General features: G+C 36.2%; 30 protein-coding genes and 1 non-coding gene across 44 annotated transcripts; 20 read left to right on the forward strand and 11 right to left on the reverse strand.

Moving 5' to 3' along the window:
- Window positions 1–3551: 3551 nt before the first annotated feature.
- LOC139991764 (odorant receptor Or1-like) lies at window positions 3552–6147 on the reverse strand. Its single transcript, XM_072012131.1, has 5 exons — window positions 5649–6147; window positions 4713–5048; window positions 4415–4616; window positions 3837–3992; window positions 3552–3765 (listed from the first exon to the last, which is right to left on the reverse strand). Exons 1-5 carry the CDS (start codon window positions 6008–6010, stop codon window positions 3709–3711), a joined length of 1113 nt encoding a protein of 370 aa, XP_071868232.1. The 5' UTR covers window positions 6011–6147; the 3' UTR covers window positions 3552–3708.
- Window positions 6148–7003: 856 nt separating this feature from the next.
- Window positions 7004–16769, reverse strand: LOC139991617 (uncharacterized). Its single transcript, XM_072011867.1, has 13 exons — window positions 16357–16769; window positions 15935–16276; window positions 15375–15576; window positions 15038–15304; window positions 11686–12065; window positions 11054–11392; window positions 10756–10957; window positions 10178–10333; window positions 10060–10106; window positions 8180–9013; window positions 7893–8097; window positions 7238–7393; window positions 7004–7144 (listed from the first exon to the last, which is right to left on the reverse strand). The coding sequence occupies exons 1-13, from the start codon at window positions 16716–16718 to the stop codon at window positions 7088–7090; spliced, it is 3549 nt and encodes a 1182-aa protein (XP_071867968.1). The 5' UTR covers window positions 16719–16769; the 3' UTR covers window positions 7004–7087.
- A 1759-nt stretch (window positions 16770–18528) lies between these two features.
- Window positions 18529–20888, reverse strand: LOC139991753 (odorant receptor 2a-like). Its single transcript, XM_072012111.1, has 5 exons — window positions 20527–20888; window positions 20099–20434; window positions 19459–19660; window positions 19222–19377; window positions 18529–18660 (listed from the first exon to the last, which is right to left on the reverse strand). Exons 1-5 carry the CDS (start codon window positions 20886–20888, stop codon window positions 18601–18603), a joined length of 1116 nt encoding a protein of 371 aa, XP_071868212.1. The 3' UTR covers window positions 18529–18600.
- A 3279-nt stretch (window positions 20889–24167) lies between these two features.
- LOC139991618 (uncharacterized) lies at window positions 24168–33102 on the reverse strand. The gene is made up of 14 exons (XM_072011868.1): window positions 32741–33102; window positions 32018–32356; window positions 31576–31777; window positions 31320–31494; window positions 31192–31230; window positions 28787–29000; window positions 28148–28349; window positions 27911–28066; window positions 27293–27348; window positions 25821–26177; window positions 25171–25509; window positions 24816–25017; window positions 24571–24726; window positions 24168–24301 (listed from the first exon to the last, which is right to left on the reverse strand). The coding sequence occupies exons 1-14, from the start codon at window positions 33100–33102 to the stop codon at window positions 24251–24253; spliced, it is 2850 nt and encodes a 949-aa protein (XP_071867969.1). The 3' UTR covers window positions 24168–24250.
- Window positions 33103–33774: 672 nt separating this feature from the next.
- LOC139991619 (odorant receptor 46a-like) lies at window positions 33775–41608 on the reverse strand. Its single transcript, XM_072011869.1, has 9 exons — window positions 41231–41608; window positions 40272–40347; window positions 39855–40204; window positions 39161–39362; window positions 38922–39077; window positions 35916–36040; window positions 34690–34894; window positions 34446–34601; window positions 33775–34007 (listed from the first exon to the last, which is right to left on the reverse strand). The coding sequence occupies exons 1-9, from the start codon at window positions 41590–41592 to the stop codon at window positions 33960–33962; spliced, it is 1680 nt and encodes a 559-aa protein (XP_071867970.1). The 5' UTR covers window positions 41593–41608; the 3' UTR covers window positions 33775–33959.
- A 2470-nt stretch (window positions 41609–44078) lies between these two features.
- On the reverse strand, window positions 44079–49392 carry L(2)37cb (DEAH-box helicase 16 lethal (2) 37Cb). The gene is made up of 11 exons (XM_072012074.1): window positions 48794–49392; window positions 48349–48517; window positions 48020–48261; window positions 47747–47946; window positions 47369–47664; window positions 46796–47100; window positions 46261–46418; window positions 45898–46171; window positions 45079–45620; window positions 44544–44720; window positions 44079–44425 (listed from the first exon to the last, which is right to left on the reverse strand). Exons 1-11 carry the CDS (start codon window positions 48954–48956, stop codon window positions 44294–44296), a joined length of 2658 nt encoding a protein of 885 aa, XP_071868175.1. The 5' UTR covers window positions 48957–49392; the 3' UTR covers window positions 44079–44293.
- Window positions 49393–49912: 520 nt separating this feature from the next.
- Window positions 49913–65156, reverse strand: LOC139991744 (uncharacterized). Of its 3 annotated transcripts, none has more exons than XM_072012089.1 (9): window positions 65018–65126; window positions 59295–59528; window positions 59018–59085; window positions 58587–58716; window positions 57822–58283; window positions 56947–57138; window positions 56761–56862; window positions 56166–56381; window positions 49913–55589 (listed from the first exon to the last, which is right to left on the reverse strand). In XM_072012089.1, exons 1-9 carry the CDS (start codon window positions 65045–65047, stop codon window positions 55482–55484), a joined length of 1542 nt encoding a protein of 513 aa, XP_071868190.1. In that variant the 5' UTR covers window positions 65048–65126; the 3' UTR covers window positions 49913–55481. The 3 variants fall into 3 exon arrangements, with proteins under 3 accessions (XP_071868190.1, XP_071868191.1, XP_071868192.1); XM_072012090.1 differs by lacking the exon at window positions 65018–65126 and adding an exon at window positions 60495–60539; XM_072012091.1 differs by lacking the exon at window positions 59295–59528 and having other exon boundaries at window positions 65018–65156.
- A 1971-nt stretch (window positions 65157–67127) lies between these two features.
- Window positions 67128–71389, forward strand: LOC139991741 (uncharacterized). Its single transcript, XM_072012080.1, has one exon. The coding sequence runs from the start codon at window positions 67532–67534 to the stop codon at window positions 69641–69643; it is 2112 nt and encodes a 703-aa protein (XP_071868181.1). The 5' UTR covers window positions 67128–67531; the 3' UTR covers window positions 69644–71389.
- Window positions 71390–74409: 3020 nt separating this feature from the next.
- On the forward strand, window positions 74410–84260 carry LOC139991664 (uncharacterized). Its single transcript, XM_072011925.1, has 5 exons — window positions 74410–74534; window positions 75802–77619; window positions 81622–81625; window positions 81687–81775; window positions 82423–84260. The coding sequence occupies exons 1-5, from the start codon at window positions 74522–74524 to the stop codon at window positions 84258–84260; spliced, it is 3762 nt and encodes a 1253-aa protein (XP_071868026.1). The 5' UTR covers window positions 74410–74521.
- A 5246-nt stretch (window positions 84261–89506) lies between these two features.
- Window positions 89507–96739, forward strand: LOC139991665 (uncharacterized). The gene is made up of 5 exons (XM_072011926.1): window positions 89507–89677; window positions 90337–92637; window positions 93905–93960; window positions 95181–95220; window positions 95479–96739. The coding sequence occupies exons 1-5, from the start codon at window positions 89671–89673 to the stop codon at window positions 96501–96503; spliced, it is 3429 nt and encodes a 1142-aa protein (XP_071868027.1). The 5' UTR covers window positions 89507–89670; the 3' UTR covers window positions 96504–96739.
- On the reverse strand, window positions 96738–119618 carry Npf (neuropeptide F). 3 transcript variants are annotated; one of them, XM_074111940.1, is made up of 3 exons: window positions 119496–119618; window positions 98049–98258; window positions 96738–97262 (listed from the first exon to the last, which is right to left on the reverse strand). In XM_074111940.1, the coding sequence occupies exons 2-3, from the start codon at window positions 98231–98233 to the stop codon at window positions 97004–97006; spliced, it is 444 nt and encodes a 147-aa protein (XP_073968041.1). In that variant the 5' UTR covers window positions 98234–98258; window positions 119496–119618; the 3' UTR covers window positions 96738–97003. The 3 variants fall into 3 exon arrangements, with proteins under 3 accessions (XP_073968041.1, XP_073968040.1, XP_073968039.1); XM_074111939.1 differs by lacking the exon at window positions 119496–119618 and adding an exon at window positions 106303–106458; XM_074111938.1 differs by lacking the exon at window positions 119496–119618 and adding an exon at window positions 100213–100348.
- Window positions 103375–119458, forward strand: Np (serine protease notopleural). 3 transcript variants are annotated; one of them, XM_072012073.1, is made up of 12 exons: window positions 103375–103716; window positions 106456–106561; window positions 110374–110693; window positions 110880–111692; window positions 111753–112299; window positions 114295–114438; window positions 115047–115193; window positions 115763–115839; window positions 116089–116189; window positions 116375–116646; window positions 116726–116880; window positions 117448–119458. In XM_072012073.1, exons 2-12 carry the CDS (start codon window positions 106456–106458, stop codon window positions 117610–117612), a joined length of 2847 nt encoding a protein of 948 aa, XP_071868174.1. In that variant the 5' UTR covers window positions 103375–103716; the 3' UTR covers window positions 117613–119458. The 3 variants fall into 3 exon arrangements, with proteins under 3 accessions (XP_071868174.1, XP_071868171.1, XP_071868172.1); XM_072012071.1 differs by having other exon boundaries at window positions 103377–103716; window positions 111732–112299; XM_072012070.1 differs by having other exon boundaries at window positions 103376–103716; window positions 110880–112299.
- Window positions 119619–127775: 8157 nt separating the features above from the next.
- Flz (transmembrane serine protease filzig) lies at window positions 127776–143816 on the forward strand. 2 transcript variants are annotated; one of them, XM_072011794.1, is made up of 8 exons: window positions 127776–128402; window positions 135031–135118; window positions 138099–140611; window positions 141052–141505; window positions 141597–141783; window positions 142143–142408; window positions 142489–142643; window positions 143158–143816. In XM_072011794.1, the coding sequence occupies exons 1-8, from the start codon at window positions 128400–128402 to the stop codon at window positions 143317–143319; spliced, it is 3828 nt and encodes a 1275-aa protein (XP_071867895.1). In that variant the 5' UTR covers window positions 127776–128399; the 3' UTR covers window positions 143320–143816. The 2 variants fall into 2 exon arrangements, with proteins under 2 accessions (XP_071867895.1, XP_071867897.1); XM_072011796.1 differs by lacking the exon at window positions 127776–128402 and adding an exon at window positions 134342–134494.
- A 1551-nt stretch (window positions 143817–145367) lies between these two features.
- Window positions 145368–149902, forward strand: Spab (space blanket). The gene is made up of 6 exons (XM_072011798.1): window positions 145368–145529; window positions 146028–146225; window positions 146712–146838; window positions 146917–147066; window positions 147253–147341; window positions 147428–149902. Exons 2-6 carry the CDS (start codon window positions 146064–146066, stop codon window positions 147569–147571), a joined length of 672 nt encoding a protein of 223 aa, XP_071867899.1. The 5' UTR covers window positions 145368–145529; window positions 146028–146063; the 3' UTR covers window positions 147572–149902.
- A 450-nt stretch (window positions 149903–150352) lies between these two features.
- On the forward strand, window positions 150353–153835 carry Cct5 (chaperonin containing TCP1 subunit 5). The gene is made up of 7 exons (XM_072011797.1): window positions 150353–150591; window positions 151069–151493; window positions 151566–151758; window positions 152079–152348; window positions 152667–152852; window positions 153101–153419; window positions 153494–153835. Exons 1-7 carry the CDS (start codon window positions 150484–150486, stop codon window positions 153625–153627), a joined length of 1635 nt encoding a protein of 544 aa, XP_071867898.1. The 5' UTR covers window positions 150353–150483; the 3' UTR covers window positions 153628–153835.
- A 67-nt stretch (window positions 153836–153902) lies between these two features.
- On the reverse strand, window positions 153903–172288 carry Didum (dilute class unconventional myosin). 5 transcript variants are annotated; one of them, XM_072011789.1, is made up of 23 exons: window positions 171900–172288; window positions 171671–171813; window positions 163703–164127; window positions 162924–163224; window positions 162531–162848; window positions 161707–162195; window positions 161424–161630; window positions 161121–161243; window positions 160729–161027; window positions 159673–160291; window positions 159385–159576; window positions 158956–159318; window positions 158567–158866; window positions 158364–158469; window positions 157706–157892; window positions 157566–157598; window positions 157182–157380; window positions 157013–157106; window positions 156828–156884; window positions 156279–156449; window positions 155521–156196; window positions 155173–155455; window positions 153903–155083 (listed from the first exon to the last, which is right to left on the reverse strand). In XM_072011789.1, the coding sequence occupies exons 2-23, from the start codon at window positions 171695–171697 to the stop codon at window positions 154964–154966; spliced, it is 5589 nt and encodes a 1862-aa protein (XP_071867890.1). In that variant the 5' UTR covers window positions 171698–171813; window positions 171900–172288; the 3' UTR covers window positions 153903–154963. The 5 variants fall into 5 exon arrangements, with proteins under 5 accessions (XP_071867890.1, XP_071867891.1, XP_071867892.1 ...); XM_072011790.1 differs by having other exon boundaries at window positions 153903–154630; window positions 154916–155083; window positions 171671–172288; XM_072011791.1 differs by lacking the exon at window positions 157566–157598 and having other exon boundaries at window positions 171671–172287.
- An 878-nt stretch (window positions 172289–173166) lies between these two features.
- Window positions 173167–177475, forward strand: LOC139991667 (DC-STAMP domain-containing protein 2-like). The gene is made up of 12 exons (XM_072011929.1): window positions 173167–173323; window positions 173400–173675; window positions 173764–173914; window positions 174014–174173; window positions 174245–174508; window positions 174585–174798; window positions 174951–175266; window positions 175345–175652; window positions 175774–176097; window positions 176166–176562; window positions 176879–177034; window positions 177134–177475. Exons 1-12 carry the CDS (start codon window positions 173172–173174, stop codon window positions 177464–177466), a joined length of 3051 nt encoding a protein of 1016 aa, XP_071868030.1. The 5' UTR covers window positions 173167–173171; the 3' UTR covers window positions 177467–177475.
- On the forward strand, window positions 177475–181051 carry LOC139991355 (uncharacterized). Of its 2 annotated transcripts, XM_072011339.1 has the most exons (5): window positions 177475–178113; window positions 178668–179386; window positions 179813–180257; window positions 180501–180758; window positions 180824–181051. In XM_072011339.1, the coding sequence occupies exons 2-5, from the start codon at window positions 178737–178739 to the stop codon at window positions 181025–181027; spliced, it is 1557 nt and encodes a 518-aa protein (XP_071867440.1). In that variant the 5' UTR covers window positions 177475–178113; window positions 178668–178736; the 3' UTR covers window positions 181028–181051. The 2 variants fall into 2 exon arrangements, with proteins under 2 accessions (XP_071867440.1, XP_071867441.1); XM_072011340.1 differs by lacking the exon at window positions 177475–178113 and having other exon boundaries at window positions 178578–179386.
- Window positions 181052–181195: 144 nt separating this feature from the next.
- On the forward strand, window positions 181196–184343 carry LOC139991668 (uncharacterized). Its single transcript, XM_072011930.1, has 3 exons — window positions 181196–183061; window positions 183139–184263; window positions 184335–184343. The coding sequence occupies exons 1-3, from the start codon at window positions 182753–182755 to the stop codon at window positions 184341–184343; spliced, it is 1443 nt and encodes a 480-aa protein (XP_071868031.1). The 5' UTR covers window positions 181196–182752.
- LOC139991354 (uncharacterized) lies at window positions 184034–188700 on the forward strand. Its single transcript, XM_072011338.1, has 4 exons — window positions 184034–186413; window positions 186518–187087; window positions 187421–187648; window positions 187795–188700. The coding sequence occupies exons 1-4, from the start codon at window positions 184462–184464 to the stop codon at window positions 187940–187942; spliced, it is 2898 nt and encodes a 965-aa protein (XP_071867439.1). The 5' UTR covers window positions 184034–184461; the 3' UTR covers window positions 187943–188700.
- A 345-nt stretch (window positions 188701–189045) lies between these two features.
- On the forward strand, window positions 189046–192253 carry LOC139991336 (cysteine dioxygenase type 1). The gene is made up of 5 exons (XM_072011309.1): window positions 189046–189485; window positions 191293–191434; window positions 191522–191618; window positions 191702–191871; window positions 192029–192253. Exons 1-5 carry the CDS (start codon window positions 189271–189273, stop codon window positions 192062–192064), a joined length of 660 nt encoding a protein of 219 aa, XP_071867410.1. The 5' UTR covers window positions 189046–189270; the 3' UTR covers window positions 192065–192253.
- Window positions 192254–199938: 7685 nt separating this feature from the next.
- Sdhaf3 (Succinate dehydrogenase assembly factor 3) lies at window positions 199939–200879 on the forward strand. The gene is made up of 2 exons (XM_072012028.1): window positions 199939–200273; window positions 200460–200879. Exons 1-2 carry the CDS (start codon window positions 200097–200099, stop codon window positions 200637–200639), a joined length of 357 nt encoding a protein of 118 aa, XP_071868129.1. The 5' UTR covers window positions 199939–200096; the 3' UTR covers window positions 200640–200879.
- A 180-nt stretch (window positions 200880–201059) lies between these two features.
- On the forward strand, window positions 201060–202944 carry LOC139991721 (acyl-coenzyme A diphosphatase NUDT19). 2 transcript variants are annotated; one of them, XM_072012024.1, is made up of 5 exons: window positions 201060–201296; window positions 201524–201860; window positions 201968–202203; window positions 202284–202442; window positions 202521–202944. In XM_072012024.1, exons 1-5 carry the CDS (start codon window positions 201216–201218, stop codon window positions 202797–202799), a joined length of 1092 nt encoding a protein of 363 aa, XP_071868125.1. In that variant the 5' UTR covers window positions 201060–201215; the 3' UTR covers window positions 202800–202944. The 2 variants fall into 2 exon arrangements, with proteins under 2 accessions (XP_071868125.1, XP_071868124.1); XM_072012023.1 differs by having other exon boundaries at window positions 201063–201296; window positions 201518–201860.
- Window positions 202945–203025: 81 nt separating this feature from the next.
- On the forward strand, window positions 203026–205513 carry LOC139991718 (DNA primase large subunit). Its single transcript, XM_072012021.1, has 8 exons — window positions 203026–203140; window positions 203261–203442; window positions 203569–203906; window positions 203990–204217; window positions 204294–204428; window positions 204484–204862; window positions 204928–205089; window positions 205166–205513. Exons 2-8 carry the CDS (start codon window positions 203289–203291, stop codon window positions 205435–205437), a joined length of 1668 nt encoding a protein of 555 aa, XP_071868122.1. The 5' UTR covers window positions 203026–203140; window positions 203261–203288; the 3' UTR covers window positions 205438–205513.
- Tdh (L-threonine dehydrogenase) lies at window positions 204416–208061 on the reverse strand. The gene is made up of 5 exons (XM_072012022.1): window positions 207579–208061; window positions 206983–207246; window positions 206428–206688; window positions 205778–206044; window positions 204416–205706 (listed from the first exon to the last, which is right to left on the reverse strand). Exons 1-5 carry the CDS (start codon window positions 207733–207735, stop codon window positions 205546–205548), a joined length of 1110 nt encoding a protein of 369 aa, XP_071868123.1. The 5' UTR covers window positions 207736–208061; the 3' UTR covers window positions 204416–205545.
- Window positions 208062–210609: 2548 nt separating this feature from the next.
- On the forward strand, window positions 210610–216510 carry Atk (artichoke). The gene is made up of 9 exons (XM_072012020.1): window positions 210610–211920; window positions 211987–212693; window positions 213235–213559; window positions 213653–213919; window positions 214315–214468; window positions 214548–214760; window positions 214826–215552; window positions 215614–215939; window positions 216014–216510. The coding sequence occupies exons 1-9, from the start codon at window positions 210901–210903 to the stop codon at window positions 216508–216510; spliced, it is 4236 nt and encodes a 1411-aa protein (XP_071868121.1). The 5' UTR covers window positions 210610–210900.
- Window positions 216511–217316: 806 nt separating this feature from the next.
- On the reverse strand, window positions 217317–218910 carry Rpn8 (regulatory particle non-ATPase 8). Its single transcript, XM_072012026.1, has 4 exons — window positions 218647–218910; window positions 218322–218414; window positions 218070–218248; window positions 217317–217995 (listed from the first exon to the last, which is right to left on the reverse strand). The coding sequence occupies exons 1-4, from the start codon at window positions 218819–218821 to the stop codon at window positions 217480–217482; spliced, it is 963 nt and encodes a 320-aa protein (XP_071868127.1). The 5' UTR covers window positions 218822–218910; the 3' UTR covers window positions 217317–217479.
- Window positions 218911–219259: 349 nt separating this feature from the next.
- On the forward strand, window positions 219260–220170 carry LOC139991723 (inosine triphosphate pyrophosphatase). The gene is made up of 2 exons (XM_072012027.1): window positions 219260–219339; window positions 219564–220170. The coding sequence occupies exon 2, from the start codon at window positions 219565–219567 to the stop codon at window positions 220135–220137; it is 573 nt and encodes a 190-aa protein (XP_071868128.1). The 5' UTR covers window positions 219260–219339; window position 219564; the 3' UTR covers window positions 220138–220170.
- A 1687-nt stretch (window positions 220171–221857) lies between these two features.
- On the forward strand, window positions 221858–227963 carry Vhdl (larval-specific very high density lipoprotein). Its single transcript, XM_072011269.1, has 16 exons — window positions 221858–221975; window positions 222081–222119; window positions 222254–222549; window positions 222633–222773; window positions 222840–223016; window positions 223102–223244; window positions 223337–223714; window positions 223795–224123; window positions 224222–224847; window positions 224933–225825; window positions 225898–226027; window positions 226107–226343; window positions 226413–226766; window positions 226835–227117; window positions 227190–227487; window positions 227614–227963. Exons 1-16 carry the CDS (start codon window positions 221918–221920, stop codon window positions 227801–227803), a joined length of 4572 nt encoding a protein of 1523 aa, XP_071867370.1. The 5' UTR covers window positions 221858–221917; the 3' UTR covers window positions 227804–227963.
- Window positions 227964–228250: 287 nt separating this feature from the next.
- Trnan-guu (transfer RNA asparagine (anticodon GUU)) lies at window positions 228251–228324 on the forward strand. Its single transcript has one exon. It is a non-coding gene; the product is annotated as a tRNA-Asn (tRNA).
- Window positions 228325–228971: 647 nt separating this feature from the next.
- On the forward strand, window positions 228972–231214 carry Phb1 (prohibitin 1). The gene is made up of 4 exons (XM_072011267.1): window positions 228972–229097; window positions 229503–229601; window positions 229725–230146; window positions 230222–231214. The coding sequence occupies exons 2-4, from the start codon at window positions 229505–229507 to the stop codon at window positions 230528–230530; spliced, it is 828 nt and encodes a 275-aa protein (XP_071867368.1). The 5' UTR covers window positions 228972–229097; window positions 229503–229504; the 3' UTR covers window positions 230531–231214.
- The last annotated feature ends 12230 nt before the right edge of the window (window positions 231215–243444 follow it).

Here is a 243444-nt window from a genome sequence, read left to right on the forward strand (position 1 = left end):
ATGATATTAGTAGTATTTTTATTATACAACGTTATAGGTCAGAACATTAGAGAATTGAAACAAAAGAACACGATAACGATTTTAACGATTCGACCATGGCCTGTTTCGTTGTTCGTTACTATTTTCGAGTGTTTTGCAGTGTGTTATACATTATACACCGAATAGGAGCTTTTAACTAGCTACAATCAGACGGTCAGAAATAATAAACGTCTAGCTTGGTAGCTCGAGTAACAAGCCTTGAAAAAAGGCGTAAATATGCGTAAGATTACTAATACGTAGATGTTCATCGCGATGGTGTTTGTGTCGTCCAGATGTATGGACCATAGGGCCACATTTATTACGATTAAAAATATTTTTCGGTTGCACTTATGCAACCTTGTCTAGTCGACATGAAAGATCACGTCTGCTATATATGTAGGTCAATATATTAAATCGTTCTTCCAAGTTCGAAGAACGATTCTTTGCCTTCACTTTTTTCCATACCAACAATAAATAAAATTTTGTAACATCGTTCTGCTTTGTTAGAAATGTCGCTATGAATTCGCTTAAATGCTTAAAATATCTACCTCTATTCCGGCACAGAATCAAAAAGCTTTCAAAAGTTTGCAACAGGATTGTCAAGTGTACAGGCTCGTTTAACATTCTGATTGATCTAAATAAATCTCTCATAGTAAATGTCATTTTTGTGGTCTATAATACAATACAAAATTGTTAGAATATTGCAAATATATTAGAAAATCGCAATAATATTTTATAATTTAATAGTCGAAAGTATTGAAGTTTCACTATCTGCCGTAAATATTATAAAGATATAGAGATCAGAATTATAGTGATTTTTATTTATTATATAGATTTATTTATTGTGATTGAAACAAAAAATTATAACTATTTAATGTGAACTTAATGCAGCAATGCGATACAACTAAAGACAACAAAATTTAACTACTCAACTTACAACCTACAACTAACAACTCACAACAACTTATGAGTAACGATCTAACCCGCAACTACTCGCAACTGCAACTAGTCGCAATTCAGTCGGAACTCCAACTACAAAACTATAAATTATTTTTTTTTTTTTTTTTTTACGTGGAGGAACTTTCACATGCACCCGCGCTTTCTGGGGAGAGGGCGCGGAGTAGTACCGAAAAAAAAAAAATTTTTTTTTTTTTTTTGACGTGGAGGAAATCTTCATAGACACCTTTCCATCACCCAGAGTATAGACTAGACGGAGATTATATAATGGGTGGTACACTAGGTGTGCCGGATTCCTACCGGCTAAAACCTCCACGGGCGGGAAATGGTAGATTAGTACAAGTCGACCTCAGATCCTGGGCAGTACTCACCAATCACTCGTAGAAAGTAACACAAACAATATGGCAAGGGATCCACTTGCCGTTGTAATTACTTTAAGAGATATATTTTGGTTTTCCATCCATTGCGCAAATATTTTATTATATATACATCCAGGCGAGAATCGAACTCGTATGAGTCCTTTCTACCGGTTACGTTCTTAACGAGCGTAGCTGTTTAACCCGCCGATTATTTACTATTCGTTCACTCATCACCTTCTACATCAACATGTCCTCTATACCAGAGTTTTCAGTATTACTACATCAGACACGTGTTTTACAGGTGTTGACTCAACATGATCACGTAAACCTTTTCTAATTATCCAATGTCCTAAAAGGGCATATTGTCCATCGGATTTTCCCATTTTTCTCGGCCCGTCAGCACTTTTATTGTTTTCCATCTGTAGTTCATTGGAATTTCTCCAAGAGTTTTCCCACGATACTACAACGTGATCGCTTGTTATTTTAACAGATCTATCAGTTCTTACTATGATAATAAATTCTTCATTACGTCAGCAGGTGATATGGTACAGCCTATTTAAAAAATAGTATCACGGATTTTTTTGCTCTAAAAACGTTAGTTTGCAACGTCAATAGCATGTAAATAAAAACATGTATCATAATTTGAGATCAAATCCATTTTGCGTAATGATATATTGGTTATTAATATTAATAAGTTAGTAAATGACAAGTTACAGGTCACAAAATACTTCTTTATAATTTTACAATCGTATACCACATAGAATAATCAGTTGACTTTTAATTCGTAAAATTTACATATAAAACATTATTTGTTTTACTACCAATCTTGCTTAGTTTTTTATTATAATACCGATAACTTGTTAGATGAAAAATTTTATTCGTAACATTAAATTCATTCTGCACGAGGGCGCAAGAAACGAGGAAAAATCACCCTGTTCTTGTCCATCTTGCGACATTAATTAATCACCGTATAATAATCATTATCATTAGACAGTGAGTAAAAATTTCAAAGAAAACCGTCGTTCCTACTATTCCGTGCTATTGCGCTCGAAAATACATGTAGCGATCTAATAGAAACGAAAAGCAGTGGCAACCTTCAACGTCATCTCTTTCCCAAACCAACAGTATAAATACACCTGCATAAGCATACAGCACAAATAGAAACCTTTCCAGACGGAGTTCATAGTGAATGGATCTATCGTGGAAAGCTTGTAGATACTCAAACATAGTGATATCGAACTTATTCAGAATTATAAGAAAATCATGTACTGGAACAGTCGGTTCACTGTTTCGGCAAATCTGTAATCAAATAATAAATTAGAAAATTCGATACTAAGAATTTCAAAATTTATGACCACGAAAAATGCATGTCTATTTGTACTCGTAAATTTCGTGGTGATGTCTAATTAAATTTCCAATAATTTTATTGCATCTTATCTTGAATTCTTCGTTAAACATGGTGTTCCTTTTCGCTGCCGTCAATGAGAATGATAGATTTTTAGTTCGATGATAAAGTATCTCAAATTGCATGAACCAGCTGTTTGATACACTAGGGATATGGTGTACAATTTTTGGGAGGATAAGCCGTACGACATCTAGTCGTGATTCCATTTTCCTATCTTTTTGCCTTGAAGAGTGTAATATACGAAACGTAAAACATCTAATTAGTTTTTCTTCTCATCGATCTTTTTCTGCCTTTCGATACATTCTTATTATTATTACATTTCACACATCCCCTATAGTTGTTCGAATATAGAAAACATAATTATTTCACAATTGAAGCTTTCACCTGGAATCGCGATCAAGAGCAAAATTTCTCTAAAGTTTCATAGCTGACCGTAGACGATATGATTGGTTAAAAAATAGTTATGTACTATAGGTATCTTTTTCCACTTTCCCGAAATCACAGAGTTTTATTTAATCGATTGAAGGCAAAATACGGCGTCGATAAACAAAGAAATACTCGAATTTGTCATAGAAATGGATAATGATTCATCGGCTATTATCTGTCTCCCCTCCACGAAAATTAATAAGAAGTAAACTGTAGAACACGTAGCACCATCAGTCTGCTGTCGTCGGTCGCAAGAGGCAGGAGGTCGCGGTTTACCGATAGACTTTATTTTGAATAGTTTCATTGACGGAAAAACAAAAACACAAGTAAAAAGAGTCGCGAAGGGCAGTGATTTAAGCATGTACACGTGTGTTATTCATGTTTCATATAATATATTGGAATACACTTCGGATACTCTAGTGCACGTTCCCAATGTTTTGAAAGATTTGATTTTTTCTTTTCCTTTTTCTAAGTGAACAGTTATTACTCTATTCGGAAGAATCGAAGAAAGACGGTTCTGTGTTAAGAAATTAGCCTTTGTTTTCATGATTCCCGGCTCTGTTGGAACACACTGAACACGGAGTAAGAAGTCTTCAGTAGCTACAACATAAATGTTTTCCATAATTTTCTACCTAAAAATATAAAGGAAGAAAGGTTTGGACGATACTGACTGTCATGAAGGACTCAAGATTGACGGAGATGACGTAAATACTGGTAAATTCGATCGGTCTCATAGCACGCCTCATTAACATCAAAAAAGCTCTCTTAACGTTGTTATTTAACGATGTCCAGTCGCTTCTGAATATCACATCAGAAAGTTCCAAACTCTGCACAGAAAATTATATCATTTTACTCAATTAATTGTAAAATTTCCAAAAGGTGGGATTTCCTGCCAATGGACTGCGGATATTTATGTAAATTCATATTTTTGTGCATACAATTGCAGAAGTACAGCTTCAACACACTTGTTTCATCTACGAAAAATTGTAATATCACAATATTTTTATATTTTGCCTATTTCTTTTCACGTTAAGCGCTTTCTATGCATTGATGGACCTTTAAATTTCCCATAATTACATAAATATCCGTAGTCTAATTATAATACGAGCATTTTAGACTGACAGGAAATGTGAAGTCTTCGTGTGAACGTTATTCATTTAAAAGAAAACCATATCCAAACGTATACATCTGATGCGTACAGGAAATCCAACCTTAAGGTTTTATTACATTGTTCGTCGTAATGTTGAACCTTAAGCTTGACTTCATTGCCAAACCAACAGTAGTAAAATATCTGCATCAACGAGAAGTTCATAAAGAGGATCTTTCCTATGATGTTCGAGTCCATTTCGATTTGTGTTATTTGATAAAGGTTGAAACAGATCATACACAGACTTGTATAGAATTGGAAAAACATGATCGTTCTAAATTCCTCGTTCACCATTTCGCCAAATCTGTAAGCTCGTACATAAGAAAATGTTACAATGTAAAAGTTATATATTTTATTTCTCTGTGAAGTTATCAAAAGAGAAATAAATCGGCAAACTGACTTGTATATATGATCGTGATGACGAACACACAGCTTCACTGAATAATTCTGGTTCGATTCGATGTTCTTCAGACGATGCTCTAGTATTTCGAATTGGCAGCTAATATGAATTAGTAGGCCACTGTACAGAGAATCAGTAGCGACGCATCCAAAGGAGCATATCGCCGTGAATAACGACTGATAAAGCAAAGTAAGCAGAAATGCAGATGCAGACGAATAGTCGTATGGTACCCATGTTCGATACGTTAGTTGTCTTTTCTTATACGTCAGAAGCGATTCCATAAATAGATAAAAATTACTAGTCATGAGTATCATCATATAACCAAGCGTGTTCCAGCTAGAAGAGAAAAAGAAAATAGAAAAATGCTTTCAGTCGAAGAAACATTGTCGATCAATTTAGAGTAAGTTCCTGTTTAATGTAACTCTCTATATTTTTGTAGATAGGTGTATAGTTATTATACTACTAATGCAATTTAACCTTAACATCGAAAATTATTTATTTTATTAGGCAATATTATTAGGCGACTTATTGCATATGCATTTGTGTATTCGTTTAGGTTGTAGAAGATTGTAAATGATGGTTGTTGGAATAACGAAGTAATTCGTTGTTTAAACCGTCAAGTGTATTTAAAATACTTTAAAATACTACTCGATAGATACTCATAGATACTCGTAAATACTACAATCCTTACGGACGGGGGAGAGTCGGAAAATTCAAACTCGTTTTTGTTCGACGGCTGCACGTAGCGGCGACATTGTTTTACTCGGAGTTTATTTATTATTACATTGTATGTATCCTAACGATATTGATACTCCGAGGCAAAACAACAACATGATTTGACCCTCTAGCTCATGTGCTGCTACAAGGTTATCCGATCATATATGTATACACGATAGGAAGTTTTCATTTCATCAAAGGAGCGAAAAACAAACTTACTCGGTAATTTTGTCGAATCTTAATAAAATTTCGAATTCTTGTTGGTTCATTGGTAAGAGTGGCTCTTTCTGTAGAGTGTCGCGCAAACGTACGAAGCTTTCACGATATATCAGCATAACGGAGACCTTGATGGTTGTGAGGAACGATCCCACCGTCACGTGAAAATTGTCACTGAAGTCGTCTATGTTTTCTACATTGTATATCATATCCATTATTAAACAAAGAAAGAAAGTATTCAAGACCAAGAGCGAGAATACCGTATAAATCTTGTACAAAAATTTTTTGCGGGGTGTTTTCCACGAAGGTGGTGGAAAACAGCCGCACAATGTGAACAACAAGAACGTCCATCGTAGTATATGCATGCTTGATGTGAAAATTTTTTATTATCACGCACTTCCTTTGTTTAACCGATCCTTATTTCGCTATAGCAACAGTGATAGTAAGTATGCGGAGAAATTATCGAAAATGTAGAAAGAAATGGATTATACGCCACTCTCGAGCAGCTCTTGTCCGAAGTTAGAAATGTAACTGACGATTGTAAAATCAATTCCCTCTTACTTCCTTCAATAGACTTATCTTCTACTGCAATTACCCTTCGCTGATACGTATCATTACTATAATAGTAGTGTATGACACGATGACATTGGATGCGTATCTACCGTTTAAAGAATAATGAATCAACCCTTCGTACTCTTACATATTTTTTTCATACCCCTCTTCATATTATCCTTTCTTGCGAGCTAATATAGCGTAAATATTTACCTTTGATAATGTTTCGTAAAATAGAACGAGCGAAGAATATTATTTATAAATTGGACGGAAGAATTTTTAGTTGAGAATGAAATATCGTCCATGTGTGCTTCTTCGACGTATCACAAAGGATAAACGTCCAACGTATTTCCTTCTACGATCAGGCAAGTATTTATGAGTTGGCATTTCATGGTGCAAAGTTTATTGTTACGTTCTCTACATACATCGGTACATTTGCAGAACGTTGTCCACCGGAAGCATCGAAAGAAATAATCTCAAGATCCACTGCGCTTCTATTTCATGCCATCATTTAGTTTGTTGCAACATGAATTCGGTATTTATAATGTCTACCACGAATAAGGGAATCAAGCATCACTAAAGTAGCAAAAAGCTTTGAAAAAATTGCAATAGGACCGTCAGGTGTACAGATACGTTTTTAAATCCTGCGATCTACAAAGCTTTGAAATTTTATTTTTATATTGCACAATTTGCAAGATAGAAGGTACGTTAATTTGTTAATTAAATTCTGCATTTTTATTTCTCAGTCATGATCGTCATGAGTACATTAGTGAGAGTGTTGTATGACCATGTACAACGGTAAAAAGGACACACACTTTTACAATAATTGTAGATAATTTACTATAATTAAACAGTCAGTAAAAATTGAATCACAGCAACAACGAAAATTCTTATTTGCTCGTAGAATTTGACAGAAGATTGTACGAAGAGTAAGTCATCTTCATGATCTATAATAAAGTACAAAATTGTTAGAATCGTAATAATGTTTTATAATTTAAAAGCTAATAATAATAGGCTAAAAGCATTGAAATTCTACTAACTGACACGAAAGATTGCGAAGATAAAACAACAACGTGACCACTTGTCATTTTAACAGGTCTATCAGTTCTAATTATGATCAGCAATAAATTCTTCATTACGTCAGTAGGTAGTATGGTCCAGTCCATATCATAAATAGCATCGCGAACTTTGTTGCTCTAAAAATTACGTCAATTGTACGTAAATGAAAACATGTATCATAATTTGAGATCAAATCCATTTTGCGTAATGATATATTGGTTATTAATATTAATAAGTTAGTAAGTGACAAGTTACAGGTCACAAAATACTTTTTTATAATTTTACAATCGTATACCACATAGAAGAATCGGTTGACTTTTAATTCGTAAAATTTACATATAAAACATTATTTGTTTTACTACCAATCTTGCTTAGTTTTTTTATTATAATACCGATAACTTGTTAGATGAAAAATTTTATTCGTAACATTAAATTCATTCTGCACGAGGGCGCAAGAAACGAGGAAAAATCACCCTGTTCTTGTCCATCTTGCGACATTAATTAATCACCGTATAATAATCATTATCATTAGACAGTGAGTAAAAATTTCAAATAAAACCGTCGTTCCTACTATTCCGTGCTATTGCGCTCGAAAATACATGTAGCGATCTAATAGAAACGAAAAGCTGTGCCAACCTTCAACGTCACCTCGTTCCCAAACCAACAGTATAAATACACCTGCATAAGCATACAGCACAAATAGAAGCCGCTCCAGACGAAGTTCATACTGAACGGATCTACCGTGGAAAACTGATAGACACTGAGACATAGTACTATCGAACTTATGCAAAATTGTAAGAAAATCATGTACTGAAACACACTGTTCACTGTTTTGGCAAATCTGCAATCAAATAATAAATTAGAAAATTCGATACTAAGAATTTCAAAATTTATGATCGCGAAAAATGCACGTCTATTTGTACTCGTAAATTTCGTGGTGATGTCTAATTAAGTTCCCAATAATTTTATTGCATCTTATCCTGAATTCTTCGTTAGACATGGTGTTCCTTCTCGCTGCCGTCAATGAGAATGATAGATTTCTAGCTCGATGACAAAATATCTCAAATTGCGTGCCGACTTGTATCATCAATCCTGCGATCAGTGTTTCGTTGGCCACGCTGGTATTTGCACAGATCAACAAGCCAACTGTTTGATACACTAGAGATATCATGTACAGTTTTTGCGAGGATAAATCGTACGGCATCCAATCGGACACTGGTAACTCTCTCGTATTTATGAGTTTTTTATATTGGCCCACGGTCGCAAAGAACACCGCCGATTCGTTCAGGATCTCGCAGTATATCGTCAGTTTTCTGTAACAAACTTGTAAGCAGTAATTCATGGCAAAATAATTGTGAGCCGCGTAATTGTAGTCCACGAAGGAATATTGTAAAATAGAAAACCTGGCATAATCATCGTTCTTCCGTTGGATGCGCTCTTCCTGATCGTCTCTCGCAATACAATTCTCGTTCAACATCATATTCATCACATTTATAATTTTTCCTCGCCGGACAAAGAGATTGGCTACTTTGAGGCAGACTCCTACCACAGAGACGCAGAGAGAAAATTTGTCGGTCATAGTCTTCAGGTTTTTGCTAGTAAACGAATCCACGCAAGAGCAGAACGTGAAGAAGTATAGTAGCAAAATCATGAACACCGAGTAAACGTTGTACAGATGATACTTGAGCGAGGTGTGTAGCCATTTAGTCGGTCTCCAGTAGCCGCAGTAAGTGAGCAAAGCAAAAGACAGAGGAAGTCTGTGCATCTTTTTGTTTCTTAGTTATCTCTGCCTATATTTTCTTAGAAAATCATTGACTAAAAATTAGTCAATGATAGATACAAAAAAACCTTGTTTAAAAATTTCTTTTCAAAAGATGAATATTTTGTCAAAAAAGGAAAAGAATATCGTTATGATTTTATTTTCCTATATTTTTGCCTGGAAGAATTTGATCGAAACGTACAAAAATCTAATTGTGCGAATATTCTACGTTTAATTATACTTAAGAAACTTGATTATGTTAGTTACAAATTTTTTGTCAAAGCTGCTTGACTGTTACAGAATGAAAGAGCTTTCATCAAATGCGCGACTCTATTACCTTTCTTCTTTTTCACCGATCTTTTTTTTGTCGACCGAGACATCTTTATTATTATTACATTACATATATCCCCTATAGTTATGCGATTACAGAAAAATCAATGAAATATTTCCCAGTTGGGGCTTTCACTTAGATAGAATTGCGATTAAGAGTAAAGTTTCTCTATAGTTCCATAACTGATGACAGTCTATATGATTAGCTAAAAAGTATTTATTTATTATAGGCATCTCCTGCCGCTTCTAGGAAGCCACAATGTTCCAACTAGTCGATCGAGGGCAAAGTACGGAGTCGAGAAACGAGGAAAGGGTCGAAATTGTCCTGGAAATAGATAATGATTCATCGGCTATTATCTGTCTCCCCTCAACGAAAATTAATAAAAAATAAACTTTAGAACACGAAGCACCATCAGTCTGCTTTCATCGGTCGCAAGGGACAGAAGGTTGCGGTTTACTCATTGTGAATAGTTTCATTGACGAAAAAAGAGAGTCAAAAGAGAAAGTAACACAGGCACGTTAATCAAACGCATGGTATTCATGTTTCAAATAATTTATTGGAATGCGCTATAGATACTTTGCTGCACGTTTCGCGTGTTGTGTTCGATTTGCTTTTTTCTCTTCCTTTTTCTAAGTGGACAATTATTATTCTATTCGGAAGTATCGAAGGCAGACAGTTCTAAATTAAGAGATTTCCCGCATTTTCATGATTCCCGGCTCTGTTGGAAAACATTGAACGCGGAGTAAGAAGTCTTCAGTAGCTACAACATAGATGTTTCGCATAATTTTTTACCTAAAAATATAAAGGAAGAAAGGTTTGGATGATACTGACTGTCATGAAGGACTCAAGATTGACGGAGATGACGTAAATGCTGGTAAATTCGATCGGTCTCATAGCGCGCTTCATTAACATCAAAAAAGCTCTCTTAACGTTGTTATTTAACGATGTCCAGTCGCTTCTGAAGATCATATCAGAAAGTTCCAAACTCTACACAGAAAATTATATCATTTTACTCAATTAGTTGTAAAATTTCCAAAAGGTGGGATTTCCTGCCAATGGACTGCGGATATTTATGTAAATTCATATTTTTGTGCATACAATTGCAGAAGTAGAGCTTCAACACACTTGTTTCACCTACGAAAAATTGTAATATCACAATATTTTTATATTTTGCCTATTTCTTTTCACGTTAAGCGCTTTCTATGCATTGATGGACCTTTAAATTTCCCATAATTGCATAAATATCCGTAGTCTTATTATAATACGAGCATTTTAGACTGACAGGAAATGTGAAGTCTCTATGTGAACGTTATTCACTTAAAAGAAAACCATATCCAAAAGTATACGTCTAATGCGCATAGGAAATTCGACCTTAAGGTTTTATTATGTTTTTCGTCGTAATAGCGAACCTTGAGTTTGACTTCATTGCTGAACCAGCAATAATAAAATATCTGCATCAACGAGCAGGCCATGTAGAGAAGCGTTCCTACGAATCTCGAATCCATTTCGATTTGTGTTATTCGATAGAAATTGAAACAGATCGTAGACAGGCTTGTACAGAATTGAAAAAGCATGATCATTTTAAATTCCTCGTTCATCATTTCGCCAAATCTGTAAGCTCATAAATAAGAAAATGTTACAGCGAAGAAGTTACATATATTACTCCTCTGTGAAGTTATCAAAAGAGAAATAAATCGGCAAACTGACTTGTATATATGATCGTGATGACGAACACACAGCCTCACTGAATAATTCTGGTTCGATTCGATGTTCTTCAGACGATGCTCTAGTATTTCGAATTGACAGTTAATATGTATCAACAGGCCACTGTATAGAGAGTCGCTAGCGACGCATCCAAAAGTGCATATCGCCGTGAATAACGACTGATAAAGGAAAGTAAGCAGGTATGTAGATAACGACGAGTAATCGTATGGTATCCATGTTCGAAACGCTAGTTTTCTGTTCTTGAAATTTGCAAGAAGCGACACTACGAGTATAAAGAAATCAGAAATCACGAGCAGGATCATGTAACCAAGTGTGTTCCAACTGGAAGAGAAATATAAAAGAGAATAATACTTTTCGCCGATGAGAACTTGTCAATTAATTTAGACTACGATCTTGCTTAACGTAGGCACTTTATATTTTACTTCTCTTCTATTACTTTATTACACGTCATCGCAAAATGTATGTTCCACATTTGTAGTTAAGTATATAATTATTATATTACTAAAACAATTTACCGTTAATACGAAAAATTTATTATATAAATATATACATGTATGTAGACATATATCATAGAAACGTTCTTATTTCACTGAAACAGCGAAGGATATACTTACTCGGTAATTTTCTCGAATCTCAACAGAATTTCGAACTCCTCTTCGTTCATTGGTAAAAATGGCTCCTTTTGCAGCGTATTGCACAAAAGTAGGAAGTTTGCTCGATATATCAGTATAGTGAAAAGCTTGAGGCACGTGACAAACACCACCACTGTCACGGAGAAATTATCGCTGAAATCATCTGTGTTTTCTACGTTGCATATCATATCCAATATTTGAAAAAGCAAGAAACTATTGAGAATCAAGAATGAGAATATTGTATAAATTTCATACAGAAATTTTTGCACAGGTCTCTTCCACGAAAGAGGCGGGTAACAGCCGCACAACGTGAACAACAAGAATGTCCACCGCAGTATATGCATCTTCCAATTGAAAATTTTCTATTATCATGCACTTTTTCTATTTAATTGATTCCTTACTTTACTAAAGTGACGCCAATAGCGAGCATAAAACAAAATTATCGAAAATGTAGAAAGAGAAATACTTGTACAACACCCTCGAGCAACTTTCGTTCGAAGTTGAAGAGTCACTGATGATAGTAAAATATCAATATCGCTCTTACTTTCTTGGTATGACTTATTTTTTAACTGTAACTTACCCTTCGTTCATACGTATCATTATTGTAATAATATGTTTGATCGATAAAAAAATAATGAGTCAACCCTTCATATCCGTACATACTTTTTTATGCACCCCTTCATATTGTCTTCCATTAGAAGCTGCAATAGTGCAAATATCCATCTTCGATAGAGTTTTCTAATACGGAAGGAACAAAGAATATTATCCATAAATTGATTGAAAGCATTTTTAGTGAAAAGTGGGACATCGTACACGTGTGCTTTTTCAACAGATGAGAAAGGAGAAACGTCTAACATATTTACCTTTATGATCAGGCAAGTATTTCTGCGTATCTTTAGCAGTGTGTAATGTTTATTGCCACTGTTGTATAGTATAGTATATGTTTATATAGTCCACTTGCATCGGTACATTTGCAGAACGTAGTCCTTTGGAAGAATCGAAAGAAATAATAGGATTCACATCCTATTAGGATGTCCTAATAGGATAGGATCCACAGCTATTCCACTTTGTGTCATCATTCAGTTTCTTGCAACATATTAAACAATGAGTATGAAGTTTTCGTTAACTGTAATAAGAAAGCATGCACTTTTGCATTTATTTTAGAATATTTCACCGTAAATTCGGATGTCTTTTGTAGAATTTATAAATTATATCATTTTAATTTGCATATGCAATTACCTTACGTACTATTTTCTATCTTTCTTGTTTTATAAATCTAATACCAACCGTCAGGAAAAAGCCAGGATTCGATGTTACCAGGTAGCCAGTGGTAAATTCGATAGAATGCGTTGTTCGTGTCATGATCACTAAGAGAATCTTCTTTTTTTTCGTATGCCACGATATCCAATTACTTTCGAATATCATGGCAGGCATGTCAAGGCTCTGCAATGAAAAGATATTACGCGAAATGTTTTATCAAAAATTTCTATACTTATCTGTGTCTCGTTTTATTTCGATAATGAAACTCCAAATTTTACTTTGTCATTGAGTTGGTCCTGATTTTCCATGTTTATAATTATATCTAAAATCTGAGTGCACACGGGAGACAATATTTTATATTAATATTAAAATACCAATATTAAAAGCCATACGAACAACGCGTGCAAATTGTACAAAGATTTTGTGATCGATGATGTTCACGATTTTGATGGTAAGCAACCGGCGATTGAGAGAAGAATACGTGACCATCATAGCATCATTTTCATGGGAATTCATCGGCTAAAAGTGACGTAAAATTTGTTGCGTGTCCAGTTTGACTTTACGTCATCTCGAATTTATTTATTTTAAACGGGAATTTATATAAAACGTAGAGATCGTACGTGCCAATTATTTCGTCGGAATAGAAAAAATAAGCTACTTAGATTATTGAACTAAAATAAAATACTTCTTGTTAATATGTAAAAACTCAAATTATATAAATAACGAAGGAACGGACTATGCGGTAAAATTCTAAGCGTTTCCAATATCATTGACTATCCCAGAATATTGACAAGTTTCTGTATCCCGTTGATAGAACCTGTTATCGTTGATTGTAAATATATTCTGTGGTTTCTGGAGAATAATATGTCTTATATCAGATTTGTTAATAATACAACGATGCTACAAAATATGCTACAGTACCTCTGAAAATTTAGATTTATAAATTTACCAGTTTTCTTCATACCGTCGACGGTCAGTCGTTCCAAGCGTAGCTTTATTTTTATTTTTATTGCGAACAGGAGGACAAGGAAAAAATGCATATAGTTTTAATAACGTCATGCTTCGGTTATTTCCATCTAACAATAAGCTTTATTAATGTGTGTGATAAAAGAAAGCATTTGTAATAGATCGCATGCGAGTGTTCGACATTTCGTATTATTCTCGGTTTAGACGAAGATGATTCTTATTTTTCTGCGTTGCTTTGTTGACTCAAATCATACGCCCAGCAGAAGTCTTCGATATCGGAATAGCTCAATCGAGAAATTCAAATACAGAGCGTGTAATTTTTCCAGTTCTTGGTCGTCGAGTCGAATCTACTTCGAAATCGTTGAAAAGTCTTAGTAAAATAGTGCGGAAGTTCGCGAAGATTCACTGTCGAAACCTGGTTCTCACTGAAGTGTTAGAAATGTATTATTCTTGCATACTATGTAATTTATTTAGTTGTTTCAATAATTCGTTTTCATTTTCCTCTATTGTAATTCTTCCATTAGGTGGCGAAGGAACTAAGACAACTTATTCTCCGCATGTGTTCTACTGCGATGACTTACTCTGTAGCAGCATGTTATACGTCGAGTAAGTGGTTTTTATCAACTGCGACAAACGGAGCATTTGATAAAACATAATTTTAATAAGTGTCGAGATAAGTTTGTTTTTGAAAAAAGTACGTAACATTCGTTGCAGTTTATATTATCTTGCATTCGGCATTTAACATAAGATTATTTTGACGAATCGTTGCAGTACTTCTCCCTACGTATCTACTATTTCAAGAATAAAAATTGGAAAATATGAAACGTGGCAAGCAACAGTTGTCTGAACTATATTTTTTTAAGAACGTCAGTTTATATGATTAATTTATTTCAACGAGCCGTATTAATCTAAACACATCAGAATCCTTTGTAATATTTTTCAAGTTTGTACCATTTTCCATTTATTTGAGGTATAAATTCAACACGTATAAATTCAATAAAATTTCTATTGCTGTTAACTAATTTCCAAGCAATGACCATCTATTTCAAAAGGTAGGATTATTTGGATCCAACGAAAACGATATAAATAAATACAATAGCTACGCCTAGTATTTTAGGCTCAGATCTGTTTCACACCGCGAATTATTCAGTTTATTGAGTATTCGCATTAATCTACTTTTCCACTCACTGCTATAATGTATTTCTACATAGATACTGACACCTTTGAAAGATTCCAAGTTCATTGGTAAAATATAGGCGCTTGTAATCTCGACAGGCGTCAATGAACGTGCCATGATTATCAGAAGCATCTTCTTAGCGTCGTTGCTCAAATTTGTCCAATCGCTATGATATATCATATTAGGAATATCGAGGCTCTGCAGAGATAAAAAGTCGGCAGGTTTCTGGTTTACGAGAAACTCATATTACAGCTGCATATGTACCTACCTTTAATTTCGCTACATCTCCGAACCAACAAAAGTAAAACGTTTGAAGTAAGGCGGAAAAAATGAACAGTACCGAGCCTATTAATTGCGAACCTGCGTTTGATTCTGTTACTCGATAAACGTTGAAGCATATGGCGGCTGCGCTTACCATAAATTGCACGCACATCATTTTGCTAAACAAATTATTTACCATTTCGGCGAATCTGCAATTATTGAAACAAATGTTATTTAACTATTTTTTTTTTTTTTTTAAATCGGAAATCACAAAGAAAGAAAGTGAGAAATCACATTCTCCGCTTCTTGAAGGAAGAGCACTGTCAACATTCAGCGTTGTCAAATAATCCTGTATTAGCAAAAGTGTCGTTTTATGAGATTTTCATGCTAACTAGAAATTTTTCAATTCTCTTCATAATTTCGAAAATATTGCTCCTTTTAGCATGAAAATTTTAGTCGTAAAATAAGAAATCAATAAAAATACAATTTATTTTCGTTTTCCTGTGATCTTCGATTATCTTCGCTAGTTAGTTACCTTGTTTGGATAAAAGCACAAAGGAAACAAACCTGAATATTGCATTATGGTGCCGAACGCAGTTTTTTAACGATTGAATTTCATTTCCTTCGATATTGTGCAGGCGATTCACCAGTATCTCCAATTGACAACAGATTTGAAGCAACAGGCCGGCGAACAACGTGTCGAAAATACTGATACCGGCGGAAATGACCATCGAACCGACGAACTGGTAAATGAACGTCATAGAAAACGCAAACCATGAGGAAGTGAAGTCGAAAGGTAACCAGGCGCGAAACGCTAATTTTTTAAATTTGAAATCAGTCATCAATGTCGCTACTATTAAAGAAAGCACGCAGAATGCGTTTTGAATCGTATAAAACATTGCTATTCTTCTAAAAAAAAAAAGGGAAAAATAATATTTTAAATAATTTTCTTACAACTGTACATATTATAGCGAACAGAACGAACTTACTCGATTAGATTGTCGTATTTCGCGTAAATTTCTACCTCCTCATTGTTCTCCGGCACAAAGGGCTTTTTCTTCAGTAGACCCAATATATCTATGATAGTTTTCCGCCCTAAGACTAAGCTGATAAATTTGCAACTCGTGATAAGTACCGTGACAGTTACGCTAAAATTCTCACTCAAATCGTCCTGCGTTTCCACGTTGTAGAAAATGTCCATGATCAGCGTGAGAGAGTAGCTCCACAAGTACATTGTCACGAAAACCGTATATAAATTATAGAGAAAGCGTTTCATCGGAGACTTCAACGTGGGCGGTAGAAAATATCCGCTGGCGATGAAAAGTTTGAATGTCCATCGTAGTACGTGCATTTTCAATATTTGCGGTGTAATTTGTCTTACTTAACACTTCGTGTTAGGAAATATCGATGTGATAGGAAAGGTCTTGTACTATCAGCCTTCGCAATGTCACTAGCAGGATTTCTTTACGGTATATTTTAATTGATCAAAAGAAAAAGTTATTTCCAATGAAACGTAGCATTGAAGATAAGAATATGAAAATAAAGATTATCTTTGAAGTAAGTGTATCGTTCGAAGCATTAGATGCTACTAATAACCGTAAGGAAATGAAATGTTTCGCTGCCTTAAATGAGATAGTTCCCTCTTGGAATTCACCCCCGTGTAATTATCGTCATTATCGACGTTACCGCGCTGCGACGATGCAAGAAGTTACATTTTTAAAAACCGCTATTATAGCTTTCGTTTACTTCATTTCCAACTTCCGTTTACTTCATTGGATTGAAATATAGATGCTGTGATGGCACTAAACGACATAGCGTGTGTCGTTTAACCGACGAGTTACATTCTAATTGATTGATTACCTTGAACTCGGCATCGTCGCGAGTAGTGTAGATACATCCTTACGTAATTACATTTTTAATGACGACGTTTCCACTGTTTCTAACGTGCAATTATATTACTGCCCGCTTGTGTACTTGTTATACGCGTTCAGTTACGTTTCAGGAGCCAAACAAGGAAGACAACTTTTAATTATAGTTGCTTGCGGGATAGGAAACCGGCAGTTTCAGTGCACGAAAGGGAGAATAGACTGAGGTAGGGTTATTTGTTTTAAGCTGTCCAATTTACCTTGCAATTCGGTTATGAACAATTTTTGAGCGATTGATAATTGAAAATTTAATTCATTATTACATGTTTGATAAGTAGTGAAATATGTGCATTAGTGTTATATACATAGTAACACTTTTGCTCATTAAAAAAATTAAAAAGTAAGAAGATTGTAGAACTAATGTTAATATTCAGTTTTATGAAAGAGTCAATTGCCCAAAGAATGGCTTCATTTTTATGGCGATCAGAAAAGATAGAAGAACGAAAAATGATTTATTGATGCAATGATGTGTGTGTCGTAAAAGTAGAACATGTTTAGTAAATTTCATATGTGTTTAGAGAAAGATGATTCTTTGTTTTGTTGAAGCAAAGCATACGCAGAACAGCGAGGCTTTAGCGGAACATTCGATAGAGAGACGATTACAAAGGTAATTGCGAAACTATTTCTATGAAATATTTCTTTTTAATGGAAATAGAGTCGCGTTTACCCTCTGACAATATAGTCCAAGAGATATTCAGGTACGTCAAATATAGTATTCAAATATAGTGCATTTTTTTTTTATTATATTTTTTCAGTAGCATCATTTTCTATTTCTTTAAGATCTAAAAATAACCATCGATTTCAAATATTATTGGATAGTGTCGCAAGAATCGCAAAATATAATAAGATCATTTCCTAATCATTTGTTTGAACATATCAACATACCGACTGTTCGATACACCAGAGAATCGTGTACAGATTGTGGGAGAATAAATCGCGTGGTATCCAGTCGAATATTGGTAATTCCTTCATGTCAGATTATTATGTAGTCCTACGATCGCAAGAACGCTGCCGATTCGTTCAAGATTTCGCAGTAAATCGCCAGGTTTCTGTAACAAACTGATAAGCAGCAACTCATGGCGAAAATAAACGTGTGCCGTGAAAATATAGTAAATATATATACCTTGCATAATCATCGTCCTTCCGTTGGAAGCACTATCTGGACCTCGCTGCAGTGTTTGAAATTTATTGTGTTTGCATGGTACATAATTTACTGCGCTGTTTCAATAATTCGTTTTCTATTGTCTCTATCCTAATACTTCCATTGTGTGACGAAGGAACTAATACAACTTATTCTCCGCATGTGTTCTACTCCGATGACTTACTCTGTAGCAGCATGTTATACGCCGAGTAAGCAACTTTCATCAACTACGACAAACGGGGCACTTTATAAAACACAACTTTAGTAAACCGCGAAATAAGTATGTTTTTGGAAAAAGAATGTAACATTTGTCGTTAACGTCAGTGAATGTTATCTCACATTCGGCAATCAACGTAAGATTATTTTGTAGAATATTTACAGTATCATTCCGTGTATCTATTATTTCGAGAACAAAAATTGGAAGATATGAGAAGTCTAATCGCGTGACTTTACATTATTAGCTTATTGCAATAAGCTATATTAATCCAAGTGTAACAGAATTTTTTGTAATATTTTTCGAATTAGTATCGTTTCTCATTATTTGAGGTCTAAATTCAATACGTGCACTGAATTTTCATTGTTAATTGATAATTTTCAAACAATGACCACCTATTACAAAGGATAGAATAGTTTGGAAGATTGACAGTCATATTTGAGTCAATTATACAAAAATTGGACAAAATTGGGGGAACTGTTTTTTCCTAAATCAACGGCGAACTACTCAGTTTACCGAGTATTGTTTTTAGTCTACGTTTGTACAAATAATGTATTTCTATATAGATACTGACACCTTTGAAAGATTCCAAGTTCATTGGTAAAATATAGGCGCTTGTAATCTCAACAGGCGTCAATGAACGTGCCATGATTACCACAAGCATCTTTCTGGCTTCGTTGCTCAAATTTGGCCAATCGCTATGATATACCATATCAGAAATATCGAGGCTCTGCAGAGATAAAAAGTCCACCAATTATTGATTTACAAAGAAACGACAACTCGTATTATATCTACGTGTGTATCTATCTACCTTTACTTTCGCTACATCTCCGAACCAACAAAAATAAAAAGTTTGAAATATGGCGGCAAACATGAACGAAGACCATCCTATTAATTGCGCAGTGTCGTCTATGTCTGTTAGTAGATAAAGGGTAAAGCATATCGAGATTGCGCTTTCCACAAATTGCACGAACATTAATTTGTTAAAAAAATTGTTTACTATATCGGCGAACCTGAAATAATTGAGATAAGTGTTATTTTACTGTTTTCTTTAATTGAAGATTTTAGGCAAGAAAAGTAACAAATCACGTTCCCCACGTTGTGACAGCTAAACAGTGTTAAAATCCAGTGTTGTTGTCGATTAATTCCGCGGTATTAAAATTTCTTTTTATTGGTTTTTGAGACACGATATATTTATATTTTTCAACCCCCTTCTTCATTTCTAAAATTTTGTTATAGTATCAAAATATTGTTAACACCTTTGGTTTCCTTGGAACATAGCCAATTATGTCTTTGGACCTAACAAGCACTTCTGTTTAACTATTCTAAGTTAAAATATTTCTTTTTAGTTGTAAAATAAGAAATCAATAAAAATACAACTTCTCCCGTAACCTTCAATTAGCTTGGTCAGTTGGTTAATTTGTTTAAATAGAAGCACACAGGAAACAAACCTGAATATTTTATTATGGTGCCAAACGCAGTGTTTTAACGATTGAATTTCATTTCCTTCGATATTGTGCAAACGATAAACCAGCATCTCGAGTTGACAACAGATGTGAAGCAATAAGCCGGCGAATAACGTGTCAAAAATACAGACACCATTGGATACGATCACTAAACCCACTAACTGATAGATGAACGTCATAGAAAACGCAAGCCACGAGGAGGTGATGTCGAAAGGAAACCAAGCGCGGAACATTAATTTTTTCGAATCACCCATCAATGTCGTTCCTAATAAAGAAAACACACAAAATGTGACTTGGATCGTATAACCCACCGCGACTTTTCTAAAAAAGAAAAAAGGAAAAATGATATTTTAAATAATTATACAATTACAATTATACAATTATATATATTATAACGAACAGAAAGAACTTACTCGATTAGATTGTCGTATCTCGCGTGAATTTCTACTTCCCCATTGTTCTCTGGCACAAAGGGCTTCTTCTTCAGTAGATCCAACATATTTATGATAGTTTTTCGCCCTAAGACTAAGCTGACAAATTTGCAACCCGTGATAAGTATCGTGACAGATATGCTAAAATTGTCACGCAAGTCGTCCCGCGTTCTCGCGTTCAGGCAAATGTCCATGATTAGCGTGAGACAGTAACTCCACAAGTACAACGTCACGAAGACCGTATATAAATTATAGAGAAAGCGTTTCATCGGGGACTTCAACGTGGGCGGTAGAAAATATCCGCTGGCGATGAAAAGTTTCAATGTCCATCGTAGTACGTGCATTTTCAATATTTGCGGTATGATTTGTCCTATTTAACACTTCGTGTTAGGAAAGATCGATGTGATAGAAAAGGTCTTGTACTATCAGTTTTCGCAATATCACTAGTAGGATTTTTTTAACGGTATATTTTAATTCATCGAAAGAAGAAGCTATTTTCAATCAAATGTTGCATTGAAGATGAGAATATGAAAATAAAGATTATGTTCGAAGTAAGTGTATCGTTCGAAGCATTACATGCTACTAATAACCGTAAAGAAATGAAATGTTTCGCTGCCTTAAATGAGATAGTTCCCTCTTGGAATTCACCCCCGTGTAATTATCGTCATTATCGACGTTACCGCGCTGCGACGATGCAAGAAATTACATTTTTAAAGACCACTATTATAGAGTGGATGTTTGTTTCTTTCTATTCTGCATTTCTAGCTTCCGTTTACTTCATTGGATTGAAATATAGATGCTGTGATGGCACTAAACGACATAGCGTGTGTCGTTTAACCGACGAGTTACATTCTAATTGATTGATTACCTTGAACTCGGCATCGTCGCGAGTAGTGTAGATACATCCTTACGTAATTACATTTTTAATGACGACGTTTCCACTGTTTCTAACGTGCAATTATATTACTGCCCGCTTGTGTACTTGTTATACGCGTTCAGTTACGTTTCAGGAGCCAAACAAGGAAGACAACTTTCAATTATGGTTGCTTACGGGATAGGAAACCGGCAGTTTCAGTGCACGAAAGGGAGAATAGACTGAGGTAGGGTTATTTGTTTTAAGCTGTCCAATTTACCTTGCAATTCGGTTATGTACAATTTTTGAGCGATTGATGATTGAAAATTTAATTCATTATTACATGTTTGATAAGTAGTGAAATATGTGCATTGTGTTATATACATAGTAACTCTTTTGCTCATTAAAAAGGTTAAGAAGTAAGAAGATTGTAGAATTAATGTTAATATTCAATTTCATGAAAGAGTCAATTGCCCAAAGAATGGCTTCATTTTTATGGCGAACACATTACAAAAATAGAAAAATGGCTGCAAAACAAACAAATAAAAGCGAACAGCAACAAGTGCAACCACATAACATTTACACTTAGAAAAGGAAAAACACCAGATATCCAACTGAACGGCGTCCACATAGCACAAACAAAGCAAGTCAAATATCTAGAAATACATTTAGACACACACCTTACATGGAAGCACCATATAAAATCAATAATAAACAGAATAAGTGCAAAAAGGAAGCAGATGTACTGGTTAATCAATAGAAAATCTAAATTAAGCATAATGAATAAACTAAATATATACAAAACAATAATCAAACCAATCTGGACATACGGAGTCCCACTATGGGGGACGGCAGTAATGAGTCACATAAGCAAAATAGAAATAGAGCAAGCACAAATTTTAAGAACAATAGTTAACGCTCCATGGTACGTCAGAAATGAAGACCTACGAAAAGATTTAAAAATTCCAACAGTCAAAGAGGAAATCGCTAGATACGCAAAAAAGTACAAAGAAAGACTTGCAGCACACCCAAACCAGCTGGTTGCTGAAACAAATAAAACCAAAATAGAAAGAAGACTGAAGAGGAAGCATCCCGCAGACCTCGCAATAGAGATGCAATAGGCAACCTAGAAGATGGAACCCCGCTGGGGGTAACCATCCACATGCTATATTTTTATTCTTTAAGCTATAATATTTTACCAAATGTCCTTCTGGACAAATTGTAAAATTTAAACAAATTGTAAAATTTAAACAAATAATCAATAAAAAAAAAAAATAAATTTTTATGGCGATCAGGAAAGATAGAAGAACGAAAAATGATTTATTGATGCAATGATGTGTGTGTCGTAAAAGTAGAACATGTTTAGTAAATTTCATATGTGTTTAGAGAAAGATGATTCTTTGTTTTGTTGAAGCAAATCATACGCAGAACAGCGAGGCTTTAGCAATCGAATAAGCGGAACATTCGATAGAGAGACGATTACAACGGTAATTACGAAACTATTTCTATGAAAATATTTTTTTTTTAATGGAAATAGAACCGCTTTTACTTTCTGAAAATATACTTCAAGAGATATTCAGGTACGTCAAATATAGTATTTATAGTGCATTTTTTTTATTATGTCTTCTCCTTAGTATCATTTTCTATTTATTTGAGATCTAAAATTGGCCATTCATTTCAAATATTATTGAATAATATCACAAGAATTGCAAAATATAATAAAATCACTTCCCAATCATTCTTTTTGAAAATATAAACATATACCAGGAATATCATGTAGAGATTGTGGAAGAATAAATCGCAAATCATCTGGTTGAACACTGGTAATTCCTTCATAGTTAACAGGTTATTATATAGGCCCATGATCGCAAAAACGCTGCCGATTCGTTCAGGTTTATTAAAAAAAAAAAAAAAAAGATAGGCAGTTCTCACGATATATCAGTAAAATGAAAATGAAAACTTTGGGGGATGTGGAGACACAGTATTACCGTCACTGGAATATTATCGCTGAAATCTTCCATGTTTTTCTACATTTTATATTAGATCTAATATTTGAATAAATTATTCAACAGGAATAAACTATTCAGGAACAGGAATGGAAATACTGTGTAAATCTTGTACAAAAATTTGTTGAGGGGTGTTTTTCACGAAGGGGGTGGAAAGCAGCCACATAACGAGAGCAACCAAAATGTCCACCGCATTATGTGTATCGTTGAAGTGACAATTTTTTATTATCACGTATTTTGTTTATTTAAGTGACTCTTACTTCACTATACTAATAGGCATAGTAATTATATAAAGAAATGATCGAAAATGTAGAAAGAACAGGCCTGTACACCATTTTTGAGCAACTCCTGTTCGAAGTTTGAAACGTGACTGATGATCGTAAAGTATCGATTCCCTCTTACTTCCTTTAATAGACTTATTTTCTACTGCAACTTACCCTTCGCTGATACTTATTGTTATTGTAAAATTATCGTGTTACACGATGACATTGTATGTATAGCTACCGTTGAAATAATAATGGATCATCTGCGTACATGTTTTTTCCATGCGTCCCATCAAATTATCCTCTGTTGCGAGCTGACGCGATGTAAATATTTACCTCCGATAGTGTTTCATAAAACGGAACGACCGGCAGGTAGTTTCCATAAACTGGTTGAGAGAATTTTTACTGAAAAGTGGAGCATCGTATGCGTATGCTTTTCCAGGCAAGTATTTATGGATTAGCATTTCACGATATAAAGTTTATTGCTATGTACTCTACATGCCTCGGTACATTTGCAGAACGTACTCATCCGGAAAAATCCAAAGACATAATGTCAAGATCCGCTGCTCTTTCACTTCGTATCGTCATTTAGTTTGTTGCAACAAGTTAAAAACTGAGTATGAGGCTTTCATCAGCTGTAATAAAGAAGCAACGATTTTTGGATTGATTTTAAAATGTCGCATTATAAAGTCAGACGTAATACGTAGGCTTTTATCACGGTGTATCATTTCAATTTCTCTTTGATTACTTCGCTCTCGAGCTATGCGTTATTCGAAGAGAACGTGTGGCGAAAAATGTGCAAGGAAGAAAGTTCAGTTTGAAACGTGCTTTTTTAAGAGAAATAATTCGACAGATAATTATGCACGCTGATGAAAATGGAATATTAATATATTTAAATACTAACCGCTACGAAAGAATCGATATTCAATGTCACCAGGTAGCCGCTCTTAAATTCTATAGGATTTGTCGCTCGTGTCATGATCACTAAGAGAATCTTCTTTGTTTTCGTATCCCACGATGTCCAATTACTCTTAAATATCATGGCAGGCACCTGAAGGCTCTGCAGTGAAAAGATATTGCACGAAACATTTAAAATACCAAAAATTGGTATATTTATGCCTGTCTTGTTCTTCTACTTCGATAACGAACCTTCAATTTCACTTCGTTACTGAACCAACAATAATACAGTATCTGCGCTATAATGCGAATTAGGAAAAGCGACGCCTCCAGAAATTTAGAAAGCATCGTTATGTTGGTCATTCGGTAGAGATTAAAGCATAGCGTAAATGCGATCGTACAAAATTGCAAGAAAAGTATTATTTTGAATTTCTCGTTCACCGTTTTAGAGAATCTGTAGCAATTCAGCATATGCTTTGTTAATAAGTTTTATTAAACCTGTTTGTTGTCCTTTTAAGCTGGTAAAATGTTCGATGTGAAATAAATTCGCACGTAAAGGCAAACGAACTTATTGCACAACATAATAGATGATAAATTCGACACGAACTTGTAAATTTGTTGATAATGTTTGACGCACTGCTTCGCCGAATAATTCGAGTCCTCCTCGATGTTTCTCAGACGTTCCTCGAGTATTTCGAACTGGCCGTTAATTTGAATCAGCAAGCCAGCGAATAGCGTGTCACTAGCAACGTTTTGACAAGAGCACAGCAACGAAGTGGCAACTTCGTAAGTGTAACTGAACGTGTATGGCAACAGATCCGAGTAATCGTACGGTAACCAAGCTCGAAAGACTAGTTTTCTCTTCTTGAAGTCGGTGAGGAACGCTCTTACGAATATCCATATCGCAGCCACCTCCACCAGAATCGTGTAACAAATTGCAATTCGTCTGTAAGAATGTTAATTTCAATTGTCTAACGTTTTCATCCTTTGGAAAATTTGACTCACTGGCATACTGTTTCTTTCACATCAAACCCTTCCTGTCTATGTTAATTTTTTCTTAACCAAAATTACCACATTTTTCAACAGCATTTCTCTTAACTGACGACAAGCAGCGACAAAAAGAAATTAAACAGATATTTTTATTCAAATCTCTGCTTTTCGTGCATTCAAAAATTAATTTTGTCCCTGCCTGGGAAAATTTGAAAAATGTTCATTGTTTCTGACCCATTCTGAAAAGTAGTACGTATAGGTACTTACTCGTTTGTTTTGTTAAATTTCATTTGAATTTTCTCTTCTTCGTCGTTCATCGGCGAGAAAGGTTCGCGTTCGAGGCTCTCGATCAAAGATAAGATACTTTCACGATGCTTTAACATAATACTCAATTTGCAGCCGCTGACGAATACCACGAGAGTGATGTAAAAATTATCACTGAATTGGTCTTGATTTTCCACATTTATAATTATATCTAAAATCTGAGCGGACACGAGAGATAATATTAGAAGCCACACGAACAACGTGTAAAATTTGTACAAAGATTTTGTGAACGGTGATGTCCACGAACTTGGTGGCAGACAACCGGCGATCGAAAGTAGAACACGTGAAAATTGTAGCGTGCGCACAGTCATTTTTATTGGAATTCATCGGCTAAAGCTGACGTAAAATACTTCTTTGCGTGTCTACTTGGCTTTTACATCGTTTCTAATTTGTTTATTGAAAAAGAAAATTTAGATAAAACGTAGCGATCGTTCACACCAATTATTTCGTCACAATAGAAAAATAAATCATTTACTTTATTAAAGTAAAATAAATAACTTCTTGTTGATATAGTGAAACACAAATTGCACAAATACGAATGAAAGGAGTGTCGTGTGAAATATAATTCTAAACGTCTTCGATATCACTGGCTATCTTCGAATATCCACGAGTTCATATATCGTATTAATAGAACCCATATTCTTGCGGAACATTTACCCCATTGCAAATCGTTCCATGTCATTATGTTTGTTAATGATGCAACGACACGACATACGGTATAATACCTCTGAAAACATTGCAATAGCTTCGTCCCCTACTTCCGGCTTTCACATTTCTTATTAAAATTAGGTTTAACTACCTTGAAATTGTCATTTTACAGACCGTTGCGTCGTGCAGAGTCAGTCGTTTCAAGAACGATTATTTTTATTTCGAGAAGAAAAAAATGAACGAGGAAAGAAATGCAAATAGCTTCAACAACGACGTACTTCTATTACTTCTGTGCTACTGTTTCTAAGCTTTATTGACGTGTATAATATAAAAACGCATTTAAACTAGATCGCATGCTAGTGTTTCCTAGTGTTAAATACTCTCGATTTAGAAGATGCTTCTTATTGTCCTGTATCGTTTTGTCGAAGCAAATTACACAACAAATGGAAAATCCTTCGGCATCTGATCGTAACTCGATAGAAAAATCCCGGTATAAAGTCTTTGGTCTTTTCAATTGATAGTCATCGAATCGGATTTACTCTGAAATTATTAAACATTCTTAGTAAAATAAGGTGGAAAATTATTCGCGAAAATCCCGCTGTTATAATCTCACTTGAGTGTTTGAAATTTATTGTGCTTGCATGGTACATAATTTACTGCGCTGTTTCAATAATTCATTTTTTGTTTCCTCTATCATAATTCTCCCATTGTGTAACGAAGGAACGAAAGGATATGCTAAGGCCACTAATTCTCCGCACACGGTCTACCGCGACGACTTATTCTGTACCAGCATGTTATACGCCGAGTAAGTAGCTTTCATCAACTACGACAAACGGGGCACTTTATAAAACACAATTTTAGTAAACCACGAAATAAGTATGTTTTTGGAAAAAGAATGTAACATTTGTCGTTAACGTCAGTGAATGTTATCTTACATTCGGCAATCAACGTAAGATTATTTTGTAGAATATTTACAGTATCATTTCGTGTATCTATTATTTCGAGAACAAAAATTGGAAGATATGAGAAGTCTAATCGCGTGACTTTACATTATTAGCTTATTGCAATAAGCTATATTAATCCAAGTGTACCAGAATTTTTTGTAATATTTTTCGAATTAGTATCGTTTGTCATTATTTGAGGTCTAAATTCAATACGTGCACTGAATTTTCATTGTTAATTGATAATTTTCAAACAATGACCACCTATTACAAAGGATAGAATAGTTTGGAAGATTGACAGTCATATTTGAGTCAATTATACAAAAATTGGACAAAATTGGGGGAACTGTTCTTTCCCAAATCAACGGCGAATTACTCAGTTTACCGAGTATTGTTTTTAGTCTTTAGTTTGTACAAATAATGTATTTCTATATAGATACTGACACCTTTGAAAGATTCCAAGTTCATTGGTAAAATATAGGCGCTTGTAATCTCAACAGGCGTCAATGAACGTGCCATGATTACCACAAGCATCTTTCTGGCTTCGTTGCTGAAATTTGGCCAATCGCTATGATATATCATATTAGAAATATCGAGGCTCTACAGAGATAAAAGGTTCACAAATTATGGATTTAAGAAGAAACGACAACTCGTATTATATCTACGTGTGTATCTATCTACCTTTACTTTCGCTGCATCTCCGAACCAACAAAAGTAAAAAGTTTGAATTAAGGCGGAAAACATGAACGCTGTCCATCCTATTAATTGCAAACTGTCGTTTGCTCCTGTTAGTTGATAAAGGGTAAAGCATATCGCGACTGCGCTTACTATAAATTGCACGAACATCATTTTGTTAAAAAAATTATTTACTGTTTCGGCGAACCTGAAATAATTGAGATAAGTGTTATTTCACTGTTTTCATTAATTGAAGATTGCCGGTAAGAAAAGTGACAAATCACATTTCCCACTTTCTGACAACTGAGCATCGTTAAAATCCAATGTTGTCGATTAATCCCGCGGCATTAAAATTTCTTTTTATTGATTTTTGAGACACGATATATGTATATTTTTCAACCCTCTTTCTTCATTTCTAAAATTTTGTTGTAGCTGTCAAAATATTGTTAATACCTTTGGTTTCCTCGGAACATAGCCAATCATGTCTTTCGACCTGACAGGCTCTTCTGTTTAACTATTCTAAGTTAAAATATTTCTTTTTAGTTGTAAAATAAGAAATCAATAAAAATACAACTTCTCCCGTAACCTTCAATTAGCTTCGTTAGTTCGTTACTTTCATTAAATAAAAGCACACAGGTAACAAACCTGAATATTGTATTATGGTGCCGAACGCAGTTTTTTAACGATTGAATTGCATTTCCTTCGATATTGTGCAGGCGATAAACGAGCATCTCGAATTGACAACAGATGTGAAGCAACAGGCCAGCGAATAACGTGTCAAACATACTGACACCAGTGGCTATGATAATTAAACCCACTAACTGATAAATGAACGTCATGGAAAACGCAAACCACGAGGAGGTAAAGTCGAAAGGAATCCAAGCGCGGAACATCAATTTTTTCGATTTAAAATCACTCATCAATGTCGTTCCTATGAGAGCAAGCACACAAAATGTGACTTGGATCGTATAAAACATCGCGACTTTTCTAAAAAAAAAAAAAGGGAAAAAATGATATTTTAAATAATTTCCTTACAACTATACATATTATAGCGAACAGAAAGAACTTACTCGATTAGATTGTCGTATTTCGCGTGAATTTCTACTTCCCCATTGTTCTCTGGCACAAAGGGCTTCTTCTTCAGTAGATCCAACATATTTATGATAGTTTTTCGCCCTATGATTAAGCTCATAAGTTTGCAACTCGTGAGAAATGCCGTGACAGTTATGCCAAAATTCTCACTCAAATCGTCCTGCGTCTCCACGTTGAAGCAAATTTCCATGATTAGCGTGAGACAGTAGCTCCACATGTACAACGTCACGAAGACCGTATATAAATTATAGAGAAAGCGTTTCATCGGGGACTTCAACGTAGGCGGTAGAAAATATCCGCTGGCGATGAAAAGTTTCAATGTCCATCGTAGTACGTGCATTTTCAATATTTGCGGTGTAATTTGTCTTACTTAACACTTCGTGTTAGGAAATATCGATGTGATAGGAAAGGTCTTGTACTATCAGTCTTTGCAATAATCACTAGCTGGAATTTTTTACGGTATATTTTAATTGATCAAAAGAAAAAGTTATTTCCAACCAAATGTAGCATTGAAGATGAGAATATGAAAGTAAAGACTATCTTTGAAGCAACTGTATCGTTCGAAGCATTAGATGCTACTAACAACCCTAAGGGAACGAAATGTTTATGTTGCCTTAAATGGAATAGTTCCTTCTTGGAATTTACTCCCATGTAATTATCATCATTATCGATGTTACCGCGCTGCGACGATGCAAGAAATTACATTTTTAAAAACCACTATTATAGAGTGGTCGTTTCTCTTTATTTTTTATTTCCAGCTTCCGTTCACTTCATTGGATTGAAATATAAATGTTGTGTGGTGGCATTAAACGTAATAGCGTGTGTCGTTTAACCGACGAGTTACATTCTAATTGATTGATTACCTTGAACCCGGTATCGTCCCGAGCAGTGTAGGTATATTCTTATGTAATTACATTTTTAATGACGACGTTTCCACTGTTTCTAACGTGCATTTATATTACCGCCCGCTTTTTACTTTTATATATTTACTTTTATACCGCGTGTACTTTTTATCGCCAGCTTATGCGCGTTTAGTTACGTTTCAAGAATCGAACAGGGAAGACGACTTTTAATTATGGTTGCTTATAGGATAGAATACCGGAAGATTCAGTGAATAGAAGGGAAGATAAATTGAGGTAGGATTATTTGTGTCAGTGGCATATTAATGTCAAGCTAAGCTATTTTCTTTCTCACTTATTTATGACAAATTTTCGCGCTAACTGCAGTTAGAAATAACTAATTGAACTCATTGTCAGACGTTTGATAGGCTGTGAAATATGCCATATATTGTATATCTATTATGTATATACTATTTTTGTATCTACCTTTACTGATTAGAAAGCACGACGCTTGTTCAACTAATGTTGACATTTCTAATTTTATCAGAGCGCTAATTAGGCAAAAAATGGTTTTGATTTTTATTGCAAGCAAAAGAAAAAGCAGGACGGGAAATGACATATTGATTTATTGATGTGTGTCATAAAAGAAAGAATATTTGTATTAGTTTGCATGTGAGTAGTCCATGTTTCGTATTACACTCGGATTAAAATACGATGGTTCTTAGTCGTTTTTTAGTTTACTTTGTTGAAGCAAATTGTACGCTGAGTAGGAAGTCTTCAGCAGCTGTCACAAACAAAACATTCGATAGAGAGACGATTATTAAGGTAATAACGAAACTATTTCTGTGAAGATATTTCTTTCTAATGGTAACAGAATCCCCTTGACAGTATAGTCCAAAAAAGATCCAAGCAAGTCAAATATAATACTAGAATTCTTTATCTTTGCTTGTCTTGCGAATTTCACTTCCATTTACGTTACGAGATAGTACAATAACTTTACAACTTACACGTAAACAGGAACACATACGCGCTAAAGCGGAACAATAGACGTAAAAATGTCCATTTGTTTCAAAGATTATTGAACAGTGTGGCAAGAATTGGAAAATATAATAAAATCACCTTCCAATCGTTTCTTTTGATTGATATCATCCTTATATTCTAATATGTTAATTAATCATTAATTAAAAATTAATCATTTTCTGAGTTCTTCGTCGTTTTGTTACACTGTCAAAGGGTTAAAGCGTTACTTGTTTCTTTGATACTGACTATAGCGAAAGATTCGAGGTTCATGGAGATGACATGGCAACTAGTGAATTCGATAGGTTCTAACGCGCGTCTCATCATCAGTAAAAGAATCTTCTTCGAGCTGTCGTTTAAAAATGGTAGATTACTTTCCAGCACCGTGTTAGTAATTTCCAGACTCTATAGAACGGAAATATTTGAAATTAGAATATCTCGCAATTTGGCCCCTAGCAAGACCATTAGATCACAAGTAAAACGTACCTTCAGTTTGACTTCGTTGCCATACCAGCAGTAGTAGAACACCTGCATGAGCAGGCACAACGTGTAGGTCGCTGTTTCCATAAATTTTGGGCCAAATTCCATCACCGACAATCGATAGAGATTGAAACACACGGCTCCGGTGCTTATCAAAAATTGCATCGACATGATCATTTTGAAGTTATCGTTCACCATCGATGCGAATCTGTAATTTGTTTCCCCAGATGCGTAATCATGTATTTTTAAAGTCTGCTCATTTATAAAAAAAATACAGAAATAATTTTCATTCGAAGGAATCTATTTAAAGATTTTGCTTTCCAGGGGATTCTGAAAATTAATTGCTTAATATCTAGGTAACTTTGCGAAGGAGAAGAAGGTTCTAATGTACGAAGACTGAGAAATTTGCTTATATTTACTTATGTAGTAACATAATATTAAAACAAACTTGTATATGCGGTGATGATGATGCGCACAGAATTTCGCCGAGTAATTTTTGTCCGTCGTAATGTTTTTCATACGGTGTTCAAGGATCTCGAATTGGCAATAAATGTGAATCAGTATACCGCTGAACAAACAATCGCAAACGATGTTCAAATTCGTGCTGAACATCGTGGCCAGGATTTGATGAATAAAGCTAAGAAGAAAGAGAAGCGGTGAATCGTAGTCATAAGGTATCCAGGCTCGAAATTTCAGTCTTCCACGTCTGAAGTCTGTAAGAAATGCGCCTATCCATAGCCAGGCCACGAAGAAGTGAAGTACAAACGAGTAAGCTTTCGAGTTCCATCTATAAATGTAATACAATTAATTCTACCATTGACGTTTTACAAATACAGCGAAACCTCGATTATCTGCATTTTAATCATGGCACGCTATTCGAATAATTGAATTTTCTGGACAATCGAATAAATTTGTTTTCGCTTGAATAAAAGAACATTTACCTTTGAGCTGCTTTACAAATATTAAATAGAAGCAAACGCTTTTAAATTGTTTCATAAATATCGACGTTAAACGAAAAGAAAAATTTTTAAATAAAAATGTAATAATTTCTCTCAATTTCTACTCTCGTTTCTCGATTTTTCCGACAAGGGATCATTCTCAAATCTTTCATTAATCGAGGCTCGACTGCTATTTTAATCTTTATCGTACTATAACTACAGTAACAACTTACTCGATTCGTTCCTCGAATTTCGTTCGAATTTCAATCTCTTCGTCGTTCACAGGTGCGAAAGGTTCCTCTAACAAAACGCCCATTAAGATTTCAATATTTCCTCGATAAATTAGTAGCACGAGAGCCTTGCAACAGCTGGAGAACAGAACCAGCGTTACGTACAAATTTTCACTAAAATCATCTTGATTATCCACGTTGATGACAAGATCCAGAATCAGGGAAGTTTCGAAACTGAAGAGCAACAGCAACACGACGGTCGTGTAAGCATTGTACAAAACTCTTTTCCATAAATATTTCCACGTGGACGGTCGTGTAAGACCGGTCAGAGTAAAAAGCGCGAATGTCCAACGTAAAGTGTGCATTTCGAATTTTTCTAAACTTTGTTTCTTATAATCCTCGATGTGCTTACAAACGTAAAATAATTCTAATAATAAAAAATAATAATCGAAAGCAATATTGTACGCGTTCGTAGAAGCGAGTTAATAATTAATACATTACAAGTTTTTACACATTTCTGGGAAATTTAAACACGAAAAAATGCACGCAATACACATAGTATGCAGAAATATGCGAAACAAATCTCTATAGGTCTCATTCCTTCGGTTGTTTTCATAACAATATGAATTTAAATGAATATCCACAAAGTATATTCCGATTCTTTGCCGAAAGATATTACCAATAACGCAGTACCTAAATACTAGATCGAGTTCGCTCAAATGAACCAGTTAATCTGTGTACCTTTAGAAACCAAAAACTGTACCTTTAGATTTTACCTTGGAAACCACTATCTTCCGTTACAAAGTACGCAGTCGCGCAATTACTTTTGCAACAGTTACAAAACAAGATACCGATAATTCTATGTCTTGCTGTTTCCCCTTTCTTTTTTTAAACGTGAATTCACGATACACGTCGTTAATATCGATGGCGATATTGACGGCGGTTTGCTTGAAATATAAATGATCAGCGTGTAGAATGGAACGCGATGGTCGTTATCCGTAGATAAATATTTAAAAGGTGTTCAGGCTTCTTCGAGAGAAGAGAAGAGAAATTAATGGTAAAAGAGGAAAGAGTTCCGTTATAAACGTAACGCTCCTGTATATTATTTATTGTTTCGTTTATTCCTCTCACATACTCTACATTCCTCCATTGCGTGTGTCGATGAAAGGGTCGTGCCTCTATTCGTCTCGCGAGAAGCTGCTGCTTGGCTCGCTAGCCTCTGCTACATACCTTGCAGCAGATTGTACGCCGAATAAGAAGTTTTCAACAACTGCGACAAAGAGAATTTCGTATGATGGTATGAAACACAGATTATACGTTGATGATAAAACTATCAAACCAGTCGGAACGTCTGGTATCGAATTTCTCATTTTTGCAATTACTGGAAATGTGAGGTATATTATTGGTAATATCAATGTCTACTTTTATTGGAAAAGGAACATGTTACGTATATTGGTTCTTGGTATATTGGTTTTTTATTTTACAGGGAGAATTGAAATTTTCGTGTTTAATTCATTTTTACTTCTTTATGAGACTTCATCTGGAAAAAATATCCAATAAGATGAAAAAGTTTTTAGTTTCGCAATTCGTATGGTGCAGAGGGTAGAAAACTGTGCGATAGACTTATCTGATTTTTTTAGCGATTATTAGACAATAAGGAAGCGTCAGTCACTCAAAAAAAAAAAAAGTCGATTCTTTCCATACTAACGATCACGAACGACTTGAGATTCATCGTCACCACGTGAACACTAGTCATTTGTATGGGAGATCTCGCGCGCATCATGATCATTAACAAGTCCCGTTTAGTGGTTTCCTTGAGCGTTAGCCAGTCGATTTCGAAAATCATATTGGAAATTTCGAGGCTCTAAATGAAGAAAAGACAACGTTACTAGAAAGATTTAACCAAAGAAGATTCAACCAAACGATAGTTGTGTTATCGTTAAGGGAAATACCTTCAGCTCAACTTCATTGCCGTACCAACATAAAATGTATATCTGTGTTAACATACAGCTGCTGAACATAATTATTTTCACAATCATCTCGAGCGAGACATTCGTTCCCGTTAAGATGTAAAGATTCATGCATATCGTCAGCGTGCTCACTGCGAACTGAACGAAAATCATCAGTTTAAACTCTTCGTTTATCATGGTGGCGAATCTGCAATTGTTTCGTCGACGAACGAATTACGAAATATATGATATTATTTGATATATTATCGAATATGAATATTGTTCCTCGATATCGGTAATCCCTTAACTGTGCAACGAGCTTCTAGCTTACTCGCTAAATTTTTTGAATGCAAAAGTTGCAATGATTATACGTAGAATGATAATAATTGTATCGCGAAACTCAAAGAAATCGTCTTATATGAATTGTACGGTTGTAAATTGCGATATTCTATTCAGTTAAGGGAGTAGAAGAAAATGAAACGCTCAAATACAGGGTATACAGTACCGATAGATTCGATTATGATAACGAATGCACAGTTCGCAATCATTCGTGCCTTGTTCGATCTTCTTCAAGCGATATCCAAAGATTTCGATCTGACTGCAGACGAACATCAACAACGTCCATATGAGGCTATCGCAGGCAACGTGCAGCAGACCATTGTAGGCGTGAATTAAAATTTGTTGACTGTAGATGAAGCTATAGGTGGCTGTCGAAGTATCGTTCCAAGGTAACCACATTCGAAACGCTAGCTTGTGACTTTCGCCTTTGTACAATGCACCGAGCAATGTTAACACCGACATTATCACCACTGACGATTCAACTAGAAGTGCGTAATAAAACGCGTTCGATCTGTGGCGATTCGTAAGGTGATAGGTAATGACATGTGGAATATATCTATCTTTATTGATAATTATATATACGAGAATGATATAGAAAATTATAGGAACTAAGAGCAAATTTATTGAAAATAATTGCGGCGTCGAGAGCAAAGCGGATTAAGTTCGGCACGCAACAAAATCGATAATTCTCTGTCTAAAATACACGTATTTGTATTCATTACAATGTAACGTATTCTTTGATTTGAAAAAATTAATTCTTTCTCGTTTGTATGATTTAATAACGTTCATTGGAATCTATGAAAACTGTAAAGTTACGTTCACAAAAAAGAAAGAAATGTTTGGTACACTTTTGCTCTCAATACCAAGATTATATTATGTAAAATATTTACCTGGATTGTCTTTCACACTTTTCTCGAATCTCGATCTCTTCCTTCGTCTCTGGCTGAAAAGGTGTGTTCTCTAGCATATCCGTTATGACGATGATATTCTTACGATTGGACAATATACTGTACATCTTGAGACACGAAATGAAAAACGTCAGAGTTAGGTAAATATTGTCGCAGAACTCATCTAAGGTCTCCACGATGAATATTAGATCGATGAATTGACAAATTGAGCCGCCATACACCAACAGTATCACGTAATAACGGTAGACGGTGTACGCAACATTTTTTAATGGCGATAGCAACGGCGGTCGCCAACAGGCGCATATTGTCAAAAAACGATATGTCAATCGTAACAGATGCATCGCTCAGTTTTTAAAATTTCTACGCCGATTGCTCGTTCCTATAGATATTTTTGTATCTTTAAATTTCTGCACTAATATAGTTCTCTTCCTCGCCTCTGACGTTTCTAATCATCGTCCGATGATTTCTTGAAAAGCAAAGTTTCCTGTGAAAATAACGATTATTTGGAAATAATAGTAAATTTTAATAGATATAGAGATTAGCTTCTGAAAATAATAACAAAGTATCCGATCGACACGAGCGTTTCTTTTTAACACTTGCTTGAAAGAACTTTTCCTTACAATAGCCGAAGACCGTTGATATTATTTGGTACGGTATACTGACAAACTGGAAATGTAACAGAAGAAAGAGACGAATGTCAACGAAATGCGTTGTCGTATAATATATTTAATAGCGTGCGACAATGTATAGACACGGAATATCGATACGTATCGCACGAAGATTATCGTTTATAAAACTTTCCCCTTTCTGTTGCATGGACTATATTATTATTGTACTTCCAGGCAGATGCATGGAAAACGTGCAGAAGGAATTTAAAATTCCTCGCAACTATTTATTTTCGAGTCTTTTGAATTTATATCATCTTATGCATAAAGCAACAAGTTTAAATATTTAACGACTGGCAAGCAGAGAAATTGAACAGATGCCATAGACATAGAATGGAACAGAACATAGACATTTCTTTTATTTCGACAAAAAAACGTTCACGAGTATCGATAGGAATTTCATTTTGGAAGGAAAAGAGGACGAGAGAATATGAAGCAGGCTTCGTATAAAGGTAAGTTGAATTTTAGTATCTTTAGCGTGGCAATTACATGATTTACATATCGTTGGACAGATTTCATTGTATTAGCGTTTCTTGAAGGTAACACGTAAAAATTAGCATCGATCGTCCCCTGCGGAAAGGTGTGGAATATTGTTCGAATTCCAAATTTTTAATTTCGACATTCAAAAAACTTCGAATTCCAACAATTCAACGCGTCTGTTTGCCTGTGACGATCAGTTTTAATTTTTACGGAAATCTTCGTATTTTAAGATTCTTTCGTCCTTTGGAGCAAATTGTACGTCGAGTACGACATTTTCAGTATCTGTAAGAAACGTAAACGTATTAATAAATCAGTGGAATCCTTGCTTTGTGAGGCACATGTCTATACCGATTCACAAAAGTATTTGGATATTTACAATTAGTATAGAAATTTGATAAACATATTATATGTGTTATGTACATATTTATACATATATATATATGTCGGGTTATCGTTAAGACTTGGGTTAGGGGCGTGTAATGAATCCTCACTGGAGTTATTCATCGTTGTCACACATCGAGGTAGCGTTTATTAACCCAAGTATGGGTGTTACAAGATTGGCAAGTGGCCGCGGTAATTAGACACTAACCACAATGACTTTAGGTTCAATAACGAATCCGCGGTCAACGGGATAACAGATGTACTTTGTTCCAAAGTCTAAGTCGGACTCGACTTACTTCTCGCGATACAAGGATTACTTGACTAACTCTTTATTGAAACGTGGATTATTCACCGATCGTACAGACACTAAATAACTGACTGATGAGACTGCAAGAAAAGGAATCACTTTCCGTCACGATGACGCTGCAGAGGAAAACTATGATGGGGTGTGCCTAAGGGCACGAGATCATCGGATTCGTCAAGGAAAGCCTCCGCTCGGAAGGTAAGGGAAATGGACGTTGCTGTTAATTGGTTAATTTCTATGTTGATGGTTAGAAAAGAATGCTAGCCGCCCTCGAGAGAGTATTCCTAGAGCGAAGCGTCGTACGTGAGGAAAGCAAATCTCCCGTATCTTCCCGCAATAGGTGACAGATTTACTGGTTGATAGAATAAAGGCTGTTTGTCAATTTGAAGGACCTTAGTTAATTAAATCCTAAGATTTATAGCGGGTCCTCAGGCTAGCTGAACATATACTGTGAATGATGCATCGACATCTAGCGATCATCTTGCCCGAAGAATAGGGTCTGTGTGTGGCGAGCCCACACACGCGAGGCCGTTGCAATGTTTACTGTTAAGTGTCGGTAGGGCTAATTTTTTAAAGGAAAGCTATGCAATTCTATAGCTCTGTTAGGTGAAACGTTCATCTCCTGACCGCGGCTACGTTAGGCGACTAGTTGTCGTCTCGAGCTTAAGCTCATTATCTCAAGTCTCGAATAATTGTGTTTGGGTTATTTTGTAAAGGCTACAATATTATGGGTTCTCCAAGGAATTCCAACGGGGAGGGGGGGATGTCCTTTCATCTCCGACATATATATACATATAGAAAACTTTATGGAATTTTTGTTTGAAACTTTGTGAACATTTATGTAAATTCATATTTTTAGAAACATTGTTAAATAAATGGAACATAGATAGAACACTGTTTTACTTGCCAGATGTACATTACATGTAAAGAGTATTATACTTTGAACATTTTGCATACTTTCACAAATTATGTGCATTCTGTGCACTTATACGCATAAATGTATAAAAACCGGCAATTTAATGATCACGACTAGTCACAACTCATCTCTTCAATTTCAAAATGTTTTTTGTAACATACGTAATATGCTCATAACAGGTTCCTATAGTATATATATCCAAATACTTTCATGACTATATATATTTAATTCTATGTACTAACGTCCACGAAAGTTTTCAAGTCCATCGTAAATATGTAGGCACAGGTCAATTCGATCGGTTTCGTGGCTCTTCTCATTACGTTTATCAAACTCTTCTTGCTGCTATTATCAAACGATATCCAATCCACCTCAAAGATTGCATTCACAACCTCGACACTCTATTGTTTCGCATATCGTCGAATTATAATCCATAGTCGAGCACCTTCAATTTTATCAGATGACTCGGTTCAATGAAATTTACCTTTAATTTGAGCTGATTTCCATACCAGCAGTAGAAGAAGACCTGTGTCATCATGCAGGTCAGGTACAGGACGAATTGCAAATATTTGGAGTTCACTGGCGCGTTTGACAATTCGTACAGGATAAAACAAACCACGAAGGTGCTCGATAGAAGTTGAACACCTATTATTTCTTGAAACTTCTGCTGTATCATCGAAACGTATCTGCGTTTAAACATAACGCGAATATAAGATTTGTTTGAAGAAGATTTTATGAAGAAATAAAAATACACTTGTACGATGTTGGTTAAATACGAGAAAAATGTCTTATGATTTACAAAATTTTAATATATACCGCGCATAAATTTTATAATAAGATTTTTTCGATAGTAGATGCATAAATATATACTTAACTAAATATCGTATGTTTACACGTCTAATGTAGGGGGGTAGAACAATTAATACTCTTTGTTACGATTTTCATTAAAATTAAATTACAATTTTAATGCTCGATATGAAAGTATATCTTTTTTTAATTTTTTCTCCATAAAAAGCTAAAGTCAGCTTGTATGTATTAAATGGCAATGTATATTTTTCTTTATATGTATATTCACAAGTTACACGAAGAAAGCAATTATAATATTTTATGTTATTATGTATTATGTTAATTATTGGAAAAAAAAGTTCTATTTATTTATTCGAATGGATAACACTGACCCGTATAAATAATTGTGAAAACGCACGATTTTTCCAATGTCAGGTCTCGATTTGTTCTTCAGTTCCTTTACTCTATGCTTCAGGATTTCCTGCTGGCCGCAGACGTGAACGAGTAACCCGCAAACCAGCATATCACAGGCCACGTTTAGAAGCGCCGTGCCAATCAGTGCGATGATCTGATGAGCGTACGCGATGTAATAGCAATTGGACACAGAATAGTTGAAAGGCAGCCAGGCTTTGTACGCGAGCTTCCGGTCGCCGAAGTCAGTGAGGAACGAAAATAATATCATACAGGCAACCGTAAGCATCACCATAATCGTGTAGTAGATCGTGATCGACCTGTAAAACGCCTATAAAGTTTTGTCAATCGATTTACCTAAGCTGACACCTGATTGAAAATCCAGAGCGATTGTGCACTTGTTCTAATAAAGAAGAAATAATAAAAAATAAAGAACGATTTCTGCTGAAGGGTTTTGTAGTTCTCTTTAAGAAGCTATATTTAGTCAAATTCAGTTATCTTCGATTTCTATAATTGAAAAATCCAAATGGTAGAAGATACACCTATCACGTGATTAAATGAAAAGCAATGAAATATGATTTTCTTTTTTTTTTTTTTTTTTAGCGAGAAAGAATGTACATACACCATTTCCACGAAATATGGCGGAGGAAATTAACAATGTTAGAACAATTTATTTTAACTTTTAACAATCCACATTATCTCCAAATAGCCTGTTAATGAGATTCCTGGTTCTTTTTAAGGTATTTGCAGTGTACATCGACTTTCTTGCGATTTCTTCGAAATTTTCACGATGCGTAATTTGTAATATATTGTTTATACGTGTTTCAGTTTTTGGAAATGGAAATATTCATCTTCAAAGATCTTGAAAGTTCTAACGCGTAATCCTTATAGCAAATCACGGCGAAAATAATTTTTTGGTTCTCACGAAGTTGTTAAAGAACTAATATGCCGCGCACAATGGCTAGAAGAATCTCTTCTTTCTTTTTAAATTAGCCATCTCTTCGCTGTTTTCGAATAAAAGTAATGCGAATTACATAATAGCGATAATTTCGGCATCCGAAAAATACCGCGCATACAATATTCGTATTAGAAAATATCATAAAATACGAAGTTTGCCGCTAAGTCCATTTCTGAATTGTTTGTTAGCGAGCAAGCGTGGATTGTACGAACAGCCAAGAAATTTCTTCTTCGAGGTAGAATCTCCTCGAGAAAAGATAAGAAACGCTGAGATAAATTCTTATATTAACAAGCATTGATTTTTAAATGAAATTTTGAGACCGTTCATTTGAGTTAAATAATAAGATTAGTGTTAAATAATAATTGAAGAAACTATATAATAATGAAAATAATCATATACCCGATGCTTTTGTCGAATCTTCTTTGGATCGTAATCTCCTGCTCGTCTACTGGTTTACAAGGCTCCTCGTCGAGCTTCCTGCTGAGGATTCTAATCGCTTTATGGTTCACCAGAAGCGTAAAGATCTTGCAACAGGAAAGAATGGACGCGATGAACATGTAGAAGCTGTCGCTTAACTCGTTCGCCGTTCTTACGTTCAGTATCACGTTCAGAAATTGCGAGATGCAGAAACTGCACAATAGAAAAATCACGAACGCCGTGTATGCGGCGTACAACAACTTTCCGTAGAATGTTCGACAAGACGGTGGTATCCAGCATCCACAGACGATTAATATATTAAAAGCTGGCTGCAGAATACTCATTTTTCACCCGGAAGGAATTTCTACAGGAGTTTGAAGAAGAAAGATAAGTCGATTATTATTATATAATAATCTTCGTCGATTATGTCATTAGTACAGTAGGCCCTTGAACAACACGGACATTGGAAACATTGACTAATTGTGTAATTAATATTTATGCAAATTCATATTTTCACGAGTGTGTATTAAATAAATGGAAAACGATAAACCAGGTAAATGATTGTTTTATTTACTAGATATCATAATGGGTAATATATTTTGAATACTGTGAGTATTTTTGCAAAGTGTATTCCAATGTGTACGTTTAATAATATCCTAGTGTTAACCGTAAGTCTTATTTTATATGCTACACTATGTGTTAGAGAAAAGAAAATCGTATTAAGAAAGTTACAAGAAACAATTGCGAATCCTTTGATGATGTACACGAGTGTGTGATGAAGAATCAACGGCAAACTACACGTCTTTTATGATTTTCTAATAGCAGAGGATACATTAAAATAATGGCACCAGCGAGGAAGAAAGTTTCGAAATGAGTGTTCGAAAATTAAAAAAAAAAAAAAAGATCTGCGTATAACTGCAGTTGCGTTATTTGAACCCGCGGTGTTCATGGGTCACCTAAATTTGTAGAAACATTGTTTTTCTAAACGGAAATTATATTTGTTGGTTACTATTTCGTCGTTTAACAAAAAAAATTCCAACCAAAACACAATTGGCTATTTATTTACTCTTCGACTTTTAAATGAAAAAAATACTGTATAATCGTGTAGATAGAGATCTCAGAGAAATTTCATAAAACACTGGCCACTATAGGATTAGTTATATCTTTACAGAATGGTATCTATAGAAAGCTTTCTTTTCACAAGAAAGATATTGTCCACATTCGCCTACCTTGATATGCACGCACCGTATCATTATCGTAATGTCTATCGTGTGTTACAGTGCCATTTGCGAAGTTACATTTTTATGAATTTCTTCGGATAACCGTTTATCTTAGAACTCGAGTCTTTTATCATTTATTGTACACAAGCACAACATCGTTTGTACGGAATCGATTCGTTTATTTTGAGGAAGCTCTAACTTACGACAAATGAATAATAAAAATGATACCAAATGAAGAAAGCTGGGGACACTTTGAGAAAACTTATTTCAGAAAATTCTTATTTTACACCTTTTTTCATTTCTTACACCTGTAGCCGAACACCCTGTGTTACGTCGCGTGAGTCGGTACCTGCGACGTCCCTCATGGTCAGGCCGCCGAGGCCTGCACATCGTCACACTGACCCGCAATAAACCCAAGGAATCACCATAGCCCACATCTGTTAACAATAAAGTTATATTCTTTGCATACATTCGGTCTATGAGTGGTCCCTTAAATGGGTCCTTAGGTTTATTGCACGCTCGTACTCATTACGGAGAAAGCGAAGGTTTGCCCAGCGAGGTAATGGGTTTTTCCCAAGGACAGAAACAAACGTGATTCATATTTGCCGAGGACTGTCCCCTCGTATTTAATACATTAACATTGGGAATACCCAATGGGCATCGCGGATCGTTACCCTCACTTTTCTACCGAAAAGTGTGAACTACGAATCCGCGTTCTTAGTTCATCAAGGATACACCCACGACGAGCTTTCTTCCTAAATAGTACGAGACGGGTCAATCACTGTTCTACTAACCCTCAGACAGTCAAGCACTGCTCTAAGATCCAGTGGACAGTCAAGTCCACCGTTCTACTAGTCCTCGGACAGTCAACTTCAAGTTCTAACATGTCAGTCAAGTTCTCGCCTCTATAACTACCACGTCTAGCAACCTTCGGGTTCATCCACGCTTTCCAATCACGGTCTGTTCACATCAAGTAGTGTAATCCAGTATAAATAAATATATATATAATATAACTGTGAAGTCCAGTTATATTCCAACCCAATCACCCCTTATTCTCCCACAAGAAATAAGGGGATCGTCTAATTCGTGGTGTCGATTCGTGCAATCGTAGCGGGAATTTACGACTCCCGTTGACGCGCTCCTACGCGACCGTCTCCCCGCGACTGGACGAAAAAACACCCTGCACACGAAGAATGATTCATACTCCATGAAAATAGGAATGCAGAGGTATTCCTGTTACAAAAATAGTATTTGTTCTGTGCTTTGTAATATAAATGAATTTATAAATAAATTTAAATAAACTGTAAAACATAATAATTTTGTGCCATTATTTCACATCTTATCTTTTAAGATAAGTATGTAGTGAATAAGTGAAAAGTTTAAAAACATAAGCACAAAATTTCTGCAATTCTAGGAATGGGGATGTGTATCAGGAGGATATGATGTGTAAGGAAATGGCTAAATTCGCTTACCTTCCCTTCTGCATTCTTGCTATTTTCTTTAATTACCTTTATAAATGATTCTCGAATTGCAATTTGTATGTTATAATATTGTCCACTAATTTCTACTTACTTACCTTGGAGCGTGGAGTATTGAAATGAAAGAGACGGTTTATATTTTGTGTAAATTTTTATTAAAATAAAATGCATTTACAATAGAGTAACATAAATAGTACAATTTATTAGTTACAAACTCTGGTATAGTACATTGTGGCTAGGCTTGTTACTTTCTATATTATAAAAAATTGCATTCAAAAGTCGGAGCTGTTTGTACAGTTTCATTTATACAAATGAAAAGATTCATGGTTATTTAATTATTAGGACCATTAGTAGGTTCCGTCTGGGTGCGATCGTCCCGCAACTTTCGGCATTTTTTTATTCGTAGAATCTTCCAGTTCTTTTGGTTTGTAATAATGAGGTGCTACCTCCAAAAGCCACTTGCTCTCGATCTCTGTCACCTGTATAATTACATAGAATTATATCCCTCTTTTTCAACTGCTCCAAACAATATTCATTTCACAAAGACCATAGACATAGCAATTTTTAAGTTTCCGTATTTAAGTTTTAATGACTCACTTGTCTCATAAATTCCTTTGTAGTGAAAACCAACTCATGATAAAGTAACCAACGCGGCAGCTCTTGAAACAACGAGCTATTAGGGTGAATGGAAACCGTCTGATTATGTTTTGCAGTTTTATAGTGACCCCCTTTTGACAATCTTGCCACGTGATAGAAATATCCTGCTGTGATAGCCTGAAATGACAATAGTATTAACAAAAATACTTTGTATTTAATATTACTACTTAATAATTGTAAAAACAAAAGATCTCATACCAATCACTCTGATTGGTTTGGTAGATCTATTATTAGTCAGGCAATATTTAACACTTTTTTCAGCTACATAAAGAATTCTAACACAGTTTTCTAACTCAGTGTTACTAAATTGATACTATAATGCGAAATGCCTGATAGATCAAAATACAAATAGATTATTTAATCGAGTCCTAACTAAGATTTTGTTTCAATAAATGGAGTTCAAGCAAATGGAGTTCTCTACTGTACAACAAAAAGAAAAACGACTAGCAAAGTACGTTAATCTGAACCCACTCACTTTCCTGATATTCAGCGTTTCCGTGATACCCGACACAAGTTCCATCTCGACTCGCTGCATCAATCCGACTAATTGCTCCCTAACATCTCTAGCCCTTTTCATTGATCGATGTTGAATGAAATTCTCGTAACACCAATGAGTACTAAAATCACTTTGCTGCCACTGATTGTACACGTTCAATAAAGTCAAATGATCGCCACCAGGCACATGGAAATTCTTTCGAGCTGTGTCTGCGTGAATGATCTTGTCCTTAGGCCTGTAGAATATGGCCCCGTTCACAGATAACATGGCAGCTATCGTGGCTGCTTCCTCCGAGCAGCGATATTGTTCGCTAGCCAGCAACATCTTCGCCATCATAGGATCTAGCGGAAATTCAGCCATTCTTCGACCCAGTTTCGTTAATTCTCCACGATGATTCAAAGCTCCCAACGCGTATAGCTGTTCTAAAGCTAAGACCAAAGTTTCATGCGGCGGAGGATCCAGGAAGTCGAAATGGACTAAATCGTTTATTCCCAGAGCTTTCAGGGTTAGCACGGCATTTCCTGTCGGTTGATAATTTAATTAAACATAGAGAATTCACGGGACAAGCAGGCAAAACGATATTTTGTGATAACTAGACTGTGAATTTTTATGGAAATTTATATTTTTATGGATATAACTAAAGAAGTGGAATTTAAACAGAAATTCCTTTCATCTATTAAGAATTTAAAAAAGTACAGTATTTTCTATATTATATGCATTCTACGCATTTTTACATATTTAAATTTTACATGAATGAAAATGCAAAAATTTTTAGTTTAGTGACAAAGTTATTCATACCTAGATTGATCCTCTGAATTTCAGGCACGGTATTATCTTCGAGTTCGTGTTGGTAAGCCCAAGCTGTATACAGTCGAAAACACTTTCCTGGAGCTACTCTTCCAGCTCTGCCTGCTCTCTGATTCGCAGAAGCTTTGCTAATTGGCACGACCATTAAACTTTCCATGCCTGTTCGGGAATTAAAATTGTTCTGTTTCGCGAATCCAGGGTCTATCACGTACACTATGTTGTCTATCGTTAATGATGTTTCTGCTATGTTCGTAGCAAGAACTACCTGTACAATCAACAATTGGAAACGTTAAAAGATAAATAGCAAAAATGATACGTTTAACGAGGGAGAAATATACAATTTATTTTTCATACTTTTCTCGCTCCAAGCGGAGTGGGTTGAAATATTTTTGCTTGCATATCGCTTGGAAGATTAGCATATACGGGTAGAATTAACAGTTCTCCTAATTTCGAACCTAGTCGCCTTACTCTTTCTTGCAACATTTCCTGACATGTTTCTATCTCGTCTTGACCTAGTAAAAATTTATTAAAAAGTGATAACAAATGACCAAACCAAAAAATATAGTAGTACTCAGATTTTTTAAGTATTTGAAATTTCAATAAGTCGGAGGTCTAGTTCGTCATTTTCGTGAAACAGGTAGCGATTTTATTCTAGGAATACTCTCGAACCTTTTCACAAGGAGAAGAAATAGATCCAACGAGCATAAAGAAAAGACACAATATTTCTTGCTAAATCTAGTTATTGTTCATGTCATTAGGAGTGAGATTAAAGTAATATACTAATACTAATAGTAATAGGATTGAGTCAATTAAATTTAGGCCAAACGATTCTTTTGAAATTTCAGCAAAAGTTATTGTACTTGCTTGTAGAAGTATCTGATTAAAAAACCTGTTAGAAACACCAGTACATCGCCAGGTGGCTGAGTGGCGTGTATTTGAAGAATGGAGACTACGCAGGCGTCGATGTAATCCGCTTCTGGTGCTTTGGTATAATAAATATCAACGGGAAACCGGCGACCAGGTATCCGAAATATCGGTGCATCGTCGAAGAATTCACTAAATTTCGTAGCGTCCAACGTAGCGGACGAAATTAGGAGTTTTAGATCTGTTCGAAACCTTGTTATATCCTTTACTAAACCAAACAAGATATCCGTGTGCAAGGTACGCTCGTGTGCTTCGTCAATGATCATAACACTGAAAATAACGTTGTTTCGCTAAAGCAAGTACGAAGACGTTTGTTAGTAACTAAAAATCAATTTGAACAGTGTTGGCAAATCTAAATTTAATAAATTCACCATGGAGCTGATTTCCATTAAGTTCCTATTCATACGAATTATATTATTTTCGATTATGGGGAACAATGAAATATATAAATATAATTAACTATTACATTCCATAAAATATGATATGTATTGTATATCGTATATATTTATACATTTTCATTTTATGATGCCATTTATACCTGTAAGAAGCTAAATCTGGTTCGCTGAGAAATTCACGGTGCAGGGTACCATCGGTCATGTATTTGATACGAGTACGATGAGAGGTGCAATCCTCGAAACGAATCGCGTAACCCACTTCATTTCCCAATTTAACAGCCATTTCGTGAGCAACTCTCGCAGCAACGGACATGGCAGCTACCCTTCTTGGCTGCGTACAGCCGATAATTTTATTATTCTCTGCGAATCCAGCTTCGTATAGGTATTGAGGAATTTGCGTAGTTTTCCCTGAACCCGTTTCTCCTTCGATTATTAGCACCTAAATCGAATTAAATCGCATGATAGCAATCAATGCTTATCTTATATAATTTAAGTTTGGTTTAACGAATTCTATAAAGTACCTGATGGTCTTTGATTGCCTGAATGAGATCATTTCTAAAGGGATAGATCGGTAAACTCCTTTTTATCTCCTGTATAGTCTGTAACGCCTTTACTTGCGGAGGAGGACTATCCTCGCGTTGCCTGTTCTCACTGCCAGGCATACGTAACGCTTGAACGAACTCCACTTCATCTTCCAGCAGAAGATCGTAGTCCTGTTGTGCTGAAATTAATAGAAATTAGTAGAAAATAAGATACGAACATTTTAACACATATCGACATTGAATACCGTGTACCTTTTCTGTCTTTTGCGCCAAATCGGAAAACAGCAGAAGACATCTGATCAGATTCCCATTTACTTTGCTCGGATTGTGGCGGTTCGTTATCGGGAACTTCTAATTCTGGTGCCACCTTTCCCTTTTCCAAAGGCATATAGTAACGTTGCAACCTTTCAAGTTCTCTGGCTTTCTCATGTTCTTTGGCTAACTGAAGCAACTGCTTTTTATGCTCCCGCTCTTTCCTTTCTCTTTCTGTTAATCTGATATTAAAAAAAACAAATGTTAATAGAGTATGTAATTGTGCAATTGCTTTGTGTAATTATTGTGTTGTATTAATAAGAAATTACATTTCCTCCTCGAACAGATATTCATCGTCGATTATATCAGCTTCCAATTCAGCCACCTTATCCTCTTTGCGTTTCTCCAAGTATTTCCTGCGAGACTCAACACGCAGTTTAGGTACCAGTTTCTCTCGCATATCTGTTTCCATAATTTTGAGTCTCTTGGCAGCCTCGGCTGTTTTTACAAAAAAGTATTATTCATTATTAACACTTAATAGTGTCATTAATAATAATACTAATACACATTGATATTTAAATGTAACTAACTACAAGATGTTACTGAATTATGGCACAATATGGACAGATTAAGTATAATAACGATAATAAATTGTTTATAAGTCTTGTCAAATGTATTTATTGTACCAAATATTTTTATTTTTATTTAATATTTTTATAAAGGTTTCTTCTAAATTGTTTCTAAAGCATAAAGTTATAAAAGATCATGGTCTACCTGCTCCTGAACCGGCTGGCATAGCCACCTTTCGTATTTTACTTTCATCCTTTGCTTTCAGTCGATTAGCAAACTCATCTCTTTCTTTAATATCTTTCTTACGTCTTTCCTCCTCACTATCACTGTCCTCACTCGAGGATTCCTTTTTTCTGTATTTACTCATTGTGTATTTGGTAACACCAGCAGGTTATATTTACTTTTTATCAATCAACACGATACACGACCGTGTCAAACAATGACAAGAAAGCTGTATAAACCACCGTAATATTATTTTCTTTTCCTTACTTCGATATCACTGATTTTTCCTAACATGAGAAACATACAATATCTGTCATTTTATTGGAATAATAAATATTAAAATACAAATATAGAAAGCAAAACAAAATGTTTCAGGTTAGGTTTCCTTAACCTCTTCGATTTCTACGTGAAAAGGACTCTATGCCTTGTAATATTTATTCAATTCAATTGCACATGTTTTTGAGCTACGAAAGAATAACATAATTTGTACGATTGTCACAGAGAAGAACGATAACAACTTATCAATCGCAACTTAAGCGACCAATTATCTCTTGTGATTCAAATATCTGACGAACTGACTGGCGGCCATGCGACTGTACGCATCGTACAAATGGATTGCGTTGCTAAGCAACGCGTGCGGAGTCACGTGACACACAGCATGTGTTCATTCAATAAAAAAGTACGCGCGCTATTTCATTCATCGTTCTTTTGATTCTCCTACTTATGCTTTTCTCCAATTTTTTTTCTTTTTTCTTTATAATCACACGCATTTATCTAATATATTTATTTATGAACGTCGTATAATATATAGTGATATATAAAATATTGAGAATGCATTGAAAATTTATTAAAAAAGATGAACGTAAACAGGTAACGTTTTACATAACATAAACAAAGCCGACGAAGTTTGTTCATTTAAAATTTATTTCTAGAAGAAATACGTCATTGCGGTAATATATATGTTATATGTTATTCAGAAGCCAAAAATATTCTCCGTAACGGGAACAGTTTCGATCGATTCCAAATGTGTATCGATTCTCCGACCATAATATAGCCCACGTGAAGAATGACAAGACAGCGCACACTAAACAGAGCCGATCGTTGTCTCGAATATACTTTTTATTATACATACATTAATGAAAATATATACATGGTAGACTGTAGCTTGTCGAAGCAGCGAAATGTCAATGTATAATCAGCTACAGTATTCGCACACGAATTTCCGTGTAACAATTACTGTTCTTTTTTTTCTTTTTCGATACGCTATCGCGACGTTCCCTTAATTTTCTCCTTGATAAGAAGCAGAGATCGTCGTGACTTTAGGAGGCACGTATAGGCCGACACGTGTAGACCATTAAATACGTTACGCTCTTACCTTTAAGAATTTGTTTTTTCAACCGTGAACCGAATGGATCTCGATCGTGATCGAGTTTCTTTTTTGTTTTATATATAGTACTATACTACTACATATATATATATACATATATGTATGTACATATACACAGTACTATAGTACTATAGTATTTGATACTTTCGCTGACTTCGATTAACATCTGAATTCTTTATCTCTCTCGTTCACACCCTCTCTTTCTCTCATTCTTTCTCTCGAATCTCACGTTTCTTTCCTATTCTACAGCACAGCCAAACACTTGCTCGATCACTCGGCTTGAAAAGCTTCGTTTTATCTCCTTTTCACCCTTCCTCTTCCCTCTTCCTGTTCGTTTATCTCTTTCGCATCACTCTTTTCAACCGTCGTTACAACACGATCTCTTTCTTACGGCGACATATTGTGTGTTATTATACCAATAGACTACAACACTGCCATCGGTGAACAATTCTTTTTCCCTTCCTCTTCTTCTTCATGTTCCCTTTTGTTTCTTCTTTTCAATGTTTCGTTCGTTTATTACGATAATCTTCGATTTCAAACGCGAATGAACACCAACGTACATCGCTTTCGAAAATCGACCGCGATTTCCTAATGCACGACCAACAGGATTCCCGACAGGCTCTTACGTCTCGTAATGTTTCCACGTAACGGGACTCGATTCTATTATATTCGACATGCAATTTGTTGTACTAACGATTCGTTCATTTCATAGAGTGGCGAATCGTTCGTAATCGATCATTAAGTCACCGAGTCTTGATCATCGATTACCAACCCATCGTTTACTAAAAATAACGTTTCCGCGAGCGTTTACAATGACTAAGAAACTATACATTTTCCTCTCGATAGTTTTATCCGTTTGACTTTCTCTTTTTCCTTTGCCACGGACGATTTTGAACTGGTTTTCAATACGTTGAAGGAATATATTTAAAAAATCGTGCAACAGCGATGGACATTCAAATGTTTTTTCCCGTTTCCTACGCCGAATCGAACCAGCCATACGTATAATTTTGCAATCTTATTAAATGCCGTGTAACGGGTTAACCGATGCGAATAATTTAGTAGCCTTATCGTATCGAGACTAGGTTTTCTATCTGTAACATCGTAAAAATGCATAGACGTTCGCGTATATAATGTATAATATCGTATAACACAGAGAAAGAAGGTTGAAACGTATTCCACGTTCTTGAGATCTGACGATTCTTTTCGATTCTAAGTTTCGAAAATTGTAGCACGGATTGTTTCACGGAAAACGTTGAAAAATATTTGACGCTTCGAATGGTATTCAAAATATACAAGTTCCCGGCTAACTTTCGCTATTTACACGGTGCACGATATCGTTATACCAAGAATTTTATAAAAGAAAATATTTCGATCTTTCTTCGAGTCTACTTCAAGTATTTAATTTTTCGATATTAAAAGAGATTTCAGGTGTATCATAATCGTTGATACACCGAATGTCCATCGTTAAATAATTGCGCGTGGGTGCACGGCTGTCGGGCGCTCGACGAGTTTCGTTTCAGCCAAAGAGAGAGAGAGAGAAAGAGAGAGACCCTCGAAAATTCTTAGCGGCTGGCACATATGAGAGTCTTTTGTTTCGTTTCATTATTATTAGTTTTTAAATCTTGTACATCCCCCGCCACACAGTAATTATTCGTGGAATTTCGACTACGTGATTATATAATTTACAAGTTTTGCGGCGGTTCAGGCACTGCGATTGACTTCATATTTTGAGCCGAACTCGATCGAACGAGGCGCCTGGCGACAGTCGTGCGTACGTTCGCGTGTTATTTTTTCACGATTAATCGAATATGCGGAAAATTTCAAGTAAGTTCGTGGACGAAAGAACGCAACAGATTCCTTCAACGAGACCCGCGAGTGATAGAGTGGTGTTATTGTTCGTTTGTCGTTTCGCGTTGAAGCCTATCCTGCTGATCCCCCTTCGTGCATCGTTCAATCGCTAAAATTAAAAAAAGAAAAAAAAAAGAAGAAAAAAATTAATAATTCGATTCCGAACGACACATTACGATGATCACGTTATTTCTCACTAAGGATGACATGCAGCGTATAAAACATATCATATCTATATATTTATTTTTTGCTGGATTTTTTCCCTTTTTTGTTAATATATATACCTCTTGTATATTTGCATTTATATATATATATATATATATATAGTTCCTTTATCCGGTATTCTGTTTACACGCTATATATTAAATATATATGCGGTGTACGTTCTTACGCGCTAACAAGGATTAACAATCATCTATACGATTCTTTTATTCGACGCAACGACACGCGATTCACGTACATGGCTGGCTCCTCGAAATTTGTCGAAACAACGGGAAGAAGAAAAATAGAGTGCGTCACGTGGCGATTCTATTGCATATTTTGGGATGGACCGTCGTACTTGTTCCTTTTCATATAAGTTCGTTTTGTCTCAACGATCGAACATTCCGCCAATTCAGGCAACGCGAAAACCTTCATCGTAATAGCAATCAGACATGCTGCCTACTAATGCGAGAAAAATACGAACGTTTGACTGTCGTTTTCGCGTTGCTTCTAGCTGTTGGAATTAAAAGTTGAATGTTCTGTCATGAGAACTTTCTCATAATCGAAAAAAGTTCCTTTCCTCTTCTTCGTTCTATTACTCACGCGACACGAAGACGTGATCAAAATTTTCTTCGCCAGTTGATTGTTATTATATGTATACGCTTTGCCATCCTGAAACCCATACTTCTAAACGACAAATATCCTACCAAATGTTAATCTCGATCTTTCTTCCTCTTCTTTTTTCCTTTTCCAACGAACGGGAACAAATGCATCTTTGCTTCGTGTACCGTTCTATTCTGTCCTCTTTTTTTACATTTACATTTTTGTTTTATTCCGAATTAGTCCGACTCTTTCTCGTTCTTTCTTCATATGTTATATAGCTATATGTACTCACGATTCGAAGATCGCGAAGCAAACGAATTTCGTAGTACTGGCACGTCCACGACGTATAGTCACGGGCACGTGCGTAATACGTCCACGGTACTCGTACTGCCACCATATACCGTAAAACTAAGCTTAAAAAGTAAGAATCCGCCAGCGAGTCGATCGCTGGGCCCAAGTGAATCGGGTTATTCAACGTATCAACGTTTTGATTCGTTTTCTCAGTCTGTGCTCTCCTAGTCCATGACGAATTAAAATACGAACAAAATAATAATAAAACGAAAGGAGATGAAAAAAAAGAAAATAAAAAGCTGTATATATGAATGTTTGGGTCGTTAGGAGGTGGAACATAGTACATTAGAGACTCAATAAGCGCGACTCGCGAACAGAACCAGTTGTCCGTGTATTCAGCCGTTCGTCTGCGAGTTCTTGTAAAATGTATCATAAACGTACTACCAACGGACGCCAACAGTAATTAGATGGGAGCTTCGAACACGACAGATCATCGCATCTTTGTCTTTCTTTCCCTCCTGTCTTCTTCTTCTTCCTTTTCTTTCTCGTCGTTTTCTCTTCGGTTCTTTCCTAGGAAGAAGCAAAGTCAACAACCGTGCCGGATTCATCAAAACGATTTCACGTTTCCGTTCTCGTTAGATGCGTTAAATGTCGCGATGTGCACGCCGGTCTCATTAAAAGGAAAAGAAAGAAATTCGTAGGTGTCGCAGTTACCAGTCGCGTGTGCGAGATCGAGAATTTCGGTTTTGGTAGACAGAAACACGTATCGTCCGTTTTCACGAACAATGTCTATGTATTTTAGTTTAAAACGAACGACGGTACACGGGTCGATCTATGGTTTCGCGGTGAGATTCAAACAACCTGCGATCATCTCTACGATTCTCGCGTGTCTTCTTCTCTTTTCTCTCTGTCTCTCTCTGTTTTTTGGTAGTTTCGTGTCTTTTCTATTTTTTTTCTCATTTTTAAACCATTTTTTTTCTTCGTCGAGTTTTCTTTGTGTTCTTTTCTTTTTTTCTTTTTCTTCTTTTTCTTTATCAATAACTTTATAATAGGCAGTGTTCGTTTGAGAAACTGCTACAGCAACACGCACACACGCATACATATGCACGTACGAAAGCGTGCGCTCACATACACACGCGCACGCACCACGCACACATACACACACACACACACACATAAAGATACGAATCTTCCATAGAAATTGAATGTCTAGAATAATAGCACGGCTTTTATACGCAGCTTGAAACACGTTTTAACGCGACGTCGTTTTCCATTCCCTCCTTCGTATCATTCCTTGTTCTTTTCGTTCCCTTTTTCGAGTTTGAGAAAAGATCACTGGACGCATGCTGTATGCCGTTACCACCCGGAACGGATTGCGCGTACATTTTTCTTTGACGATTAACGTTTAGCAGAAGAGAGAATGCGTCGTACTAAAAAAATATATGTATATATATGTATATATGTATGTATATAATACATATACGTATGTATATATGCTTATCGTTTTGTTTCACGTGGAACATCCGACCGCGAAAATTTCAGGCTCTCGATCGATACGTACGATCGCGTTTGCCCGTATAGGAGCGGACTGTGTCGCTTGGATAAAAAAATTGCCCGCTCTATCGCGCGCGTCGTCATCGTCCTCTTCGTCGTACGCAATGTTATTAGCGTCTTTGTCCTTTGTTGTCCCGTTTCCTTTTTTTTGTCTTTTTCGTTTCGTTCGTTTCTTACCTTCTCGAAAAATCGATGCTCTACAAGCGTGAAATCCGGGAACGAAACGACCGCCAACAAAATCCAAGAATATCTTTTCCTCTCCTTCGCTGAATGATCTTACTTACGCACATGATGAAACGACGGCGATTATTAGCAAAGCACGTACTATCGAAACTCAATAGAGTTCCAGTAGAAACGATATCATTGTACACCGTTGTACAGTGTCGAACAGCGGTGATAGAAACAGTTTTATAGTGAGCGGTAGTAGCAGCGACACATTAGTAACAATTGCAGCAGCAGCTGGTGGTTTTGTGTGTGTGTGTGTGTGTGTATGTGTCTGTAAGAGAGAGAGTATGTGTGTGTATTAGTTAGATGACGGTGACGTACTGTCCTTTTGTACTTGTTGCGTGTGTTGCGAGTCGAATTGGTATATCTGTCGAAGGAATCGCGATTTCATTCCCGACGAGGCTTGTTCTCACTGTTGACGAATGGCAACCAGAGTCTCGGTCTGGCAACCGGAAGAGAGAAGGTCCCACGATCGCCGTGTATCGGCGATCATCGAAATTACAAGTCCACCGGTAGCGTGGTACATCGGACGATTTGCATCAGAGTCATTTTTATGCGAAATCACAGAATGACGCAGCATCGGCAGTATCGCTGCCGTGATGCTCCTGCGCTCGGCGGCGGTGTCACTGGCGCGAAGTACGCGTGAACTTTAATGTTCGGCAAATGTGCCTGAAACAGAACGAACCAAATGGTTTTTTAATTTAAGACAAAAAACAATGGAGAAAGAAGCGAACAGGATCGTTCCGGGATTTCGGGAAAAATTGTTTGTTTGCTTTGTTAGTATTCACAGTTAGGCTGTCCTAATTAAAATGCCCCACGTAGAATCTTTTCATTTTTATGGTATCATATTTGGAGACAAATTTTTAGAGTCAAACGAAAGTTCAGTTGAACGATACGAAATTCAACACGCTTGGACCTAATTAATCAATATGTAAGTACCGTAATAAATATAATAATATAACGATACTTTTAGTAGATACTACATATACTTGAAACTCTCTGTGTTTTTTATCTTTTAAGTAAAATTCGATTGCACGAAGAGCAACAAAGACGAAACGAAAATACTTTCTATGTTTCAAATAATAGATAGGGCATTTCAACCAAGGAAAGAAGTAGAGATTTCACCAGTTTGAAGATAATCCTTGATAATACGACATTTTATCGATATCGAGTCGAAGGACGTTCAACACTCCATAAGCGAAATACTATTTTCGAGGATGAAATTAGGAACGTATGATACGGTACTCTGAGTCTACGTATGCCAGCTCTGGTGATCAGTTGACAGTCGTAAAGCTCGATGCGCTTGAGATTGTGGCAGGCCTGTAGAAGATGATCGAGGCTGGCATCTGTGATGAGGGGACAATTGTCCAATTCCAGCACCGCCAGATGTTCCGCTGCGCACGGCGAAATGGCCAACTGTCGGATGCCATCGTCGGTGATCAATTCACAGTGAGACAAACTCTGGGTTAAGAAAGTAACCGAGAAATTAGTCATTTGAATCCAAAACTATTCCTTTTATCAAGTTCAATCTGCGTCCTCGTTGAAGCAACAACTGGGAGCTTTTTGTTGCTTGTCGTTGCTGCATGTTGCAAACAATATTCAACAAATATCATTTTAAAGCTTTATTCATACCGAGGCAACGAACGTTTGCATTTTATTTCGGCTTCTTCTCTTTCTTTGGTCCTTACTTCACTCCGAAAGGTAATAACCAGCAGCTTTTGTTACTGACGACAAAAAGGCGAAGAAACATAGAGAAACGTTGGGTGATCTTTTCAAGAAACATAGAACATCGACGTTGCTTCGATGAGGGCACAGCTTAAGGTTGTTCAAATTCGCTTACCAGTTTCTCTAATCCAGGACAGCCCATGGCCAGGTGAACGAGGGTGATGTCTGTTATTAAAACGCACTCTTCCAGGTCCATCTTCTCTAGTAGTCTGCAATTCTGAAACAACGAAGAGAACGCGTCGTCCAGATATCATCGGCCTCTTTGGAATCACAGTGAATTCAGTCACGAGCATCAACTCACTTTGGCGAGAGCCTGAAAGCCCGTGTCGGTGAAATGAGTGCAAGCCACGCATTCGAGCACGCTAAGGAGTGGACAGTGTTCCGCCAGCGTGACCAAAGACGCGTCCGTTAGATTAGGACAATTCGACAAGCAAACATAATGTAATCGTGGACATCGTTCACTGAGTTCTCTGACTGCGTCATCCGTTATATTCTGCAACGAATCCGTTATCATGAATCACATATTAAATAGGAGATAACTTTCCAAATAGATTCAGCGTCGCAAGAAAGGAAACGTTCGACCAAATATTTCAACAAGAAACAATTTCATCGGTTCGATATTCATTACGACGCCCAATCCGTAATCTTTACACTCGTATGCTTGCCCTTGTTATTCGATCGTTACTTCTGATTATTCGGGAATTTCATAATACGCGCGATAGATGTAGACTATGGTTAGATAATGTATGTGCATTATGACGAGTTGTTGTTCTGACAAATTCGTCAGAGCAAGCAAATACATATATAGAGTAACTAGAATAAAGTATTTGCACACAGCTTTAATAGATTCTACGTTTCAACTTTCATAGTACCAAATTAGTATACATAATTATATAAAAATATTTGTAAATGGTCCGGAAAATTAATATACTTGGATCCAATTAATTAGTATGTAAATGTTATAACAAATACAATCACGTGCAAATATTTTTTTACAGTCGATGAGTGTAGACATTTCGGTCTTTGGATATCTTGTTGGTCGGAACACGCGTCGACTGTGATCATAGTCTTAGAAACGATCTAGAAAATATCCAGGTGACCGCAATATCGAGTCCCTGTTGGCAAATCATACGAGCGCTAAAACATGGAAGTCACGTTAATTGCATTTGCAAGTACCCTGCATTCGTGTAAATTGATCGCTTCCAAATTGTGGCAGTAGCGGGCGAGACATTTGACAGCCCTGTCTGTTAACTGTCGGCAGCCTTTGCATAGAAAGCTACGGAGTTCCGGACAACCTCTCGCCAACGCTTCGACTCCCTTGTCGGTAAGTAACTCACACCAAGACAGATTGATGTGAGTGAGAAGCGGACAACCATTCGAGAGATCCTTCAGGGATATGTCCGTTATCTCGGGACACGAGTCCAAGTTTAGTCGTTGAAGTTTCGAACAGTGGCTGCTTAGGGCGGCGCAGGTAGTGTCTGAGATCTTTTTACATTGGCTAAGATTCAGTTCCTCGATATTGGTACACGACTGAGCCAACGTGCGCATCGAATTGTTTCCGATGCTCTGGCATCCCCTGAGAGACAGCTGCTTTAGGAAACCTCCGCATCGTCTCGATATATTTTCTATAACTGGTCCCTGCGTTTCGAACGTTCTAGTTAGTTTTGCAACAAATGAAAGATCTTCGAGAAAGATTTTTCTCTGGGCGATCAACGCGTTGCTTACCACCTTAATGAAAAGGCTTTAAACTCGGATCTCGAAGAGATTCGGCAATACGCGCTGGATCAATCGTACTTAAAGGTTCATAATAAAATCGAGTTCCACAAGTTTACAGTTCGACGTAACATTGTTCATCTTTTTGCCATCCGTTGAAGCGAAGGCAGAGAGAAGTAGCGAAAAACTTGACCGAGTGGTAAACAACGCGTCGAAGGTTCGATTTACCTCCACGTCTCGTTGGAAATCGAAGAGATCGATTCTTTGCCAATTGGATCCGTCGAGCGCCAACACGTTCCAGGCTTTGCTTACTTGCGCGCACCGGCATAGCGATACCACGTCGAGATACGAAAGAATTCTGCCAATAGTACGTACGGTAATTATGTTACACGTTTCCCGGTCTGACTATTCTTTCGAAAAGAAACTCACGGCACCATCAAGAAGGAAATATAACAACGATAATAATAATAATAAAATAATAATAATAATAATAACAATAATAATAATAATAATAACAACAATAACAACAACAAGAGCGATGAAAATAAAAGAAAAATAAGAAAAGAGGAGAGTCGTTTAAGCAAAGTAGGTCGACGAAAAAAAAAAAAAAAAAAAAAAAGAAAGAACAACTGATACAGGTGTTATACGTGTTACGATACCTAAGCAGCAATTCTTTTGGCAGTTTCTTATTAATCTGCGCCTCGTCGTCATGAAACACCCATGTTAGCTGGAACCAAAAAAAAAAAAGAAACAGACCCGAATAAATTCACCTCGAGACAATTGTGAGATCGTTTTGTTGGGGATTTAGCGGAAGATGAGATCGAGCCCGCGGTAACGCGAACACGAGTTTCATTTTCAAAGGACACAACAGCGTTTAGCAGATGATAACGCGAAGCGAGAACAAAGTGACATGCGTGAGAGTACAAGTTGACCAACCTGCATGTAAGACTGCTTCATGGTCGTTACAGGGTTGTTGTGAGTGTGCGATTGCGACGTATAATAACCGGCCTGATGATGGTAATGGTGATGATGTTGGTGATGATGATGATGATGGTGATACGATGGATGCTGTTGCCTCCACCATTGACCGCTTGCACCGGAATCCTCAACCGCTTGTACCCCTTGCCCGACCTGGCCCCCTCCTCCCACGCCCACGCGACTTACTTTTTTCTAAAACAATGATCATCATCATCGATCATGGAAATCCTTCGCTTTTTACGTAAATCCTTATCCTACTAATATCAACCGCTATAAATTAAGCGCGTTCCCTTCTTCTTACAATCTTTCTCTCTTATAATTTTGTATGTCCGTCAAGTGTATTACATACGTTTTTCATTTACTATATCAGTGTACGAAGACGACGCGGGAACGGCTAGCGAAATGTTTCGTTGATTTCCTAATTTTTATACCAGTTCATTGCGACATAGTTGAAAAAGAGAACAACCTGTTAGACTTAAAATTATAAGCGTTTTCAAAATACGCGATAAGTCCGCAAATTATCCAATGCTATGACAATCAATATTTTTGGTATACGAGAATTTTTGTTTAAATGATATTGATCGATAATGAAATTTTCCTAAATGATAACACAAGCGATTCGTCCTATCGCTCTCCTGTTCTTTTTTCTATGTTCTTTCTACGTTCGATAATTCTTTAAAACTCGGTATTCTCGTAAATTTTCAAGATTGTACGTAACACAGAGGATTAATTCTTATTAACGTTCTCTCTCGACTAAGTTAAGTAGAAATCAGAGCGGTGCATTGAACCGTCGCGTTCATTGATTTTTGAGGTATGGCTAATAAATAGTTAATAGCACAGCGACGTGAGTTAAAAATGATACCCTTATTCCGACTTCTAAGCCAGCAATCCGAGAGAACAGAACGGTCGCGAGATCAATACGCGATCCGTTTTATCGATCCTTCTATAAATAACGTTTCGCAGTTTCGAATCTTCTAACGTGAATACAAAATAAATGCAAATCGGCTAAACAGGAATTCAATTCTAGAACGTCGCTCTTGACATGCTAACAACTTCGTTTAACGTTTCAGAAGCAACGTAGAGAGATGAAACGAAAAGGAAATCGACCTGTGGATCGAAGGCAGCGCAACAGTTTTCCGATAGGATTGCATTGATTACCTCCACTCCTCGTCGATTTGCACAAATCATCTGATAAATTAGTATGTACGCTGATCGTTGAATTTTCAATGGATTAGCGAAAACGTACTTGACGTCGACGTTCAAGAGGCCCAGTGCGCCTCGTGTTCGTCGATTGCGTCAAAGGGTATAGAAACTGGCGATGTTTCGTAAAACTATCTGAACGAGAAAGAAACGAACAATCAACCTGATTCTATGTGAGAAAATAAATCGAAAATATAGAATGACATTTTTTTAGACGAACCGAATTTGAAGATCGAAGATCACAGTCACGTCTTACTGAACGAACTGAAGTTCGCTATACTAATCGAAAAGATAAGACAAATTTCCACGACTTGAAGGAAACGTATTTTATAACAGTGCGATAATTAAACTTGAATTCAAATATCATAAAATTGTAGAATATAGGTAAGAAATTGTAATAAAAAATACTCTGAATTTCACTTCATAATTACAATGTGAAAAGATAGAATTCGATGATCTACGTTAATTGAAAAAAAAAAGTAACGTAAATGAAATGTTGCCTCGTAAATGATACATAAATTTTCTATTGTGCATGTAATGATAAAATAGAATTCTGCAGTCGGCGAAGAATGAATTATTACAACAGATTAAAAATTGAAATTTATACCTGTATTTCTTTCGTACCAGTTTATATAAATGGCATGCAACGACGAAGAATCTCTAGGGTTCGCTCACCTACCACGTCACCTGTATGTGACCTTCGATGACCTTGCGATGTAGGTCACTGAACTCGTCCTAACATCTCAGTTAGCCCTTTAGCTCGCAATGCAGCATCGAGGTATCGTGTATTTTTAACATGGATCAAATTCTGCACCCGATTAATATCTACGTACCTAATAATCATCTACTAATTACTTTTGACAAGGCTTTCTTGTTTGAGCAAGTTGCTTAGACTCGTAAAAAATTACATTTGCATTATCACACACGTACAGACGCTTCTTTTTTATGTTACCTTGTATTATTCAAATACATAAATCGTTGGAAAATAGAGAAGCACTCTTTTTCATTAAAATGTTTACTTCGATTGGAAATTGTATCAGGTGTGCAAAAGCGTCATCGAGTCGTTTTAGATTTCACGTATGAAGATAATTTATGAACGAAAGCATCTGTGGTACCAATTTTAGACGATGAAACAATCGTACATCGGTATAATACTGATACGTTTGACGTGAAAACAACAAAATATAGCATACAATGACTCGCGAAAGCGTATATTTGAATAATTATCGTGACAAACTTTTGTGCAACGAGACACGACTGGTTGTATTAGTAAAATTTGAAAGCAAGTTGGAAATGCATACAAAAGAGATAGAAACTATTTACCGCAGACATACGTACATTTAATAAGAAGTTAATACGTATCGTGTATAACAATCTTAAATATATATATATATAAACGAAGGCTTATCGATATTAAACGAATAATTAAACGCGACAATTTTGTAACTTCTGTATACATTTATAAATCTTAAATTCCTTTTAAATCTTCTTAATATCACTTTTAATATGATCGCGATAGTTGCGCCCGATTAGAATGTTTATCAAGATCTTTCGTAAGACACACGGATTATATTTACGAGAGGTTGCTAGAGCTACGTTCGGAAACTTTCGTCGGTGCATAGGTTTATCGGTTTGACTATTTTTAGAGATCGATTTAATGATTTTGGAGTTAAAGCGTTAAGTATAAGGTTTGGTACGTAAGCTCGTCTTTAACGATCGTTTTTGTATGCAATCCAAGCAACGGTTCTTTGCACGTGAGTTCGAAATTTCAAGAAGATTGTATCAATCGCCGGTGCGGTGTAGAGAAATCGATCGACCATTCGATGGACATTCCCAATGTAACGTGATTCGCGAATACATCTGTCCGACGAATCCTTCCTGCGAAATCATTTCTTCGTTAAGAAACACATTGCGTAAGCCGATACGAACATCGTATCGATTTATCGTCGTGTTTACACACGCGACCGCATTGTTTCCTTTGTTGTACGTAAACGTGATGTTTTTTAACATTCTCGCGATGTTCCTTCCTGATTCCAGGAGAAAGTGTAAATCAAAATTCGAATGGTAATTCGATCGATTTTGCAAAGATTTCTTGTGCAACGCGGAGAGATCGACGAAATTAACCTGATCGCTGCGTCGGATCGCGGCATAATAAAACGCGATTTAATGATTGCGCTTCGGCGCCGACCATGTTTATTATCTAAGAGAGAACCGCTCCATTTGGATCTAGAGGAGATACAACGGGTGACTGCTGTTTCTAACGTTCAAGACCTCCCAACACACGAGGGAAGTCCAATTCTAAATCATCGCGAGACACACGCCATACCAATTAATTACGTGTCCGTGCACGGTACTCGTGCAAGAGTATTTGAACACTCGTAGAAAACATTTATGCGATACGACGTAAAACTTTTGAAATTTCGACTGTTATGATCGTAATGTGCTGCTCTGTGGAACCAAACTGATGATGGATATGAATGTTATAAGATATGTATTTACACGTTGCAAACACACGGTTCGCAAAAATCAACATAATATTTGAACAGGTTTCCCAGGTTCTTAAATTTGATTTTCTCGAAAATATATTCGTAAATTCGTTATTCCTGGTCTTATTTTCAGCCATAGAATCTCCCTTCATTGAAGAATTATACCGCTTTTTCATTTAGGACAACGATGTATCTGTATATAGTGTGAAACATTGGTTGTCTTCTATGAAAACTAAATTTCTTGAGAACTAAAACCTAGCATCAGATTACATATGTATAGGAAAAAGTTACCTACTCAGAATCTTGACCCTGGCAAGATATTTGAAGGCCATGGAAATCGGCCAGGTGTTCAACCCTATTCCGGATAATTAAAGCGATGATACATCCGTACACGACGATTTCCTCCAATTCCAAAGTTTCGATCACGAGAAGAATATTCGGATAGAAGTGGACACAGCGGAGAAAACACGAGACACAGAACCAATGACTCGGCGGAGAAACATGGTCGAGATCACGAGGAAACGCAGGCCAACGTCGCAGATATCTCCGAATTGGAGACTCTGATCAGCAACGCGCGCCGTTTCTGTTTACACGCGAGCCACGTTAACTAGCCAGATAGACCACGGTCAGCCAGTTTCCCTCCAAATCTGCAAGGTTGCAACGTGCTTCTTGCAACAATCGAACAGTACCGCGTGGCGGACAGGCCACGTTCTTCTTCGCTACAAACGTACGGTGACAAAGGGAACGACGAAGACGACGTGGATGGATGCACGGATCCGTTCATCCACGGCACTTCGACGCGGAACAAGGATCCGTGAGCGTAAAAGGCACCCACACAAATGAGACGCTGCACAGACGGATAGGAGGGGTGGTAAGAGAGGAGAGAGGGGAGGGCAGCTGGGAAGGTGGAGTGGGGAGGTAGGTAAAGACAAAGACGCGAAGAGACAGAAAACGGATTCGAAAATAAAGAGACGATTTTTCGTGACAATTGTTCGATTGTTTATCTGGCGAGGACAACGCTCATTCATATTCTAATAGCGTGTAACGATCGTCGAATGAGTAAGAGAGCTACGATGTGAGTGAGGAAAAAAAAAAGAGGTAGCGAGGTACGAACCTCGTCGTTGACAACGACGATACTCTTCGAGTTTGCATAGGATACATCCATCGAAGATGGATCGAAGTAACCCACAACTGGCAGAACAGCACAGTTTGAGAGACTAATGTCCAGATTGCGTATTCGACAACGAAGATAACGAAGATAACGACGATGACGACGACGACGACGACGATGACGACGACGACGACGACGATGACGACGATGACGACGATGACGGCGACGACGACGACGACGACGACGACGACGATGGAACAAACGAGAAAGACAATGCGCGAAATGTGAGAACAAAACATTACACGAATGTAGATATGTACTGTTATCGTTTAGATGAGCGATTGCGATGACGACGATGACGAGGGTGACAACGGGCTCGACGAAGACGAAAACGAAGACGTAGAAATTGAAAGGGAACGAACCAAGGTACAGAAAGAAAGAAGAACAAAGGATGGAGTTGGCTGGTTGTTGGTTGGTCGATCAGAGAAATAGAGACGGTAAACGAGAAGGAGAAAAAGAGGCCGAGATAGAGACAGAGAGAGAGCAAGAGCGCGCGGTGATAGAGAGGTAAAGAGAAGGAAGGAGAGCGAGAAGGGAGATATACGCGAAATGGTAGCGATCAAAAAGTAAGAACTCCTTTAACTGTTCGTGAACGACGCATCGTCGAAATATGTTGTTCACCGTCGACTTTGATTGCTCATCGTCACGGCAAGAGGCCGAGAACCAACCGAGAAAACGTTGCCAAGCATTACGGAGGCCAGGGGAGCGGATCAGCTGTTCGCCTCGGCAATGACAACATTGGACACACGCACGACCCCCCCGTAGTAACTTTGACGCGCGTTTCATAGCCAGCCCGTTTACTGTCAGACGATGCATTGACTTACCTCGAGCCTGGTGCGCCCGGAGTGTATCATCCTTTTGCGTCGCGTTATTTTGCAAAGCTTACGGGAATACCCGCACGGTTTTACGGAAAAAATGTCGCGACCGAGCGAGTACCTACGCTTCACGATAGAAATGGCCGAGTCTACTGAATATGAGACGTGCCGCCGTCACTGGTGGGGGTAAAGGACGACCGATGCATTTTCCCTTGGATCGAGATTCGTTCTACCTGATTGGTTCCTCTGACTCGACTTGGCGACAACGCAGCCAATCCTAAGCTTTCCAACCATTGTTTACACGCTTCTCATTGGATCGTTATTTTTGAGGGAGCGCGACGAAGACGTGCATCACCGATGCAACGATGCCAGAGACGCTCGCGTTGCATTTGCGAGGCATGTATTTATTTCATGCAGCTACAAGATTATTGTTATCTTTTGAGCATCGTTGTTATCGACCATCGGTAACGTAACATCAAGATATATACATTGTCGACGTACAGAATAGACGTGAAATCATTTACTAACAAATGGATAACAAGTGAAAGTAGAAGAAATTTAGTACAAAAGAATGTATTAAATATATTTGAAAATATTGTTCATGATAATCCTTTGTCGTAACTGTAGATTAATTTCATCGTAGTCAGACATAGTCGAAAGTGGAAGGAAATGTAAAAGATTGAGATTTCCGCTTGCTATGAGTTGTATATGCTTCTATGCATTATGTTTTTTGAAAAAATCTCTGAAATTCTAATCAAATGTACATAATATATACCTGATAAAATTTCATAATTTTTTTTTATTTAAAATCGTCAATAATCACGTTGTCAATCTTCTGTTACTTTAACTTATTAATTTCGATGCTTGCTCACGTTCTTTACACAATACTCTGGGTCTTTCGGATTCACTTCTCGAGTGATCCTAGATTTAGTGATCTCGTCACCAGAATATGCAATTATGCAAATAGCAACGAGTCGATCTCTTCTCTGAATCTTACTACATACATGATTAGTTAAGATGATCAGCGTTGCAATTATTCAACTCCTAATGTGTTATAATTTAACTTCCTTCGTACGTCTTTTTTCTTATATACTTATATATGTATTTCTTTTTGTTTTCTTTATTGTATACGTGTTACACGATATCGTAACTCGTTTTCTTCCTTGTACCATAGGGCTTGTTTCCGTGATTTGCTAAATAGATAATAAATAAATAAATTCAAGATTGTATTCCTTTGGCCTGTTATCTCTCTTGAAGATAGTCATTAACATCGAAATGTAATGTAAGTATAGTTCACTTCTTTATCAACGATCATACGAAACAATTTTGACAATGGGATCTTGAAAAGGTGTACAAATAAAACGAACAAATTCGATGTTGTAAAAAGACGTCCATTACCATTATCGCGATTCACCGAAAAGATCAAACGAAACCGCTAAAATGAATAACACTTTTTCGATTTTACAATTGTATCTAAATACATTTATCGGGAAAATTATAATACAACCGAATTGTGTTAAGATTATACTTTAAGAACGCTGGTATTAAATTTTTGTCAAGGAATCTTAAGATATAATCGAATAATTCGATTCACTTACAATATAAGGGATGACTCCATTTTTATTATAATAGTATTTTAGTTATCTATTATTAGATATTTTTATCAATGATAATCTTCTAATGATAGTTTACGTATATCCCACTTTTTTTGTAATTGTTACGCAGAATCAACCGCTTCGAATTTCTTGGTATTTTGGATACGTTACTTAGAGCTTAATTTTTCGAGATGCTTATATTTCCTGTATTGTAAACAATTATTACACAATCTTGCTGTATTTACTCCATGGGTCTCCTAGATACGTAGACTTCGAAACGTTATCACTTGTAAATAACTTAACTTTCATTCTAAGAAGATAGCGTCACGTGGTCCACACAAACAAAAGAAATTGATGCAAGTTATCAGGTCGATAATTCGATAAGTTAGCTATAAAAGTCAAATACTGTATTTTAAAAATGTCAGTTCCTTTGAAAAAGTGATCATAAAAGAGTGCGTTATTTTCGCATTTAAGAGTGCGTAAAGAGTAAGAATAACATTTGTTGCGATGAAATGTAAGTAATTTGAATTTGAAAATAATTCATGATTATTTTTTAAGGTGGTAGATAAATAAGTAGAGAATTACCCGATCGCGGTACATTCTGATCAGTAGATATTCGATAAGTTAAAATCAGACGTCCTAACAGTGCTAATCAAAACATAGCGGCAAATATTATCGATAACAGACATTGTTTTTGGTCACTCATTATCGGCGACGGAATTTTTTTTCTCTTACCAATAATTATTATCTATAACGGAATCCTGTTAGTCCGTTATTAATAATAGTAACCAAAAAAAAAAAAAAAAAAAAATATTGATCATTTATAGCGAATCGAAACATTTAAAAATCAAAACCTATTAATCATTTAATTTTCCGAACAATCTATTTAACAGTATTTCCCGTTTAAACAAAAATCAGCTTTTCCCTCATGACACGCAGAATAGTATCGATATACAGAATGGTAGATTCATTATTTTCTTTTATTACAGATTTATTATTACTAGTGATTGCCGTTTTGGCAGTGACGAGGAACGCTTTTGCCGAAATACACGGAATCCTAAGAAAATGTCCAGAATCTTTGTGCAATATCGTACAGCTCGCTCACGAACACGATTGTACCAAGTTTTACGAGTGTTTCAATGGGCAGAAAGAAGTCGTGGATTGCCCAGAATTTGCCCCGAGACAAAAGCTACATTTCGACCCTGAACTTCAAAATTGTACCTTCCCATGGGAGGCAAATTGCGCGTCAAGAGCACCGGATTGTTCAAAGGAAGAATTCATACAACCTCATCCCTCCAACTGCAGATTATATTACAAATGCGAGAACGGGAAAAAAGTCTTGAAGACGTGTGACGAGGGACAGCTGTTTAATTTTGACTCTTTAGAATGCGTAGACAAAAATGCCACCAAGTGTAAAGTTTATGATTCATGTCCAACGGGTAAATTGCTGGAGACTGTACTTCTGCCACACGAATGTAATTACAAATACAAATCTCTGTATTACGAATGTGTCGATGGGCAATACGTTGAAAGACATTGCGTGTCAGGTCAAGTGTTCAATAATAGACGCAGACAATGCGTGTCTGACGTCTATTGTCCTAAAGACGGTACCAAATATATTCCTGACAAGACGGATTGCACTGTGTATTACGAATGTGTGAATGGTGTTAAAACACAGAAAACGTGCGAAGATGGATTATCTTTCAACGAAATGAAAGGTATGTGTACTTGGCCACCGAGTAGCGAATGTTCTTTGAACTTCTTCAAACAAACCGTGCTGGCTACGTCTTTTCTACCTGACGCAATCAAGAAAAATATCATGCTGAAATGTCCAGCGAATGGAAATGCGTTCGTGCCTCACGAACGCTCTTGCACCAAATATTACGCTTGCGTGAATGGGCGTCAGTTTACTGAAAATTGTCCGGACGGTATGATATACGACTATATTAGAAAAGTTTGCGATGCTCCGTATGCTGCCGTATGTAAAAATGAAATGACCCATTATGAGATTCGATTGCGAGGTATAGATTCAAATTGTCATTATTCGAATGATTGTCCAACATATGGTAGTAAACGCCTTAAACATGAAAAAGATTGCAGGTTGTATTACGATTGTATAAATGGCCACAAATGTCTTCGGTCGTGTTTCCCAGAATACGTCTTCAATCCATTGATCGAATCGTGTGATATACCAAAGAATAATCCTGGTTGCCTTACTTCAGACGGCTCTGATCCATCAGAAGACGAGTGTCATTGTGGTTGTAAGAATTGGATTCGTCGTTTCCCTAATCCCAAAAATTGTTCTCTATATTATGAGTGTGAAAATGGTAAGAAAGTGTCAAAGGAATGCGCTCCGAATCTTCAATACAATCGTGATAGTCAGAGTTGTACCTATCCAAAAGATGCAAAATGCACCGTCCCCGGTTGCGAAGAGGGAAAGTTTTATCATCATGAGTATGAATGCAATAAATATTACGTATGTCGTCACGGTCAGAAAGAACTGCAGTACTGTCCATCTGGGCAAGAATTTGATTGGATAGATTTGGAATGCAAGCCATCAGGCAGGGTTCGCTGTTATCCCAAAGGGATTGTGGATGGCTGCGAAGGCAAATGTTCGTCAACCGATACCACGTTGCCCCACGAAGATTGCCGCAAGTATTGCAAATGCGAAAATGGAAACTCCAAGATTGAAATTTGTCCTAACAAACAATTTTACGATCGGGAAACACACAAATGCGAGTGGCCAGAAAATCTGCGAAACGCGTCGTGCGAACCTTTCCCGTGCTGGCTGAATTCTACGGGAACCAATATTCCTCATAAATGTCAGTGTGACAAATACTACAGATGCAAAAACGGAATGAAATATCTTGTATTCTGCGAGGACGGAAAATACTTTGACTATGAAGAAGAAAGATGCGTTGATAGTGCAGAAGCTCATTGCTACGCGAATAGCCCATGCGATGTTGGAGAATGCGCCGAAATCTATTTGACTCACAACAATAACTTCGTTCACAAAAATTGCACAAAATACTATAGGTGAAAGGGTACGAACGTGATTCTCGGGCAAAGACCTCCCAGAGATCTGTATTACGATAAAATATTTAGAGAATGTACTTGACCAGAATATGTAAATTTACTGCCGGACTGCATATCGTTTGACTGTACCAATAATGCTGATAGTACAATGCCTCATGAATGTGAATGTACAGTTTACTATAAATGTGAAAAAGGGTCAAAATATCGTGAGATAACGCAACGACGGATTTTGCTTTGATTATATACTCGGAAAGTATGCGAATAAGGATCCTCGTTGTTATCATAAATATTCGAACACGACCTATCAACATGTAGGACATTGCCCGAAACAGGATTTTTACAATACTGCGTATTGTCTAGTGGTTCAAAACATTAATTTGATTTATATATTCGATCATTCTTATTACTATTTATCTTCTTATCATTATTGATATTATTCATTGTTATTATCACTATTTTATTTTGTAAACTGATTTCTAAAATAATCGATTTCCAAAGACATTAGCATACAACAGTTAGACAACGAACATAAACCGAAAATATCACGTGAAATATGAAAGATCTGATCGTAGAAAACAAAAGTTGTATCATATCGCATTGTATTCTGTGAATTTTACAATTTTCATAAGGACGAAACGTTTTCCAGCTGTCGATAGCTTAAAATTGAATATCGAAATCTACCTTATCGATGGAATATATTTTCTTTACTCATAAGTAAAATTTATTAACAAAAGATAATCCTTTTGTATTTCACTGACATATAAAATCGCGATATCAAATTTTTTCACGAATCGTATGTGTTACTTCACGTGAGATAGTCCTTCATTGTCCGACCGTCAAAGGCCCATGCACCGTTATACAGACCCTTGATAAACCTAAGGAACTATCATAAACAGAATCTTTTCAACGTAATCTTTATTCCTGAAAGTATTTTCGGTTTATAGCTGATCCTTAGAACAGTCCTTAGATTTATTATTCGTCCTTAAAAATCACGGAGAAAGCGGGTATTTATCTAATGGAAAAAGCGAATATTTGTCTAATGGAAAAGCAGGTTTTTTCTCACCTCATGAGCCACATTGGTAGGAGGCTTGCTCTTCCTATCTTCGTTCATTAATATAGGTCATAACCAATGGGCATCGCGGATCGTTACCCTCATTTTCCTAATGAAAAGTGTAAGCAACGAATGCGCTTTCTTCATACAACAAACACACCCACCCCGAGCTTTCCTCCGGCATAACACAAGAACGAACTTCACTTTTTCTTTAGACTGTTGTTCTGGACTTGCTCGCTGGACTTCTTCTCTGGACTTCATCTCTAGTTTCGCTCTCTAGACTTGTTTCACAGTAACATTCGAGTAACAGTCAAAACTCATCAGTTAGTTAAATGCAGTTCGAGGAACAGAAGAAGTCAGAAATCAAGTCATCAGAGTCGCCAAGTCGAAGACAGTCGATACTCCGGCACCAAGTCGACAACTGCTAAGTCATCGACAGAAGATACATCATTACAGTGGCCAACAGGAAACGAGTCTCAGGTCGTACTCATTCGTAATTTGGCATTCCACATACGCACCATTGTATCACATATTGAAGTTGTTGGATCTTTGAAAATATATATTATAGTCTGTTAATATCAGTGTTATATTCATTCAACCACCCTTATTATCTTAAACGAAATAAGGGATCGATCGATTCGTGGCGTCGATTATTCAAATCGTAACGGGAATTTACGACTGCCGTTGGCGCGCTTCTTCGAGATCAAGTCTCCCTGCGAATGGCCGAAAATTCAGTAAGTATTAAACACGATCTAATAATTTCGATTTTGTCGATATATTAACGGTGACGTAGACATTCAAATTATTTGTAAAATATTAAAACTATAGACATATTTTCGCTTCATTCCGTTAACGTAATATAGAGATTGTATTACAAATATAAACTGCTCAAGTTAGCGATATTGAAATTCATAGACACGGCTATCGGTTTGATTGAAAAAAATCAATTTAAAAATATCGATCGAAATAGAATAATTTTTATTGTAATCTTTTTGACTGATTGATCGAATCGAATTGAATTGAATTGAATTGAAGAAGCTAATTTTAAAATATCGAAGTTCCGTCGAATTTCGTTAATGGTGCCTGAAATAAGGAACAAATATTCCTAGATCTTGTGCAATAGCAGGTAGTACCTGTTTGGCTTTAAATCTCTTGTTTTTCCTCTATTCTTTAAACAATATTTTCTTCCCACGAAAGTTATGTACGTTACATTTTATCGAAACACTCGTTGGTATATAGTTTCTTAATGAAAATTAAAAATTAATTAATGTATGTCAAAGATATAAATAAGGGGTGTGGCAAGAACAACGTTTTATCGCGTCGTATGTATACTTTAGCGTAGAGAGAATTTCCACGAAAAACGACATCAAAATTATTTTGAATTCTTATCTTTACGAATAGTTTCTCGTTATCTACAGGGATTTATCATAAATCTTATCGATTGATTGAGTAAACCGGTTTCAAAACTGATTTTAAAACTATTTAACCGAAAAACTTTTTATAGTATTGTAGCTTAAAATAAACGCTCTTATTGTTCTAAAAATGTATTTCTCAACATATCCACTATATAGTTCCCCACAGAAAAAGCTATTAACATCAGAATGTGCACCCTTTGAAACCATTGAACTTCCATTGAATTCGCTACGAATAATAATAACGACAAAAATTAAGATGATAATGTCAGGTGAGACACCATATATATACAGTATCAATGCTCTCTTGCTAGTTATTTATAATATTCAAATATGTTTTCTTAACCATATAATGGGATTTTACTTAGAGATTCGTAGTCGTATATTATCAAATGACTAGATTGCTATTGCTTATGTATATATTTTGATCAAATTCACATTACAACAGTTTAACCTATGAAAACAATGGTGATATATACGATTCCACGATTGAGTGCCGTGTCGTAATCTTGTAAAGAATTTTACCGACTTCGTGCAATATTTTTTTCTATACTCTATACGAATAAATACAATGACAAAAAAAGAATAAACCCAAATGTTATTTAACTTAGTAAAATCGTGATTTGATTTGTTTATGTAATTAACATCTTCGTTATAATCAGCTACTAGCACGCTCAGACGTTATTTTATTTCATAATTATTTTCATGCCCGTGACCACTTCTGATTATTTGAAATATTATTACAGATAACAAGTTATTTTATTTTATAACTATTTGAAATAATTGTGAAATTTTTCTTTGAAATAATATCAGGTGACGCTATCATTCTATGCTCAGTTTTCATTAATGCGATCATGTCAGCAAAGCATTATCACGAAGATGTTATTATCGCTATTAAGAAATCATACGTAGATGGAAAGTTACGAGTTTGAAAGAGGCGAAGATGATACAGCTAACAATCCCACCTGTATTATACAAAGATAAGAGGAAATCACTAAACTGACAAGAAATTGACAAGATAAAAGTACCGATTTATCCACTTTAAATGATTATCCGAAAAGAGACCCTTTTCTGAAAAGTAACAAGCCTCTTTCATCTACCGCACCAGTGCAGCGGTTATATTCTCTCGCAACAATATTAGATGGGCCCACGCAAAGATCTCTCACGGATGAGCTTTCTGAAGAGAGAGCATTGCTTACAGAAAATTGGTGCAAAGAATTCTTAAGATAACATCTTTTCTTATACAGATTGGACTCTTTAACAAATTAAATTGTATTTCTTAAATGTTAGATATATAGTATATGGTGTGCTGTTAACGACTGATTTCCGCAGGTGGTACAATATGGTCGGTCTATTTTGTTGAGGATGAGTTGTTTGGAGGACGTAAGTGATTTTGGTGTGCTCGATTCTTAATAGGGTCAGTAAACACTTATCTTTTCCGTTCACCATTTTCCATTTATTTCCTAATGATAATAGTGAAAATAAAGATTCAAAATAAATTATTTCAAATGGTTGCTTCTTATCGTCATTCTAAATAAAATTTGGGCATGTCTAGGCTGGGTTTAAATTTAGCGTGCCAAAATCTATAGGAAATGATGTATAACAAGTCAAGGAAAGAATTATATTACACGTTGTAATGGAAAATAGCAATATAAATATAATATACCGAGTAATATAAAAAGCCGTCTATTGCCACTACGATAATATATGATTCACGGTATATATACGAAATTGATGCAATGACTAACATATTTCCGATTTATACTTGCAAGTATTTACGTTTTGATCAGTAAGATTATATTACAATCTAATAATGTCACGATCTTATCCGTATCATTGTGTAACAGGATAAGAATTTTCAGAACTTTCGTTCTAAATATTTGTCAGTACGTTATAAAGTCCAATCGAATAATTCGATTCTGTTATACCATGTATGTATTGTAATTGTATGTTATTAGTTACTTCTTTTTATGATACTCTTCTAAGAGTATTTTACTTCTCTCATTGAAATTGTTATACAGAATCGCTTGCTTCGAATTCCTCGACGTTCTCAAGACTTTGATCACAGTTTGCATACACAACCCTTCTAAGTATATATCTAAGTATATAACATATTTTCTGTATCGTTATTAAGTACTATTGTCCCAGCATCTAAGCCCGAAAGGATAAGCCGATTTAAACCTGAGTGATAACTCTAAAATTGCGAGTAAGATAAAAATGGAAATTATCGTTTGAAAACAATCTAAACTTCCATTGTTCAATGATTTTATCATCTGGAATAAGGCAAGGATACATATTGATATCTTGAAAGTGTGATAAGTTAGCTATAAAAGTCAAATCTTGTTGTTTGGAATTGTCAGTTCCTTATTAAAAACCAAATTTAGGAGTTTTTATTATTTTTCAATTGTACGAATTGTCTATGGGAATGAAAGGTGAGTAATTTTACAAGAGATATAGTTCGTAACCACATATGTTCTTTTTGAGACTTTATCTTATTTTAGGATATTCTTATATCGTACATATTGTATAAGGTGCTGTTAAATTACAAGTAATTTAACAGGAAATTTAAGGGGTGTTTGTTGAAGCCGAAAAAGTCAAGAATAAAAAAGTTGCGTTTTCGGCATTGTTTTTGTAGAATGTGGTGGTATACCATGCTGTGCTGGGTATAGTACTGGTACAATTTTCACCGTATTATCGTTGCGCTTTTGTGCTATTGTCGTCCCGCGTATCATACTAAAAGTCCATGTCCGAAAGTTCTTCAAATCTATACGATATTATGTAATAAATATGGCGATATAAACAATAAACGGCGTATAATATACAACACTCACTATGCGCATAACACGCGCGCTACGCGTGTATATAAAGTTAGCGTGTTACTTAGGTGTATTGTATGAAGCAAAGGATTAGAGAAAACATTAATTCTCTTTACTAGGGAACTTCATAGAGCGGTTTTTCATATGTTTTCATAAGTAAACAGGATTAATGTTCAATCTACCATTTGCTTTGCAAAATGTCGCGCAGGATCGTTTAAGTCTTTGAATACCATGGTCTTCATCTCTACGACTTGTACCAGGTAAACTGCCGCCCATGTGTCGTTCCGTTTGAGGAACACTGTGCGCCCCTCTCTAAAGGCTGACCACCTTCCGTTCTTCTAAGCAGATTTGCTCGCAAGCAGGATATTCTGGCCGAATTTCAATTGTCGATTACTAAAAAATTTCTATATCCTACATTTTTTCGGTTTCAACAAACACCCCTTAAACATTCTGTTAAATTACCTGTAGCCAAACACCCTATATTTTCTTTGGACGAATATAGAGAACGAAATACATTTCTTGGTTACTGGCGAAGGAAATTGTTATCAATTCCGAAAAATTATTCCTACATGAACATTTTTGCTTACTGGTAACCACAATCTACAACTCCTTTGATTACCAAAAATTAACATCAATGGCGGAATTCGTTTTAGTCCATCACGAATGGTGATAATCAAAACATATTAATCACTTATAACAGTCATTTCTAATCACTAACTTAAAAATTAAAATTGCCAAATTCGTCACTAAATTTTTTGACAAATTTCTTGAAGATGCAGGGATCATTAGTTTGCCATTTAAAGAAAAATTAGCCTCTTCTTCATGACACGCAGTATAGTACTGACATACAGAATAGCAGATTCGTTATTTTCTTCTATTTCAGATTTATTATTGCTCGTCAGTGCCGTTTTGGCAGTGACGGGGGACGCTTTTGCCGAAATACACGAAATTTCAACAAAATGTCCAGAATCTTCAGGCAGAACCGTGCAGCTTGCACACAAACACGATTGCACCAAGTTTTACGAGTGTTCCAATGGGCAGAAACAACTCTCGAATTGCCCAGAATTTGCCCCGGGACAGAAGCTACATTTCGACCCAGAACTTCAAAATTGTACTTTCCCATGGGAGGCAAATTGCGCGTCAAGAGCCCCGGATTGTTCAATAGACGAATTCATACAACCTCATCCCACCAACTGCAGCCTATATTACAAATGCGAGAACGGGGAAAAAGTCTTAAAAACGTGTGACGAGGAGCAGCTGTTTTGTTCTGAATCTCTAGAATGCGTACACAAGGATGCCGCCAAGTGTAAAGTTCACGATTCCTGTCCAACGGGTAAATTGTTGGAGGCTATACTTCTCCCGCATGATTGCCATTGCCATCGTCGATCGCTGTATTACGAATGTGTCGATGGACTATACGCTGTAAGGCGGTGCCCATCGGGCCATGAATTCGACAATGAACGTAGACAATGTGTGTCTAATGTCCACTGTCCTGCAACCGGTACTAAGAGAATTTCTCATGAGACGGATTGCGGTTTGTATTACGAATGCGTGGATGGCGTTAAGGTAGAGAAAGTTTGCGAAGATGGATTGTCTTTCGACGAAACTAAGGGTATATGTACTTGGCCTCCGAGACACGAGTGCTCATCGAATTTCAAACAAACCGATCTGGCTACATACTTTCTACCTTATGCAGTAGAGGAAACAAATATCGTAGATTGTCCACCAGAGGGATATACATTCATACCACATGAATGCTCTTGCACCAAGTATTATTCTTGCGAAGACGGAAATAAGTATGTGGGAAAATGTCCTCAAGGCACGATATATGATTATATTAGAGAAGTGTGTGATTTGCCGCAAGTCGCCATATGTAGGAACCAAAAGTATACTAACGACACGTATCTAACTGAAAATTGTCACTTTCCATCTGATTGTCCACCCGATGGCCATAGTCGCTATCCTCATGGAAGTGATTGTATGTTATTTTACGATTGCTTAAACGGTCGCAAATGTCGTAAGTCGTGTTCACAAGGGTACGTCTTCAATCCAATAATCAGTTCGTGCGATCTACCCAAAAACGTTCCCAACTGCCACGATTATATACCTACCACTACGACTACGACATGGCGCCCGCCTACAACTACGTCTACGACATGGAGCTCGTCCTATTGCCAGGAAGGAGAGCGAAAGCATCACGAGTGTGACTGCAATACATATTACTTATGTCGGAACGGAAGATACCAATGGATGAGATGTCCCACAGGCGAAAAGTTTGATTGGATAAAGCGGATATGTATGCCAGAAGGCAGTGCACAATGTTATACCACTGAAAGGAACGATTGTGACGGCACATGTTCGTCAGGCAATAGCCGCTTGCCCCACAAGGAGTGCAACAAGTATTGTACATGCGATCGTGGAACCACCTCAGTTCAAACCTGTGCCCGCCATACGTATTACGACCGGGACAGACAAATGTGTAACTGGCCAGAAGACATAAATAACTTGCCGTCGCAGTGTAATCCTACCGACTGTAGTTTCGGTATTAAGAATGTTCCCCACGAATGTTACTGTGAAAGATATTATAAATGCTCAGGCAATGTGAAATTCATTATGACGTGTGAAAGCGGACAGCTCTTTGACTATACACAAGAAGAATGCGTTGATAGTAAATTTGCTCACTGTTATTCAGGCACACAATGTAATGCTAGAAATTGAGAAACCTGTGGGAGCTAGTACAATACAGGCTGTTACATAAAAGATTGTTAAAAATATTGTTGACGTACTACGGTATAATATCGAGAGAATGTGCCTCAAAACGTAAATTTATCGTCGAACTGTCCGTCTCTAACTGATTGTAGCAGTAATATCGGTGTTGTACCCCATAACTGTATATATCCACTTTGCTATGAATGCGACGGAAGATTCAAATATTGCAAGGTATGCGATACTGGATTAAAGTTTCATTATGTACTCGGAAGCTGAATGAGTAAAAATGTTCATTGTTGCAACTGCAACATACTGGCAAACAAAACTATGTGGTTGTTGTAATACCTTCATCGACTATCTCTGAATTCTAGAATATCACGATGTTACAAGGTTAACACATAATGCTGCTTTTATATATCGTCTTATTTAAGTAATCTTTTATGATGGCTGCATTGAATTTGATCAGCGATCGCAAATTTCCCGTAAATAATAAAATCAGTGATAAATGACACCATTTAATTAGTATTCATTTTTATATGTATACATTGCATAAAACGATATTAATTTAATTATATTCGATTCATCGCCATGTATATTGTCACTATTCTATTCTGTACAAGTGCGACTGATTAGCCAAAACATTACCATAAATGTAGTAGTTACATACAAAGCAGATGTAAATCATAGATGCCATGTAAAATATAAAAGATCGGATTGTAAAATATTCGATGGAAATAAAAGTTGTTCGATATTGCATTGTATTCTGTATGTTAAATGATTTATCAAATTGGGCAGTACCTACGGAGTGTTTATAACAACGTTACAAAAGCATTGCAAAACGTAAAATATCTTTCCCTACTGTAATTATTTGGTCCTCGCAAAATTGGCGATATTTTTCGCTTCAGAATATACTTGAAAGGAGATCATTGGCTTTGTCATAGCATCGCCTCAAACGAACGCATTCGCTCATTTCGATCAAGTAGCTCTGAAATTGCATAACGTTCATGATTTGTATAAGTTAAGTTTTCTTAAAACTGTTGCAATAGTGATTTAGAATGGGCTGAATTTTGAATTGTCAAATCCTTTCCAAATTTGTGTGTAAAATACGAAACAGATGTGATGCATTTTGGGCAAATTATTGACTTTCATGCCAATGACAGTTTTCTTACTTCAGATCTTCCTCGTAGTGCTCATTCACATATTAATGATCGCGTCTATTTGTGTTACGTTTAAAAAATTTACACGACGGTGTATCATAAAAATGTGCTCCACTTTGGGATTTGTCGTCCCGCCCCGAGAACTGTGAGATTATTGAAGAAAAAACTGGAATTATTCATTTTCTCACATATTAGCTAATACGGAGAAGATTTTGCCTTTACATGAAACATTAGACACCTTATGTAACTTCACAAAGAGACATTTCAATTTGTCTTACTTGGATGAATTATGGATATGTCTGCGTTCTCTTGCAACTGCGATAGATAAAGTACAGGCTGAAAACAATATGTACTATGGACATCTAATCTCATGCTTCCTATATGTTCGGGAGCAAATTAATAAATCAAAAGTTCCAAGTTATCCAATTCGAGAGACTATCTTAGGAACAGTTAGGACAAGTACAAGCAAAAGATTCAAAAGGCTTGTGTCTTTGGAAACCAATACATATGATGCAATGTCATTGCTGCTTATTCACATCCTAGATTTAAAAGTCCTTTGACTATTAAAAGTGGCAAATGAAACATTGAACATTTTACGCTCAGTTTTTATTAATGAGATCATTTCGGGAAATTATTACCACGAAGATGTTATTATCGCTATTAAGAAATCATACGTAGATGGAAAGTTACGAGTTTGAAGGAGGCGAAGATGATACAGCTAACAATCCCACATGTATTATACAAAGATAAGAGGAACTCACTAAACTGACCTTTTAATTGGCAAGATAAAAGTACCGATTTATCCATTTTAAATGATTATCCGATAAGAGACCTTCTTCTGAAAAATAACAAGCCTCTTTCATCTACTGCACCAGAGGAACGATTACTTTCCCTCGCAACAGTGTTAGATGAGCCGAAGCAAAGATCTCTCACGGATGAACTTTTTGAAGAGAGAACTTTCCTTGCAGCAAATTGCAATTCATAAGGTAATATCTTTTCTGATACAGATTGGAGTCTTTAACAAATTGTATTTTGTTTGTCAGATATTAGATATATAATATGTAGTGTGTTGTTAGCGGCTGATTTCCATAGTTGGTGCAATATATTCAGTCCATCTTGTTAAGGATGAGTTGTTTCGAGGATATACGCGATTTTGGCGTGGTCGATTCTTAATCGGGACAGTAAGCAATTATCTTCTCGTTCGTGAGTTAATTTTTTTGTTGCATAGTGTTTTGAGTATTATATTCTTTGTCAAATTGAAATTAAAAGATCGCGCAACAATTCATTGTTCGAAGTTGTACTTATTTCAAATGAATCGATAATATTTTTATTTTCCAATAATAAAAGTGAAAATAAAGATCCGAAATAAATTATTTCAAATAGTTGCTTCTTATTTTTATTCCAAATAAAATTTAATCAGATCTGGGTTGCGTTTAAATCAGGCGCGCCAAAATTTGTAGGAAATGATGTGTAACAAGTTGAGGAAAAAATGACATTACACATTGAAACGAGAAAGAGCAATTTTATTTAAAAAATGTTAAATTCTGCTGCTAGCACTTCGTTTTACACAGGATTACCCATCATAGTCACCTCGTACAGTACAATATCTTAGGAAAGTATCGTTTTTGAATATCTACAGGACACATTACCTAAATGTGATATGTCGATTTTGATGAAAATTTGCAGATTCATAGGGCAGCTATTAATACTGATCACCTACTTTTTCTGTGGCAACAATCGTCTACATTTCGCGGGTGAAAACTCTCAAAATGCGGATAGACGCCCATGGATAAATTTTATATTCTCAACAACAAATATAAGCATATAAGCAGATTTTAAACAATCCATCTGTTTCAACACATCCTTGTTCATTATTTTTTGTAAATATTTGACAATTTTAACTAAAATTTGTATATGTAAACTGGATATCTAAATTCGAAATACGGATAAATCAGAATCTCTATTTTTTGTAAATTGACAAAGACAATCATTGTTTTCATTAACTCGAGCAAACTTTTGCCTGTTATAGACAATCAAAATTTTCTAGGCTAATTAGGTGCCATTCTGGTTAGGAAATACTTGATCAGCGCATCTTTGCATTTAATGTGCTAGAAGTCATCTCTGATATTATAAACATTATCGTCACAGATAAATACTAGTTCAATCCGCATCGAATATCTAAATATCTTCAACGGTGACGCCTGCTGAATCAGTAGATGAACATTATCCTAGTCAGACGTGGTCGAAAGAAGTAAAGTACGCGAATTATCCATTGAATGAAAACGCTATATAATGCATATTTCATAATATTTTAGAAATATAGACTGAATTCTTTTTTGCGCTGTAACGTCGTCTAAGATAATCATCATCGTAGGCATATATAGATAAACATAATCGCTAATAATTTTTTATTGCAATCTAATCTTGTCAGGATCTTATTTGTATCACTTTGTAACAGGAAAAGACTTTTAAGAACTTCGTTCTAAATCTTTGTCAATACGTTGTAAAGTCCGGTCAAATAACTCGATTCTGTTACATATGTAATGTGTGATCCTTTTTATACCATGTATGTATTATAGTTGTCTGGTATTATTTACTTCTTTTTTTTTTTTTTTGATACTCTTCTACGAGTAGTCTCCTTCACCCATTGAAATATATAACATATAACATATTTTCTATATCGTTATTATTGTTCCTCCATCGCACCTTTGATATGTGAATTCCGAAACGATAAGCCAATTTAAAGCAGAGTGATAAATCTAAAATAACGAGTAAAGCAATAACGGGAATTATCGTTTGAAAATAATCTAAACTGACATTGTTAAATGATTGTATAGTCAGGTAAAAAGTGGCAAGATATGCTCATAGTCTGATAAGTTAGCTATAAAAATCAAATCTTATAATTATATAATGTCAGTTTCTTCCTAAAAACCGACTACAGGAGGGTGTGTTATTTTTCAATCCTCAGAACTAAATCTGTTGGAATGAGAGGTGAGTAATTTCACTTGTGATATAGTTCGTAACCACGTATGTTACTTTTGGGACTTTATTTTAGTTTGTCATATCCTTATATCGCTTATATTATAAGAACAATATATTCTTTGGGAGAATATACAGAACGAAATAAATTTTTTCGGCTACTGATGAACATTAACGACGAAGGAAGCTATTTTCAATTACGGATAATCATCGTAAATGAACATTTTTTGCTTATTGGAAACCACTGTCGAAAATTGTTATGCTGTTAACTGTACACTTCACACCCCTATATTCAACACTGCGTCATATCTGCATTCATCAGATTGTTACATTGATGATCAATACTGTTTTTAATTACCTATAACTATTAACGATGACCAAATTCCTTTGACAAGCAATAATCATGATCAATGACGGAATTCGTTTTAGTCCATCACGGATGGTGATAATCAAAACATATTAATCACTTATAACAGTCATTTCTAATCACTAACTTAAAAATTAAAATTGCCAAATTCGTCACTAAATTTTTTGACAAATTTCTTGAAGATGCAGGGATCATTAGTTTGCCATTTAAAGAAAAATTAGCTTTTTCTTTATGACACGCACTATAGTACTGACAAACAGAATAGCAGATTCGTTATTTTCTTCTATTTCAGATTTACTATTGCTCGTCATTGCCGTTTTGGCTGCAACGGGGAACGGTTTTGCCGATATATATGAAATTTCAACAAAATGTCCAGAATCTTCAGGCAGAACCGTACAGCTTGCTCACAAACACGATTGCACCAAGTTTTACGAGTGTTCCAATGGGCAGAAACAACTCTCGAATTGCCCAGAATTTGCCCCGGGACAGAAGCTACATTTCGACCCTGAACTTCAAAATTGTACTTTCCCATGGGAGGCAAATTGCGCGTCAAGAGCCCCGGATTGTTCAATAGACGAATTCATACAACCTCATCCCACCAACTGCAGCCTATATTACAAATGCGAGAACGGGGAAAAAGTCTTAAAAACGTGTGACGAGGAGCAGCTGTTTTGTTCTGAATCTCTAGAATGCGTACACAAGGATGCCGCCAAGTGTAAAGTTCACGATTCCTGTCCAACGGGTAAATTGTTGGAGGCTATACTTCTCCCGCATGATTGCCATTGCCATCGTCGATCGCTGTATTACGAATGTGTCGATGGACTATACGATGCTAAACGGTGCCCATCGGGCCATGAATTCGACAATGAACGTAGACAATGTGTGTCTAATGTCCACTGTCCTGCAACCGGTACTAAGAGAATTTCTCATGAGACGGATTGCGGTTTGTATTACGAATGCGTGGATGGCGTTAAGGTAGAGAAAGTTTGCGAAGATGGATTGTCTTTCGACGAAACTAAGGGTATATGTACTTGGCCTCCGAGACACGAGTGTTCATCCAATTTCTTCAACCGAACCGACCTGGCCACATACTTCATATCTTATACAGTGAAGGAAAGTGATGTTCTAGATTGTCCATCAGTGGGATATACACTCGTACCACATGAATGCTCTTGCACCAGGTATTACTATTGCGAAGAAGGAAATAAGATTGTTGGCAAATGTCCTCAAGGCATGATATATGATTATATTAGAAAAGTTTGCGATTTACCGGATGCCGCCACGTGTTTCAACCAGAAGCATACTCACGACAGTTACTCATATGCAAATTGTTATGATTCACCTAACTGTCCAATCCCTGGCCATTCTCGCTATCCTAATGGTGTCTGCTCTGAGTCATATTTCGAATGCTTGAACGGTCGCAAATGTGATCTGTCGTGTGACACAGGGTTAATTTTCAATTCAGAAAAGGGCCAGTGCGATATACCGGAAAACGTTCGCGGCTGCAACGGTGATCAACCTACTACTACGACTACGACAAGTCGCCCGACTATACCTACGTCTCCGACGTGGCGCCCACCCTATTGCAGTGAAGGAAACCAACTACCTCATGAGTGTAACTGCTATGCATATTACGTATGTCGCAACGGAGAATACCAATGGATGAAATGTCCCTCAGGCGAAAAGTTTGATTGGGCGAAGAAGAAATGTATGTCAGAAGATATTGCCGAATGTCGCCCCTCTACAGGAAACGAATGCCAAGGCACCTGTTCGGAAAGCAATAGCCGCTTGCCCCACAAGGATTGCAACAAGTTTTGTACATGCGATCGTGGAACTATCTCAGTTCAAACCTGTGCCCGCCATACGTTTTACGACCGGGACAGACAAATGTGTAATTGGCCAGAAGACATAACTAACTTGCCGTCGCAGTGTGATCCTACCGACTGTAGTTTCGGTATTGAGAATGTTCCCCACGAATGTTACTGTGACAGATATTATAAATGCTCAGGCAATCAGAAATTTGTTATGCTGTGTGGAAGCGAACAATACTTTGACTATACACAAGAAGAATGCGTTGATAGTAAATATGCTCACTGTTATTCAGGCACACAACGTAATGCTAGGAATTGAGAAACATGTGGGAGCTGGTACAACACAGGCTGTTACACAGAAGATTATCAAAAATATTATAGATGTAGCGGTAGGAACGTGTATATCGAGCAATTTGCCAGCGGTCTGTACTACGATATAATATCGGGAGAATGTGCCACAAAACGTAAATTTATCGCCGAACTGTCCATCTCTCACTGATTGTAGCAGTAATATCGATGTTGTAGCTCATAATTGTACATGTCCACCTTGCTATGAATGCGACGGAAGATTCAAATATCGCAAGGTATGCGATACTGGATTAAAATTTGATTATGTACTCGGAAGCTGTATGAGTGAAAATGTTCATTGTTGCAACTGCAACATACTGGCAAACAAAACTATGTGGTTGTTGTAATACCTTCATCGACTATCTCTGAATTCCAGAATATCACGATGTTACAAGGTTAACACATAATGCTGCTTTTATATATCATCTTATTTAAGTAATCTTTTATGATGGCTGCATTGAATTTGACTATACATTGCAAGTTTGCCGTAAATAATAAAATTAGTGATAAATGACACCATTTAATTAGTATTCATTTTTATATGTATACATTGCATAAAACGATATTAATTTAATTATATTCGATTCATTGCCATGTATATTGTCACCATTCTATTTTGTAAAAGTGCGACTGATTAGCCAAAACATTACCATAAATGTAGTAGTTACATACAAAGCAGATGTAAATCACAGATGCCATGTAAAATATAAAAGATCTGAATGTAAAATATTCGATGGAAATAAAAGTTGTTCGATATTGCATTGTATTCTGTATGTTAAATGATTTATCAAATTGGGCAGTACCTACGGAGTGTTTATAACAACGTTACGTTAGATCATTGGCTTTGTCATAGCGTCGCCTCAAACGAACGCATTCGCTCATTTCGATCAAGTAGCTCTGAAATTGCATAACGTTCATGATTTGTATAAGTTAAGTTTTCTTAAAACTGTTGCAATAGTGATTTAGAATGGGCTGAATTTTGAATTGTCAAATCCTTTCCAAATTTGTGTGTAAAATACGAAACAGATGCGATGCATTTTGGGCAAATTATTGACTTTCATGCCAATGACAGTTTTCTTACTTCACATCTTCGTCGTAGTGCTCATTCACATATTAATGATCGCGTCTATTCGTGTTACGTTTAAAAAATTTACACGACGGTGTATCATAAAAATGTGCTCCACTTTGGGATTTGTCGTCCCGCCCCGAGAACTGTGAGATTATTGAAGAAAAAACTGGAATTATTCATTTTCTCAAATATTAGCTAATACGGAGAAGATTTTGTCTTTACATGAAACATTAGACACCTTATGTAACTTCACAAAGAGACATTTCAATTTGTCTTACTTGGATGAATTATAGATATGTCTGCGTTCTCTTGCAACTGCGATAGATAAAGTACAGGCTGAAAACAATATGTACTATGGACATTTAATCTCATGCTTCCTATATGTTCGGGAGCAAATTAATAAATCAAAAGTTCCAAGTTATCCAATTCGAGAGACTATCTTAGGAACAGTTAGGACAAGTTCAAGCAAAAGATTCAAAAGGCTTGTGTCTTCGGAAACCAATACCTATGATGCAATGTCATTGCTGCTTATTCACATCCTAGATTTAAAAGTCCTTTGACTATTAAAAGTGGCAAATGAAACATTGAACATTTTACGTTCAGTTTTTATTAATGAGATCATTTCGGGAAATTATTACCACGAAGATGTTATTAACGCTATTAAGAAATCATAGGTAAATGGAAAGTTACGAGTTTGAAAGAGGCAAAGATGATACAGCTAACAATCCCACATGTATTATACAAAGATAAGAGGAACTCACTAAACTGACCTTTTAATTGGCAAGATAAAAGTACCGATTTATCCATTTTAAATGATTATCCGATAAGAGACCTTCTTCTGAAAAATAACAAGCCTCTTTCATCTACTGCACCAGTGGAACGATTACTTTCCCTCGCAACAGTGTTAGATGAGCCGAAGCAAAGATCTCTCACGGATGAACTTTTTGAAGAGAGAACTTTCCTTGCAGCAAATTGCAATTCATAAGGTAATATCTTTTCTGATACAGATTGGAGTCTTTAACAAATTGAATTTTGTTTGTCAGATATTAGATATATAATATGTAGTGTGTTGTTAGCGGCTGATTTCCATAGTTGGTGCAATATATTCAGTCCATCTTGTTAAGGATGAGTTGTTTCGAGGATATACGCGATTTTGGCGTGGTCGATTCTTAATCGGGACAGTAAGCAATTATCTTCTCGTTCGTGAGTTAATTTTTTTGTTGCATAGTGTTTTGAGTATTATATTCTTTGTCAAATTGAAATAAAAAGATCGCGCAACAATTCATTGTTCAAAGTTGTACTTATTTCAAATGAATCGATAATATTTTTATTTTCCAATAATAAAAGTGAAAATAGAGATCCGAAATAAATTATTTCAAATAGTTGCTTCTTATTTTTATTCCAAATAAAATTTAATCAGGTCTGGGTTGCGTTTAAATCAGGCGCGCCAAAATTTGTAGGAAATGATGTGTAACAAGTTGAGGAAAAAATGACATCACACATTGTTAGAACCGTTCGCGGAGAGACGCGGTCGCGAGGAAAACGCGTCAGCAAGAGGCGTAAATTCTTGCTACGATTCGTATAATCGACGCCCCGAATTAGTTGTTCCCCTGGTTCGGTTAAGATAACAGAGGTAGTTCTATGAATTTAACACTGTATTCACAGGTTAATATAAACTTGTATATTCAACAATAATGAATATAATAATAAAAAACGTCACAAGTTATTTAGTGATAAATACAGTTAATGTGTTACAGAAATTCGACCCGACTTTATGATATCTCTCGATATATTCTTTAGACTAAGCGACTTTAATTTTATTCGTCAGAACCTCTCGATGCAAGTCGTTTGAATCTTCAAATGAGACTGATTGCTCTTCGATCATTTCATTGTCTTCTCGGGGAGACGACCCCCACTATGCTCGGGTCACGTCACCGTTCGCACCTATGATCACGTATGGCACCTTCTTTGTGTGGAAAAGATAACGGACAGAAATCGACGTTTCTGGAACTCGCTGCTTGGTAACAACTATGCGCTTCTAACGTCAAGCACATCAGAGACCAGGTCTCACGCCGAAAACAATATGACAACCAGATGTCTACACATCCTTGCCGCGTACTCTCAATATTCTTAAGGACCCACCATAAAACCATTTTCATAGTTAAGGTCCTTCAGGTTAAAAACAAGCGATCTGTATAGTTTTGCCTACTACGGGAAGGTACGGGAAAGTCAGTTTTTCTCACGTTCGGTATCTTCCGTTAGCAACTTTTTCTCAAGAGCGGTTAGCACCCTTCCTCACCCACCAACCTAGAAAATCAGCCAATTGACATCGAGATCTATTGCCCTCACTCTCCTAATGAAAACTTTTTTCGTGTCCTTAGGCCCACCCATCACTAGCTTTCCTCCGCCACATCGTCACTAAACTTTACTAATCCTCTAACTTTCGAACAGTCAACATCTTTTTACCGTGTTTCTTCCCGTAGTGTAATTTATACGTGCCAACTCAGTATATACTAAATTATAATTATTAAGTGCATAATAAAGTGCAATAAAAAAAAAAGTTAATAGTTGTGTTTCCGCTCAACCTTCTTATATTCTTATAATCTGAGTTGTGACTTGTGAGTTTACGTGACACGTTCGTCGCTACATTGTATAATTTCCGTCGGGCAGATAACATGATCTGTCTGCGACACTGTAATACCGCGAGTAACGGTTAGGAATACGGCCTATAGTAAGCCTCGTGGCGAAACACACATAACGGGAAAGCGCAATTTTATTAGAAAAATGTCAAATTTTGTTGCTAGTAGTTCGTTTTACACAGGATTACCCATCATAGTCACCTCGTACAGTACAATATCTTAGGAAAGTACCGTTTTTGAATATCTACAGGACACATTACCTAAATGTGATATGTCGATTTTGATGAAAATTTGCAGATTCATAGGGCAGTTATTAATACTGATCACCTACTTTTTCTGTGGCAACAATCGTCTACATTTCGCGGGTGAAAACTCTCAAAATGCGGATAGACGCCCATGGATAAATTTTATATTCTCAACAACAAATATAAGCATATAAGCAGATTTTAAACAATCCATCTGTTTCAACACATCCTTGTTCATTATTTTTTGTAAATATTTGACAATTTTAACTAAAATTTGTATATGTAAACTGGATATCTAAATTCGAAATACGGATAAATCAGAATCTCTATTTTTTGTAAATTGACAAAAACAATCATTGTTTTCATTAACTCGAGCAAACTTTTGCCTGTTATAGACAATCAAAATTTTCTAGGCTAATTTAGGTGCCATTCTGGTTAGGAAATACTTGATCAGTGCATCTTTGCATTTAATGTGCTAGAAGTCATCTCTGATATTATAAACATTATCGTCACAGGTAAATACTAGTTCAATCCGCATCGAATATCTAAATATCTTCAACAGTGACGCCTGCTGAATCAGTAGATCAACCTTATCCTAGTCAGAAATGGCCGGAAGAAGTAAAGTACGCGAATTTTCCATTGAATAAAAACCCTATATAATGCATATTTCATAATATTTTAGAAATATAGGCTGAATTTTTTTCCCGCGATAATGTTGTCTAAGATAATCTTCATCGTAGGCATATGTAGATAAACATAATCGCTAATAATTTTTTATTGCAATCTAATCTCGTAACGATCTTATTTGTATCACTTTGTAACAGGAAAAGAATTCTAAAAACTTCGTTCTAAATCTTTGTCAATACGTTGTAAAGTCCAGTCGAATAGTTCGATTCTGTTACATATGTAAAGTGTGATCCTTTTTATACCATGTATGTATTATAGTTGTCTGTTATTATTTACTTCTTTTTATGATACTCTTCTACGAGTAGTCTCCTTCTCTCATTGAAATTGTTATACAGAATCGCTTCCTTCGAATTTCTCGACATTCTCAAGACTTTGATCACAGTTTGCATTCATAGCCCTCCTAAATGTATATCTAAGTATGTAACATATTTTCTATATCGTTATTATTGTCCCTCCATCGCAACTTTGATATGTGGATTCCGAAATGATAAGCCAATTTAAAGCAGAGTGATAAATCTAAAATAACGAGTAAAGTAATAACGGGAATTATCGTTTGAAAATAATCTAAACTTACATTGTTAAATGATTGTATCGTCCGGTACAAAGTAGCAAGATATGCTGATAGTCCGATAAGTTGGCTATAAAAGTCAATTCTTATAGTTTTAAAATGTCAGTTCCTTTTTAAAAACCGACTATAGGAGGGTGTGTTATTTTTCAATCCTCAGAAGTAAATCTATTGGAATGCGAGGTGAGTAATTTCACTTGTGATATAGTTCGTAACCACGTATGTTGCTTTTGGGACTTCATTTTAGTTTGTCATATCCTTACATCGCTTATATTATAAGAACAATATATTCTTTGGGAGAATATAGAGAACGAAATAAATTTTTTCGGCTACTGATGAACATTAACGACGAAGGAAGCTATTTTCAATTACGGATAATCATCATGGATGAACATTTTTTGCTTATGGGAAACCACTATCGAAAATTGTTATGCTGTTAACTGTACACTTCACACCCCTATATTCAACACTGCGTCGTATATGCATTCATCAGGTTGCTACACTGACAATCAATACTGTTTTTAGTTACCTATAACCATTAACGATAACCAAATTCCTTTGATTAGCAATAATCATGATCAATGACGGAATTCGTTTTGAATAACGTTCTAGTCCATCACTGATGATGACAATCAAAATATATTAATCACTTATAACAGTCATTTCTAATCACTAACTTAAAAATTAAAATTGCCAAATTCGTCACTAAATTTTTTGACAAATTTTTTGAAGATGCAGGGATCATTAGTTTGCCATTTAAAGAAAAATTAGCTTTTTCTTCATGACACGCACTATAGTACTGACAAACAGAATAGCAGATTCGTTATTTTCTTCTATTTCAGATTTACTATTGCTCGTCATTGCCGTTTTGGCTGTGACGGGGAACGCTTTTGCCGATATATATGAAATTTCAACAAAATGTCCAGAATCTTCAGGCAGAACCGTGCAGCTTGCTCACAAACACGATTGCACCAAGTTTTACGAGTGTTCCAATGGGCAGAAACAACTCTCGAATTGCCCAGAATTTGCCCCGGGACAGAAGCTACATTTCGACCCTGAACTTCAAAATTGTACTTTCCCATGGGAGGCAAATTGCGCGTCAAGAGCCCCAGATTGTTCAGTAGACGAATTCATACAACCTCATCCCACCAACTGCAGCCTATATTACAAATGCGAGAACGGGGAAAAAGTCTTAAAAACGTGTGACGAGGAGCAGCTGTTTTGTTCTGAATCTCTAGAATGCGTACACAAGGATGCCGCCAAGTGTAAAGTTTACGATTCCTGTCCAACGGGTAAATTGTTGGAGGCTGTACTTCTCCCGCACCATCGCCAATCGCTGTATTACGAATGTGTCGATGGACAATATGCTGTAGGACGGTGCCCATCGGGCCATGTATTCGACAATGAAGTTAGGCTATGTGTGTCTAAAGTTCATTGCCCTGCAACCGGTATTAAGAGAATTTCTCATGAGACGGATTGTGGTTTGTATTATGAATGCGTGGATGGTGTTATGGTAGAGAAAATTTGCGAAGATGGATTGTCTTTCGACAAAACCAAGGGTATATGTACCTGGTCTGCGAGTAACGAGTGCTCATCGAACTTCACACAAACCGACCTGGCTACGTACTTTGTACCTCACGCAGCGGAAGGAAGAGATGTCGTAGATTGTCCACCAGAGGGATATACATTCATACCACACGAATGCTCATGCACCAAGTATTACTCTTGCGAAGACGGAAACAGGTTTGTAGAAAAATGTCCTGAAGGCATGATGTATGATTATATTAGAAAGGTTTGCGATTTACCGCATGCCGCCATATGTAAAAACCAAAAATATGCTGATGACATTTTCCAAGATCCAAATTGTTATAATTCAACTGACTGTCCAGTCAATAGCCATGATCGCTTCCCTCATAATCAGTGTAGGTTATATTATGAGTGCTATGAAGGTCGCAAATGTCTTCGGAGGTGTTCTGAAGGACATGTCTTCAATCCAATTTTGCATGTGTGCGATCTACCTAAGAACGTTCCCGGCTGCGGCGGAGGCAGCGGAGGCGGCGGTGACGTACCTGACGATACGACACCTAATAATACAGACTATGATTGCACTCCTTGTAATAATTGTCAGAATTGTATTGTTCGGTTCCCTTATCCAGAAAACTGTAATCTGTATTATCAATGTGTATATGGACAGAAAGTGAGAAAGCAATGTCCTCCAAATCTAGTATTCGACCCTATAAATCAGATTTGTGACTATCAGGAAAATGTACATTGTGTACCCACAACTACGACCTCGACCACGACCACGACCACGACCACGACCACGACTACGACCACGACCACGACCACGACTACGCCCCGGCCCTACTGCGTTGAAGGACGGCGAAGACATCACGAGTGTCAATGCCATGAATATTACGAATGTCGCAATGGCAGAGACCAATGGTTCCAGTGTAGCCCAGGTCTATCGTTTGATTGGATAATCTCACAATGTGTGCCAGAAGACACGGCTATCTGTTACCCTAATCAAAGGAACGATTGCGAAGGCACCTGTTCGTCAAGCAATAGCCGCTTGCCCCACAAGGAATGCGATAAGTATTGTACGTGCAATGGTGGAGCTACCAGAGTTCATAACTGTCCAAGCGGTCTGTACTACGATAGAGTATCAGAAGCATGTGCATGGCCTGAAAACGTAAATTTAACATCGCACTGCCCGCATATAACTGACTGTACCAGAACTTCCAGGGTTGTACCCCACAATTGCAATTGTGAACTTTACTATAAATGCGAAGAAGGAGTCAAATATCTCGCAGAATGCCCTGGTGAATCATTGTTTGATTACGTACTCGGATATTGTGTGAATAATGAGCCCCATTGTTATCATGAATATTCGACAAATAGAACGGCCGATTACTGTATAGGCTACTGTCCGGAGCAGACGTCTTCTAGTCCGATTACCCGTTTGGCACACAGAGATTGCAACAAATACTGCGTATGTTCAATGGGGGCTCCTTATATCGTCAACTGCCCTTCATGTAGTCGGTATGACAGTCAACGGCAGGCCTGTGTAAGTTCATATTCTTGCAACTGCAACACACGGGCAAACAAAAGTTTGTGGTCGAATATACCATTTGTAAATAATTTTCTTTAAAAGCTAAGAAATGAATCGTAGAATCAAAAAGAAACGAATTTATAGAATAATCAATAAAAATAAATGGTTTGTTGCAATACCTTCATCGACTATCTCTGAATTCCAGAATATCACGATGTAACAAGGTTAAAACGTACTGCTGCTTTTATATATTGTATAATTTATGTAATCTTTTAGGATGACTGCATTGAATTTGACTATACATTGCAAGTTTGCCGTAAATAATAAAATTAGTGATAAATGACATCATTTAATTAGCATTCGTTCTTATACGTACACATAGCATGAAATGTTAATAATTTAATTATATTCGATACATCGCCATGTATATTGTCACCATTTTATGCTGTAAAACTGCGACTGATTAGCAAAAACATTACCATAAATGTAGTAGTTACATACATAGCAAACGTAAATCAAAGATATCATGTACAATATAAAAGACCGGATTATAAAACATTCGATGGAAATAAAAGTTGTTCGATTTTGCATTGTATTCCATATGTTAAATGATTTTCGTAATGACGAAATATCCCCCCGATGTAGATATGGTAGAATTCCTATTATCCGGCATACTCGTGAAGGGAGTCGAACAATCAAATTGGGCTATATCCATGGAGTGATAAAAACGAAGAAAATAATTTGAAACCGACCACCGATAAATATGTAATGCAATTTATATGAATAAAAGTAAAATATCCAAAGAAAATATGTAGATTATACAATGTATGAAATATACGTCTATTTGACATTAATTTAATTTCCTTTGCCAATGGATACACAGTAAATAGTTTAAACTTGAATATGGAAACGTACATCGCCGACAAAATACATCCTTTATATTCATGAATTCTAATTCTTTCGTTTACTAGTTGCGCGTAATTGTATGAATGGTATCGTGATACCAAATTTGAACGCTTTTCAAGGTTCAAACGCGATCTAGCAATTTTCGTTGACATGGTCTCGGTGGCTTTACAACCCTAACACGATCATTTGTTAAATATGATATTAAAATTATAAATATATTTTCACTTAATAGATTATATTAATATTCATGACGTAGACATATCAATACTCGTGACGTAGATCGTAACACTATGATAGAATATAAATTGATAAAGGTAACGATATCGATATGTATGGATACGTTAATCGATGCGATTAAAAGGAAATAATTCAAAACTAGATTACGATAACTAGTTGAAACACGATAATTTTTATTGCAAAGTACTTTTATCTTATTTTCGAATATATTTTAGATTTCGATGAAACCTATCCTTTCATCAACACAGGTATGGGCTATGAGGATTATGAGGTAAATCATAATTGGTCTTACAGATAATTTTAAAATATTACAGTTCTATCAAATTTTGCATATATTACTGAAATAAAGAATAAATATTCTTAGGTCGTGTATATTGCGTCGTGTATCTGTTTGGCGTAAGTTACGCACATTACATTTTATGAAAATATTTACTGATATTTGTTTTTTTTTTTTATCAAAAACTGAAATTGTCAAAAGTATAAATATAAATATAAAAAATTTTCATGAAAAAGCGACTTTAGGTAATTTCATTGACGGATTTTTGCTGTCCACAACCACTTGGAGTAAATTTTATCAATTGATGTAGCTAACTCGGTTTCAAAACAATATTATAAGAAATCGACTCGAAATCGCTTTTAACGATGGAATTTGTATATTCTGTAACTTAAATCAGAACTTCCATTGTTCTATGCTTGAATGCACAATGAATGTTGAATTGTTGGATGTTTCAACATAACTTTCATATTTGCATCAATAAAAATCAATATCAATCTTCTGACCCAATACATTATTATTCACGTAACCTTCAGTCTGAAAGATTTCTAAATGTTTAGGTATAATAAATTAATGAAATACGAATAATGAAATAAAATAATTTATTTTTCTATTAGAGATATTTCATCGTTTTCTATTTTGATCTATCGTACTTAAGATTAGAAATCTTAATAGAAAGAGAGTAAAAATCATGTTATTAGTAAGTTATTTAATTGATTTCGAGTATTACGCCATAATGATGACGATATATAACCTCATTTTGAACAAGCATGGTGAATAGCAAGATGATCTTATTATTCTCGAAAAATTGAGAAAAATTATCTGTTCGTTACAATAATTTTCCCTTCCAAACAAAAAATGTTTCCTTTGGCATTTTTCCCTACTTATCAAAAATACGTGAGATATTTAAGATGATCGAATTACGTTGTTTCTCTTATACTATAAGTAAAACAGTACTTTTATTCTATGACGTAACACATTAAAGCGAAACTTTCAACTTGCTATTGTACCTATGTAATTATTGGTTTTATAGATCAAGCTCCAAATATAAAGGAAATGGTAGAATAATGATGATGAAGTAAAACTTCGGTAAACTGATCCAAAGTTAAATAAGGATGTACGTATTGGCGGAGATAAGATAAATGATATGTTAATGATAAGATTCAGTCCATTATAAAAGTCGATTCGCATAGATTATATTTGTCAGTTTTCTTTAGATAAGGAATGGTGACTTCGTTTTATTATACAGAATGAAGGGTAAGTAACTCGAATATTTTTAACAATTTCTCGTAGGAAAAAATTCATAAAAAAGATAGCAATGCCCATTAGTACAATAAGTAAGAAATAAAAAGATGTAATTTAAATAAAACGGCAGGCGCTTTATTTTAAAAACTGACGAACAAAAATGCTTGCAACCTCTCAATATGTACGATTAATAAATAATGATAGTTGAACATGTAAGTTAAAGATAAAATTTGATAAATTATAGTAATGTTTTCTTTTTATACATTTCAGTGTTATATCTGTTGTTCATTGCTGTCACTATAGCGACGGCGGACGAAAATTGTCCTGAAGTAGTATCTCATGACTGTATTCCAATGAAGGAATGCGTTGGTAAAGGAAGCAAGACGTATACGCATCATATTCCTTATCTGGATGACTGTCATAAATATTACAAATGCTTAGGAAGTCAGGCATGCCTTCTATGCTGTCCAAAATTCGGCAGTGGACAAAATCGGCTGGTCTTCAATCCAAAAGAGCAGGTCTGTGACTGGCCATTTAATATACCAGAACTAGAAGCAAAATGCTATGACATTTTCCCACCGACCACGCCGCCAACTACACCACCGCAAACGACCAACCCGCCAACTACACCACCGCAAACGACCAACCCGCCAACTACACCACCGCAAACGACCAACCCGCCAACTACACCGCCGCAAACGACCAACCCGCCAACTACACCGCCGCAAACGACCAACCCGCCAACTACACCGCCGCAAACGACCAACCCGCCAACTACACCGCCGCAAACGACCAACCCGCCAACTACACCACCGCAAACGACCAACCCGCCAACTACACCACCGCAAACGACCAACCCGCCAACTACACCACCGCAAACGACCAACCCGCCAACTACACCACCGCAAACGACCAACCCGCCAACTACACCGCCGCAAACGACCAACCCGCCAACTACACCACCGCAAACGACCAACCCGCCAACTACACCGCCGCAAACGACCAACCCGCCAACTACACCACCGCAAACGACCACGCCGTCAACTACTTCATCGAAACCGACCACGCCGTCAACTACTTCATCGAAACCGACCTCGCCGCCTGATCCAACTCATGCGCCAATAGTAAGTGAATGTCCACCAAGTGGAGATACAAAGATACAGCATGAAACTGACTGCAATAAGTATTACACATGTCGTAATGGAGTAAAATCGGTTGCAAGACGATGTCCAGAAGGTATGCTTTTCAACCCTATAATTGTTGCATGCGATCTGAGAGATCATGTTAAGTGTTAAGTGTAAGATGAATGTAAAAGAAAGATCTTTCTGTTAAGTTTGCTGCAGATTTAATTTATAAGAAAAAACACCCCGTCCCGTAAAATTGCAGGAGCATAATATAAGTGCTCTTACATTTATTAACTCTGTATATAATTTTCATAGTTAATTTTCATAATATCTATATTTTAGTGTAATGGAGAAATTGAAATATATGTATTGTGAAATTTTAATTAATAATAAAATATTCAAAAATATATCAAATAAAATGTCTTTTATTTCGTATTAATACCTCCTATTTCGCACAAATCGTAACGAGATGACTAGTTGTCATCTTTTTACCTTTTTTTAAATTCGTGGAGGCACTTTTTACCTTCAATTGAAAATTGAGGCAAACTTGTTTACAAAGAGAATTATTTTTATCATAATATTGATAAGCAATTTAAATAGAGCAACTGACAAACAATCGAATGTAACGGGATGTATATGTCGTAAACATTGTATAGGACACGCAAATTACGTTATTGCACATCGTCGTAGTATTTTTCAACCGTGTCTAATACATGACAAGGCGGAGAATCGATTCGTGAAGTGCTCTTCTTAGGGCCATACTTTTCCACCTCATCGAAGAATCCACTCTCTTCTTGCTTCCTCTTTTCGAATTGTCGGTTTGCTTTCGGTTGCTGCGATTGTTGAGAATTCTCCAGGATTGTTTTCATCGAATCCCAAACATAATTAACTTCCGGTACAGAGGAGAGAACACTTCCTCTTTTTCCATATCTATTCATGTATTAGAAGCATTATAATAATGTTATAATAACTTTACCCTATCTCCTACAAATACACACGTTTATGTTTGAACTACCAATTATCACGTCCGAAGGAAAAGTTTCAAATTCTTACAATATTCATCAAAATTCATAAATTGCTTATACGTTTGCTGTAAACGCGATACGAATTAATTGCGTCAAATAATACGTTACACAACCGAGCAAAAGGGGTGATTCCATTTGTTTCTGCTCGTCTTTTTATATCTATACAGATATGCGCAATGTTATTATTTGCTTCTTATCATTACAATCATCATACTTTCTGTCGATCTGTATTATTGGCTTTTTTATTGTATTTCGCTCAAATGATCTTGTAAATAAGAATAGGTCTATATGTATATTTTCAAAAATCAATTTTATTAATGTGAAAACTGTTGAAAATATCGACTATAATATTTCATATGCAATTATGCTCTTTGATTTAAATTATTATACAATTCTTGTAACGTATCGTGCACCCTTATCTTTTGTTTCTAAAATATACCTTTGATTTAATAAAACATCGAGAAGAACAGAAGTTTGTCAGGTCGAAACATAGAATTGATACACGCTGTATCGAGCAGATTATCAATATCTTTTCTCGGGAACGGTGTCTCATGCGGAAAAACTTTATTCCACATGTTTGACTTATTTTTTCACGAGAAATCGCCTCTTGCTCGATTATAGGTACCACCAGTCGCCGAACATTCAGTACATTTCAAAAAATATATCGGATAACGTCAAAATACATTATTACCTCGCTTTCCCGTTAAGGGAATAGAAGTCACTAACATGATCGAGGTATTTTCTTAATTCTTCCGGATTCGCAAATATTTCTGGTCGAGTTGGTCTGGCCATCGGTCCCGGTTCGCCATGAACAATCCCAGTTCCAAGAATAAAAAGAACGAGAAACAAGCAGATACTATTCGAACACGATTGCATTCTTCTCGTCAAAAGTCACCGATTACTGAAAAAAAGAAATTATTCTCGGTAGACACGACACTTTTTCTTGACATTTTATTGCATAATTAATTCCGTAATAAAACACAAGCCATACGATGTTCACGAATCAACAGAAATTTCCGTGCTGCACATTATCCACTTGTTCAAATTTTCTCGTTTCATAATATACTGAATATTTCGAACACAGCTGTTCAAATAAGCATTTCATTTTCAATTTGCCTGACATCTCACTGAATATTCCACTATCATAATTCAAATACCGTTGTATTATACAATAAAATGAACGGTTGATTTTTATAGGAATCGTACGAATCGTTTCGTTTTCCCATCGTTATTAATTCATTGATATAATATTCAGCTTGTTTCACACACGTTTCAATTCTGTTCCACAGAAAGCATATTGGTATTTAAGTGTACGTAAAAGCATAGCGCAAATTACGAAAAGTAATTTCGAACAATTCTGGATAACATGATACACGAAGTACAAATGCAAATGGAAATTGAACATGAAGTCGAGTTTAACTTCATCGATATTGAAATCTTTCCGCGGGGAGCAGTTGATGATTTAAAATTTAATATTGAAGCGCAATTTAATCGATCAATTTATTCGAGGCATCGTGTCTCGAAAGTCAAGGTCGCGGTAATTTACGGAAATTGTCAAAGTCCCGCGAAACTAGACCGTCTTGACCGACTTGACCACCGTCTCAAATCGTCTTTCGCGCATTGATTTTACGGATAATATTATTTTAAGAAAATCACAAAGAAACACTGCGACACTAATTACGTGACAATTAAGAGTCATTAAGACAATAATATGCGAGGTTTATCTATGATTTAATTTGTGCTGTGGATTGATTGCTCGCTATAAAGGTGGCGTCGAGTCGTCTATTTTCTCGTTTTATAGAGGTCTGTGGTCTAAAAGAATACACATCGTTTGGCGTAAACTAGCTACATAAAAGATACTCTCGTAAGCTTGATAATCCAGCAACAAATGTGATTGTAAAGGCGAAGGAATATTCATACAAGATTTCATACGCTGCATGTTTCATATCCCGTCTTTTTATAAATGCATTGACTTTTCATGGCGCATTAAATGTCGCGGGATTTATGAATGCGAAGAACGACTTAATTAATGGAACCTGTTAACTCGAAAGTTAAAGAGGAGAGCAACTACGCACAATAATCGAACTATAAGTTCATTTGCATCGATCTGATTGATACATACAGTTCATATTCATGAAAAGAAAAATGGCAGGAATCAACAAGGTAATTCTTATTGAATATGTAAAACTGATTACTATGTCAAATATAACGAGTTAACGTCAGAAATAACGAGTTATCGAACCTATCACGACATATTACTTTCAAACTTAGCTGATTCTAGCTATTTCAGGTACATCCTACAAGATCTCATTAATACTATCGAGTCTTAGTTATAAAACGTTTCAAGTTTTTTTTAATAACGAGGAGAATACTGAACACGATTCGTGCTGGTTGTCTGTATCTTTCTAACACGTTCCAATAGTCAATAATAAGTATGCTATTAATTATTTCTAAGAACAATGCTAATTACCAGTACAAGAATTACTTCGGATTGATGAAAAACAATGATTTTATTTTAATCCAAAGCGATAGAGCTATACTTGTAGAATTAAATCGTAACTTTTTTTACTTGTAGGGAAGGTAAATGTGTAATCACGTATAAGGTGTTATCAATGTCGAAATAGATATGGATACATTAATCACCGAATTTTGTGGAAATATCTCAAAAACTTAGATCTAACTACGCATCTAACTACGAAGATATCACTGCAGGATATATAGTTTATAGATGATCATAGTTCGATAAGAATGATTTTATTAATCAAAGTAAACTACACGAAAATAACATGAACGATAGGCTTGCGTGATCAGTACCTGGTTGTACAAGAGTTTTATCGTAAATTATTATTACTCACCGATTAGTTGAAGTATCAATCCGTTGCGACGAAAAGATTTCCTGTATCCTAATGGAATATTCAGAAGTTGAAATCGAATCGGCCGCTCGCACCGCAGGACAGGAGTATATATACCTGGGAACGCACCCTCTGTCGCACCCCCTCGGCGGCAAATCGCGTATCGCGCAGCCAATCCACGCGGTTCAACCCCACCAGTCACTTTCCCCACTATCCCTTCGTCGATCCTTTTCTTTCGATCTTTGTATAAGGATTAAGTTTAACAATTCGATTTAAAAGATCGATTTACCCCAACAAGGACGATCCCTGGCGTATCGATTATTCCTTTGTAATTTTTATCGTTCGCGGTTTAACGTCAATCGTGTAAATTACTTTCCTCTATGCTATGGAAATGTTACGGTGAAACGACATTTTCAATATATGCACTGATAAAAATGTGATGAAAAAAGAAGCGCGTTTCTAAAGGCGATGTCTACGTTCAACGTAGTATTCTACGATAAATGTCCTTTCCTAGCAGTTGCTTTCCTGCGAACAATAAAAGTGCTGTCTGTAAAAGTGTAATCAGATTGTAATGTAGTCTTGCGTGGATTTTATGAAACGTTTTCGCAACCAAGTTATCCCCGTAGGACGTAAAGACGGATATTACTTTCGTGAGTATTCTTTTGACAAAAACTGTATAACAATTTTAATAAATAGCCGCTCCTTTCTAAAGTAAAAACATTCGATTTATTCACCGTGGTTTCTTCTTCTAATCGACTCGTTAATTTTACCTTCATCAATTTACTATCACATCTGAATTATTTTTGTCCGGATTCGGCCGTTTAAGTTTTCACGAAATCACCCTCGTTTCCCCAATCTACTTTATGTTTAAAGTAAAACATGATCCGCCTAACGGTTTCCTAACTCGAACGGATATCTGCTGTTGAAACTTTAAAAACAAAATATCCGCGTGATACATTCGCCAATCTTAAGATCGTTAAACACGAGACAGGACTTTCCGGAACTTAAGAATGACGATAACGATTCGAGAGCCACACGCGCTAGAAATGATGGATGTAATATTGGCGTAATATTTCTCGTGTATACGTTGGCTTGATTGAATCGTGATGAGCATATCGATAGATGCGTTACAAGAGATTGTAGATACGTTCTCGCACAGGATCATTGTACGCGCTCCATGGGAAAAGAAACTGTATTAATAAAACGACACCCTACAGGTTTCGTAGATTCCAGGATATAAAAGTTACTCGGAAGGCTCTCGTTAACGCGTTGACTGCCGCGCGAATTTTCTATATTTTTCCATGACAATCGTAATAAATGGAAACATATACTAGATATACATAAACATGTACGTAATACACCGTAACATCCGATTGTTGCAAAATATTATGTATATTGTATTTGCGCACTTTTTTCTGACGGTGTTACCTAATTCATTCACAATGTTGAACGGTTTCTAGTCCAAAAAGTTTATCTTGCTTTAAACGTTCTAGGAGATTTAGTAAAACGTGGGCCGTTAATTGACGTTGCAGCCAACGTGTGAAATCACGGAGTCTCGCATCTTTTCTCCATATACCCGAAATCTTTCCTCAATTCGTTTTGTTCGGGATTCGATCGTTCGAATTTCAGTGTGCGGTTCACCGATCGATACAACACAAAACCTTTTATAAATAATCGTGAACGACGAGCATTAGCTCGTACAGCCAAAGATTAAATGTCATTCCGATAACTGTTCTCTCGATTCGACGAATAAGGACATATGTTCGTGTTTGTCGATCTTAACTAGATTTTACGAATCAGGGGTATAGCGTCTCTCAATAGGCTATCATACTCGTTTCAATATTTTCGACAAAATGTTTTCGTTCATAATTTCCGATAAAATCCAAGACCGACACATTCTTCGTATTTACAATCACAATCATACGAAAGTTGGCTGTAACTGTTACAAAAGGGTTCGTGTAAATTTACTTTAACCGTCTTACGTTCCTCGTGTCGTTTTCCATCGAATCGTATTTTTATACGATTAGAAAATTTCATAAACTTGACAATAATATGGAAGTATATTATGCTAAAGATTTCCTTCACGCGTTAAAAGCTCTTTTTCAGTTAAAACCAAAGGGGTCCTTATCTCTTTTAGGTGATTATATTTTACATTCGTCGGCAAGCGTTATCGTTCGATTGATTTACAATTTCTGTCCTATGTATTCTCTGCTGATTACTCGTTTTCTATACGTATATTCTATACATTCGATAAAGTAAAGGATTATAATTTATAAGAAATTGAAAGTGACAGAAATTAATTTAACAGATAAGAGATCTGCCGTGCGAAATATACTTTTGTTCGAACCTGAAACGACCGCTCGACTTATTAATCTTCATCTTAAATAGGCATGTATTAAAAATCTCGGAGGGCGCTGTGACCGCTATTGCTTGACAAGCCAGTCGATCCAACAGGTGAAAGACTTACCGTCTAGAGATAAGTCCCAAGTAAAGGTAATAAGCTTTCGCGAGGAATTGTCGTCGCGAAGGATATACAAATCCTGTAATGATAATCTAGTAATTACGAATAAGATTTAACTATTCCAATAAATTAATAGCCGACTTTTTGCTTTAATTGATCTAGGATCTGTTCGATCAATCAAGCGGCAATGTTCGTCGATTAAAGCAACTATTTAGATGTATCACTCTATCGACAATTCACGAAACCATACGCTATCATCGTTGTGCGTGAAACTATTCTATATATCTAAAAGGGGCTAATAATTTGCAAAGTTGTAGAAGTAGATCGAGGAAGAAGGAGATTTCGATGTGGAGATTAGGAAGAAGGAGCGATCGAAAAGGGGCAAGGATAACGCTTGGGAAGAGGTTACACGTCTTGGTTATACAGCGACCTGCGACGACAACCAGGTCGAAGTGGGAACGTTGAAAAGGCCAGAAGAGCATTAACCAACAGGCCCTCGAAAAGAGGAGGCACGAAGGTAGCCGTTCGTAGAGAAAGAAGGACAATCGTTCGTTTAGAAGGAGAGAAGCAACGGAGGAGAACGGTCATTGCCACCACCTCACCTCGAGCCGGTGCTAAAGTCCCAACACGAGGAATATCCTCGACCCTGGCACGGTCTACCGTGCGGAATTGTCCTGTAGTTTAGCTTGGCTTCGTTCTATCGGTCATGGTGGGGCCTTCACGGACAACGATGCGTCGCGTTGGGATTCGTGCATGCGGAGCGCACCGGAGAACACCTGGATCGATGATCCAGAAGTCGTGAACTACGCAAAGACCACCGACAAACCAGTTCGATTGGTGCTACCTGTTGTGAGCAGGTCGAAATTTTGTTACGCTTCGGCCTGGGTTCAAGGGTGAATTTTCTTCGAAGGTGTACAAAGTTCGACATAGCTACGAAAGCGTTTCGGGAGGGTGAGAATTCTAAGCTTGCTGGGGGGATGATGTCCCTCGGAATCTGACGACGAAGTAGCGTTCATCGTTGCAGTCGCTCGACGTCATTAGAAAAGGTAAGCTTATCGTTTCAACTCGAGAGAACCTCGCTTTAATGAAAAAAAAAAAAAAAAAAAACGAAAAAGAAAAGAAAGAAAACACCGTGATATATCGAAGCAATATTTACGATTGTAATGGAAAGAATACGATAATTTTATGATATAATCTGCAACCGTAGTACGTTACGTCTAAATGCAATATTTTTGACAATTTGTTTCATGATTAATTTCGAACGTTTTAATAAAACATGTTAGAGGAAAGACCGTTCATCGGATAACCGATCGAAAGAAATCGCAGAACTGCCAGAGATTTGCCAATGCGAGCCGTATGTCGTTCACGAATACCGTTCGTTTCTTTAAGCAGAATTCAAACTTTCACAAACGCCACGTTTTAGTATGAATGTCATCCTCTCGATAATATCACTTTGTTTCGTATGACATTCACGAGCAAATCAAGTGAAAAAAAATCGATAAAGGTCACGCCTAAATACTTGTTTTCCATTACAATTTCGCTTCACGATCGGAGACGGCTAACGCATAAATCACGTTATACCGCGATTAGTTATTTTCGAAGTAATCAACCCCAAACAGCTATCAGGAAAAGTATTCCGTTCGAAAATCCACATAACTGTACAAAGTTTGGAACGTATCTGTGTTAATCTTATATCCAATTAACGACGTTCTTTCGCGCTGAAATATCTTGCTGAGGATATACATAGGTATACCTGGCTTCGGATACAGGCCCATTGATCAAGCGAAAAAGTATTTACGATCGTACTTTTAACGAATTTTGGCTTAATACGGTCGTTTTTTCGCTTCCAAATGGCTGTTTTATTCCACTGAACCGTACTTCGGCGCCAACCCACATGTGCGCCTTGTATTAGATACGTGCGTACAAATGAAAGTGGCTTGTACCGTTACAACTTACGTACTAGGCTACAACAAAAGCTTTTTATATAGGGACACGGTTGCACACGCGTGTACGTTCGTCCTCGAATCTTCTAATTACGAAAATTAGATACCGATGTTTGTTTGATTCACCCTGCGATTCAACGCTGATGGATATCGTATTCGTCTTCGGGAATACGTACATATATCAAATTATTTGATTATACATGAAGAATCAAAAAAACAGCAACGTCACGGGTATCTGCTTTTAAATGATTTCGTACGGTATTACAGTATCTTATAAATGGAACGGAATAATATAAATAAATAAACAAAAATCTTCGATCACGTCGTATAACTATTAAATAGTGATCGTTAAATACTTGAAACGATAATTTCTAGTAATCAACTGGATAATCTGCTCGACGTTCGTTATTCATAGTCTTCGCAGGAAGTCATTTACTTATTTGTTTTCTCGAAGAAACGTTACGGTAACATGTACGATTTTCTACAAAAGTGCTGGCTCGTAGAAAAACGAAAAGAGAGAGGAGGAAGAAAAAAAAAGAAAAGAATATTCTGTTCCAAATCGAGACGGGGAAAATAACTGTCGCCTAACTAATCAGAAGCAGGAAAACCAGTAACCTGACCATCGACAAGCCGACACAACTCACGTAGACATTTGTTGCTTCATCCACCCGAATTCCTGCCTCTGGGTAACTGTAACGGTTTTTATCACTTCCTCAAAGAGGAGGAGCGAGTGCACACTGGATGAGATCATTGCATTTCTTCGGGCAACTCGAAGGAAAACGAGAATTACTTGAATTTTCAAGCAAAACCGAGAAATTACATCTTTATCACTTCCAACCTAACATGTTTCTTTTCCTCTTCGTTACGATTAATTTTGTCCTTTTTTTTATCTGGTGAAATAAGGGCGTAAAAATCGTGGAAGAATGGAAAAGAAGGACACGTTCTTTCAAATGGATTTAACGATATACAAGTCTAAGGCGATCCGTGATTCAACCGGACAGGATATAACGTTACAGCCGAATTCTTGCTTCTGAATAACTGTAACTTAGTTCTTGCACGATGAATATCGGGTAACCATGGCTTGATGTCGCGTCAGCCTCGTAAACGACATTAACGTCATTGGGACAGATAAAAAGGAAGAATATGTGGAAAGTACTTGAACGTCGCGGCGAAAATACAAGAATTTGTTTCTCTGTGTTATTGCTGCTTTCACGTAATATTGTACTACTGCTGAAAACGAATGTCTGTTCTCATAAGGTCGTTCACTTCGACCTTTCCATTCTTACGATGTGATTATCAGTCTAGATATTTTTCTTATGTTCCTAATATTTTTCGCAAATCCGCAATCGAACATCTTTTCTATTGATTTTTATAACAAACGACTGTTTGAGTACTTTCCTTCTACTTGAACAGTTCGATTAGCTAGAATTACTGCCAACCAACTCGTAATAATTCTGATAAAGTGTCCAACTGTATCTTATCCAAATAATTTGTGCGAGTCATACAAATCTGTCGCGTTACAACTGCGTCATATTTATTAATATCTATTTACGATTTCCACCATTTAGTACGATACTTTATCTATAACATCATACTTATCCAATTATTAAATTGAAACTGATATCAAGATCTTGAATCGTGAAATATCAAAAAACGTAGATCAGAATCAGTGGGTAAGAGGAATCTTACCTTTATTATTTCGTGAGAATTTTCTCACCAATTCTTAAAAGGAGTGACATTGTTGTGGACGTGTCAATGCGCTAACCACTTTTTACTTTTTAGATGTCACGTGTTCTTCGCACTCATCTAAAATTCATGTTCTTTTCTCTGTTCCTTTTTCAGATGTGGGATCGTGAAAGAAAAACCTGGGTCGTCGTCTTCCTAGCCAACGTGCTGTTGAATACCGTCACCGCTTCCCCGATCTATGTCCCACAATTTATTCCAGGAAGTAAGTCACTTCGAATATAGTTATTCTCAAATTGAAAATATCGCGCGCCTTTCAACCGGTATACAGGAACGAAGTGAAACTCGTGTCGAGTACTCGTTTCACTTCCAAAACTGTTCAACATATTCAAGTTCCAACACAGAAATCATCAACGTTGCAAAGATCAACGCTCTTTCATTCGCCTAAGGGTACGTTTACGTTGGAGCTGCGATAAGAGCGGCGATGAGAGCGAAGCGTAGAAATGCACGCAATTATTTTATGTATCTACACGTGTATGCATGTGTATGTAAAACAATTGCGCGTGCTTCTAGGCTTCGCTCTCATCGCCGCTCTTATCGTTTATCGCAGCTCCAACGTAAACGTACCTTAACGAACAGCTTCGATTCCAAAATTCGTATTCGCTCTCGAATCCGTCATTAGAACTATACAGTGGCTCACGAAATTCAACACTTATATTAGACAATTTTATGTATACGAGTGTATCATACGTGCTATACAACACACTTTGAAATTTCATTAGCACTGTAACGAGACACGATCGCCGTGATTTAATTGGTAAAATTTGAAACAAATCTGAGATATATATAGAATTTGAGACATTTACTAGAATTAGTTAGAAACGTAAAAATTTAATATACAGTATAGATATTTGTCTTAATAAAATCTGTTTCTCTTTAAAATTCTCTTGTGATTTCTGCAAAATACATATATACCTGCTCTGAATATCCTGCAACTTCTATGTACATCTTTAGGTTCGTTCCAAATTTTCTCAACATAATCACGATAGTCGGTACAGTGCTAACGAAATTTCAGAATGTTTCGTATAACGCATATAATATATCTATGAAGTATGTCTGCAAGTGATCGAATATTTTCATGAGTTACAGTATATGTACACAGTCACGCGGGTAGGTAGCATAATTCAACTACGAACGACGAGTACAAATTTTTCTTTTTTCGCGTGCACGTTGTTTTCTTTCCGCGATTCTTGGATTTCCTTCGAGTGTCAGCCGAATAACGGATCGGTACGCAAATACCTGGCATGGGCAGGGCTAAACCTGTATATACATATTCTTCGATGTATCCAAGCACATGTAAAGTACACGCCTGTTGTATACGCGCGGTTATTTACCTATATGAGTCGCAGGACGACATTGAACCTACCTTGGATTCGAGTTCGAATGCAACGTGGGCGAACTGGTCAGTTATCTATACAAGTAGGTCAGTCCCGGTCATCGGCGTGTACACGACTTACACTGATTTTTCCGATCTCGTCATCTTCGTTCTCATTGGTATTCCGATCGCTTCATTCAAACCATACCTCGAGGTCCTCAACGAAAAATCGGTCATCAAACTAAAGACCTTAATCGACATAATTGAACGAGAAGAATCTGCCGATTATTGATATGGCAAGTGAAATTACAGCAGCTCACAAAACTATTTAAATGCTTATTGATAGAAACTTTTTTTTAATGAAGGTATTACGTTTCATACGAGATATCTTTTCACTAGCGTTGTAACGAGATTCGATTATCATGATCATACTGACAACATTTGAAACTAATCTGAAAATAGGTAGAAGATAACATATCTCGACTGAGATTTCCAAACTATTAAGTATATTGACAGGTTACAGTATTTAATGCTCATACTAACATTTTTAATAAATATATGTTTGCCATAAATGACTTGTAACTTCTGTATATAGTTTCAGATTGGTTGTAGATTTTACCGATATAACCACGACAGCCATGTCTCGTAACAGTATTAATGAAATGTAAACAATTCAAATCCTTTCACGAGCCGCTCTATGCATTCGAGCCGTTCGAGTTTGTTGTTTTCGACCGATCTTTTACGAGATTTGACGGAATACATTATCACCATCAGTGAAATCCTTTCGATGGTACGAATTCGCGTGGGCATGTACGCGCAAGCATGTACGCTTGATATAGCCACGACTGAAATTCCAACAAGTGCGTAATGAAATCGGTAACTTTCTTTCACGACTGTGACTCAGACGACACTTCCGGTAGCATACATTTTCTACGCGGAAGGACACCAAACACGTAGAATATCATGGACAAGGGAACTGGCCGACTGACCCGAAAGTAAGGGTGCCGGGTTTGTATATAATTTTACGGTCGATTTTCACTCGCTACGGCCATCAACCTCCACTGCCAAGAAGAAAGTAAATATTCCGAGAAAAACGCGTTACTATCATCTATAACAACGTCGATCTCGTAATTTTTATAGTCTAATTTCGAACTTATTTCTTCTAGTTTCCCATGTTTCATAGATCATTCAATTTGCATCTTTATCAGAGCCTTAGAAATTCAAATGTAAAAGAAGAAGAGAAATTACGAAAGAATTTCTTTCGAAGAAACTCGATAAATTCTCCTTGTTTTTTTTTCTATTAATTAATTATTACTTCATATTGTTCTTTTCAGGTTGTAATACAAATAAAAAGTAGATATATATATTGGCCATTTCGTTCTAGTTTTTTCATAAGACGGATATATTATTAACGAGTCTGCCACAAACGTTCATCATATAGGTGTGTCTGTTCCGGCGAGATGGGTCGGGTCAGGTATGTCGATTTAATCACGTTGAGTCAAAGAACCTTGGAATGTGCGAGAGGGTTTCGTTAGGTAGCCAACACGTAATAGGACGAGAAGGAGAAGCCAAGATTGTGAGGTGTCTTGGAAGAAAACGGGCTGTTACATTAGGCTATGACTGTGACCGACTTTTGGGTCGGGCATCTAGCTCATACATCGAAACGTAACGGTACCAAGATGCTTTGCTTTGCCTGACATCAATTCGTTCTTCGATAACGCCCGCTATACTACATTACATATCGGCTACGTTCCATAAACGATTGAAAATTACTAAACAGTTGTCGGTTCGATCGATACGTATGATTTACACGTTTCAAAAATTTTGAAACTTTTAATTTAGTATATCAATTCTAATTTGAAAAAGATAAAATAATTTTATCATGATAATAAACGCATAACACCGTTTTATAAAATAAGCAACGGACCGAGTCGCGTCATTGTGATTCTCACCCATCCACATGTTCGAATTTAATGGAACTAAAACACTTTGCGATATTATAAATCATAAACTATACGCAGTTATGCATTTATCTGCGATATCTTGGAATTTTTCTGCACTGTTCACGATCTACCCTCTTAATAAGTACATATTTGGAGCCCATTAAAGCAATTACGCCCACCGTTCCGTAGTAATCGTTCTATAACGGATGCAATTAAAGACCAGGAACAGTACACCCGCTTCCGTCGAGAGATTTACAGCCTCTTTCGACGCGATTATTAATTGATTATACTACTTGTTATCGTTCATTATCTATGATAGGATTGTGGTTGCACAGTAGGACGATTAAGGGCCATTATAAACGATGACGATACCTATCTTCAAGCGTTAAACACTGAATGTAGAACGCGTACAGCGAATACACAGCTATTGGTATCGAGCAAAGGTTAACGTTCATTCGATTAGAGATCACAGAATACCGATGTTGATCTCCGTCTCCCTTTCTCTCCCTCTCTCTCTCTCTCTCTCTCTCTCTCTCTCTCTCTCTCTCTCTCTCTCTCACACACACAACTTTCAGTTCTTTTTTCCTTATAGAAGAGAGAAAGGAAAAGAAATAATCTTCTGATCTCAAAATTCAATTGCAATGTTTCATTTAAAATTGTTTAACGTACACTGCCGGTGCAGTATTTAATTTTTAAAGATGAAATTTGGCAACATCATTCTTGACTTTATTTGAAGATTTGTACTGCAAATGTCCGTAGGTACGGGAAGGAATATCAGGCACCTGCCATGTGTGTCTCGAAGAACTGGCGAAACTGGCGTTTGCATGTTCGCGTTTACCTGCGCAAAAGCGAATGGCACGCATCTTGGCACTTGCATCGACCGTTTCTATTTCGGTAGCTGTTGTAAGATAGACGAAGAACCTGACATTTTTCCCCAAGACAACAGTATCGACGATGGTTCTCCCGCAAGGCCGTTCGTTACGACTCATGGGCCAATTGAGAGCAACGATATACCTGAGTATTTCTCAAGGCCGAAGCCGATCAACGAAAAGAAACCAACTGGGACGTACTCCACCGAGGTGAGTTATGGCTTCGAACACACCTATCAAGATTTAACTTTGTTCTCACGATCGCCTCAACAACGTTGAATTCAATCATATCGAAGTTCTCAAAGAACGAATCTTTTTTCTCCATCTTTTTATATAAGATGTAGCCAATAGTCATTCGATGAAATAATCCAGTTCTTCTTCCTTACGAATACTTAGGAGACGACCAGCATGTACACTACGCAGAGTATCCGCACGCAATCAACCACCGTAAAAGAAACAACAAAAGTGGCAACTAAAAAGCCAGTGGCGACGACCACTCAAAGGCCAACGACATTAGAAATCTCGACAAGGCCGCTATCCACCGCGCAAACCTTTGCCGAAACGACTAAATTCGTTACCAAGAAGCCGATTCATTCGACCACGACGCATAAAACTACGTACTCGTCGTCGTATAAACCAACGCATTCGTCGTCGTATAAACCACCTCACTCATCGTCGTATAAACCTGCCCACTCGACTGTTCATAGGCCTACCAATGCAACCACACCCAAACCTCTTCAATCGACTGTCGATCGAACAACCGAATCAACAACGTCGAAAACTGTAATCACGACTACTCAAAGGATCACTCCAATTACGAGGTTCCCACCAAGAAACGCAACAACCGCGAGACCATTGACTCATGCTACCACCAAAAAACCTACTATCAGTACTAAAAAACCGGTAATCAGTAGCAGCACAAAGAGACCAACAGCCACCACGAAGAAACCCATTACACCCTCGAAGAGGCCTCCTCCTTCTACCACAATAAGACCACCTGTAAATACCACTTTAAGTACTTTATCGTCAACGACCACCACGAAACCTCTTTTGACATCCATCAAACGACCAACCATCGCGACGACTACCGAGAACGTTGCTTTCTCCGCGGTGACAAAACCGGTAAGCTCAACCACGGAAACCGTGATTACTCAAAAATTCACAACCATCGCCACAACGAGGCCTACCCAAAAGGTGAAACCTACGACGGTTCGAACAACGATTTCGAAGCCGTTAACTACTCCGAAGCCGTTAACGACTACTCCGAAGCCATTAACAACTACTCCAAAGCCGTTAACAAATACTCCAAAGCCGTTAACAACTGTTCCGAGGCCAAAACCAACGAAGATCAGCACGACGACTCCGAGCCTGATATCCAAGCCCGACTACGCAACGACCACCGAAAAAACGGGATCCTTGTCGTCGATCAATGTTACCACCGTTGCTATTACGAAACCTAAGCCAACGATAGAATCAACGAAGCCTACGAAACCATCGAGTAAACCTACCAGCAAACCTATCAGCAAGCCTACCGTTAAGCCTACCATTAAACCTATCAGCAAGCCTTCTTCGACGACATCCACAACCTTGCTTAGTTCCACCGTAACGAATGTCAGTTTTGCGTCGTCGTCTTCCATCGATACGACTACCACCACGCCAGCGTACGTTACTTCGACAAAGGTGTCGATTGTTAATCAAACCTTCGGAGAAACTTCTCATACAACTTATACACCTGGACTCGTTACATGGACGTCGAGTTCTGACGATACGACTACGAAGAATCCGGAGACGTTTTCGACGACAACTACGCAACTAGGTAAGTAGGAACAGTTAACCCATTGAGGGCAAAGTTTTCTATAATTTATTATCTCCCATAGTTTCTCATAATTAGATTAGGGTTATTTATGGATTTATGAGAGATATGAAAATACAGAGAATGCATATGGTATACGAAAATACGTATAAAATATTTGAAGTATAGTACACGTGTGATATTTAATAGGACAAATCTTTGCTCGGGCTCTGTTTCTTTAGTTACGTTTATAAAAGTATAAATTTGCATAAAAATCCGCAGTCTAATAAGGATGATATGCATATTTGAATTTCGTTGGAATTATACTCCTTTAAAATACGAGGCAAATCCTTGGAATACTTTTTCATAGCTACAACGTTATAAAACAGAATTTGAAACTTGGTAACTGGAATCTCAAAGTCTTCAAATCATCGTATTGTATTGTATTTTTTTGTTACATCGAGGCTTATGCTTATTACCATCTTTTTTGAATATGTGCACGTTTGATACATTTAATTTCTACCTTAATTTAGTTCTTCAAACTAAATCTTAATTTACCATTTATTTAAATATAGTTATATTTTAAAGTTTTAAAATTACAATCTTCAAGTTATTTTGTCTCATCGGTGCTTTACTAAGTTACTGCATACAGGTTTTCGAGTAGCTAAGTCACGGGGGCTTATCAAGATTTCACTGCGTAAATAAATTGAATTATTTATCGGCAACGGTACTGAGCTATGTATAATCCAATTAATAAGTTCAATTAAACAACGCGTGATCTAATTGGACGATGTAAAATTTATATAATTGGTAATTAAACGCGTATATGCGATCAGTTTGAGCGCGGCCATTTGCAGTTTCCATTCGCATGCTGAGCGAAAACAGTAATTGATGCTCGGTGAAATCGAAGAAAACGGATATCCATTGTGTAACGTGACGTTCTTGTCGTCCATAGGAAATCATCTCGGTGGCAATTCACGTCGAGCTGCACGCCTCCTGCATTAATTATGTAGCATTAAGAAAATCGTGGGAGCTTCGTGAATTTGATCGATTACTAAGGATCTTATCTACTCTCACATTCATACTCCTAATAGATTCGACGAATTCTATCAGATAATGATATTTTTTAAAGAAACTTATAGATTTCAAAATTAGTAGAACTTTTATATCATTCGTTTCTAAGTATTATATTTATATATGTATCGTATGTTTCGATAAAAAACATTCTTACGTTACCACGTAACTTACGCTATCGTCCATAGATATTTACGCAATGCAATTCGATCTAAAGGTAGATATCTTCGTTATAATTTCAACGCTATTGTCGAAGAACGTTTCTCTACTGTTAATTCTTTAATTAATTCATTAATTCCATAGTTAGGATGGAATATCCACTTTGCTTAACGCTTAAAAGCTATCATGTGAGTGAAATTTCATTCCAACGTATGTACTCATGGATAATAGCATAACTAAAAAGAGCATTCGATTGTACAATAAGTCTGTATATTACTCGTAAATAGACAATAGCGAAGATATCGATATAGTTGAAGAAATTCGCCAATACTTTGCCGTATCTATTGACCGCGATCAGTCTCACTTTGCTGTCGGTAATTGCATTCCAAACCGTACACGCAACAAAAGTGTAAAATAAAATTCCCGTATACGACGTCTTAATCGTCGTGTCTAGGAACGGGTAATTTGTTAAAGAAGAAAAGGCCGTACATATTCTCCGCGCATCGATAGAAGATGAAATTCTGTTGCGTCGGAACGTTGTAACGGTTTAAACCGTCCACCGTAATCTTTCCTCTCGAATGCCACGCGAACAGCATCCACGATCTCCCATTCCATCTCTCGCCTCTCTCTTCCGTTGTAATTTAAACGAGTCGAATTATTTTCCGATAACTGCACTCCGTTCTAGTTTTCGAGTGCTTCCAATTACTTTTATTCGTTAGACGCGCAAATAAGAAAATTCTGCGAATGTACGATATCGATCGTTAATAACCCTGAATCATCCTGTAGATCAAACCGAAAGCGAGTGGACTCCGATAACAACTCCAGATGGCTGGATTATGATTCAGTCGCCCACTACCAAAAAACCACAAACGGTAGAAGATACGACTGATAAGCTTGTTCCAGAATCTACATCGCAATTCTCGACTTCTGGTACGGAGATTAAGTAATTTGAGGGACTTGAAACAAAAACGATGCTCGTCAAATTTGTTCACTTTCTAGATAATAATCGATCTAGTTGGTAATCAGAAGCAGAACTCGTACAATATGCGATCGATGTTGCAAAAACAACTATCTACTCGGTACACAGTAATTCGAGGAAAACGTCGACCTATTCCGAAAGCTCGTAGCGAAATGTGAAATAAATTCATAGGACGTGAAATTAATATTTTATCGAATATTTTATATAGCGCCTTCTTTTAGAAATATTCTATCAATTATCGATTATTTCTTTCACCAATGAATTCTTCCGGATTTTTACTATTAAAAGGTTTTGCGAGAACTAAAAGTAATGACATTCGAATAACACGCTCGTAAAAATTACGTAACAAGGCCAATATTTTATTTAAAAGAATCGAAACGCAACGAACTGAAACTAAAGATGCTACAGTAATTTTTAACTTTTCTGAGAAGAGGCAAACATATAGATAAGGGTTGCTTTTGTTACAAGTCCTTCGATTTCTCTGCTCTATATTTTAGCTATTTTTTAAATAATTTTATACGTATTCTCACTTTTTATAAAAAAATTCACGATTATTTAGCTAAACCAACGACAGAAACTGGTACAGAGCACGAGGTAACGAAAAGACCCACTATCTTGACAACTCTGTCCTCGATCGCCAGTGTGACGATAGATACCGAACTTCCGGTACCGATGGAAACGCTCAACATGTCGGATTACAAGCAAGGTGAGCTTATCCTATACAATCGTTTAATCTCCGCTCGTATAAAGAGTAGCTCGATCGATGACGATAATATTTCGTAATTTTTGGATAACTTTAATCTTGTCGCTATCATATCAGAATCAATAAAACATTTATTTAAATCTTATTTACGCAAATGCTGCTACGAAATGAGAATCTATAGTCGATAATATAGAAACCTGAACGTTATACAATACGATTATAACGCGTGATCGTGAGAAACAAAGATTAAAAGAGGAAAGAATGAAGAAAAGTATTTGCATATGTAAAATGAAGCGCGCGAGGTAACATTGACGAATCGTTTCCATTCATGACCGCATCGTGAATAACTGGCCAGAAAACGCGATGATCTTTTTCACTTGCCAAACCCGAAGCAGAATCGTACGCATAATTAGAGGTGTGAGGAAGAAAAAACATGCTGGGAAGGGGCGCTCGCGATGGTACCGGTTCATCCAGTTGGACCAATATAGAAGACTCGTTCTCCAACATGGCTGTGTCATTGAGATTCGCGAATTTATTGAAGGGCTTAAATTCGACGATGCTTGTTCTTGCAGTGTGCGGAAGAAGATTGTTCCCAGAGTCGCGAATCGTCGGTGGGAATCGTAGCTCGTTTGGAAAATGGCCTTGGCAGGTGAGTACAATTCGAGAAAGTTCTCGGAGCTTCGTTAAATCATTCAGAATTAAAATGAAAATCTCGCGGCCGTTTATCAGTCACTGTGTTATTTTCACATATATCGAAACGTGTTATACAACGTACTTGTACATCGATGTGTGTGTGTGTATAAACGACCATATCACACGTGTTGCGTGTTCACGTAATTGATACACAAAGTCGTGCACAGCCAAGCATCGTTGAGTAAGATCGATGTTTTCTTTTCAGATCTCGTTACGGCAATGGAGGACGTCGACGTATCTGCACAAATGTGGCGCAGCTTTACTCAATGAGAATTGGGCAATAACAGCAGCGCATTGCGTCGAAAAGTTGGTATCGTGTTTATCATTGCGATTAGCTTCGATCTATATTATTTCGTTATTACGATTAATCGATTCCAAGAAGAATGATATAACTGAGCATATTATCGAACTATAGTTTTATGAAAAATATATCTTTATTTAAAAGGAGTGTTCGTTTGAAAGTTTCTTTGAATATGATTTTTTATCTGCAGCGTACCACCAAGCGATTTATTGTTGAGAATCGGCGAACATGACCTTGCCAACGAAGACGAACCTTACGGCTATCAAGAAAGAAGAGTTCAAATCGTGGCCAGTCATCCACAATTCGATCCTCGAACCTTCGAATATGATCTTGCTTTGTTGAGATTCTACGAACCTTTGCTACCGTTTCAACCAAACGTTCTGCCTATTTGCTTGCCGGATGATGACGAAAGTTACGTTGGCCGTACTGCTTATGTCACTGGCTGGGGTCGACTTTATGACGGTACCAATACGTTCATTTTTACAAGTCTTCTCGTAATGACATAATTTAAAAGGTATATTGATTAAAACTTAATTCTTAGAGGGCCCATTGCCATCAGTTCTTCAAGAAGTGGCTGTGCCAGTTATAAATAACACAATGTGCGAGGTTATGTACAGGAATGCCGGATACATCGAACATATTCCACATATTTTTATTTGCGCTGGATGGCGAAATGGCGAATACGATTCCTGTGAGGTATGCTAATTCTCTTTGTTCTATATATAGATACGAATATAATGACACACGAAAGTATTTGAGTACTTATCACGAAAAACATTTTGAAATTTTATTAGCATTACAATGAGGCACGCTTGCCATCGTTATATTGGTAAAATATTTAATCGGTTTGAAAAATGTATATGTAGTGGCTATATGTATTTGCACACCATTGTAGCACATACTGATTAATTAAATTCAAGTATATGAAATTCGCGTCATTTAGTAATACTTTCACGTAACGTCAAAAATTTAATACTGTGAAAATGAAATACTGTGAATAAATGGTTGCTTAGTTTTGTAACTTTTGCATATATATTTACATTTGTTTCAAATTTAATCGATATAATCATGATAGTCGTGTTTCATCGTAACGCTAATTAAATATCAAACATTTCGGAAAGCACGTACGATGTATTCACGAAAAGTTTCCACAAGTGTTTATGTACTTTCACAAGCGAAGGAAACGAAGAGAAATGTGTAACTCCATTCATCCACTAAATACAAAATTTGCAAGAACTAAAACAAGAGTTTGTATCGTTGCAGGGTGACAGTGGAGGGCCTATGGTGATTCAAAGGGCGCGCGATAAGCGCTGGATACTTGCTGGGGTGATCAGTTGGGGAATAGGTTGTGCGGTACCCAATCAACCAGGAGTTTACACTCGCATCTCCGAATTTCGTGAATGGATAAACCAAATTCTTCAATTCTAGACGGAAGTTCCGAGCAGCGGATCACGTATCTTTTTGAAAATGATGGTTAAATGTGGGAACTATCACAAAGAGACATCGAGACAGTACATCCCTCGAAAGTTAATTTCGAAAAATGTACAAGTTGAATGTAGTGAAGTCAGCGCGGCTGTACATAATATTATTTTATACAAATCGTATGCAAAGACAGTTTTCCTCGTGGAAAACTTTCCACGTAGTGGATATTAAGAAAAGAAGGAAAAAAAAGAAAGAGGAAAAATACGAATCGCTGTATGTACGTGCAACTACTCTCGCGAAATGTCATCAAACGCGATATCTAGTAAGATTAATGTTTTGTACTGTGTGATGTATTTATATGACGCATTACGCGACTCTGTTACTAACTAAGCGTAGGTGGACTTTGGGTTGATCAGTGTATGTCACGCTCATATGTTGCATAGTTTCATACGTAAAACTATGCATGATCGTCCGTAGATAATTAATGCTACCTTTTGCTCGTGTCAGAATTTCAGTCCTCGAGCGAACACCGGTCGACAGAAAAGCGTTCTACGATGCCAACGGTGTTTCCCCTCACAAATGTCCAATGACAATAATATGTGTTAATGATAAGGTCAATTTAGCAGCTATATCGTGTCAATGTTATCAACGCTTCTCGATGGACTCGATTCGCGTTAGGTCATTTAATAGCGAATATTATCTGAGCGAATCGTTCGAACCGACCGATGATAACTATTTGCAACGTTCTCGTTTGACTGAGAAGTTTTGCAAAATTAGACGCAATTAAATACCTATCACGATACCACGACGAATTGTACTTCTTGTAAAATATCCAGCGTCGAAAGAACGGGAAAAAAGTGATGTGAACTAGGAAGAAAATTGACGAAGGAAGTACATAATATTCAACATCTTCTAGGCTCTTTCCAGGTTTATTTTCACGTCTTCCAATAATTCCAATTACTTCCAATATTTCAGGTGTTAGAGCCTGAATAACGCGTGCAATGTTACTTCTGATATTATTCTGTCAAGTAGTATCGCGTGCGTAACATATAACAATTAGAATAAATATGCTGTACAAACATGTAGAGCGTCAAAGATTCGACTCTTCTAGTAATATTAACGTGAAGCAAAGGCGAATCCTTCAATGAAATATAATTCCGTAATTGCTGTAGATACCGCATGCAATGTTATCGAATTACATAGAGACTGTTAATGGTATTACATGATTTTAGTTTTATTTGATATCAAACGAGGAACCCGATGCTGTTTGCGTTAATTTTCGTAATTTATCGAAATACTGATTAACGAATATGTTTACGAATCGATCTGTTATTTAATCGACTGATTTAATCGAAAGTAAAAATAACGTGCTCACTATCTTTACCCTTTCGTCAAATACAACCAACTATCGTCACACGCAATATCATCATATGTAATAAAATAACGATGTAAATCGTATATAAGAAACTAAATTAGCATTCGATAACAAAAGGAAGAAAGAAGAAACTGAACACGTCGTCTGTCGTGCGATCGAAATTGCCTAAAGCAAAGAAATTATTTAATTTAATTTATACGAAAATTTATATTTGTACAAGTGTATGTACAGATATAATACACACGCGGGTATAGCCAGTCGTGTATGCGAACAAATAATTTATTAATATATGTTGTAGTTGGGGCTGTGAAAATATACAAAACCCCGAGCTTGTAAATAATTGATCGATTGGTGGTGCGTGTTTCATTCTATTACAATCTATTATTTTCTACTGCTTTACTATTCCTTTCACGTTTCTCCCTCGGTGTCTTTGTATTTACCAATCGAGTATTAAAACGGACGAAAAAAAAAAAAAAATCGATTTTCTTCATCGAGGAAAGGCTCAGTGAATTACCTGCTTGCCGAGTGCAATCCCTCGTTCCATTTTGTTTGTCCTCGCAACCAATCAACGTGGGTGTTGATATTTACGAATCGGTCTCAAGTGAGAGTTCAAATCTCATCTACACGCAACGCCCACACCATCACCTGTAACTGTATGGAGCGAGAGCAAAATTCTAGAATAATGGAACGGCTTGTTTGCCGAAGCGCCACGAGGAGGAAACTATTATTAAGCAGGTGGCGTGAAACATTTAAGGGGAGAGAAAACGCGATGGAGATCGTCGATCCTCTTACAAGTACTTTATTTAGAGTGGCTCACGAAAGTACTTATTTGAACACTTACCATAGAAAATTTTTATGAATTCATTATTATTAATTAATTTCATTAACATCGTAATGAGACACGACTGCCATGATTATATCGTTAAAATTTAAAACCAAGCTGAAGATGTATATAGAAGTTACAAGATATCTACTGTAAATATACATTCAATGAAAAATTGTTTACGGAACAAATAACCGTCTAGAAATAGTCGCACTAAAGAACTATCAAACAAACGTTATCCATATAATTATGACGTCTCTATTATTGCGCTAATGAAATTTCAAAATATTTTGTACGATATGTACGTACAAATATATTCACAAAGTGTTTCTTGAAGTGTTTACATAATTTCGTGTGCCACTGTATCTCTCTCTATCGCGAGTCGAAAGAAAGTTATGTAAACAGCAGTTTATCTTGCATGTGTCTGATTGATGACACAACATAATCAAACATATTTTTCGACCAAAAGGAGCTATTTGTATTCAGTTAAAAATAATCCTATATAAAAACACGGAAATTCTCCTACCTGGAATTACCTGATTGTTTTTCTCCGTACTTCTTACAAATATTTTTACGACCTTCATAATGTACTCTTTCGAACCATGTTAAAGAAATGTACGAGATTCCATCGTCAAATAAATACAATTCCTTATTAACAATAACCACTGATTACGGTATTAAGGCGGATCGATTCTTTTTTTTTTTTTTTTTTTTATAAAAATGTTCGTGGAAGCGGAACGATTTTCTAAAACTTTCTACAACGCGTGGATATCGAACGTTAAAAATACCCATAAAATTTGAAAACTTCTTTCGATGCTATATCATTATCGGTTAGCATTTACGTAAAGTATGTAATTCGCACTCATCCGTATCAATAGTGTAAAACTACATGAACGTGATCTACTTCTGATTGGAATCGAAGCAGATACGAGATCGGTATACCAACGGTGGTTTCTATTTAACTGAAAGACATCTGAAGTGAGACATTTTCGAGGCAAATAGAATCTTAACTTTGACTATAGGATGAAGGAGGAGAATTTTCCATGGAAAAATCTATTGGAAATGTTCAACGAGTCATTATGTTATTATAGTTAACTCAATAAAGAGACCGAATTAACGATTGATTTAATCTTTATTCGATTATCTACAGGATATCAACTGGTTTGCGACTTGCTCGTTTCTTTTCATCACGTCACATTTGCAGGAAGCTCATTTGATTAGCGAAACGTAAAGATAAATATTACTGCATATTAAAAGATTATCGTCTAATTTTGTTTTGGTCAGCTGCTCGCTTATTGATTAATTTCTGAAGCGAAATCGCGAGAAATCAATCGTAAATTAAGTGATTCAGGCGGCCGTGGAACAAGTTGAAACCTCCAATTCATGGAATTTATAAACACATTTATTGCCACATGTATTTCCAGATGATGTCTTATCAATGAGCATTGCTAATGAGCGGCTTATCCATACACGTATTTTCTATATCGTTCATGATATCGCCCTGATCTCATGTAGATTATTTCATTAATTTTCCTATGCCTTTCACTTTAGAAACTGACCTAACGTTATATTGGAAAGTTTATGATAACGAAACAGAAACGCGTTATGACGTTAATACCTCGACTTTGTTACGATAGTTACAAATAACGAAAATCTTAACTATCTATCATTGAAGAAGTTCCAAAGACTGTGATCCGCTGCAATTGCCAACTATTATAATCAGGTCGATACTTCTATTTTTATAATTATCGATGAGATAGTTCAGCTACATGTAATTCTTACAGATAACAAAAAGAGAAGAAAGGGAAAAAAGACAAGGGCAGAAAATTATTTACGCTCGTTTTCTCGCTAAAAGACGGTCTGGCCTAGAAAGTATCGCGGTTTTTAGACCTGGTCGAATGGGACAAACAGATCGTCGCGCCCAATTGTGCCAGCATGTCGCCGGGAATGTAACTCTCTCTCCTTTCACGCCATTTCATTGGTACGTCAATTCCGTCTTCGCGATTCGATCTATAACATAGAAGCTTTTATCTATCTTTCTTAGATCGCGAATCTCATTACTTTTTTTTCAGGTTGCTATCGTATTTGATTTAAATTCCACACTATGATATGCGATAAGCGACAGCATTCCGTGGATTTTATCGTCTATTAAGCAGGTAATTACACTTGGAGTGACTCAGAGAGGCTAAGAAAGCAAGTGCTTTTCAAATGTTTGCATCGTATCCGTGATTTCAGTTCAAAGCACTTGTTGAAAAGTAGGAGGGAAAAAAGCTGTTGAGACCTATTTTCGCGAGATGCTCCTTTCATGTATATCCCGCCGTGGTTATACGACGAAATTTCAGTGTCGACGAAGGTTCGTTGCTTCGAAAGAGGAACGACGAAAATTCGATGAAATTTTGCCCGTACCATTGTTTCTTTATGCTATTAGTTTCAGCCACGAAGTAGCCAAGCTATTATCGTTAATCCACATACAGCATACCGTTGTTCGGTGCTAAGTAATTTATTTTAATTTCATGGAAAAGTGAGTAATTTAAATGTCTGGCCTCTCCTTTCAACGTGTAACCTCTAATTGGAACAGTAACAGAAGAATGTAACTGTTACAAACCGCATGAAATACCGCTGGTGTCTCGAGAAACAATAATCGTTTGTAATTTCTCGCCGCGGTTTATGTATCCTGCCAAGCCCCGTGAAGATCGTAAAATTACGTGTTTACACCGACTTCTTGCATACCGCGGGTGCTACAATGAAAACGTAATCGTAAGGGATTTTCTACACCGTGGCTGATACAAAGCAATCGAAAATGTCACAGACGTGACGGTTCATGGATGGATGTTACTGGACCGGGTTAAGTGGCTTTGGAGAAAGCCAGCTACCTCCGCCTTTTCCTTATGAAGTCACGAAACCGTGCGGGTAGCAGTCAAGAAGAAGCCATTGACGGCCTTCACCCACCGATCGTGACACAAACCATGCAAATTCCTGCCTAGCCAATATTTTTGTCCTCGAAAAGACGCAGACGAGTTCGCGAATGTCTTCGAACACTTGTACATACCTTTTACGAATATACGAAAGTGTATTACGTGTTTAATACGAAACGTTTTAAAGTTTCATTAGCGCTGTTATGACATTATTACGATCATACCGATACAGTTCTCACAGTACCGAAACAAATCTGAGAATCTATAATTACGAGATATTCATTGGAAAGAAATGTTAGTAAACGACGTACATCACGAATAATAATTTCAAGCATATAAGTGTTAAATATGATTCCACGAAATATCCAGATTTATCAGTATAATGGATAATTGACTGTTCACATATTTTTACGATCCGTGCGAAATATAACACGTACAATGCGATAATAAAAGTGGAAAATGTTCGTGAACTTGTGCATAGCGCGTGGAAAGATTAGATGGTTTAATTAGAAATATCTGATCATGCGATTATTCTAGTCGAAGAGCACACGATAAAAATATGCTAAGTACGTTACGTATATATTTTATGACGAACAAATTTGATACGTTGAAAAATTTTAAAAGATAATATTCTATTACTCATATCGTAAAAGACAGGTGGCTCCAAAACTAAACATAAAGACAATCCTAATCTGAATATGAATACCGAATTCTAAAACGGATTTCTCGTAATAAATACTAAATTCGTCTCGTGTTCGTTCGTAGTGTTCGATAAATTTTTTTACAGTGCTCGTCTTGGTTGTCGAAATGAAAGTAGCAGGTTGCGTTCGTGTGATACTACGATTAAACATGCAAACAGAGTATAGAAAAGTGGTACGCTGCAAGGATCTCATCCGGGCTAGAACGAGCGATACGACGTCGAGGACGAGGTGCGTCGGCGCCTGGCGCGCTACTGCGCCCTAATCGATCAACAGATTTTGTTCGAATCACCATCGTACTCGAGCAGGGTCATGGTCTGACCTTAGTAGCCTAGAATGACGTCACGTAGACTTTATCGGCGCCATAGTACACGACCATTGTAGTTTTGCTATACTGAGATTTTGCTTGCGTATTTTCGAGTCGAGGACTCTAATACTTTCTGTGGCTATCGTAATTGAGATACAGCGATTCGCGAGATTATTCCAACGTTTACAAACACCTTCTATGAATATATTACGCGTTATACGCAATATCTTGAAATTTCATTAGCATTGTAACGAGATACGTCTATCGTGATTTCATTGGTAAATTTTGAAACAAATTTAGAAGTGAGAATTCCGAAAATGGATGTGAAAGTTAAAAAATTTTGACGGTCAATTTTATTTTAGAAAGTCCATTACATCGATAGGCCGCGATATTTACCGGTACAGTTATTAGGGGAAAAAGTGAAATCTACGACTCGTTTTGTTTGTAAAAAAATTGAGAATGAAAAGAGGGGATGAAGGAGAAAGGTTTAGCCCGCATATTTATAAGCCTTGTAAATTCGTATGAGCAACGGTAAAGAAAAATGATGCGCGGAACGTGAAAAGACGCAGCTAAATTCTGACCTAGTTTTGTCAAGCGTGTCCTGGGTCATGACCATCGATTGTTTCTCCCCGTTCCTTCTCGCGGGTGCCTTCCCATGGTTATGGGGTCACGACCTAAATGCTTTGGGGATTTTTTCCTTAAGAATAGGTACTGCAGTGATCAATGAAATTGTATCGTAGCAGTACGCTGCATAAAAACATTTCGTTATCTGTTACGATAATGAAATATAAGAATGAAAATATGTTAAAAAGGATAGAAAATCAGAATGGTTACGCTCTTACGGTCGAAAAGTTATCAAGTCCTCGATAAGCACGAAGTTGAATTTAAATAAATGTTTGTTCGCGAAGAAAGATATACGAATGGAAGATTTGTAATCTTTCTTCGTCCTTAATCTGATTCGCATATTCAAACTTTTTTGATGCTTAACTTTACGTAACAGATCGCTATATCTTTCACTTCTTGCCGCGATTTCCCGAGATGATAGAAGCGTTCTATTCGGCGAACGGTTGCGCCTCAAGCGGTTAATTGGTATAATGATGTTAATTAAAAAAAATTTGTTAATCGTTACGAAGAACTCGTAATAGAGACGGTATTCTGTGTAAGTTCACGAAGGTGTAAAATCCATTTTACAGAGAAGACGGACAAGTTCTAACCTACTTGATGAAAGTCACGATCACGGTCAAACATTCGTACGTTCCTGTAAGGTGAGTCACGTTCTAAAAGGAAATGAGAAAAATCCTCGACTGTTAGCGTCGTCCGTAAGATTAATTTCCTATAGTGAAGATTCATCGCTCCTTTTCTGTAATCAATTCAACCACTGCAGAATTAACTGTACAGATAAACAAGTGCGCACACGTACAACGTATCTTCGTATCTCATTGATGCTTGGTAGGAGCTGACATAAAAATACACTCAACTTTGTTCATAAATTTCTATCTTACAACGCTTCCACGCTCGTTCGTTTCGAACTGTAATTTCATCCGGCTGCGTATTCGCCACTCAATTATGCTCTCGGTCGGAGTATTTCTAAATAAATGGGATGCCACATCGGCCTCAAAGAAAACATTGTGCGCTGAAAGGTACAGGTCCTGGCCTACTTAGGACGAGTCACGTTCACGATCAAGGATTGAACTTTATCCACTCTCTAAAGTTACACGTACAATGGTAGCCGCGTCTGAAATACATAATTATTCCGAAAGATCTACTACTGTGCATCAGCGCTCGTTCTGCGTTATAATGACAAAACGAAGATATTAGATGAAATATTATCCGGAATTCTTAGCCACGAAGCGAGCCGTAGGTACCGTAAAAGGTGACTTGGCCAAGTTTGACACACTTTGCGACGTTGACCTTGTGAGAGATTTCGGGTCTTCGATATATCGCGATATTTCGAACGCAAACTTCGTTTCAACCGTGTTAACAGGAAATCCTCTAAATAACGACCATTCCGACAACAAGGCACGAATAGATACATTTAATTGACATACTCGTTCGTTCTTCGAAACTTAAGACAAACTTTTACATAATTATGCGTGGAATATTGATTGGCATTTCCATGCCACGAGCCGAGCTTGTTTCAATGGAGCAACGCCATTTGTTCATCAGTTGAAACTGATAATTATCACCTTCGTCACACAGTACATCTATGTCTCTAAGCGATGTTTCTTATTGCGAAAATCAAGACGTTAATAAGGGGACAAACTTGCTACTTGATTCGTTTAGGTTATAATTAGAAATTTTTAAGATAGCGAGTGATACGATTCGTCATATGCGGTTGACATAGATTATAGATTGATGATCTGACTCCGAAATGAAGTGAAATTCGATCAATTGAGATTCCCGATCGTGTTGTTATTCTATTTTTGATGTCAGTTTTCCTTTTGTTCCAGTTTCACGGATGAAATCGTCGGCGTGTCATGTGCAATGTAAAAACGACGCTTCGACGTTTTGAACTAACTGAAATTTCTAAACAGCAGAAAATTGAGAATTTGTGATATTAGATTTATAATTTGTACGTAATAAAAGCGATGTTTTAATATTCACAGAAGTAATTTGTTACAACGAATGGAAGAAGCTTCAAGCCAATTTTGTCGATGAAATTCGTTGGCCCCGATGAAAGTTGTTGTACAGTTAACTCTTACAAAACTACTTTTCCCATAACGCTTTGATCAATTATATTAACTAGGAAACGAGTATGCTGTCCGTTCCCTTCTGTCAAATGACCCGCGAGAGAAATTTTCTGTTTGCCATAAACACTTAAACAAAAAGAGCCAGTTACTTAAACACTCTCCTATATGAACTTCATTATATTTAGCTCTGTCCCATAATTTCTACCCATATAATCTGGCTCGTCTGACAAGATTTAACTATAGGATCAGTGATCCTTTTCTAGCGTCGCGTTAGCTTCTTCTGTTCGAATAAACTTTTCATCCTTTTCACCCTCGTCGAAACTTTGCATTTATAAATAATCCCTTTACAAGTATTTTTATCGCAGACGGGGAAAATTCAAGATAGATCATCTCCTAAAACTCTCCGCTGTTTTAATTAAACGATGCTATCGTGGTCCCTTATGTTTAAAAAGATCATTTGTTGTTCCCTTCGAGAATTCGCAGTCAGGTTGCCTACATTTTTCCTTTCTTTTTTAATATCGACGAAGCATTTGGACACTTTTAAATTACTTCGAATATATATGAAATTCTCTAATCTAATTTCAACTTTTGATCTTATCTCGGGTATCCATATACTCAATTTATAGATATGGAAGGAGGATGAAAATTGGCCCAGCGGATGTACCCAGTTAAATGACATTAAGCATGCCTATTCAATAGCAAGATCTTACAGCGACTGGAATACGTGCTCCAAGCCACATTCTGGAAGTTTATATAGATTTGATGAACTGTCAGCCATTTATTATAGATAGAACTTGAATGATGCAATGTATCCTCAATTCAAATTTAACAGGCTATTCGATTGCAATTGCAACAAGAGAATAGAGAATTCTTCGATCATAATGGAATTTCGATCGAATTATAGATAATCTGTAAATACTTTATGAATCGCTGTGTAACCCTGGATCTAGTCTTTTAGATCGGTCTGCTCTCCGTATGAACAAGCAGATAAGTGAGTGGAGGTTGAATGCATCGCGATACGTTTCCTGAATGGACAGATAGAAGCAAGAGCAACGGCGATCCTGATGAGTAGGACAGTGTGTCGCTGTCGTGCGCGTTGGGCCTCGTTCTTCTCCACGTGACCTGGTCACTGGCCCACTTTGGTTTCTCCTGGTTTGTTCTCTTTCTCCAGCTGGTGTCTGTCTTTTTTCTCTCCCCGATGATGCTTGGTCGTTTGTGCCTTCGAAGACAGGGTCCCCACTTTTCCGATCGTCGATCCGTCTTCCTGACTACGCTACCTCCACCATAAACGACCTCCACCACTGTTCGTTCTTCGACCACCACCACGATTCCTGTTCGAAGGCGCCGCTTATGACTTAGCCATGCGATTCCAGCACATGCTGTGGCACGAGGTACAACAACCAGACAGGTACCATCCAGTTGACTAACCGGATGGACGAACGGTGCGTGGAAGAGATTGGCATTAGAATCGCGTGAAAAGTTCAATCGAACAGGTTCGCCGGTTGTAGCTCCCAGTGTCCCAGACTATCGACCGTCGACCCGGTTCTAACGCTGCCCGAGCTTTTCAGATTAGAATATCGGATGACAGCCGGCAGGATTTTATCATCGATATCGCGATCGGTGTCGACGGTGTATAGCCCACCGAATTTACCTATATCTCGTTAGATCAGTGCATGTTATCCTCCTCGTTATCAATCGTGCGGATATTTGCCTATTAACGCTGTTGTACAGTTGAGTTAGTATATGATTTGTAAGGCGAGATACACGGACAAAGAAAAGGGAAGTGGAGGAAGTTCAGTGAACAAGTGCGACGCGTAAAGGAACTGGGGTGACAACGTGTGAACTTGACGAAAGACGTTCGTGTGACGTGAGAAAGGTCGTGTTTTCCTCCGGAGAACGACCGACTAAACGTTTCACGAGGATCTAAGGCTACGTTATGAGACGGGTTTAACGAGTCCACGAACGTATCACGGTTTATACGTTACATGGCAAGTATTCCTTATAAATCAGAATTGTCAGTATTTTATATACAACACCGAATTGTACAACACGGCTATAGTTACAGTGGATGCGAGTTCTCACAAACTGTTGTTCTCACGAATAAATCTCATGAAACATCTATAACGCATATGAATCTCTCAGAAGCTAATTTCTTCGTTTCGTTACATAAGTACATGATTAGTATTCGATGCTCGAGAAACAAATGACTTACTTCCATTGTTCATTCGTCGCAAAAAGACAGCAACGATAATAACGATAATTTTGCAGTTGATCTGAATGGTGCGTACTTGCTCGTTTTCACGTGTTGATCTGAAAACTCATCCACTCTAACTGTAGTCTAAGCTATAAAAGTAAATGAAAAATACGTACATATAAAATGATTGGGTTTGATTACTTGTAGAAACAGTCAGCTAATTTTGTTTAAGCGATCATTACACGTGCGAGGTCTACTTTAGATATATCGAGCTATCTTGATCTTGGTTCACGCGGACAGGGTACGGTAACACTTCGTTTCGTTCGACGTGGCTCCACATGTTGATAGCATGGAAACAATGCAATAAATATTAATGTAGAAAGTTTGATAATGGCGAGGATGAAAAATTATCGGCCAGTTCGAATCGTAGGATCGTTTATCGGAACCAGGACGTGATCAGGAATCAGTACGATCGTACAGAAGGTAACTTGACCGTGGAGGCAGGAGAAAGCTGGGTTTCCGACTTTGGCCCGTAGTAAAGGAGGCGATATACATAGAAGATCATTTGGCATGCTCCGCTGCTTCACCGCATCCTTATTCCCTTTTTCTCTCTTTGCCTTCTTCATCCTAATGCTCCATTCTCGGTGATTTCATCCACGCGTCGTTACCTACACGTTGCACCTTCTTAAAGTCCCATTTTTCGAGATTAAACGTAACAACCGAGTCACACGTAATTACATTGTAGTCTGCTTCTTATAATTACGTTTTCGTGTAAGCATCAAACGCAAATCCCGCTGCAATTATACTTAACTCGTTAACAGGACCATTCCTCCACACAGGGTCATATATATATATAATAATAATCATATAATTAAGAATTAATAAAGACAAATCAATCACAGATAAATTTTGATTTTAGTCCTTGCAAATGAGGCTAATTAACGTAATGTAATATAAATTATTGCATTGAATAAAGTAAATGTAATATAACTTATTTGTAAGAAGAATGAGAGGGTTGTAAAAACGTCGTCGATAATTTCGTCTATTATGTATCTACTGCCAAATTTGTCTAACTACTTTAAATTCCACGGAGCTCTTTATCCAAATTTATCACGCAGGAAACGACGTTAACCCCGTTCCTATCGAAAGTCAATGTTCCAGCTATTTTACAGATAGTTGATCTGTTAATAGATTTCGGCTACAGATGAACGGTGTTCGATCATTAACATGCGAGATAAAGCTAGACGTTCATTCACCTCTTTCTTAACTCAATCGAACAAACTGGTTCCGGTTCTTTTTATCGTGCAAGTTTCCTGTCGATGAAGTTCGATCCCAGCGTTTTCGAAACTCTGTGTTCTTGGACAGTTCACGACCGAAGAGATTCGATCGGGCAGAATAAAATTTCTCGCATTGACCCCGAGTGGGGTCTGACACATTACTACGAGCTGCTACGACCTGCCACGAGTAGTACACGCGCGCCGGTTCGTGTGTGCACCTAACTTGTAAGTTAGGTATGCCACAGCAGCAGGTAGTGGTAAGTTGGTAACGGTTGTCAGCACACAGACGACTCGTGTCACTCTTTCCAATCCTATTCGTTGATTTGTACGTTTAACGCTTATTCGCGACTCTTCCTGTCGCTCCATTTCAACAGATCGACGAATCCAGCGGATTACTATTAGGGACAATAAAGATGTTTCCCATCGATAAGAAACAGCCTCTTAAATAATAATACGTTTTTGAGATGTTACACGTACGTTACGCGCGATCTAGAAATCTAAATTGCAAAGACAATGCAAAATACTAGAGCAAAAACATAAGCTCGAATTACGAATTACGCGTAATATAATATAACGTGCGCTTATATTATTTTCCCTGTAATTATCGTCACATCTTCGTAATAATCGTTTTCTGTCAGCGTGACTAGCGTAGATTAGCTGGGTTAAATGGTTGTTCGCGTTGCTTTTGTCGCCCTACATACCGGGACCACTTTTCGAGCCTCTTAAAATGCAGACGACGCACTGTCCCTTTCGAGTTATTCAAAGTAACATCATTATTTCGGCACGTACATAGCAACTGTAGAAAGTGCTCTCATCGAACATTTCCTTCTGCTCCAATTTACTACGCTATCGCCATTGACTCTTTATCGTTCCTTCACCGACGAACGTTTCTGCGACTACACGCTATTTCGATATGGGATACAGGTAAACTATCACTTTCTACAATTCTTAGGAAGAGAGATGATAGGCTTCGGACCATCGTTCGAGTTATTCGACTTGAACCGAGCGGAGGCGGTGATCGGTTTTGCACGAATGATCAAGTACGAAGTATTCGAGGCGCTTAAGTGAAAGCAGAGTACGTTTCTAAATATCATTGCGCATCTCTTGTATTTTTGATGAGCTTCCTGTTGTTTATTTGTTTCGATTATCCATCGTGTTGCTTTCTCCAGCGTTCCCTTCGCACAATGTTATAAATACGTCAATTTCTTTAGATCTCACAATATTGCAAAATCTACGTGGAAGAAATGGTGACGAAGAAAATATTAAGCGAATCCTTGAAATTTCCTTGGATAGTCAGAAAGTAGTAAAAAAAGCAGAATTCGATAACGTAAAGTGACTAAAAAAAAAAATTGCAAATTTAATACGTCATTAACGTAACGTTGGTCCTTGATGGATTAATAGGCTAAGCTGATCGATCAGTCTCTACCGTAATTGCATCGTCATAGTGTGGAAACACTTTCTAGAAGTACCACCTGCGCGTTTAATTGACGAAAACGTCAGCACAGTTCCATAAACAATAGCAAAACTAGATACGACAGACACAAAGACATCACGTGGCTATGTCAATGTGATCTACCGAAAAGAGTGAACTATCGCGACCAGATCTACACGAGCCGATTCCAAACGAAGAAAGAATAGACGGTGACGATGACGATGACGATGACGAGGAAGCATCTCTCGATTGATCGACGAAGGCAAGCCAATCGGGTCACCCAGATCCAATAATGAAGTAGAATCGAACTGAGCTTTCTCTCGGGTTTACGTGTACAGGTGTGCACAGAATCCCATGCATACCCGTGTTCATACACTTGTACAAGCCTTTACCCATATACCGATGAACGGCCAATGAACGCCGAAGAATTTTCGAGGCACTCGAGTCTACTCTTTGACTCTTATCCTGCGCAAGCTGCGAGGAGCTCAAGATCGTGACTGTGTCCGGATCTTCATGCGCATACTGCATACAGTGTGCCCTCTCTTCGTATGCGTCCAGGCAAGATGGTTGACGTTCTTTCAAGAACGAGTCAACGTAAAATATTATCCTCGGCATTGTACGTTGGATGAACAGGATTTTTCCTTCGCTTTGTCTAATAAACCGTGAGTTGTTCGTATCTTTTCCAGAGAGAACACAATGTCTGTACTTGTAGGGTTTTCCATGAATAGAAATTCAGTTTTAATTTATTGGTACAGTCTTTCGCTTTATTCATATCTCCGTGCATGTAACTCGTATTTTTAGAATTACATTTTGCAACCCATTAACAACGAATCGAATAAGCGTCAAGCGATAAAATTTCATCCGGTATACGAAGATCAATTAAAGATCACCGTGCAACTGTTTGCGAACAGAAGCAAGTAGCAGTCTCGTTAAAAAGCTATCGCTGTATTTTTAGCAGAGATTCTGTCTGAATAGTAACTGTTAACTATTCTGGAATGAGTTAACGATAATTATCGTCCTTTGCTACCGGCTTGTTTTTGTCGCGATCGAAACTACTTGAAATTGAAGACCGAGAAACGGGACGGTTCGATGGAAAGTGACTTCCGCATATTTACGCGCGTATAGCATGCTTGCATAGCGCGCGAATAAACGACGAACGAAAGGGAACTATTGTCACGTTATCAGCGTGAAATGTTCTCGCCACGAGGACGCCGTAACGTATAATCATCCGCAATAGCTAACGAAGACGATGTAATCGATTTCGCCGGGTCAACATAATACTTTCTCTGTGATCGTGGAATCGGAACGTTGCATTTAACAGCATTCGCATAAGTTTAGCAGATCCCCATTTACAATACCAAACGTCAACAGAGAATATAAGAGAATAAATTTCTGACGCATTCTGCGTAACATTGGTGATTCGTCAATCGACCGATAGAAAACGAATTTCCACTGAATCGACGCGGCTCCTGCGCATAGCCTAGCATCGCGTGCAAGTAATGACACTCAACGACAAAAGAAAGAAAAGTCAGTGGATACCACAAAGAATCAATAATTTGTAATACCGGTATCTTCCTCCACTTTTCCACTCCACTGTTTCTGCTATTTTTAACAGCTTTCACATTAGCATGGAACACGCGAAAAAAAAGTCGACTGTTAAGCATTTAACTACCTCGACCATTTATGAAACCGTTTGAAATACGTCTATGAACGTCACGCAGTTTCCTATAGTGAAACGAGAAATCTGTTTATCTTTGAAGAAGCTTTCGTCATAGCACCGTCTTGTTAATGAAAAATTAATTCGCTATTACGACGCACAAGATCGAATTTATGGTTGTTAAGAAGGTCAGAGGAACGGCGAAGAATAGGACAGTGAGGGGGAATTGGTAACTAGGTTACCGGTGGCTTGGTGAAGCAACGTTCGAGCAATCAGCTTCTTCGCTCTCTTCGTCTTTCTCACGGCCCCTTTCCTCACCGCGCATCAACGCAAGATCACGAGCAATGGTCTGCTGCCCCTTGTATTTTCTTTGCTCTTCTTCATCGTCGTCGTTCTCGCTTCTCTGTTTAGCATTACGCAGCCGTGATACGTAGAATGCCTCTGAACCGACTGTGTAACGGGATTTCGGGACACCGAAGGGATACCGTGTGTGTTCACCTTCGAGACACGCACGTGAGCGTGTAAATATCGGAAAGTATCGTCAGATGAGAAAAAGCAAGACGCTGCGATGAAGCATCGTGGATTCTCAACATTTCTCCGAACCTCCTCGTTACCTTTTATCACTATCCTAGGATCTGCTCTTTTAATTGACTCTTTTTTTTAATTGGCTCTTTTAATTAAAAAAAAAAAAATGATCTTGTTTCTCTTTTTAGTAAGAATTTAAGATATACTGCTACCTGGTAAATTCATTTACCTCTCTAAACAGTAAGTAAAGATATTATGTTTCTCTGTAGAAGATTTCGAGCACTTTCACGGCGAATAATCTTAAATTTTCATGCCAATTTGTGTCTTTATGAATGGAGATAAAGATGTAGAATCTAAATAGAGATTCGTCTCATCCACTAAAGTTATTAAATTACTCTACTTGAGATATTCAATGTATTCCTCCATGTAATACGCATTCTATTTTCTATTTTATATTTATTATTTGCATTCCAGTTTTGTGTCTTTAAATTTCCTTTGAATAGATGCATGAAGAGAGTATATATACGATACAATGATGAAATATTTTATGCATAGTAGATTCTCTTTGAATATTTGGAGTATATTTCACGAGCACAAGTTGTAAAGGAATAACTTGCAAATTAAAATGGAGTACAAACTAGTTTATATTTTGTAGCTGTTGCGACTTACGATACTAATTTCTTGTACCGTTACAAAAGGCAGTATACATATCTACAATATGTGTAAGTAGATTTGAAATGACGATTAATATAGAGTAGAACCTCCCATATCTGAATACTCTTAACATCCGAACGTTCTATTATCCCAACATGACATTTCCCAGTAACGGATGACTCTTTCCGTTTCATATATGTACGTATTTTGCTAGTGTTCGTATACAATGTATTCTTTCCTGTATTCGATCCAGTGAATTCTCATCATAAAAATTTAGTGTAAAACTAATAGTTTTAACTATAAAAAACAAAATACGATATAACGGAAAATATTAAAATAGTGTAAGTGCAACAGAGTTAGCAAAAATACATGATGTTCATGATGTATGTACAATGATGAATGTACATGATGAAAGTGTCTAATCTGAAGCTGAAGATTCCTCAAATTCTGTTAATACTAGAAAAACCTTAAACATACTGGTATTATCAGATAATTTCATTGCGATAAAGACGATAATATCGACGACCTTATACAAATAGAAACAGTAAACAAAAGTGATAATATTCGTTTGAAGTACGAAACATTACTTGTGAAAAAATTATAATTTAGTAGCTAAGAAGACATAGGATCTCCAAATATTTGGAGAATAAATATTTGAAGAATCAATTAATTTTAATCTGTGTTTCAGTAAGCGAGATTTCATATTAGAAAAGTGATATATTATATTATCCGTAAATTCTGTTATCCAAATAGTTTTGTCTGCCTATTAGTTCGAATAAGATAAGGTTCCTGCAGCGTGTAATCTTTGTTTAAATAATTTTGAGATTACTCGTACGAATAATTTTTTCTAACAAAACGATCTAAATTTTCGTTACAGATGGCTGTCGGGAAGAATATCCATTTATTACTCGTCATCCTTTCATCGATGTCCGTTATTTCACGTTCTTACGTGCCCCAAGCCACAGGTAACAATTAAATTATATAACGAGCGACTAAACATAGATGAAGAATTGATGGATTGCGATAAGTGAATACGATGATTACCATTTTATTTTTATCTATGGAAAGCTTCTCGTAAACGTGAGTTGCCTTTCACGTTGAAAAGTGTAATTGTTTCATTAGAATCTTAATTATTCGTCAGAAATTGTGTAGTGTCCAATTATCTAGAATGAAAATTAAGGAGTTTATCGAAAAAGAGACTATACATCGTAGATCTATGATAAGCGTTGATGTACATACACCGAGTCTATTTTCTAGTCAAATAGTTGAATTATAAAAGTTTTCTTTATTTCGTAAATATACAAAAAAGAAAATAAATTTTTCAGAATCTCTGTAATTACTAGACTGTGTAGGTATATTTATCCATTTATGAAACATCTTAATACCTACTATTAAAGGAGTGGAAACTAAGAATACATTTTACGTACTAAATTCCATATTATTTTTGCATATCACGTACGTTCTATACATTTTAGCACCTTGAAATTGCAATAATTATTAATTCAAACGTAGCTAATATCCGAACAGCAGATATTTATGCAAAAATTGATAATTCTACGAATATAATTAAAAAGATGAAACTTACATAGGAAACTGTATAATCTATTAAGTATTATAACGTGTGCTGTATCGTGAATATTTCATATACTTTTGCATATTATATGCGCTCTATGCACTTTAACACCTTGAAATTCCCCATAAATGCATGAAAATCCGCGGTCTAATAATTATTAATTCAAACGTAGCTAAAATATCTAGGCTGTAGATATTTATGCAAAATTTCATAATTCTATGAATATATTCTGCTAAATATTTTAACGAGTATTATATTTTGAATATTTTATATATTTTTGCGTATTATGTGCATTCTATGCATATTTCCCACAAATGCGTAGAAGCCTGCAGTCTATTAATATTAAAAAACTGGAACTAGAACTTCCAATGCAATTTACTCGATCCACCGTTTTATCTTACGGGTTCTTTTACCAGAATGCGCCTCGATTATGAGATAATACATATAGACAGAATATTTTTCCATGGAACGCTTCTCTTCATTGTAAACCGATGAAAATGTCAGAGGTCGATGAAAAATTCCACTCGCACGGAATCCTATAATTCAGTGTCAATCTCGGTTCGCTGCATACTCGCGCGCATTCGTTGAAATATTTTAACCGATAACGTCATGTCTCACACGTGGACTGTCTACCACGTTGTAATTATCTCTGCATTGATTGCGTCTGCATGGTGAAACAAACGTATCTTCCCACGCGTACTTTCCACCGAGAATAATTTCACAGTTTTCCAATTGCAGTCATTACCAATTACATACGAATCGTTGAAGTTTCGAGTTTCAATACTCGCTGTCTATTTATACATATACCCTTATGCACATAGGCGCGTTACTTTTTAACAATCGCACACGTACCAACATTGACACCAAATTCCACTTACATCTCACTTCCTTTCGAAAGTCGCGAATTCCACGAGTCGCGTATTTATACGTGCGCGTATCTCATTCTAAATGCATGTTCGCGCGTTCTCAATAGACGACAGAAATTTCGAATATCCCTACAAAGTGTCACACGCATACGAAGTATTTATATTGAATATTTAAAGCAATCTTCCGATGGTCACAGATACGTCGTTTCATATTAAATCCATAAACGCCGCAACGACTTTGACAAACCAATTGAATACGAAGTGGTTAAGCGAAGACAGGTTCTACGAAGCAGAAACAATTTTGATCGATTTCCCTGACGAAGAATAGTTTCAGGGTTTATTAATCAACGAGGACAGTCGCCCTGAATACGATTACCATTTTCGCAGTTCCATTTTCCTAAACCAGTCGCTAATTAAATATCACGCAATAGTCTTATTACCCTGTTTACGCCGCGTAATAGATTAATCAACGTATTGCACAATCGATACGGCAACGTATCTATACTCTAGAAGAGTGGCAACGCATTCATTTAATTAGTAAAATTTGTAATTACGTTCGTCGAAAGTAAGTGGAACAAAATGTTATTAGAGCACGATGTATCTGATAAAAATTTCAAAGGTCGAATTTATCGTACTCCATAGAAAGATCGTTTCGTCTTTTTGTGTGTTGAAAATAACGAGTTTTGTTGCCTAGCACTTTGTTCTTTAATTAGGAATTATCTGTCGAAAAATCTCTCGAGTAAATCATTTTTAAGAGCCCGCAATTCTTTATAAATCAAACTGATTGTTGAAATAACGTACCCGAATTCACGTTGTTCGTGACATAGTTGGACACAAAACGAAAGTCCGTGAAAAATTAAACAAAAATCTGGAACGCCGGAAGAATCCTGGTGATCCTCGTCTACGGACGATTCACGTTAGTAGGTCATTATATTGGTAGTATGCAGACACGTAAGAAGGCACGTGCAAAGCCTACATGCTTGCTCGTGTATGGCTTAGTCACCTGAGCATAACCGATCACGCTAAATGCCGATATTTATGAGTATAAAGACATAAGGAAACGTTTAACGCTGTAGTCTCTCTGTCTTTGGAATTGGCATTTCTGTATCGACGAATTTCCACGAATTATTAGTATATTGTAGTATCAGACACATTGGCCCAGATTTAAAAATCGATGTAATAAATTTACCAAGTCGTAGGCCGCAGATAAATGACCGCTTTCTCTTAAAAATCAAAGACAGAATTTAGGACGAATGTTTCTGCATATTTGTTCGCACGACCTTAACAGCGCCGAATACCAAACCAGTCCAGTTAGTTTCGTTTTCAACTCGTTTATCGTGAACCGTTGCAGACTCGTCGCTAATTACAGTAGTACGCCCTGATTGGAATAATAAAAGTTCGCCTTGTTTCGCGAACCGCTATCGTAACTGGATCAAACGGGCGTTCGAGAATTCGTAGAACGTCAATACTTGAAAAGATATTTTGCACGACGATTTCCTTTTACAGGCAGAAGACTGTTCGGCGGATATAGAATAGTACCAAAAGCGTGCCAGCCAACGATACCATCCCGAGTAAAGTCGAATGAACCCGCGATATGCATGTTCAATTACGAATGCTCGCGTCGAAATGGGCAAGTGGTCGGCGCGTGTGTGGACGGGTTCCTTTTCGGTGCATGTTGTCAACTGCCACCGAAAAATTCGCTTGGCAGCAACGTCGAAAACGTCCCGAATCCCGATGAAATATTCAACGTACACGAGATCGATCACGTCCCGGATATTCCGATCTTGTTAAATTCAGACGGTACGCCGCTTGGAATGACTATGTCCCAGGATAATACCGTCAAAACTGATCCACCTAACGCGTCCAATCAAGCGAACAACGGAGGAACAACGTACACTAAAATTTCAACGTTCGAAGCGCCTTCGACGACTACGAAACCATCGTCTGAAATTTCGCAGATGCACGACACCGTTGAAAATGCGGAAAAACCGCAAGTACCTGCTCAACCAGACATAAGTCACTTAGAGGAAGATTTTCCAGCTCTGTTGGGTCAGCAGAACGTTTTAGACGATCTGAGTCTGCCGGGATTGTTGAGTCACTCCGACTCGAACAACAACGTTCAGAATCACCAGGACAACTCCGCCATTAATCCGGTTACCACTTTGCTGAGTCCGGATCAAATACTTCAGATAGCGGATCCGGTTGACCAACTTCCAGCTTTGTTTTCGCAAGGACTGGGTCAGAATAATCACACTTCGCCCGATACGATACTGTTAAACGAAAACGGAACCATGCTGAACGAGACAAACAATCCCGATGATTTGTTCAAGCCTAATGTCGAATCCAGTGCCGAGAAGAAGAAAGTGACTGAAACTTTGAACAGCACTCAGAAGCCGAAAGTGACCGAAAGTGTGTCGACTACGGAAATTAAGAGGCCTCTGCACGACACTACTTACCAAAGTACTTCGACGACACAGTGGATGAAATTTTCGGATCAATCGGCATCTTCGATGCATGACGCGATGTCTTCTACCTCGGCAGATCAAAAACTCAGCACGCCGTCGATGACGAGATTGCCGGTGGTTACTCAAATGTACGCCAGCACGCAGAGACTCACGACGACTTCTCTCCCTCAAGCAACTGCGATCGATAACTTTGGAGAAATCAGCACGATAGAAGAAAGAGTGTCGACGAAGAACGTGGATGCTGTCGAGTTTACAAACAGGAGAACGACCACGCCGATGACTACTTTAAGCGACAAAAAGGACGAACTAGTAAAAGTGCCAACAATTACCTATGACGCACCGTCTGGCAACAAAAAGGACGACATAGCAGATAAGGAAGAGCTAGCGATTAATCATATAATTTCCATTCTGAACGAAACGAAACCAGGTTCAGGAACCACGATTCAAACCCCGAACTCATCCATTAATAAATGGGTCAGTATCGACGAAACTTCGAAACCATCGTTGGTTCGAATCTCCACGAAAGCTCCTACCGTTCCAACTACAGCTCAAACTTTCCCTTACACCTTTTATAAACCAGTACAGACATCGAATTATTACAGCTACGAGACAGTTCCTACGGGCACGACCTTCGCTTTGTACTCGACTTCCAATTCGCATTCGTCGAGACCATCGAGTCAATCGACTCTTGCTAACATCGGTACTTCGGATTATTCTACGAAAGCGACTACGACGAATCCTCCTGCGCCGACTGTGATTGTCCTAGGGCCCCTTGGTACAGAATTCACTACTGATACTACTCAAAAAGCGGTTACAAGGAGACCGGTGAGCGAAACTGTTGGTCCTAATACGACAGTTTTTAAGCCTACAATTGGATCGACGAGACCAAGTCCGCTTACCACGAGGAAACCAAGCGTCTCGACAACCATAACTCACAATATCAGTACAGTGATTTCCAATGTTGCTACCAATAACGTGGTTTCGACGAGTTTCTTCAGCGTCAACGTAAAAGACGGGACTACGTCTAAACCAATGGTGAACAGTAGCTATAGCACAGAATCTGTCGTCACTGAGACTGAATTAGAGTCAAATTCCGAGAAGTTGCCAACAAAGAGACCTACAATTTGGACTACCCTTTCTTCATGGTCGAGCAAGCCGAGTTTCCATTTGAGACCATCTAGTCCTCCGTTGGTTTTCCCAGACGACGATTTAACACCTGTCAACACTCTAGTCTTCAAAGATCCTACCACTTCAACGATGATGGACTTCAAAGCAACGACTGCTATACCACACTGCGATGAAGAAACGGCTGCTCCGGATGACCTGATCAATTTCCCACCTGTCAGAAATCCGAATCTTAATATATCAGCACCAATTTCGCAACAAGAAAAGCCAACCATCGTTGAAACTTTTAATAACACCGGTTATCCAGATATCGAGATGATAAGTGAGAACGATATTCCAACACCCACCTTCATCGAAGATGATATTCTTACGAACAAAGTCGACACGTTCGTGAACAAGATCGTACAGTCTCTACAAGGCAACTTTCAGGTATTACTTTTACATTTACTTTTATGGTCTATTTATCGCTTTTACAAAGGTTGGTCCAATTCTGATTCGTGCAAATATCTCGTTTATTATTTTCTATATTTATGTATTATTAACCAAAACCTTCTCTAGTTATAAAAATCGTACAAATTAGTTCCAGTTGAATGAATTTTAGTTTTTCCAAATATAAATATGAAACTTATTTTTTATGAAAATGAAAAGAATTATATCGAGAGATTAGGAATCTAAGTGACGAACTAAGTCGGCTTTCTCGGCTAATAAGTTAAACTTTATGAATAATTCTACTTTAATAGGGATAAAAAGCTCGTTGACTCAACTCATTGCTATAACATGGAATATTCAGCGCTCGCGACAACAATTCAGCCTTCGTGAGACGAGGGTTAATCTAACGGCTAAGACTAATCTCGTGTAATCTTATTCAGGATCTCAAAGATATTGTATACAACCGCGTTAACGGGACATCGGTTGCAACATCCAACCAACCATCCACTGCAACAAAGAGGCCAACTACCACGACGCGAAAACCCGCGCGAAAACCCTCAACAACGACGAAACCTTCGTACGTCACGACGAAGAAACCAACGACCACGAAGAGACCGATCAATCGTCCGACAACTGTAAAACCATCGGTATCGGAGAAACCAGTTCGTCCTTCGAAACCGGCAACGACGAGACCGAAACCAACTAGTGGGTCTGCTGCAACCACGAAGAAACCCCAGGTTACAACGAAACGTACTAGACCAACTAGAAAACCTACTACAACGCTAGCTACAAGCACGGAGCTGATAGTGGCGGAAGAAGAGGAAACTAGTACTTCTAGTGCAGACGAAACCACCGCGAGTCCGCAGATTACGTCCTCGAATGATTTTCGTTCTCGTGAGTGTTGTTTACTTAATTGTTATAATAAGCTATATTTCAAATTTCATGATGTATCGGCGTAATCGAGCAAAAATTTATTTTTCTACAGAATGTGGCATAAGACCTTTGGTTAAATCTGGAAGAATCGTCGGTGGTAAAGCAGCGACTTTTGGCGAATGGCCATGGCAAGTTTTAGTCCGAGAAGCCACTTGGTTGGGTCTCTTCACGAAGAATAAGTGCGGTGGTGTACTGATCACGGACAAATACGTCATCACTGCAGCTCATTGTCAACCAGGGTATGTCCAATATCTTCCATAGCGTATTTTTTCATTTATATTTGATTATATTCTTTCCATATTATCCATACACTAATGGCTATATTTCATATTATTAAAACGCTTGCTGATTTTTATTTAGATCTATTTATTAATTATTTTATTAAATGTTTATTCAATATTTCATTAAATCTATTATTTCAGCCTTACAATAGAAACGTAAAATACTAATTCTTTTTTAACGTAATATGAAATGTCCTAGTACTTTCTACTTATAGTCAACGGCGTGAATTGATAGTGGAATTTTATGCATTCGTGAGAAGCTTGAAGCACGTAATATGCAAAGATATATAAAATTTGTATCGACAAACGTTTTACAGATTCTTAGCGACATTGGTAGCCGTTTTTGGAGAATTCGATCTATCCGGCGAATTGGAAGCAAAACGGAGCGTAACAAGGAACGTTCGACGAGTAATCGTCAATAGAGGCTATAATCCAACGACGTTCGAGAGTGACTTAGCCCTCCTGGAACTGGAAACACCGATACAATTTGATGTTCACATTGTCCCAATTTGTATGCCCGAGGATGGTATAGATTTCACGAGCAGAATGGCCACTGTCACTGGCTGGGGGCGATTGAAGTACAGTTAGTATCGTTTCTACTTGTGCTATATTTTACTTAACGTATTTATGAATAGCATACTTATAAATAATCTGAATTTACAGATGGCGGCGTACCATCTGTTCTACAAGAGGTCCAAGTGCCTATAATCAAGAATTCTGTCTGTCAAGAAATGTTCCAGACAGGTGGACACTCCAAGCTGATTCTCGACAGCTTCCTCTGCGCTGGATATGCTAACGGACAAAAAGACTCTTGCGAGGTATCTTCAAAACGACATAACTTCTCATTAGAACCCATTAAACTATATAAGTAGTTTGTTACTAATTTCTTATTAGACTACGGATGTTTATGCATTTATGGGAAATTCAAATGTGCAAAAATGCATAGAATTCGTATAAAATATTCCTGTGAAATATATGAATATAGCAATACTATTCGATTATCAACTTCTAAACAGGTAATTAAACTTTATTCTGCGTCGATTCTGCAAGAAGATGAGAAATATTGCTTTTGCTGTTGGTTTAATTAATTTATACATTTTAGTAACATTTATATACTGTTATAAATTGACTAAAATGTCCAGATACGCATTATACCTTTCCGGTTGTGTTTGTCAAAGTATTTTGCATCCTTTCCCCTATTTTGCATAACCATAGTTTCCTTTTCACTGTATTATAAAATAAATTCGCCCTGTTTTAGTCTTTGTTTGGTTTTTTATTAACAAAAGAAAGGAAACGATATTTTAATGTTATCTCCATTCGATAATTTTACAGGGTGACAGTGGTGGTCCACTGGTGATGCAACGACCAGACGGAAGATGGTTTTTGGTAGGCACGGTATCCCATGGAATAACATGTGCTGCACCATATCTTCCAGGTGTTTACATGAGAACAACTTACTTTAAACCCTGGCTACACAGTATCACCGGCGTCTGAAAGCCAGCAAATAGTTTATTTTTTGGACAAGGTGACAGGCACTGATGATTTCGTGCCACTTGTATAAATGTACAAAGGAAGATTAATTTATTTCCTTCGGAATAGATTGAAGAATATCGATTAAGGGACTAAAAGGATGAAACGGACACGGATGCGTTTCGTATACTATTTCCAACTTTAAATAATTTCCATCGCTCAAATATCCCAATTTCCTTAACAAGTACTTAGTAGAATCGATAAGTTATTTCGTTGATTTTCGATTATTTAAATTTTGAAATAGTATCAGAATCGATATTTAGTGGCAACTATTTCGTGAAATTTTGATCAGTATCCGAAAAATCACCGCGTATTTATGTACATCAAACGTTAAACGTGTTGTGTGTTCCATGTATATATACGTGAGTACGTATTACACGTACTATATGTATACAGTTACAAACTGCGAGCCTTATTTATTTCGTTGTTAGCTGTTATTTATTAAACTCATTTTTATACGAGGTAACAGTGTTTTCTTTCCATCCTCACTGCGCGCCATTGAAAAATGTACATTTGACTTGGAAGAAAAGAAAGAGAAGAGAAGATGAAGAAAGACGTTGCAGAATTAAAAAATAAAAATCGCGGGCCGTCTGGAAATTCTAATTCATTTGTAAAGAACTTGGTACGAACTTATAGTAATTAGAAAGCCGTGCGTGATACAAACTTTAACCATCGTGGATAAAGTTTCTTGTAAGTTCAGAACCTGTCACGTCTAATAGCACGCGACACTTAAGCAGCGAACAACATTTCCATCCAGCGAAAATATTTTAACGAATCTTACACTCTAATTTATGCGAATACGAGCAAATAATCAAACCGCCTTAATCTGGTAAAAAGTCGAAAATAAAACTGATTACTTAATCAAGGGCGGCTACAACGTTTCGTCTACGTAGTTAGATCTCGTCTATCCAACCTTTTTTCAATCTTGATTTTATACTCTCTATAAAAGGAAAAATGCAGAACATATAAATCTCGTCGTTGCATGTTATAAATAGCCCTTACACATGCAACGTAAATTGCATATACATGTACTTTGGCATTTCCACAGACAGGTGGTTGTGTACTTAAGGGTATATTTACGGGAAGTCTTCCGGAACATGTGCGTGTCAAAAGTAGTTGAACCGTGATCTAGAAACATGAACGTGAATCACATAAAATTTGAATTTTCTCGAGGGAGAGAAATGCATATTCGAGCTGTGTTGTGGTTTACTTTCGAGCTGCAATTGCTTCAATCATAAAACGAAAGAACAATGACGAAATAAAAATAATGTCACGTCGAAAAATAAAATAACACCTTTTACTTTAGCGAAAAATACTCTCTTTTCTACTGCATATACAGCCATTATTCATGAGCCACCTAGGAAACGAATAAATGGAGCAGGATCGTCCGCCCTGTGGAACATCAGGACATCTCGGATCAATACGACCAACGAAGATGGAAACAATATCGTTTAACTGGAACGACGAGGAAGGAGCTAAACACCTACACGAAAGTTCACCCAACGAATGGCGCTGCTGTATCCTGCGAGAAGAGATGTAATTTTTGTTCTACTCTACATATATACAATTGTTAAACATATTAAATAAAAATATTATACTCGAACGTTGAAACGTTCTACGCAAATTTTTTACCTCGAGAATAATTTATGAAATCACTTTTGCATCGCATCTATGATCCTTCAAGGATATTTGTAAACGTAATACGAGATTGTTAATTCAATGTGAATTGCATTTACGAAGCAAATAGGCGAATTCAAAGCAAACGATCAGAATCGCCTGATCGTTTATTCAGCATCTTATCCACCAATGATCTAAACAAAGATTAAAATGACTTGCAAAGATTTATGAAACATTCGTTCTTTCTTATTCTCGAGGAAGAAATTAAATCTATAAATAATGGAAATACAAAGTAAAAATCTGAATGAATAAAACGGCACCTGGATCGTGTGCGTAAAAAGTCAGGTGTCGCGCTTGCGCGAATGTTTGCACGAGCTTCTACAAGGGAAACCGGAACAAGGGAGTAGGAGTATAGATTGTCGATGCAAGCACGGCTCCGACTCAGTCCTCCAGCAAGCTCCATTGAGGACTTGTTGATCCCAGGAAGAAGCAGCTGATCCTTCCAGGTTGACCCATCTAAGTAGAAACAACAGCAAGTTAGCTACAGTAAAAAAATTGTAAGTTCAAGTTGAAATTTATTTTTGAATTGCCATTTGTAAGACCATCAAGGAACATTTTTTCTTTCACTCTGTTCAAGAACCTTATTTCGTCTTCGTTTAAAAACGAATTTCTTGTAAAGAATTCTCTCCATCTTATCCAATAAAATGTCGGTACATGTTAAAAAATTTATTACAAAGGTTTCTTTATCATCCTCAAAAAATGTTCGATGCTCGTTAAAAAACTCCAATTATTCTTTGTTTTCTAGCACTTTACCATAAATTTTTACCACTTTTGACATTTTTTTCGATATTAATTTAATTACAACGTATATCGCAACAACTACTACGTAAATACAAGGAATACAGTTCGTTTAGTTTCCTAATAGAAAGGATAAATATTTCTTCGTTTGCTTATATTTCACTGAATTTCATTCTATTCCGTGATACGTACTAAATTTGATTTAAAAAGTTACTGGTAGTAACTAATATAAATATATAAAGCAAATTAAATTTCAGGGGTGCAAACAGCAGTGTCCTTGCACGAGATCAAAAATGTACACGTGTGTCGCATTGATGATGGTTGCTCTGACGAGCACGATGCACCTTGAAGTGGAGGCATGGGGCGGTCTCTTTAATCGTTTCAGCCCAGAAATGTTATCGAATCTTGGCTATGGTAGTCACGGTGACCATATGCCCAAAACAGGATTGTATCAGGTACGAAAGAAAGAAGTTCGAACGAGTAAGTTTCTTCAATGTTGAGATATCTTTATACAGTAGACAATTGTTGCAACTTTGCCGCAGTACAACCGGCATGCGATCGATATATTATTTCTATAGAACATTATACGATTTATGTGCAAGGGATTTTATATTTCAATATAATTCTCTAAAACGAGGACAGTAACATTAGCAACTATCAATTAGATCAAAGAGATTTCATTGCGAATCTTCCCAAAGAAATGTTATCCAAATGTTTTTATAATTACTCCTTACTGTATAATAGCAAAAATCACACATATCAATAGTTGTTTCATTCTTTACCACAAATTTAAAGGATTTAACAAATGTAACGGCAATCGAAAAATATAATTACGAATTCTCCGCATTTTATTTAATTCGCGTTAGTTAAAAACATGAGCTGCTCTATTCTCGACAATGATATCGAATAATACACACTAATGTCCCACGTTTCATTTCAAGCGTCCGTTATCTACCAGCTACGGATACTCTTATGACTCTTTGGAAGAAGTTGTACCATGTTATGAAAGAAGGTGCACGGCTAACGACCAGTGTTGTCCGTCTTTCATCTGTGTAAACGTCGATGGGGGTAATTCTCGTTTCTTGTGCTTTCATTACACAGCTTTAGGACAATAGTCGAAGGTACAAAGTTGCCTGTAAATTTTAGATATTGGCCACTGCGTTTTCGAATTGGGACAGAAGCAGGGAGAACTTTGCAGGAACGACAACGACTGTGAAACTGGTTTATTGTGTGCCGAGGTTGCTGGCAGCGAAACTCGTTCGTGTCAGCCACCAGTGACTTCAAATAAATTGTATAGTACGTATAAACATATGTGGGCGATGCTGTCAATACCAGTAAATGTCTTTTACGTGACAAGAATGTAGAGATAATCGATAAAGGTCAATTCACAAACGATTACGTCAAAGGAGCAGGCTCTCTTACGTAAGAACTATATCATATTTAACTTCTAAATTTAGAATATCCTATTCTTAATTCTCGCAGATGAAGAATGTAATATGTCTGGGGAATGCGATATCAGCCGCGGTTTGTGTTGTCAGCTTCAAAGACGTCATCGACAAACACCAAGAAAGGTACTTGCATTTCCGGGCAAAAATAACATCAAATCGGAATAATTCCTAATAATAGAAGTCATTACGGAAGTTATCTTTTCCATTAGGTTTGTTCGTATTTCAAAGATCCTCTAGTGTGCATCGGACCAGTTGCGATGGACCAGATAAAATCTATCGTCCAGTACACTTCTGGTGAAAAGCGGATCACTGGACAGGGAAATCGAATTTTTAAACGGGTTCCCTTCGCCTAAGAGCTTCGTCGTTCCTCATAAATTGGTGAGAATGGAAGAAATGTCTACATGAATCAAATACTCCTTTTCATTACTTTTAGGAACTTAGGATAAGTCTATTACTTCGAAATTCCCTAAATTGTTTTTATTTATACTTTTGCCTGTTAGGTCAAAGAAGTAGAAAAATCGTTAAACGCGCTTTTTGATTATTTTCCTCCAAATATTACGACTGACAAATACGATACATATCAGAATAGTCCGTCTTATAGGATTATAAGATATACTATATATACATATATATTCACGAGAAAAGTTAGGCAGCGTGTCTTTAAAAGTTGATAGCTTCTAATGAACGACGAGTACAGGCTGTGTGATGGAAGAGAAAATTTTCTTTTCTTCTACTACGTTGTTAGTCTTATTTTTACTCATTTTTGTTTTTGGTTAAACATGTTCGAATTAGACTAAGTTGACATCTCAATGACGATAGCAATGGGAAACTGCTAGAAAAGCTTTGAACAGTGCGTACGCTAAATGTAATATCTAACTTTGACAAAATTTTGTTAGATTAAAAAATTTGTTAGATTAAAAAATTTGTTAGAAATTCTTGAAAAGTAGAGTACTTCCTACTTGTTTCGCCCTGTACACGACAAAAACTACTTTCGGTGAGGTTTACGATCTCAAGAGATCGCCGAATCAAATTTCCTAAATTTACTGTTAAGGTATATACTGAAATATCTCAAACGCACACAAAATAAAATATATTTTCACTCTTCTGGTTTTCAAGTTCTCGTAGATCAAACGTTCTTCATATATCAGCGATAAAGGACTATTTTTCATGAGAAAGAGTCGAGCATTGAAATAGTATTAAGATTTCAGATAAATGTTTCAAGTCTAATTATGAATCATTTATGGATAGGAATTTACTCGATTGTATCGAACATTCACTTTGGAAATTTTCGAACATCTTTGTCGGTATTTAACAAATGTAACTTATGCGTTACCGTTAAGTCGTACAGTAAAATTTGAAAGTAAAGCGTTCTAATTGACACGAATCCAGAAAAAAATTGAAGGATATAGCAGTGAAGTTTTGCTTTATCTAGCGTATATTCCAAATTATTAGAGATATACGTATGTACGTAGACAATTAAAAGAAATGTTGATTTAAATGTGGTAGCCACTCGATCAAATATTTATCGTGAGAATCGATCTATTAAGCATCGATCGCGGGAATCGCTCTATTGAACACTGAAACCTCGGAGGCCGCTTCGTTAAGTGTTATTAAACTCCTAACATTAAATATAATATAATTAAAACAATATATATATATATATGTATGTATATGAAAATCGTTATGTTAGATATTAATCAGAGTCGAGATTTTAAAAGATATATAAGAAAAGAGACGTGTTAATTATCGACATAGTTACGAAGATGAAAAATATGAATGAAGCAAATGTTTTACAATTGTAATCACGAGAGACGCAGTGTTATTTTAAAACAGTGTCGTGAAACACTTTCTGATGCGTAAAGTACCTGTTGCGATATCTGGACAACCCCTCGTTTCTATGCTATTGTGCTAGTCATCGAGAGTCCAAACACACAAAGAGAACATATTTCTAGTTATATGGTATTATACTTCCATCGTTGATCTTTTATCGTATAAGGGAACTCTAACACATATTATGTGAATGCCTAATCCATTAAGAAAGTTTTAAATGTGAATGTTATTACGAGATATATCTTACTGAAATTATATTTTTATCTTTGATCGATATGTATACCAAAACGCTATATATTTATATAGTATTCATATATTTTCCGCAAACGTATATCTATAACATAATATAACTACCCTTCGATGCGTCGTGCGTACGTCATCTCACAAGGGTTAATTGATTACTTTGTTCGAGGTGAATAATTTGCAGCTCTAAGTTTGATTGGAAACTATAACAAGCGGTTAAGAAGATACCTATTACAAAATGTTTTAATCCCTTTATGACTGTCGACTTCGTTCCTTCCTGTTTATACGGTTTGTTTAGTCTTTCGATTAATACTATTCGTGGAACCAAAGAAGTAAAGGTAAACTAATAAATAAAACTGATACATATCATAGGATAGTAAATTGTTTCCAGCGTGGAAATTTTGGATAGAAAACTTCTATCCAAAAACATATTATTTAAACGTACGACTCATTGAGGGACTATGGCCATTGCGGCCTGGAGTCAAAAGTACCTCTTCAGATGAACTATTTCCAGAATAATTATATGTGTATAACTATGTATATGTAACGTTCAAGATTATAATACAGAATTATAATAGTTTAATGTGAAATAAACCGTGGTGCATACAAAACAGTTAAACCTGTTTCTCGTTTACTATTTCATCACTCCCCATAAAAAACCTCTATCTCTCCTTTTTTTTACAATTTCTTAAGACTCTTTCTACTAAAAACGGCTATATCTAAAAGATGTTACTTAATTAAAAATATTTTCAAAAAGTTTCATTTATATATATAATATATATATATATGATATATATTATAATAAATATATAGAAACATATGTATATAATTTAAGCAAACGATAGAAAATTCCTGCAATTTGTACATTTTCTAGAGTAAAGCGTTGCGGTAATGAGTTTTCTAGACAGTTCTTTTATACGATTGGTTCATCAATGTTTAAGAGAAAAATTTGTAGTTTTTCTTCTGTGCAGCCTTGGTTTTCATTTTCAAAATTCCCTCTTTTCCCATTCTTAACCTAAAGCAGACTCGGAATATTCGAGAATAGATGGCACTACGCACTTACCAATATCCGCTATGGACAACAAAATGGTCGTGTAGTGACGACGAAGGAACGTAAGTTTGTAAGAATAGACGACGCTCTTCTCATTAAAACTATTTTAAGCATAGTGTCCGAGGTTCTTGGACGATTAAAATGACCGCAATACCTGGTACTGTGGCCTTTGATGAATATGGTAGACCTTTTATTATTCTTCGTAACCAGGAAAGGCAAAAACGTCTAACCGGCACTGATGCCATCAAGGTACGTAAACTAACATTTTTTGAATAATTTTCCTATCCGTCTATAGAATTAAAAAAAATAGTGATCATTTTTCTCTTATATGTTTTCATGATTTCATTGAATTTATAAATTGAAAGCTTGTGTTAAAGGACCGACCACGTGAAACGATAATGGCGACGTTTTGGGCTTGGCATCTAATCCTAATATTGCTACTAAAATGATGTAATTTGAACTAATGTTATATATATACTTGTATCTTAAATTGTAGTCTGTACATTATTTGTATCTTTTCATTCTTTTTTCATTAAAGTAATATTCATGCAATTTAGAAAGCTGAATGAAACACAATGATATTGATCTTTGACCATATAAGGAGATCAGTAGTACTATTGTATAAGTCCAATGAAATCCAGGAAATTTATTACTGTAATACTATTTTGACAAATATTACATAAAATATATACATAACATGTTTAATAAGTAATTATTTAATTGCAGTCACATATTTTGGCAGCCCGTGATGTAGCCAATATTTTGAGAACCTCATTAGGGCCTAGAGGGCTTGACAAACTAATGGTCAGCTCTGATGGTGATGTCACTGTAACAAATGATGGGGCAACAATCTTGAAAAACATGGATGTTGATCATGAAATTGCAAAGCTAATGGTTCAGTTGTCTCAATCTCAAGATGATGAAATTGGAGATGGTACTACTGGAGTAGTTGTTTTAGCAGGTGCTCTCTTGGAACAAGCCGAGCAACTGTTAGACAAAGGAATTCATCCAATTCGAATAGCAGATGGCTTTGAAATGGCAGCAAAATGTGCAACAGATCACCTAAAGAAAATTGTTCATGATTTTGAGGGTACTCCCGACAACCTAGAACCTTATATAAAGATTGCCATGACCAGTCTTGGTTCAAAGATGTAAGAAGGACATTTTTTGATTATTTGTATTTAATATGAACAAGACAAAGCAATACCTTTATTCTTTTTTAGCATCAACAAGTGTCACAGACAAATGGCAGAAATAGCTGTAAATGCTGTATTTGCAGTTTTAGATCCTGTTGCACGTGATGTGAACTTTGAATTGATAAAACTAGAAGGGAAAGTTGGAGGCAGATTGGAAGATACTGTCCTAGTTCGCGGTGTTGTTATTGACAAAGACTTTAGTCATCCTCAAATGCCTAAGGTAAAGTTAGTTAGTTTACTAGATTACTTTTTGATATATTTTACTTTGTCTAATGATGACAAACTGAAACAGAGAAGGGTGAAGATTCAGGATATTTCTTTAGCTTACTTATTGTCAAGACTTGAAACTATTTCTTTGGTTACTCTTTTGTTAACTTCTGAAAAAGTGAAAGTTTCTGTTTAAGTAGTTATTTAATAACCTGATCTTTGCAGTGGCTTCAATGATCAAAAGATTATGAGAGCTGAAGGAACTGTTTCTTTTAATAAATTATTTTATCAATCAATGAAATTATTAATGGAGATACATTTATCACGTTATAGAGATTAGAAAATGTCAAATTAGCTATTTTGACATGTCCGTTTGAACCACCTAAGCCAAAAACTAAACATAAGTTGGATGTCACTTCAGTCGATGATTATAGAGCGTTGCGTGAATATGAACAAGAAAAATTCACCGAGATGGTGAAGAGGGTTAAAAATGCCGGTGCCACGCTTGCTATTTGTCAATGGGGATTTGATGATGAAGCTAATCATCTCCTTCTTCAAAGTGAATTACCCGCGGTCAGATGGGTTGGTGGCCCAGAAATTGAAGTAAGTTTTGCTTCTAATTATGATCAATTATTATGATCAATTTACTTGCCTAATGATGACAAAGCGCAATAGAAGAGAGTGAAAGTTAAGTTAATAAGCTAATATAATTTTTCGGGATTTCATTTTCTCATAATAGCCTTCTATTATGAGAATAACGATATAGATCCTTTAAATGCATTAGTTAATTAACTTTCTTTTGCTGTAGCTCTAATGACCAATAGATTATGAGATCTGAAGGCCTGATTCTTTTCCTTCTTGTTAACTTTATAAAAAACTGTAAAAAAGCATTAGTAAAAAACAGTAGCAAATTTGTTTCAGCTAATAGCTATTGCTACTGGTGGTCGTATTGTTCCTCGTTTCGAAGAATTGACACCGGAAAAACTCGGTCATGCTGGTGTTGTAAGAGAATTAACATTTGGTACTACCAAGGATCGAATGCTTGTTATCGAAGAATGCAAGAACTCTCGAGCAGTTACTATTTTCATCCGCGGAGGGAACAAAATGGTAAGCAATACTTAAAGTTTTTGTAAAAGAAATAAAAGCAAGGAGAATTTCAGCGATATTCAAATGTATCTAACTGACCAGACACCTTGCAAGAATAATGCATTAAAACATATATTTTATCTAATTTAATTCAATTTAAATCAGTTTAATTTGAATTTTTCTTCTGATGCTACAATTTTACATATTTCTTTTTTTATTTATTCAGTGCAAGAATATGCAAATTTATGAATTATTATTCCAATTTTTAGATCATTGAAGAAGCAAAACGAGCTATCCATGATGCGCTATGTACAGTTCGTAATGTAATCAAGAATGAAAAAATCTTGTATGGAGGAGGTGCCCCTGAAATTTCTTGTGCCCTTGCTTGTGCTGAAAAAGCCAACAAGATCAGCACCTTGGAACAGTATGCTTTCCGTGCATTTGCCGAAGCGCTCGAAGCCGTACCTATGGCACTTGCTGAAAATTCTGGCCTTTCACCTGTAAATGCTTTAGCTAACATTAAAGCAGCACAATTGGCTGAAAATAACCCTACGTTTGGTGTAGATTGCCTAAACCGTGGTACTTTCGGTATGTATCCTATAATTGCACTTTCATCTTTCGTTGTTATAGTTAAGAATAAATAATTATTCATTTCCTTTCAGATATGAAAGTCCAAAACGTCATCGAAACATTGACGAGCAAAACCCAACAAATTGTATTGGCTACACAGTTGGTCAAAATGATACTTAAAATTGATGACATACGTTCACCAAACGATGCCGGCGATGTTGCCTAAGGAAGTTGCGTATTTTTTACTTCGATACTTGCATTATTGGAATTTTTTAACGTTTCACCTTATTTTTGCTTCTTCCAGCTTCATTCACATTTCTAATGAATAATAATTATATTTAACTTAGTTTACTTCCTGTCATCGATGTAATAATGATAATTTATGCGGCAGCATTGTGATACAGAATAAATAAATGATTTTACTTTCACCAGAATTTAATTTTTTTGTTTAAATATGTATTTTTGCTACTAATATGTGCAGTGTATTGAATAAGTGGGGTATACGATTCCATCAATGATTCTTTTTTATTTTCTTCGTAGGAACAAATAAATTTGTCACATCGAGTCAAGGTATAATCGTGTAGACAGATATTCTTTCCTGTATAATCCGGGTTGTGGGAATTTTGTTTCCAAAATTATTTCATAAAGCATAAACGTAAATGCAGATCGATCAACGTAAGAAACAATTTGGTAACATTCTACTAATAAAATGGCACAAAATACGATCGCTTGTACATTTATAAATTATATTATAACAACATTGTATACCTCTATCTTCCTCTCTCTTTTTCTCCGATATCTTCAGCCTTCGGTCTATGGGGATAGACAGATAGTTTTTCTCTTATCACAAAATATACAATCTATCCCAGCATAACGCATATCTCTTTTCTTTTTCTGTTTTTACACAATAAGTGCATCTCCAATAGATTTATTACATACATAAAATTCATGCTTGGAGTTGCAATATTTTGCCATAACAACTTTTGATAGACTAACAACACCAAGAAACAACGCACTTCTTAAACATCTTTAATCTCCATAACAACATTTCTGTACCATACGATACAGAATTCGGCACTTCGTTTCATCGTATATACTTGCATTCTTATATCTCACTTATTCTTATTTAACGTACGTCCAATGTCTTCACTCAATTCAGATGTTTAAATCGCAAGTTCCAGCAGAGCCTTATATCAACACCATCCTCCTTAAGTCTTGACGTACAATCGCTATATATTAATAACGAAAATTTTTGTCAGAACGAATTCGTTAAATTGACACTTACGCGGAAGAATAGGAATGATGTTTTATAAAATACAAATTACACGAGTAAAAAAAAATATATAAAATGTAATGTCGATGACCCCCCTCGATGCGTTATCTAATTTTGTGAAAGTAATCTAATTCTTCCTTTCTTTCTTTTGTTTCCTTCTTTTTTGTTTTGTTTTTTTTTTTTTTTTTTTTTTAATAAATAGACTATACGAATTCGATTATTCATTAGACTGTTACTCAACTAAAAATTATATGCACAGCAGGGCCTCTAAGTTTTTCCTTTCCTATGATTACACCTTTTTGAGCATGGGTAAATGAAGTACTTCTGGTATTTCGATATCCTCTAGTCGAATATCCGATGGATTGAATGGTAATCTTACTGTGTATGAATACATAAGATCCATTAACAGCTGAAAAAGAAGATTGATTATCCATTAATTACTTCTTTATTAACGTAACCGATCCAATAATAGATAGGTGTAGCAAAATTTAGACTTACCTGTTCGTTGTTCTCACCACGTTCACTCAATTTTTCCTGTACCTTCTTGATGAACGAAACTGGCACGCGCGTTTCAAAGTCGTCAGCTGGTGTATACAAATTTAGAATTTTCACTATTTGATTCGCGGTTAATTTGTTGCACATTTCGCACACAGAATTTACGTCTTCATCTGTTTTACGAGCTTGCAAAAGCTGTGCTGCTTGTACAATTGGCTGAAGCACTTCGGATGCTGCTTCTAATCTTCGATCTCGTCCCCATTGCTCCAAATGGCTCAAATTATATCTAAAGAAAGAATAATGTTAAGATTAAGTAATCACATTAAATAATCCTAGCAAACCTTCACGTACCTTATTTGCATGCCCTTCGTCCAGTGACAAAGTTCATTCCTGAGAAGCAAATTATTCAGAGCACTAGCGCACATGAAGTAAAACAGTTGTTTGAAAAGTTGCACGACAATCTCAGGATCAACACCATGATACTGAAGAGTTTTATACACTAAAGTAAGTTCATCGAGAAGTTTATTAAGCTTTTGTTGAGTTGATTCTGGCTCTTCTCCCATAGAGGATGATCGTGGTCGACCGAGTTTGTTAGAATCCAAGCCTGATATAGCTTCGTGTTCGAGAAGAGCAGGGACAGTCAGAGCTTGAATCCTTTCTTTAAGGTTCGTTACGATATTATTGAAAATCCAAAGCGCCACGTTGCTCAATACTAGGCGATACTCGCTTAAATCGAAATTTCTAAGGCATTGCTCATTTTGTCTTGGTGTGTTTTCGATTTGGAAAGGTTTGTCTCCCGAATACTGTTTCATATTATGCAATAATCTCAAGGTGTTACTGAACCAGAGTACGCTACAATCAAAGTCCTCGCGTTTCTTAACTACACGTTTCACGGCATTGAGATATGCCGTTAATAACAATCTCACTTTTTCATCGTCGTTTACACAGTCTGTATGCCTTATACACATAAAAAGAATATAAGCTGGCAGACCAGGAAGTAATGTCACCGCGATTCTAGGTTTTAACTCTAAAAAAAAAGAATTATAACAGTTCAAAAGATACTGGCATTATCCAAATTATGTAATACAAGTGAAGTTATCTAAATTTACCGAAAACGAGATGACGTATTATTATGTTGATATCTTCTTTTCTAAACTCGAACATGCCCTCATAATCTCTTTCTTTCTTTCGGATAACTGGCAAATTACTTCCATTATCTCCCGACTGACTATTGGAAGACATTATCGCAGAATCGCTTACAGGTTCTGCAGTATCTGGCACTATAAAAAAGAATTTTTATTTTTTTTTTTTATAATTTTTAGTTTTACGAAATCAGGTGGAAATAAATTAATAAAACTGAAAAAACAAATAGATAAATCGAAGATATAAACAAAAAGAGCCGAAAAAGTAAATAGAATCAAGAATGGCATGAAATGAAATAAGTTTGAAAATAAGATAAAAGATTATAACAATAATTGTATATAATTATTGTAATAATAAAATTATGACAATTTTGAGTCTCCTATAGTAATATGCGAGGTTTCAAAGTTCACATGGCAAATGATGTAATGGTACCATAGATGCTAATTTGTAAGAATTATGGTGAATTATGGTATATGTGAAGTGCAATGGAAATGAACATTGGACCACGCACTCACCGGCGCCCCTTGACATATGAGGGCGGTCCTTATGTTCCTTAGTATCGTCTCCCTCATCTTAGAAAGCATTTAAATATTACACAATTTTAATACTACTTTTCAATAATTTTTACTACGCGACCATTCCTTTTATATCGTTTAAAAGCAAGAGAATTTACATAGTTTGCTTAGTAATGTATACTCACAGCCTGCATCCCTCAGACGTTTCGCAAGTATCTTGCATTGCTTCTTAAACTTCCTGCATTCTTCTGCTATTTTGTCGTATTTTTCTTGCAATTCCTATATCCAAATTATCGTTATTAATAAATGTTATGTTAAAACTTTATTTAATGCGACAACTAAAATTAACTTTACCAAATTTTCAGACGTTAGCCTGGCAATTTCGTGTTGCATATATGCCTCAGTCTGGGTCTGCGGCGATTTGCTCAAATTCACGGATAGTAACTTCTGCTGCTTCTCAATTTCCTCCTGTAACCTATCGATTTCCGCTCGCCATTCATCCCTCTGTTCCCGCCATCCTTTCTCCTTCATTTGAAGCTCGTCTTCTAATTGCCTTTTAAATGAAAACACAAAATGTCGATTCGCCTATTACTTTCAATGAAATTGTTCAATCGAAAGAAACCGAAGGAACTAGCGCTAGATGTATGAGATATTTGATAATGAATGACATTCGATAAGTTTCGTTGATTTCTGATAAAGATCGCTGATTAATCGCGGCAAATTATCTGCTCAACTCACTCTCTCGAGGCCTTTCGCTTTGTCTTAAGTCTACTGAAAATTGAAGTGCATGCACAAACGACAAAACACGATTAGATACGGTTTAACATTTCTCTTTCGTCAAAAACAAGATTACAAACTTCGAGAAAATCTCAAAATACCTGTTGATCTTTTTCTGTGTTTCGAAGGCGAGTACTAATTCGCCGTCTTCGTTTATAATGTCCACATCGCGGCCATAATTCGAGCCTAAGCTCTTCATTCTTCGTGTATTATCTGCCAACACGCTATGCAGTTGAATGCATTCTTCTCGTCTTCTCTCAAGCTCTTCTTGAAGCGCATCGAATTGTCCTAAAATGGAAATTATTTATCGCACTCCTCATTTATCCATTTATATTATCCCTTTTATTTCACAAGCAGATTATATGATGTAAAAACAAAGAGAAAGTGCGAAAGAAAAACAAATTTCCTTTTTAATCTTTTATTGCTTTCAACGTTATAAATAGTCACATCAGGGAACGGCATGATATGAACTATGGTTATTCGGTATTAGAGGCGGGAGAATGTGTTTTATTAACGTTAACGTGCATACATCAAGCAGATAAAGGATTGCAAGAAGCAAAATAAAAATCTATGAGGATGCAATATTTGCATATCTTATATACTAAGCTTTGGTTAATGGCACAGCAAAAAAATAGAACAAAAGTATAATATATTAAAATTAGACTAAACAAAGACATATGAAGAAAGCGACATTCGATTACAGTATACGACAAAGCAAATAATGAAAAAATTCCTTAGCCATGTAAATTAACAAATTACCCATGAGATTCTGCTGGGCACCAGTTAGGCCTGTCGAGGAAACGCTTTTTCTTAAAGAACCTAAATCTTTCTTTAACTGAGCATTTTCCATTTCCAATTCTTGAAGCTATAAAATCCAGAAATAGGTATTAATTTTAATATCATCATTGCGTATTACTAACTTATCGTTTCGATAGATCGAGTTCCTAAGCACGTGAAATTACCCTAAATGTATCTTGCATCCTCGAAGTTTCTTCGGGACTATCACGTTCTAAATCTTCCACCATTCTGATTAATCTTCCCTTCTCTTTCTCAACATCCTTTAATTTCTGTTGAAGCTTCAACACTAATCCAATATCTACTGGCGCGTGTGTCGGACCATTCGTCTCGGCAGGTGATTTATTCGATTGGACCTCTCCATCGGGTGGGCTATCTGACCTTTGCTGATTCCAGTCAATCGTTTCCAGTCGTGAGTAAGGAGTCGAGGAAGAAGCAGTCGATCTTACCGAACCGTAACCCAAATCCTTATTTAAACGGAATTAAACGAAATGTTAAACTATATATCACAGAAATGAATTAAATCTAGACAAAAATATATAAAAGATGATTTTACGATATTCTGGTCATCTGGTGGAAGTTCCGTAGACACGATTTGGCCGCTACTGCTGGAAGCATTGCTAAGAGAACGCGAGTGTGCAGGAGCATGCATAGCCAGTTTCTGTTCTAACATTTCTGTACGTTGCTCTAATTCGTGATACTCTTTCAATAATTTCTGATAGGCGCCACGATCCTGGTCCTGATCCAGCAGAAGGAGATCTTTTTCCTGTTCTAAACGGTACTTCAAGTTCTCTTCAGCACCGCGTTGGTTGTTCTTCAACTTCTCATTAGCTACCGAAAGTTCCTTTCGCAACTTTTCGATTTCACCCAGAAGCTCCATATTTTCTTGTTCTTTCTCTTGTGTATTTCTTTCCTTGTCCTAAATAAAATATACGATATTCAATCCCCTATACCACAATTTAACCGAACATTTCCAACAAGTTACCTGTAAAATATCCATTTTTTCATCTCTTTCAGCTTTCACGATATCCTGAATCTTTTCTAATTCTTTCGCTTTCTCTATTAGTATAGCATTTAATTTTTTATTCTCCGCCTCTACGGATTTCAGTCCTTCTAATTTGTGTTTTAAGTCTATCACCTCGTTCTGAACGTTCTTCAATACCTGATTCTCTTTCATCTAGAAACCAAACAGTGTTCCAACATTCAACACCTTTAACACCAATATTATTCATATATGCCTAAACTTGTAAATAATAACGTTGTTAAAACATACAAGCTCAGTGATCTTTTGCTGCAGGGTCATGATCTTCTTCTCTAATCCCTTGTTCAGAGATTTTACGTGTTCCACGCTTCTCGCTTCAGCTTTCAATCTCTTAAACTCTTTCCTCGCCATATGCCTTCTGATGCAAGACTGAACGGTAATAATATCTCTTAATTTTTTCTTGCACGCCATTCGAACAAGGTAACCCCTGGCGAATCTCTGAATTACAATCGCTGCCGCATTGTCTTTCATTCGTTCGTATTTCTGCCGCGCCACTTTTCCCCTGCCGTACGTCTGAATACCGAGAATTGTGCGCTTTATCTGGAGATATCGACGCCGCTTCAGCCAACCTTTGACACGAGCTTGAATTTTCGTCGCGGCCCTTTCTTCCCTCACAGCCTGAGCTTTCTGCCTAGCGATGTATCCTCTCCCGTATCTTTGAAGACCAAGCACAGCACATCGAATCTTCTTATACCTACTACGGCATATCAGACCGCGCACCGTTTTTTGGATCATAACACAAGCATCTCGCTGTCGTTCCGCTCGTAGCTTTTCTAGATAAGCTACCTGACCAGCACGAAAAAGAACCTTCGTCTTGCCGAATTTAAATTTATCTTCGTCTTTGATGTACCTGAGGAAATTCAAGTTGTTTTATATTCTATTTCTGTGGAATTAATGCATTATTGAGCAATTGATGTGCCATTACTTTACTCGATAACTCTCGATTGTATTAGAAAAGATGAGCTTATTGTACTTTAGTAGTTTGGAAAGTTCACAGCGAAAATTAGCAAAAATTTGAATGTATTATGTCATCATAGAAATATACATTTCCAATGAGAGATTAATTTGTTTAACTGCTACATTTGGCGTCCAATTAGTATTTGTTAAGTCGTCGGTAAAAGGGCATAATAAATATACATATAAAATATTCTATTGATAGAATTAATCGACTGATCAAAAATATTACACGTTTTCTGAATATCCTAATAGGAGATTTATTTTATACTATAAATTTATTATAGAAGGAGAAAGAAAGTGGGTCGATAATGGAAAGTGAACGTAACTGACCTGCCCAATATTCGTCGACAGGTTTCTTTGAGGTCGTCGCGTCGAATATCCTTGAATTTACAGAGGCTCCTGTACCTAAGAAAGAATTCGTTGTATGTTCTTTGACTGGGAAATCCAGCGGCGGATATTCTAATTGTCTCTAGGACACCGCAAGCCCGTAATTGCTGCATCGCACGAATTGGGTTGTATTCAAATGCTTCCTTGGTATCGTTTGGTTTGATACAGCGCACGTAATGCGGTGTAGTTGCGTTTAACGTAGACATCAACATATTCAAGGAGTCGCGAAATTGCGAACCTACCTACAGATTTTGTACAACAACAAACATTTATCGATCAAAATCACCAACAGAGAATTACAGCAAAAACTCTGCACCCCATTAGCATCAAATTACCGTTTTCTTATTTTGCTTAGGCGAATTTAATGCTGGCTTTTGAGCCGATACTTTCAGTCTCACGTTCGATGGTACCAGAAGCTTCGGATCCTCTTCGCTGAATAACTTCTTCAATAACTTATTCTGAAACAATAAACAGTATGAAAATTTTCTACATAGCGATCTACGCATAAGGCTATGGCCACAGTGGATGCATTTGTAATATTTGTATTTTTATTTGTATTTTTCCAACATTTGCTTGGTTAGAACATGCATCTACTGCAACCATAATCCAAAGCACCGAGTTACGTGAATTTTACATACGTCTCCGTTTCGCAGTACGTCAACCTGTTCCTCGATAACGGTGTCTCTGTTTTTTTCTAAAAATCCAGTCGTTTCGTATTGCACCCGGTCGGCAAAATGGTGAATCAAGAAGGCAGAAGTTCCGAATCGTGGTTTTTCGAAGTGTTTCGATTTTCCACATTTCGAGTAAAGTTTATCCGCCCATGAACTATCCGAACCTTTCGGCATCTGCATAAAATGGCCATTTGACTATTGTACGTTTTAGCGAATTAGTTTTTGAAGAAAAATGAAAAGCATCACCGACCCTACATTCCTCGTCCAACAAATCTAGGATACCCAGTTTCGTTTCGATGAGATCGATACAAGGTTGATTGTCATAGAAGTCTATGAAAGTCCATTCGATCTCCTCCTTAAAATACTCCTCCTGCTCTAACTTGAAGACGTGCTGATTGAATTGTTGTTGAAGCTTCTCGTTCGCGTAATTTATGCAAAACTGTTCGAAAGAATTGACCTCGAACGTCTCGAAACCGTAGATATCCAGGACACCGATGAAACACTGGGGTTTGTTTTGAGAATGCAAGGAGTTATTGATGCCAGCTACGATCCAGTTGAACAATTCCGCGTAAATATGTTTGGCCAGTGCGTCTCTAGCACCAATCGCTTGCTCTACGTTCATTGGTTTCAAGAATACTTCCCTCATCGACACGATTTTTCTATGGCACAGCCATTTTCGCATCGCGTTTACGTCGGTGCCCAACAGCTCGCACATCATCAACAGATGTTTGTCTGACGACTAAAAAGGTTGTAACAAGGTACATCGAATGTCAGTACAGTTCTCTTTGATCGAAATGTCCTATCTAGTTCGAAACCGAAGAAAACGGAATCTTTTCTATCAATGAAAAATGATCATTTTCTTTGTGTCATATTTGTTTTCCTTCGCTTCGCAGGAAATGTTTAATCGTTATCTCGTAACAGCCTGTACAACATAACTATGCTTGAAAGCTAAAGGACACGGGATAAATTTCGAATATTTCGCCGTGTCTTGAAAAATGAGAAAATGCCAGATAGAACATTTTAACCAAGTGTAAGCAGAGTGGATCTCCGTTAAGATAAAATCATGATATTTACATGAATATAACTGGTTTCGGTGTCGTTTTCATTGCTCGAATTTTGGTTATCGGCATTCCCTATATTCACGTTTCCCAAATGCATAATAGCTGCTAAAATACGAAGCATGTCGTCCTGCTGCTTGGACGAGAATCCAAGCATGGTGAGCGCGCTTATCGTCTCATCGAAACACATCAAGTCATCCACGCCATCTATCAAGGGATCATTTCCTTGATTTAGATAGTGAAACTTATTCTGGTGGCTCAAATGCAAATGAGGTAGACGCGCTGCGGCTGCGCACATTTGATAAAATATATGATAATTCCTTTCCTCGTATGTCTAGAAAATCATTCGTTTAACTAATCGGCTCATTCGTAAAGAAACGAACACGACAGGTGTACTAATTAATAATACCTGAAACACGACTCTTGACTTTTCCAAAAGATAAGTTCTCATACTAGCTCCGGTGATGTGGTAGTGTTTGTTAAATTGAATCTCGATAAATTTCCCGAATCTCGAGGAATTATCGTTTCTCGTTGTCTTTGCATTACCGATAGCTTCCATGATCGGTAGAGAGGCAAGGACTTTCTTCTCGACCTGCGTCTCGGTCGTTGAACCACCGACGGTAGCAAAATATCGCATCGTGTATTTTGCAGAGACAGTTTTTCCAGCGCCGGATTCTCCAGAAACGATAATAGATTGGTCGTGACCTTCCCTACGTTTATTATGCAACATTTAAAAACTCTAACCATCACCTGCCTGTATAACCTTTAACCCTCTGAGTGTTTAATCCGTACAGGCAACGCTTCTTCTCAACACCATACAGGTAATTTAAGATTCTATCCTCCTGAACATTTCAAAATCATCGACCGTCTTAACATTAGAAATATTCTTGCTTTTTAAAAGACCTCCTGTCATTTGTCAGTTATTTTTAAATATTTTACTTTTCTCGATTCGAGGCATTTACATATTTTTCACCTATTGACATTAAAATCATAAAAATCTAAATGGGCTTATCATTTCATTGTTTATCCTCTGCCATCTTCTTACATTAAATCAAAAGTCTAAAGATGTGAGTGTATTTTTTATTCTTTGTACGTTCCTTGCTAGGTGTTAGGCTTTTAAGTTTCTGATACCTTTAGCGAACACTCAAAGGGTTAAGTAATTTGTGACAGACTAAAGAAGCTTTCAACCTTTCCAGCTTGGTGTACGCTTCCTCAGCGACGGCGAATATATGAGGTTCCAAATCGCCCATCGCCTGACCCCTGTACGCCCATATCGTGTCGTTGCCATAAATTGGAAGTTCATTGTATGGATTAAACGCGACCAAAACGATACCGCAATAAGTGTAAATACAGTGTCGTTGAAAACGAATCTGTAGATTGTACAGAACAGCTGGCTCGTGAAGAAACGACAACGACGTCAAGTTGTTCTCCCCTATAAGTATATCAGGATTTCTTAACGGTGGTAAATCGGAATCCGATTTGATCTCCAAGACCTTCGTCTGATTGGAATCGTCCGTAAGAACCTTCAAGGTTCGCTGTTTTAATTTGTAATCTTCCAGAAGCACCGCGCCTTCCCAAACCCTTTCTGGGTGCGGCACCCATACCTTACCACCCTAAAAACACATATTCCTCTTCAATACGTCTATTTTTATTTTTATCAAGCATCTGTGCATCGACCTGGTACAATACAGTTCGTTACGATGGCAAATTTAAGGATGCAACGTTGTAAAGCAATAATAAAACGAATCTAACTCTACCATTACTTTAACTCCAACGATACACGGATTTCTCTTCAACATCAGTATTTTTATTAAGCACCTATGCGTCAATATAGTAAGTACTTTACAGTTCGTTATGATGGTAAATTTATGTTAGCGATATAACGTTGAAAAGTACTTCACGCTATCATTATTGTTTTAAAAGTTAAGCTTCGCGATTCAACGGTGAAATATCGCCTTGAGATACGAGCCCGAGCAAGAAGTTTTTCAACTACACGGACGAGCTCGTACGAGTTAATTACTCGGCGTCTAATTTTCCTTCTTTTGAAAAGATGACCCGCTTTTCCTTTTTGCGAGAAGTACGTATGAAAATGAGGTCGGCAATACAGCATATCGATTACGACGCCAACTGCGCCAAATCGTGATTGGTTATCGCGTTAGAACCGTTATTACTCTTTAACCGCGACACGTTTTTCCGTAACGTGTTCGGAAATACAGTGACTATAAAATTATCGATTTCTGGAGAAACGTTCTCCAAAACTGGGAAAAGATATTTCCTTTTCCAAGAATGAAACGAACACTGTTGAGTATCATTTTTCCTAATTACAAAATCATCGACCCTAAAGGAGCTTGTTCAAAAAGGGAGAAGATATTTCAAAGATGTAACAAACACCTTTGAACGTAGTATTTTCTAATTACAAAATTATCAATACTAAAGGGACTATTTCAACAAAGGAGAAGATACTTCAAAGATAAAACGAACACTGTTGAACGTAATTCTCCTTGGAAGATAAAAAGATTCGTAACGGTATCAAGGAAATGGTTCTTCAGCTTGTCTCGCTATCATACAAATGAGACACGAAATACCAAAATGTACTGTTATCGAGCACGGTGTACAGACAAAAGACGAATTACGTGAGCTGAAGAAATATCGAGCAACGGTATAGTTTGCTGTCTTCTCTAAACATCATTGTATTTACGCTGTCGCGTTTTGATATTCGAAAACCGGTTAAAACGATTGAAACGCGTGCTCTGCCTTTAAACAGAATGGTGACACGCGTATATGAGACAGCTATGGCTGGGAAGAAATGAAAATTAACCGTGAACTCTCATGACTCAACTATTATGCAAGACATCGTTCGAAAGATACCGAGAAAGAATCAAGAAGAATATATGTAGATATCCGTGGTACATACACAAATTTCATTTTCAACGCCGTCGATATTTTAATTAAAAGTAACTTCATACCTCGGCATGCTTTCACTAAAATTATTAAACCAATAATTACAACTTTCTCGCGATATGGAATACTTCTCCCTTCGCGGGATTATTAACGGAACGATTAACCTCGAAATTTTGAGCATCACCGTGTTTAGACGTTCAGTCATAAACTATGCACTATAATTCAGCAATGATTACTAACGCTACGTTACTCTAAGTGTAGTTATTGTATCTTCGCGTTTCGAGGTTAGTTGATTACTGCTGACTTTGCAATTTCACATTGTGCAATTACAAATTCGCCGGTGGACGCATCTCTGCGAATTTCGTAATACGCTACACCTTTCCAGCAAACGTAATCCGTGACGCATCGATAAATTTGAACGGAAAAAATTCAACGACATATGTATTTCCTAAATTCGAATCTCATCGAAATCATCGGAAGAAAAGTATTAGGAAATATTTCGACGATAACGAAGAGCAAAGTAGCAGATAAATTCTCTTCGCGATTTCAACGTTTATTCGTACATTCGATCGTGCTTACTTTTCGGAAAGAAAGTGGTCGATGACTCGTAGAATATTCTATTGTTCTAATTCCAACAAATCCTACCCTTTCTCTTACGATGAACGTTTGATGGTTGACTTCGTTCGTCAAAGTGTACCAAAGAAGTATGTAGTTCCCATGCTTTCTACGTTACGTACCAAATAACGATTACTCTGTTAAGTCTTACTCACGGAAAGCTATATAAAAAGTAAAATCCTACCGGGTTCCCACGCGGCTTGTTAATTGAAAAGGTGGTCAGAATGAGAGCGAATCGCGCGCGATTCAATCTAAGCGCGACAATCGCTAAGTTCGAAGATGAGAATATCCGACTTTCCCCTCTTCCTTTTAAATTAATTGCTGTTCTCTCAACCTCGACTTCTCTCACGGCTTTCGTAAGTTGCGTAACTAGAAATTAGGTACGTAAATCTCTGCTTCCCATTCATGAATATTTCGGGTCTATCCTAACCATAACTTTCACTGAATGCGAAATTTCTGAAAAAAGAAAAATATTTCAATAATATCGTTGCGCTGCTCGACCAACTCAAGAGATAATTTCGAAGATATTTCTGACGCAGTGCAACATAGTATCGCAGAAATATAGGGGAAGTTCTGGTGTCTGCATGAACACAGTCCACTCGCATGTTGTGTCTGAGCTTCGCCAACAGACCACCGATCTACGGCTTCTGTCGCGTTCTATTCACGACTCGTTTCAATGTTCAAACTACGCAATTTTTTACTACGTTCGATAACTTCAATATCACCGATTATTATTATCATTATTATTATCGAAAACGAATGGAACGTAACAACGTATCTTTATATAATTTGTAACGCGTGCCAGGGAATTTATCAATTTTTTCGTCGGCGTAAGATGCAATTAGAAAATCCATTTCCGCGACTAAAAATACCTTCGCGTTTGACAATAACGATCTCGTGATAACAATTTTATGACGTCATCACGATGACGTTATTCCACGAGCATATAATTTTATTTTTAATATTCACGTAAACATAGGAAAGGGAAGATACATGTTATAATCTTATCTACAACCGTGAAACCACTCCAGAATGAATCATTTTGCCACTGATTCCTCCCACAAAATACATTCAGATTTCACGACTCGTACGTATTCGCGTAACAAGAGAATACAACTTGGCGAGCTTTAAAATGCGTAGAAATCCCTTACACGCGTATCTGCGATCGTTCTGCTCGCTTATTGATCAAAATGAAAGCTAAGGATTGCGGAAACCTTTCTCTTGAAAATTAAGACCCTAACGTAATAACGTAACACAAGTGGCGTAAATATACTCCGGTAATGTAGATACGTTTGAAATTGCCTGTCATATTCTTTTATGTACGTCCGACGTGGGAAATAATTTATCTTCGCACTTGTTCGTTTGTTCAATACGTAACAAATAACAATTGCGATTATTGTTAACGTTCCTCGGTGTCTGCTATCGTTTCTCCTGCTTCTGTTATTGTTGATGATTTACGCAGATGTGAACTTTAACATTTATCGCAAAATGTTATTCGCGACTGTGTTGCCAAGGCTTAACGTTGTTACGCTTTCAGCAGCAAATCCGAAGTACATTTAGAGAGCATCATGCTACACCTAGAAACCGCTTGACGTCGTGTTTGTCGTCGAGAGATCGATCGCCGTAGCTCGGCATCGTTGTTCCTGAGAAAGGTTCTCCGTTATCGAGAATAACCAGGTCAAGTTTCCCGCCCACGTATGATTTTTACCACGTGCGTCGAAATTGGCACCGTTGACACCGGTGGCGAGCTACCGTGTCACATGCACCCTGTGCACCCAACAGTTTCCCTTTCAATAGGCTAAAGATAAACGTGCCTTTCATACCGAGTACGTATTTCTTGATTGCGGGCTGTATCATATCGTTCGATCATGTTTGATGTGTTATCGATCTCAGCTATGCAGAAGATAGGTATAGCGAGTCGCGGAAGTATTTGAGTATTTATAGAAACTATAGAAGCATTTCTGGATCTGTTATGCGTTGTATAAAACGTTTCAAATTTCGATAACGCTAGAAAGAGATACAGCTACCGTGATGTCATTTATAAAACTTGGAACCAATTCATATTTGGTATTACTAATTTCAATAATAAAGAAGAGAGTGCTAACAAAGCTTTAAAAATGTCCTATATTATGCCTGTATACGTAATAGATTCATAAAAGAAAGAGAGAGGTAGTTTCTGCAAGTGTTTAAACGCATCCTCGAGACGCTATAGTTTAAAGGACGTCATATAAAATGTAACTGCAAATGCAAATGTAAATGCACAATGCTCATCGAGCGAAGTTTACGAGCGTGAGAATGTGAGTTCATACTTTCAGTGTTGAGTAAGATCGCGAAGCGGGATGCCTTCGTGGGACACTGCTATAAGGAATCCTCTGTTTTTGACGGAGGTTGCACAAAAGGGCGATCGAAACACCGTATTTAACCAAGCGACAGTTCTGTTCTCGACTAAATTGCTGTATCACGGTGCTGTCGTCACGAGACAACGAAAGTCTACAAAAATGCGTTCTTCGTATTGTACGCGTATTTTTCAAGGCACCCGAGATCAATTTACGAACGTGGAAGAATTAGAAGGGCAGAATGACGAAAATATTTCTACGAAACCGTTATACCCGGATTAACACATTGGTCATCGTGGGATGACGAGTTTCAAAGAAATCTTCCTTGACCTTTCGGATAAAATCACGCGGAGCATAATGTCCACGATAGTGACTCTGTTTGCGCCTCCTTGTGACGGGCCACGAAGAAGCAAGGAGAACGACCTATTCCAAGACGCTTTGCTTTTCTGTTCCGAGAGAAAGGGAACTGCCCGTTCGTAAGAGAAGTCTTAGCGATCACGTTCCTCGAACTGATCGTGCGAGCAACAGTCTCGAATGGGGTTAGCTTACCTTTAAATGTAAAGGTGCGATCGAGACTACGGTTCGAGTTTCAATTTATTGCATAATATAATTTCATTATTTCCTTGTGTCTCAAACCGGCTAGCATCGTACCTAGACGACATTCTATTTCATTATGAGTTCGCCTGTTACATTCAAACGTGTCGAAACTAGTTCGCAAAACGTTAAGCACTTGCTATTGCGTAATTAATTATTACAAGAGTTTCACGCCAGGAAACATTTTAACCTTTAAAGGTCGTCGTAAGGAAATTTACCTGGAAGCATTTTCTCTAAATCAAGGAATTAACAAAATCGAACCAGTGGAATTGGATGTTTCGTTATTATTTGATACTAAAAGAAGCGTAGAACGGTCATCGTACGCGGTAATTACAAATTAATATTACGATCACGTCAGGAATTAATTTAATCCTATGTTAAAAGAACATGAAAATCGTCGAACAAGTATTTCAAACTGAGAATGAAAAATTACAAAAATAATATTTCGACATTGTTTCCTAGAGTTTGTTTCTTTCTTTGCCAGCATTACGTGTTAATAAATAATTGTTTCGTAAGTTTGCAAAGAGCTTTTCCCTGAGAAAATAGTTCGAATTTTGTTATTTTTGAAACACGTGTATGATATCATTATAGGATGACAATAACGAAACAAAAATTCGTATTAATAAATTCGTGGCCTTCAAGAGCTAAGCTGTGTTCGTACGCGATATATTATTCTCTGTTCGCGTTTATAAATCGTAAAACTCAAAGACCATCCATAAGATGACTAAATCAATACGCGCGTTCTGTACCGAGCAATAGGTGTCCCTGACTTTACCAGTATCTACAGATGTAATGTCCATTAACGGTTGCAAGTATATTCTAACCACGTTTTTCTTGCTATTAGTAGTTAGCGCTATTAAGAAGCAAATATCATTGGAGGTAACTTGGACGAAAATTGCGATACGACCTCGGACAACCCCCGCAGTTCACTTGACCAAGGCAATAAATCAGCCAAGATGGAGAGCCACGGCACGACCTTAAAGGGGCAGGTTCGGGCTGGACTAAACTCTCTGTTCTCGTCGACTAAGTATTCTCACAGTATCGTTCCCTTACGTTCACTGTGCAATTTGTACGTAACATTCTCACGCATAGTAAGACCCAAGTAATTATCAGCTAATTCAGAACACCGTATCCCAGTTTTCATTTATGCATGGTTAACAGATATTTCCTCGTGGGTAAGTTATAATTAAATACGAGCAGAACTTTACTTTTTAATATTTTAGTTTACCTGAATTTTGTATAGATAATTTGCCTAATTATTATAACGATTATTATTAACGATTATAATACAACTAGAGACTCTACGTGCTACGATACTTACTCAGGGACGTAACTAATGCTTCGACGCAATAATCTCTTGTCAAGAAACGCTTCGTTTGTATACAACAAATGTTATCGTGGTCGACAACCTAGTCGTAATCACTGGTTTTAAAGCGAAATTTAGGTCTTGAGCCTCCGAGCTTCCATACGACAATTATTGATTTTTGTTTTAAAAGCAACTTCTAGATTTTAGACTTGTTCGTCCCTCGTTCTCGACTACTTTCTGTTATAAACCAGAATTATAATTCACGTACTTATCATTGTCGTATCGTTTAAATCATACAGAGTGTCGAATCTCTTTTTTGTACAAGCGAGATCGATAAGATACATGTAATTATAATTTGAAATGTCATATTGAGAAGGTCATGCATAGTTCGAAACAGTGCAAATTACTGCTATAAAAATTGAAAGGAATAGGCACCTTTTGTGAAAGTAGTAGTTAAGTTTGAGAAAGACACCTTCGATCGAATCGATAATGGATACTTCCCAACTAATTGCAACAATATATTGTCTATACCATAATTTTCTCAAACAATTAACCATGCACGATATGCATCGGCGATAGAAAAGAAGAAAGTTTCGCTCGATTTTACAAAATAATATTCAATCTTCCTTGCTTCGTTTCAAGTTTTAACGACGCGCTTCGAACTTTTCCGAACTTCAAAAACGTAATCGATAACGCATTTCCATGCACTTAAATTCGTATAAAATGAAACGATAGTAATATCAGGCAGATAGGGAAGATCGATCAATCTTTTTTTGCGCCAGATATTCATCCGAAATCGAGCAGATATATTTTAAAATTGTTATCAGAGAATCGGAAGAAGGAATAGAAATATCCGAGTGTTTTAAAACATTGGATAACTCCCAGGGAAAATTTCGCATACGTTTACATGAGATTTACTCCAACATATTTACCGAAAGACCTCCTCTGATTCTCCGCAGAACGGACTCTTCCATTCGGAATTTTAAAGAGAATACGCAAATGCAGTTTGCACAGTATTATAAAACTAGATACGCTAGCAATAACTAACGAAATATTCAGGTAACATAGGAGACGAAAATTCGTTTTGTAATTTGACAATTATCCAAACAATCCTCCGCGATTTTCAAAGAATTACTAGACTCACGATCATTTCCACGATAATATACATTTATAGTTGTCATTATTGAAACTTATTTATTCGATTCACAAACTCAAGTTAAAATTCTACCTCTTGTACTGTTCTATAATGGAAGAGACCTTCTCGCCAGGCTTTAAGAGAGATTTCATGAAAAGGTAATTGTAAATGTCAACAGACAAGCTTGTCACAATGCTACTAAACCAGTTGCCATCGTAGAACTGGATTCGTGTACCTGCGACGGCCTGAGAATCTGAACTGGTTCGTACCTTCACGTACAACTCCCTCGTAGTCATCTTTGTTGGTCCAGGTGCTCACCTGGGTCAGGTCAGATACAATCGAGGAGAGCAGCACCCACAGCCACACACGATTTCACTCACACACGCACACACCTCAGCACAGATAAGAATACCTACGACATTTGTCGTCCAATCAAAAGTTATACGCGCTACAAGCACAGTGATATTCTTTCGACTATACAATACATCCTGGTGTCACCTGAGGTGCGGTCAAGGCATGTTTCTGTTTTTGTTTTTTCTCTTCTTCTTCTTCCTCTTCTTCTTCTTCTTCTTCTTCTTCTTCTTCTTCTTCTTCTTCTTCTTCTCTGTTCCCTTTGCTTTGCCTTGTTTCGATCAGGAATCACCAAAAATCGATGGATCACCAATTACCGATAACAAGAATCACAAGTAATCGTTTTAACAATTCCTGATTTTGTGACACTGTCTCTATCGTTTTTCAAATTTCTTCGTTACAATCATTCGACAGTGATTGGATAGAGAAATGAATTTTTCGCGAAGGCCGTACTTCCACGTAAACGTCGTCCGACGGCACTGCCACCAGCTGGTTCGTTATCGGGTTTAGATTCGGCGCCCCTCTTCGACTCCTTGCACGACTACTCTTCGGCTTTCTAGCCGAAGCAACCTTTTCTTTCCTTCTTTTTCATATTTGTTCTGGCTATCGACGTCTCTCTTCGAAGATCGAACTACGAGTTTTACGCCATCTCACAGGCGAATCGAAAAATGAGACGAGTGGATTTTCTCACATCCTACGACAGTAAATTAGAATTGTTTCAGCAATCTTCTCAATTACGAAGTTTCATCGTTGAGAAATAAACCTTAGAATGATCTTTTTATTAACGAAATTGTAACGACATATTACCTAACAGTCGTGACAAACATCAATTCCGAACACGTTATTAATTGTTCGCTCGTACGATACGTTATCAGCATTCGTTGATAGTGAACTACGAATGTGTATTAACGATGGGCAGCTTAGACACGAATAGACGTGCAATTACATTGACCGTAATACTTTTTCAAGTCGCACGATTTCAGGCAATCGGATGAGTCCCTTATCATTTTGGTGTCACATGCGACGTTATCGATTCAGAATAAAACAAGAACGCGACATTAGTAGCGGTTGGAATTATAGTGGAATGTAATTACGGAATTGCTACTACTAACTATATAAATTTCCTAACTATAGAAAAACTTAATCGCGATCGCAGCCAATCAACTCGTATTATTTGCAATATAATTCGCAATTTTATTGTATACTTAAGAACTTATAGCTGGCGATATAACGTAATGTACACGTACTTCCTATATTTTATACAGTTCGATAAAAAAGAAAAGAAAAATGAAATCGCATCTCTACAGACAGTAAAAGTTAACTGTATACTTAACCATTAATTACATAAGGAACTATCGTACAAAGAATAATTTCAGTTATCAGCGTGATTTATTAACGTCGGACGAACAGAGTTCTATCATGGCATTTTTCCAATTGGTTCTGAAAGCCAACAAATTGGAAAAACTGAGGCAAAGTTACGAGGATGAAAAACTGACATCGATTGAGATTTCGAAGGGTATCGTCAAACCTGTATATACTTTGAAGCAGCAAATTCGTCGAAGAAAAATATGGTTAGACTGGAGCTTTAAATAATCGAGAAATTTTGACTTCGTTTTTATATTGACTATCTTTGGAAAATCGAGACAGGTTTAAGAAGAAGGTTACACACCTCTTAGGCAAGATCTTTGCTATTTTAAGAGATTCTTGGATGTATAAAAAGATTGTTGTAATTCGTACCGATGGAACATTGGAAAATTACATAGCAAAAAGCTTCGCAGGATTCGTTGGTGGAATATTCTTGACGTACATATTTTTCATATTTTTCGTTTTCCAATTGCATTTTAAGCTGTCGTCTGCGACGTTCCTCTGTACAATAATAGGAATAATTCTCACTCTTGGTCTTGCATTTTCTTTCCAAGTCCGGTATGCTATGATATGCATATGTATTTATCATACATATAACATGTACGATATATTCCTGATAGTTTAATTAAATAGAAAAATATTTCAGATGCGTTGTGTTTCTTCTCTTGCCGCAATTTTTCTCGAAACGCGGAAGGCAAGCTTTAATGGCGTACGCGTTTATTTTAGCTTTAACAGGACCAGTGAAGAATACTATGCACAACACCGGTGTACTTTCAGAGTCACTAGCCTGTGCGCAAGTACGTATATCGCTCTATATCATTTTACGTCATTAAATTCCCCGTTCTCGAATATCGATCGCATTCACGGTCAACTAGAAAATATCGTTTACTCTCCAGGAACAGTTAAAGGAAGCGGTAAAGACCGTCATAGATTTAGCAAAACAACCGTTTTACGCTTTGCGAGAAGCAATATCGAAAGTCATAAAGATGGTCAAAGTGGTCGTAAAGAGGATTAAACAGACTCTAATTGCGATTAAAAGAGTCGTTCTTAGCATACGTAAGTAGAATTTGTGTACAATCTATTAAACGTTTTACAACCTGCATCCTTTACTTCGTATCTCATCATAGTTAGAGTTATCACTGCGGTATTCGAATGGCTGGGAAGTATCATAAGTATATGTAACAAAAAGTTGGGCACACCTTTCGACAGGTGCCAAAGCGTTTTTGAAGGAGCAGTGGCGGATTGCAAAGCAAAATTGGGTCCAATTTTTGGATTGGTTTGCAACATAACTTACGTAGTCAGTAGTCTGTGTTACATAGTGAAGCCATTGGATTTCATTTGCATGCTTGTTTCCTATATCGCTGACAGCGTAGTTGGTGTCGTAAAGAGCAGTAAGTTATCTTGAAATAAATTTGAATTTTCCCTGTTCCTTTCCCCCGAAGACGTTTTTACAGTCGCAATTCGTAGAAATTAAGAAGTTCACCATGCACATGAAAGCGATGTTCTACGTTAAAGTTAAGTTCTCCCATTCGTTTCATTTCGAAACGAACCAAAGCAGGACGATGCAAGACGTATCCACGAATATTACTACAGAGATACGCTCGAGAACAGACAAACTCTTTGGTTTCTTCGATTTCATGAATTTCATCACGTCCTTTTTCATATTCTTTATCATACTCAGGTAAAGTAATGTAACTGTTACATCGATAAGAATAGTTGGATAATTATGAATTTATTCAATCGTGAAATTTCAGTACGTTCGCGCATTTCTCTAAAACAATGTGAAAAATGTAATATTCAATATAAATTAACTATCCGATCTAATATTTTCAGAGTGTTACGCTATCGTTACAAATGGTTAACCAGCGAGCGTTTCGACAATCGATACATAACCGACGATCTACGTACCATCGATTTGATAAGAACACATCAAGACAAGGAGACAGTTCTGCCACTGAATCGACGTGAACGAAACAAATACGTACCACTCTCTTCCGTCATATTAATAAAATCCGAAAGAACGAAATTATCCAAATCTATCATATTCTTAAGCCTAGCTACGGTCAAACTTATCACGTACATGTTGATAGATTATTGTCTTTATTGGGTACTGAACACCATACAACTTTACGGAAGATTTCAAAGCAAAGTAAAATGACGAATTATTCTTATTAGACTGCTGATAATTATTGCGATTACTTCATACAGCAATACGGCATTCTTTTAGGTCGAACGACCAAACGTGGTAACTATTCACGTATCGGGCGATGGGTATTTAGCTGACCTTTATAAAAGTATCGTAAAAGCATTCACGCCACATGGGCAGGGAACAGAAATCGATACGATGCTTTGTCTTCCGGATCCTGTAACACCTGATTTCGATAAATACACTCAGATCCTCGTTTTGATCTTTCTTTGCTGGCTGATGGCATTTTTCGAGCCTTATGGTTTACGAATTAGACAGGTAGTCATGTGCCAGTATTATCCCGAGAGAGCAAAGCAGAGGGCAGCTTGGTTGTACAATTACATCATCAGGTATCCAATTTCTCTATATCTACCTGGTGAACTTATTTTAACTACAGACGGGTCGAAATCTGTTTTTTAGATTCGCCAACTTCGAAATACTTATTTTCTCCTAATTTTTACTTCGAACTAGGTCAAGGGGCAATTTTTTGAAGTTTGCTAGACGTCAATTGCGCCGAAAATTTGGCCTCACCGAAGGGGAAAAAATCGAGAAAGTGACTTTAAAAGAGAAATTGTGGGCCACGTTTCCCTTATTGAATATATTTTTCCCATTGAAACAAAAAGCGTGTCTTCTATGTGGCACAGTGGAACGTGACGAGGATCCACATGTTAAATGTCCAACTCCTGGTTGCATTGGCCTATATTGTACGCAATGTTTCGCGGATTTGCAGAATTTGTGCACCATTTGTCGGTCACCGATGGACTATGGTGACTTGTCCGACATGAGTGAGGAGAAGTAAATTAATTAATGATAAAAATCCTGAATCGGCTAACCGGTGATCACTAACGCCCTTAAAATATTAGAGACTCTTCGGAAGATCAATTTGAAATACCAAGAAGAGCGTTGCTAAAACGTGAATTGGAATTGGAAGAAGAAGAAGATAAAATAATGGATAAGGAAGGTAAAATGATGGGAGAAGAATACGAAGCAATGTTAGGCGAAGAATATGAAACTGAAGAGGAAGAGATGTTAGATAAAGAATATGGAGCGGAAGATGAAGAGATGTCAGGTGAAGAATATGGAGCGGAAGATGAAGAGATGTCAGGTGAAGAATATGAAGTGGAAGATGAAGAGATGATGGGTGAAGAATATGAAACTGAGGGTGAAGAAATGTTAGGTGGAGAATATGGAGATAAAAAGATATTAGATACAGGATATGCAGATGAAGAGATATTAGGAGAAAGATACGAAAATGAAAGGGTAATAGGGGGAGAAGAAGAAGAAGAAAGAGCAATGCAAATGATAGCAAAAAAAGAAAGAAAGATAGAAAACAAAGAAGAGGTAAAAGCGAAAAAAGAAAAAGAAGAAGAAGAAAGAGCAATGCAAATGATAGCAAAAAAAGAAGGAAAGATAGAAAACAACGAAGAGGTAAAAGCGAAGAAAGAAAAAGAAGAAAACAAACTAAGAGCCGAGCAGGCAGAGAAAATGGAAAGAGACGTCGGTGAGCAGACGGATGATAAATCCTTGGAAGATCTCGATCAAAGTACCGAATACAGTTACAGTAAGAATTTAACGTATAGTTGAGACAAACTCATTAAAGTGTACTACATTAACCGTGTTAATTGTCCCAGCGTATCAAGATGAATCTCCTGAGGAAGTCGAAATCGAGAAAACGAGGAAACGATTCAAAGACGTGGAAGCACAGAAAATTCGAGACGACGTAACAATCCAAGTACGTTTCAACGTGATATAGTAGAGTCTTTTCGACTAATATCAACTTCATTAAATGTCTTATCTTTTTGCTACTATTTTAATATCGTTTCGTATTTAGATATTCAACCAACCGTTCGTAAAAGAATCGATCTCGGGCAGTGAATCACCAACTTCTGGTTTCGTTGTCAGGGCACGTAGAAAAGTTCGTGCCAAATTAAAAAAGCGGCCGGCTATCGAGGTGAGAGATTCGGATTCATCAAGTTCGATTGCCGACACGGAATCCTGGCCGAGTGAAGATGTCGACGAAGAAGAAGTAATACACATAGAAATAGACGGCGATTCGGAAGAATTACTTCCGAAGGATAGAAAGCATAGAAGGAAACTAGGTCGTATAAATAGAATCGTCGATGCAGTTGCGAGAATTCCTTGGCTCGGTAAAGGAGAGGTATGAAACATTCTAAGCCCTCCGAATATTTTCATATTTCTGGATCATTATTCCTTGGGGAAGGATTTAACGTTTTATCGAAAGGACAGAAAGTTTGCTTAAACTTCGTTTTAGGGCACCTCAGATTTTTGATCCATCGTTTTCTAAAATGTACTATCGAACGATATAGAGCGAAATTAAAATTTTATGCAGCCCACTCTTTTTTAAAAACACTGGAAGATACAGAAATGAATATAGAATTTAGAGTATCCATTTTGTTGCAAAAAAAACCATTTAAAATGAAATTTAGTCGAAAATTTGATCAAAGAAAGAAATTTATCGCTTCGACAGAATGACGAGAAGACACGCAAAGGATTGCAAAGGAAACGTCCATCCCTTATGAATAAGATTGTCAGTATGCTTCGCAGAAAGCAATCAATGCCAATCCAATCGTATAAAAGAGTTAGAAGGACGAAGGATTCCTCGCCTTCTTCTTCCTCCTCGTCTGACGAGGAAAACGAGAGTCTGCTAAAAGTGCAAGACAGAGACACTGATAGTCCATCACACTTAACTAGAAGGAGAAGTAGACAGACAACAACGGAAGATACTTCCGATGAAACTCTAACTAGGAGGATATCGTATGAAAAGAATTTCGAGACGAAACCATTACCAAGGTAATATTGTATAAAAAATGAAAGACTATGATTAATTTTAATTTGTATATAATTATTTAATAATAGTAAGTATTTCTTACTGTACATAATTATTTTTAACAAACGTACGATAAAACAGGCATCTGGAGTCTGTTGTGAAAGACACGTCTTATTTCGAGGTAGATGAGACTAAAGACTCACGAATACGAAAATATGTTCGCCAAGTAGAGGATATCGATAAACCGTCAGACATAAAAGTGCCTACAGGACTTAAATATAGAGACACGTGGAGCACGACAGAAAACGATGAATTAGTATTATCATATTTATAATTTAAAAAAGTTGTATATAAGTTTATAACCAGACTCTGGATCTTTATGTATTTATTCGAAATTTGGTGGAAGAATTTTATAGAATACAATTGTATAGAATATTCAAAATAATATTTAATAGGTGAAAAAGATCTTTAACAAGCTCCTACTCTTCTAACTATTCATATAAGAACATAAATCCGCAGTCTAGTTCACGTTACAAAATACCAGAAACGATGAAAAACATTCTTTTGCTTCTTTTAGGATCTTTGCTCTTGCACATCAGAGATCACATTTGAGACAACTGCAGATAAAGATATTTATTCATTGGGTATGAGCACTATATCGGAGCAGACAAATAGAGTTAGTCAGACTGTATCTAAAGGAAAGACAGATTATACAAAGGTGACAGAACCGTGGATCAAACAAAAGTATACGAAGGATGATTTTTCTGAGTACAAAGACTCGAAAGATCTGGAGCAAAAAAACACGGAATTAGAAGAAAACAGAAAGATAAAAGGCATAACTACGAAGAAAATAAAGGACAGAATGGAACCTTCGGAAGAAATTGCAACAATTTGTTCAGATACAGATAATACTTCATTATATGATCCAACAGCAGATTTAAAATTATACGGTGTTGATCATAAATCGAGGAACCGACAAGCGACTATGGAAGAAGCTGCAGGATCTAAAATGCAATATTCGGAAGTGAAGCCAATAATCTCAGAAGGAAAACTTCTGAAAATTGATACTGGAAATAAAAATACATTTTTCGACAAGCTAATAAGAAAGACAAAGGTCGATAAAACCACCGATCTATCAGATAAAAACAAATCCATTCAAACAAAATTGCACAAACATGATAGAAGAGATAATCGTATTGAGAAAGATACAAATATCGCAGACGCAAGAAAGTTTGGTGAACTTTCTAAGGAGTTAAATAAGGCGAGTAAAAGACAGAAAGAAAAGCATCGTCGAAGGTAAATATCAAAATAGATAGCAAGGTAAGTACATATTAGGTTGTTTGGCGAATTCATGGCGAAAGTAAAGAAAGATTTAAAGGAAATTAAACATTTTATCATTTGTAACTTCGCGACTTTTCAAGCCTTTATGTCTTCAGTTTTCTTGAAAAATGATTCATCTCCTCCTATAATGATAATATTATAGGAAATAAAAATAACATAAATGATAAGGATAATAGCTTTTATAGACTTTTTATTAGGTTTCTAGAGTATTTAAAAAAAAATTCTTGCTTATATCTGACAAAGAAGTTTGGCAAAGACCGCGATAAATAATAACGAGCTTCAACATCGTCTCATTGATGAAAAGAAGTTTTTCTCTTTAATGCTCTTTAATATTCAACTAAGGGAAGCATTTTTGAAAAATAATCGCGATAAACATGGCAGGTCAAAACGAAGAAAACGCAGTGGTTCAGAAAAATCAACGTTAACCGATGACGAAGAGATTTATCCTGAGCTTAAATCACGATCAAAAAGATCACGTCGATTTGTTCCCGAAACTGTTGAAAAAGGAAGCGAAGCAGAAGAATTGAAACCACACGAAAATGAAGACTATGCTCGTGAATCTCCATCGCGAAGTTATGGACCAGATATTTGTAAGAACTGTGCTTCCAATCATCCAAAGATGGCGAAACGAAAATTTGAAATGCCTATGGTAAAAAGATACTTGCCTATGTATCAGAGTCCAGGACTGATCGAAGAATTGAAAAGGCACGATCGAATGAGATTAATTCAAGAAAGAGAAATTAGAAAACGGAGAAGTGGAAGTTCTCATCGATCATCAGATGCGGAAGACCGAAAGGTCGATCGTTCTCCTGCACCTGATTCATCGGTAAGTAAACAAGCTTCTCAAGAGAAGTGTAATACTCTTTGGAAGTGGACAAGAAAATTATTTATTCAAAATAAATAATGTTGGCAAAAGGGATAGATTCTAGGGACCAATGATCAAATATTATTTTTTAAATTTTCCATTCTTAGCCCATAAAATCAATTCATGTCGTCACATTTATGAAGTACATATACTATATGAGATAGAGTACCGCTTTCGTTAAAAAGATAATTATTTCGCTTTAAGTTTAAACCGAAAGAAAAAGATGGCAGACTTGCTTATCAGGAGTCGCAAGCTTATAAAAATGTCTTACGCGAATTTCAAACAAGGGTTGGACGTCAAGAAGTTCGTAAGAAAGCTAGAAATAGAATACCGTTAATATGCTTGTCTGAAAAGGCAGACAAAAGTAAAGAAGTGGAGCAACTGTATCCATGTGAAAGACAAGCTCGACGAAAGCCGAATGTGATGAAGAAATTCACTCATAAAATGGTAGCACCATTCAAGGTAACTTGAAACGTGAATTAATAATTGCAACAACTGGCATATACGTTTCTTAATCATCGTTTTAGCCGCGTAAATGTAAGAAACACAAATGCAAGACGCACAGCGGAGACGTAAAGTTTGAAGAAATGGAAATTATGTATGATTGCTTATGTGACGCAGAAGTTTTAAGCGAGGCATCTTCTATTTGTAGTTGCGTTAAAAAGACACATAAATCTGGTACTTTAATATCCGCCGATGAAACAAGTGATAATAACGAGTCAATCCAATAAAAGGGTAAAAATAATATCTTCAAACGTGTGTTACAAACTTTTGGAATCTGATTCCTGATATTATAATCTCGAGACACCGTTAGTTATCGGATCTTATACTTACATTGGCGAACTCAATGGTGGAAATTTATCATAGGACAAATAAATAGTTTGTTAAGTATGTTAAATGGTGAACTGCGGATTTTTATGCTGCGAAATTACTTAAATGCGAGAAAATGTACAAAATGCATATAATATGTAAGCATATAGCAATTATCCAAAGCTTTGTCAGTAATTAAACTAATGGCGTTCTCCTTTTGAATTAAAAAGAGAAAATATATAGTTTAGAAACCCTAAGTGCATTAAACTCTTATTTCTTAATCACACCGTATTATTAAAGATTACACACGCTCAGCACAAATTCTTTCCAAGTAATATCGATTCTCCGAATTGATCGTCATTCGCTATCGGTATTTCAAGATATATAAATATTCGCTCATCTCTCTATCATTTAAAAATGATGATACTTAAATCGTATTACATGCAACACACTTCATAATCATAGCTCCGATACACGCAGAAATACTTTCGATTGTTTTAAATTTTCTATCCTATTAAAATGTATAACCTTTAATAGAACTGTCGAATAAAAAAAGAATTAACAATTATCTATCCGAGAGATGAAATAAAATTATTGTTTTCCAACATATAAATGAATTTCGGCTATGTCGAAGAAAACGTATAAGTTTCTTCAAAATCGAAGAAGAATACATCTGGAAGACAACGTAAGATTTGACAAAGATAAACGTAAAAGAAGAAAGTAGAAAAAAGATATAATTAAGAAGTTCAGTCGCAGACAAACGGATTCAAAGCCAGGTATTTTGGAAATAGAGAACGATATGTCTATCCCGGTACAAAATTCAGAAAAACTTCCAAAAAGTGGCGATCGAAACGTAATTGATCCGCTTCACGGTGTAAAAGCAAGCGTTTCCCCTCCATTTTTACCAAATGTGTCAGTGCCTAGAACTTTACCTGCGACACACCTTGAACACCAGAAGTTGTCCTATACCAAAGACAGAAATATCTTACGAACAACTGAAGAGGACAGAAAGAATAAAAACATTTGGAAGGATAAAATCAAGAATGAAGCGAAGAATGAAATCAAAGACGAAATCGAGGATGAAGTCAAAGATGAAATGAAAAGTGACGAAAAGGTACCTTCGGATGAAAACGAATTTTGCGATCTGATAACTTGCACGAAAGAAAAACCTGAAAATGTAGATTTAGATGCAAATGGGATTTGCGACTCGATGACTTGCACGAAAGAAAAATTTCAGAAAGTAGACAAATATAGAGAGGTAGATTTGGATTCGAACAGAGATTGCATTTGTTCTGAAACTTGTGACAATTTTTCAGAAACACGCACGAAGCATGATAAAGAAGACAAGATCTCTCCTACGAAATTAACAGAAATAATCAATAGCTCGATCAAAGAAGCAATGCAGAATATCGTGAAGCAATGTAAAATGGTATTTAAGATGCAAGTATCCAGGATACTTCAATTTTTTACCACATTTTTATTGTCAGTGCACGCGCAAACAAAATGAAGGAAATTATTATTTTAACGTATTATGTATTTTACGTTTTAAAAAGCAGAAAGAAGAACAAGATGCCGATAAGAAGCCAAAAGAAGAAGCTAACTTTGATAAAGTTTGCTACGTAGATAAGGAAGGAATTCTGGTAGAAATGAAGCACGAGCATCGACCACGTACCACTCGGAATAGTGCAACGATAGAACGATTACGTAAAAATAACGAGCAGTTTGATAATCGTTTAAAATCTAATCGCCTTCGGGAAAAATATAATACCGTACGTACGAATATTAGAAAATTACACGAGGAAAAAGGAAAACGTCAAAGTAAAAAAGATAACGCGTTCGAAGAAGTAAAGAAAAAAGGACACTCAAGATCATTAAACAATGTAAAAACTGATAATCGTAGGATGACTGGAAACGTGAACATTTATATCTGTTCGGAAACCAGCGAAAATATCCAAGTAATTCTACTTTTTATTCGTCTCTAGCATTTCTTTTAAAAAAAAAAAATTGTACACTTACTGTTTTATTTGTTAAGGCAACTAGTAAACAAGATAAATCTCAATCATGTACGGAATCATGTTCAGAAACGACGACGGAACAGTCAAAAGTTTCATCGAGCAAACTTATCACTTCAATTCGGAACAAGCGCAGAAAATTTCAAGAACAGGATTCGATCGATCTTCTTGTAAAAAGTGAAGAAAGTAACGATGACAGCACTATCTATAGCTCAGGTCCATACGGAGATTCCAAAAATACGCTAAAAGTAGAAAGCTGTAATTTTATCGACGTCTATGACAACCTTGACAAAGATGTCCGTGTAAGCACTGACTCTATTTTGACCGAATGTGGATGCAAGGATATCGATAATAGCGATACTCTCATGACGATTGATAAGTCAGACTTGTCGTTTGAGAAATCGAAATTTGTTATATGCGACAAAATAGAGAAACCTTGCTCCACGATTTATACAACGAAGACTTTGACAGACTCGGAGAGCGACGGATGGTCATCGAATACGATTTGCAGCAGTCGAAATACAGATGTATGTATTTCGTCCGACGCTTGGTCCATGGAGCCCAATTTAAATTATCGTATTAACGATAGTGAACATCGTACATTGCCTATAAAAGCTAGTGAAAGCATATGTAAATATCGTAAAAGAGATCAAGGGTTAATTGATAGGTCTAATCTGCGATGCAGTTGTAAAATCAGAAGACCTTATTCTAAGACAGTGAACAAAGAATCATGGATGACTTGTAATTGTATAACAGAGGAAGAAGAAGATGTATGCGTCGATATGAAGACTACTGAAAAGTTTGAAAAGCCGACTGTAAAAGAGAAAGAAACAACAACTATTTGTCGTAAACCTTCAGAAGATTTAAAAGAAACAACGACGTTTGTACCATGCCCAAAATATTCTGAAGATGCGGAGGTCTTGGAAAAAAAAAAGGATACAGAAGAGTTGCCTGAGGAAGAAAAGGTACCTACTGAGCCAGAAGAAATCAAACAACCGGGTGAAACACCACCTATCACGCCAAAGTTTGTCCCATCGAGAACAATAAGACCTGAAGTAATTGTACTTAAACAGTTGTTGAAAAAACCTATACAACCAAAACCTGTAGGAATTATTGATATTTTGGAACAATCAACGAAAGATACGGTTGATTCAAAACCTGAAACCCATGTATCGCCGACTATTTCTAAAAAATACAAGTTGCGTAAGGAATATAGCAAACTTGAACCAAAGCAGCAAGCAATTGAAGAGAAAGAAGATAAAGAAATATTGAAAGAGGAATCGGCGGAAAAAAAATTGGAAGATGAAACGTTAGAAGAGAAAGGCGAAGGCAAAGTTAAAGATATGAGAAAAGCTGAGAAGAGAACATTAGAAGAAAAAGACGACAGCAAAATTAAAGATACGAAAACAGCAGAAGAGAGAGAGTTAAAGAAAGAAGACGATAGTACAATTATAGATACGAAAACAGCAGAAGGGAGGGAGTTAAAGAAAGAAGACGATAGTAAAATTATAGATACGAAAACAGTAGAACGGAGGGAGTTAAAGAAAGAAGACGATAGTAAAATTATAGATACGAAAAAAGTAGAAGAGAGAAGATTAAAGAAAGAAGATGACAGAAAAATTAAAGGTATGAAAAAAGCAGAGGAGAGAGAGTTAAGGAAAGAAGACGACAGCAAAATTAAGGATACGAAAAAAGCAGAGGAGAGAGAGTTAAAGAAAGAAGACGACAGCAAAATTAAGGATACGAAAAAAGCAGAGGAGAGAGAGTTAAAGAAAGAAGACGACAGAAAAATTAAGGATACGAAAAAAGCAGAGGAGAGAGAGTTAAAGAAAGAAGACGACAGCAAAATTAAGGATACGAAAAAAGCAGAGGAGAGAGAGTTAAAGAAAGAAGACGACAGCAAAATTAAGGATACGAAAAAGGCAGAAGAGAGAGAGTTAAAGAAAGAAGACGACAGCAAAATTAAAGATACGAAAAAAGCAGAAGAGAGAGAGTTAAAGAAAGAAGATGACAGCGAAAGTAAAGACACGAAAAAAGCAGAGAAGAGCGAGTTAGAGAAAGAAGGCGACAGCGAAAGTAAAGACACGAAAATCATCCAACAAATATTGAGACCATCGCTTCTTTTCAAAGGCTTAAAAATGATTACAGGTAGAACAGAACAACCAAAACCAAAGCCTGAGGGATTCGTGGAACCTGCATCGCCTGATGTTATTATCGATAAAACTGATAAAATTCCTGAAATAGAAACTAGCGAATTTCCAGAGAAATCTAAAGACGATGCAAAAGAAGAGGAAAAATCTATTCCCTCTAAACTGTTCGCATATATGCCGAAAAAAATACCTATACCGACAAAAGTACCTATACCGATAAAAATACCTATACCGATAAAAATACCTGTACCAATGAAAATACCTATGCTGAAGAAAATACTTACACCGAAGAAAAATGATGAACCTGAATCGAATACAGATAATTCAAAAAAGCAGTCTGTAAACAAGGAAAATAAAAATAACAATAAAAATCCGAATATAGCTAATTCAATAAAACCGCCTGTATACGAAGAAAATAAAAAGAACAATAAAGACAATCCTGGTTCCAATCCTTCGCAATCCATCAAAGGAGAAATAAAAAATAATGCAGAACATAAAATAAATTCTAATGTCAGTAAAAGAAATCCAAATAAAACAAATTTACTAATTACTAATAACAAAAATTCGCCTGTTTCGCCAATTCAAAATGTTGGTATTCAATTAGGAAATCAAGGAAATCCTAAAAACGATAAAAAAATATCTGAAACTCAAGACGTGCCTAAAAATCGCGAAATTCATGAATCGTTGACGAAACCACAGCTTGAGAAGGGAAACTACGTTGAAGAAGAAAAAGAACTTGAACCGCAGATTACTAAAACTCGAGAAGACAAGTCAGGTGAAAAAATGAATGTTATTGTGCATCCTGAAAAAGAATCTATCGCGGTATCTACGCAACCTGACCAATTCGACTCTCGTATGATATGTACAAACACAAACCCAAGTTATACAAAGTATACGGGCATTACCGATTACATTACAACCGAAAAAAGCACATGCAATTGTTATTATTTACCGATGCGTCAATACAATAACGAACCTATAAATTATCCTAAAAGTTGCTTGAAAAAGGAAAGATCCTGTTATCATACTATTTCTCAAGAAAGTAATCGTGCGAATCCATTCCGTGATAAAAAAACCTGGGAGGAGTGTAGTTGTAGAAGAATAATTCCTTGCAACAATTTTTGTAGATCACGCAACGAATGCAGGTAAATAAATATATTAACAAAAATATGAATTTGCATAAACATCCGAAATCTATTCACCTCGGTCGGTGTCTCATCGACAATTAAACTTAATTAGAATTAAACAGTTGTAGATTGATGGTAAACTGCGTAAACTGTTACAAACCTCAAAATAAATGCAACTGTAAATTAATTTACGAAAGGAAGAGCAGCAGCGGGTACATGAAATCGATGTTTTGTCTTTATTGCGATAAACCTCGCGACAAATGCACGTGTATGGCGACAGCACGAAAATGTTCGTACTGTGAACTGCCCATAGATATGTGCATGTGTAAGGAGCAGAAAACAATTTGCGATGGAAGACCGGTCCTCACTGAGTCTAATAACGATCGCACTATGTACGTCACTGCGTGGAAGCCTAGAGAAGAAGTACGACGTTACTTTTCTAGGAACTTGACCGATCTTAAAACCGATTCCATCATCAATGAATGCTGCTGCTGCGAGAAGCTTAAGCAGCATAACTCCGATGACCTTCCTTATCAACGATTGAGCGTTTTTTCTGACGTGATGGATGAATTACAGCAAAAAATAATCGAATCTACGTGTTGTGCGCGATGCCAAAAAGTTCCTTGCTGTTGTAATGTTAGTGTAGAGAGAGATGAGAGAAGAGAAGATAGAAAGATAAAGTATTGTATCAGGTAGGATGTTTTTACTACTTTAATTAATCCATTAATATCCATTATCCATTAGATAACTCATAATTTATAGTATTATTACAGTATTATTTTAATACTGTAAGTACATTATAAATGAAAATCACAGGAACAAAAGAACAATTTTAAAATTCAATATATCGTCAATGACCGCCGCGACAAAACTATTTTTCCACTTGATCCTGAGATCTTGAAAAGAAAATACAATTATTTCCTAAATCGTACATTTCCAATTCTTCGTCATTTTATTACCCTGGCAAAGGGTTAAAATAAGAAGCACATTTCGAAAATATTATATTAAGAAACTATTCGTTGCAGCCCTAAAACACGACGCAAGATTATCGCCGTATGTATGGAAAAAGCGAAAAATAAATCATTGAATAATTGCAAGTATGAGTCTAATCACGCTAAGAGCGACAAACAGAAAAAAGTATTAGTGGCCCTTTGTTGTGTTTGCAAAGCAACACCCTGTAGATGCAAGAGATCTAAATCCAGTCAGAAAAAGCTGAAAGCGAAATGTTATTATTGTAAAAATTCACCGTGCATGTAAGTATCGATAGAAAGAAAGAAAAGAGGAAAACGGAAGAAACGTGGAAATTTCACGTTAACGGAAACAACTTCTTTCGCTAATTGCCCCGAACGTAGATCTGGTACTTCCAGTTGTTGATTTTTTATTACATTCTTTACTACAGCTGCATTGCGGCCAGAGAGCGCAACAAGTCGAGGCCATGCAGGTGCACTGATTCACCTTGCCGTACGAAAGAGAAGGAAAGCACATCGTATGGAAAAACATCTACGAAACCGAAGAACAATGACGAAAAGACAATTTGCGTGCACTAATGTGACACCTGTCGTTACTTGACTTACAATTTGGAATACAAAGTCAATTGGAGCAAACTACCGCTCAGGATTTTTAAACAAAAGCCAACAAACGATTTACATCTTTCGAAATTTTTGAAAATGAACCCCTACTTCATAGTCTTCGATAATGTCTTTATACATAACAAAATTTATTTCAATTATATTGTTAAGAGCGTCCTACGAACAACGGTTCATACGATTCTGCTGCACTCACAATTTTTCATTTTTCACAATCAAAAGCAGCATTTTTATTTAGCTGATAATCGAACCTATCTCCCTTCCACTTCTCTTTCTACGGAATTTTTATGAAAATTTTCCAGTGTCATTTCCTTTCTTTTCTTTTTCAAAATTTATCAAAGTATATAATAGTGCCGAGGATTTAACTTTAAAATCGCAAGTATGTTTACACTAAAATATGTTTCAGTCTGTTCCATTTTACTAAATCATTCCCTCTTATGTGCATATATATATATATATATGCACAATCATAAAAAAAATAAGGTAACACTGTTTTAGTTACGATAGAACATTTGACATATTGCAAAACGCTCTGATTACGTAGCAATAGTTCACATATTAACGGAACGAATATTTCGTTTTGTAAATTATAACGGACATAACGATATAATAACATAGTTGTCTTTTTATGTAACATATGTAAAATAGAAATTAAAATCAAAGATATTAAACATTAACAAACATTTGCGTATGTCACAGATGCGTTAAGGCAAAAATGAATGAACGTATTAAATATGCGTGATGTAACTTGAATATAAAATAAATTTAAATAGATTAAGCTTCCTTTCTAATCTTGCATCTTTCTACAAAAAAAATTTTATACAATGTTAATCGTAAAATATACAGCTAAAAATAAAGCTAAAATATCAAGCTAAAATACAGCTAAAAATGTTCACAACATTACATTGAATGTTTTGTTTCTCCACTTTAATCGAAGAAACAAAAAGCAACCAAGACTTGCTTGGAAGTGTTATTTACCTCACAACTGTGTACAAAATATTTAAGACTGCTAGAGTTGTCGGGAGTAGGGGGTATCTTAGGCTTCATACAAGACGCTGTCTCCTCCATTTTACTAGATCAGTACGAGCTGTAGACGGGCAACGTGTTCTTCCTTAATCGTGTTCCTCGTTTGCTTTCGCTTTCAAATAGCTCTCTTTTACTTCAAGAATCAAATTCGAGTATCCTAACGCTCATTGTTTCTTCGTTTCGTGTCATTTATTTCTATTATATTTTTTTGTCAATTCTTAACGAGCACCGGTAAAAAAGAAAGGTGATAAATTTGGAAGAAAATGCAAGTGTACAGTGAAGATCCTGGATCACCCTGTGTTCCTCGTGATAAACTACTAAACGAGAAGAATTCTTTAACTCTTCGGGAACTCATAGATGGTTTACACGAAGCTTTTGAAACTGACTACGTGAATATAGACAGGGTTCAATATCTAATGGCCTCGTACAGAAGCAACTCCGCAGAATGGAAAAAATACGCAAAATTTGACAGATACAGGTAAACAGACAGCTTGAAAATTATACTGAAAGCTATTAGAATAATCTAAAGGAAAAATAAGGATTTTTGATATAAAGATTTATATATTTCAACGCTTCAAAAATGCAGTACGATATGAAGTTACAGTATATTGACTGAATTAAAATGTCAATGACTATAACGAGGGTGGTCACCTGATTCCCATTCTATTTCGTTTCTACGCGTCTTACGTTCGCGAAAGATCGAATTCCCCAGTAAATATTTTATCAGTCGACAGAATACGGCACAACTACATCTCAAACATAAAATAAAATTAACATAAAATTTACGATAGGTTATCATCTGTAACTGTTTCTCCGACCCTGGTCGTCTCTTAAATATTTTGTTTCATTCAATCTTAAGTAATGAATTTAATAACCTTGTACTTTGAGTATTATCTGTACAAGTTGACATGCGATCATGAAGTAACTGACCTTAAGAAAAATAAGAAGGGAACATGGTCGGATTTCTGATAGAAGCAAGACAAATTTAAAAGTTTACTGAAAACGTCATTATTCTTATCTGCAAAAACATATATTACGAGACTTTACAACGATCGCACTTCGCACTACAATGCTACAATAAATGCAATAAGTGGCATAATGTGTGCATTAGAAAGCTATCAATATTAAAACAAAAAAAGAGTACATACTAGAATTATTCCAGATAGTTGTACGATAATATTATTACAAATAGTATTTTCATACGAGACGATAATTTTGTTTATGTAATTAAAAAATTATAAATAACATCTATCAAAATCTATTAAAGCTATCCTTTGCATTCATGAAGAATGACATATCAATTAGTAAGTACAATCTGATCTTCTATTCGCATGCTAATTATATTTTGCATTAATTAGTACATAATCGACAGAAACTACAACCAAGTGTTTAGATCGTGATTAAAGCAGTTTGAAAGAATAATTTGTATAGTTTTTTCAAAATTAAAAGCAAAAATCTATGTTTAGAATGAGAAAACAAATGAATTAGTCTGAACTTTCTATTCTGTTCGCCTACAAGTTAACATAAATTTTCAATGAATATTACTTCACCAATTATAAAGATAATATTGATCACGTTACAAGATATATATATATATGTATAAATGGAATTATTACACGGAATTGCTACCATAGCCGGTTTCCACATAACACGCGAAAGTATGGAAACTGTAGTTCAGGCACAACCTCTTTACAGAGTAGAACGTACTATATCGAACGGAAAAAAAAAACGATTACTAATCGCATAAAAATTACGTCGAAAATATTCATCGAAACACTTTGTTGACTTCTAGTACTTCGTACGATTCACTTTATTCCGATCTAGTACATGTCCTATTTGCGTTTCGTAAATAGATATGGGAACATTATCTTGTAGCATGTTATTTAAAAATATAATACACAAAGAAATATGACGAAAAAGATTTGACATCATTGCAACCGAAACGTAAGTATGCGGAACACTTCAATGTTCATGTGTATTGCACATAAATCAGTAGTGTTCGTAGTATAGTACGGTGAACGGCTGGTTACACACACTTTCCACGTATGCCCCCTTCTCTTAAACATTACACTTGATTCAGAACATCGGTTCTTTGACACGCGACACTTATCGGGTCGAAAGTAACGAACGACAAAACATTCTCATGAACTTAGAAACAATGCCTATACCGAGTGTATTTCCAATCAGACTAATTTATTGTCGTGATTTAACGTGATTCACCGGTGCTTATTTAGTTTAATCATATAAGTTCTTAAAGGAAAATCCAAATGAATCATTGTGCTTAGGTATACAAGAAATTTAGTCGATGAAGGAAATGGAAGGTTCAATCTAATGATTCTATGTTGGGGAGAAGGTCATGGTTCAGCAATACATGATCATGCGAATGCACATTGCGTAATGAAAATTCTCCAAGGTGAACTCTTTGAGGTATAGAATGAAATATTCTATTTTTTTTTTTTTCTTCATATATATATCTATAACAAACAATTTTTTATTATGTTTATGATTTTATAGACACGGTACGCGTGGCCTACACAGCGTGAGAAACCAGAAGAGCTACAAGAATTGGAAAAAAATACCCTCGGTCTTAATCAGATATGTTATATCAATGGTATACTTTCTAAATATACTAAATTATCTATATAATACTGTTGAGATTTTATTTTGAATTTATTTATATACAACTTGTTACAGATTCTTTGGGACTTCATCGAGTTGAAAATCCAAGTACCGTGAATCCTGCTATTTCTTTACACTTGTATTCACCACCGTTCTCTTCCTGTTCCGTCTTCAATAAGCAAACTGGACAAAAAAGCTCGTGTAAAGTTACATTTTGGTCGAAATACGGAGATAAGCGAAACCGCGTAAGATTGTCATCTATTTTTCTTCTTTCTTTAATCATTTCTTCATTTTTAATCATCCTTCTTTCTGTCAATATTATCAATACCAAGTCAGAATTAAGTTGCAACTGATTTGAGTTCTTTCTGATTCAAACTCGATTTTAATTCTCTAAACTTGCAGGAAATCCAAGATGCTAGGTGCCCTGAGGATAACTAATATATCAAAAGTGAAGTTGATACCAGCGATAATCATTTGAATAATTATTCTAAGTTAAACAAAATAAAGAGATAGTATATGCATTTTTAAATACTATACCAAATGATCAGAATGTTCCTGATATTTTAATTAAAAGAATAAAAAAAAAAAAAAGTGCAAGATATGATAAATTTTGGTAACACGAAAGCAGTCAATTAGCTCTACATTATTTGAGACATAATAATTATCCCTCAAATAATATTGATTGCCCGGATCTCACCACGTGGAGGTTACTGCTTTTGGAGACCCACCCGATCCACGGCACCCATCCTCCCTTCCTTTTATTCAAATTTCATTCAATCTTATTATTTTCATTCAATCTACATCTGCATAACGTACATACTTACTAAGTCCATTTTACAGACGTGATATAAATGAATTTTTTTTCTATTTTAACCGAACGCGAAACTAAAAGTAATACCATAAAGATATATCCTGAAATAGAAAAATATAAATTAACCCACATAATATATATGTATATACATATATATAAACCTTCTTAAGACTCTTGAAAAATTGTATAAAGTAGATACACCTTAAAATCGTATCCTGAAACAGAAAAATATAATTAATCCACTTAATACACACACATTTAAAACTCTTACAAAAGACATATCATATAACAGAAAAATATAAATTAACCCATTTAATGTACATACATATAAAATCCTTCTTAAAACTAATGAAAAATTGTATAAAATACATATACCTTAAAATCATATCCTGAAACAGAAAAATATTAATTAACCCACTCAATACACAGACATTTAAAACTCTTACAAAAGACATATCATATAACAGAAAAATATAAATTAACCCATTTAATGTACATACATATAAAATCCTTCTTAAAACTAATGAAAAATTGTATAAAATACATATACCTTAAAATCATATCCTGAAACAGAAAAATATAAATTAACCCACTCAATACACAGACATTTAAACCCTTCTTAAAACTAACGAAAAATTGTACAAAGTAAGTATAACATAAAAGACATATCCTAAAACAGAAAAATATAGTTCAAATAAAATATTAGCTCACCTAATATACATACATTAAAAACCTTTCTTAGTACTAATTAAAAAGTGTAAAGAATAGGAAGATATAAATAATCAACCACCAACACAAAGATATAAATAATCATGCACCAACACAAATTTCTACAGTTCTACAATACAACACATTAATATCTAAAAACTTGCCCAAATCTATCTAAAAATCTATTTTACTTTCCAAAGCATGCAAAAAAAGAATCAAACACATTTTCTCTCACATTAAAAATTCCCTAAAAATTTTTTTGGATATAACACATTAAGATATGATATATTTGTATAATTGCATAATCATATAAACATTAGTACGAATAAACAAAGTGTAATAAACAAATATTTTTAACAGATTGTACTTTACATACTTTGCCCACATGTGATCATATAATTGTAACCTTTTATATGTGACCTGAAACAAATAAACAGATTCATGAAAAATACAGACAAGGGAAATTCTTATCAATAATCCTAAAGGAAGGCTTGAACAGATTTCAAATACTCTTTAAAATCACTCAAATAACAATTTTTTAGCAGAAAATCGGAAAATCTTAGTTTTATATATGATATTATTGGAATGAACATTAACATAAATATGAGTACAAATAAATGAGATATAATAATATAAAAAAACGTAAAAAGATGTAACTGAAAGCTGAAACAGATAAGCATTTTTATACACATTAAATATAAAAAATTATATATAAACAAAATTTAATATCAATGGGTTAAATATTGATATAAATATAAGTAAAAGTAAATGATATATAAAACCTTACCAAATATTAGTAAAAAATGTAACTGAAAAACTGAAACAAACAAAATATGAATCATACAAAAATTTGATAAAGAAATTATAAAGAACACAAATCTCTAACTGAAACTAAAATAATATTTGTCAAACTTTATACCTTGTTGTATTAGATAAATACTTGTTATATATTACATATATATATGTAGTACAAATAAATTTAATTGTAAGAAAGAATTGTTTATATTCATACTGTTTTGAAAGTCATTAAAATTTTTTTATACAATAGTACAATTATTTAATATTAAATTGCAAAATATAATATGTGTTTGTATATATCTTTATAATACTTAATAAAATTATTGTAATTTAAAGATAATTAATATAGATAACCATAAATTCACTTTCAAGATATTGCAATGATGATTTCCTTCAATTTCAAAATCATGATTTCAAACAAGATTATGTTATCATCTCGATACCGTGAGCATAGTGATAATAACCAAAGAGCAATCATAAATTAAAGTTCAAGTAATAAACTCAAGAATGACTTTGCATCAAATGATGGAAAACCATTCTTTAAAATCTTCGGCTTTCAGCCTCTTCTTTCTTCGAGTTTCTTGCATTAACCCCACTGAGTTCTATTTAAGTATTCTTAATTCCGATTTTTAAAAAATATAAAAAAAAACGCGTTATTAAGTAACGCATATTATACCACGACCAACCATTAAAAGAATGTGCTGTTCGGTGTACAATATGGAAAACTTAATATGAATCTCTAAATAGAACCAATTTCACTAGTTATACTTCATTTTTCGTCCGGGTCTAGAACCGCGGGCGTACTTAAAATCTAGGTACGAACCATAATAATACATTGGAATCAATTAATGAAACATTAATCGATTCCACTTAAGTCCCAGGTGCAGATATATCACGCAATCTAATACTCCCAAAATACGAAATACTATTTTATCTGCTTTTCCTGGATCTACCTACTTATAATCTACATCACACATTCACACCAGAAAAGTATGCTACCTACCTACCCGGACCTATATTTAAAAAATGGCAAAACAGACACACCAACACACTCACTCCACGATTCTCACACATAACACCCAGGTGCAAATGCCTACACTAGGGAGATACGTCCCGGGACGCCTCCGTCACCCGAGCTTGTAGCATACAACCTTTCATACATTAAGTTACGTACCAATGCTGAAATCAACTGACAACCTTAACGAGTATTGTGACACATCATCATCGTATATATAAAGTATCTCATCTTATTTCATATATTCCTTAATGTGTTTCAAAGATTTCATAAAATACTCTTTGTATATTTACATGTATGTTAATTATATAAATTATATAATAACTGTATCTCTTTGTAGTATCATTTTCACTTGTATCAGTTCATACAAATTTATATTTACACTTGTTCATACAATATCCATTGTAATTTATGTATACAATATACTTTAATAAGATATTTTGCATTCTTCGTTTCAGATCTCAAGTTTCAGATTTTGAATTTAAATACAAATTCAAATTTCGTATTCATGTCTTTCCATAAAATAATTAGTTTCTTCTATTTTTATTAATACATATCCAATTCATATCCGCTCATCCGATGCAAATTCCATTCCAACTTAACCACACTCACACATATGGAACTTACATCGTACACAAACGCTAAGTATTGTCAGTTGCTAAAAGTGAATCTTACAAATAAAACCGTGTCCACCACCTATACCCATGAGAGGAGCACCTGAGCCCGCTCATAAGTTCAGGTAAAAGAAATGAACACGGCCACAATAAATAACACATACCTTTATTGCATGCTGAAAATCCTAAGCTAAAAGAGCCATTAATAAAATATCTAAACGAGCTAATTTTCTGTTATACATTTACTATTAAATAATGTCAAAAATTTAATAAAATGAAAGATATTAAAAAAATTTAATGAAAACTTTATTCAGTGAAATGTAATCTAGAGAAATGTAAGAAACATGTATTATTTATTTAATAATATTCGTTCTTGTTACGTCTAAGTAATATCCGTCTAAGTAATCAAATTCACCGACTTCGCTTGTGTATGAGAGTGTGTATCCGTGCAAAATAGAAATAAATATATATATTAATAAAACTGTAGACTACAGTTTTATTCCAACTGAACTACCCCTATTATCCCAAAAGAAATACGGGGATCGACCTGCTCGTGGTGTCGATTGATACAATCGTAACGGGAATTTACGACTCCCGTTGACACACCTCCTCGCGAACGCGTCTCCCCGCGACTGGCCGAATTTACAGTTCTTTATATCATTATATGTATTACACCCTCAGTCGATCCTATCACGAAGTAAATGTTTCGAAATATATTAAAAAAATATATTTAAAAAAAAATATAAATTTTAAATTATTACTTCGGTATTAGAATCTAACTATCGCGAATTGTCTTCTTGCTCATTATATTATTTTACATGTAAAATTTACTTATTTTTATTTAATTTTATTTATTTGCAATATAAATATATATTTTTATTTCTTTATAAAGATATATGTTCATTACATATATATTCATTATTTTTATATTTTATTTCATCCTTATAAGACACGATTAGCATAAAATATATTCAACGGAAAAAGGAAATATTTTTCATGAAATCGGAGGATCATCCGACTTCTGCTCTAATGATTTGCAAAAAAGAAACAAGAAGACCTCCTAGCCTCAGCTAATAAATATAAAACACAATACAAAATATATTTAATAAACATTGATACACGAGATGACCATCTTATTCTCGTGATCACTATGCTCACGCGCGAACGAATAAGAAATCTTTGAAGTAAAACTCACCGTCCGCTGAATATATCTGTGTCCGTGTCCGCACGTCGATTAGTCGAGGTTGAAATTTGAGATGTATCACCAGATCAAGCAGTAAAAAACGACACTGCACCAAAAATAGAAAGGAATCAGTAGAAACTAGAGCCTTCTAAGGTAACCTTCAATGTGTTCGTTAAATTTGTTTTTAAAAACTTACATTTATTGCTAGTATGGACTGCAACGCTTGATAATGCAGAATACTCATAATTTGTGTTAATTTTCCTGTAATAAAGGCATTAATTTTTTATAGCATTGGATCGAATGGAAAAGTAGTAGATAATGTTATTTATTTACAACAAAGGAAATAAACTTACAATTACATGTTGCATACATCCATGGACATCGACCAGTACTTGATTAACATTTTCGATTATTTCCTGAAACAAATTACAAAAAAGAAAATATTAATGAACTGTAAAACTAATTAAATAATTGGGAAAGTAATATTGTTTTTAGATACTTACAAGCTTCTTCATCGGAGTAAAACCCGAAGGAGATCCTCTCCTCAGCCAAACTTGACTCTAATTTCGCGACGCGACCACAGCATATACTTTTTTATAAACTTACGACGCGATTAAAATATTAAATGGCGAACAAACACTGAATCTACTATTACGTTATTATTCGTGTAAAAATTACGAGCTACGGTGCTCGGAAAAAGAATTCATTCCACATACAAACACTGACTCTACGATCGCATTACGCACGATCAAAAAACAAAATTTCCTGAAAGAAATAAGTATTAAAGGGGGAACAAGGGAAACATCCATTGAAGACACATTTTTATCAAATATTTCTGTTTTTGTTATACATACATAGATATGTGTATAATAAAACATTGATATAAAAGTATAGAAAACCATCATTGCAACAAATTATTAACAATCAATAAATAATTATTATTTATAACATTTTATATACCTCAGAAAAACTTTATTTTGTTCATTATATTAACTTATTTAATAAAAATCAATGATCTTTCTAATTTATTAAAAAAGTGTAATGGGTAAAATTAATAAAAAATGTATAATAAAGAAAATTCTGGATGCAGTGTTGTATTCATTACTTGTACTACATATAAAAAATCTTTTCGCATATTAAATAAAATATTTTATAGCTAAATCTTTTACTCACACATCTGAACCAATTTCAAAGAAATAGCCAATTTCATGCTATTTTACTCAACAGGCAGGTATTCGATCTTCATTAAAAATTCTATAAAAAAGAATAATAATAATGATGTTTACATACAATTGATATTTGACAGGATTTATAATTCTTTTTACATTTTAATAATTTTCTTTTTCTGACGACCATTTACGAAAAAATAGAAAATTTTTAATTTGATAAGAAAAAACGAAAAGTTGTTATATTAAATCCTTCAAAACTGTTTTACGAAAAACAATTATCTATTTCATCTTAATCTCTTAATTCAAACAATGTAATAGACAAGCACAAAAAAATTATAGTAGTATTATTACAAAAAATGTTAAAAAATGAAATTTCAACTGACGTCTTTCATAATTCAATAATAAATTTTGATTAAAAATGCATCAAAATGCTAATTTTACACGTTTTCTTCCACTATTTAAATAAACAACTAACATTTATCATAAAATATATTTGAAAAGAATATTCGTAATCATTACCGAAAAAGAGAACTTTTCAAAATGGACGCCAAAGTATAAAATGTTCTAATGTTAAAACTAACAATGGCCAAAACGACTTTTCCATGCGAAAAGATCGTTGAACCCCGTAGACATCGACAAATAAAAAATTAATTTTCAACATAAAATTATAGCTTCTAACTGCTCCAAAGACTCGTTTTATATTAAAACGAATCAAAATTAACAGAAATATGCATTATTTTCAAGAAATTATGAAAAATAGTGAAGTTATATCTTTACACGATAAGAAGATTGGAGAACGCATCGCCAATTTTCTTTACTGCGGTAAACTAAAAAGAAAAACTGAATTTTATGAATAAAATTGCTTACCTAGGTTTCTTAATATCTCTTTTCTTCTTTTTATGACCGTTGAGACCACGTAATGAAAAATAGGATTGTAAAATTAATACGTTAAATCGGATTAATTATTTAAGTGTCTCAACAGGACGAGGGTGCAATGACGAATGAGCGGCAATAAAGAAGTAGCCAGAAGGATTCAATAGATCCACCTGATTGGTCAACAAAAGCGTGGCAGGAGGGAGCACCTTTGCACAATATTCTTCGAAATATACAGTAAAACTACATATTCTAACATAAATCATAAAAATTCTAAACCGATTATTTTTGTACATAATTTAATCAAAACCATTATCTTTAATAATTCACTCAGAGTATCCGTTCTCACTTCATTGTTCTCTATGATGAACTAAAAAAGTTATAAAAACATATAACGTTCTAAATTGAAAAATGTTAAAAGACAGGTGATTGGTACTAAAGTTTAATCATCGTTATTGGTCGAAATATTCGCGGGGGTCCTGCCTAAAAACATAGGCGCAGAAAGTAATTATTTTAATTATCTCGATTTAATTTTTGTTTTGATTATTTCAATTTAAAAATAAATATTAACAAAGATTTAATAAAAATTGTATCAAAAGTTGTAAACAAAATTTAAATTATACGGATTAAACTTTGTTTCATTATATAATATTCACAATATAATGTTTCGGAACTTTTTATCGTTTTAAGAAACATTACAATTTTCTCGCTAAAATTTCAAGTCTTAAAAAACATAATATCTATATTTTAAGAATTTGAGTTTTTATTAATATCCAATAATTGAAAACGTTATTACATGCACATGGTACGATATGTATCATACTATTTTTTTAGACTATAATATTTTAATTTTGTTACATTATATAGATCTCCTTATAATAGGGAATCATTGTTTTAAATTTCGATTGTATCAAATCTACTGGTATTTCAAATATTTCTAGGTATCTACTAAAGTATTTTAATTTATGTCTTGAATAAAGTGCACTGTAAAATTCAGCAAAACAGTAATTATCGGAACATTATATCAAAATATGTCATTAATTTTGCTTTGTAATCATTTTTCATTACGATAGATCCAATAATTTGATATTGTATATATAGTTTACATAATATTATAAATAGGTGCACACATATACAATCTTTCTTTCCTTCATATTTAAAGAGTTGTATGGCATTTGGCGTCAGATTCTAATATCTCTTATTTAATAAAATTTGTCTTTCAATAAAGTTGATATTGAAAAAAATTTATGCAAACATTCCATTAGCATACATAGATGACATTCTTCCAATAAATAAATTATGTCCAATTTATCTCATGTACAACGTGTTAGAATATTGTACAAAGCAATTTTAAGGTTACATCGTGGTTTGCCAGCTGAAATTCAAGCTGTAGGAACCAGTTATGTTCAAGATGAGTTCAGAAGACATAAAAATTGTGATGAAGCTACAGCAGCTATATTTTTGAATGAATGGACAGTGAGTAATATTAAAAATTTTAGTCCAATACTTCTCTAACATAATTATATAGGTTATCTTTTACCCTCTATTGTAATATAATGTATTGATATAAGTACAGAAAATATGAATTAAATTGATATTTTGCCTTTAATAGCTAAAAATTACGTTGACTAACATGAATAATGAAATTACTTTATTTCGCAGGAGTATGCTATAATGCTTACTAAACAACTTGGACTAAAAGGGCCTCATACAGCTAAGCCTCTAGGTAAAAATTTAAAAGAAGAAGATTTAGACAAATTTAGGAATGAACAAATGTATCAATTGTATGAGCTAATGATTGCAGCTACTGGTAAAAGTAATAATGATGGAGAAGACAAATAGTTTATTATCGCTACAATGTCAAAGTACTTCATATTTTATAGTTTTTGAAATATGTAATATTACATATCATAGTGTATTATAAATGTAATTGTAATTTACTCATATCATTATTTATGTACATAAGCAATCCATAAAAATTTAGGCTTGAGCAAGATACCTTACAATAATACTCATTAACACTAGTATCTATTAGACTTGTACATAAAGTATATTAAATATTAGTGTATTATAATGTATTTAATGTTGTAAAAAATATAAAATGTTACAATAAAGAAATTACAGAGTGCAGAAAAAAGAAAACAATGTTTAACATCTTAATTACATTATAAAGCTTTACAATATGTATAAAAATACAATATATATCAAAAAAGACGATATCACTCATTTGATGATTCATTTATTTTTTTACTGAAGATTATCTTCTTTAGATCGTATACATATACAGATATAGATTAGGTTATAAGTTATAAGTACATCTTATGGGATCACATAACCCTGTAAATTGTTCTTTTTATTAAAAAATTTCATAAATTATAAACATTAGTATAAAATCAAAGTACGTTAATTAATAAAAAAATGAAAACGTGGAAAGAGTCTGCTAGCTTAATATTAGCTGCACGTCAAACACAAAGATATATTCGCCCGTCTTCTACAAAAGTAAGTTTGATTAAAGTATTTATAATTAAATGTTGCTTTGATCATTATTCTTATTATTGTACTAAAAAGAAAATAATAAAACATAACCAAGTTTAAGGTTATGAATATAATATCGATAATCGAATCGTACTTTATACACCGAAATCGTTCTTTGATTTATATTTTTTGTCAGAAAAGTAGCTATTAAATACTACATTCAAAGTTCGGATAATAATATCTAGTTTCAGTATAATTACAATCTACTATGTCTAAAACGTCATCGGAATTCAAAGTTCTGGCCAAATACATATGTATTTCCTGGAGGAGTAATAGATCCATCCGATGCTGATTTAAAATGGCACAATATTTATTCCGCCTTCGGTTTTAATGCCAATAGTTTCAAATCTTTGAGTCCAAATACTCCAAACCGTCCTCAAATTTTCAAATTTAAACCGAATGAATTACCAAGAGAAGTTTCATTACGAATTACTGCAATTCGTGAGACTTTCGAAGAATCTGGTATACTTCTTTGCAAGCAATCACGAGAAGAGATGACTGATCATGGTTGGGCGCAACACATAAAAAGTAATTTGTTTGATAATGTTTCTATCACAAAAATAAAATCTGTTTCATTAAAGCAAATAAATGACAATTTTCTCTTTTCTCCATTTTTATTTCTGGTCCCTTTTTAGTTTCTGAAAGTGAATTATATAATTGGCAAACAAGGGTGCACAACGATACCAGAGAATTTTATACATTGTGCAAAAATTTTAACTGTTATCCAGATCTATGGTCTCTTTATGAATGGAGTAATTGGTTAACACCAACTTATTTTATTGGACGACGTTATGACACTGCTTTTTATTTAGCTTGTATTGCAAATATGCCTCAAACCCATTATGAGATTACAGAAATGGAAGATGTCAAAGTAAGATTGTTGTGATAATCAAATGTCATACATCAGTATAATATGACATATATATATATAATATTCTTTTTTAAATTTAGTGGGATATGCCTGGGAATTTTTTATTTTCATCTCCTGATGCTCTATTTCCCCCTCCTCAACAGTACGAAATTGCAAGAATAGCAAAGTTCGAAAGCATACATAATTTACTAGATTTCGCAGTCGATCGTGGTAAAATGGGCGTGCTCTTAAATTTACCAGTATGTAAAAGAACTTGAAAATAACTCATTCTAATACTTAAGAAATGATTTTAAAATAATACATATGTATATTATTAGATACAGGTAGAATTACAAGATGGAAAAGTACATGTTTTACCAGGTGATTCGATGTATCCAAATAAAGTCAATTTACTTGACAAACAAATTATTGATAGAACCGATATCACTATCTCTGAATTTCGAGACATATCTCCCATAAAAAATAGAATGGAATTTTTCAATCTGCAAGTGAAAGAGCTTTATGTTCAAAATTTTGATAGCGCCGATGGCCATTTAGCTCCTCTTCAATTAAAAAATGTTTCTATTGCAGTGGCACGTAAGAATTCTAAACTATAATACATGTATTTAACGATGTACAGTCCTCTTTTAATATACATTCTTACTGCATGCTAGACTGTAACTAAGGATCACATTTTTCTATATCAAAATACTGACGATTGTATATTAATTTTTAATAAATATATATTGATATTTTTCATAATTTTCTACGTCTAAATACATATTACAATTTTTTAACGAACACAATATTCTTTTTTATGCATTACCTTCACTATTGAACAGCTTCGATCGAAAAATAGCGGGAAAAAAGCGCGGGAAAGATAGTGCTATAGTAATGGCTGCTTAAGTGCCTTAACGTTAAATTGATCGTATGCAACGAATAAAGTATTGTCAATTAGGTATGTGTTTACCTATCAGTAATTTTATTAATTGTAATTATTATATAAAATTTCTACTATACAAATTATTTAAATAATCTGTTTAAAGCAATAAATTTATAAATGTATTTGATATGACAGGTAGAGTGAATATATTTATTTTCAAAAAATGGAATATACTAAAAGAAGGCGATATGTAATTAAAGTGAAAAGTAATGATCTTGAGGATATCTATCCTCATGATCTACAAATGTATGATTTTCCTCCAAGAGGTGAAGTACTACTTACAGAATTTGAACAATTGGCTAAAGAAAGATTAAGACGTAAGTATTATGGAATGTCATGATTAATTTACTATTTAATAATTGTTTCTTTGTATATTTATAAAATTTAAGAGTCGTGTATCAAAATAGTTCCTACTGTACGTAACTACATGTAATTTTTTATAGTTTTATTACACATTGAAAACAATGCAAATAGAACAGATTTTAAGACATTAGAAGAACGTAAACAAAACCTAAACACAGCTTTAACTAAAGATGGACTTAAATATTATGCACATCTTTTGTATGCAAAGGGATGCAAAACACCGACAGAAACAGATTTACAGTATAGAAGAAAGGATCATATATCACATTTTATATTGAGACTATCACATTGCTTTGAGCCAGATAACCAAACATGGTTTATTAATCAAGAAGTAGAGTTTTTTAAATTAAGATTCAACTCATTAGATAAAGAAGGAGTAGAAAAGTTACTTAGTATGCATAAAATTGATTGCCAGCAAGTAAGAAATAAAATCAGTAAAATAAAATATAAGTTGATTATTCCTAATTTTATGATTGTTATCTTTAATGTTACTTTTCTAAGATTACATCAGAAGAAAAAGATGAACTTAGGGAAGAACTTGGTTCGTCTACCGCAAAAGTAAAAAATGTTGATATGACAGAGTTTTATAAAGTGCCCTTTCAAAAAGTCACTGATTTAATTAGATCACGCAGGGTTTATCTGAATCAAGGAATAGCATTTATACCACAAACTGACTTAGTATCTTTGTTTGTTTCTTGTTTTAGGAAAAATTTAATTGATGGTATGCCAGTAAGTTTCCTTTATTATATTAATTAACCAAATGCTGTTTAAAGTGTGATTAATTTGATTCTGTTTTCAACATTAGGAGGCAAGAATGTCTGTTGGACGTATGTATGGTGATGAAAGAATAGCTTCGTGTCTCAAATCTGTACATAATGTTTCTGATAGGACAACTGTTCTTTGGACTAGTGCTGCTACACCTGTAGATAAGTTGGATGAGGTAATTAATTTATTTCTCATAATCTTACATTTGTATAATATTACATAATTTTCAGTTATCAAAAACTGCATATCCTTTGTGCATGAGAGTGTTACACGAAGCACTTAGAACTCACCACCACCTAAAAAACAGTGGGCGCATTCAGTATGGTTTATTTATAAAAGGTATAGGAGTAACATTGGAAGATGCTTTATCCTTCTGGAAAACCGAATTCACAAAGAAAATTGACCCAGGAAAATTTGATAAAGAATATGCGTATACTATAAGGCATACTTATGGTAAAGAGGGTAAACAAACAAATTACACTCCTCTTGGGTGTACAAAAATTATATCTTCTGCTGTAAGCGCTGGAGAATATCATGGTTGTCCATTTAAACACATGGATCAAGGATCATTGAGACAAAAATTATTTAATTATGGTGTAACCGCAGCAAGTAAGAATATTGTTCTTTTACTTATAAATTCTAAAGAATGATACCTACAATCTTGTATACTGCAGGTATTAATGAAATAACAGACCTTGCCAAAGAACAAAATTACTTTGGTGCTTGTACAGCATACTTTGAATTTATACATGATCGTTTACCAGATAAACCTATTAATCATCCAAATGTATATTTCATGGAAAGTCGTGCCATATTGTCTAAGGATAATGCAGCAGGTGCAATAGTATTTCATATTAGGGATATATATAGGAATTATCTTAACAAATAAACTTATTTTTATTTTATATGCAGAACCTGAAAACAAAGAAAAACTCTCACAAAGTGGGAGGCATAATATTGGTAGTCCTGGAATTGGTACTCCCCGAAGCATCGATAGAAATGTTAGTACACCTTTAAGAAGTGCAATGACACCTTCGAGAAATATAGATAGAGGTTCCACACCATCGAGAAGAACGGCAAGAACGAACTCGACCCCGACTAGAGCTGCTAAACTAACCCCAAAAAGGATCGAAAATCATCTCAATGATGATGATATCGCTCAATTAATGAGTGAAGACATGTGAAGTATAAAAATATATTTGCTAAACTTTGTATCGTGTTTTTGTTGTAAAATAAATAATATTTTTATACCTTGGCTAATTTATATTAATTATTTCCTAAATGATTTTACATTATACATAACTGTTGACCTCCTTTAATGATCTTTTATTTGACATATTTCTTTTCACATCGCGAATCATTGATTCTACGAGTTTTTCCAGGTTGTATTTATGTCGCCAACCCCAGTCCCGACGCGCTTCACTATCATCAAAAACTTGAGGCCAGCTTTCAGCTAAAATGTGAACAGTATATTATCTTTTTACATATTAATACTAATATATGTATTGTGTGTTATAGACCAACCAATATATTGTCTTGCATCCGGTTTATACGAAATCTTTAAATCAGGTACGTGCTTTTTAAGTTCATTAAATAATTCTTCAGGTGTGAAACTCATGGCAGTAACATTGTATACTCTTCTTTGTAATTGTTCGTTTGGAGCGTTTAAAAACTGAAAAAGTGCTGATAAACAATCCTCAATATAAATCATTGGTAATCTGGTATAAGGTTCTAAATAACATTCGTATTTTTTAGCAACTAATCCTTCATGGAAAACTGCAACTGCGTAGTCTGCAAAAAAAAAAAAAAAAAACAATGTATATACAATATCGTACAATTATTAATTACCTACAGAATATTACTTTTTATTACAAATTATGGTTTTATTTATCATGTGATGTTACTTTTTTAAGATTTACGCTTCAGGGGGCAAGGGAAACACAAGAAGCGATCTCACGGTTCATGATCAAGAGACGCTCAACAATTTACTAATACCATTGTCCTTAAAAACCAATGAATTGCGCTATTATGTTGTTATTCTAATCATGATGCTCCATTTCTTGATACAGGAAAATATTTTTATGATACAATTGTATTCTTTATAAATAAAAAATAAACAATATAGGAGAGACAATAAGGAGTAAAAAATGAATAAAATATGATAAAAAATACACCTGTGGTACCACCACCTGGTGGGTCACTGCTAATGACTCCCGGAAATCGAAGACAGCGGAAGTCAAGCCCGAATCTGTGATGGTAATATTCACCTAATAATTCAGCATGGACTTTGCTAACACCATAAATTGTTCGTGGACGCTGAATAGTTACATTTGGAGTAGGATTCCGTGGTGAATCTGGTCCAAAGGCTCCGATTGTTGATGGAATGAATATTCTTAATTTATACTGCTTTGCCAGTTCAATCACATTGTGCATTCCTAAGATGAAACATTAATTTTTTATAGAACTTTCTCTTAATCTATAAGTATAGCTTAAATATTTTTACACTTTTTTCGGTTTAAGTTTTTACGTTTCAAATAACAATTCTACTTGTCTCATTGCACGAAGATTTTTTTCAACGATATCTAAGAAAGTTACTTTCTCTCACTTACTTTCTTTTATGACTACGTTAACAATATAATTATTATCACAATGACAGATTCACTTGATGCGACATTCCATTTCATCGAAATATTGTCTATCTTATCGTAAAACTTGAAACATTATGTTACCTTCTATATTGACTCTCACTGCTAAAGGAACATTCTGCTCGCCTACAGCGCTAAGAAGAGCGCTAAAATGAATTAGCCAGTCGATTCTGTAATTGACCACAATTTTTTGAAGCCCTTTAAAATCGAGAATATCAGCAAAAATGAACGGTCCGTTGGATAAATTTTCTTCTGTCGGTTTGATTATGTCAGATAATATCACGTTTTCGTTTCCATAATTTTTACGAAGTAGTTTCGCACACTCAGTACCCAGTTGCCCGAGACCACCTTATAAAAATATAAATATAGCGTAAATGTTGAGTAGACTTTTATTAATAACGATTAATGTACAGGAAGAACACGTTTTTTTTTTTTTTTTGTTCTTTTTAATTCAGAATAAGTAAAAAGCGAATATTTTTATGTAAATGTAAAATCGTGACTGCCTATTCTTCAACAATTAAATAATTTGCTTGCCTTTATTCCTCAGATTTTCAGATAAGCTAAGTTACGTGTATACATATGTGTATCTTTTGCTTGGCGCATTGGCATGAAAATTCTATGATATGTAACTAGGCCAACTGGTTTTAAAAGCCCCAACTGGTTTCGTAAAACGTACTCACCAGTAATAAGTATCCTTGGTGATCTTTCGGTAGTATACGATCTATTGATCCCAGTCTTTCTAATTTCCCGCGACGTACAATTGTTCGTAATGTGATAATGTCTTAAAGTATTTCTTGCGAACCACTGAGAAGTTTTTGAGAAATTCTTGCACCACATATCTCGGGATTCGAAAGAAAAATTTTAGTGACGGAAGAAGCGATGGTTTTTTTTATCGAAAGAAAATTACTTCTATATGTTTTGTCGGTTATAGCAGAGTCATATGAACTCAAAAAGGAAAATAGCTCGAGGAAGAAACTTTTATCCGGACAGAAAGACGTGATTCTCAAAGAACCATGGAAAATTGGGGACCTTTCTCGACTCGATCACGATAAACAACTGCCTCAGGCTCGTATAATCACGCAATATTATAGAGAAACCAGTTGTAACACGGATTAGTTCTTTAACTTGTGTTAGTGCATCTATAAATACAGAAGTCTCTGATCAAGACACCTGTTCGTCTCTGTAATCTGTCATTAATTTTACAAAAATTTATCGATTATTAATAGAAAATAAGTATTACTATGTAATCTTTAGCTATATGTTTCCAATACTTGAAAATTGTATCTTTCAGGCAGACGTACATACCAAAAGCAATTCACTTTTTTACGTATTCAACTATTCAGATACCAGTCCTGGATGAATGGTAATCGCATACCGATTAACTAGAGAGGAATGGAAATTTTCTGCAGTATTACATATTTCGAATCTAACTAATGCATGTTTCCTGCATTTAAAAAAAAAAGTGAATAAGAGAAGACGGAACTCGTGTCATCTGGACTGGAACACATTTAGCTGCACGTTCCTAGGAAAATCATGGAAATCGTGATTCTTGTCGATTTAAGTCGAAGAATTGTCGAACATCATGACAAATAGAATTTATTTACAGTAAGAGAATAAAATCAAGTAGTATGGAAATATTAACTTCTTTCAAGCTTCAATTTTACTGGATCTTTGCAATGCTTATGAAATATCCTCTATAATTGTATGTTAATTGCAGCTTCTTGAAAATCTTTTGACATACTCGAAGTGCAAAAACATTTTTAAACGGGTGATCTTAAATCTGGAATTTGTCAAATTTGGTACGTGTGGTAGAGATTTGGTGGAAAGGGAAGAATTTCCTGGAAGCGTGCCTTCACGGTGGTTGGACACGGCACTTCGCAATTCTCTTTTCGTCCCGCTCGCCATCACCCACGCCACAGTCATCTTCTCCCCTCGACTTTGTGCATCAGCACGCTTTGCACAAAACTTCTTCGTGTAGTTAGCCCGTATCTGTTCGTAACGAGCGCACCGACGCTCTAGCTTTTCGAAACAACGCCAAAACACGCGACGTGTTATTTTTTTTACTTGTGAACAAACAGTGCTGTTTAATCTCTTGCTCAAGATAGTACAGTTTTACGGAAACCATCGAAATTCTAAGAGGAAGAGAACGTTCCCATTCCCAGAAATAAGTCGAGACTTTTGGCGAGTTAAACGGAGTCAAAAGGTAGGAATGGTCGAACAGACAGAAGGGTTGGATAGTTTCATTTTTTCAGGTGGTCACGTCAAAGAATAATTTCGTCGTGGATAGTAATAGATACATACATGTATGGAATAACATTGTTTTTATTATTCAACGTTGTTTCAATTCGCTTGCAACCAATTTTAAAGTCGCATAATTCCATGTAGTTACACTCGGTGTGGTTTAAAGAGAACCCGAGCCAAGAAAGGAAACGAAAGAAGCGTAACTATATCACTTTCACTAGTATCACATACGATCGCTATGATTCGATCGTAGTTATAGACGATAACGATTACAATAGAAGAGGTGCTGCACCTGTATCGATTGTACACATTGTAATTTAGTACACTAGTAGACCATACAACGAAGGATTATGTCAACTGTTTGCAGAATCAGCTCGAGTCACGCGAAGACCCGTTTTGTCAGGGAATGTCCATAGAAAAGACTCGTTTGTTTAGTATAAAGTCGAATTCAATAGTTTAATTTGAAAGTTCACTGAACGATGAAAAGCGATTTCCTAACAATCAGGTAGTCTAGTTTCGAGCAATGCAAATACAATCACGCGAGTGTAACGACCTGTATACCTCAATTCTGATTTGCTCCCTTAAATTTTCAACGAAGTACGCGGTATAAATCGGCCTTTTTAACCGACACATGGATCTTTAATTAAACCTTTCTTTATTAATGATCATCGTGATATCGACATTCTTTATGTCTGACTGCTTTTCCAGGTCGTTCGATTGTTCCTACTTACGGAAGGCGCATTATGAAACACACGTGGTCACCCGTGACACTATCCTCGAAGAACACCTTTGTTTTCATTCTATCAGATAGAGTAAAAAGACTTTCCTCTTCCGTATCGATTCCCTTAAGTCAGTGCTTTGCTTCAATGCTCCATTCTTTAAGTCGTTCGACGACACGATAAGACGTCGAAGTATATTTAAGCATCGTTCGTGACATATGCTTCGCATTTTGGAACACTATGCTGTTCGTTGCAATTAATACAAACATTTTAATTTGGTCGCGAGAGATATAATATAGCTATGTCGTGTAATTTTATGGCGATGGTAATTATTGCGGGGAAAGATTGTCCTAGCGGTCTTTAGCTTTGCTTACGGTACGAAGCATTAATTTTGTCGTCTACGACCGTGACGTGTAGACAGTACGTGTACACATATATCTATCGTGCGTCCTTTGGTTTACGCATAGAAAATACCGTGACATCCGAGGGCGGTTTATCACTCGATGATCACAACCAGTTTTACAAAGAAACGAACGCGTGTTACGCTTCTATAATTTTAAAAAGAAGGAAAAATTGTTGGTTGCGCGTTAGAGATTAAATCATTTTTCCAGAAGATGTGGGACTGGTATTTAAGGTCGTAGACCAAGATCCAAATGCGCTATGGTTAAACTACCGTGGGGTGGAAACCTCTTTATAACTGGCTGGTTCCTGACACTGTTCTGTATCAGTGTCAGTGCTCAGTTAGGTTCAGAGTACGGATGTCCTACTCAGGAGAGGATTCTACCTTGCAGATGTTCTACTCGTGACATGGAGATTCAAATATGGCAAGTGTCGTACTTCAAATACGGGGAAAATCCAGTCGGATGAAATTTATTCCTTATATGTCAATAGGTGCAGCCATAGTGAACTTCCAAAAGTTCTCGAGGGTCTAAAGGCAGTGAGTCATTATTTAGATCGACCGGTAGACGAATTGATCCTGGAGAACAACAATCTGCCTAGTCTACCAGGCAAAGTTTTCGCTACTCTACGTGTTCTTCGTTTAATGCTCCGAAATAATCGCCTTGAAAGAGTGTCGTCAGGGTGGCTAGAGGGACTTCACGACTCTCTCTTAGAACTATTTGTCGTGGAACCAGACTTGCGTTCCTTGCCAGTAGACAGCTTGGAAAATCTGCAGGGTCTCGAGGCAGTAACCTTGCAGAGTAAAGCGATGAAAAAGCTGCCTAAATTCTCTGGACTGCCAAAGCTCAGATATCTCCAGATCAACTCTCCGGCTTTATTAGAATTGGCTCCAAGAAATTTTCGAGACTTGACCAATTTGGAACAGTTCCACGTTTTTGGTAGTCCACGTCTGATACGTTTAGAAGCTGGCCTGTTTCGCAGCCTATCGCGTCTCGAGTTGATAAACATCACGGACTGTGGAGTTCATTGGGTTCATCCTCGAGCATTGATAGATTTACCAGAATTGAAAGAGGTCTCGTTGGTTGGAAACTCGATCGTGGACGCTGGCATGATCGGCCGTGCCTGTATGGATCTACCTTCGCTTTCGGTGATACGACTGGACAGAAATCGCATAAATCGTCTTGGCGAGGGAGCCTTCACAGACTTATCTGTTCTCTCTCGCTTGTACTTATCAAGGAATTATATTACCGAGGTGTTCGCTGGAGCATTTCAAAGAATGCCAGCATTGAAGACCGTAGATCTCAATCACAATCTAATACATCGCATACATCCCGAGTTCTTCCCGCGCAGGCCTGGAAACATCTTGGAGGAGATGTGGATGATCAACAACGATCTAAGTCACGTGACTGAACTGAGATCGATAATGGAGGCTTTGCCTAGATTGAAGTTTCTCGATGTTAGTCACAATCAAATCGAGGAGATACCATTTGGAGCACTGAGGGGGCATCTCACACTGGAAAGACTTCATCTTGATCACAATAGAGTGGCCTTTCTGCAGAGAGAAACCTTCACCGCGATGCCCGCTCTTAGGGAACTTAGATTGAAAAATAATTCTTTGTCAAACTTATTGGAAGCGCCGTTCTGGAACTTGCCATCATTGAAAGTAAGTGGCCGACGATGAAACATTCTCTATGTTCTTAGGCTTAATCGTGCTCTATTACAATTTCAGGGTCTAGATCTTTCAGAAAACTACTTTCGTCATATAGAGCCTCGTTTATTAGCAAATTTGCCAAGTTTGAGACGTTTGGATATGAGCGGAAACGCTGTAGGCCTTATAGAGCCTGACTCGTTCATGGGTACACCGGCTTTAGAGCACATAAACATTTCTGGAAACGCGCTCTCGGTTCTTCATCCCCTCACGTTTCATCATTTAGCTAATCTTTACGAACTGGACGTCGGTTGGAATCGAATGCTCGAGATAGTTCCGGGTTTACCGAGAAACATAGAACACCTTCACATGCCTATGAATCGGATCATCGTTTTACCAGCCGTGTCTTCTCAAGACCTCGATCTGCCAGTTCTCAGGTCCTTGGATCTCAGCGCAAACGGGATCGAAAGAATACCACCGGGAACTTTGACCGACCTGCCGAATTTGAGAAAGTTAAATTTCGGCTACAATTCTCTTCGAATCTTAGAAGATGGTGCATTCGAAGGGTTGTCGAGATTGGAGCAATTAGACTTAAAATATAATCGATTAGTCACTCTACATGGACGAAGTTTTAGACCATTGAGATCGCTGATGGATTTAAACTTACGGGGCAGTCGTTTGGAAGTTCTAAGGCCAGATATCTTCCAGGAAAATATTCGATTACAGAGATTGGATCTCAGCAGGAACAACCTTGCGCAAATACCTCATGCAACTTTTTCAAGTACCAGGTAACAAAATGAAATATTCTTATGTATAATCATATAGTACACTCGTACCATAATGCGTACAAAACTACGTAAAGATGCGCCATTTTTTGCACGTTAACACGCGAGTAGAAAAGCAGTTTCACTCGTAGTTATATGGTTGCGTCACTAGCAAATTGGTACCTAGAAAGTTCTTCATGCCCGTGTTGAATGTCCCCTTCTATTTGCGAGATGGCACCATCCTGGCGTGTCGTTTATTTTCTACCAGTTTCTGTTGCTTTAACAAGTGAGCTCTAATCACTTAAATGCGAACGAAAGGATCGATTCCTTAAACAGTAATTTTTTTAAAGAAATTTAGTCATTTAACTTATTGACGTATTACTTTCTGAACGCTAAACCTTTTTTTTTTTTTTAATCAAAATTACTATTTTTCATTTCAACATTTTATTGCAAACTGATCTTAAGCCTGCCAAGATACGTCTAGGCAGACCGATTTGTCAAAGTCGGAAACGACTGTTCCTGTTAATGACTCCATATCAAAGGGAGGAAACGACGTTAATTGCAGAGACCTTCGTGAACTATACGCGTCGCACAATACTTTGACCGAGTTACCCGGATCGTTACACGGCTTAACAGCTCTTCAGGTACTCGACTTGAGCTTCAACAAGCTGAACATCCTGTCGCCGGAAACATTGAGCAGTCTATCGGCCTTGCTCGAGCTCAAACTTGTCAGGAATCGTATCCGCGAGTTGCGTGAAGGCGCCTTCGATGGTTTGCCACGGTTAACGTTAATCGATCTGGAAAATAACGATCTGAGAATTATCGAACGAAACGCTATCAGAGCTCTGCCCGAGTTACAGGCGATACGACTTGGGAAAAATCGATTACAGGTAGCAGAAAATATTTGTTATTCCTTTGATTATAATCGAGAAACTATAACGATTGGTTGCTGTCGCTATAATTATCTGGACATACGTACGTAGATAATTCCAAGCGGAGCTTTCACCGAGTTGCCACTGCTGCAAAGCGCGGAACTTCAGGAAAATCGGATCCAGGAAATTGCAAGTAACGCATTCATTAACGTGCCTCACCTTCTCTTCCTTAATCTAAGCAACAATCATTTACCTTCGTTGGACTACGTTGGTTTAGAGAGCTTGCGTTCCCTGGAAGTTTTAGATTTGAGCAATAATCGATTGTCTAGAGTATCGAGCAACAGTTTAGCATCGATGGAGTGGTTGGTCGAGCTGAAAGTAAGTAAAACAAAATTGTGGATGAAAATAATTGCTTCGTAGATCATTTGCTAATAAATGTGCTAATTAAAATGAATTAATGACTCGTGAACGAAATGACTTCTTTCTTTCGAATGAAGTATTCGAGAGTGAAAATGAATGGAATGATTGTGATAAAAGTCGATTTTCGTAATGATTGTATTAAACGCAAACCTAGTACGAAAAAATATGTTTGTGGTGGGGATAGTCTTTAGTAATAACGGGGAATACTTTCTCGTCGAGAGTGAAACTTCGCCACGAACCGTGGTGCGAGGCCACTCGTTATGCTAGTAGAGTAATTATTCTACAAATGTAGCTGTATCGTTATTTAAGAAGATAGCGAATCGTTTTACATATGTTGTCCATGTTAATTGCAGATGGACAACAATCGTATTTGTACCATCCAAGGTTCGCCTTTCGATGAAATGCCGAGACTTCGAGTTCTCAGCTTAAGAAGCAATCGAATGGCTTCCGTTTCGGAAGCAGCGTTCAAAAGATTGCGATCAAATATTGCTGTCTTAGATATCGATGGTAATCAAATTTGTTCTTTTCTCTACTACTTGGTATTCTATACTAGTGTTTCGTAAAAATAATTTTACTCGTATTAAAGGAAATCCACTGTCGTGTTCCTGTGGAATGTTATGGTTAAGGGGATGGCTGCAGCAAGCTTCCTCCGAAGGTCCAAGATGCGCGGACGGATCTTTATTTAAGGAAATTAGATTATCACGTCAGGATTGTCAACGCGAAAGACAGATTGATCCGATCCACCCCGGCTGCGAGGCAGAAATGATCGACGTTGCACCGTATCCTGTCTCCTCTTCTAGTGAGTAATATTCGCAAATTATCACTTTCGTTTATCAATCAGATGCTTAATAAATACTTTATCAGTATTTGGAGCAACGGAGATGGTACCACTTCGTATGAATCTAAAAGACTCGTCGACACAAAATCCTCCCAATACTCAGGATACTGATTACTTCTACGACTATCCGGATTACCAAGATAGCAAAAGTAATACGACAAATGTAACTTTCACGTCGACTCAGTTTCTGACTACAATAGCACCAGAAGCTGTGAAAGTCACTCAGACAACGGAGATGATTCAACCTTCGATGAACAATACGATTCCCATAAAAAAGGGTACCTCGATGCCTCCCTCTCCTAGCAGCTCTGGTTTTACCTTTTTCGGGGTTCCTTTGCCTAGTCTCAATTTCAATCTTTGGGGTAATTCGAGGAAAAAGTTCGAAAGAAAGAATTCTTCGGGAAGACCTGGAAGAGGTCGTTACAGGATGTTCCCACCTACAGAACCGGAAATCCACAGAGGTGGTTTCGTACCGTTACCACGTGGACAAGGTGGATTTGTACCTATCGTTGATCCCAGGTTAACTTATGAAAAACAGGTTAAAAATGAAACTTCAAGGGTTGAAAACTCAAACGTTACTCAAGAAGAGCGAAAACGATGGAAAAGTGGAAATGGAACGGTCGTGAAAGTCGAAAGGGCTTACTCAAGACCGAGCAAGCCTAAAGCGGGGTCCAAAGAAAGGGAAGAATTGTCCACGGTGTCAACTAATGAACAAGATTCTCGTTGGCAAGTAACTGACACGAAAAAAATCAGGTAAATAAGTTGTTAAATAAGACGAGAATTGTTATACATATCTTATTGTTCATTTTTTCAGTGCTGTTACAAATTCAACGAAGACGTCTGATTTGAGCTCTGCGGCAGACGAGTCATTGCAAGAAACAAATGAAACTTCTACGTCTACTGAAATTTATAGTGGAGAAACTCTAGAGATGATTAAAAAAGCAAGTAAAAACGAAGAAAAGCCACAAATAGAAGTCGCGAGTAGAATTGTCTGGACTACTCCGAGAGCTGTCTTGGAAACGACAAAGGAAATATCAACAGAGATATTAAAAGGAGAAAAAGATTCCTACTGGGATACTGAAGTAAACGAATTTCAAAAAACGTCCAGTCCTGTAACAAACGTTCCAAACGAGCCGAATGGTAAAATTATAACTTGTATCGTAATTTTTTTTATACGTAATTTCAAGCAAATATTTCTTTAATATTAATTACAGATGACTCGAGTACTATCGTAACAGAACGATCAAGTTCCCGTTCAATCCTTTTGGAAAATCGGAAGAATTTTTCTTCCACGTCTCAAGTTTCTCGAGAGACAGAGGCATCGGCTCTTTCAGCGTTCCTGATTCCAGGAGGTCAGGTACCTTCGTTGGTTCCAAATCTGCGTCCACTAGGCAGGCCAACCATAACGAAAGTTCCATCACCGCGTATTGGCCTCTCTGGTGAACCAGAGAAACAAAAATCCGTGGCAGAAGCTGTTCAACGAAATTTGGAGAATACCGAGGAGAAATTGTTTGGCATAGATGGATCTTCCAATGAAAATGCTGACATTCTTGAAGACAATTCCTTTAATTGGTACTTTCAACATTATAACGACACTAATTTAGAACCTTTCGTTGGTGTAGTATACAGTGGAGGTGAAAAGACAAGTGTGACTCGATCGACTTTATTGGGTCAAATATATCTCTCTCTTATTTTGTACATTTTCATATAAAAACATGGAAGATTAAATATAGATATCTCCAGCACAATTAATTTATTAAATAATTAATATTTGAAGTGCTCTTAATTACGTGTAAAATATCGGTCGACCTGAACGGTGAAAACAAGATGAAAAGAATCCAAGTGTTACGGGACAATGTTAAAGTGTTTTAATTATGAAAAACAGATAGCATGTCCATAAAAGATTGTTTCAAAGTTCACAATTTTATGCTTCATGCCTATGGTCAGATATGAAATTTTATAATATAAAGAAATGCACAATTGATTTATTGTGCATATCGTGATGGCGTTCACAGAGTTTTTGTGTAGTAATGAAACACAAATAAAATTATAAATCCGAATGATTGATTTTTTATTAATAACGCAGTATGATAGTTAAGAAAGCTTAACTTCTCTAAAAAATATGTTTATAATATCTACGAATCGTATGTTATAAGAATCTTATCTGCTACCTTCAGATGATATAGAAAACGTTGATACATTCAAACGTGCCGTGAACGACAATTGAATGGTATTGGTTTATGAAAAAATTATGAAATCTTTTTACCGATATTGATACATTATATAAAAGTTATAAATAGTTCGAAGCAGTTGCTCATTTCTAGTACAAAAGAAAAGAATTATCAGTGAAAACATTCATTGCATTATGTCTTGTAAACATTGTTTCATACAGAATTCTTATTAATTGTACAACATATTTGCTACAATTCGTATTTACTATAAATGATGGAAATGTGTAACTGCAATTCTACTATCGTATCTTTTATTTAATGTATATATCATACTATGATAGACCACTTTAACATTCGAACATTCGATTTATTTTGGTGTTAATTTGAAATACCAATCGTTTGTAAGCACAAAATACATTTGTACATGTATAAACAAACTCTGTAACGTTTGTGAACTTCTGCAATGTTAACAGTCTCAATCACACAAATTAGTCTTAGTTTCACTTCATTCACTGACTTTTATTTTTTGCTTTATCTTTTTCGTCCTTTTTTTCTTCTTCTTTCTTCTCATCCTTTTTCGCTTCTTTCTTATCTGTTTCTTTTTTCTCAGCATCGCGATTGGTTAGTTTATTATTGATCAAATTGTGTAAAGCCACTATGGATCTAACGAGAGCAGCAAGATACACAACCAACATTTGATCATTTGTTTTCACGTATAATGAATCAACAAAGCTACTTTGTGTCATATCGGGCAGTAAATTAAAAATATCTTGTAGTTGGTAAACAATCTGATGATTAATAGGTAATTTTCCATTACCAACTTGTAGCAAATAATCTCTAATTTCTCTAATTTGTTCGTGAAGACCTTTTAAACCTAGTAGTTGATTTGTAATTCTTTGACTAAGGGTACCAACTGTGGTGTCCTTAATATCTCTTAGTAAATGTTCTACACCTACTTCTTCTGCTTCTTCTGCACCTATTTCACTAGGAATGTGTTCAAAGGTCTTAGATGTTGGGGAACCATCCTGTAATCAATTTACAGTTATATTAATTACAATATAAATTAAAATTTACATAGCAATTGTGTTATTAAACATACATCGTGAACTTCTTCAACAGCTTGATACGCCTCTGTTGGAAGACCAAGATCTTTGGGTTTAGCGTCTATAATGACCAAAACAGAATTAGGGCAATATCTTCTGATCAATTCGTTAATCGCAACATCATTTTGATGTAATTTGGGCCCAGTATGATACCATCCTACTACCTTTTCACGGGCTAAAATGAATTAATGAAATATAAAATTCTGATTGTTTATCGGCTCATGTGCTTGTTTCCAATAGATACATACCGTTGACCTTTTTGAACATTCCATACATGTTTTCAAGATAATCATGATCAAGAAACCACACACTTTTGTCCTTATCATCTTCATCAAAAGGAACTGTAAACAAAGATAATAATATTTGATATTCTTAATTCCTTTAACTAAAATTTGAAATGTGTGCATGTCTATATAGGCTATTAAAATTAGAAATTTTTATGATAAAATTAACTTCATTTTATCTGTGAAGGTATTAAAAGAACGATAAATTAGTAAAAAATTTGCCATCTTATTAAAAAAGTTGGTAAAACTCTCAAAAGCAAGTAGTGAATGTTAGTAGCATCAACCTAACCTGCAAAACTGTTTGACACGTCTAGAACGCCTTTAGCCCTCCAACATCCCAAAAGAACACCAACAACTCTCTTCTGATTGCCAATTTTTCCCATACGATTGAAATGATCCACCACACTTAATAAAACTAAAGGGTGCACGACTACTTTTGTAGTTACAACCTCTTGACTCGGCATTTTTGAGCAATTCCTTTGACTTTAACCAATGAACGTAGCCACAGCAGAAACAACAACCAAGTCATTCACTGACCATTCACAAAAGACCCTTCTAAGTACGTGAAAGTAAACAATATCTGACAATATAAGCGCCACTTTCAGGAAAATGTACCAACTATATCTCTATAAGATACTATATCCTAAGTATCTCCAACAAGCAAAAAATAATAATATATTAAATAATAATTAATAATAGTTATATTACAACAACCAATTACATCTTAATTTAAAACCAGCTTAAAGTTAATTTAAAAATTTTGTATTGTAACTTTTATACAACTTTTTCCAATTTATATCCCCCACGAGGTAAGACAAAGCGAATGAAATTTTCATGAAATTTATTTTCTAAATAATTATAAAAATGCTTTTGTATTTATTGTAAGTAGAATAAGAAATTATAGTTAGCAGCACTGTTGCGAAAACACTCTTCCGCATGTGTTTTGTTCGCTTCTGAAGTATTGCAAGGTAGTTCTTATCAAGTACGTAGTAATTACCTAAATGTGATAAACATAATCTTGAGTCATGTAATATGCATCTGCATATATATGTATATCCTTTAATAATAATTTAATCTTATTTATTCGAGAAAGAAGACCAATGCGTCTTACGTTTTTGCTTTAATAATCTATATTTTTGTCGGCATGTTTACCAACTGTAGAAATCAGAATAGGCGGGAAATTTTAGATTTCATATTCTTTTACAGAATGTCGAAACCAATAGTGTTCATAACCGGAAATGCAAAGAAACTGGAGGAATTTGTGGCTATTCTGGGAAACGATTTTCCACGAGAAATTCAATCCAGGAAGCTCGACCTTCCGGAATATCAAGGAGCGATGGAAGACATTTGCTGTCACAAATGTCGGACAGCAGCAGATATAGTGAAAGGTCCTACTATTATTGAAGACACATGTTTATGCTTCAATGCAATGAAAGGATTACCTGGACCTTATATCAAATGGTTCGTAGATAAATTAGGACCAGAAGGACTGTACCAAATGCTCCATGGTTGGGAAGACAAAACTGCGGAAGCGATTTGCACTTTTGCCTATTGCGACGGAGGACCGGAAGATCCGGTTTTAATGTTTCACGGTTCAACCCAAGGAACCATCGTGAGTCCTCGAGGATCACGAGATTTTGGTTGGGATGCATGTTTCCAGCCTTTGGGCAGTGATAAAACCTATGCAGAATTACCGACAGATGTGAAGAATCAAATTTCACACCGTAGCAAAGCGCTAGAGAAACTAAAACATTATCTTCTGAAAAATGTTCAACATTAAATAAAAAACATTATTGCTTTTGAAAGTACAATATTCATTTAGGTTTATGATTTCTATAAGTATTAAAAATATGTATTTGTAAGCTACTAGCATTGAGAAATATGTTATATATATATATATTTATAAATATATTTCATAAAAGTATGCATTCGTCATTTTAATCCAATGTTAATTTACGTAGTAAATTATCCTTGTTTTATCAAGGCAGATTTAGCGTTTAAAATACATTTTGACTGGGGTGGCGATAGCCGATGGACTTCGTCATAAGTTGTTACCGAAGAATTTTTTGTACGAACAATAAAAAGTAGGAAAAGAATTTAAAAATTGATTTTAGCAAACGATATTTCACGTAACGTAAATATTGACCATACATTTATCGATATGTTGTAAAATGATGCAATATTTTTTAACATTATACCATGTTTCTTGATCAATGAAAATTTAAATTTTTGAATTTAAAAAATTTTGTGAATATATAATACATACAAAAAGGTGGACGTATTTATTTCGCAGTAACATTACTTCTTTTTTTTCGTTATTGCTATATATGGAATAATGTAATCTTTATATACTTTTATATTGTTATTGATTGTCACGCACGACGGTAAACACGCAATCGGATTTTATTTGTTGCTCTTCTGAACGTTATTGATAAAGCCAATTATGTTCATTAATCGAAAATATTTACAATACTGTGACTTAAAAGAACAAAAACAATCTCAAGGAAAATTTTCTATCAAGGAAATTGTCTATCATTGTATTAAAATTAGCACATCAAATTATATTGTTTATTAGTGATTATATTGTGAAGTTATAAATAAATAGCCAACGATTAATCAAAGTTTTCTACGAATATAAAAGCAATTCTTTTCTTTTAATTAAATGGGTCAGGGAAACTAATTATCTAATATATCACAGATTTTTTAAGGCTGCTAGAACAAAGGCTGCTCCCCTTATTTTTTCTTTCAATGGAATAGTTGTTATCGATGTAATAACATTCTTTTTTATTTTGTACAATTAAAGAATCATAACAGAGAATGCCTCTTCCAAGAGAAACTTCAAGGAATAAAAAAATTTCAGAGCGTATGTAAGAATGCGTGCCGCCTGCGCGTCGCTTGTTGCATTAATTTTATCAACTGTTCAATGACTTAATAAATGTTTGGAACTCTACCATAGAAAATTTAATAAAATACCTCTTAATCCAAAATACATTTATTCTTGATGCTTTGTCAATGTTTCTTTTTTTGAGAAAAATATTTTTCACCGCAATTCTCTAATTATGTAAAATGAAAAGAATTTCTCACTTAAATTTTATTTCGATACTAGGGAAAAAGAAGAAGAGAGAATAAAGGGACTCGTTTATTTCCTGATACTATCCCAAAAATATTAATTAATCTTTCAGTTCCATTTAATTAAGAACAAGTTTTCAATTCATATCTGCAATACTTTTCGACAAAATAGCTGATAAAGTTTTATTTGATATTGTTTATATATATTTGTTTCGTGAAAGGATAGAAGGAGATTAAGAAGACAAATTTCTATGAAATGCTCGATTAACGTAAAAACTACGGACCAGGTCCTAGCTAATTTAGGTGATATTTTTAAAAATTATTCACGTAGCAAAAGTAACTGGTGACGATGTCCGAACGGGTTATCTTGTGCATTGATTACACCGGCACAGCCAGTTCATAACACCCTTTCGGGAGGGGTTATCATTGTATTCGCATTTTCTTATTCTACCGGGATTTACAGATTTTTCGCCTTATAAAAGGAGAAAGCGATGCAGCGGCAATACCAGTCTTGTTGCATGGGTCATACTATAATGGATACCCTAATCGGTAAGTAATAAGGAAAGAGCAAAGAGGGGTTTACATGTTTTGTTCTCATATATCTTCGAACGTTATCAATAACTTGAAATATTACACAAATTTCTTATTTTGCAGTATTATTGGCGATCTTAGCTACGGCGTTTGCCGTTCAAGGTACGTTAAATGGAAATAAAGTGAACCGAGTCGGCCGAACTCTTCATGCAGAGAAGTTTTGGACTTGAAATTACGAATCGCATGACAATTTCAAGACACAGTTATAAGTATAATCTTATCAAATATTATTGCAGCACCTTTCCCCCATGGAAAAATTGTGACTTACAAATACCATGCTGACGTGAAAGCTGGAATCATCGACCCGGCTCCATTCGCATCCGACTTTAATATCGAATGCCTCCTTCAGGTGCACCACGATATCACCAATCCAAACTCAAAGAATACCTTTTACGTTACTTTGAGTGATATGAAACATGGGTTATATAATGGGCCGATGAAACATTACGAGTCTGTAAGCCATATGTTACCGATCGAAGCCGCTAAGGCGCTGTTGAATCCTTTCCTCGTTATCTATGAGGAAAATGGACAAGTAAGTTACGAGAAGATAAAGAAGTAATTTAGCGACAAGCATTCCAATAACGAGGGAAATGAAACTTATTTGTATTATCATAGCTTGAAGGCGTGAAATTCGCAGAAGATGAGCCAGGATGGTCGAAGAACGTGAAGAAGGGTATCGTCTCTATGCTTCAATTGGACTTGGATCAGATGCATGTTCAAAGCCCGATAAAAGCGCATAGTTTTATATCTCAGGAGGTAGGTAACGACTGATGGGAACATCCTTGGATTTTGGTTAATGTTCTCTTTGGTTGTTACCACTAGGTTACCATTCATGGCAATTGCGAAGTGGCATATAACGTACAGCCAATGGACGAAATGCAAGCAACATCTGGCAAAGAGTTCGTAGTTACAAAGTTCTACGAATCCATGAACTGTTCTCACTTCAAATACCACGAGTTTAATCATGTTGAATGCCACGAATGTCAAATACATGAAAGGGTATTAAGAACAGTCGATCTCTTCTATCATTTTTTCTATACAAAAATTTTAATTTCATAATTTCCGTTTCTATATTGTTACATAGAACGACATGAGCACTTCCAGCAGACGCGTTTTCGTAATAGATAATCACGATAATGAAATCCTTATTAAAAAATTGATTGGACATGCAGTGATTAACTACTTCCCATGGCTGGCTGCATCAGAAGCTCATTATCTTTTGACCAAGTAATTTGAGAGCGATAACATATTATTACAATTCCAGATACGTATAAACACTTCGCTGAAGTTTTATTTAAGAACGATATCTGTTTTTGCAGCCAAACTTTGTTCCTCGAAAAGGTCGTTCCCGTATCTGACATTCAATTAATGGGCTCCAAACACTTAATTGTTTCGCCTATCGAGAAGGTCATCTACGATGAACCTAAAACTCCATACGTTCCTGAAGCTGATATAGACGTAACTGGTCACCGGCATGTTGTTAAACTCGATGACCTTGTGGTTAAAGTGAAGAAAATGTTAGGCGAGGTTGCTAGTTACCTGAAGGAAACTCACGTCGATAAGAAACAAATAGATTGGAAACACGACCAAACGATCAACAGAATTTTACACGTTATGAAGTACATGAACGTTGCATCTTTGAACAAAGTGTTTAGCGAAATTGATGATATCAAAGATGCTAAAGTGGAAGCAGTGAAGTGAGTAAACCGATATTTATCGGTGATTGAAAAATAACTATGTAATATATCTTCACATCAAATTTTTCATGCCTTTTCAGAAATATTTTCCTCGCAATAGTGCCACACGTAGGAACTCCTGCTGCGTGCCTTTTCACGCGAAATGTAGTCCGTACAAAGAGTGTACCGAATTGGGTTGCCGTCACGATGCTTGCCAATCTTCCGATGCACGTAAAAGTTCCGTCGAAGGAACTGCTTTTGCAGATGGAAGAACTCCTTAACTTAGACGAATTCGTTTCTCCGAGCGTAAGGGAAGCTGGAATATTCTGCTTTGCCACACTGATTCATAAGACCTTCAAGAAAGAACAGACCGAAATTGTCGATCCTCTTATGGAGAGATACTTGAAGCATTTCATGGATCATGTTAGAAGTATGGAATTTCTACCACTTTTTCTTTCTTTTTTTAAATTAATTTCTTAGTTCTTAAGATCTTGAATTCTTCAATATGATTGATAACAAATGTTACAGATGAGCCGATGTTTCACATGAAGATGGTATACATGATGGCTATGAAGAACGTTCGATCGAAACATGTTTTGAAACATCTGGAGCCTATCATCAAAGGCGAAGAAGTTGTTTCCGAAAAGCCACACAACATTCGAGTGCAAGCTATTTGGACCCTGAAAAACATAAACGTGCATAGAAATTATATTCACGACATACTGTGGCCAGTCCTTAGTGACGTCAGCCTTCCCTCGGCAGTGAGAATCGCTGCTTTTAATGTACTGATGCATCAAGTTAATCAAGAGCCTAGCCTAGGACGTGTTATGAACATATACTGGTTAATGGTTTACGAAAAGGACGAACATCTGTATAATTATTATGTGGATACCGTTAAAGGACTTGCCAACTCGGTAGACCCTTGCCTGATGAAAATTCGAGAAATGGCTAAGAAAATATTGAAGTTTATTCGCATAAGGAACATAAATCAACCACTTTCAAGCAAAATCCACGTTGACTATGTAGATGAAAAGTACGGATTCAGTGAGAGCATGATGGCTTCCTTAGTTCTCGACAGTTTAACTGGTTTACCGTACGTTGGTTCAGTGGAACACGTCGAAACTGTTGCTCATAAACCTGTTACCACATTGGGAGTGAGTCTATTCGATATTATCGTATATATGAAAAATATTATTTAAGTTCTCTTTAGTATCATTCAACTTTGTTTCTACGTTTTAGGTTCACTGGAACATAGATGGCATGAGCAAGATCTTAAAGCATATCAATCATAATGTGTTCCACAAAGTCGTAGAGGCAATTAAAAATGACAATGTGAAGAACATATTGAATCGAGCAGTGAAAGATATACCGGCAATTAAAGATATAAACATTAATGTGATTCTAACAATGAACGACAATGTTGTTTTCATACTCCACTCTGACGAGAGTAATTCGTTGAAACTTCTTGATAAATTGAAAGAATGGAACAAGCTCATTACCGAGTACCTAAATGTTATTAACTGGCAGACTGTGCTGTACCATAGTCATTCCGAAATGCACATGGTCACCGATCTTGGTGTACCAGCCGTTTTGGCTTCCAAAGTACCATCTTTGAGCTCTCTCAGAGGAAACGTTGAATATTCCGAGAATAAAAATCATTTAATCTTGAAATCAAAACTCAAATATCAACAATGGATGCACGGTGAATACGTGATGTCGATTTACAATCCTGTCGTTGATTCCTGGCACTCTATTCGTAAAACGTCGTCTGTAGACGTTACTTTGCCTTGTGATATGGCCATCGGTTACAATCAGGACACAAAGAGTTTTAAAGTTTCATTGGCAAGATTGCCTGTTTCGGAATTCTCGGTCGTTGGAATATCTTTTCACGGAAAGAACTATGTCACCCTCACAGGGGATCAGCACGATCTGTTGAAGAAATTGTGTTCAACTTGCCGTCATCACGAAGTTATCACCACTGGTGCTAGCTTGAAAACTTACGAGAGCAACTTTGACTCGAAGGACACTGGTACTCGATTTTCGATGATACTTCATTGTGACAACGATACTATTCCTGTCTCGCCTGTTAATCATTGGCTTGAAGTGTACTCAGATAAATGTAAAAACACCATGTAAGTATAAAGTTAAGGGATGACAGCGGACAAGGAGAAGGAGTAGCATCAAAACTTATTTTCTTTGCGTAGTGGCTGTTCATGGATGAAACCTGTTATGGCAGTTCATCATAACATAATGAAAAATATAATTGCGAAACAAGAAGGAAGTTGCGTAGTTGTGTATAAAAGTGAACCGAGTATCGCTTATCCTACTTCGATGGTAAGTTAAAAAAGTGGCTTTACTTATGCAATACGTGAATCTTCCTTCTCTTAATTCTAATTTTTTACTGTTTATTTAGATCGACTTAACCGGAAAAGTTAGTTTTCAAGATTTGGATCACAATCATGAAAAAATGGTTTTGATTAGTAGCAAGAGAATCGATATTCGGGGAAATATGAACGTCAAAGCAGCCTCCACTGATGAATCTGTAAGACAGTGGGATATGAATGTTAATATTATATTTTCTCAGGGACACTTCAACAACAGTATGAAAGTTATGATCACTCGTACTGCGCCAGAAGAGAAAAACCTGAAGGTTCGTAAGGTTTAAGATTTATACGTGAAACGTTTTCGTTAAAAAGACATTTGATGTGTTTTCTTTTAGATATGTATCGAGGCACAAAAAGATTATCCGATGATTGGCTGGAAAGTAGGTGCGTGGAAAGTTAATGAAGAGAAGGAAATTAATTCAAAACTGACGATCACCATGGGGCAAACGAAAGATGATAAGTGTGTACGCGATGACATGGACGTCACAGTAGTCGTGAAAGGTGAAATGTCGGAAGACCAAAAAGATCATATCGTCCACGACAGTATGCATAGTGTGTGCTCTAAACAAAGTCAGAATTCTTTGTTTTACTCCAAGGGGTCAACTGTTCCTAAGACTAGAGAATGTATTGAAGAAGCGTTGCGTCATTCAACCATGAGAAAGTACACCGTAAATATGACGCTAAGGAAGGTAAATATTTGCAATTTAGTACTATTGTAGTAATTTATTTATATACTTGACTTTTATTTATATTACAGGTACCTCTATATTTGACATCGATCGTAAATATGGCACAAGATATTTTACGTGCTGCTTACTTCTCTCATATGAAATATACTTGGAATCATGTGGAGCCTGGAAACGCGAAGATTGTCTTAGAATTCCCATATTCGACATCTCTCCTTAACACAGCCGTCGCTACACCGACGCACAGTTACGATTTGGTCCATTTACCATTTGGTGATCCAATTTGGAATCCATGGATGGATAACGCACAATTCTCTTTCTCAATGTTATATAATTACGTTAAAGGCGGACTCAGTAAGTTATTTTGCTACTTACAACAAGTAATCATTAATACGATAGTCATCAATATCTTTATACTATTTATAGAGTTCTGCACAATTCGTCCTCGAGTTCTTGTTACTCTAAATAATGGTATCATTCCGTACATCGTACGAGACAAATGGACACTGCTGTCTGGTGATCATATAGACCAAATGTACAGTATCTTCGTGAAATCAGTGCAAATCAATGTATTGGCTCTGAAGGTTTATGTAGGTGAACATGAATTGGAAATCATGCCTGTCGATGGAGGCATGACAGTCACCATAGATAATGAAGTTATAGACAAAACAAATATAGAAAAAGGTGTTATGATACCTAAGAACTCTGACTCCTACGTTATTAGGTGAATTCCCTCAGTATTAATTTTCTACAAAATTCTCATTTACTTAAATTTTAATCTCACAGGATAATTTCTGCAGAATAACATGATATTGGAGTATAATTATAATATTCGTGCTTTTTCGGACAGGTTGACCAAAGGTTATGAAATTGTGACGATTGAATCTAAATTACTACCGTTCCAAATTTACTATCTACCAGATAGCGTGACAATTTTTATGGACACCTCACTTCAAGGTCAAGTAACTGGCATGTGCGGTCATATGGGTAGCACGCACGAAGTCAAAATTCCACAGATATACAGTGTCTCGCACCTTTAAGGAGATCAAATGAAATCGTTCAATCATATTTCCCATTTTATGAAACGTATTCAACGGAAATTATCTAAAGCAGTAGGTATACATTGTCCGACAAGAGAACTTAATGTAAAATGATCATGTAGATACAAGAAGTAGACGAATAAAGATTTATCTCGGGTAATCATCGGTTAGTTATTCTTTACCTTTACAATGGTAATCGTCAAATCATTCAATTTTATCGTCGATGTAATTACAATGAAATATATTATGTTAGTAAAAGAAAAAAAATTCATTATTATGTCTAAATTCATTTTATAAATATTGAAGAAGTATTACTTTTTTAATAATTTTTTATAAAATTTTATAATTTGAAGTTGAAAAACTGAAGTTTTATTTCTTTCATATTTTATATTTACAGTTGTTTAGAAACAGCGAAAAAAACAGCATTAAGAAAGTAGTTGTCACGTGGCCTCCGTGGCGCAATCGGCTAGCGCGTTCGGCTGTTAACCGAAAGGTTGGTGGTTCGAGCCCACCCGGGGGCGATTTATTTTTGCAAATTTTACAAAAATAGAAATAACACACGATTTTTATATTTTTCGGCACGCGTTCACTGGCAAAAAAAATGTATACATCTGTATCACAAGTATACTGTAGAAACAACACTATCTAGTATTTAGTTACCAAGGTTATGGGTCACAAAAGTGAAACACTGGTTTTGGAGGGATTCCGAGATAAAGATCGTGCCATGTGTCGTAAGTTTTGGAATGAAATAAAACATATAATAATATAATAATAATAATAACGTTAGCAGTAAGTTTTCTGTTAAAAGTAGAAATGTAGTAGAACATGTCATATCTTATTGCACAGATGACTTCTGTACCTCGTCTGTGCTTGTAGGCATATAGTGTTAATGTGAATTGTACGGCTTTTACTATAACACAATGCAGAAGTAATACAAATATTGAATATATCTATAATTTGTTACGTATTTTTACAATAAATGAACAAGATTTAGATGTTAGCTTTAAGTTTTATAAATGTATGAATTATTCCAGTATACTGCGATATAATAGAAAGTAAATGGGAAATAAGATTTGAATGATACAACATATGATTTGATACACTATATATTTATTTAAATAAGGCGATTATCTATTATTATGTATTACGACTGTTTCATATACCATTAATAAGAGTACATATTTTAAAATTACCTCCGAAATCCTATCAGTAAGTGGCGCTACTGTCGATTTGAAATTATGGTTGGACTCCATCTTCCTTTCGCCGACAACCTATACGCAACGCGACGAGAAATGTAAGTTCGTTTTTGAAAGATAACATTTATTACATAAGAATTAATTATATCAATATCAAAAACATCAGTTATTTGTTAATATAACACTATTGTCTATTGTTAGTTGCACACATTATTACTTATACATAGAATCAATTAAGACCGCATGTGGTTGATCTTGTACGATACTTTTAAATATTTTATTCACATTACATGTTTGCGACTCTTTGATATGTTTAAACTTTACAATTTCGTGAAAATTATTGCCTCTGGTTATGTTGTTAGAGCGAATTCGTATTTTGATCTTGTTACGCTATAGGTTAAGTAGTTAAAGTTGTTTAACCACAACTGTATCTATACTGATTAGTGTTGCATCAGAACACATTCCATTTGTTTTCTGCAATTGAATTCTTATTCTTGTTTCAGATATGTTATCAAAAATGGCTATGTTTTGGAATCGTTTAGGACAGTTCGGGTTAGGTTTGACCGCGACTGGGCTTGTTGTTAATAATGCCTTGTACAATGGTTGGTTTTCCTTTTATTATGCAATAATGTGTTTATCGAGTATAACTTCAATAAGTTTTACAATTCTTTTTTTAGTTTTACAAAGTTACAAGTTTTATAATATTTGTGTATTGTTTGTTTCAGTCGATGGTGGTCACAGAGCTGTTATTTTTGATAGATTTACTGGAATAAAGAAACAGGTTGTAGGGGAAGGAACTCATTTCATTATTCCTTGGGTTCAGAGACCTATCATATTTGACATTCGATCAATGCCAAGAAATATTCCTGTAATTACTGGAAGTAAAGATCTACAAAATGTAAACATCACACTTCGTATTCTCTACAGACCTGTACCAGACTCCTTGCCAAAAATCTATACTGTTCTTGGTATAGATTATGCTGAAAGAGTATTGCCCTCTATTACCAATGAAGTCTTAAAAGCAGTAGTTGCCCAATTTGATGCAGGAGAATTAATCACGCAGAGGGAGAGTGTCTCTCAAAAAGTTAGGGAAGATTTAACAGAAAGAGCTTCTCAGTTTGGATTAATTTTAGATGATATTTCTATTGTAAGTATGTTATGATCATTTATGTTTTCCAATATGTGTATACTCTGTTTAATCTCATAACCTACTTTATTTCAGACACACTTAACGTTTGGAAAAGAATTTACTCAGGCTGTAGAAATGAAACAAGTAGCACAGCAAGATGCAGAGAAGGCCCGTTTCTTAGTAGAAAAAGCGGAACAACACAAGAAAGCTGCTATCATTAGCGCAGAGGGTGATGCTCAAGCTGCCAGTTTAATTGCAAAATCCCTTGGCGAAGCAGGCGATGGTTTAGTTGAACTTAGAAGAATCGAAGCTGCAGAAGATATAGCCCATAATCTGTCTAGATCTCGTCAAGTAGCTTATTTGCCACCAGGTCAAAATGTTTTATTAAACTTACCACAGTAAAGATATGAACTCAAATAAAAATTATATACATAAGCTATGCATTTATATTATAATGTATGAGTTTGATGCATTAATGGTGTAATTAATACTAGTAACAGACAACTTTTAATGTGCATACATGTTCCTAGACATAAATGAAGTAATTTTTGTAGAATTTTAGTTTATATTCTTAAGTTTGTAATTCTATACATGTTTCCCTTTCAGTTATGTAATAGTTACTTGACATACTGAAAGCATCTGTTATTATTAGCTATGGGTCAGTTTGTTTTTCAGAAGAGGAGATCATTTTCCCTGTGGGTTTTCAATTTCCTAATATGAAATTTAAAATGTGTGTAATGCTTTTGAATTTAAATTTTTTTACATCCCTGAGATTATTTCATTTCAGGGTTATTGGCTTACCAATAATAGACTCTGTACCTCAAACTGTGCATTCATAGTAATTAGTAAGCAATGATAGAGTTGTATTTATTTCAGTGTCAAGTAATAAAAACTGAATTTTTACAGGAAATGTATAATTTTTAGTGAACTGTATGCTATGATATGGGAGAATTGCACGCATCTATCGCGTAATACTCAAATACATGGTGTATTTGTGAATACATAGTTGTAAATTAGTAAATATTCTGTAAAAGATTTATATCAATTTAAATTTTATTTTTCAGAGTATATATTTTCAGACAGTCACTTTATTCGTACTTTATTCAATGTACAACTTTTTCAAAAGTCTAATTTTTAAAGAATTTTAAGTATCGATATTTTAAAATCGTACTTTTTTATCGCGAAAAATGCTAGCTAGGGAAAAGACTTCGAAATTTCATCGCAGTCATTTATTCGTCCGGATCACCAATGAATTATGACGATCAATCAAGACTGAAGATTGGTGAAAGATTATCGCAGTCGGGGTCCTCTGGCCCAACGTTTGTCGGCATTGCCAGTTAAGAAAGAAAACAATTCATCACAATTTGGCGATCACCGTGGGGTTTCTATCACGGGTTGCGAAGAAAATTGGAAATACACGTTAACAATTTCAATTTCTTCTTCGTAAAATTAAACAGCAGTTTCGTAAATGTAAATATTGAAATGCATAATTTCTTCCTTTATTTCATGTTATATTTTTTCTATTGTAATCAGATATAATTTGTAGAAAGTTTCGAAGTAGGCGTAATGAATGAAAATGATTTACGCATTATGGTAAATTTGATTAGTATTTATAATTTTCAATAAATTGTAAACTAACCGAGAGGTCTCAGTCTTGAAAAGGTACAAGGCAAGATCGTGGCGGTAGGAGTACGAAGCAAAAGCAGATTAGCGTGAATAATGAAGACACGACCGCGTGAAAGCCTAAGCGAGTCTCCTTAAGTCTGCTCCTTCGAGTAGAAGCCGAAGCCGGAAAGGAAGGATACTGAGAGGTGGGGCGGACAGAAAGGAGGTAGAAGCAGTTAATTACTCCTCCCATCCAGAGGATAACGACTTCCCCTTATTTGTCGAGAGGCGCAAACAGCCAACCCTCGGTGAAATCCCTCGGCAAGACGCTTTCTCGGATATGTACGTTGGAGTCTTGAATCCATCCTATAACTTAAATGTTAACCTGTTTCAATGAACATTTATGGATCCAGAAACTGGTCAGGTATTTTCCAATAAATAAATACAATATGATAATTCAGCTGGGGCATTTCCATTATGAAATATATTTCAACGTACTTTTAGATTTATCCGGACTTTTGATAAATTCTCGCGCGATTGAAGCGATAATAATGATTGTAAACGTAAACAATTGTCCTATCGATGGTACTGGTACGAACCTGTAAATTGTTTCATAGTCATAAATAAACAGAAACGGGGAGGAATGACCAAGTTTTCGGTCTATGTGCACAATTACGACGTAAGAAGTAATTTGCATTTTTAAACTGTATCGTGCAACATTATGTCACAAGGAATTGTGATGGAACTTGCAATGCAAGATCAAGGCCATCGTTATTGTCATCGATATTCCAAATGCGAACGATAAAGGATGGCACTTGTTTTCCGAGCAATGCATATGTGCAACGAAATAAATAAATAGGCGCATATGAATACTCGAACGAGAGACATGGAGAACGAGAGAAGGGAAACTAATTACGAAAGAAATCATAATAGGCGCACATGCACCGCGGGCTGTCGAGCTAACGATTGCTTCCTCTGCATCTGCACCTGTTACTGCGAACCTACGGTTGCATCGATGCACGCGAGCCGCATATGCCGATGGCCTTCCTCGGAGACACGATCGCCTAAAGCGATAATCTCCTTTTGCGAACTCGTAGCTTGCAGAATTTCGTAAATATCCAGAAGTTAAAACGATAGTTTCTATAATTTCTTATATTTAACACGTTCCCGGCTGTATCGTAAATGCCTACTTTCTTCTTATTATTAATCACAACTATCATCAATTGTTTGATACTCTTTCCTAGAATTAAGAGAAGCAACTGCGGGCATAGTAATTAGGAATATAATGAAAATTCGTGTAATGCTCGCTCATGCCAGAGCAAAGTTATCCCTTTGAAGCGACTAACGTAACAAACGCTGCTACCACTGTATAAATGTTGTTAATTAAGGAAACATGGAAACGAAAACCACCCTCGGTGGTTTATGATTGCATTCCCCTTTCTTCCTTGAAGAGCACGGGACTTGAGGGCATATGACGAAACGCATTGACCATCGTCCGAATTAAAGTCCAGGAAATTGAATAGCTCGCAACGTTAAATAACCGAGCTTCGATTGTTTTCGTTCTTCTCCACCATTTGCTTTTGTAGATGGCAAATTTACTAGCACAGGGTACTGTTATTATTTTCTGCATGGAGAACTAACGATTTTACTGTTATCTACTTACATGAAAATGTAGTTTCACGTACTTAACGATCTAGCGAATACTAAGAGTCTCGTTTATCGCCTGGAGTTAAGGTTCAGAACCGAACAGTCGGGATATGATGATATTGCACTTTAAAGCGTTCCTAAACTTATTAAACCAAGCGCCTTTCGGTTAGCATAATCGTGACTTTGGGGCGGCTAGTCGATTGCATCTCTTTACCCTCCTCTTTCTCATCTTCGTGAAGAGCTCGCACGCGAGGAGTAATTTTCAATAAATGCAGCCGGCACGATTTTGTCGCTGATCCTCTTCTAGTTGATGCACGGCGAACGGTAGTCTCGCCATTCATCTTTGACCTGTTTTCTTCTTGCTGTTTCTTCTCTAGGTTCGAAAACGTACTTGGCTGACGCGCGAGAGCAATAAGAAAACATAGTTTCGAACATCCGACACCTCGTACGATTGCCATTCACTTTTCGCCGTAGAGAGAGCAGTTTAGACCGGACCCTCGGGGAAGTTGTGCGGCAGATTGATTTACATCGCAGGCAGCCTCGAGCCGGCCTGTAATCTCGCGGCCATGCCGGGCAGAATACACGTGACTGCCGCCTCATCCCTTTCACGACCCCTAGGGTGTATTAGAGCTCGAATGCCCTGACGAGAGGCAACCAACTTACGGTTAATACCGTGTGGATTAGTTAGCCAACTATCTTTGATAACCGGTGATTTGACCGATAGTTTCTACGATTGCACGGTTTATTTTTACGCTAGTTTCCTTCGTCGCGTGTTTCTATTCTGATTTCGGCTAGTCTACTGTGGACGACGATGGTTCATGGAACAAAGGGTGAAGTCTTGGAACAGAAAGCGGGGCTATGCTCCCGTTAGGACACTTCCTCTTCAAGTGTCCTCAGGAAATACGCAGGTCATCGCGTGCAGAAATCCACGAGACGGTCGTGACTCCCCATTGTCAACGGCACACGAGAAAAGAAAGTTCATGGCTATGGGGTTACCTGCTGTCTTCAGGGTCACCGTTATCCAGCGATCACACCGCACACGATTGGCGGTGAAACTGGAACGAATTCTTCAATTTTAACGTAATGAAGTAGCATCAACGTACAAAAGGCTCGAACGTGTATAACTCGCGTTCGTTTCGAAAATTTGTAATCGACAAAATTTATCAATCACTAGCGTAAAGCAATTTTGTGATTCCGGTTACCATTCGATATTTTTTCTTTTTTGTTTTCATTTGCTTCTTTCCTTACTTCGCTCGCTGTCATTCTACGTAGTATACAAAGCTGCTGGTGACAATGTTATTTGTCACCTCTTAAGCGTAACTTGAAGTAATGAATGTTTGCGTGAACATCGTAACATGAATATTCTGTAAAGAAATAGGAAACATCGTATTCTTGAAGCTTCACTTTCTTATTCTTCGTTTGGCGATACTATCTACTTTCTCGAAATTACCATCATTTAAAAAATTTCACTTTCCAAGTTATATTCACAGCGAATTATCACGCAATACTATTTAATAAGTTTTTACATTGCGAATCTTTATTTAATTTGGTATCTTTACTTTGGGTATGTTTCATATTTTTGCTTATTGTGTATGTACATTCTGTGTACTCTTGTACTTTTAATCGTTTCTTTTTTTATTTATCTTTTGAACCATTTTTGACTGATTCGTATTTTTCTATTAGAAAATTTCTCGTGTTTGAGAAAAATACGAAAGAATCGTTATTCATACGCTTTCTCATGATTTCTCGTTTCTCTTTTATGCTAAATATCTCCTTAAAACATTTAATGTTCTTTTTCAGGCTGGGACGAAAACAGAGAGAGATGGAGCCGTAGAAAATTCGACGATTCGTAGTTAAATTTCCCATAAATGCATACACATCCGCAGTTCACCAAGTTTCAAGCGTTCAACCCTTCAGCTGATACTCTGCTATATCTCGCTCGTCTTCATTAACCTTAGTACGTTCTTCGAGTTAATCCTCATCCTCGTGTACGATGCTTGCTCTCCTTCATCTCCTTGGCTCTCGTAATCGTTGACCAGGATAGCGTTCGTCGACCGGGATGGACGTCGACAAAGCCATGTCTCGCGGTTCCCACAGGAACGTCTTTCGTGCTGACCGTACGAACATTAATTCGGTCAGGAAGGAATGAGCAGCAAGAAGAGGGGAGAGAGGTAAGGAGGAAAGGGAAGAGGGACAGAAGGGAACTTGTAACATGTGTGTAACGCAAGGGGCGTTCCGTGGTTGCGGTCCCGTCCATCTGTGGCAAGGAGTCCAGACGTAATTGCTACATCCTCAGATGCTGTTACCATACCTGTGTATATGCACTGTCGGCTCGATTCACGAAAATCGTCACAGCCAACCATCCACGTGAGACAAACATTAGTTTGATGATAGACACGCTCGCTATTTTTATGCTAATTACAAGATATATGAATACGCAGGCGTGTCTTCAGCTTGGATCATTTATCGCGTAACATTAACATGTATAATTTGTCAATGTATATCCTGAAATTCAGCTCACTTTATCCAGATAAAGATAGATTGGTCTGAAAGATCTCTATTACGTAGATTATTCAGATTTTTCACGTGCGTTTGTCGTGTTGCGAAAGACATTAGTCTTTGCGAAAATTGTCGGTTTTCATCGTGAACATAGGTAGACGAGGATAAGATGCAAATACGCGCGTGCGTGTGCCTGTGATCATGGGATCTTCCGTCACGCGACGTGCTGCGACCATCGAGACCTGTCTTCTTCTCCTTCTTCTTCTTCTTCTTCCTCTACCCTCTCTCCTTAAACCGACCCTCATTTTTACTCGAGCTTTTTCGTGAACGGTCACTCGTTGCACGTGAGGACGAATTCCCGCGGGTGCAAATCGTCGTGAAATTGACGGTTTCTGTGAAGGTGAATGTCAATTTGATGTACGCCCGAGGTACGTCGGAATTAACGATTCGAGAATTTCTTCGCTGCATCGACGTTAACCTTGTCGTTCTCCGTTTTCGTACTTTTCCACATACAGCACTATTACAATGTTTCTACTTTGATTAGATATACGTAATCGAAGGTGTATCGAGCGAACGATGGATAGATAACATTGCATTGATTTCGTTTATTTTCAAGCTTACGTCAGGTCTACGTTTCTATCGTAGGATGGTACGTACAACTTTGACCAAGTTCTTCGCAGATAAAAAATAACGATGCTATTTTGCGGCAGTTTTTGTGGAGCTTAACGATGTAAGATTAACCGACTCAGCAAATAAAAGCACGAACGAAAATAATGTCATAAATCTTCATTAGCAAGAAAAAAGATCGGTATATATAGTGGAATAATGCGACGATAAACGAAGGCGTCTTCCTTGTATTTTCCTTTAATTTTCGGGCAACTTTGCCTGGAATTTACGCGATCGTTCTCACCTAATTTATTTATCGAATTGTATTCTCAAGCCAACGGAGATTTTGATTTCGTGAATCGGATAGTGGAAACGTAGAGCAAAGATTCATTATTTTATCGTTTGCCAAGCAAACAGACTCGCCAAGGGTGCTTCTCAGCCTTCTCCGACGCTCTCACTGTTCGAAATGAAGGGTTGCTCGTAAATGGCGGGATAACCTGCTTCTGGTCCCGCCTCGAAAATCCCGGATCTTCTAATTCAATTAGGATTCTGCTGCGAAGAGACCCATAGTCAGACGACGATTAGCCCAACCTTATCGTTAGCTCTTGAAACGTTCGAGGTGTTAGGTGCTTCAAATTGGACCGGAAAAACTGAAATTTTCCGGTGCAATATTTCCTAACAAGAATAAGCGTAATCTTGTATTTCATTAATCTAAATTATTGATTTCAGTTGTCAATCGTCGTTGATTGCAGTTCGTTCGCTGAGAATGGGGCTGTGTATTCGATCGTTTCCGCTAGCACCGGAAGTTGGACCTGTAATTTTCCACGTAATTTCAACCGAACTTTCGTCAAATTCGTGACGTTAGTCAGTCGAGAAAACACGATACTTTTTCTCACAGACGTTGTCCTGTTCTTTAAATGGCGACTTCAAACTTCTTATCCGGCGGAAGAGGAAGAAAAGACGCCTGTTAAAAACGCCTCGAAACGTTTCATTGGTATTAAACGACTCGAACAGCCGGAAATATCGAGGAAAGAAGCGAATTTAGAGAAGTCGGTATCTAATTGAAACGAGTGCAGTCAGCTTAATTTCAAGTTGAACGCGGGTGGGAAAAAAAAGAGCACACGACCCTAAAGATCTCTGAAAAGATTTCCATGTGTCTCGGTGTGCGGTTGCCGCCCTTGCGCCTCTCGGTGGCAGAAGCAGACGTTGTAACGCTGAGATTTACAGTGGCGCTTGTAGGCAATAAGTCATGTCCAGTGAACATGTCGCCTACCGCAGACCTTCCACGCGTGGCCCGTCTGCATATATAAAGATGGCCGTGCCATGAAACGCGATACGCGCATACGAGCGGCCACTCCTTCTCGATAATATCACCAGGATTCGCTCTGCCACGATTTTGCTACATTCGACGTATTCATTTCTCTCAAACGTTAAGTCATCGATTCCTATAAATTAGGAGCGAGAAATGTGTTTTCTTGTTCTCGCTCCTATAATTTTTATCATTTTTACAAGTTGCTCTTATTCTTAGAATTTCATAGGGAAATGACGGAAATGAAATGTAGGTTTAAACATAGAAATTTGAATTCGAAGAACGCGAAGGTTTCGATGTAATTCGCTTCTTCGAAACGTGCAAATTTCTTGCTATTATTAATTTTTCGTTGTCAGGCTTAACGGAAATATTTTTGTTTTCGTTCTCATCTGAATCTACCAGAGAAAGTGATCAGAACTGAATGGAAATTCAAATAAAAAAATTTGAATCGAAAGAGCGGAGGTGCTTTCTCTGGAACACGCGAAAGATTTATCTGAGAATTTGCTGCGTTTCACCCCTTTTCTGTCACCACACGTGGCTCATAACAGATGGAGCAGAAGATTACTCCGCTCTCTTCGGACATAATGATGATTGTTCGTAATAATTCCAGTGGCGTGCCGGTCCTTTTAGTTTCATATCACACGTGAAACGAAATCCTGGGATGTAAATTTCTCTCCTCCACATTTTTTCCTTTCCTTTTGGTCGCGGCACGGTTGCCGACAAGGAAATTGGGAATTCGCACGTCCGATGCTGCATGATTTCGTGTCGGTTTCACATCCGGCGCACTCGACAGAGTGGACCTCGCCATTCTTTTAATTTTTAGATTTTAACGTGCATTTTCATGACATCTGAAAATGCAACTCAAATAATACGTCGATCTTCGAATTAAAAAAGATATTTCAAGAATACCGCATCGTTGTGTTTTATTTTTGTAAAAGAATTTCCCGCGTGATGGAATCTGGTATGTCTAAAATGACGTTCCAAAAAGAAGAAGAAAACGTGTCACAGATACAGAGATGATTGTAAGGGGAACCTCGAAAAAGGCAAGCCAGTGTGTGACCTCCAACCCGCTTGGATCTTGGGCTCGCATAATGCCTTATTGTAATTACAATAAAGGTTATCTCGGTGGGATTTCGAGGCGCCGGGGCCATTCAGTCATTCGTGTTATTGAGATGGTAAGCGAGAAGCAGGAGAGAAGGTGAGAGATCGCATTTAGTCCATCGTAGAGGTGCAAGGAAGAAGAAGCAAATACGTCAAGATACAAGAGAGGACGCGCGCGTGTGTTTCTTGAACGTAGACGAACCAGAAATCATGTGGGCGATAAGGTATCGAGATATTGTGTATCTGACCGGACTGGAACCTGAAGAAGATAGATAGTCCAATACTGTGGGTTTCGCGAGGAAAGGAGAAAGACGAAGCGGTATCGTAAAGAAGGCCGGCGAAGAGGGATCAACACTGGAGAAAGGATCGTTCCCCGATTCGAATTTCATCTTGCAGGATCAACCAGGGATCCCGTGTGAGCAATTATGGCGCATCTCGTTTCTCTCTCTTACTCTGTCGCTATTTTAAATGCACTTGGACGAACATGGTCGAAATGACGAAATACAATCGAAATGGTAATTTGATCGGAAAGTATCGTAGTTACGCTACAATCACAATGAACGGACGATTGTATTTTGTTTCGGCGAAAGGCAAGTAACGCTGCTGTTCCTCGATCCCTGTGTATCGGCCTGTAAATACACGAAGGGAAGATAAACAGAGAGGGAGGAGAAGAATACGATAGAAATGGAGAAGATCGAGTGGAGCGAAGGGTGAAAGCAGAAGAAGGTAAAAGGGCCGAATAGGGAGGGAAAGGGAGAAAGGTAGAAAGAGGACGACGAGGTGCCTTTTCAATTAATTCGTTTGCGCGTAAACGCCTCTTCCTGCCGATGATTTACGGATTTGCAATCGACGGATCTCTCTCTACCGACCGATTCTCGAGCGTGCTCGACCGTGTAGTCACGAAGGCACACGTGCTTTATGCGCACGTATGCGTCGATGTGAGGGAAAATACGAGTACCTGAGCGAGTGCATCCAATATTCCAGCAAGCCTGAATCGAGAACTTTTAGATCGAACGACACCGAAATTTCGTTCGAAACGTTCCCTCTGACTCTAAATTAGATATTCGTACTGGAATTATAACAATCTCGATCGATGGACGGCTAACAAAAATATATTAATGGTCCATCGTAGGCGGTGTAATTATCCGAATATTAATAATTTAATCGGTTATGATTAACAGGTGGTACGAACCTCTCGTTTCGCTTCTCTTCCTCTTACATGGGGGTTGGCAAGCAATCGGGGGCGGTACCGACGACCACACAAGCCGCCGACGTGAATCACGTACCCGTGTACCCAAAAATACGAGTATACGTCGTTGTTTATTATACTTCTCTTAATCGCCGCCCTTACCATGGAAACTTTAAACCGATTGATTTCATAGTCGCAGAGAAACAACAGCTTCGGTCTTGTATATCAAATATAGGTAGTTACTCGTTTCTTTTATCTTCAATTTAACGACGTGTTAAAATTGCCAATTGTAAATCGTTATCGTCATTCACAGATCTAGTGGTAAGCAAAAATTATTCGAGAACGAAGGAAAAGAATAAATGTATGAATATGGCTCGTGTCCAAGTACGATAACACGGACAAGTATTACAGAAGCATCTCCAAATTGCCGTTCGTGTACGATCACTTATTTCCTACCATACGTTACACCACCCGTTAGAGAGACTCTTACCGCAGAGGGTGTGATTTACGTGTCCCCTGATTTACACTGATTACGGGCCCCGCTACGTCGCAAAGCAAATACTGCCTTCTTTCCGTTCTTCTCTCCCCCTCAGCTTGTACAGTTTGGTCAGCCGACTGCAGGTCGTTCGGCACCCACTCTTCCAACCAACATCAATTCTCGTTGATTGATTTTACTCAGGTATTAAATTAATCCCCCCAGAGGTGGTTAGTTCGCGACCGCTTTGCCAATCGCCGCTCGTCAGTGTATTTTTATTCACGCGTTACCGCCTAATTCGAGACTTGCCTCGACAACAATTCTCTCACATAATGATTCCTATTTTTTTTTTTTTTTTCGATTTTCTCATTACTGTACGAGTCGTTTGAAACCCATGCTGGTAAACCACATAAATTGAAAAATAAAGAAAAAGGATGAGGTTGCAAACACCGTTCTTTGGATGTAACTTAATCACTTGTTTATCGCTATTCATGTCATTGGGAAAATTAGGAAATTGGCAAGAAGCAGAGTTTGATTAAGTATATGATGTCTTGAAATATCCAAACGCGGTTAAAGCTTTATTGAAAAGAAAAAAAAATTTATATCATATCATTATGTAATTTACTAATAATAAATAACAATAATAAAGTAACTACTAAATAATACTATTAATAAATAATATTCTGCGTATTTAAATCGTTTAAATTTTGTACGGAGAACTCGCGTGGGGTAAGAGAAAACGGGGCAAAGAAGTTTGCTGTAGCATTATGCGATTGTCTTGGTTAATTTTTTCAGAGAAACGAAAGAATACATTGTTACGAATTGCAACGTTCCTCTCCCCGAATCGCGTGTCACTGTTTCCTGCCAGTTCATTCTTTTTTTCCAGAAGCTTTCGAAATCTTAGGGCAACCGGTTCTGCGATCTCGTTTTTTCCAATTTCATTCAACCGGATGATACTCGTTAAAGACTCGTTCGTGCTGGTGAATCGTGATACAAGCTAGGGGTTACACTCGAATCCGCCTAGCGTTTATCACCTCGTGGACACGCCGTGGCAAATTGGCTTGCGAGGTGTTTAAAAGGGCGGTCGTGCATGAGACTTTGGTTGTTCAATTTTTTTTCTCTTCCTCTCTAAATTCTTCTTTCGTTTCTCGTTAATGCATTCCCTTACGCTTTCTAATCTCGTCCTTTGCTCGCGAAATTTTCCTATAGAATAGTCAAGTTTGTCGTACATTACGAAACATCGTTAATTTGTATAAGAAACAAAATTTCATTTTTAGTTTCATTTTTACATCGCTGAATTCTAACGAATCCGTATTGCGATTACGAAACGAAAGTTCGATATGCTTTTCCTTATTAATTCCTCTTTCATCTAGATGCTGTACAATTTTAAGAAGAGTATTTTGAATGCTGAATCGCGGACAGACTTTTATTATACATATGTATATAATAGAAATAAGCTAATAGCAAGGACTTTCACTGAACAGGAATCGATTTCGTGTCCCAGATACACGACCTGTGTAAACTCGCGTAATATTTAGCCTGGCAAACGCAGCGTGGCAAATTGGCCCGTGTTTCAGGGGCTGTCTCTTACTCGTTGCACCTCCTTCCAGGATTTTATCATCACCTCGACCTTTTTTCCTCCTTGTCCCGTTTCGGGATACCTCTCTCTACCAGCTATCTTTTTCTTTCTCGCTGGAGTTTCTTTTTGCTCCTTCGGAGCGTCTTCGAGGAGGAGCCCTCCGGCAAACGTGACCGGACGGGCCCGAATCATAAATTCCGCCGAGTAATGTAACGTCCGCCGCGATTATTTACTGATACTTACTCGATGGCCAGAACCCACCAGAGCAACCTACCCAGTGTTCCCGCAGACTTTTCTTCGCTCGCGGGGGCAAACTTAGCTCACGATCTCTTCCAAGAAGGCGCGAAATCGTTGCTGTCGTTCTACGTTCAAATCAAATTTCTTATCGTTATGTTCAAAAACCGATAGAATTCGACCGATCGGATCGTTAATTCAGCCTCACAGGAACAAAGTAAATTTCATTAGCTAGATAAATGAGTAACGTTCAATTTTTCACGACAGATCGCTTGTTTTCGCAATATTCTCTAGAAGATGCGTAAATATTTAGAAAATAGGATAAATATGACGTCGACACTTTTCTCTGCTTTTTAACTCATCTAGATGATTAGTACGACTCCCGAGTAACTCACTGTTCGGGAAATACAAAGAACGGATTAGTAGAAAATGCCGTAAGATAATAATAAATAACTAGACAGCTGTGGTTATAATTCCTATACTACTACGTTGTAATCATGGCACGTTGTAAAGTATAAAGACATCTTTCTTCCTCGTTACTGCAGTCGAAGAGCGTAGATGCGCGTCGAACCGTAGAATTATACGAATTCTTTCCTAGTTGTCGATATGTTTTCCTGTGGGATTATGATATTTTGTCATTCTTGCGTTATTACACGAAAGAAATTGCCAGTGTCTCGTAATATACAACGAAGTTTCGTTATTCTGCGTAAAGTTGAAGATGTCGAAACTTCGATGGCTCGAGTAACACCTTATTTTGCTATATTCTTTCTTAGTTTTCCCGCGAAAACGCGTAACGAATTACTGTCACCGCAGATATTAACGGGATACTCTTCTTGGCCGAGAATAAAGGAAGAAGTTGGGGCGTATATTATCCGGTCTGCCATCCCCTCCGTCGAATTATTAAAAGCTAAACTGGCTTTGATTTATAAGAGGGCAGAGCCATCCCGCGCCACCAAAATTCAACGCTGGGTTAAAAGGAGTCGCCGGGAGGGAAAAGAGAGGGTGGAAACGCGGCGAGGCGGTACCGAGATTAATTTTATTACTTCCGCTTGAGTAATTATCACATTAGTTG

This window comes from Bombus fervidus, chromosome 10 (assembly GCF_041682495.2).
Source record: "Bombus fervidus isolate BK054 chromosome 10, iyBomFerv1, whole genome shotgun sequence".
Taxonomy (NCBI): domain Eukaryota; kingdom Metazoa; phylum Arthropoda; class Insecta; order Hymenoptera; family Apidae; genus Bombus; species Bombus fervidus.

Bases quoted from the DNA above. Each gene is read 5' to 3' on its own strand.
- LOC139991764 (XM_072012131.1), bottom strand. From the start codon at position 6,010: ATGCATATACTACGATGGACGTTCTTGTTGTTCACATTGTGCGGCTGT. The intron at 4,617-4,712 runs GTCAGTTTGCCG...ACGAGCTTACAG, and splicing joins CATCACGATCATATATACAA to ATTTGGCGAAATGGTGAACG. The intron at 3,766-3,836 runs GTCAGTATCGTC...TTTATGTTGTAG, and splicing joins ATCTTGAGTCCTTCATGACA to CTACTGAAGACTTCTTACTC.
- LOC139991617 (XM_072011867.1), bottom strand. From the start codon at position 16,718: ATGCACGTACTACGATGGACATTCAAACTTTTCATCGCCAGCGGATAT. The intron at 15,577-15,934 runs GTTTGTTTCCTT...CAATAATTGCAG, and splicing joins CACCATAATGCAATATTCAG to ATTCGCCGAAATGGTAAATA. The intron at 15,305-15,374 runs GTAGGTACATAT...TTATCTCTGCAG, and splicing joins GAGATGTAGCGAAATTAAAG to AGCCTCGATATTCCTAATAT.
- LOC139991753 (XM_072012111.1), bottom strand. From the start codon at position 20,888: ATGCACGTACTACGATGGACATTGAAACTTTTCATCGCCAGCGGATAT. The intron at 19,661-20,098 runs GTTTGTTTCCTG...CAATTATTTCAG, and splicing joins CACCATAATAAAATATTCAG to GTTCGCCGATATAGTAAACA. The intron at 18,661-19,221 runs GTCAGTATCTAT...CGTTTGTCGTAG, and splicing joins ACTTGGAATCTTTCAAAGGT to TTGATGAAAGTTGCTTACTC.
- LOC139991618 (XM_072011868.1), bottom strand. From the start codon at position 33,102: ATGCACACTTTACGTTGGACATTCGCGCTTTTTACTCTGACCGGTCTT. The intron at 31,495-31,575 runs GTACGTTTTACT...TCCGTTCTATAG, and splicing joins GCAACGAAGTCAAACTGAAG to AGTCTGGAAATTACTAACAC. The intron at 27,349-27,910 runs GTCAGTATCTAT...CGTTTGTCGTAG, and splicing joins ACTTGGAATCTTTCAAAGGT to TTGATGAAAGCTACTTACTC.
- LOC139991619 (XM_072011869.1), bottom strand. From the start codon at position 41,592: ATGAGTATTCTGCAGCCAGCTTTTAATATATTAATCGTCTGTGGATGC. The intron at 40,205-40,271 runs GTGCACAATCGC...AAAACTTTATAG, and splicing joins TTTCTTCTTTATTAGAACAA to GCGTTTTACAGGTCGATCAC. The intron at 36,041-38,921 runs GTTAGTACATAG...TCGTGTCTCAAG, and splicing joins ACTTGAAAACTTTCGTGGAC to ATGTACAGTATATTGTCCAA.
- LOC139991744 (XM_072012089.1), bottom strand. From the start codon at position 65,047: ATGATACACTCCGGGCGCACCAGGCTCGAG. The intron at 58,717-59,017 runs GTATCGTAACAC...TACTATTGGCAG, and splicing joins CCAAAAGAATTGCTGCTTAG to AATTCTTTCGTATCTCGACG. The intron at 56,863-56,946 runs GTGAGTTGATGC...TCGTTGTTTCAG, and splicing joins GCTTTCAGGCTCTCGCCAAA to AATTGCAGACTACTAGAGAA.
- LOC139991741 (XM_072012080.1), top strand. From the start codon at position 67,532: ATGACACGCAGAATAGTATCGATATACAGAATGGTAGATTCATTATTT.
- LOC139991664 (XM_072011925.1), top strand. The intron at 81,776-82,422 runs GTGAGTAATTTC...CTTCTATTTCAG, and splicing joins TAAATCTGTTGGAATGAGAG to ATTTACTATTGCTCGTCATT.
- LOC139991665 (XM_072011926.1), top strand. The intron at 92,638-93,904 runs TTCTTTAAAAGC...AATATATTTTAG, and splicing joins TATACCATTTGTAAATAATT to ATTTCGATGAAACCTATCCT. The intron at 93,961-95,180 runs GTAAATCATAAT...AGTTTTCTTTAG, and splicing joins TGGGCTATGAGGATTATGAG to ATAAGGAATGGTGACTTCGT.
- Npf (XM_074111940.1), bottom strand. From the start codon at position 98,233: ATGCAATCGTGTTCGAATAGTATCTGCTTGTTTCTCGTTCTTTTTATT. The intron at 97,263-98,048 runs GTAATAATGTAT...ATACATGAATAG, and splicing joins TCCCTTAACGGGAAAGCGAG to ATATGGAAAAAGAGGAAGTG.
- Np (XM_072012070.1), top strand. From the start codon at position 106,456: ATGTGGGATCGTGAAAGAAAAACCTGGGTCGTCGTCTTCCTAGCCAAC. The intron at 112,300-114,294 runs GTAAGTAGGAAC...ATCATCCTGTAG, and splicing joins GACGACAACTACGCAACTAG to ATCAAACCGAAAGCGAGTGG. The intron at 115,840-116,088 runs GTGAGTACAATT...TTTTCTTTTCAG, and splicing joins TTGGAAAATGGCCTTGGCAG to ATCTCGTTACGGCAATGGAG.
- Flz (XM_072011794.1), top strand. The intron at 140,612-141,051 runs GTATTACTTTTA...AATCTTATTCAG, and splicing joins CTCTACAAGGCAACTTTCAG to GATCTCAAAGATATTGTATA. The intron at 141,784-142,142 runs GTATGTCCAATA...AACGTTTTACAG, and splicing joins GCAGCTCATTGTCAACCAGG to ATTCTTAGCGACATTGGTAG.
- Spab (XM_072011798.1), top strand. From the start codon at position 146,064: ATGTACACGTGTGTCGCATTGATGATGGTTGCTCTGACGAGCACGATG. The intron at 146,226-146,711 runs GTACGAAAGAAA...TTTCATTTCAAG, and splicing joins CCAAAACAGGATTGTATCAG to CGTCCGTTATCTACCAGCTA. The intron at 147,342-147,427 runs GTACTTGCATTT...CTTTTCCATTAG, and splicing joins ATCGACAAACACCAAGAAAG to GTTTGTTCGTATTTCAAAGA.
- Cct5 (XM_072011797.1), top strand. From the start codon at position 150,484: ATGACCGCAATACCTGGTACTGTGGCCTTTGATGAATATGGTAGACCT. The intron at 151,494-151,565 runs GTAAGAAGGACA...ATTCTTTTTTAG, and splicing joins ACCAGTCTTGGTTCAAAGAT to CATCAACAAGTGTCACAGAC. The intron at 153,420-153,493 runs GTATGTATCCTA...ATTTCCTTTCAG, and splicing joins CCTAAACCGTGGTACTTTCG to ATATGAAAGTCCAAAACGTC.
- Didum (XM_072011789.1), bottom strand. From the start codon at position 171,697: ATGACTACGAGGGAGTTGTACGTGAAG. The intron at 162,196-162,530 runs GTAAATATCATG...CAACCTTTTTAG, and splicing joins CCGAAACCAGTTATATTCAT to TCGTCAGACAAACATCTGTT. The intron at 157,599-157,705 runs GTATTTTGAGAT...TTCAATTTTCAG, and splicing joins ACACAGAAAAAGATCAACAG to TAGACTTAAGACAAAGCGAA.
- LOC139991667 (XM_072011929.1), top strand. From the start codon at position 173,172: ATGGCATTTTTCCAATTGGTTCTGAAAGCCAACAAATTGGAAAAACTG. The intron at 173,676-173,763 runs GTATGCTATGAT...AAAATATTTCAG, and splicing joins GCATTTTCTTTCCAAGTCCG to ATGCGTTGTGTTTCTTCTCT. The intron at 176,563-176,878 runs GTAATAGGGGGA...AGAATTTAACGT, and splicing joins AAAGATACGAAAATGAAAGG to ATAGTTGAGACAAACTCATT.
- LOC139991355 (XM_072011339.1), top strand. From the start codon at position 178,737: ATGAGCACTATATCGGAGCAGACAAATAGAGTTAGTCAGACTGTATCT. The intron at 180,258-180,500 runs GTAAGTAAACAA...TTTCGCTTTAAG, and splicing joins CTCCTGCACCTGATTCATCG to TTTAAACCGAAAGAAAAAGA. The intron at 180,759-180,823 runs GTAACTTGAAAC...TCATCGTTTTAG, and splicing joins AAATGGTAGCACCATTCAAG to CCGCGTAAATGTAAGAAACA.
- LOC139991668 (XM_072011930.1), top strand. From the start codon at position 182,753: ATGAAGCACGAGCATCGACCACGTACCACTCGGAATAGTGCAACGATA. The intron at 183,062-183,138 runs GTAATTCTACTT...TTATTTGTTAAG, and splicing joins AAACCAGCGAAAATATCCAA to GCAACTAGTAAACAAGATAA.
- LOC139991354 (XM_072011338.1), top strand. From the start codon at position 184,462: ATGAGAAAAGCTGAGAAGAGAACATTAGAAGAAAAAGACGACAGCAAA. The intron at 187,088-187,420 runs GTAGGATGTTTT...TATTCGTTGCAG, and splicing joins AAGATAAAGTATTGTATCAG to CCCTAAAACACGACGCAAGA. The intron at 187,649-187,794 runs GTAAGTATCGAT...TCTTTACTACAG, and splicing joins TGTAAAAATTCACCGTGCAT to CTGCATTGCGGCCAGAGAGC.
- LOC139991336 (XM_072011309.1), top strand. From the start codon at position 189,271: ATGCAAGTGTACAGTGAAGATCCTGGATCACCCTGTGTTCCTCGTGAT. The intron at 189,486-191,292 runs GTAAACAGACAG...CATTGTGCTTAG, and splicing joins GCAAAATTTGACAGATACAG to GTATACAAGAAATTTAGTCG. The intron at 191,435-191,521 runs GTATAGAATGAA...ATGATTTTATAG, and splicing joins TCCAAGGTGAACTCTTTGAG to ACACGGTACGCGTGGCCTAC.
- Sdhaf3 (XM_072012028.1), top strand. From the start codon at position 200,097: ATGTCCAATTTATCTCATGTACAACGTGTTAGAATATTGTACAAAGCA. The intron at 200,274-200,459 runs GTGAGTAATATT...TTTATTTCGCAG, and splicing joins TATTTTTGAATGAATGGACA to GAGTATGCTATAATGCTTAC.
- LOC139991721 (XM_072012023.1), top strand. From the start codon at position 201,216: ATGAAAACGTGGAAAGAGTCTGCTAGCTTAATATTAGCTGCACGTCAA. The intron at 201,861-201,967 runs GTAATTTGTTTG...GTCCCTTTTTAG, and splicing joins TTGGGCGCAACACATAAAAA to TTTCTGAAAGTGAATTATAT. The intron at 202,443-202,520 runs GTATGTAAAAGA...GTATATTATTAG, and splicing joins GCGTGCTCTTAAATTTACCA to ATACAGGTAGAATTACAAGA.
- LOC139991718 (XM_072012021.1), top strand. From the start codon at position 203,289: ATGGAATATACTAAAAGAAGGCGATATGTAATTAAAGTGAAAAGTAAT. The intron at 203,443-203,568 runs GTAAGTATTATG...AATTTTTTATAG, and splicing joins GGCTAAAGAAAGATTAAGAC to TTTTATTACACATTGAAAAC. The intron at 204,863-204,927 runs GTAAGAATATTG...TGTATACTGCAG, and splicing joins TTATGGTGTAACCGCAGCAA to GTATTAATGAAATAACAGAC.
- Tdh (XM_072012022.1), bottom strand. From the start codon at position 207,735: ATGTGGTGCAAGAATTTCTCAAAAACTTCTCAGTGGTTCGCAAGAAAT. The intron at 206,045-206,427 runs GTGTATTTTTTA...TTTTTTTTGCAG, and splicing joins ACCAGGTGGTGGTACCACAG to ACTACGCAGTTGCAGTTTTC. The intron at 205,707-205,777 runs GTTGGTCTATAA...TTCACATTTTAG, and splicing joins GGATGCAAGACAATATATTG to CTGAAAGCTGGCCTCAAGTT.
- Atk (XM_072012020.1), top strand. From the start codon at position 210,901: ATGCTCCGAAATAATCGCCTTGAAAGAGTGTCGTCAGGGTGGCTAGAG. The intron at 211,921-211,986 runs GTAAGTGGCCGA...TTACAATTTCAG, and splicing joins GGAACTTGCCATCATTGAAA to GGTCTAGATCTTTCAGAAAA. The intron at 212,694-213,234 runs GTAACAAAATGA...CGTTAATTGCAG, and splicing joins GCAACTTTTTCAAGTACCAG to AGACCTTCGTGAACTATACG.
- Rpn8 (XM_072012026.1), bottom strand. From the start codon at position 218,821: ATGCCGAGTCAAGAGGTTGTAACTACAAAAGTAGTCGTGCACCCTTTA. The intron at 218,415-218,646 runs GTTAGGTTGATG...CTTTGTTTACAG, and splicing joins CGTGTCAAACAGTTTTGCAG to TTCCTTTTGATGAAGATGAT. The intron at 218,249-218,321 runs GTATGTATCTAT...AATTCATTTTAG, and splicing joins AATGTTCAAAAAGGTCAACG to CCCGTGAAAAGGTAGTAGGA.
- LOC139991723 (XM_072012027.1), top strand. From the start codon at position 219,565: ATGTCGAAACCAATAGTGTTCATAACCGGAAATGCAAAGAAACTGGAG.
- Vhdl (XM_072011269.1), top strand. From the start codon at position 221,918: ATGCAGCGGCAATACCAGTCTTGTTGCATGGGTCATACTATAATGGAT. The intron at 221,976-222,080 runs GTAAGTAATAAG...CTTATTTTGCAG, and splicing joins TATAATGGATACCCTAATCG to TATTATTGGCGATCTTAGCT. The intron at 227,118-227,189 runs GTAAGTTATTTT...TACTATTTATAG, and splicing joins TTACGTTAAAGGCGGACTCA to AGTTCTGCACAATTCGTCCT.
- Phb1 (XM_072011267.1), top strand. From the start codon at position 229,505: ATGTTATCAAAAATGGCTATGTTTTGGAATCGTTTAGGACAGTTCGGG. The intron at 229,602-229,724 runs GTTGGTTTTCCT...TGTTTGTTTCAG, and splicing joins TAATAATGCCTTGTACAATG to TCGATGGTGGTCACAGAGCT. The intron at 230,147-230,221 runs GTAAGTATGTTA...ACTTTATTTCAG, and splicing joins TTTTAGATGATATTTCTATT to ACACACTTAACGTTTGGAAA.